General features: G+C 39.6%; 4 protein-coding genes and 5 pseudogenes across 13 annotated transcripts in view; 6 read left to right on the top strand and 3 right to left on the bottom strand.

Moving 5' to 3' along the window:
* Banf1-ps2 (BAF nuclear assembly factor 1, pseudogene 2) overlaps positions 1-7 on the top strand; it is a 263-nt pseudogene extending 256 nt beyond the window's left edge.
* A 5,914-nt stretch (positions 8-5,921) lies between these two features.
* Adsl-ps1 (adenylosuccinate lyase, pseudogene 1) lies at positions 5,922-7,348 on the top strand (annotated as a pseudogene).
* A 44,052-nt stretch (positions 7,349-51,400) lies between these two features.
* Got2-ps6 (glutamic-oxaloacetic transaminase 2, pseudogene 6) lies at positions 51,401-52,674 on the top strand (annotated as a pseudogene).
* A 5,170-nt stretch (positions 52,675-57,844) lies between these two features.
* Zc4h2 (zinc finger C4H2-type containing) lies at positions 57,845-88,157 on the top strand. Of its 7 annotated transcripts, none has more exons than XM_063280180.1 (6): positions 57,852-58,091; positions 72,687-72,867; positions 74,516-74,688; positions 75,667-75,829; positions 77,179-77,299; positions 87,904-88,157. In XM_063280180.1, exons 1-5 carry the CDS (start codon positions 58,039-58,041, stop codon positions 77,290-77,292), a joined length of 684 nt encoding a protein of 227 aa, XP_063136250.1. In that variant the 5' UTR covers positions 57,852-58,038; the 3' UTR covers positions 77,293-77,299; positions 87,904-88,157. The 7 variants fall into 7 exon arrangements, with proteins under 7 accessions (XP_038955878.1, XP_063136252.1, XP_063136250.1 ...); XM_063280181.1 differs by having other exon boundaries at positions 57,855-58,091; positions 72,696-72,867; XM_039099949.2 differs by lacking the exon at positions 87,904-88,157 and adding an exon at positions 59,392-59,439 and having other exon boundaries at positions 57,855-58,091; positions 72,696-72,867; positions 77,179-78,645.
* A 37,359-nt stretch (positions 88,158-125,516) lies between these two features.
* Positions 125,517-125,909, bottom strand: LOC102551431 (profilin-2-like). The gene has a single exon (XM_006257108.2). The coding sequence runs from the start codon at positions 125,907-125,909 to the stop codon at positions 125,517-125,519; it is 393 nt and encodes a 130-aa protein (XP_006257170.2).
* A 357-nt stretch (positions 125,910-126,266) lies between these two features.
* Asb12 (ankyrin repeat and SOCS box-containing 12) lies at positions 126,267-275,659 on the top strand. 4 transcript variants are annotated; one of them, XM_039099991.2, is made up of 6 exons: positions 126,267-126,365; positions 132,672-132,733; positions 188,385-188,500; positions 243,800-243,885; positions 274,139-274,988; positions 275,395-275,659. In XM_039099991.2, the coding sequence occupies exons 5-6, from the start codon at positions 274,193-274,195 to the stop codon at positions 275,523-275,525; spliced, it is 927 nt and encodes a 308-aa protein (XP_038955919.1). In that variant the 5' UTR covers positions 126,267-126,365; positions 132,672-132,733; positions 188,385-188,500; positions 243,800-243,885; positions 274,139-274,192; the 3' UTR covers positions 275,526-275,659. The 4 variants fall into 4 exon arrangements, with proteins under 4 accessions (XP_038955919.1, NP_001032444.1, XP_063136335.1 ...); NM_001037367.1 differs by lacking the exons at positions 126,267-126,365; positions 132,672-132,733 and adding an exon at positions 188,155-188,164; XM_063280265.1 differs by lacking the exons at positions 126,267-126,365; positions 132,672-132,733 and having other exon boundaries at positions 188,168-188,500.
* On the bottom strand, positions 187,630-188,497 carry Rpsa-ps14 (ribosomal protein SA, pseudogene 14; annotated as a pseudogene).
* LOC134484189 (heterogeneous nuclear ribonucleoprotein A3-like) lies at positions 267,673-268,561 on the bottom strand (annotated as a pseudogene).
* Positions 275,660-287,504: 11,845 nt separating the features above from the next.
* Amer1 (APC membrane recruitment protein 1) overlaps positions 287,505-288,358 on the top strand; it is a 15,886-nt gene continuing 15,032 nt past the window's right edge. Inside the window, exon 1 of the mRNA NM_001109320.1 lies at positions 287,505-287,736. The gene's annotated coding sequence lies outside the window, so the exon portion shown is untranslated. The remainder of the gene's footprint in view (positions 287,737-288,358) is intronic.

Genomic DNA, 288,358 nt, shown 5'->3' with positions numbered 1-288,358 from the left:
CTTGTAATGTTCTCTGAGGACCCCTTTTCAGGCCCCCAGCCAAAGCATCCAGTCTCCAGCATCTACAGACAGGTAGGGCTCCTGCCTATATACTCCATGAAGGAAAATATTCACACTCACCTCCTATGTACTCCAGGGTGTTTGGGAGTTTTCTCCCCTCAGTATTTCAACCTTTTTGAAATTCTTGCCTTTGCATGCCTTGCCCTTCATAGGACCCTGCAGTTCCATGGCAATAGTCATCAGTTCTCATGAATGGATTCTTGGCCCCCTTCGCCCTCATTTCAAGATCTGTTGGATTCCATTTGGTTCCATTTTGGGGGGCAGGGTAGTCACTGTCCTTATAAAGATTTTTAGATTAATAAAGTCAGTGACTGTCAAAATAAAAAAAAATACAATGCAATAAAAATCCTGTTAAACATGTAAAGGAGCGGGAATTACAAGAACATTAAATAAATAATGCATTGGAACAGTTTCTTCAGAATTGAAGGTGGAGCCTGGAGAGATGATTTGACAGTTAAGAGCACAGGCCTTGCTTTCCAAGGACTCAGGTTCAATTCACAGCCCCCATATGCCACCTCACAGTCATTGTTACTCTAAGATCCCATGGTGAACAGACATGCATACAGGCAAAACACTTACACATTTAAAAATTATAAAACTAATGAAGATGGCCCATTCTCTTTGTGAGGGTGGGATGAATTGAATTTATGGACTCTTGCATTGCAGTCTACATTAGACAAGTATCTCCTTTCTGTCAATTGTTTTCACTGTAGTTGTTTTCCTTTGTGTACCAGGGGCCTCTACTGGCCACACTTAATATTTGCATTGTGTTCTTCCTCCAACTTCCAGGACTTTACAGATGGTACTTCTGTTTTAGCTGAATGATGTCTCTCAGATATATTGAACATATAGTAAGGAACCATAGCAATCATATGGGTACAGGCAGAGAACCTGTCTTCATACTTTTAACACATCCTGAGCATTAATTACCTTGTTGGGGGAGGCAGCCATGCGTGCCATGTAAATTTCTGGAACTTCAAAGTCTTTGAGCTCTATAGCAGTGAAAGAAGATAGACAGTTCCAGAATTTGATCCATCTATTGGCTTGAGGCTCAGAGCTTTCAAACTCCAATGGAGAGCTGGGCTACCTCTGCCTAACACTTCTTAGGTGAATACAACCTCTCATCTAGACCCTTTGGCTAATCTGCATTTGTTGTTCTTGCTGTGCACAGCTACATCTCTGACACATCACTCACCTGAAGACTGTGGCATGCCAAATTGTGGCTTCCTCTCTGGGCCACTGCTCACTCAAGGACTGTGGCTTCTTCACCTGCAGATATTTCCTGATTTCAGGCCTCTGAGGTCTCTCGATTTTGAACAATTAGGTTCTCCCTCCAGACATGTGGCAAAATGATGCACCTCGCTAATGGTGACCTGTCCTCTGGACCACTGCTCCATCAAAACCCACAGCTGAATTTGAGGATTGATAGGGTTGTGGGCTTATCCAGATCTAGAACTGCCCATCTGTTTCTGGCTTATCTCTTGGAGGGACCTTCTGCTTCCCCTCCCTATGTCAGCGAATTATTCAGCTATGCCTGTGTTCACCTTACTTCTCTGCAGCTTTCTCTTTTTTTCCTTATTTGCAATACTTCTTCACTTCTTCCATGGAGATCTGAAGCTATTTTGCTATTTTTCTCTTTTGGGATATTGTGTGTGCGTGTGTGTGTGTGTTATTTTTTTCTTAATCTGGTTGTTCTTTACCAGCTCACAAAGAGGTCAGTCCCGAGTCTGCCATCTTATTCAGAAGTTCAAACTCACTGGATATTAGGCCAGCGTCTTATTAATTATTGTATTCCAACACCTTCAAATGTCTTGAATTTATATAGTAACTTGTTAAAACGAGTCAAACTGACCTGACTTGTTCTGTAATCTTCAGTATACATATATTAAATCCCTTTGTAAATTGTACTTCCTTGTAAGGGTGCATGTGATTCACCTTTTTCTCAAATAATGCCTTTAAACACAGGTTCACTTTTCTCATCCCTGTGTTAATGAAATGAGATAAACCCTTAGATAATCTGAGTCCTATTTTTAGTGTTTTCTAGAATGTAAGAACTGAATTCTTGGCATTTTCTCCTTTGGGACAATATGAAAATGAATTTTCATTCCCACTAAAAGATTAGTTGATAGCAGGGGAAGGCAGCACAGACACATGTGACAGAGAGAAACTATATGGAGATACTAATTCACTGACAGTTATTCATAAAGTAGATACTCAAGCATATAATCACTAGTTGGCAATATATAACCATTATTCACAATTAGATGCTGTTTAAGTCATCATTTATTCATTATTTTATCAAGCATAAAAACAGATTAAAATCATAAACAATGTAATACACCAAGAATCTTTATGAAGTGAAGTTATAGTATTTACTCTTTAATTTTATCCAACTTGAAAGCTGTAATTTCTTTATTGTATATTCAGTTCACTTTTATTGATAAGAATAGAACTGATAGAATTGATAAGATTGTCTACTATGTGTTATGTACCACGAAGACTGTATTAATATCTCATTTCACCCTGGAGAGCTCTTAGCAGTTACTTTTATAGATTATGGAGCCAAACTATAGAGAGAAAGAATTATGTTCCCTACATTCTTTTGTTTTATTATTGGATATTTTTTATTTACATTTCAAATGTTATCCCCTTTCCAGGTATCTCCTCCATGAACCCCCTACCCCATAATCCCTCCCCTTCTTCTATGAGGGTGTTCCCCCACCCCTTCCCACCTCCTCACCCTGACATTCCCCTACATTGGGAGATCCAGTCTTGGCAGGACCAAGGGCTTCTCCTCCCATTGGTGCCCAACAAGGCCATCCTCTGCTGTATATGCGGCTGGAGCCATGGGTCTGTCCATGTGTACTCTTTGGATGGTGGTTTAGTCCTTTGGAGTTCTGGTTGGTTGGTATTGTTGTTCTTATGGGGTTGCAAGCCCCTTCAGCTCCTTCAATCCTTTCTGTAACACCTCCAATGGGAACCCCATTCTCAGTTCAATGGTTGTCTGTGAGCATTCACCTCTATATTTGTCATGCTCTGGCAGAGCCTCTCAGAAGACAGCTATATCAGGCTCCTGTCAGCATGCACTTTTTGGCTTCATCAATATTGTCTAAGTTTGGTGGCTGTATGTTTATGGACTGGATCCCCAGGTGGGACAGGCACGGAATGGCCATTCTTTCAGTCTCTGCTCCAAACTTTGTCTCCATATCCTCTCCTCTGGATACTTTTGTTCCCCCTTTTAAGGACTGAAGTATCTGCACATTAGTCGTCTTTCCTCTTGAACTTCATGTGGTTGTAGATTGTATCTTGGGTAATTCAAGCTTTTGTGCTAATATCCACTTGTCAGTGAGTGCATACCATTCCAACATTCTAATCATAAAATACAAATGTAAATATTTAGATTCAATTTTATTTGGTGGAACAAAGATTTCCATATTCTTTCAGAGATTCTAACACAATATGTATAGAACGGAGTTGAGAGTTTGTATTTTACCAGTGTTAGATTATGCTGACATTGCTGTTCTAGCAATCATATTGCTAAAACCATTGCTTCCAGAAATATAAGTATGAAAAGAATCTTAAACCACTTCATGTTGAGCATGCTAAATAGGGGAACAAGGCTCACTGTTGTGCCAAAGATTAATTATAGATACCCAGTGACCTAATAATGGTTGGGTAAAACCTATATAAACTGGTCATTTTGGTTCGTAATATCCTTGTTATTCACTTCCATTCTATTATATGAATGTTATTTCATATGAGTGAAGAGAACTGATCGAGTTAATCTGGTCATTTGATGTCTGAAGCTTTACCACAAAAACTATCTAACAGATGTTTACATTGTTTCTGCTTTAATGCCTCAAGAGATGGGGAGTTCATTCACCTGTGAAAGATTGAGTTTTATTTTTAGACTGTTTTAACCTGAATATTAGAAAACTCTTCCTCTAGAGTTGGAGGAAGGGAGCATAGATGCAAAAATACCTAAATTACAGCTTGTCAGTTCAAATTGCCGAAAGTTTACATGATTGTTTGAGCATGTCCATCATTTACTTCAGGAATGTTATTTTTAGTGCGTAGCAAATTATCCTTGAAATCTAACAACTGCAAGCAGCTCACATTGTTATCTTACAATTTATCTAGGTCAGAAATCTAGATACAGCTTAGGTCCTCTGTTACTCTAACTCTCTCAGGCAGAGACACTTGCCTGTCTTTTTGTATTGGTCAGGCTATACACATTTTGAGGCTCAATTTTTGCAGAATTCTGCTTCCAAGTCCATATTGTTGTTAACATGATTCAAGCACTCACAGACTGTTTGGACAGGCTGCCACAGATCTCTGCATGTTGTTCAGCAAAGGATGTCCTTTGTCCTCTGTTCTTTGCCTAATAAACCCAAATTGAAATGAATTTCATCTAAGCCTGAAAGTGATCAGAGAGATTCTAGTAGCAAAAGGAAATTGTGATCTTTGGTAACCTAATCTTAGTTATGCATTCCCATTACTTTCCACCACATTTGTAGAAGCAAGTTATTAAATCTAATCCAGATTCATTTGGATGTGATTACACAAGGAAGTGAACACTAGCAAGCAGGTTAGTCTACCTACTGACCTAGATCCTTTAATACTTCTTGAAGTTATACCTGGTGTATCTTCAAAGAGATAGGCTTTCAATGCCTTGTATTAAACTGTCCAAATACTAAGTTACATGTGGTAGCCTGAGATGACACATGGCAGACATTTTTAGCTTCTAACATAGAATCTGTCTTCTTAGTTTTCCTTACTAGCAGGTATTTGATTTTATTCAAGGCAGTGATACAACTTGCTGAGTGTCTTTGCTCCCTTTGAAGCTCAGGGTAGCCATATGACCAGTTCTTGTCATTAAATGCAAAAAACCAAAAAGGCGTTTCTGAGAATGTTTTAGTTTTCTGCCATAACTGTGGCTTTTATGGTTAGAGTTGAAACAGCCACACTGTAAACATGTGGGTAATGTTACTGCATCTGACTCTGCTATGACTTATTTTAGCAACAATAAAACGAGAAGGCTCCATTTTCTTGGTTTTCTTGTTTGCTGCTGTTGAAAATATGGCTTCTGGGTAGTCTTCAATACAAACAGATAAATCCTCCATTTTATTTTCATTAATATCCTTTATGAGGTAGATAAAATAATGGGTTTCATTATGACCTAAGCATCCCCTAAATAGTCCTCTTTCTACTTTCATGCATAAACATACATGCATTCATATATGCGTTCTTTTCTGCCTTTAACATCCTTTATACTCCCACATACTTTTCCTTCTACTTTAATATTATACATACACACACTCATATAAAAATATGTAAAACACACTGTCTTACTGATTCTGGCCCATTTCACTTAACATGATGATCTATTTTATGGCAAATGACATAATTTCATTCTTATTTATGGCTGAATAAAATGCCATTAAGTGTATATACCATATTTTTCAATCTATTGTATTGATGTACATATAGGCTTATTTCATATTCACGTATAAGCAAGCATCTCAGTGTTATACCAACTTAGATTCATTCAAGTATATACACAGAAGTGTTATGATTGAACTATAATGTATTCTATTTTTAATTTTCCTGATGAATCCATATAGTGATTTTTCCACTGTGACTGTATCATATAGAATCTATTCTGTAATAGCCATGATTATCTAATCACACTCTGATAAATAAGCAAAGGATTTATAAGAGGTCATGGTATGTCCTGTAATCCAAGATTTAGGGGGCTGAAGAATGAGGATTGTGGTTTTTGAGATCAGCTTGTCTTACCAAAAAGAGAAAGAAGTATTAAGAAACAGAATTGTAAGCTGTGACTGGGTCAAATGTTCAAAATGGCTGCCGCCAGCAACCCTGGCAGTCCTGAAAGCTACCATTCTCCAACAGGCTCTGCTACACTAGCCTCAAGATATGCTTCTTGTTCAGCAACAGGTACATGTTCCAGATGTGACAGCAACTGGGGTTGTGGCTGGTGGAGGCCTAGGAGACACTGATGTACCTTTCACAGGTAAATAAATCTGGGAGATGACGTCAAACCTGAACAATATTGACGTAGTTGGCAACTGAAGAAGGGATGCTACCCTTCCAAGATGGGATGGCTCCCTGTCCACGTTCAGACACTGCTGTCTGCAAGTTGTGGACATTATTCAGCGTGGCGCCACCTCCTATTGTTTTGGAGACAATACAGCCTGATTATTCTGAGAAATGAATTTGGTCAGCTTTTGCCAAAGCTTGCAAGAGTCATCTTGAGGCTTGTATACCTTGCTAAGGAATGCACTGATCTGCCCACCCTGGCTTTCACATATTTTCAGCCTGCTCAGCTGACCACTATTAGGAAACAATGCTGCCTTTGGATTCAAGATCTCTGTATGAATCTCCAGAACTTGAAGTGTATCTGTGATGAGTTGCACTCCAGGGCAATGAAAGTCACCACTAGCACTCAGGCCCACTTTCAGTACTTATTTGAGGGAGATCACCAGGAGGTGGAGCAGCTGGACAAGTTGGTGACAGGAAGGGCAAGATTTAAGAGTGCATTCATCATCACAGGACAGACCTATACATGAAAGTGAGCATAGAAGTATTATCTGGGTTGGTTATCTTAGAAGCATCAGTACACAAGTTTTGCATTGACATAAGCCTCCTACTGAGCCTGAAGGAGATGGAGAAGCTGTTTGTCAAACAGTAGAGTTGCTCAAGTGCAATGTTATACAAGCAGAACCCCATGTGCTCAGAACTTTGCTGCACCTTGACTATTCACCTGATGGCCTCTATCTTAGACCCACTACAGTTAGCTTCTGTGTCACGGTTCAAACACACACTGTGTAATAGCACAACCCACAGATCTGTTTGGAGGAAGCATTTCTCACTGAATATGCTATACTAAATACCATATAGAACATTTCTGAAGGATTAATGAATACCTCCAAGTAAGTAACTGAAAGGTGCATTCAGCAAGAGCTGCCTTTCATGACCACAAAGAACATCATGGTTATGGTCAAAGCGGAAGGCAGTTGACAGGACTCTTTTAAGAAAATTAGAGTGCTTTCCCAGCAAGCAGCTACCATGGCTAAGCAGGAAGGAGCCTCACAGAGCACATTCAGGCAGGTGCCTTCTTCAACCCTATTCACTCAGTCAGAGCATTTGTTGGCTCCCTCTTCTTTCACTTGTGGAGTGCCACACCAGATTCCTCAAAGAGCAGGTGCATCCCATGCTAAAACTCTATGAAAGTGTGATGGAGGGGAAAGGACAGCTAGGTCTGTAGAGCAGAGTAAAATTAAGGAAAAATTTGTTGAGAGTTTTCTAATTATATTCTAGAGAGAGAGAGAGAGAGAGAGAGAGAGAGAGAGAGAGAGAGAGAGAGAGAGAGACTGAATAGAATTGAGAAGGAACAACTATTCCAAGAGAAGATAACATATCATGTAATGGAACAAAGAGTGAGATAAAAAATCAAAATGGTTTACAGTCAGTATAAGTTCTTAAAAATGGCAAAATTGAGGGGATGGGGGTGTGGGGAAAGGGGAAACATGATCTGGTATTGGGTCAGGGAAAAGGACTGCAGCCCTGAGGGCCAGCAGAAAGGATGGAAACAGGTGACCTCGGGAGGAAGGAGGTTGGGAGGATGCTCTAGAATGTACCTGAGATCTGGGAAGTGAGAGACCCTCAGGACTCAAAGGGGGAACCCTAGATGAAACACTCTACGGAGGGGAGAGGAAACTTATTGAACCCACCTTCAGCAGAAAGACAGGGCATCAAGTGAGGGATGGGGTTGCTCTCAAGGGAGACCCCAAGGTCTGACACCATTACTGAAGCTGTTGGGCTTTAAATCTCGGCTTGTGTCCAGACAGACCACACCAAGTCAACATGGTTCCACAAGGAGAGGTTTAATGAGAGAAGGAGGAGAGGAATAGAGGCCGGCCATGAGCATGTGGAGGGAAGTGGGGAGGGTAATGGGGAGAGAAGGGACAGAGGGGGAGAGGGCAAGAGAGAAGAGAAGAGAAGAGGAGAGGAGAGGAGAGGAGAGGAGAGGAGAGGAGAGGAGAGGAGAGGAGAGGAGAGAGGAGGGGCCAATCAGCCCCTTATATAGTGTCAAGCCAACCTGGCTATTGCCAAGTAACTGTGGGGCAGAGCATACCTGGCTATTGCCAGGTAACTCTGAGGGTGGAACTTAGACAGAATACCAACAGAAGCTATGGCACATTCACAAAAAGGGACCTATCATGACTGCCCCTCAAAAGACCCAACAAGCAGCTGAAAGAGTCAGATGCAGATATGTGCACCCAACCAATGAACAGAAGCTGCTGACCCCTGTGGTTGAATTAGGGAAAAGCTGGAGGAAGCTGAGGAGGAAGACAACCCTGTAGGAAGACCAGCAGCTTCAATTAACCTGGACCCCTAAGATCTCTTAGACACTGGATCACCAACCAGGCAGCATACACCAGCTGAGATGAGGCCCCCAACACATATACAGCAGAGGACTCCCAGGTCTGAGTTCAGTCAGAGAAGATGCACCTAACCCTCAAGAGACTGGAGGCCCCAGGAAGTTTAGAGGTCTGGTGGGGTGAGTGGGTAGGGACATCCTTGTGGAGACAGGGGATGGGGGTGGGTATAGGAATTGGAACAGTCGGGGGAGTGGGGAAGGGAATAAAATCTGGAGTGTAAAATTAAATTTAAAAAAATGGCAAAATTGGAACTCTATCATTAGAATATTTCCCCTTTTGTTTGCATCAATAGTTTTTATTAATATTTTAATTCTTTGAGTACATCGAACAATGTTTTTTGATCATATTCACCCTTATTCCTTCCCAAAATTTCTCTCTCATATCCACTCTTCCTCAGTTCCCTTCCCTCCACTTTGTGCCCCATCCCTTTTGCTATTTTAGAAGACAATACCTTTTAAAAAAAAGATTTATTCATTATGTGTAAGTACACTGTAGCTGTCTTAAGACACACCAAAAGAGGGCATCAGATCTTATTACAGATGGTTGTGAGCCACCATGTGGTTGCTGGGATTTGAACTCAGGACCTCTGGAAGAGTAGTGGGGCGCTCTTAACAGCTGAGCCATCTCTCCTGCCCCCAGATTCCTGCCATGTTTGAGTTCCTATACTGATTACCTTCAGTAGGCGAGGTTGTGGAAATGTAATCCAAATACCAGCCTCCCCCGCCTCATCCCCCACCAAGTTGCTTTGGTCATGGTGTTCATCACAGCAATAGAAACCCTAACTTAGTCAGTACCTGTCCCCAGTTTATCTGACCTGGCTCTCCATGACTAAGAGGCCATTCCAAGCCATGTTGTAAAAACCAGTTAACATGTAAATCCCACTTGCCCAAAGACAGATAACTTCTGAGATTGAGGGGTGTGGTTCTTAGGAAATAAAAATGTCACATGTTTTCGCTCCCCTAGACAAGTTTGTTCCCATGGGATGTGCTCTGCAAACTCCTGGAGAAAACAGCTGTGTTGGAAAGGAAAACAGCAAGCATTTTCCCCCATTCTCTCCCTCTCTCCTCTCCCTCCCCCCAATCCCCAGAGGTTTCCTATTCTGGTTCTCTGAGGGATCCTGATCTGGGCATATAGGGAGCCTGACAAACCCACCAACCCTTCATCAAAGCCCACTGATTATTTCTGGTAGATTAGGGGTTCAGCCAGAGCCACCAATTTTTTCTGACCTGTGTTAGGGTCTTGAGGACACCCTAGTGACACTGGAAGCTGAAGAAAAAAACACTTGGAGCGGCCCAGCACCTTGGCACCCATTACCAGGATCCAATGCCTAGGTTGCAGAACAGAGCGGAGAGTCATAAGGTCATCCCCATGCCACTGGGGCCAATCCAAGAGTTTGGTTCCCTGCATCTGGGTTGGCAGGGAGGCTATTGGAAAAAAAGAGCAGCTTTCTATTTCTTAAGAGAATTTCTTAAGAGAATTTCTCTTGTTCAGACTGGGGGACCTCTGAAGGACTCTAATTGTTTGACAGACCTCATTGTCTTTTGTTTTCTGTTGTCTTTTTGGCTCTGTGTCTTATCTTGTTCCTCTACCTGTCTTTCTGATTCAGGGCTACTGGATACACAAAACTGATAAGCTGGAGGGCAGCTCCAAAGGTTACTCTGAAAACAGCTGAACCTTTGAAGCAGGGGATTCAGTAGCATTATATAGCCGCCGGTTTGTGCATGGCAGGGACAAATGCCCTGTGCAGAAGCCCAGGGTCTCAGTGAAGAAGCTGTCAGTGGGCTGTTCTTGGCTGGTCTCACTGCAGCACCACTGTGGGCTGGAGTTTCAGTTCCAGGACAACCTCCTGCTGTACCAAAAGGCTCCATTGACCTCCCTTTCTCATATGATGTAGACAGGCACTATAGGGTGCTGAGCATTGGATTCTATAACTGCAGCTACCAAGGCTCCTCCCCCTCCCCCATTGTAACACTGAAGGAGCTAGGAAAAGTTTTGTCTGTCTTGTGTGTATGGATGGGTCTGTGTTTTCTGATGTGTCTGTAAGTCTTGTTGCAAACAAGGAGTCAAGACAGACTTCTGTCAGGCTCAATTGAATGTATGAATGTATGGTGGCCAGCCAAGATATTCTGACTGGTCTTTGAATGAGTGAGCTTGCTGTGTTCTCTGTTTCTTGTTTGTAATTTTACTGTTTTTCTTGCCTGAGCTCAGAATTTATCTTGGAGCTTTCTGGCCTCTGGATCTAATGTAAGAGGGACTCAAATGTTTTTTAGGTGTGGATAATATTAAAGTTGTTCTACGTCGTAATATTGTATTGAAAGGCTGGCTCTGGACTAGGGTTATGTCTCTCCCTAATGTGTTTAGGTGAGGGGCTGTAACAAGGAAAAAAGAGCAAAGCAGAACAGCTAAAGAGATGATTGGTTTCATTTAATTGCATAAGACTATTATATGAACTTCCTATATCTCAAGATTTGTAAGTTTATTGGATATGGTTAAAAATCTGCAACAAAGGAGTTAAAACATAACATAGAGTTGACAGTTACAAATCTATGCATAGATAAATTTTTTTTATTAACTTGAGTATTTCTTATATACATTTCAAGTGTTATTCCCTTTCCCGGTTTCCGGGCAAACATCCCCCTCCCCCCTCCCCTTCCTTATGGGTGTTCCCCTCCCAACCCTCCCCACATTGCCGCCCTCGCCGCAACAGTCTAGTTCACTGGGGGTTCAGTCTTAGCAGGACCCAGGGCTTCCCCTTCCACTGGTGCTCTTACAAGGATATTCATTGCTTCCTATGAGGTCAGAGTCCAGGGTCAGTCCATGTATAGTCTTTAGGTAGTGGCTTAGTCCCTGGAAGCTCTGGTTACTTGGCATTGTTGTACATATGGGGTCTCGAGCCCCTTCAAGCTCTTCCAGTTCTTTCTCTGATTCCTTCAACGTTCTATTCTCAGTTCAGTGGTTTGCTGCTGGCATTCGCCTCTGTATTTGCTGTATTCTGGCTGTGTCTCTCAGGAGCGATCTACATCCGGCTCCTGTCGGTCTCCACTTCTTTGCTTCATCCATCTTGTCTAATTGGGTGGCTGTATATGTATGGGCCACATGTGGGGCAGGCTCTGAATGGGTGTTCCTTCAGTCTCTGTTTTAATCTTTGCCTCTCCCTTCCCTGCCAAGGGTATTCTTGTTCCCCTTTTAAAGAAGGAGTGAAGCATTCACATTTGATCATCCGTCTTGAGTTTCATTTGTTCTAGGCATCTAGGGTAATTCAAGCATTTGGGCTAATAGCCACTTATCAATGAGTGCATACCATGTATGTCTTTCTGTGATTGGGTTAGCTCACTCAGAATGATATTTTCCAGTTCCAACCATTTGCCTACGAATTTCATAAAGCCGTTGTTTTTGATAGCTGAGTAATATTCCATTGTGTAGATGTACCACATTTTCTGTATCCATTCCTCTGTTGAAGGGCATCTGGGTTCTTTCCAGCTTCTGGCTATTATAAATAAGGCTGCGATGAACATAGTGGAGCACGTGTCTTTTTTATAAGTTGGGGCATCTTTTGGGTATATGCCCAAGAGAGGTATAGCTGGATCCTCAGGCAGTTCAATGTCCAATTTTCTGAGGAACCTCCAGACTGATTTCCAGAATGGTTGTACCAGTCTGCAATCCCACCAACAATGGAGGAGTGTTCCTCTTTCTCCACATCCTCGCCAGCATCTGCTGTCACCTGAGTTTTTGACCTTAGCCATTCTCACTGGTGTGAGGTGAAATCTCAGGGTTGTTTTGATTTGCATTTCCCTTATGACTAAAGATGTTGAACATTTCTTTAGGTGTTTCTCAGCCATTTGGCATTCCTCAGCTGTGAATTTTTTGTTTAGCTCTGAACCCCATTTATTAATAGGGTTATTTGTCTCCCTGCGGTCTAACTTCTTGAGTTCTTTGTATATTTTGGATATAAGGCCTCTATCTGTTGTAGGATTGGTAAAGATCTTCTCCCAATCTGTTGGTTGCCATTTTGTCCTAACCACAGTGTCCTTTGCCTTCAGGAAGCTTTGCAGTTTTATGAGATCCCATTTGTCGATTCTTGATCTTAGAGCGTAAGCCATTGGTGTTTTGTTAAGGAAATTTTTTCCAGTGCCCATGTGTTCCAGATGCTTCCCTAGTTTTTCTTCTATTAGTTTGAGTGTGTCTGGTTTGATGTGGAGGTCCTTGATCCACTTGGACTTAAGCTTTGTACAGGGTGATAAGCATGGATCGATCTGCATTCTTCTACATGTTGCCCTCCAGTTGAACCAGCACCATTGCTGAAAATGCTATCTTTTTTCCATTGGATGGTTTTGGCTCCTTTGTCAAAAATCAAGTGCCCATAGGTGTGTGGGTTCATTTCTGGGTCTTCAATTCTATTCCACTGGTCTATCTGTCTGTCTCTGTACCAATACCATGCAGTTTTTATCACTATTGCTCTGTAATACTGCTTGAGTTCAGGGACAGTGATTCCCCCTGAAGTTCTTTTATTGTTGAGGATAGTTTTAGCTATCCTGGGTTTTTTGTTATTCCAGATAAATTTGCAAGTTGTTCTGTCTAACTCTTTGAAGAATTGGATTGGTATTTTGAGGGGATTGCATTGAATCTGTAGATCGCTTTTGGTAAAATGGCCATTTTTACTATATTAATCCTGCCAATCCATGAGCATGGGAGATCTTTCCATCTTCTGAGGTCTTCTTCAATTTCCTTCTTCAGTGTCTTGAAGTTCTTATTGTACAGATCTTTTACTTGCTTGGTTAAAGTCACACCGAGGTACTTTATATTATTTGGGTCTATTATGAAGGGTGTCGTTTACCTAATCTCTTTCTTGGATTGTTTCTCTTTTGTGTAGAGGAAGGCTACTGATTTATTTGAGTTAATTTTATACCCAGCCACTTTGCTGAAGTTGTTTATCAGCTTTAGTAGTTCTCTGGTGGAACTTTTGGGATCACTTAAATATACTATCATATCATATGCAAATAGTGATATTTTGACTTCTGCTTTTCCGATCTGTATCCCCTTGACCTCTTTTTGTTGTCTGATTGCTCTGGCTAGAACATCAAGAACTATATTAAATAAGTAGGGAGAGGGTGGGCAGCCTTGTCTAGTCCCTGATTTTAGTGGGATTGCTTCAAGTTTCTCTCCATTTAGTTTAATGTTAGCAACTGGTTTGCTGTATATGGCTTTTACTATGTTTAGGTATGGGCCTTGAATTCCTATTCTTTCCAGGACTTTTATCATGAAGGGGTGTTGAATTTTGTCAAATGCTTTCTCAGCATCTAATGAAATGATCATGTGGTTTTGTTCTTTCAGTTTGTTTATATAATGGATCACGTTGATGGTTTTCCATATATTAAACCATCCCTGCATGCCTGGGATGAAGCCTACTTGATCATGGTGGATGATTGTTTTGATGTGCTCTTGGATTCGGTTTGCCAGAATTTTCTTGAGTATTTTTGCGTCAATATTCATCAGGGAAATTGGTCTGAAGTTCTCTTTCTTTGTTGTGTCTTTGTGTGGTTTAAGTATAAGAGTAATTGTGGCTTCATAGAAGGAATTCAGGAGTGATCCATCTCTTTCAATTTTGTGGAATAGTTTGGATAATATTGGTATGAGGTCTTCTATGGAGATTTGATAGAATTCTGCACTAAACCAGTCTGGACCTGGGCTCTTTTTGGTTGGGAGACCTTTAATGACTGCTTCTATTTCCTTAGGAGTTATGGGGTTGTTTAACTGGTTTATCTGTTCCTGATTTAACTCCAGTACCCGGTATCTGTCTAGGAAATTGTCCATCTCCTGTAGATTTTCAAGTTTTGTTGAATATAGGCTTTTATAGTAAGATCTGATGATTTTTTGAATTTCCTCTGAATCTGTAGTTATGTCTCCCTTTTCATTTCTGATTTTGTTAATTTGGACAGACTCTCTGTGTCCTCTCGTTAGTTTGGCTAAGGGTTTATCTATCTTGTTGATTTTCTCAAAGAACCAACTTTTAGTTCTGTTGATGCTTTCTATGGTCCTTTTTGTTTCTACTTGGTTGATTTCAGCTCTGAGTTTGATTATTTCCTGCCTTCTACTCCTCCTGGGTGTATTTGCTTCTTTTTGTTCTAGAGCTTTTACGTGTGCTGTCAAGCTGCTGACATATGCTCTTTCCTGTTTCTTTCTGCGGGCACTCAGCACTATGAGTTTTCCTCTTAGCACAGCTTTCATTGTGTCCCATAAGTTTGGGTATGTTGTACCTTCATTTTCATTAAATCCTAAAAAGTCTTTAATTTCTTTCTTTATTTCTTCCTTGACCGGGTTATCATTGAGTACAGCATTGTTCAATTTCCACGTATATGTGGGCATTCTTCCCTTATTGTTATTGAAGACCAGTCTTAGGCCGTGGTGGTCCGATAGCATGCATGGGATTATTTCTATCTTTCTGTACCTGTTGAGGCCCGTTTTTTGACCAATTATATGGTCAGTTTTGGAGAAAGTACCATGAGGAGCTGAGAAGAAGGTATATCCTTTTGCTTTGGGATAGAATGTTCTATAAATATCCGTTAAGTCCATTTGGCTCATGACTTCTCTTAGTCTGTCTATGTCTCTGTTTAATTTCTGTTTCCATGATCTGTCCATTGATGAGAGAGGGGTGTTGAAATCTCCTACTATTATTGTGTGAGGTGCATTGTGTGTTTTGAGCTTTAGTAAGGTTTCTTTTACGTATGTAGGTGCCCTTGTATTTGGGGCATAGATATTTAGGATTGAGAGTTCATCTTGGTGGATTTTTCCTTTGATGAATATGAAGTGTCCTTCCTTATCTTTTTTGATGACTTTTAGTTGAAAATTGATTTTATCTGATATTAGAATGGCTACTCCAGCTTGCTTCTTCTGACCATTTGCTTGGAAAGTTGTTTTCCAGCCTTTCACTCTGAGGTAGTGTCTTTCTTTGTCTCTGAGGTGTGTTTCCTGTAGGCAACAGAATGCAGGGTCCTCGTTGCATATCCAGTTTGTTAATCTATGTCTTTTTATTGGGGAGTTGAGGCCATTGATGTTGAGAGATATTAAGGAATAGTGATTATTGCTTCCTGTTGTATTCATATTTGGATGTGAGGTTATGTTTGTGTGCTTTTCTTCTCTTTGTTTTGTTGCCAAGACGATTAGTTTCTTGCTTCTTCTAGGGTATAGCTTGCCTCCTTATGTTGGGCTTTACCATTTATTATCCTTTGTAGTGCTGGATTTGTAGAAAGATATTGTGTAAATTTGGTTTTGTCATGGAATATCTTGGTTTCTCCATCTATGTTAATTGAGAGTTTTGCAGGATACAGTAACCTGGGCTGGCATTTGTGTTCTTAGGGTCTGTATGACATCAGTCCAGTATCTTCTGGCCTTCATAGTTTCTGGCGAAAATTCTGGTGTGATTCTGATAGGTCTGCCTTTATATGTTACTTGACCTTTTTCCCTTACTGCTTTTAATATTCTTTCTTTATTTTGTGCGTTTGGTGTTTTGACTATTATGTGATGGGAGGTGTTTCTTTTCTGGTCCAATCTATTTGGAGTTCTGTAGGCTTCTTGTATGCTTATGGGTATCTCTTTTTTTTATTTTAGGGAAGTTTCTTCTATGATTTTGTTGAAGATATTTACTGGTCCTTTGAGCTGGGAGCCTTCACTCTCTTCTATACCTATTATCCTTAGGTTTGATCTTCTCATTGAGTCCTGGATTTCCTGTATGTTTTGGACCAGTAGCTTTTTCTGCTTTACATTATCTTTGACAGTTGAGTCAATGATTTCTATGGAATCTTCTCCTCCTGAGATTCTCTCTTCCATCTCCTGTATTCTGTTGGTGAAGCTTGTATCTACAGCTCCTTGTCTCTTCTTTTGGTTTTCTATATCCAGGGTTGTTTCCATGTGTTCTTTGTTGATTGCTTCTATTTCCATTTTTAATTTCTTCAACTGTTTGATTGTGTTTTCCTGGAATTCTTTCAGTTATTTTTGTGACTCCTCTCTATGGGTTTCTACTTGTTTATTTATGATTTCGTGGAATTCTTTCAGGGATTTTTGTGACTCCTCTCTATGGGCTTCTACTTGTTTAATTATGTTTTCCTGGAATTCTTTCAGGCATTTTTGTGATTCTTCTCTGTAGGCTTCTACTTGTTCTCTAAGGGAATTCTTCACGTCTTTCTTGAAGTCCTCCAGCATCATGATCAAATATGATTTTGAAACTAGATCTTGCTTTTCTGGTGTGTTTGGATATTCCATGTTTGTTTTGGTTAGAGAATTGGGCTCCGATGATGCCATGTAGTCTTGGTTTCTGTTGCTTGGGTTCCTGCACTTGCCTCTCACCATCAGATTATCTCTAGTGTTACTTTGTTCTGCTATTTCTGACAGTGGCTAGACTGCCCTATAAGCCTGTGTGTCAGGAGTGCTGTAGACCTGTTTTCCTGTTTTCTTTCAGCCTGTTATGGGGACAGAGTGTTCTGCTTTCGGGTGTGTAGTTTTTCCTCTCTACAGGTCTTCAGCTGTTCCTGTGGGCCTGTGTCTTGAGTTCACCAAGCAGGTCACTTGCAGCAGAAAAGTTGGTCTTACCTGTGGTCCAGAGGCTCAAGTTCGCTCGCGGGGTGCTGCCCACGAGCTCTCTGCGGCGGCAGCAACCAGGAAGATCTGCGCCGCCGTTTCTGGGAGCTTCAGTGCACCAGGGTTCCAGATGGTGTTTGGTGTTTTCCTCTGGCGTCCGAGATGTGTGTGCAGAGTGCAGTCTCTTCTGGTTTTCCAGGCGTGTCTGCCTCTCTGAAGGTTTAGCTCTCCGTCCCACGGGATTTGGGTGCAGAGAACTGTTTATCCGGTCTGTTTCCTTCAGGTTCAGGCGGTGTCTCAGGCGCAGGGGTCCTGACGCTCAGTCTGTAGTCCAAGTCCCCAACAATGATCAGCAGCAGCTGTGAATGGAAGTCCAAGGATCTAGCAGTGGCTCAGTCCCACGAGGTAGGCAGGCAGGCGTAAAAGATGCATAGATAATCTTAAAGGAACCACATGGCATGATTCCATTTTGGGATATAGGCAACCAGGTGGATCTCAGCCATCTTTGCTAGGGTTGGAAAAGAAGAATATCATGTGACTTTATTGTCATCTTAATTAAAAGGAACCACAGGGTTTGAGCCAACAAAAGAGACAACAGGTCACAGAGATATTTTGGATTAAGGTGGATTCTTGTATGACAATTCCTGTCCTGTCCTCAAAACAAGGTTTATGAAAGATAGGATTTGTGAGTTAGAGAGATGGCTCAGCAGTTAAGAGGTCCTTCCAGAGGTTCTGAGTTCAATTTGCAGCAACCACATGGTGGGTCACAACCACCAACAATGAGTTTTGATGCTGTCTTTTGGCATACAGGTGTACATGCAGCTAGAGCACTCATAAAAATAAATAAATAAGTAAATAAATAAATAAATAAATAAATAAATAAATCTATCTTTAAAAAGAAAAATAGGATTTAAAAACAATGCTTGTGTATTAAGGTATTATAACAGCACCTCCATGGCATGTATACAAGGACATACCTTGCTGATAGCCAAACTTTGTAATATAAACGTCCCCCAGGTTATAGTGGTTATAAACCCACTGGGATGTAGACAACAGGCTATGTATGCTGGGAAGATTGAGGCCACAGAAGTGACCGAAGTCCCAGAGGAACTGAAGATAGTGAGCATTGAATCATTTGCAATGTTGGAGCTTGTTTTAGCCTTGTGCAAGTTATGGTTGTACCCTATATCTTCATTCTTCAAATTAAAAAATACTTACTTTATTTTTATTCATATGGCAAGAGCATGCAGTTGAAAGATTTTAAACCCCTTTTAGTGAAAAAAATTGGAGTTTTACAGAATATTCAAATGATAAAAGAACCTGGATAATTTTAAGAAAAATCTTTAAAATTATTTAAATATTATAGGACATTTTAAATATATAAGATATTCATTATGATGATCTTAGTATGGTTTATTAATACGTAATTGTAATAAATAGATAAAAGGTTAAGACATTAGGGTCATAGCTATGAACACTAAATGCTAAACACCAGAGACGAGAGTATTCCTATCTTATGACACAGCAAGAAAATTATCTAAGTATTCTGGAAATGGTGTTATCTTACCCAAGGTTTTATTCAATCTAACAGAGACTGATTTAAGACTGAATGGCTAACCTCCTTGTCTTTACTAACTTTTTTAAGCTTTAGCTATTTTGATAAATTGAGTCATATAAGTAACTGTGATATTCTGTAATGGTATACTATGTAAAGGCGAGGAAAGTAAAGTTGCCAAGTTCCTATATTCACAATTTAAAATGTTTATTTTGATAGTAGTATAAGACTCGAAGTGAGTCTTAACTACTGGGAGACCTTCCAAGTGAGACAGGAGAATAGAGTTTGATGCAAATGCCAGAGGTTTATTTTCTGGAGCCTCGGGGTCGACCCTCAATCAGCCCCTCATGGCAAGTGACTAGAAAGTGACCCTGAATGGCTATAACAAGCCTTTTTAGGGGTACAGGTTACATTAACAAGGTTACAGTTTAAACTTATTTGCTAAGCTTTGAATCTATTGGCTAGCAAGCAAATGACATACATTTGAACTCTATCTGGGACCAGACGGTCAGGTGACTATCAGTCAGTACATTTTGCAGTTTTTCAAGAATGTTTCTGCTCCTCCGGGGAACTGTGGGTGGAAAATGGAACTAGGCCTAGCCTTGACCGGAGGCAGAAAGCTGGAACCTGGCTTAGCCTTGCCCCAAGGTGGGTGGGTGTAAGGCTGGCGAAAATCCCTAGGGTCCTTCAGTAGAAGAAGGTTCAGTTTAGAAATAGTTATTTTTTATTATAAAATTATTATTAAAGATGATTAAGCTTTAATATGTTCAGAACTATACATGTAGTCATTCTAAGTACTAATGTTATTAATTAAAAAGCTTGATTTATCCTCTTGTACATGTTTTCAAGGTTAAGCCTAAAGCAAGTAATTAAAAACAAGCAAAGTTTGTTTAACTCAAATATACTTAATAGATAATGGTCCTCAATCTTGTCAGAGATCAGCTGAATATGGCAGTTAAGGTGTTTAAATTTACTGATAGGTTATTTCTCTGCCACTGCTGGTAAAATAGCCAACTCAATCAAGAATATATTAAAGGCAGGCTTTTTGGAAAGCTGCTCTTGGGTGAGTTCATTGGTCCTGAGGACCTAAGACAGGGAAGTCACCATGTGGAGTGGGTGGGGAGAGAGAAAGAGAGAAAGAATGCACCCAAAGAGAGAGAAGGAAGGGAAAGAGAAAAGAGAAAGGGAGATCAAATGTCTAAATTATATAGGGAAGAGCCACTCCGGGAAGGGCAGCCCTGTCCCTGGGCTGGAAAGTTCATGGTTGGGGGCAGGGTATGCCAAGTAGGAACTGAGGGATGCTGGGAGAACCTAGAGGTCAGATCTGCTTTGATATGCAAAATATTCACATCATTCCCTTTTCCTAGCAATGACTTCCCAAGGTCTCCAAGAAGATGATTTAGGCAAGATGATGATTCCATCTGAATTGTGGTAAAGCTAACCACTGGGAAACACTGCTCCAATGCCTTGACTGCCATGAGGGCCCAGCTCAAACTGTGGACAAGCAGGACACTGGAGAGTTGATTGGTGCACTTTGCCTAGGCAAAGTAAGGTCAGTTCCCAATGTTCCTCCTCCACAGGAAAAAAACTCTCATCTTCTGGGCCTGGTGGCCAAAGACTGATGCTACCCTGATACCTCTGCCCCCAAAACTACACTGTGGAGACCATAGGAGAATGGGATGATCTGCTAGTTAATGAATCTACATTCATCTACAATCAACTGATTCAGGAGGCAAATTTGACCCATTAATTCCTTACATGTCAACAAGTTCAAATTTAATTTTGTAAATGTCTGTTGCCATTGCTTTAGCTTCTGAGTACACAGAACAAAAACTTGAAAAGTCACTCTACTGTGTAATCCGAGAGCATGCTATTCATGTCTCCATTGTAACTCTGCTCACATTGTACTTTCATTGTTTATTTACTGGCCCATCTCCAATCAGCCCATGAATATCATGAAAACAGCAACTGTTCTTATTTCTCCAGGTCTCTATACCCTAGAATAGCATTCAAAACAAGGAACATTCTTATGTTAAATATAAAGTAGACTGACAGAATTTCTTGTATTTCTTCTACATACAAGAAAGCCAAATCATTCAAATCATTTCCCAGAAAACAAATCTAAATTTTAAGATGTGAAAGGTGTTTTAATAAATATTTGTATAGTATTCAGTAGAACTAGTATAATAAATAATCTAATTTGGGATAAAGTTCAGATTTAAAAATAAAAAATCATTTTGTGTAACTCAAAAGCTATTTTATGTGACTTAATATAATTCCTAAATTTAGCTGTGATTAAGAGCTCAGAAACAAGTCCCTGGCAGCTCAGATAGGAACCTAGTCTAGGACAAGCCTTGATATGCTAATGAACAAAGCCCAAGGTGGTTTTGATAAGCTAGTGAATCAACCCCAAGCTGTGAACTCTAATAGAGCCCAGCTACTGCACAATGAAGTAGTACAAAATTGGAACATTGGGGATGGTCTCTGGGATTGCATTGCAATGCTTCCAAGATCACTTCCCAAATGTTTAATAAATTCAATCATTTCCTAAAATTAATAGAATAAATACATAAAAACACAAGAGTGTATAATAATCCGTATAATATTCACTAGCACAAGTATAATAATTATATTTAAATATACATGGTTAAGGGAAGCTTCTAAGACCAGGTGTGTGTCAGGGGTGTCCCTGCATGGAGGTCTAGAGAGGCCATTGTGTGAAGCTGAAGGTAAAACCTGGATTACTGCCATTCTTGTGCTGGTGGTGCTAGGTTCTTTAAGAAAGCAAGCTGAGCGAACCAATAAACAGCACCCCTTTATGGCCTCTGCATCAATTCCTTCCTCTAGCTTCTTGTCCTGTTTGAGTTCTTGCCTTGACTTCCTTCAGTGAGGAACAGTGATACGGGAGTATATTCCAAGTAAGTACTTTCTTCCCCAACTTGCTTTTAGGTCATGGTGTTTCATCATGGCAATAGTAACCTTGACTAAGACAGTAATAGAATAATAGAGTTAGGGTGTAACCCCATAGGAAGAACAATGTCAGCGGGCTAGACTACCCAGTGCTCCCAGGGACTAGACCACCAACCAAAGAGTATACATGGAGGGATCCATAGCTCCAGCCACATAGGTAGCAGAGGATGGCCTTGTCTGACATGCTGGATGGGTGGGTGGGGGAGCACCCTCATAGAGGCAAAGGGAAAGGGAGAAAGGGCAGATGGGATGGGGGTTGTGAAGAGGTAACTGGGAAGGGAGATATTATTTGAGATGTAAATGAATGGAATGATTAATAATAAAAACAAACAAAAAACTAACAATGTATCATATTCTCAAGCTTAGGACAGTGTCTATCACATTGCAATTTCCCAGTAGTGTTTGTTGGCTATTGTATTAGTAAATCCTTGATGAATTCTACTCCTTTCCTCCCATTATTATACTTTTCTATTGTTCTCTTCCTTTAGAAAGACTTTTCTTTATTATTATTATTATTATTATTATTATTATTATTATTATTGTCTTAATTCTCTGAATAAGTTGGTTTCCTCTAATGAATGCTCTTAGAAACTTTTTAGATTACTGTTTCCAAGCTGCATTTGCTCAGTACAGCACCATGGTAATGTGTTGTCTTTATAGTCTCTGACATTAAGTCAAAGCTTGGTAAGAGCAGAGTTCTGTGTTTGTTGTATATACTATGGGAGATTCACTGTCAACGATGGGGCTTAATGCACAATATTCACACAACAAATATTTTGACTATGTATACTGAAGGCTTTTGCCTCATATTTCGTTTACAAATGCTGATTATGAAATCTATTAGAATTCTAGGGAGTCACACTGCTTTTCAAATGCTAATTCAGACTCAGGTTTATTATTGCTTCTTTATTGTCTTTTTTGGTCAGTTCACTGTTCAGGTATAGAGCAGAACTGCTCATTCAACCATCCTGGTTTGCATTTATGATCCATTCCATAAAAATATATGAAATGTAGATTGGCTTCTCTTTTACTAATTTCTAATATTATAATTGTATTTATTCTTGCACACCCTGTCCTGCTTACATGATTGTTAGCAATAACAACAATATTGTCCCATATAGAGGTAAGATTTTTCTATTTCTAGAGCCTCAAATTAATCAGTACTCATATTTATGACATGTGGTAGAATTTGTTGATAGTATATCTTCTAACCATTGTTTCATTCATTACATACTTCTGATAACATGACAACTGAACATACAGTATAGAAATAAACTAAGTTGACTACAGTTGACTATCTTACTTATCACTTCAGAAAGAGCAAAGGGATATTCATTCTTTCCTTTCTTTTTCTTCCTTTCATTGTTAGCCTGGTTCTTTAGACATGATAGAAAGACAGGGACAATTATGATGGCAAAGATATGGATAAGAGCTTTTTGCTATGAAGCCTCTCATAGCAAAATATCAAGAATTCACACATAATATTTGCTGTAAAGTTGGCCACCAGAGAAAAATTCATTGTATAGATAATATGTCAAATGGGAATATTAAAATTGCAGTACTTAAAGCTTAAGTGCATATGGTCATTCTCATTTTCTATCTGCAATACTGAAAATTTCTAGAAATGTACCAAAACCCCCTTTACAGTAAAAGACATGTGTAGCTGCTTGTGAAACTCTTGAGGCCCATGATTTTTCTTGAAAGATTATTTCTTATTTTAGTAATGATGCCTATTTTTTTTAATAAAGTACCATTGCTAAAGACAATGTGGAGAAGAAAGGGCTTATTTCATCTTACAACTTGTAGTCAAGAAGTCAGGGAAGGAAACCAAGGCAACTGAACATACTATAACAGAGGCCACGGAGAAGTACATCTTACTGTCTTGTTCCTTATGGCTACTCAGCCTGCTTTCTTTTTTTTTTATTGGATATTTTATTTTATTACATTTCAAATGTTATCCCCTTTTTCGTTTTCCCCTCTGAAAATCCCCTATCCCATCCTCCTTCCCCCTGCATCTATGAGGGTGCTTCCCCACCCACCCACCCACCCACTCCAGCCTCCCTGCCCTGCTATTCCCCTACACTGGGGCATCTAGCCTTCACAGGACCAAGGGCTTCTCCTCTCATTGATGCCCAACAAGGCCATCCTCTGCTACATATGTATCTGGATCCATGGGTTCCTCCATGTGTTTTCTTTGGATGGTGGTTTAGTCCCTGGGAGCTCTCGGGTATCTGGTTGGTTGATAATGTTGTTCTTCCTATGGGGTTGCAAACCCCTCAGCTATCTCAGTTCTTTCTCTAACTCCTTCACTGGGGATCCAGTGCTCAGTTCCACTCTCTGATAAAATGGATATCAGCCCAAAAGCTCAGAACAGCCTGCTTTCTTATATCATCCAAGATCACCTTCTTATAGATGGTACCACCTCCTATGGTCCAACACACATCAATCTTCCATCAAGTAAATGCACTAGTCTTCTTCCCAGGCTCATCTGTTGGGGGCATTTCTCAATTTGAGGTTCCCTCTTCTAAAATGGATCCAATTTGTGTCAAATTAGCATAAAATTGGCCAGCACAAATCCCACTCAAGGCATCTCTGGGGTCTACCCTATAACCTCACTCATCAAAAAGAAGAAAGAATGTTTTGAACTATAATTTGAGAGTTATCAAGTATCATATGTGGGAAGACACAAGTCTGACTTTCTTTACAGAGTTCTCAGTGATGCTCTCAAACATGCTTTATTCATTCCCCAAGTGTCTCTCTTTTTATTAACTGCGCATTAAATCTTGAGTGGAGATTCCTAAAGGACAGGAAATTTCTCAGGCTGGTGACAGCACAGCTGGATTAAGTCTTCTTCTATATTGCTTTTGACATTTTTTGTGTGACTCATTCAAGAACCCTGTGAAACTTTCTTGGTAATTTTCTTTTCTTTTTCTTCCATTTTTATTAAATTGGATATTTCTTATTTACATTTCAAATGTTATTCCCTTTCCCAGTTTCCTGTCCATAAGCCCCCTAACCTCTATCCCTCCCCTTCTATAAAGGTGTTCCCCTCCTCATACACACCCCCATTACTGCTCCCCCAACAATCCCCTACACCTGGGGTCCAGCCTTGGCAGGACCAAAGGCTTCCCCTTCCACTGGTGCCCCAACAAGGCTATTCACTGCTACGTATGCAGTTGGAGCCCAGGGTCAGTCCATGTATAGTCTTTGGGTAGTGGCTTAGTCCCTGGAAGCTCTGGTTGGTTGGCATTGTTGTTCATATGGGGTCTCAAGCCCCTTCAGCTCTTTCAGTCCTTTCTCTAATTCCTCTAATGTGGGTCCAGTTCTTAGTTCAGTGGTTTGCTGCTGGCATTCACTTCTGTATTTGACATGCTCTGGCTGTGTCTCTCAGGAGAGACACAGTTCCTGTTACATGTACTTCTCAGCTTCATCCATCTTATCTAGTTTGGTGGCTGTATATGTATAGGCCACATGTGGGGCAGGCTCTGAATGGGTGTTCCTTCAGTCTCTGCTCTAAACTTTGCCTCACTATCCCCTCCTATGGATATTTTTGTTCCCCTTTTAAAGAAGGAGTGAAGCACCCACAGTTTGGTCATCCTTCTTGAGTTTCATGTGGTCTGTGCATCTTGAGTGATTCAAGCATTTGAGCTAATAAACAATTATCAATGAGTGTATACCATGTGTGTCTTTCTGTGATTGGGTTACCTCACTCAGGATGATATTTTCTAGTTCATTCCATTTGCCTATGAATTTCATGAAGTCATTGTTTTTGATAGCTGAGTCGTACTCCATTGTGTAAATGTACCACATTTTCTGTATCCATTCCTCTGTTGAAGGACATCTGGGTTCTTTCCAGCTTCTGGCTATTATAATTAAGGCTGCTATAAACATAGTGGAGCATGTGTCTTTGTTTTATGTTGGAACATTTTTGGGTATATGCCCAGGAGAGGTATAGCTGGATCCCCAGGTAGTACAATGTCCAATTTTCTGAGGAACCTTCAGACTGATTTCCAGAATGGTTTAACCAGTCTGCAATCCCACCAACAATGGAGGAGTGTTCCTCTTTCTCCACATCCTCGCCAGCATCTGCTGTCGCCTGAGTTTTTGACCTTAGCCATTCTGACTGGTGTGAGGTAGAATCTCAGGGTTGTTTTGATTTGCATTTCCCTGATGACTAAGGATGTTGAACATCTCTTTAGGTGCTTCTCAGACATTCGATGTTCCTCAACTGTGAATTCTTTGTTTAGCTCTGTACCCCATATTTTAATAGGGTTATTTGGCTTTCTGGAGTCTAACTTCATGACTTCTTTGTATATTTTAGATATCAGCCCTCTATCAGTTGTAGGATTGATAAAGATCTATTCCCAATCTGTTGGTTGCCGTTTTGTCCTAATGATCATGTCCTTTGCAGGTTTATGAGATCCCGTTTGTCGATTCTTGATCTTTGAGTATAAGCCATTGGTGTTCTGTTCAGGAAATTTTCTGTAGTGACCATGTGTTCGAGATTCTTCCCCACTTTTTCTTCTATTAGTTTGAGTGTATCTGGTTTGATGTAGAGGTCCTTGATCCACTTGACTTAAACTTTGTACAGGGCGATAAGAATGGACAAATTTGCATTCTTCTACATGCTGACCTCCAGTTGAACCAGCACCATTTGTTGAAAATGCTATCTTTTTTCCATTGGATGCTTTCGGCTCCTGTGTCAAAAATCAAGTGCCCATAGGTGTGTGGGTTCATTTCTGGGTCTTCAATTCTATTCCACTGCTCTATCTGCCTGTCTCTGTACCAATACCATACAGTTTTTTATCACTATTGTTCTGTAATACTGCTTGAGGTCAGGGATGGTGATTCCCCTGGAAGTCCTTTTATTATTGAGGATAGTTTTAGCTATCCTGCTTTTTTGTTATTTCAGATAAATTTGCAAATTGTTTTGTCTAACTCTATGAAGAATTGGATCGAAATTTTGATGGGGGTTGCATTGAATCTGCAGATTGCTTTTGGTAAAATGGCCATTTTTACTATATTAATCCTGCCAATCCATGAGCATGGAAGATCGTTCCATCTTCTGAGATCTTCTTTCTTTCTTATCATATAGATCTTTCACTTGCTTGGTTAAAGTCACACCAAGGTATTTTATATTATTTGGGACTATTATGAAGGGTATCGTTTCCCTAATTTCTTTCTCAGCCTATTTATCTTTTGTGTAGAGGAAGGCAACTGATTTGTTTGAGTTAATTTTATACCCAGACACTTTGCTCACATTGTTTATCAGGCTTAGTAGTTCTCTGATGGAACTTTTGGGGTCACTTAAGTATACTATCATATCATCTGCAAATAGTGATATTTTGACTTCTTCCTTTCCAATTTGGATCACTTAGACATCCTTTTGATGTCTGGTTGCTCTGACTAGGACTTCAAGAACTGTATTGAATAAGTAGGGAGAGAGTGGGCAGCCTTGTCTAGTCCCTGATTTTAGTGGGATTGCTTCAAGTTTCTCTCCATTTAGTTTGATGTTAGCTACTGGTTTGCTGAATATGGCTTTTACTATGTTTAGGTATGGGCCTTGAATTCCTGATCTTTCGAAGACTTTTAACATGAAGAGGTATTGAATTTGTCAAATGCCTTCTCAGCATCTAATGAAATAATCATGTGGTTTTTATCTTTGAGTTTATTTATGTAGTGAATTATATTGATGGTTTTCCATATATTGAACCATCCCTAATACCTGGGATGAAGCCTACTTGATCATGATGGATAATCATTTTGATGTGTTCTTGGATTCGGTTTACAAGAATTTTTTTGAGTATTTTTGTGTCAATATTCATAAGGGAAATTGGTCTGAAGTTCTCTTTCTTTGTTGGGTCTTTGTGTGGGTTAGGTATAAGAGTAATTGTAGCTTCATAGAAGGAATTTGGTAGCGCTCCGTCTGTTTCAATTTTGTGGAATAGTTTGCACAGTATTGGTATGAGGTCTTCTATGAAGATCCGATAGAATTCTGCACTAAACTCATCTGGTCCTGGGCTCTCTTTGGTTGGGAGACTTTTAATAATAGCTTCTATTTCTTTAGGAGATATGGGTTGTTTAAATGGTTTATCTGTTCCTGATAAAACTAGGTTTGATACCTTGTATTTGTTTAAAAAACGGTCCTTTTCTTCCAGATTTTTGAATTTTTTTTGAATACAGGATTTTATAGTAGGATCTGATATTTTTTTTAAATTTCTTCTGATTCTGTTGTTATGTCTCCCTTTTCATTTCTGATTTTGTCAAGTTGGACACACTGACTTTGCCCTCTGGTCAGCCTGGCTAAGGGTTTATCTATCTTGTTCATTTTCTTAAAGAACCAGCTTTCGGTTCTGTTGATTTTTTGTATAGTCCTTTTTGTTTCTACTTGGTTGATTTCAACTCTGAGTTTGATTATTTCCTGCCTTCTACTCCTCCTGGGCATATTTACTTCTTTTTGTTCTAGAGCTTTTAGGTGTGCTGTCAAGCTGCTGATGTATGCTCTCTCCTGTTTCTTTCTGCAGGCACTCAGAGCTATGAGTTTTCCTCTTAGCACAGCTTTCATGTGTCCCATATGTTTGGGTATGTTGTACCTTCATTTTCATTAAATTCTAAGAAGTCTTTAATTTCTTTATTTCTTCCTTGCCCAAGTTGTCATTGATTAGAGCATTGTTCAACTTCCATGTATATGTGGGCATTCTTTCCTTAGTGTTGTTATTGAAGACCAACCTTAATCCATGGCGGTCTGATAGGATGCATGGAACTATTTCTATCTTTCTGTATCTGTTGAAGCTTGTTTTTTGACTGATTATATGGTCAGTTTTGGAGAAGGTACTATGAGGTGGTGAGAAGAAGGTCTATTCGTTTGTTTTAGGATGGAATGTTCTATAAATATCTGTTAAGTCCATTTGGCTCATGACTTCTCTTAGTCTGTCTACGTCTCTGTTTAATTTCTGTTTCCATGATCTGTCCATTGATGAGAGTGGGGTGTTGAAATCTCCTACTATTATTGTATGAGGTACAATGCGTGCTTTGAGCTTTAGTAAGGTTTCTTTTATGTATGTAGGTGCCCTTGTATTTGGGGCATAGATATTTAGGATTGAGAGTTCATCTTGGTGGATTTTTCCTTTGATGAATATGAAGTGTCCTTCCTTATCTTTTTTGATGACTTTTGGTTGAAAGTCAGTTTTATTCGATGTTAGAATGGCTACTCCAGCTTGCTTCTTCAGACCACTTGCTTGGAAAGTGGTTTTCCACTCTTATATTCTGAGGTAGTGTCTGTCTCTGCCTCTGAGGTGTGTTTCCTATAGGCAGCAAAATGCTGGGTTTTCTTTATGTATCCAGTCTGTTAATCTGTGTCCTTTCATTGGGGAATTGAATCCATTGATGTTGAAAGATATTAAGGAATAGTGATTGTTGTTTCCTTTTATGTTCGTATTTGGAGGTGGGATTATGTTTGTATGCTTCTCTTCTTTTTGTTTTGTTGCAAAAAGATTACTTTCTTGCTTTTTCTAGGGTGTAACTTGCCTCCTTATGTGTGGCTTTGTCATTTATTATCATTTGTAGACCTGGATTTGTAGAAGATATTGCATAAATTCACTTTTGTCATGGAATATCTTGGTTTCTTCCTCAATGTTAATGGATAGTTTTGCTGGATACAGTGGTCTGGGTTGGCATTTGTGTTCTCTTAGGGTCTGTGTGCCATCTGTCCAGGGTCTTCTGGCTTTCATAGTCTCTGGTGAGAAATCTGGTGTGATTCTGATAGGTCTGCCTTTATCTGTCACTTGACCCTTTTCCCTTACTGCTTTTAATATTCTTCCTTTATTTTGTGCATTTGGTGTTTTGACTATTATGTGACTGGAGGAGTTTCTTTTCTGGTCCAATCTATTTGGAGTTCTGTAGGCTTCTTGTATGGGCATCTCTTTCTTTAGGTTAGAGAAGTTTTCTTCTATGATTTTGTTGAAGATATTTACTGGCTCTTTAAGTTGTGAGTCTTCACTCTCTTCTATACCTATTATCCTTAGGTTTGATCTTCTCATTGTGTCCTGGATTTCCTGGATGTTTTGAGCTTTTTGCATTTTACATTATCTTTGATAGTTGTTTCCATGATTTCTATGGAATCTTCTGCTCTTGTGATTCTTTCTTCTATCTCTTGTATTCTGTTGGTGATGCTCACATCTGTGATTCCTGATCTCTTTACTAGATTTTCTATCTCCAGCGCCGTCTCCCTTTGTGCTTTCTTTATTGTTTCTATTTCCATTTTTAACTCCTGTATGGTTTTGTTCATTTCCTTCTCCTGTTTGGTTGTTTTTTTCCAGTAGTTCCTTAAGGAATTTTTGTGTTTCCTCTTTTAACGCTTCTACTTGTTTACATTTGTTGTCCTGTATTTCCTTAAGAGAGTTATTTCTGACCTTCTTAAAGTCCTCCATCATCATGATAAAATGTGATTTTGAATCTAGATCTTGCTTTTCCGGTGTGTTTGGATATCCAGTGTTTGCTTTGGTAGGAGAATTGGGCTCTCATGATGCCAAGTAGTCTTGGTTTCTGTTGCTTGGGTTCCTGAGCTTGCCTCTTGCCATCAGGTTGTCTCTACTGTTAGCTTGTCTTGCTGTTTCTGATGGTGGCTTTACCCTCCTGTGGGCTTGTGTGTCAGCACTCCTGTAGACCTGTTTTCCATTTTCTTTCAGCCAGTTATGGGAACAGAGTGTTCTGCTCTCAGGCTTGTAGTTGCTCCTGGTGGCTGGCTTTCAGTTCTCTGTGAGGGGTTAGAAGGGTCCTGCTCCTACTTCTCCTAGGTCCCTGTGCACAGGGAACACAGATGGCACAAGGCGTTTTCCTCTTGAGTCAGGAATGTGGGCAGAGAGTAGTCTCCTCTGATTTCACAGGAGTGTCTGCCCCTCTGATGGTGTAGCTTTCCCCCTCAAGATACTTGTGTGCAGGGAGCTGTTTGACCGATTCAGTTCAGATCCTGGTGCAGATCTGGACCTCTTGGTAATTTTCTTGATTGCCTTATTAAATACTCAGAGTCACTGTTTTGGCTCGTACTTTTTTCATAGCTTTAAACAATTGTTTTCTGGCCAGAAAACCATGAACCACTTCATAAATATCATTGGCACCAAAAGTTGGATACTTGATAGATATTTCCATATACTGATCCTGATCAGATCATACAATAAATAGCTTACTCTGGAAAACATTACTATAATGCCTGTTCTCTCAAATCCCTACCATAGACCCCCTCCTTCAGTAATTTCTTTTTAAAATCCCACAATCACTTTCGGGGGGGGGTTGTTTTGTTTTGGTCATTTTCTCAAGACAGGGATTTTTTGTGTAACAGCCCTGGCTATCCTGGAACTAGCTGTGTTACACTGTCCTCTAACTCATAGAGATCTACCTGCCTCTGCCTTCTGAGTGCTGGGATTAAAGGCCTGTGCCACCACTGCCCCACTAATCTCATAAAGTTGTAAGTTCATACTTTTGCTTGAGCTGTATTTGGGCCTATTCTGAGACATCCCTTCCCCATGAGGTACCAGCCAGGATGGTATAGTATAGAATAGAGTTTATTCAGGGCGTGGAGGGGGGAGTTAGTAGCGGGGGGGGGGGGGGAGAGAGAGAGAGAGAGAGAGAGAGAGAGAGAGAGAGAGAGAGAGACGGGCTATGAGCATGTGGAGAGAAGAGGAGGAGAATGGGGAGAGAAGGGACAAAGGGAGAATAAGAGCAAGAAGGGAAGAGAGAGCAAGAGAGGGAGGAGGGAACAAACATCCCCTTTTACAGTGTCAGGCATACTTGGCTGTTGCCAGGTAACTGTGGGGTGGAGTTTAGAAAGAATGCTAACAGTATCAATACCTATCATAAGGTGTATATATTGGTTATGGATTATACATTCCTGGTAGAATATCACAGGTTTAAGTATATGACAAGTCATTTGATGTTTAGTCTAGAAGCCATGTAGCAGCCAGTGATGTCTATCCCATGTTGGGAACTGAAAACTGCAATAACTATTCAAAATCTATACTCTAACTCTTTTAACTCTTGTTTTCTTTTTAAATACATACAAAAGGAATATTGTTTAGCCTGCCTATATAATTTACATATAAAAGTAAAATTGTTGGCCTAAATGTCATTGAGGAAGATATTTTCATTTCTAAGTTTCTCTCCCCATAGCTGTTTAGTTCTTAAAATTGGAATGGATATTATCTTAAATGTAGATAACTAGTTTTAGCTTTTGATCTTTTTTCTTTTGCTAGCTTTCTTACATCTCAAAGAGATAGATAACTTTCCACATTGCTTTTTACTAAGGCTCTGATTTAATGTAGTTGTAGCATGTGTAGTCATAATAATTGTTGCTAAGCATCACTTTATATCTAAATCAACATGGGATAAAACAAAAATCTGTCACCACTTTAAATTTTACATTTTTATTCTTTGTGCATCATAATTACTATTCTAACATCTCTAATTGAAAATATCTTTATGAGTATATGTGTGAGCACTTCTGTGATAATTTTTGACTACATAAATTCAGAAAAACTATTGTCTAGTTTTTGCTTCCTCTTCTCTTGCTTTTAAAGCATGTGCATTGCTAAAATAGAGGAGTTTAATAGTTTACTACTTGTTTATATAAGTGCTTTGTCTGTCTATCAAACAACAATACAACAAATCTTAAAACAAAAACATGATATTAATTTGTAAATATATTTTGGATTTATCTATTTATTTTAAGACCTAATAAACCTATATTACATTTTTATGTTACGTACTTTTGAAAATTCTTAACATTTATTAAAATACCATTTTGGTATCTATAAATGTTTCATAAAACATTAAAATGCTTTAAACACACAATTAATAAATATCTGATATTGTGAAACAAGCTTTTAAAAAAAACAACAAAACAAAAACAAAAGAAAAACCCAAAAATACCCCCCAAAACCAACCAAACTGATGATGCTGATATGTTAAAAACGCCACATAAAATAATCAGTCGAAAAACACAAGCATTTAAAAAACAATTAGCATCTAAATTTAAATGCTTTCTAAAAAACAAAAGCTAGGTTATTCAAAATAGCATTCACTATAGTGTCTTTTATGAAAAGACAAAATTTTATAGCTAGAAAGAGTTTGATAAGGATTTTCTTCTAAACAGACTTTAGAAAAATTAAATTTTATTTCCATTTTTTAATCATCAAGGGCAAAGAAAGAAGAGTATATAGAAATTGCTTTATGTAAATCAAAATGCCTCTAAGTAATATAGAATAAAATGATTTTGTTGTACTATTCTGAATACACAAATAATGTAAGATTTTTATTAAGTCTATGATAAAGTGAAATGTTTGTCAAATATCTTTCTGTTAAATTTCACTTACATATTATAAAGTACAAGAGAATCCAATTTCTATAAATAATGACATTCAGGAACAGAATAAATTTATTCTACATATAATTTTTAAGGTGCTAAGGACTGCATTAATTCTGCATATCATGGTAGGATGGACATTTTCTTTTTTTTTAATTTAAGTTTTTCTTTTTTTGGATGGTCATTTTCAAAATACTAATTTTACCATGATTGTGAGAGGTCTTTCCACTTTCTAGTGAATTTCCAAATTCCTGCCTTCAGAGATTTAAAATTATTTGGTTTACTCCTGGATTTTCTAGGATTGTTTAAACTACTATGAATGAGTATATGATCTCTTTTTTTACATGCTTATTATTGTTATGTAGAAAGGCTATTGATTTTTGTAAGTTTTTTATGTTGACACTTTACTGAAAACGTGGATCATGGAATTTTTGGGGTTATATGTGGTACTTTATATTTGGCCTTATTAGGAGATGTGGCCTTGTTGGAGTAGGTGCAGCCTTGTTGGATGAAGTGTGTCACTGTGGGGGTGGGCTTTAAGACCCTTCTTCTAGCTATGTGGGAGTGAGTCATCTCCAAGGGGCCTTCAGGTGAAGATGCAGAACTCTCAGCTCCTCCTGCACCATGCCTGTCTGGATGCTGCCATGCTCCTTCCTGGATGATAATGGACTGAACCTCTGAACCTGTAAGCCAGTCCCAATTAAATGTTGTCCTTTATAAGACATGCCTTGGCCATGGTGTCTCTTCACAGCTGTAAAACCCTACCCTAGGCAAAGTCTCTTTAGCTTTTTGAGAATTCTCCACACTGATATCCATAGACACCCTACTTTACAATTTCACTAATAACAAATGAGAATTTTCCTTTCTCCACATTCTCTCCAGCGTTTGCTGTCAGTGTACTCTTAGCTGAGGTATAAAAATATCAAAGAACTAAAAAAATCTAAGTGTCAAGAAAACAATCCAATCAAAAGACAGGCTAGAGATCTTAACAGGTAGCTCTGAAAAGAAGAAATAAAAATGGCTTAAAATATTTTAAAAGTATTCAAAATTCTTAGGAGTTAGAAAAATGCAAATTAACCTTACTTTGAGATGCAGCATGATAAAAATCTTAGCAAGAATTTTGCTCATTTTTTATGCTTTTGGGGGTTTTAAATCCCTGTTAATTTCAATAACGACTGAATAAGTTTTTTATTGGTGAAAACGTGAATCCAGATGGTACGGTTGCTCTCCTGGACTACGATGAAGATGGCTTAGAGATGGAAACAATGATAACAAATTGGGTCTATCACCTGTTACAATAATTGGCCATTTCTTACCATCCATACAACACCAGGACTTAGGACAAATGAGATTGAAGTCATCTTGAGCTTTTGGGTTGACCGTGATTTATTTGGAGTGGAAGCATTTTTTTTCCATCTTTATTAACTTGAGTATTTCTTATTTACATTTCGATTGTTATTCCCCTTCCCGGTTTCACGGTCAACATCCCCCTAACCCCTCCCCCTCCGAAGCATTTTTTTTTAAGAAAAAAAAAACATGTCAGGTGGGTTGTCTAAAAATAAAGTGCATTTAAATTAAAAAAGAATTATTCTTTAAGAAATTAGATTGATATAGCCAAATGTTATCTATATGTGGGGATTTTTATGCTTTATATAGCAAATACAATTAGACTTTTGGGATAGGTGAAGTGACTTTTTTAAAAATAAATTTTCATTACTTTTTCAGGTCATAATATAATTATATCATTTCCTCCTTTTCTGTCCTCTCTCCAAACCCTCACACTAATCCCCTTAGGAAAAAAATTGTTGAGAATATATATATTCCTATATACATAAATATAACCTGCTTAGTCTACGTAATGTTACATGTATGTCTATGTTTCTGGAGCTGATCATTTGCTGTTGGATAATCAGTTGGGGTGTTCTGCCCTGGGGAAGGCGATTTCCTCTACTCTCACCATTGCTTAGTTGCCCATAACACCTAAGGATCATGGATCATTGAGGGATATAGAACAGAAAGATTGCAGGATCCAGAGGAACAGGGAATTTCCTATGAGATTTGTCTCCTAGAAATGTCAAAAGCTTAATCAATAAAATCATAACATGACTGCATAAGTGCGACTCAAACAGGGATGACACTAATAGACATGTAAACATTGATAGAGGAAAGTTCACAAGGGCTCAACATTACACAAAAAACTACAGGTAAATACAGATCTATTTTTAATAAAAATTTTAAAGAGCTGACTTTAAAATACAAGAATATAATACTTTATATTTCCAATTAATTTTGTCAGGCTTTCAACAAAATTGGGTCTCATTTAAATTTCACATAATCTAATTTTTTTTAAATAACCACTTTATATCTATTTAATTAGGGTTATGAAATATGTAAGATATATACCTAGCAGCCCAAAGAATGGAGACAGAATCTTTGCTAGCCACATATCTAATAGAAGATAAATAAATATTCAGAATATGCAGTACTGTTCTTTTGCATATGCCCAAAGAGCTTGACTTCTGAGTGTACAAATATTTGCTCAGCTACATTCATTGCCACTCTATTCATGTATTCATATATTATGATCACTTATGCTATTTAAAATTTTTATGAAAAGGCGGAATATTCTTTTTCTAATACATTTATGAATATTAATGCCCAATTAATGAACCTGTTATAATTAGGCACAAACTAATTAAAAATTAAATTTTTTTCTTTTAAATTTTATTTTTCTCCAATATTTTATGTATTTACATCTCAAATGTTATCTCCTTTCCCCCTTCCCCTTTCCCCTGCTCCTATGAAAATGCTCCCACTCCTACCTACCTACTCCCACCTCAATACCCTGGCATTACCTTTCATTGGGGAAATGAGCCTTCACAGGACCCAGGACTTCTCCTCCTATTGATGCTGGACAATGCCATCCTTTGCTACATATGTATCTGGAGCCATGGATCCCTCCATGTGTACTCCTTGGTTGGTAGTTTAGTCCCTGGGAGCTCTGGTGGGGTCTGGTTGATTGATATCGTTGTTTTTCCTATGGAGTTGCAAACTGCTTCAGCTCCTTCAGTCTTTTCTCTAACTCCTCCATCAGTGTCCCCTTGTTCAGTACGATGGTTAACTGCAAGCATCCTCATCTATATCAGTAAGGCTCTGGCAGAGCCTCTCGGGAGACAGCCATATCAGGCTCCTGTCAGCAAGCACTTCTTAGCATCAGCAATAGTGACAGGGTTTGGTGGCAGCATATGGGATGGATCCCTATCAAATCCATAAAACAATGAAAAATTTGTAAAAAAAAAAAAGTTTCAAGATGTACTTTCCCCCCTAAGAGATCTTAAGATTAAAAAAAATAGCTTCTACACCAAAATGTTCTATTTTTAAACTTTTACTTTAATTTACATTTTTGTCTCCTGTTGAGGGGGCTGTTGCAAGGACAGAGGGCAAAACTGGAGGGATGGAGAGATGAGTGGGGTTGTAATGCTTGATGTCAAATTCACAAATAACTAATAAAAGGTAAACAAAAGTTAACCCTCTCCAAATTAGTTCACCAATATAAAAACTAATGCCACTTTTCTATGTCTAAAACAAGATTTTCCTAAAGTAATTTTTCTGTTCTACAAAAAAAGTTGGTTTGTATATGAGTTTGTATTACAAAAGCAATTGCTTTGTAAACGAGTGCTCATGCACATTAAAATTGTTCAATTAGTTCAACCTTATTTCATAACTGAAAATTTAAGACAAAATCAATAAGTACAGCATCCCTAAGTTTGGCATATCCCGATATGTCACATAAAAACATAAAGTATCATGTGAAGGTCTGAGAGATGATGATATTGAACCAATGTGGGCAGTCTACGGGGGTAGATGATGGTGGGGATAGAAGAGCTCCATGGCCTTAGGTCTATCTTTAGAGTACTGACATGTGGTTTAATTTTAAATGCAGAAAGTAACTTAAAACAAAGGACAATTATTATGTGTAATTTGACAGTCTTGTTTGAATCATTACCTGATTGAACATTTTCTTAATTCACTCTACAAGATGGCATAGAAAGGTCCCTGTTCCTTGAAAGGACAAACTGTTTCTTAGGAGATAATGCTTTCCCTGCAATGTTTAGATTTGCACTGAATGGATAATTATCTTCACCTCAGAGGAGGTGGTTTTACCAGGCTCTACTTTTTCTGGAATATAATTCATGGAACAGTGATGTTTTTAAGCCCTGCTTTGGTTGTCTTATAGGCCCAAATTGTGAAGTGTGAGGATGTTTGCTTTTTTTAATAGAATCAGTTTTGAACCACCTCCCCACCATCTTCTCACAGCTACAGGCACAGATCCAGAAGGACAGGTCATGTACCACCCTGTCCTATGGAATTTGATCCACAAGCTAAATTGAAGCTTACAGACTGACTTTGCTCAGTGGATTCATCTCACCTCTACCTGTGTCCTTACCATTTTCATCACCCTCAAAAATGTGGCTCTCAATTTGCAACTTGAGTACTGCTTTCACCTACTGAGTTCCTTAGATCAGCAACCATTCCATGGCACTTCGAAACTTGCAAGTTTAGCAAGAACTCACTGTTCCAGGTCTAGTTCCAGTTATGTGGATCATGTGCTGGTACAACTAAAACCAGGCTAGACTCTCACATCAGACACAGAACAAAGGAAAGAAATCCACATGTCCAGGATTCTCCACCAATTACAAAAAAGTATTAAAGGCCAAGACAGTATATTCCTTCTAAAAGTTTACTAGTATTATAGAAATGCTCTTTGATAATATTACTTATATAAAACCAAGGACACTGAATTTAAATAACAATAATACATTTTATGAAAGAATTCAAAGCATTCAAAAAAGACATCATCAAACAGCTCATAAAACTTAGAGGATAACAATACAAGCCTGAATGTTGTTCAAAAACCCATATATATACACCAGGGAAAGAAATAACAAAGGCAATTCAGGATTTGAAAACTGAATTTGCTAAAGACATAGAAATACTGAAGAGAATTAAAGATTAAGTTAAGATGTAATTGAAAAACTCAATAACTCATTAACTCAATTAAAAGCTCAAGGAAAAGTTTATGAGTAGAATGGATCAAGTACTACCAGGATTTGAACAAAACACTAATAGAAAGTAAGAAAAGTAATAGAATAGAGGTACTCAAAGGAGATGAAAAAATTCTTTAAAAAAATGAAAGAAACTTGAATACCACACAAAACCCTCAAATTATCAAAATACCAAAATTATCAAAATAGAAAAAGAAATGACAGATCAGTGGCATAGAGCAGATCTTCAAGAAGCTCATAGAAGAAAGCATCCTCAATTAAAAAAGGACATACCCAGGGCTGGAAAGATGGCTCAGTGGTTAAGAGCACTGACTGCTCTTCCAGAGGTCCTGAGTTCAAATCCCAGCTCACAACCATCTATAATGAGATCAGATGCCTTCTTCTGGTGGGTCTGAAGACAGCTACAGTGTACTTATATGTAATAAGTAAACAAATCTTTAAAAAAAGGACATATCCTTTCTCACAAATATGTGAGATACACAGAACATCAGACAGGACAAGAAAAACAATACAACATTTTAAATTAAAATATTAAATATACACAATAAAGAGAAGGCATTGAAAGCAGCAAGTGAAAAACACGATTCATTTAAAGGAAAACTCATCAGAATTATAGCTGATCACTCAATGCAAATGATAACAGCCAGAAGAGCATAGAGCAATGCAACTCAAGTTCAAAAAGGCTATGGACTCAAACCTAGATTATGGTGCCCAGCAAAACTATACTTCATAGTTTAAGGAGAAAGAAAGTTTTCCCAGTATAAACAGGCTAAAAAATTAATATTCACCAAATCATACCTACAGAGAATAATGTAAACAATACTTCAGACTAAAGAGAGGAAAAAATGTAGAAAAAGGTTCCATAAAGAAAACAAATAAAGTTGTAATTACTGAAACACAAAATAACACTTAGAACACAGAAAAAAACTGAAAGTCATCAACACATATTTTCCGCAATTACTTTAAATATTAATGGCCTCAAATCATCAGTAAAAGACACAGGTTGGTTGATTGGATTAGGGAACAAAAATACACATCTTTTATTTGTAAGAAACTTATTTAACTTTCAAGATAAGAGCCACCTAATAGTGAAAAATGGCAAAAACTATAGTAATAAAAGTAGTATGGCATTGGCAAACTAAACCAAACCAAACAACAATGACAACAAACTACACATACAAACAATAGAATAAAATAAAAGACCCAAACATGAGTACATGTAGTATAGTCACTGATATTTGACAAAACAGCCAAAAGTATATACTTAAAAAAAAGAAAGCATCTGAATGAAATCAGAGTCATATTTATCACAAAAAGCAACTCCAAATTAATCAAAGGCCTCAGTGTGAAACAGAAGAAAACATAGACATTGCCTTACAAGATAAATGCATACCAACTACTTTTTGAGAAGGACTCAACTTTGTTTACATTTTCATTGCTGTGATAAAGCACAAGGAGAAAGCAAATTATGAAAGATGTTTGCAGAGATTTATAGTTTCAGCAGGTTACCACTATCATAGTAGGGAACACAGTAGTAGGTAGGCATGCATGGTTCTGGAGCAGTAGTTGAGAACTCATAAAAGACACATCTGTGGGTCCAAAAGAGAGGGAGAAAAGGAGGGAGGAAGGGAGGAAGGGAGGGAGGGAGGGAGGGAGGCAGGGAGGGAGGGAAAGGTGTAAATTTTTTGAAACCTCAAAACTGATCTCTAGTACTATACCTCCTCCAACAAGGCAACATTTCCTACTCCTTCCTAAATAGTTTCAGAAATCGGGGGCCAAATATTTGAACATATCAATCCATGGAGACCATTCTCATTCAAACCACCATAGACTCAATTTGCTAAAACTTGGCAAATAGAACCCCATAATACTAAAAATGTTTCTGTACAGCAAGGGAAATAATCAGTCAAGTGAGGAAGAATCCCACAATATTGGAGGCACTCTTTGCCAAATATACATTTGAAATATATATAAAGACCTCAAAAGACTTCAGCCGTGGGACCACAGAGGAAAACACCTAATGCCATCTGGGATCCTGGAAAAGGCTGTGCAGGCCCTCCTGGTTGCTGCCTTCACAGAGAACTCCAAAGCAGATGCCCAGGAGCCACTTCAGCTGTGGGACCACAGGTAAGACCAACTTTTCTGCTCCAAGTGACCTGCCTGGTGGACTCAGGACACACAGAGGCAAAATTCCTCTGGGACTGGACACTTCCAATTTTTAGCTGGAGCCCCAACCTTGCTGATCCCACCCCACAGTGCTCAGCTCCCAAACACCGTGGGAGAGAGAGTTCACCGCCTGGACAGGTGGGCACTCCTGAGACTGCAGAGCAGAAGAGACCACCAATACTGCCCAACCCTACCAACATCCCTGGCCCAAGAGGAAACTGTGTAGGGCCTCTGGGAAACGGAAGATAGGGGCACTCAAGCAGCAGGTCCCACCCAGTCCAGACACCGCCCGGACCTGAAGGGACCCAGTCAACAGTTCTCTCCACCCAAATCCTGTGGGAGGGAGAGCTAAACCTTCAGAGAGGCAGACACACCTGGGAAGCCAGAAGAGACTACACTCTGCCCACATTTCTGACTCCAGAGAAAAACACTTGATGCCATCTGGGACACCAGTGCACAGAGGTTCCCAGAAAAGGCAGCATAGGCCCTCCTGGTTGCCACCCTCACAGAGAGCTCAAGAGCAGCCCCCGACAAGCAACTTCAGCCATGGGACCACAGGTAAGACCAACTTTTCTGCTCCAAGACACCTGCCTGGTGGACTCAGGACACAGACCAACAGGAACAACTGAAAACCAGTAGAAAGGAAAGACTACACAGGCGAAAGCAGAACACTCTGTTCCCATAACTGGCTAAAAGAAAACAGGAAAACAGGTCTACAGCACTCCTGACACACAGGCCTATAGGATGGTCTAGCCACTGTCAGAAATAGCAGAACAAGGTAACACCAGAGACAACCTGATGGCGAGAGGCAAGTGCAGGAACCCAAGCAACAGAAACCAAGACTACATGGCATCATCGGAACCCAATTCTCCCACCAAAGCAAACAATAAATATCCAAACACACCAGAAAAGCAAGACCTGGATTTAAAATCACATTTGATCATGATAATGGAGGACTTTAAGAAAGACATGAAGAACTCCCTTAGAGAAACGCAGGAAAACATAAATAAACAAGTAGAAGCCCATAGAGAGGAATCACAAAAATTGCTGAAAGAATTACAGGAAAACACAATCAAACAGGTGAAGGAACTAAAAATGGAAATAGAAGCAATAAGGAAAGCACAAAGGGAAACAACCATGGATATAGAAAACCAAAGGAAGAGACAAGGATCCGTAGATACAAGCATCACCAACAGAATACAAGAGATAGAAGAGAGAATCTCAGGAGCAGAAGATTCCTTACAAATCATCGACACAACGGTCAAAGGTAATGTAAAACAGAAAAAGCTACTGGTCCAAAACATGCATGAAATCCAGGACACAATGAGAAGATCAAACCTAAGGATAATAGGTATAGAAGAGAGTGAAGACACCCAACTCAAAGGACCAGTAACTATCTTCAACAAAATCATAGAAGAAAACTTCCCTAACCTAAAGAAAGAGATGCCCATAAACATACAAGAAGCCTACAGAACTCCAAATAGATTGGACCATAAAGAAACTCCTCCCGACACATAATAGTCAAAATGCCAAATGCACAAAATAAAGAAAGAATATTAAAAGCAGTAAGGGAAAAAGGTCAAGTAACATGTAAAGGCAGACCTATCAGAATCACACCAGACTTCTCACCAGAGACAATGAAAGCCAGAAGATCCAAGACAAATGTCATACAGACCCTAAGAGAACACAAATGCCAGCCCAGGTTACTGAAACCTGCAAAATTCTCAATTAACAGAGATGGAAAAACCAAGATATTCCATGACAAAACCAAATTTACACAATATCTTTCTACAAATCCAGCCCTACAAAGGATAATAAATGGTAAAGCCAAACATAAGGAGGCAAGCTATACCCTAGAAGAAGCAAGAAACTAATCATCTTGGCAACAAAACAAAGAGAAGAAAAGCACACAAACAAAATCTCACATCCAAATATGAATATAGCAGGAAGCAATAATCACTATTCCTTAATATCTCTCAACATCAATGGTCTCAACTCCCCAATAAAAAGATATAGATTAACAAACTGGATATGCAATGAAGAACCTGCATTCTGCTGCCTACAGGAAACACACCTCAGAGAAAAAAACAGACACTACCTCAGAGTGAAAGACTGGAAAACAACTTTCCAAGCAAATGGTCTGAAGAAGCAAGCTGGAGTAGACATTCTAATATCAAATAAGATCGATTTTCAACTAAACGTCATCAAAAAAGATAAGGAAGGACACTTCATATTCATCAAAGGAAAAATCGACCAAGATGAACTCTCAATCCTAAATATCTATGCTCCAAATACAAGGGGAACTACCTACATAAAAGAAACCTTACTAAAGCTCAAAGCACACATTGCACCTCACACAATAAAAGTAGAAGATTTCAACACCCCACTCTCATCAATGGACCGATCATGGAAACAGAAATTAAACAGAGACATAGACAGACTAAGAGAAGTCATGAACCAAATGGACTTAACAGATATTTATAGAACATTCTATCCTAAAACAAAAGGATATACCTTCTTCTCACCACCTCATGGTACTTTCTCCAAAATTGACCATATAATTCGTCATAAAACAGGCCTCAACAGATACAGAAAGATAGAAATAGTCCGATGCATCCTATCAGACCACCACGGGCTAAAGCTGGTCTTCAATAAGGGAAGAACGCCCACATATACATGGAAGTTGAACAATGCTCTAATCAATGATAACCTGGTCAAGGAAGAAATAAAGAAAGAAATTAAAGACTTCTTAGAATTTAATGAAAATGAAGGTACAACATACCCAAACTTATGGGACACAATGAAAGCTGTGCTAAGAGGAAAACCCATAGTTCAGAGTGCCTGCAGAAAGAAACAGGAGAGAGCATATGTCAGCAGCTTGACAAAACACCTAAAAGCTCTACAACAAAAAGAAGCAAAGACAACCAGGAGGAGTAGAAAGCAGGAAATAATCAAACTCAGAGCTGAAAATCAACCAAGTAGAAACAAAAAGGACCATACAAAGAATCAACAGAACCGAATGTTGGTTCTTTGTGAAAGTCAACAAGATAGATAAAACCTTAGCCAGACTAACGAGAGAACACAGAGAGTGTGTCCAAATTAACGAAATCAGAAATGAAAAGGGAGTCATAACTACAGAAACAGAGGAAATTCAAAAAATCATCAGATCCTACTACAAAAGCCTATATTCAACAAAACTTGAAAATCTGCAGGAAATGGACAATTTCCTAGACAGATACCAGGTACCAAAGTTAAAGCAGGAACAGAAAACCATTTAAACAACCCCATGACTCCTAAAGAAATAGAAGCAGTCATTAAAAGTCTCCCAACCAAAAAGAGCCCAGGTCCAGACGGGCTCAGTACAGAATTCTATCAGACCTTCATAGAAGACCTCATACCAATACTATTCAAACTATTCTAGAAAATTGAAACTGATGGAGCGCTACCGAATTCCTTCTATGAAGCCACAATTACTCTTTTACCTAAACCACACAAAGACACAACAAAGAAAGACAACTTCAGACCAATTTCCCTTATGAATATCGATGCAAAAATACTCAATAAAATTCTGGCAAACTGAATCCAAGAGCACATCAAAACAATCATCCACCATGATCAAGTAGGCTTCATCCCAGGCATGCAGGGATGGTTTAATATACGGAAAACCATCAACGTGATCCATTATATAAACAAACTGAAAGAACAAAACCACAGGATCATTTCATTAGATGCTGAGAAAGCATTTGACAAAATTCAACACCCCTTCATGATAAACGTCCTGGAAAGAATAGGAATTCAAGGACCATACCTAAACATAGTAAAAGCCATATTCAGCAAACCAGCAGCTAACATTAAACTAAATGGAGAGAAACTTGAAGCTATCCCACTAAAATCAGGGACTAGACAAGGCTGCCCACTCTCTCCCTACTTATTCAATATAGTTCTTGAAGTTCTAGCCAGAGCAATCAGACAACAAAAGTAGATCAAGCGGATACAGATTGGAAAAGAAGAAGTCAAAATATCACTATTTGCAGATGATATGATAGTGTATTTAAGTGATCCCAAAAGTTCCACCAGAGAACTACTTAACATGATAAACACCTTCAGCAAAGTGGTTGGGTATAAAATTAACTCAAATAAATTTGTAGCCTTTGTCTACACAAAAGAGAAACAAGCCGAGAAAGAAATTAGGGAAACGACACCCTTCATAATAGTCCCAAATAATATAAAATACCTTGGTGTGACTTTAACCAAGCAAGTGAAAGATCTATACTATAAGAACTTCAAGCCTCTGAAGAAAGAAATTGAAGAAGATCTCAGAAGATGGAAAGATCTCCCATGCTCATGGTTTGGCAAGATTAATATAGTAAAAATGGCCTTTTTACCAAAAGCGATCTACAGATTCAATGCAATTCCCATCAAAATACCAATCCAATTCTTCAGAGAGTTAGACAGAACAATTTCCAAATTCATCTGGAATAACAAAGAACCCAGGAGAGCTAAAACTATTCTCAACAATAAAAGGAATTCTTGGGGAATCAATATCCCTGAACTCAAGCAGTATTACAGAGCAATAATGATAAAAACTGCATGGTATTGGTACAGGGACAGACAGATAGACCAGTGGAATAGAATTGAAGACCCAGAAATGAACCCACACACCTATGGTCACTTGATTTTTGACAAAGGAGCCAAAACTATGCAATGGAAAAAAGATAGCATTATCAGCAAATGGTGCTGGTTCAACTGGAGGACAGCATGTAGAAGAATGCATATTGATCCATGCTTATCACCCTGTACAAACTAAGTCCAAGTGGATCAAGGACCTCCACATCAAACCAGATACACTCAAACTAATAGAAGCAAAAGTGGGGAAGCATTTCGAACACATGGGCACTGTCGAAAATTTTCTGAACAAAATACCAATGGCTTATGCTCTAAGATCAAGAATCGACAAATGGGATCTCATAAAACTGCAAAGCTTCTGTAAGGCAAAGGATACTGTTGTTAGGACAAATCGGCAACGGACCGATTGGGAAAAGATCTTTACCAATCCTACAACAGATAGAGGCCTTATATCCAAAATATACAAAGAACTCAAGAAGTTAGTCCGCAGGGAGACAAATAACCCTATTAAAAAATGGGGTTCAGAGCTAAACAAAGAATTCACAGTTGAGGAATGCTAAATGCCTGAGAAACACCTAAAGAAATGTTCAACATATTTAGTCATAAGAGAAATGCAAATCAAAACAACCCTGAGATTTCACGTCATACCAGTGAGAATGGCTAATATCAAAAACTCAGGTGACAGCAAATGCTGGCGAGGATGTAGAGAAAGAGAACACTCCTTCATTGTTGGTGGGATTGCAGACTGGTACAACCATTCTGGAAATCAGTCTGGAGGTTCCTCAGAAGACTTAACATTGAACTACCTGAGGACCCAGCTATACCTCTCTTGGGCATATACCCAAAAGATGCCCCAACTTATAAGAAAGACACATGCTCCTCTATGTTCGTAGCATCCTTATTTATAATAGCCAGAAGCTGGAAAGAACGCAGGTGCCCTTCAACAGGGGAATTGATACAGAAATTGTGGTGCATCTACACAATGGAATATTACTCAGCTATCAAAAACAATGACTCTATGAAATTCATAGGCAAATGGATGGAATTGGAAAATATCCTGAGTGAGGTAACCCAATCACAGAAAAACACACATGGTATGCACTCATTGAAAAGTGGCTATTAGCCCAAATGCTTGAATTACCCTAGATGCACAGAACACATGAAACTCAAGACGGATGACCAAAATGTGAATGCTTCACTCCTTCTTTAAACGGGGAACAAGAATACCCTTGGCAGGGAATAGGGAGGCAAATTTAAAACAGATATAGAAGGAACACCCATTCAGAGCCTGCCCCACATGTGGCCCATACATATACAGCCATCCAATTAGACAAGATGGATGAAGCAAAAAGTGCAGGCCGACAGGAACCAGATGTAGATCTCTCCTGAGAGACACAGCAAGAATACAGCAAATACAGAGGCGAATGCCAGCAGCAAACCACTGAACTGAGAATAGGACCCCCGTTGAAGGAATCAGAGAAAGAACTGGAAGAGCTTGAAGGGGCTCGAGACCCCATATGTACAACAATGCCAAGCAACCAGAGCTTCCAGGGACTAAGCTACTACCTAAAGACTATACATGGACTGACCCTGGACTCTGACCTCATAGGTAGAAATGAATATCCTAGTAAGAGCACCAGTGGAAGGGGAAGCCCTTGGTTCTGCCAAGAGTGAACCCCCAGTGAACGTGATTGTTGGGGGGATGGTGGTAATCAGGAGAGGATGGGGAGGGGAAGCCTATATAGAGGGGGAGAGGGAGGTGTTAGGGGTATATTGGTCCAGAAACCAGGAAGGAGAATAACAATCGAAATGTAAATAAGAAATATTCAAGTTAATAAAGATTAAAAAATTCCACAGGAAGAGTAAGCTACACAGTTGTTAGAGTATGGGCCCAGTTCAGTCCCCTGCATGCCTTGTGATTGGTGGTTCAGCCTCTGTGAACACTTATAGGCCCTGTTTAGTTGATTCTGTAGATTTTCTTGTAGTGTCCTTGTCCCCTCTGGATCCTTCAATCCTTTCTGTCTTTCTACCACAGGATTCCCCAAGCTCCTCATTGTGGAAGAAGAATGTGTGTCTGTGGGTCTCTGCATCTGTTTCCATCAGTTGCTGGGTGTCTTAGGCTTTTACTGCTGTGACCAAGCATGGCCATATAAGGACAGTAAGGACAGTATTTAATTGGGGCTGGCTTACAGGTTCAGTCCATTATTATCAAGGCAGGAACATGGTAGCATACAGACAGGTATGATGCAGGCAGAGCTGAGAGTTGTACATCTTCATCTGAAGGCTGCTAGGCAAATACTGGCTTCCAGGCAACTAGGATAAGGGTCTTAAAGCCCACACCCACAGTGACACACCTACTCCAACAGGGCCACACCTTCTAACAGTGCCCATCCTTGGGCCAAGCATATACAAACTATAACACTATGTGAAGCCTTTCTGGTAATGGTTATGCTAGTTTGCTGTCTGCAAGTATATCAGAATATGATTAACAGTGTCAGGGATGGGCTCCTTCTCATGGGCTGGGCCTCGAGCTGAACCAATCATTGGTTGGCCGTTCCCTCCATGTCTGCTCCATCTTTCCCCCTGCACTTCTTGTAGGCAGGACAAATTGTAGTGCAAAGATTTTGTGGTTGGGTTGGTGTCCCAATCCCTCCTTGGAAGTTTTGCCTGGTTACAGATGGCCTGTCCAGGCCCTGTATCTTTCATTGCTGGGAGTCTAAGCTACTGTCACCCTTTATAGACTCCTAGGATTTTGCATTGTCCTAGGTTTCTAGCTAATCCCAGAGTTGCCCCCTCCCCATTCCAGTTGTGTCTCTCAGTACTTTTGCCCTTTGCCCTGCTCCCATTCGTTCCCTATTATTCCTATTTCCATCGCCTCCCGCCTCTGCTCATGGTTTCTTTCATGGAACTTTCTCAGTGAGATTCCAAGTGGCCATGCTTGGGCCCTCCTTGTTCCTTAGCTTCCTTGGGTCTGTGGATTGTACCATGCTTATCCTGTGCTTTACAGCTAATATCACTTATAAGTGACTACACATACCAAGTTTGGGATTCTGGATTTGTGTTATCTAATGTAGGATGGTCTTTTCTACTTCCATCCATTTCCTAGTTCCATCCAAATTTTATAATGCTATTGTTTTTAATAGCTGAGTGATATTCCATTGCGTAAATGTACCACATTTTATTTATCCATTCTTCAGTTAAGGGACATCTAGGTTGTTTTCAGTTTCTAGGTATTATGAATATAGCTGCTATGAACATAGTTAAGTGTCTTTGTGATATGGTCGAGCTTCTTTTGGGTATATGCCCAGGGGTAAACAATTCGGTTCTGAGGTAGATCTATTCCCAATTTTCTGAGAAACCACCAAACTGATTCCAAGCGGCTGTACATATTTACACTCCCAGCAGCAATGAAGAAGTGTTCCCCTTGTTCCACATCCTCATCAGCATGAGGTATCACTTGAGATTTTTTTTTTATTTTAGTCATTCTAATAGGTATAAGATTGAAACTCAGAGTCATTTTGATAAGCATCTCCCTGACAGCTCAGGATGTTGAACATCTCTTTAAGTGTCTCTTAGCCATTTGTGATTCCTCTGTCAAGAATTCTCTGTTTGGATCTATACCCCATTTTAAAATTTTGTTGTTTGGTTTGTTTATATCTAGTTTCTTGAGTTCTTTAAATATTTTTAGATATCAGTCTTCTGTCGAGTGTTGAGTTAGTTAAAATCTTTTCTCATATTGTAGGCTGCCATTTTATCCTTTTGATGGTGTCCTTTGCCTTACAGAAGCTTTTCAGTTTCATGAGGTCTCATTTATTAATTGTTGATCTTAGTGCCTGTGGTACTGGTGTTCGGTTCAGGAAGTTCTCTCATTACCAGTGCATTCAAGGCTATTTACCACTTTCTCTTCTATCAAGTTTAGTGGATCTGGTTTTATGTTGAGGTCTTTGATCCATTTGGAATTTAAGTTTTGTGCAGTATGACAAGGATCTATTTGCCTTCTTAAAAATGCAGACATTCAGTTGGACCAGCACAATTTGTTTAAGATGCTTGCTTTTTTTTTTTTTTACTATTGTATAATTTTGGATTCTTTGTGAAAAATCAAGTGACTGTAGGTGGTGGATTTACTTCTGTGTCTGATTCTATTCCATTGATCAGCTGGTCTGTTTTTAATGCTAATATCATGTGACTTTTGTTATTATAGCTCTGTAGTAGAACTTGAAATTAGGAATGGTGATACCTCCAGAAGTTCAGTTATTATATGATTGTTTTAGATTAGATATTATCTTTTTTTCCTCTTTTCTTTTATTGGATATTTTATTTACATTTCAAATGTTATCCCCTCTCCCAGTTGGTTTCCCCTCCTGAAACCCCCCATCCATCCCCCAACCCCTGCCTCCATGAGGGTGTTTACCCACCCATCCACCCACTCCCTCATGCCTTCCTGCCCTGGTATTTCCCTACACTGGGGCATCAAGCCTTCAAAGGACCAAGGGCCTCTCTTCCCATTGATGCCTAACAAGGCCATCCTCTGCTACATAAGGAGCTGGAGTCATGGGTTCCTCCATGTGTACTGTTTGGTTGGTGGTTTAGTCACTGGGAGCTCTGGTGTCTGGTTGGTTGATATTGTTGTTCTTCCTAGGAGGTTGCAAACTCCTTCAGCTATTTCAGTCCTTTCTCTAATTCCTCCATTGGGGACCCTGTTCTCAGTTGAATGGTTGGCTGTGCACACCCTCATCTGTATTTGTCAGGCTCTGGCAGAACCTCTCAGGAGACAGGTACTCCTGTCCCCATGCATATCTTGGCATCCCCAATAGTGACTGGATTTTGTGCCGGCATGTGAGATGGATCCCCATGTGTGGAAGTCTCTGGATGGCTTTTCCTTCAGTCTCTGCTCCACATTTTGTCTCCATAGTTCCTCCTGTTTGTATTTTGTTGCTGCTTCTAAGAAGGACTGAAGCATCCACACCTTGGTCTTCCTTCTTGAGCTTCATGTGGTCTGTAGATTGTATCTTGGGTAATTCCAGCTTTTGGGCTAATATCCACTTATCAGTGAGTACACACGATATGTGTTCTTTTGTGACTGGTTTACCTCACTTAGGATGATATTTTCTAGTTCCATATATTTGCCTAAGAATTTTATGTAGTCATTGTTTTTAATAGTTGAGTAGTAGTACTCCACTGTGTAAATGTACCACATTTTCTGTATCCATTCCTCTGTTGAAGAGCATCTGGATTCTTTCTACCTTCTGGCTAGTATAAATAAGGCTGCTGTGAACATAGTGTAGCATGTGTTCTTGCTATATGTTGGGGCATCTTTTGGGTATATGCCCAGGAGTGGTATAGCTGGGTCCTCAGGTAGTTCAATGTCCAGTTTTCTGAGGAATTGCCAGACTGATTTCCAGAGTGGTTGTACCAGCTTGCAATCCCACCAACAATGGAGAAGTGTTCCTCTTTTTTCACATCCTTGCCAGCATCTGTTGGCACCTGAGATTTTGATCTTAGCCATTCTGACTGGTGTGAGGTGGAATCTCAGTTTTTTTTTTTTTGATTTGCATTTTCCTGATGACTAAGGATGTTGAACATTTCTTTAGGTGCTTCTCAGCCATTTTGACATTCCTCAGTTGAGAATTCTTTCTTTAGATCTGCACCTCATCTTAATAGGGTTATTTGATTCTCTAGAGTCTAACTTCTTGAGTTATATATTGGATATTAGCCCTCTATCGGATGTAGGATTGGTAAAGATCTTTTCCCAATCTGTTGGTTGCTGTTTTGTCCTACTGACAGTGTCCTTTGCCTTATAGAAACTTTGTAATTTTAAGAGGTTCCATTTGTCAGTAGTTGATCTTAGAGCATAAGCCATTGGTGTTTTGTTCAGGAAGTTTTCCCTTGTGCTTATGTGTTTGAGGCACTTCGATTAGATATTATCTTATAAATTCTAGATACGTGTGCTTTGATTAGAGTAACTGCCATGTTTAGGTAACTTGTAAGGAACTAGGGATGGGGGTATGATGGGGAGGAGAAGAACTGCCAATAATGGGAAATAGAATATAGAAGGGGAAATTAGAATAGGAGGATTAAATGGAGTGGGGTGGAGTGGTACGGAAAGGTAAAGGAGGGACTATGTCAAGGGACAACTACCACCAAAAGTCTTTTGAAAAGCCATATGAAAACATATTACTGTGCAAGCTTCCTAGAATATATACATATAAAAGGAAATTGAATTGATTTATAATATAATGTGAGAGACAATGTCACAACTGAAAACGGTATGCTACCATGTATAACCTGCAGTGCTAGGAATGAGTTACATGTTGAGTCATTGGCCACAGTATTCTCATATAACTACCCCACTAATACAGGCTATTACCAATGCTATCAGTTACCCTCTACAACCTGATGTTAAGATCCTGTAGCTGAAGACACTGTTTATATCACCAAACCTGGAGAAATCAAGGTGGTACTCCACTAGAAGCTTCCTCTCTTTTTAGGAGCCCGCGCCTCAGTTCCAGCGGACGCTTCCCGGATCTTTGCTCTACCACCATCCACTGCCGTCTTACCACTCACCATGGCCCTCCTGCACTCCAGGATGGCTACTACCTTTCACCCAGGCCTTGCAGCTGCAGCCTCTGCCAGAGCCAGCTCCTGGTGGACCCATGTTGAAATGGGACCTCCAGATCCCATCCTGGGAGTGGCTGAAGCCTTCAAGAGAGATACCAACAGCAAGAAGATGAACCTGGGAGTCTGTGCCTACCGGGATGATAACGGAAAACCTTACATGATCCCCAGTATCCGGAGGCAGAGGCCCAGATTGCTGGAAAAAATTTGGACGAAGAATGCCTACCCATCGGGGGACTGGCTGGTTTTTGTAAGGCTTCTGCAGAGCTGGCCCTGGGCAAGAACAATGAAGTGTTGAAAAGCGGCCAGTTTGTAACTGTGCAGACCATTTCTGGGACTAGAGCCTTAAGGGTCGGAGCCAGTTTTCTGCAAAGATATTTTAAGTTTAGCCAAGATGTCTTTCTACCCAAACCATCCTGGGGAAACCACACGCCCTTCTTCAGGGATGCCGGCATGCAGCTACAAGGTTATCGATACTATGACCCACAAGACTTGCGGCTTTGACTTCTCTGGAGCCTTAGAAGACATATCAAGAATCCCAGAGCAGAGTGTTCTCCTTCTGCACGCCTGTGCTCACAACCCCATGGGTGTGGACCCACGTCCAGAGAAGTGGAAGGAAATGGTGTCCGTGGTGAAGAAAAAGAGTCTCTTCGCATTCTTTGACATGGCCTACCAAGGTTTTGCCAGCGGTGATGGTGATAAGGACGCCTGGGCCGTGCAGCACTTCATCGAGCAGGGCATCAATGTCTGCCTCTGCCAATCGTATGCCAAGAACATGGGCCTGTACGGTGAGCGTGTGGGATCCTTCACGGTGGTCTGCAAAGATGAGGAAGAAGCCAAAAGGGTGGAGTCACAGCTGAAGATCCTGATTCGCCCCTTGTATTCCAGCCCGCCTCTCAATGGAGCTCGGATCGCTGCAACCATCCTGACTTCTCCAGACTTGCGAAAGCAATGGTTGCAAGAGGTGAAAGGCATGGCTGACCGCATCATCAGCAAGAGGACCCAGTTGATCTCCAACCTGAAGAAAGAGGGCTTGTTCCACAACTGGCAGCACATCACCGACCAGATTGGCATGTTCTGCTTCACTTAAAGCCTGAGCAGGTGGAGCGACTGGCCAAGGAGTTCTCAGTCTACATGATAAAGGATGGCCGAATCTCCGTGGCCGGGGTCACCTCTGGCAATGTGTGCTACCTCACCCATGCCATTCACCAGGTCACCAAGTAATCACCAGGTGCAAGGAAACAGAGACCACTTTCCCTTCAGGCTTTGCTCTTGTGAGAGTCAGGTGCAGGGTGAGGGAGGGTGGATGGTGGGTGAGTAGATCCTGTTTTCAACCACGGTGCATAACGCTTGGTGATTGAACAGGTTCCTCGGAAAACAGATAGGGCAGAGGCTCCTACAGCTGGTATCTGGAACTTGGTTGGCTCTAAACCAAACTCACCCTCATCCTTTTGCCTCCAGCTTTCCTGAAAGTTCACACATGCAAGAAAATCACAGCACCAAAATCCTGTCAGCCACAGCATCGGAATAGGTCAGAAGCTTTACCTGAAGCCTCAGATGGTGTCAGGGGTTCCCCTGTGGACCCTGGTAGAGCCTCTCATATTAGAGGCTGTAGAAGAAAAATAACTAGTTCTGTCATTAACAGTTGTCAAGTGTCTTCGTGGTGTGGAGCAACTGTGCCAGCAGACCACATTATGGAAATTATGCTTTACAAAAACCAACAGGTCTGCTGCCACGTCAACAGGGACAGTAGAAGATGTAATGTCTTGTCCACCTGCCTCTTCTTGTCATTGCTGTTTATAGCCTAGAGTTTCATCCCATTGTACTGCTCGGTTAACCATCACCCTCAGCCTATCAGGAGTTATCTAAGAATAAAGAACATAGTTTTTCTGCTCATGCCATAGCCTTCTCTCTCAGCAAAGAGCCGTGGAGAGTGGGACCCTGCCCTTGATTTCAGTGACCTCTTCAGTGACTGATTGGCTCCTACTGGGGTGGGGCCTCTGCCCAGCTGGAAGTCTTCATTCATCCTGGCTGCACAGCCCGTCTTCACATGAGTCAGATGTTCAAGGTAGGATCCGAAGGAGATATTCTGAGGTTTGTGTTCTACCAGCCCAGCTCAGACTAACCCCTTAGGAAAGATAACCACCATCTGCTCTTCATGTAGACATACCTGGTTTTCTCTGTTACAATAAAATTACTAGAGACCCCCCCCCCAAAAAAAGAATCTTCCTCTCTAATGTCTAGTGTACACGGTGCTCAAAGACACTATGCACACTACCAGATCAGACATGTAATCATCAGTATTACTCAGTTGCAAAACTTGTGACTCATAATAGCAACATAGCTGCAAGATGTACTTATATAATAATTTTTCAAATATTATGGTATTCACCAACCACTTTTCTACTGTATTTAAGGGCCACTCCATGGATTAGAATTCATACCTGAGACTGCTAATATGTTTAAGAACTTGAGATTAGATAGTTCATGGGCCCTAGTAGTATAAAAACATACTACTTTCACTCTGCTAAAGGAACAGGACAATAAAATGACTCTTCACTGCTCTGGCCATAGATCAGTACTTCACTCAGCCCTCATCAGAGAAGGTTCCTATTGTAGTAGATTGAATTAACACAGAGATCTCTACAACTGGATGGTGAAGAAAGTGAGAAATTTTGGAGCACTCAGATGCTAGATAAAGACTAAGATGTCTTTATCAAGTGCCTCTCTTCAAGAATGTCAGAGCCAGAGGCGATAGATGACTGCAGGAAAATAGCATCTTCCAGATACAACAGGGATGGTGTGCATTTAAACTCACAGAGACTGTATGCACAAGACCTAAAGAAGTTCAAGTCAGAAAAACTTCCTAGCACATTGAAAGGAATAGGGGCACAAAATTCCTCCCTTAAGAAGCTGTTTGCGGGGTTGGGGACTTAGCTCAGTGGTAGAGCACTTGCCTAGCAAGCACAAGGCCCTGGTTCAGTCCTCAGCTCTGAAAAAAAAAGAAGAAGCTGTTTGCAATTTATACCTATGGAGTGATATCAACCACATTCCAGGGTACGTCCCATGTTCAACAGTCATTGGCCAACACAAAACAGCTGCTATACTTTCTGTATTCCTTTGTTTGCTTTAGTTTGGCATTCTTTTCCCTTCTTAAGATTTTACTTGATTTTTTCTGAAAGAAAAGGAACATTCAAGTTGGATGGATATTGAGGTGGTAAGCATCTTGGAGGAATTAGGAGAAGGTATAGAATGTGATTAAAATTGTAGGGAACATTTTAAAACTGATTGTCAAAACACAGTCTATAAATGAAGCTGTGTGAGGAGAATTGGCTTTCCCATGTGTTTTTGTGCCTCTCCTAGGTGCAGTAAATAGTGAGTTTTGCTTCAAATTATCAATTATCTTACTTTTGTTATTCAAAACTGTTTGCAAGTATGGGTTGGTTTTATGACCATATACAGCCTAAACTCTGGTGAATTATGCTTATGACTTGCTTAACCCTCAGAATATAAATTGTCGATGCCCCGAATAAAGTTAGCTATTGCATGAGACTTTGTCTAATTTTTAGGTCCTGCTCTCGCAGGTTCATGTCAACATTTTTTTTAAAGGATGGATACGTTTATTTCAAAACCACTATGTACTTCTTTGGAAGAACACTTGTCTATTACACAGAAACACTGAGTTCCATTGCTGGCATGGCAAAATTGACAAACAAATAAGCAAAAATAGAAAACGTCCTTCAAACTTCATTCTTGAACTACTTCTACATATCTCCATATACAAAAATCACTTCTCCCCCAGATAATACTACCTCATATTGAAAAGTACTTCATGTCCATCCAGGAGCATATTTGAATTTAATTTCCACATTTTTTATTAAAAGTATTTTTTATACAATATATTCTGATCAGTTTCCACTCCCTCAAATCCTCACCATTCTTCCCACCTATATTCACACCCTTCACTAGAAGACTCACCACGGAGTCTACTTGAAGTCCATCACCAATATAGAACCAATAATTACAGCACAATTAGCATCTGTTTAAGGGTATTCTCCCTTAACACCTACAAACTTGCAACTTTTCCAGGAATGTCATCAGGAATCCCATTTATAGGTAATTGACATGTACTGAACACCTATTGTGCCAAACCACAATGGATCTTATTACTTTATCAGATTATCAGTTCCACCCAAGTGAAGTAGCCACTTCACTTATCTCACTTATGGAAAACTGAGAAAACAAAAGGTTTCTTAACATTTTGTTATGTTATCTGAGAGTCACCAAAATGGTTTTATGGCTAATGCTAAAACAAATATTTGTGACTCTCTTAAGGAGTGTATATGTATATTTGGAGACAACTCATTTTATTTTACTTTCTTTTAGAGAATCTCATATTCATATTTTCATGTGTGCTCTAGGTCTCTTTTTGAGGACCTTTCCCCCTTAATATCTGTCTTAGTCAGTGTTCTATTGCTGTGAAGAGACATCATGACCATGACAATTCTTATAAAGGAAATCATTTAATTGGGGCTTACTTACAGTTTCAAATTTCATTATCTGCATGGCAGAAAGCATGGTGGCATGCAGGCAGATGGTGCCTGAAGTAGTAGCTGAGAGTTCTACATCTGGATTCACAGGCAGCAAGAAGAGAAAGACACTACGTCTGACTTGAGCACAATGCCACTCCATAATGACTGAGCATTCAAATGTATGAGCCATATGGTGGCCATTCCTATTCAAACCACCACAATATCTTTTGTGAAATCTCCAATTCTGCTTCCTGAAATCCATCTCTCTATGAAATCCATGAATTGCAGCTTGGTATAGCTCTGGGGATCTCAAAGATTAGGGGGCTTCAACAAGCAACTGAGAGTGACAGAGTGGAGGTGAATCTTGTTAACTTATCAATGACATTCCCTTTTTCTGAAGCCTGGCTTCCAAGCCAATCTATCTTCTTTGAATAACTAATGCCCTCTTACTAGCTCTCATTTCCTTTTATTCTAAACTTTCCTTTCATTGTCACCTCCTTATATCACCCTAATTTTATTGTTCCTGTGCGTTTAAAATATTTTAATTTGGAAGTTAGGGATGTAGCTTAGTAGTGGAGTACATGCTAAGAATGTATAAGGTTCTGGGTAGAATTTCAAGCACCAAAAATTGATATATACTCTATATATAATTGCACATCATTTGGCATACAGCGAGCACAAATGCATACTGAATAAATGTGTGCCTATAAAATTAATTCCAACTCTAATCTGACACTCCAAGGTATTTCAAAATCTAGCTGCTGAGGAAGGAGCGTCAGTTTTCTTTAAGGATACTGACTTCATACATGCTGTCCATGCTCCAGTAGATGGCCCTACACCCGTGCATGCACTGGTAGCACCATAAAGTGATTTAAAAAAGAATGCATGAATTTAGGAGGGAGGTAGTTCTGGGAGGGGTTGGAGAGTAGCAACCTGGGAGTGAATTTTATCAAAACACACTGTATAACACCTATAAAATGGCCAAAGAAAGCATTAAAAATGTGTTCACAATCTAGCTTTTCTAGACACACCTTCTATTTCTCTTTCGAATATACCACTTTAGGAACCCTATTCTTCAGGCGCTCTGAACCATTTCCCCTTTTCATTCTCTATGCAGGCTATTGCTTCCGTGAAATCTCACGCTTCTCTGGAGAACTCTTAGTTTTAAAAACATATTTACACCTTCTATGTTCAGGTTTCGCTTATTACCTCTGCATTGTCACAGTTCACACTACACTGTGTGTGCAATATATTTCACTCTCTCCTTCACAAAGGCAAGAACTTGCTTTTATTTTCTTTGCCTCTTCAGTGCCTCCCTCAGTAAACCTTTCATCGACTGGCAAAGTACAAGCTCAGTAATAGTTCAGTGGATGAGGAACCAGAAGGAAAGAGGTCCAGAGGTCCTCCCTGCAAGCCAGTTTTCCTGTGAAGAGTCCCCTTTCTCTTGTTCACCGCCCACCCCACCCCCCGCCCCTGATTTCGGTTCTAGTCTATTTACATTTCAATGTCAAAGCTACAAATCCTTAGGTAGCATCTAGAGCACTTGACATCTTGGAAGCTAAATTACCTACAGTTTCACTCCAGCCCAAGGCATTCTGTAATAAATGATTCCTTAATTTGTTGAGGGGGTGGGGTGGGGGTAGGCGTGAGGCCCGAGTCCGAGTCTCATGATAAAAGGTATGTTTCTCAACTTCCTAGCTTCTTTCGAGAAAAATTTCCCCATTTTGCCGCACATTGGTAGGACAGATATCTTCATTCCTTTGCTTATAATCTTTGACATAATTATCAGTGACATATTGATTTAAAGTGCCGCTACAGGAACTGGAACAGGAATGTTTTGCTTGGCCTTCTGGGAGTTGTAGTTCTAGAGGCACCCGAGCTGCCTGGCTGGCCCCGGAACTGCGAACTACAGCTCCCAGGCCTTCTCTAAGCCCCTACCATCCAGGCTCAAAGCCACAAACCAGTAGGAGGTGGCTGTATTGTATCTATTGTATCCCTTGGCTGGTGCTTTTTTTTTTTTTACGATTCTCTGGACGTGAAATTGAGAGTGAAAAGCATGGCAGATGAACAAGAAATCATGTGCAAATTGGAAAGCATTAAAGAGATCAGGTAAGCCCGTCACTGCTTAATGCAGCATCCTTCCACTCTTCTCGATCACCCCTCCCTTCCCGGGCATCCCTAGGAGCAAGGAGAACTGTTTTTTGTTTGTTTGTTTTGTTTTGTTTTGTTTTGGTGCAAACTATCTATTGTTGGGCTACTTGCAAAGGGAATCGGGAGCGGGAAGGGGCCCATTCATCACAGACTTAGGGATAAGGTGAAAAATCAGGAGGCTGGGGTAAAATGAAATCAAGTCTAGAGGAGGTAGTTGGTGGAAGTGTGTGTGTGGTGTGGTGTGGTGTGGTGTGGTGTGGTGTGTGTGTGTGTGTGTGTGTGTGTGTGTGTGTGTGTGTGTGTGTGTGTGTGTGTGTGTGTGGTGTGCCAGGCAGAGTGTAGAAGGAAGAAGGGGAGATGGCGATGTCTTTACAGATATAGCTGAGGTAGCATAGAGATAGAGGGAGACACCAGGTCGCGACAACTAAGTGTATTCTTTTTAGTATTCTTTTTGTTTAGAACAAGTCAATTTTGGTTTCTTGCTTTATAAAAGTTGAAAATGAGTTTTCCTTCACCTTCATGACCCAGAGCTTGAAAAAGCCTTTGAAAGCCAAGTTTAACTAGCCAGTCCATTCAGTTTGCAACTTCGCTGTGGCTGTGGTCTGGGGATGCTGATGAACCTGGGGAGTGGGCTGTTGTTTTCCTGTAACTCTTTCACCACTTTTTTCCTATCCTGGGGTTGGAAGAAAGTTGTGAACTATTAGGATGTGAACAAGAGCTGGAGGTCTGGCAAACTGGGACTTGTCACACCTCCAATAAGTTACTCAGCAAGCCAGCTCTGATATTGACATGTTAGTCCTGCCAAGGAAACAATAGTAACTCAAATGCTGACTATGTTAACTTCCCCAGCTCTGCCTAACTCCCTGAAACTGTAGTGGTTTTCAGACATATGGAGAAAAAGAAAAGAAAAAGGGACATAGAGTGTAACTTTTCTGAGAATTTAGGCCATGTAATTCTTAACCCTGATAAATTTGACAAGAGATTTAATTTAACCTCTGTGGTATCTCTGTGGGATCTATACATGGTGACCGTAGTGAAGAATCTTGGTTTATTCTTTCTCTTGGAGGGATTGTGTGTGTTTTTTTTTCCTTTTGCAAAGTAAGGAAATTATCCTTTATTGACCCCCTGTTATGCCCCCCCCATTTCAACCCATTTTCGCAAGTGCCCTCTGACCTTTGTCGTGAGGGGAAAATGGGGGTTCAGAGAATTTGAGTGAGTTCTTATATTCATGAAGCTTAACAATGTTCTATTTTGACAGGAATCGAGTCTGCCTACAAAGGCTCTGTTCTGCTGTTTCCCATTGAAGGTCTGCTGCTGTCTTTTTCTACAAATACATCAGGAGATAGGAAAAGAGAATCTTGGGTACAGGAGAATGCTAAGGGGGAAGCTAATGAAAAGCTTAGGCCTTTGAATAGAAAATCTCTAACTTCAGTCTTCTCTTCATGGACTTTAAAATAAGTTTATCTTATCCTCAGAAATGGACTATTGGGATCAAGGTCATTAATCCCCAGTGAAAATGGATACCTTTCAGTGAAGAGCAAGTCAGGAGCCGTGACTTCTTTTCTCAACTAGTAGATGGAGAGATTTAGAGAGAAGGCTGAAGTCCACTCCAATAACATGGGCATACCACTTGGTTGTCAAGAAAGATCCAGTGTAAAAACTAGATTTCTGCTAAGAGTATCAGAAGGCCTAATAAGATAAAAAATTTAAGTAAGATACAGGATATCTAATTTTTATTGAAAAAATTCTCACTGTACCAATAACTATGTGAATAAAAAAATGCACAGATATCAATATTGATAAACCACAGATTCAGAATAATCTAACATGAGTTTTAAAATATACATCCTGAAAATGTCTCTGCATGCAAGTACATTACCTGGGAGCATACAAAAATCACAATGCAGAGAAACTTTGGACTTTTAAACAGTGTTGGAAATGTTAAGGACTTTAGGAATTGGAGTAAATGCCAATTTGTACTATATTATTGTCATGAATTTATGAGATCCAGGAATTACAATGTGTTGGTTTCAATGAGGAGGTTCCCAATAGACTGAGGTATTTGATTCTTGGTTTCCAGTGAGTGGTGCTGTTTGGAGAGATAGTATAACATTGCTAGAGGAAGTGCTTTGCTGGAGTGGCAGGTTCAGGGAGTGGACATTATCAATTGCTCTCTCTGCTTCCTGTTTGAGGTTGAAGATGCTTCTTACCTTCCTGTTCTTGCTGCCTGCTGCCATATCTCTCCTGTTGTTATGGACTTTTTCTTCTGAAACCATAAATCCAAATAAACTCTCTCTTAAGTTAAAAAAGATACAAAATCACAGCCAATAGACAAGTACCAACTGCAAGAAAAACAAAAAGAGATGCCAAAGGGATCTTTAAAACAACCTAAAAATTCAACAGATAGGTTCAACCGTAAGGCAACAAAGACAGAAAAAAATGAATCAGCTTAATACTTCAGCAAGAGAAATCACTGTGAGATTATTACTAAAGTTTAAAATTTGTCACGGAAGAGGAGAAACAGGATAGGAGGAATAAATAGTTGGGGGAAAAAGGACTGATATTGTTACTTACTCAAGAAAAACAACTTCCAGATTCAAGAAGCTAATCAGACAGTAATATATTCAACTAAATCTACCCCAATGCATATTATAATCAGACTTCAGGAAAAGTAGGGAAAAGAAAAATATCTTTAAAGGAAAGCAGCTGACAAGTAGCATTCATATATATATATATATATATATATATATATATATTAGTATGATGTTTCCTTAACAGAAAATATATCAAGGACTTAGTAGAAAGAGGTACAACATGTTCAAGTACTAAAGGAACAGAACTGCTGCCAATGTACAATCTTGTGTGCAGTGATAAATATTATATTTCGCGATGGAAGACATTCTTAAATGATGTAATCATTATCGGCAGAGCTAGTTTGGAAGGATGACAAAAATATTTAAAATAGAACAAAAACAACTTCGCAACACCAGGAAGCACAGAAGTACCAAGCAAAAACATGATAGAAATGACTTTACTTTTTCTTTTGAATTTTGTTAACTATGTTTGGTGTTTGAAGGAATTTTTGTTTATTTTTTATTTTCATATATTAATGTATTAAAAGCGTACAGTGACATCCCACATATGTATATAATGTACTTTGAACATGTGGACCTCACTTACACTCCCTTGCTCCCTATCCTCAGTTCTCTTGTTCTTCCCGATCAGACCTCTTGAAGGAAACTTTCTAACATAATTATAACATAGTCTAAGTGTATGTACAGGAATATTTATAATAGTTTATGTGTAGGGGAATATAAAAAGAAATAAAACAGATAATATATTTCACTAAAGTTGGTAGTATGATGTTAGGAGATACTGATAAATTTTGTATATATAAGGAATTATTAAAGTAAACACTAATAATATACAAAGAGATGTACTTAAAGTTATAAAAAATAAACAAAAAAATGAAATCCTAAAACACATTTAGTTTATCTAAGAAAGGCAGGTTAAAAAATACAACCCACTCACCCAACTAACCACCACCATCAACAAAAACCTCAAGCAAGCAAACAAATCCCCAAGCAGAAAATAAACAGGATATACAAATTTTAAAAGACAGATGTAGTTTCTACATTTAAATAATTCTGTTATAGATAATGTAAGGCTGGAGAGACGTCTTAGTGGTTAAAAGTGCTAATTTTTCTTTCAGAGGACCTGGATTCGTTTGTAGCTCACAACTACTTCTAACTCCAGATCTAATGTTCCTGTCTGGCCTTCTTAGACATCTACATGTCTACAACACACTGAACTTACACAGTGTACACATATAAATAATTTAAAAGTATTTTGTTTTATGTATATTGGTGTTTTGCCTACATGTATGTCTGTGCCTCATGTGTATGTGCGTGTGTGTGTGTGTGTGTGTGTGTGTGTGCGTGCGTGTGTGTGTGTGTGTTAGTTTGGCTTCATTAGGTAAAAGTGCAACTAAAAAGAGTTTTATACAATGAATTTCTAGAATGCAGACATTAATTCACTTAGTTTATTCATTTGAAATTGAGAAAATCCTATCAATATATGCTTGATGTCTGAATTTCTATAGGTAACTCTGTATGGGGGCTACAAGGACGGAACCAGCAAAGTTGGAAAAGGAGGTGGAGAAAGGAACTAGCATTTGTTAAGAACATAGTAATTTAAAAGTTCTTGATTCATTTAGTCATTTAGTCATTCATCTTTCCAGTGGAAAGAATTATCTATATTTTGTACCTAAGGGTACAGATTGGGAGAGATTAGGCCACCTATGGATGCTTATATAGCCTCCATTCACGTGGTACATGCACGCAGTATCATCATGTGTCCTTATAAATGCTGATAACCCAACTAGCACTCCATTCGTCACAGTTTACAACTGTTCTAAATTATGATTAGCATTATTTTAAAAGTCCTATTAAAAGAACAATGCATCTTACTAAAGTGTTAATGTTCTTGGACTGTAGAAGCAACAATAGTGGCATTTTTCCCTAATGAAGCCAAACTAACACACACACACACACACACACACACACACACACACACACACACACACACACACAGAGAGAGAGAGAGAGAGAGAGAGAGAGAGAGAGAGAGAGAGAGCTTTCTTTGTAGAAAGAAAGCCTCACTTTAGAAAAAGCATGTGCTGCTGTTAAGAAATTTTCTGTGCTGAAAACTCCTCCTCATTTTCTCACCATGTCCACTCCATAGATCAATGGCTCCATATATCATCTCCCAAACATTTAGCCTCTACATAGCATCCCTTTCCAAACTTCAGCACCCTATGTACATATACCACCGTCTACTGACCTTGCACATCTGGATGTTCTACAATTAAGCTAATCTTGACCAACTCTTTATGACTTCATGGCTCCCCACTGCTATTGAGCAACTCTCTTGAAAACTCATTTTAATGGTGTCATTCCTGTTATAGTTGCCTCAGACTGAAATGTGAAAGTCAGCATAGACTTTTTATTTCTGCCTTCAACATTTCACTCAAATTCCTCTCCTATTCTCCACCTCCGCACTTACTGCTCATTTTAGGCCTTCATCATCATTACCCTGAATATTTGTGTTCATTTCGACCTACAGAATTATTTCCCCATCTCTAGTCTTTCCTCAGCCTTTAATTCAATGCATGTTGCTATGAGACCAACCTCCCTAAAATATGCATGATCCTTTTCCCTTAAACACCCCAGACATTTACCTTTTTAGACAGCAGTAATTTGAAATCACAGGCTATTGTCCACTAGTGGCTTGGCTTGCGTATAGCTTTAATCAGTTGCTAATAGTATTTTTATTTTTATTTAAAAGATAAATTACCAATATTCATAGGCTTAATAGGTGGTAGGCATACCTTTGGGAAAGCATTGTTTTTTGTTTATTCTCTCTCTCTCTCTCTCTCTCTCTCTCCCTCTTCCTCTCCCTCTCTCTCTCCCTTCCCCTCTGCTGTGTGTGTGTGTGTGTGTGTGTGTGTGTGTGTGTGTGTGTGTGTGTGTGTGTTCGGCCTTGAAGTGAAATTCATTGTTTCCTAAGAAACAATAATTTTATGCTATCTATTTGTTGGACATACATTTACCTATCGTTGATACTATGACATTCATAATTGCAGTATATTGCCACATCCAGGTTCACCATTCCCATCTTCCCTATGACTGCTCCTTACTTCCATTCTATCCGTTAGCAATATAGACATTCATTTCTAGTCCATACATTTCCATTCTCTAATATTTTGCCTGCTAGATAGCTCTTTCATGGTAGACTGATCTTTTCTCATTCCGGGCCTGTAAATTCTGTTCATTTTTTTTTCAAGGAAGGCCTAAATGAAATGCTACACTTTATTCTAAACTTTCTCTAGTGCTCCAGATCAAAGGAATCCATCTGCCTAAGGTACATAGGGGATCTATTATGGCGTTGAAGATAGCCTGCTTTATGATACAACTTTGGTTTTACATGTGTTATGTCTTAATTAGGGTTACTCTTGCTGTGATAAAACACCATGACCAAAAGCAATGTGGGAAAGGGTTGATTTTTGCCTACACTTACACGTAACAGTCCACCACTGATGTAAGTCAGGGCAGGACCTCAAACAGGGCAGGAACCTAGGGGGCAGAAACTGGGGAGACCATGGAGGCGTGCTGTTTACTGTATTTCTCTCTTGGACTACTCAAACTGCTTTCTTACAGCCCATGAGACCAACAGTCCAGAGGTGGCACTAGACAGCAGGCCAAGTTCTCTCTCTGCTTGCTTGCCCTCTGTTTCTCTGTGAGTCTGCCTTTCTCTTCTTCTTTCCAACCCTCTCTCTTACTACCCTTCAGCTAGTGTTCCAGCAATCTCAATACTCAATTTGATAGCTGTTTCAGCCTCAAGGTTCAGAAAAGACCAAGTCCGGCACAGCTTGGGCCTCTGAGACTTAAAATCAAGCCTAACAGTGGTGACCCCAGAACAAAGAATAGAAAGGAGCTGTAATTTGGTATCGAGCTTCAACAGTCTTTAAATTTTATCTAAATTATTTTGCTTTTCTCTTAGTAGTTGAAGGGTAATAAGAGAGGGTGGGAAAGAGAAAGAGGAAAAGAAAGACAGAGTCACGCACAGAGAGAGACAGAGCAAGCAGGGAGAGAATATCAGTGCTGTACATTGTAGCATTAATATATGATCTGCGTCTGTTATTCCCACTGACCAGTTTCTATTCACTTGATTAACCCGTCCTTACATCCATAGGTTCTAGATGTCCTACCCTGCTTTTTGAGTGAGCACTGGTTTTGAGTTGGTATGAAGATTGTCACAGCAGAACCCACAAAGTTTCTGCAAACGATGGATAACCCATATCCCTGAATCCCTGACAAATGCTCTCCTTCCTCCCTCCCTCCCTCCCTCCCCCTCCCTCTTTCTTTCTTTCTTTCTTTCTTTCTTTCTTTCTTTCTTTCTTTCCTTCTTTCTTTCTTTTCTTTCTTTTCCTGGTAAACATTTCTTCTTTCTGGATCTATAACTGAAGAAGGTATAGTTAAGAAGATGATGAATCTAATTTTAAAAGTTTTGTGTAAGGTTGTTTTTCTTGATACTGCATGAATTCCTCAAGGGAGTACTACCCTGCTGCTTTTCTAGCATGCACTGGCCTTACCAGCTGTCCTTTAGTCTTTTGGGAGGATCTCTTTAGGAGATTCCTATAAGGACTTGGATGGTTTCCTCAACTGTAGGGTCAACTAGTCCAAAGACATCTCATGTAATCCTCTAGTTCCTCTGTATAAGCTATACTGACTCTTTTCATATAGAATAGTCAAAATTCCAAAAAGTCTCAGGATATGCCTTATTTCACCTTGAAAACTGGTGACTCAGCCAGGACCAGAACTCACTGTGCTGGCTCATGTTCTGTGACCTTACACGGGGAAGATGCCTGGGTTCCTAGGTACTACCTTTTCTACTTCCTGTGTATATGACCTGAGCAACTCATTTTACTTACTTGTCTCAAAAGTTTTTCTTTAAAAATGAAACTCAACATATGTGTGAGGGTGCTGTGAGCATGGCATTTGATAGCATATAAAGTTTCTAGAGCAGTTGCCAGAATGCAGTAGACTCTACAAGTATGATACCTATTAAAATTAATCAAAGCTGTTATAAAATAACACATTTTATAGTGCTAGAAATAGAACCCTGGGGCTCATATATATTAGGCAAGCACTCTATCACTAAGTTAAGCAATATGTTTCTTAACATTTCTTTCTAACAACACAAGTTCCTGCCATGTCATTTGTGTTGTGTTTTCATTTTGTTTTAATTCCTGGAAATTAAAATTCTTTCCTGATTTCTTCTTCATCCTGTTGGTCATTCAGTAAAGTGCTATTTAATATACATGAGGTTGTGTAAATATTACTGGTATTTTGCTGTTGAATTCGAGCTTTAGTGCATTGTAGTCATAGGCTTTACGGAGTTATTTATTTTTCCTTTATTCTTTAAGATCTGTTTTGTTTCCCAGTATGTGGTCTATTTTGGGGAAGCTTCCATGGGTTGTTGAATAAAGTGTATATTTTTTGGCATTTGTATAGAATATTCCATAGCAGACTATTAGGCCTATTTGATGCATGATGTCACTGAATTCTGGTGTGTGTGTGTTTATATTTTGTCTTATGTTCTGTCTATTGGAGGGAATGAGGAAATAGTAGATAAGTTATCTACTATTCCTGAGTTGCAGTTAATCTTTGTTTCCAAGTACAGTACTCATCTTTTTATGAAACTGTCTACACAATAGTTTGCTACATATGTGTTTTTGATTAATTGTTCCCTTGATTAAAATGAAGTATCTTCTTGTCATGTATTTTTTGAGATTATAATATAATTACATTATCTCCCCCTTCCCTAACCTTCCCCTAACCCCTCTCATGTATCCTGCCCTTGCTCTCATTCAAATTCAGGGCCCATTTTCTTTAATTGTTACATTTTATATACAAATGTATGTTTATAAATATATAATACATATATAAATATATGAACACATTTATTTATTTCTAAGCATATAACTAGAACTTTTTCAGTCTGTATGTTACTTTTACGTATCTGATTCCAGGATGCTTATTTGCTATTGGATAATCCATTGGGGAGCTCTTCCTTGAGGAGCATCATTTCTCCCCTTCTCAGCGTCTCTTCACTGCCTATAGTTCGTTGTCTAGGGTTAAGGAATTGTGAGCTTTCCCCCATTTATGTTGCATGTCTATTGGTGTCCTCCTTGTTCAGGTCATGTTTCTGCAGCCATGTTTGTGAGACTTCATGTGAGAGTAACTTTTATTCTCCTAATGTAATTGTCATTTCTAGGGCTTACTGTCTCTGTCTGCTAACCTAGGCCTAGTCCTGGAAGCTTCTAGCCTCTGTACAATCTTATCTAGGTCTAGGATGTTTTCAGCCTCTGAGACTTACCTGATTAGATTCACCTTTTCTTGTTCTTTCTGAGCTCTGGTTGGCTGGTTCAATCCAGCTGTTCTTGCACAAACTCCTCTTAAAGCTGACTTATTCAATCTGGCTTCTCTCAGCTTCTGACTGAGTCTGCTTGGGCTCATACTGTTTCTGACAATCTGTTCTCATCTGGCTCCCTCTCATTCTCTAGTTCATTCTGTCTTCCCCAAATCTAGCTTGTGCTAAAGTGAGCCACACCACAACTAGAAACAGGATTTTCCAGGAAACAACACAATCTCGGAGTTCACAGTGTGATCAAATATCCTGCAACAACTTTGTGTTTATAGCTCCTTTAACATTTCTAGAAGACACAATTTGACAGTCCTATTCCTTTGGTTCTTGCCACCTTCTCCCCCAAATTATCTGCAATGATCCCTGAGCCTTCAGTGCAGGAATTGTATTGTAGATAGGACTGGGCTCCACATCTTGAATTTTCATCAGTTGTGATTTTCTGTAAATGCTTTGTCTGTTGTAAAAAGAAAGTTCCTTGATGAATGGTGACAACTGCACTTATGTGTATAAGGATAACTATTTAGAATATAGTTAAGGATTATGCTGCTCCAATAACCATGGCTTCACTAGCATGGACTAGTTCAATATTTCCAGTATCACAAGAAACAAGAGGCATGTTTTCCCTCTTGTTGAATGGCTCCTAAGTCCAATTAGAGAGATATTGGTTATTACTAAGTTGTGCATACCACTATTGCAACCTTAGGGTTATTGTGTCGTGCTGATTGTTGTGATTCATAAGCATTATAGCTGGGTAGGACTGTTGGTGTTCCCTCCTTTGGAACCATGAAAACTAGTCATCAAGGGAGGAGGCTTTCAGGTCATATTCAGCTTGGATCCCCTAGGTCAAGTGCCCAACTTTTATTGTGTCTTAAGCATTAAGGAGCTACCTTCTACCTCTGGTGTGTGTGTGTGGTAACTAAGGGCAACAGAAATAGCCTCTCATGTTTTGGGAATCTCTTGGAAAACCTTGATCAACAACTCTAAAGAGGGTTTATCATCCTTGGTATGGGGTTTTTATTAGTCTATGGTTTTGGGGGTAGCATTGTCAGCCCAGATGGGAAAATTTCATTTAAAGTATTTATGTATTTATTTATACAGATTTATCTGCATTATAGGTATTTTATATAAATAGTAATATGATTTTTATGACATTTTTAAAATCCTTATTGTTATTTCACTGACTCTTCTTTTTTCCTCTCTCTTCCTCCCCGTTTTTCTGCTTTCCCCTTCAGATCCCTTGTATCCTGCTTTTGTACTCTCTATTGCTTCCAATTTGCAATATTTGCCTTTTACTTTCCTGATATGGTTATTTGCATGAGAGTGGTTCCCATGGACTCATCATATATTTGAATGTCTGGTCCCTAGTTGGTAGAGACTTTAGTGAAGGATTATGAAGTGTGACCTTGTTGGAGGAGGTGTGTCACTGGGGGTGGGTTTCAGGTTTCAAAAACTCAATCCAGGTCTAGTCTTAGTCTCTGTCTCCTTCTTGGTCTCTCTCTCTCTCTCTCTCTCTCTCTCTCTCTCTCTCTCTCTCTCTCCCCCTCCCCCTCCCCTGTCTCCCTGTCTCCCTCCCCCACCTCTCTTTCCCTGATGCCAGTTGATCTGGATTTGAAACTCTAAGCTACTCCTCCAGTGCCTGTCTGTTTTTTTACCATCATAATAATGGACTAACTTTCTGAAACTGTAAGCAATCTCCCAATTAAATGCATCCTTTTACGAGAGTTGCTGTGGTCAATCTAAATGAAATTACCAAACAACAGGGGTCTCAGAGCCCCAACTAGATGTTTCTTGTCACTACATAAAGCTTCCAGTACCGGGAATTAGTTATATTTAGTTGATTTGCTGACCAAAGAGGTCCCATGGGAACTGCCAAACAAACAACCCAGGCTGTTGCTGAGGCTACAGAATATTCTTTACAAACTGACAGCAAGGCCATATTGCTGAAGACAATGCCTAGACAACTCATGGAATATGGAGAAGGTGAGTGTAGTTCCTACCTAGAGCCTTCATCCCATGGGCTAGCGTTCATGGTACAAAAAGTAATTCTGCATGCTACCAACAGAGAAACATGAACACCAACCTAGATATAAACCCACCAATCTAGAATGCTGTTCTACCTGCAATATATTCTAGTGTGACAGTGGCACAAAGCTTGTCAGAATAACCAGCCAATAACCAACTTGACTTACGGCGCACTCCAAGGGATAGAACTCCTACTTATTGCTGCTCAGATGGTGAAGAACTTAAGACAACCAGGAACCCAGGCTAAAATGAAATATTGCCCTTCTAAAGGAATGTAACAGTAAAACAATTCCTAATGACCTCCTTTATATTCATATATCAGTGTTCTGCTCATCTAACATCAGAGAAGCTTCCTCCTACTGTAGATGGGAACAAAAGCAGGGACCCACAGCCAAACATGCAAAGAGTGAGAGACTTTGGGGGCATTCAGCTCTAAACAGGATGTTTCCATCAAATCCCTCCTCTCAGCACTCAGGGAACCCAGTGGACAGAAAGAGTGTAAGAACCGGAAGAGATGGAGGCCACCAGGAAACAAAGCCTTGTAAACAAGAAAGGACCGATGCACATATGAACTGACAGAGTCTGAGGCAGCATACTCTATTTGCTTCAGTGTATCATTTTGGCATTTTGTTGAATACTAAATTCAACTCTAGTTATGTGTAGTTATGGCTGTAGTTATGTGTACTTATGTTCAGGTCTTCATTTTGTACCAGTGGTATATATGTCTATTTTGTGATAGTACCATGTAGTTTTTGAAAATTATTATTATTGTTTTGGCTCTGATACTGATATATTGAGATCGGGAGTGGTAATCACCCTCCAGCATTCCTCATGATTGTTTTGGTTATGATTCCATTTGTAAGGCTTTCCCTCGAGTTTCTTAGTTATGTTGTTGAATTTTCAAATTCCCTTTTCATATCATCTTGAGTGCTCTTCAGTCTTTCTCTATTGAATTGCATTTTCAAATTCTGCATTGTCCTTGTCATCTTATTCAGCCTTATGTTCTTTTTCAGTTAATTCTCTTTAAGTTCACTGAGCTGTTTGTCTCTCTTTTCTAAAAACTCCTTGCATTCTTCATTGAAGTTTATGATTATTAAATTCTGTATCTCGGAATTAACCTAAGTAGTTGTTCTTACATAGTGTTTTTGCACTGAGAACTGGTACATGGACTTCTTGTGTTTGATGTGGACAAAGCACATTTGGCACACCATCCAGTATGAGCTGGCAATTAATGCAGGTGGGTCTCACCAACCTGGAGCCAGTCCCTGGTCGTGGGCGCTGAGTTAGGTCTATTAACTGAGGTAAGTTCAGGCAGGATAGGATCAGGCATACTTACCCAGCTAGGCTAGAACATAGGATGTATGGGCGTGTCTAACCCTGACATATGGATCTGGAACAAGTATTCATAGAGGCAACTGGAACTGGAAGGCGTTGTGCCAGCAAGCCTAGGTATGTCACCTGGGTTTCTACAGCACACAGACGGGGTAATGAATCCCTGGCAGGGAGTGATCTTGGGCCTGTTGAGTCCTAAAATGATAAATAGGGCCAGGTGAAAGTCATCAGGTGAGTTCTAAAAGGAGGAAAAGGGCAAAGTAGTGAAAGTAATGATCCTTGGCAAGTAGCTACCCACTGAGTTGGGAGGGGCTGTGCCAGGGAATGCACATAGGTTACTTGTGTCATCCTTCTATATAGGCTGGCTACAGAGTCCCTGAGAGTGACAGCTTCAGGGTCTTATGGGTCTAAAGGGAGAAAGAAGGGTCAAGAGAAGGTCAAAATCCCAGAAAAGCTTCCACAATTCAACCAGGGTTGGGAAGGACTGTGCTTGTGTACACAGGGAGGTCACCCGTACCTCTGCCTCAAGTGGGTGGGCTTGAGGGTGCCTGGCAGTGAACATTCCACAGTTTCATGAGCCTCAAAGGGAGGAAGAGTATCTAGGAGAAGGCCCATTGTTGCTATCTTTATTTAATTGATTACAGACTAGGAAGACTTTTCCTGGCTTAATAATAGGCCATTATTTAAATTACACTTATAAGATGACATATGCTAATGAAGCTATTTTAACTTAAGTAACTGGTAAAATGCCTTACAGCATACATATACCACCTGCTGTAAGCTCTTTGTAACAAATTCTGGACATCATTGTGGTGAAGGGGATAATCATGACTGAACTATTGGGCAGAGAGGGACGTATGCTATCATTTGTTGACCACTCAGCATGTGCCACATAGCTTGGGAACTGACGTGTGTTAATGCATTTAATCGTTACCACATGACATATGAAGTATGCTGTGTTATTTCCATATTAGGACTGAGTAAGTCAAAGCTTAGGGAAGGAAGGTAGTTCGAAAATCTCACTTGATATTTAAAAATGTAAATGTCCCCTTTCAGCTTAGGATGAAGGACTTCACCCCAACATGTCATCTGCTGGGTGTTGACTCTTCCAAAAATCCCTAGATTCATCTAGGACCCCTCTCCCTCTTTCAGTAGATAGTTCAGCAATGCTAATCTGTCTTTAGTTCTTCCTTTAATGTGTTGTGTCCTTCTGCTTTAGGGCCTTTATTCATTCATACTCACAACCTGGACTGCCTTCACTTCTCTCTCTGTACTCACTGACAAAGGACAAGTATTCAATAAATACTTATTGGATGTGTGTGTGTGTGTGTGTGTGTGTGTGCGCGCGCGCGCGCACGCGTGTGCACGTGCACATACAAGTTACTTACTGAATATTTATCAAATATAGTTAAATGTGAATTTGATTGTTATTATTATCCAAGGGTCAAAATATAGTAAAGGGCAGAACCAGCATGTGTCCCCACGTATGAGCTTAACATACATATTCTTTCATGATGTGTCTCTGCCTGCAGAAATAGGTTGTTGATGGAAAAGATCAATGACCCCCATTTGAAGGCTGAGTTCAAGGCTCTGGAGTCTGAAGAGAGGCACCTAAAAGAATACTCACTCCACTGGCTACATGAATCAAAATAAGATGCCACTCTGAATATCAGTTTCTCATCTCTAAAATTGGGGTAGAAATAGACAGTTCCAGGTATTCTGCATGTAATCTTGAAGAGGTTGAGAATAGAAATCTAAACAAAAAGGGGTCTAAATAAACAATTTTCCAATAAAACTAAATATTGTTCTCCTGTAAGGCAAGTCAGCAGCTATATTAAGAATTCTACATATGCCAGGTAACTTGTCTCAAAGGTAATGGAGTGTAGTGTGTAATGTGCAGGTTTTCTAGTTACTTTTGCAGCATTATGCCAATGTTCCCTACATAAGCAACACAAGGGGAAACTTTTATATTAGCCAGATGTGCTGAATAAGAGCAATTAGCCACAAATTTAATGTTAAATTCGTTAAAATTAAATACAAAATTTAACTTAGCCCATTACTTATAATTGCCACATTTCATGTGCATTGGTTGTCTCTGAATGTGAGAGGAAGGGTTAAAAAAATGACTCAGAAGGAAAATCCTAATTCTGCTTTCCATTTCTTTCTTCCTCCACTCTCCATTCTCCTATTGGCCTGTTTCCTCCTCTTGAGAAATTTCAGGAACAAGACTCTGCAGATGGAAAAGATCAAGGCCCGTTTGAAGGCTGAGTTCGAGGCTCTGGAGTCTGAAGAGAGGCACCTAAAAGAATACAAACAGGAGATGGATCTCCTGCTACAGGAGAAGATGGCTCATGTGGAGGAACTCCGACTGATCCATGCTGATATCAATGTGGTATGTGGCTAGTAGATGTCTGGGCCCATTAAGGATGAGGCAGTAGAGAATCTTGTTACTTTCCGTTTACATGTGACTTGGCCATTTCAGAGGAGAAGGTATCTAGCCACTGTGATGTAGAAAACTCCCAGGAGTTCTGAGGTCAGCTAACAACAATGGACAAGTCCTTGATTTCTAAGTACCATATTTCCTCCCTGTGTTATGAAATAGGCTAGTTGACCTTCCAGGCTTCATCCAGATCTCATATGCTCACACTCTGGAAGACATCAACTTAAGAAGTAGCCAAGGAAAGGTGGATGAGATTCCTGCCTCTTGGGGATAGCTTAAAATTCTTAAAAACATCCAACTAGACCAACACAAATCATCCCTGTCCGTTTACTGAAGTGGGACTCTCTTTACACTGCCATTTGGAAACTCTTGGATTATTTGGGAATTAATTTCTGAGTTGAAAACTTCCCTCCTTTGGAATTATTCATGAAGAATCTGGGCTTCTCTACTGGTTATTCTTTTATCAAGAAGTGGAAAGTTTTTACCTGTCAGTTAGGTCCTTTCTAGTCCTTAGAACCTATAACAGTATCTTTTTTCTTTAAATTCACCTTTGATGGAGTTTAGTTTCTATTCCTGGGAAATTCATTTCTGTGGAACTACTCAATTTCCAGAATATTGTCATGTCTACAATATTTTAAAATATTATGTATATAAATATATATATATATATGAGACTTATGTAATAGACACCCTTGGGGTTTAATGTATTTGCATAAGCTTCTGGGTCTCCTGTGGGGACTGTAAACTTTGCTGCAAGCTAACTGATGATATAGAACCAATAGAATGAATAATGTGTTTTCAACAGAGGAGCTGAGAATCCAGACCAATATATCTGAGACTAGAGCACCAGGGCCAGCTAGCGAGCCTATTAGAACACAAAACGTTGAGCTTTACTCCAGAGTTTCTAGTTAAATGTTATGAATTTAAAGAGGGCTTGAGAATTTAAATTTTTTAGTTCCTAAATGCCAATGCCAATGCTGCAGCAGTGTGTGTGTGTGTGTGTGTGTGTGTGTGTGTGTGTGTGTGTGTGTGTGTGTGAGACAGGGCAGGGGACAGGGTGGTGGGGTAAAAGTGTGGCAACCACATTTTGAAAACAATTGATCTAGGGAAAAGAAGTGTAACTGGCCTGAAAGACACAAGTCTTCCCTAAGACTTGTCCGAAACTGGTCCGAAAGACACAAGTTTTTCCCCTAAGAAGTATTTTCCTGAATAAATCCTTTATTCTGTGAGCTTCATTCAGCTCACTAACCTCTAAAAGTAATGTGAGGTGAGCTAAATGACCTTTAAAGCCAAGTCCAGCTATGGGATATTACTAATTTGCGTAATTTGACTAACATTTTATGAACTTTTAGTCTATTAGTTCCATGTTCAGAGCTTTGTGTGACTTTGATCATTGAATCTTTACTAAGACTACATGGCATATGCACGATTAAACCTTCACTATTATAGTGATGAAGAAATTGAGGCTCCATCAGTCACTTAGAAAAGACATAGAGAACTTGAACATAGACTGATCTCCCTCTGGAGTCTATCCATTCAGTTATAAAGCCTCTTGAGAACATTGGGCTCTTTTCTGTTTCTACCCTTCTCTATTTTCTAGATGGAAAACACCATTAAACAGTCTGAAAATGACTTAAACAAGCTGCTAGAGTCAACCCGGAGGCTTCATGATGAGTATAAACCACTGAAAGAACATGTGGATGCCCTGCGCATGACGTTGGGCCTGCAAAGGCTTCCTGACTTATGTGAAGAGGAAGAGAAACTCTCCTTGGAGTAAGCTGTCTACTCTCTGACCCCCAAAATAACAGTGTAGCAGAAGGGAGGGCATGGATAGATACATAAAGCCCAGCCTGAAAGTTGGAGTGAATAGTCCTATTCTTAGGTCTGTCAGTGGCTAATTCCTTACATGACAAGGCAACCTGGGCAAGTCTCTATGCTGACATGTTATATAAGAAGAATGAGATGAAGATTAATAGGTGATTTATAAAAATACTTTGTGCAATTTTTGGCAATGTAAGAGTTTTACTTATGCACTGGCACGATGGCTCGGGGGAAAAAAGGGCTTTCCACAAAGCCTGGGGACCTGAGTTCTGTTGCTGGGACTCATGTGGTATAAGCAGGGAATGACCTCCTGCAGGCTGTCGTGTGACTTCTACATGTATGTGGTAGGGTCACGTGTTTATCTACACACACACACACACATACACACACACAAATAACTTTAATTTAACATTTAGGTTAATTACTTATGAATTTTAAGAACTGATTTCCAAGTTAGAACTGTACAGAATCCTTTGAAAACATGAATTGATATACTTTCATGTACTCTCCTGGACCTAGCCTGTTCTTTAATCTCAAGACTTGGAGTTAAACATTAGGCCCATTTTAGAGTGGGGAGGAGAGGGAGGGAGGGAGGGAGGGAGAGAGATCCACCCAACAGAAAGATGTATATCCTAAAGGTAGACCAGGTTGCCTGTTAAAACAGTGAGCTTCTTGTTCCTAGAAGGGTATAAATATAGGACTACAAATGCATAATAAGAATATTGCAAATGGCCATCAAATAGAGAATAGGTCTAAATCTCTTGCTAGCCCTGACAGTTTTTTTTTTGATCATCTGCATCTAGCAGAGTTAAGAAGCACCTTTCTAGAGAGGGCCCTGGTACAATTTTTGGTTTCTTAGCATAGAGCATAAAAGGAGAAAGGTTCTTCTTGCTTTTAGAATGATCCAGCCAATGTACTTCTTCCCCAAAGTTACTTCGAGAAGCAGAAAGCAGAATGGCAGACAGAACCTCAAGAACCCCCCATACCCGAATCCCTTGCCGCTGCAGCTGCTGCTGCTCAACAACTCCAAGTGGCCAGGAAGCAGGACACGAGGCAGACAGCCACCTTCAGGCAGCAGCCTCCGCCTATGAAGGTGAGTAAGCTTGATTGGGCCATGGAGAAATAATAATAATAGGAGGCTAATGATATGCTGGAATTGTGGCCTTATTTATTTTAGATCTTACTTCAAAATAATGTAATTATTTGTAAAGAATTATATTACACAGTTTATAAAATTCACTGGGGCACAGAGAATGGGGTGCTATGACGAATACGTGTTTCTTTTGTTGCTAAACATTCCCAGAGAGATTAGAATACAGCTTGCTAGACTCAGTCAAAATACAATTTTCTAAAGCTTAGGAAGATAACTTTTATACAAATATATAGTGAACATATCTCATTTGCGAGGGATCCAGCAGAATCAAAAGGCAGGTTCTAAATACATTTGATATACAGATGTTTACATGGTTGGAAACAAATGCTAAGATAAATTTGGAAATTTGTATACAGTAATTATTTATATTTTATAGAAACATAAATATGTATGACCTTCATGATCACCCTTTTCTTCAAAATTAGTTTGCATTTCTACTAGGCAAAACCTGTTTGTGGGCAATCAATGCAACATCACAGAATCACATCAATAGTAAATAGTCAAGCAGACATTCTACTAGAGTGGTTGCCCTGTAGACCGTAACCTACAAGTAGAGTCTGACTTGCTCTGTGTTTTCATTGAAGACTTACTGGCACACACACATAGGCCAGGTGACCTGTGCAATGTACTTAACATAAAATAAAGTTGAGTATTGCAACAGACCACTTAATGTGAAAAACTAACACAATTATGAGCCCTTACATGACTCAGGATGTAAAAGCATTTACCATGTAAACCTGATGGTCTGAGTTTGATCCCCAAATTCCATGGTGGAAGAAAAAAACTAACTCCCAAAATTTGTTCTAGTAGAGAACAGAAAAGTTGCCCTCAGTCACCCACACATGTTCTGTGGCATTTGCACACACACACACACACACACACACACACACACACACACACACACACACAAGATGGGGGAGGGAGGCAGAAAGGGAGAGAAGGATTTTTAATTAAAAATATTTTTGAAGTCTAAATATTCACTTTCTTAGTTATTATAGAAAATTCTTGCCTATTCACCCGATCCAAGAAAATCAATAGTGCAAGGGTGAGCCTGTTAGAGATAATGTTCTATATAATACTGCCTAGATATGTAGTTCTTAATTTTATTTACATAAAATTTCCTGCACTCCTGTCTATGCTATATCCTTTACTCCTAAGTTCTGTGGCCATCAAGAACGCTGATCTCTACTTAAACCTTATGATTTCTGGTCCCATGAATATCAGCCATCTGAAGCATTGCTTAGAAGAATCTGACTACTGACTTTATTTATCCTGTCTTCCCCCACCAGGCCTGTTTGTCATGCCACCAACAGATTCATCGAAATGCGCCTATATGTCCTCTTTGCAAAGCCAAGAGTCGGTCACGGAACCCCAAAAAGCCAAAACGGAAGCAAGATGAATGAAGAGCAGGTGAAGGGGTAGACCTCTGTTGGTCATAAACCCTCTCTTTGGTCAGAGTGACAAATGTTCTGATTTTTTTTAATATCCCTTCCTTATCCCTACTGAGTCTTCTATTTAATTTGTTGGAAGAATAACCCCTTACTCTTTGCTCTTATTTCTTTCTGTTCTTGGAATTTGTGGTTAAGAACAGCTGTGCTTTGGGTGCTAATCACTGGCTCTCATGACCCTCTCTCTTCCATTCCCATTTCTTTTACTGCCCCAGTTTGGAACTGAATGAGGGGTAAAAGGCCCTAGTTGATTCTCCATTTTGTTCTTGAGGACTGGAGCCTACTGAGCTGTAGGTATAAAGACTGGAGGAGCTCCATGTCTTACTTTGGGAAAAGGCTTCAGTGACTTCCTTCCCTCTATTTTTGCTTTAGGTTCTGAAGGGACAACAACTTTATTTTTGATGAACTTCCCAATGGGCTGAATGCATATATCTCCCCCAATATTCAAGTCATCATTAAAATCCAGAGGTAACTTAGACGAGTGTTCATTTTATATAAAATTTTGAGGCCCTTGTGTTAATCTATAGTTCCACTCAAGTCTTCCAGTTATACTGAAGTTCTTACATACCAGACAGGGCATCTTTAGAATTGCAAGAACTGTGGGTCTTTCCCCATACTTCTAATCTTTGCAAACCAGTAGACATTTCCTATAGTGAAATTAAGGACCAAGGCTCATGCTACAAGAGTCACCTAATTCACTGCCTAAAATACTAGGTCTTATTGCTGTGGTATAGGAATTATCTTGGACTGAGGAACCCTAAGCTGACTTTAGCTTTGGATTTTGTTCAAAAACATTACTCTAATACCTGCCCAATGGGCTATCATTGTGAGGATAGAAAGGGATACAGTATTACATGAATGCCAATCATTGTATACATGTAAGTGGGTAGGACTTTTGCTTTTATATTCTTTCCTCCTTTTGTCTTCTGTGAGGTAGCTTCAGGTTAGGATAGTTGGTCACTCCTTTTCTGTGGGTTATATTGGTGACCTTTTATTTTCCCCAAAGAAAAGACATTTCAGCTCTTCAAGCCCAACAGCTCATTCATTCCTTGATCAAAGCTAAGCCCCCTTGTCATGTCTTAGATCTACAGGATAAAATCTAGGGCTGACTGATGAAAAAGAATTAGCTCCAGGTCTCTATCCCTGGCTGGGGAGAACAGGGACAGATTTATCCTATTTTTCTTTAACTTTTGGTTTTGTGTTACCATATTATATGTTCGAAACATCAATGATTTCTCTGCCCTTTGAAAGTAAAACTGTTACGTTTCCATAAATCCTTTTAAATAAATGTTCATTTGTTGGAATAAATGCTAATTGGGTGCATTCTGTGTACTGGTGATGTCAGTGACAACAACAACAATAATAATACAAAGGGGAGAAGGAGGAAAACTGAGTGGGCTACAGAGATGTGACCAGGAGCTGGGATCACTGTGGTAGGGAGGGATTGATAATGGCCAGAGCATTGGAACCTGCAGTGACTCTAGTGGAAATGCAGGCCAAGAGCAGGACCCCAGTGCTGAGACTCACTATGGTTTTCTTAGCATGACTAGTTAAGAATACAGGGAGAATTGTATCCCTGCCACTGCCCTAAGTGAATGAAAACATAGGAATATGGTAAAGGCAGACCAAAGCAGTTTTTAAAGGCAGGAACTGTAGAGCGTTGGTAGAAAAGCAGCCAAGATCTCAGCAGGTTGAGGACACTCAACAAGAAAAGTACATAAAACTTGAAAGACTGACCATTCCATTCACCCCCTAAGATCCTCATAAGCTGAAACCCAAGCTTGGAAAGTTTGGCCACCAGCACACCCTAGAGAAGGCTGTAGCTGGCAGGGAGAACATACTGGTAAAACTTGTTTGAATTACTAAAACTAGCAGCTTTCTCTTCATCTGTTCCTAGTGTGGTTTTGTTTTTGTTTTGTTTTGTTAAGGTTTTTGAGACAGAATTTCTCTGTGCATCTCTGGCTATCCAGGAACTTACTCTGTAGACCAGGCTGGCCTCGAACTCATAGCGATCTACCTGCTTCTACATCCAGAATACTGGAATTTAAAGGCATGCTGTACCACCACCTGGTGACTGACATTTTTTATGAATAACTTTCTTTTTGTACCAATTTTGTAATATTTTCTTTTATGTTGTACCTATAATCAATATACTTTCCCTGTCTTTCATGCTTTGATCCCTCTTTCTTCTTTCTCCATCCATGCCTTTTAAAAACCACAGTCATTAATATCCTCAGTTCTTAAAAATTAAAAGTTAAAAAAATAAGCTACATTTCCTTAACAGAACCCTGACACTTGTTATCTCTGAACTTTATTGGAGGATATAATTGAAAAGCATAATTTTTCTTTTTAAAAAGATATTTTTAATTGAAATAGAATAATATCACTTCCCCTCCCTTCCTTCCCTTCAGATCCTCTCAGCTCCTGTCTCTCAAACCTTTCCCATGTCTCCTTTACTCACAAGTTGATAATCTCCCTTTCTTTGATTATTGTTGTTATATACACATGTGTGTGTGTGTCTGTGTGTGTGTGTGTCTGTGTGTGTGTGTGTGTGTGTAATGTATAAATACAACCTCCTGAGTCTGTTTTGTCATTTGTATGTATATGATTTCAAGCTGATCATTTGGCATGGAACAACCAATAATGTGACTTATCCCTTTGAGAGGCTCATTCTCCCAGCAGTAACTGCTGGTAGTTCTTTGTCCAGAGGTAGGAACTCCACAACACTTTTCCGCATCCATGTTAACATGTCCATTGATATTGTTATTGTTCCAGTCTTGGTTATGCAGCTGGTTACAGTGCTTATTTCCTGGTACTCTCGCTCTTATAATATTTCCACCCCATCTTCTTCAATTTTCCCTGAAGTATAAATGTGGAAATTGTGATGTAGATGTTTCTGTTGGGGTGGGCTCCCCATGATTCAACGATAAGTGCATTTTGTTCAATTGTTTGCTATGATGTCTCCATTTGCTGTAAAGAGAGGCTTTGTTGATGGGGGTTGATAGTAACTACACTGATCTGTGGGTATAAGGTTTAGAATATTGTAAAAAATAATGCTGGTCCACTAAAGTGGTAGTAATTGATTATTTTCTAAAGTCCATAAACTCATTAGATCCAAGAAGCTGGCTGGGTTTTCAGGACCAGGTATGGTTTCCTACTGGGGAGTAGCCTTTAAGTCAAATTAGATAGTTATTGGTTTCCACTAACTTGTGAGTGCCACTTCTTGCACATTTATGCATGTCTGGTCATGCTAGTAATTGTCATGGTTCATAGGTGTTACAGCTGGGTAGGACTTTTTAATTGCTTTCTTCTTGGCAACTTGCATAGTATTTTTGGAACCATTGAAGTTAGATAGCAGAGAAGAAGCTTTCAGTTCAGACCTAGTTTGCATCATCCAAGTCCTATGTCCTATGTGTGTGGTGTCTTCCATAATAGGAGCTCACTCTAGACTTCTGAGAGGCAAACAAGGGCTATATCAATAATCTAGATCATTTGGGAAGTCAAGGGAGGAATCCTCATGTCTGGATTTGGTAGTCTATGGTTCTTGTAAAGAGCATCAACAGCTCAAGTAACCTAACTTCCTTTAGTGTGTGTGTGTGTGTGTGTGTGTGTGTGTGTGTGTGTATGTGTGTGTTTGCATATATATGCTTATATGCATGTTGTATAATTTTAGGTAAATATACAGTAATGATTCCTTGAAGCTTTATATCAAACAACCTTGGTGTTATTTGTCTCTAGTTCCTCCTCTTTCTGTATTGACCTCTCTCCATCATTTCTCCAGTTGGAGGCCCTCACCATTCTTCGGATTCCCATCACTTCCTATCATGCGTATTCTGCTATTCCTCTCCACTCCTGCCTACTGTTCCTTTAAACTTTCCTGGTTTCTGTGGATGCTCCATGTTGCATACTCACATCTGTGTATGGAGCTGGGAACCACAGATGAGAGAAAAATGAGGCTTTGTGCTTTGTAGGTCATTTCATTTACCTGCAAATTCCATGATTTCATATTTCTCTATAGCTGAGTAGTATGTTTTCTATATGTCCATTGTTCTTATCCACTCTTCTGTTGATGGACATTTGAGTTGTTTCAATTTACTGAGTATGGTAAGTAGAGTAGTACTGAACATGACTAAGCAAGTATCCGTGGAGGATCATGTCTAATCCTTTGGTCATAGGTCATGGACTGGTAGAGCTGGGTCATATGATAGATTAATTTTTAGGGTTTTTTTTTTTTGAGAATTCTTTATAGATTTCCTGAGTGGCTGTAGCAATTTACATTCTTGGTGACACTGAGAATTTCCTCTTTCTGTAAAATCTCCGCAGAACTTGTCAGTTGCTTTATTAATATTAGTCATTCTGAGTGGGGCGAGAGGAAATCTGAGTTGTTTTAATTTGCAGTTCCCTGATTCCTAAGTATGATGAAACCTTTTGGTATATTTTTGCTATATTTCTTAGCTATTTTTATTTCTTCTATTAAGAACTCTGTTTTGATCTCTAGTCTATATCTTTCTTTTTAAAATAATTTATTTACTTTTATTTTATGTACATTTGGTGATTTGATTACATGTGTAAGTGTGAGGGTGTTCAATCTCCTGGAACAGGAGATACTGTTGTGAGCAGCCATGAGGTTGCTGGGACTGAACCTGGGTCCTCTGGAAGAGCAGCCAGTGCTCTCGACTGCTGAGCCATCTCTCCAGCCTCATCTAGCCTCTTTCTTTCTTTCTTTCTTTCTTTCTTTCTTTCTTTCTTTCTTTCTTTCTTTCTTTCTTTCTTTCTTTTTAAAATTATCTTTAATCTTCTTTCACAGTTCAGTCATTATCCCCCTCCCGGCCTACCCTCCAACAGTTCCTCATCCCATTCCTCCTCATCTACAAGAGGATGTCCCCATCCCACCCCCAGCCCCCACCCCATCAGGCCTCCCCACTCCCTGTGGCCTCAAGTTTCTCAACGGTTAGGTGCATCTTTTTTCACACTGAAGCCAGACCTGGCAGTCCTCTGCTGTATGTGTGTCGAGCGTCGGACCAGCTCCTGTATGCTGCCTGGTTGGTGGAGCAATCTCTGGGATCCAGGTTAATTGAGACTTCTGATCTTTCCATAGGGTCAACCTCCTCCTCAGCTTCTTCCAGCCTTTGCCTAATTCAACCACAGGGGTCCCCAGCTTCAGTTCATTGGTTGGGTATAAGTATCGTCTATATCTGTCTCAGCCAGCTGCTTGTTGGTCCTCTTGGTGAACAACCATGCTAGGCTCCTTTTGTAAGCACAACATAGCATCGGTAACAGTGTCAGGGATTGGAGCGCCCCCCTGAGCAGGATCCCTATATATATAGCCTACTTCTAATGAGTTTATTTGTTTCTTTGACTCTTTATTTTCTGAGTTTTTAAAATATATATATATATATATTCTGCATATTTACCCTCTGCAAAATAGATAACTGGGCAAAGATTATCTCCCATTCTGTTGGTTTCTTTTTCTTTCTTTCTTTCTTTTTTTCTTTTCTTTCCTTTCTTTTCTTTCTTTTTTTTTTTTTTACTGACCAATGTTCTTAGTTGTGGTTTATAATTTTATTGTTTCTAGAGTCTCTTTGATGTGTATATTCTTCTCTTCAATTCAAAGTCTTGCTTCCAGTATTGTTTGCAGCAGTTTTTCTGTTTTATTTTCTTTCATATGCCTTTTTTAAAGGCTGTTGGATCATGGGAAATTTTTATTTCTCTTTTTCTAGGTACAAGAATCTAGGTTCACATTCATGGTCTTTCAGAACTTGGAGTTCATTTTTCCAAGCTTTTTTTTTTTTTTTTACTTTCAGAGTTTCCCTGAACAAATCAGGTTTATTCTGATGTGTTTCCCTTTATATGTGATTTGTGTTTATTTCTCTTTAAGATTTCAGCATTTTTTCTTTTTTTCCATCTTTATTAACTTGGGTATTTCTTATTTACATTTCGATTGTTGTGCCCTTTCCGGGTTTCCGGGTCAACATCCCCCTAACTTCTCTCCTTCCCCTTCTATATGGGTGTTCCCCTCCCCATCCTCCCCCCATTACCGCCCTCCCCCCAACAATCACGTTCACTGGGGGTTCAGTCTTGGCAGGACCAAAGGCTTCCCCTTCCACTGGTGCCCTTACTAGGCTATTCATTGCTACCTATGAGCTTGGAGCCCAGGGTCAGTCCATGTATAGTCTTTGGGTAGTGGCTTAGTCCCTGGAAGCTCTGGTTGGTTGGCATTGTTTTTCATATGGGGTCTCGAGCCCCTTCAAGCTCTTCCAGTCCTTTCTCTGATTCCTTCAACGGGGGTCCCATTCTTAGTTCAGTGGTTTGCTGCTGGCATTCGCCTATGTATTTGCTGTTTTCTGGCTATGCCTCTCAGGAGAGATCTACATCCGGTTCCTGTCAGCCTGCACTTCTTTGCTTCATCCATCTTATCTAGTTTGGTGGCTGTATATGTATGGGCCACATGTGGGGCAGGCTCTGAATGGGTCTTCCTTCCGCCTCTGTTCTAAACTTTGCCTCCCTATTCCCTCCCAAGTGGATTCTTGTTCCCCTTTTAAAGAAGGAGTGAAGCATTCGCATTTTGATCATCCGTCTTGAGTTTCATGTGTTCTGTGCATCTAGGGCAATTCAAGCATTTGGGCTAATAGCCACTTATCAATGAGTGCATACCATGTGTGTTTTTCTGTGATTGGGTTACCTCACTCAGGATTATATTTTCCAGCTCCATCCATTTACCTATGAATTTCACAAAGTCATTGTTTTTGATAGCTGAGTAATATTCCATTGTATAGATGTACCACATTTTCTGTATCCATTCCTCTGTTGAAGGGCATCTGGGTTCTTTCCAGCTTCTGGCTATTATAAATAAGGCTGCTATGAACATAGTGGAACATGTGTCTTTGTTATATGTTGGGGCATCTTTTGGGTATATGCCCAAGAGAGGTATAGCTGGGTCCTCAGGTAGTTCAATGTCCAATTTTCTGAGGAACCTCCAGACTGATTTCCAGAATGGTTGTACCAGTCTGCAATCCCACCAACAATGGAGGAGTGTTGCTCTTTCTCCACATCCTCGCCAGCATTTGCTGTCACCTGAGTTTTTGGCCTTAGCCATTCTCACTGGTGTGAGGTGAAATCTCAGGGTTGTTTTGATTTGCATTTCCCTTATGACTAAAGATGTTGAACATTTCTTTAGGTGTTTCTCAGCCATTTGGCATTCCTCAGCTGTGAATTCTTTGTTTAGCTCTGAACTCCATTTTTTAATAGGGTTATTTGTCTCCCTGCGGTCTAACTTCTTGAGTTCTTTGTATATTTTGGATATAAGCCCTCTATCTGTTGTAGGATTGGTAAAGATCTTTTCCCAATCTGTTGGTTGCTGTTTTGTCCTAACCACAGTGTCCTTTGCATTACAGAAGCTGTGTAGTTTTATGAGATCCTATTTGTCGATTCTTGATCTTAGAGCATAAGCCATTGGTTTTATTGTAAGGATAGTTTTAGCTATCCTGGGTGTTTTGTTATTCCAGATGAATTTGCAAATTGTCCTGTCTAACTCTATCAAGAATTGAGTTGGAATTTTGATGGGGATTGCATTGAATCTGTAGATTACTTTTGGTAAAATGGCCATTTTTACTGTATTAATTTTGCTAATCCATGAGCATGGAAGATCTTTCCATCTTCTGAGGTCTTCAACTTCTTTCTTCAGAGGCTTGAAGTGCTTATCATACAGATCTTTCACTTGCTTGGTTAATGTCACACTGAGGTATTTTATATTATTTGGGACTATTATGAAGGGTGTCGTTTCCCTAATTTCTTTCCTGGCTTGTTTCTCTTTTGTGTAGAGGAAGGCTACTGATTTATTTGAGTTAATTTTATACCCAACCACTTTGCTGAAGGTGTTTATCAGGTTTAGTAGTTCTCTGGTATAACTTTTGGATTTTTTTTATTCATGTATTTATTGTTTTGACTGTGATATGTTATGGGGAATTTCTTTTTTGTTTTATCTAGTTTGGGTTCTATATGCTTCTTTTATTTGTATGGGTATGTCTTGTCTTAGTTTGTGCAAATTTTCTTTTATTAACTTGATAAAGATCTAGTCTATGCCATTGTCTTGAGTTTTTCCCTGACTTCTATGCCTATAATTAAAAGATTCAATCTTTTGATATTGTCTCATATTTCCTGCATGTTCCTATCCTGTTCTTTCAATTTTTCATTTTCTTTGCTTATTTCATCTAGATCCTCTACTTTATCCTTGAATCCCAATACTTTATGTTCTGCTTGATTCATTCTGCTTCTGAGACTTTCTCAATGGTTCTATGTCTTTATTGAATTTAGTTTTCTAATCATGAATTATCTTCATCATTTCATTGAAGTGTGTATATATATTTCTTGGACATCACAGGAGACTTTATTAACCTCTTTGAGTTAAAGGAAGTGTTTGTTTATGTCTTCTTTAAATTCCTTAAATTCTTTGAAAAGTTTATGCTGGTTTTTAAAAGTCTCTGTTCTGGAATCCATGTAGTTCTCTCATCTATGCAGTTCTTATTATATAACACGTGTACATGGCTAGTAGGTTTGAAGAGACACATGATGTTCTGGCATTCATGTTATTTTGTTTTTGTGATTTGATCTAGATAGGTTGACTGCTTTCTTTGCCTGTATTTCTGATGTGATAATCTGGCCTTCCTTATATTAGACCAGTGTAGGATGTGCTGCCTGAGCCAGACCAGGTAAAGCTTGTAGATGAGCTGTTTAATTGGACCAGAGAAAAATGGTTCAAACCATATGCATTAATATTCAAAGTAAAAGAAACTATCACTTTTTTAACAACATTTTACTTCTTTTATTTTTTTTACATTTCTTTTTTTTTATTAACTTGAGTATTTCTTATATACATTTCGAGTGTTATTCCCTTTCCTGGTATCCGGGCAAACATCCCCCTCCCCCCTCCCCTTCCTTATGGGTGTTCCCCTCCCAACCCTCCCCCCATTGCCGCCCTCCCCCCATAGTCTAGTTCACTGGGGGTTCAGTCTTAGCAGGACCCAGGGCTTCCCCTTCCACTGGTGCTCTTACTAGGATATTCATTGCTACCTATGAGGTCAGAGTCCAGGGTCAGTCCATGTATAGTCTTTAGGTAGTGGCTTAGTCCCTGGAAGCTCTGGTTGCTTGGCATTGTTGTTCATAAGGGGTCTCGAGCCCCTTCAAGCTCTTCCAGTTCTTTCTCTGATTCCATCAACGGGGGTCCTATTCTCAGTTCAGTGGTTTGCTGCTGGCATTCGCCTCTGTATTTGCTGTATTCTGGCTGTGTCTCTCAGGAGCGATCTACATCCAGCTCCTGTCGGTCTGCACTTCTTTGCTTCATTCATCTTGTCTAATTGGGTGGCTGTATATGTATGGGCCACATGTGGGGCAGGCTCTGAATGGGTGTTCCTTCAGTCTCTGTTTTAATCTTTGCCTCTCCCTTCCCTGCCAAGGGTATTCTTTTTCCTCATTTAAAGAAGGAGTGAAGCATTCACATTTTGATCATCCGTCTTGAGTTTCATTTGTTCTAGGCATCTAGGGTAATTCAAGTATTTGGGCTAATAGCCACTTATCAATGAGTGCATACCATGTATGTCTTTCTGTGATTGGGTTAGCTCACTCAGAATGATATTTTCCAGTTCCAACCATTTGCCTACGAATTTCATAAACTCGTTGTTTTTGATAGCTGAGTAGTATTCCATTGTGTAGATGTACCACATTTTCTGTATCCATTCCTCTGTTGAAGGGCATCTGGGTTCTTTCCAGCTTCTGGCTATTATAAATAAGGCTGTAATGAACATAGAAACTATCACTTTTAAAGTGAGGGGAATATCAGAAAAGTTGGATGGAGGGGACATAGAAGGGACTGGAGGAGGAAAAGGGAAGAAGGTAAGTGGTATAATTATATTTTCACTTAAAATATAAAAAAATAAAAGCTTCACCTACAAAAGGTGAATATATCAGAATAAACAACATTATTCTGATATCTCATAAGATCCAGGGACCTGAGATTGTTTATTTCAAGACTTGTATAATAACTGCCAATGAAGATTGTAATATGCACCAAAACTATGGTTTTAAAATTACTTGGGGAAATAAGAATGTCTCAAGGCAAACATATACTAACACAATTTAGAACCACAAAGCCACCGTGGCAGAAAATACTCAAAACAATATTGTACACAAAAGAAGCAGCACAGTATCAATTACAAAACCACGAGAAAAATATAAACTTCCCTAGAAGAATAAACAAGGATGAGTACAAAAGAATTCATCTTATCCAACAGAGGTCAAAGACATGAATAACTGTGACCACACTAGCAATAAACCCAAGAAAAAACTTTAGAAATTGACATATCCATTTCAATTATATCTTTAAAATGGAAATGGTCTCAATGGTATTTATGTAAAATTACAGTACCACTTATACATATAGTTTAAGTGAAATCTTCCCTCCTAGGCTGACAGTGCCCCCACCCAAAAAGCCATAGACTAACAAAACAAACAAACAAACAAACAAACAAACAAAACCAGGCAAGGGAAGTCTCCTTTCCATTTGTCTTTCAGGGAAGTTGAAGAGTCTTCTAAGAGAGGTTGAAGTTCCTATTGCTGAACATACTATGCACTCTGGACATAGCATCTGGGGGATTGAAGATGGAACTGACTTGGAAGACTCCACTAGCTTTCATGGTACCAGGAGGTGCCATGATTCCAAGGCAGAAAACAAACAAACAATCCGATAGTCCTACCACCCAGCTATGATGTCTACAAACCACAACTCTTAACTGTAACTTCCTATGAAATAAAAATCATATTACATATTTCTTTTTTTTAAAGATTTATTTATTTTATGTATACGAGTACACTGTAGCTGTCTTCAGACGCACCAGAAGAGGGCATCTCATTACAGATGGTTGTGAGCTACCATATAGCTGCTGGGATTTGAACTCAGGACCTCTGGAAGAGCAGTCAGTGCTCTCAACTGCTGAGCCATCTCTCCAGTCCTAATGTACAAGAGCAGAGAATATACATTATCATTCCAAAAGGAAGGAATCAGTCATCGTGAAGCTATACTGTACCAAATCAAGACTGAAACCCGCCAGGGCAAAGTCTGTAGCTCTGTGTCTGATGCCAAAGGGCTTGGATCCCTCTGTCCTCCCAACCTTGCTACCTGCAACATACTTCTTTTTCTTTTGTAGTTGCACTCCTGTGTGCAGCACTCCTTGATGTATAGTCCACAGTTCTGGCACTTTTAACATCTTTGGATTTCGAACACATTTCAGGCTTCACTTCCACTTTTATGTAATGGTCTCTCAAGGTCCCTTGCCCTCTCAGGGCCTTCATGCAGGTACTGCTCTGTCATATGGGCCAAGCCTCAAATTCACTCCAAGATTTCTTCAATCCTGGAGTTTCTACTTCAACTGAAGCTGCACATTTAACAGTGGCCTGGCCTGGCCTTTCACTGTGCCAAGCCTGAGCTGCTCTTCATGATCTTCAGTCGTGATAATAGATGGTGATATCCCTCGGAAACCATAAACCTTCTATAAGTTGGAAGGGCTTATGGTTCCAGAGGGATATCACCATCTATTACCAGTATGACCGCAGACAGACTTTCCAGTCTGAAGTGGTGCTGGTGCATTTTCTGGTGCTGAAGCAGCAGTTAAGAGACTGTATTTCTATCTACAAACAGGAAGCTGATAGGCACAGTGAAAATGGAATACTCTGAAGCTTCAAAGTATAGTAAAATGCATCCTTTTTGCCCAGACTTTTACATGCTTTTTTTTTTTTTTTGGTCAAACTTCAAAAACTTCAAACCTCTCTGTTTCAAATTATACTTCTGTTTCTCTATATAAATTTGACAGAAAGTAGTAATACTTTGGAGTCTGAACACTGTGTTATATTGGAAATTCTTTTAAAATGTAAGTTTGTCCACCACCTTCAAGGTCAGCACTGAAAATGACTGATGACATAAGGCAAATGCTTCTAATTTTTTAATACAATCTAAGGATAATAATTCTCTTACATTTTTTAATAATCTTACTAGAAATAACCTTTCTTACCCCTATTTCTCTCAACATTTTGGATTTTTGAGGTGCTGCTAAAATTGTCAGTTAAAGTTCATTTACCTGTTCTAAATTTTTGTAGCATGTTTCACCAAACTTTTACAAACTTCCCATATAAATGAATTCCACATTACACATGGGAAAAAGTCCTTCCTGTTGGTAACGATTACCTATATTTACCCTTTGTTATTATAAAAGTACTGAAATGATCTACTTATACTGAGAAGGGGGTTTCCTTTATTCTATTCTTTTGGAAGTTCCAGTCCACGAATAGTTGATTTCACTACTTCGTGGCCTGAGATTAGACAGCGGAACACAGTGGAAGCATGTAATGCAGTAAAGGTGGATCCTTGTGACTCCAGAACAAAGCCAGAAAGAACAAGACCGATGCAAACATGTGGAACAAAAGCTAATGGTAGAAAAAAAATCAATGAAATAGTTGCAGAATACTCTTCTAATCTCTGGAATGATATTGACACGAATGTAAAGAAGGCTTGCAAAAGTATTAAAATTGTGATTAGGGAGTTTTTTCTCCATAGCATATATTAGTCAAAATTTTTGTAAGCCTCTAAAGAAGAAAAACACAGGTTACATTTAATAGTACCCCTTTTAAATGACTGGCATATTTCTCAACAGCAACTGTACAGGCACAGAGGGACAAGAATGAGGAGCCCTAAGCCATAAAAACATAAAATTGTGATGTGAGATTTCATCTCACCGGAGTCTGAATAGCTACAATCAGGAAAACAACTGAAACAAATGTTGGTGCGATTACAAACTGGTGTAGCCACTCTAGAAATTAGTATGGTGAATTCCCAGAAAGCTAAAAATAAGTCATCAATATGACCAAGGTATACCACTTGTTTGCATGTTCCAAAGGACTTAACCTACTCCATGACACTTGCTCAACCATGCTCATTGCTGCTCTATTTATAATAGCTAGAAAGTTGAAACAGCTTAAATGTTCTTCAGGGATAAACAAAACGTGGTACATATACTGTTCGTCAGTAAAGAAAAATAAAATCGCAAAAGTTGTGGGTAAATAGACAGAACTAGATATTATACCGAGTGATGTAATCTGTATCCAGAAAGACAAACACCACATATTCTCTCCAATCTGTGGTCCCTATTTCCAAATCTTCAGACATAAGCATGTAACTTGGAGTAACCACAGAAACCAGTAAAAGGAACTAACGGTAGGAGGCCGGGGGGTGAAGCGAGTTTTCTAGGCAGGTAGTAGCAGGGTACAGGTGCTATGGAGGGAGAAGTGTAAAATTGGGGAGGGAGTCACATTAGGGAACAAAGAGGGAGAGAAAATACAGAAGGAGAAGAAGGGAAGATGGATAAATACCAGTAAGGATGCTTGAAAAACTTAAAGGGAATTATTGTATATTTACTTAAGATATGTAGATAGATGAATGGATGAAAGTGCCTCTTTTGATGTGATAATACTCTTCTAAGCACCATAGAATAACAAATATCTCAGTCCCCGGCCTCAGAAACTTTCTTTTGCCTTATTGATCAGGGGCTTCCAAGAGATGCCCAAAAGAACATAGGCTTTTGCTATTGTTCTTGGTTTCCTCCTATATTCCTGCTGCTAGGACATGGTGCAGTTTGGCTATAGGTTCAAGGTTGTAGCTGGGCCTTAACTGAAAATCTCTTCCCTAAGGACTAGCTTTCATAGTTCCAAAAGCTGATATGAAAGTGGCTAAGGGAGAAAAGCATCTATAGTGTTAGCAGCTGTTAGGTCTGTGAACCACAACAAGGACAAACGTGACAAGATACCCCTAAAAATGCATTAGCGACACTTATATCTTGATGGTAAATATACAAATTCTATTAATTGTATTCAAAACCTGCTTAAAAGAAGAGAAATCATGCCTGGGTTTTGTAAACCTGGCCAACTACATGTGGTTCAGCATATATATCAACCAATGAAGGTAATTCATAGCATAAATGCAATGAAAGGATTTTGACAAAACCCATCACTGAGAAAGAAATCAGGGAGGCAATCCTATTCCCAATAGCATCATTCATTCTCTCTGACTATAATGAAGAAAGAGAGATACCTACAATACTAGAAACCACAGGGAGTACACAAACTCATGGAAAATACATAACATGCTATTGATAATTAAGGAAGAAATCAAGGAGATAATTTAATAGTTTCTAGATTTGAATGAAAGTGAAAATAAAACATACCAAAATTGATAGGAACTAATTACGTAAGTCCTAGGAGAACATTTTATAGTGCTTAGTGCAGACATCAAAAATTTGAGAGCTCTCAAGTTAAAAACTTAATGGTGCATCTTAAGGCCTTGAGAAACACGATCAAAGTAAACTACCAGTTGCTGGGAGGATAATTAACATCATGGCAGATCTTAATGAAATTGAAGCAAGTAAATAACCAATACAAAAGAAAAATCTGTGAAATGAAGAGATAGTCTGTGGAAAGTCTGAGAAGCCCTTATCCAGTTAACTATAAGAAATAGAAAGGAAAACTTAATTAAATTAGAAGTGAAAATGGAAAAACTATAATAGACACTAATGAAAATTTAAAAAAAAATCACTTGGACATATTTTAGAAATCTCTATCCCAACAGATTGGAAAAGCTTTCAAAAAGTGGATGAACTTCCAGATGCATACAGCATAACAAATTAAGCAAAGATGAAATAAAGAATTTAAACAGAACTGCAAACAGCAATGAGATTGAAACAGAAAAAAAAATCCCTCAACTATAAAAAGCCCAGAACCAGATGGACTCACTACAGAATTCTGCCAAAACTCTAAAGAACTAACACCACCAATACCACTTAAAGCATTACATGAAATAGTAAAAGAAATAAGCTTTCAAATCACATTTTACAATGCCAGTATTAATCATGATTCCCAAACGAGATAAAGGCACAAAACAAAAATATAGAGTAAATTATATGATTCATTTCAATGCAAAAATTCTCAATACGTTACTGGCAAATGGAACTCAGGGTCATATTAAAGAGATCGTTTATCATAAGCAAAGTGGTTACATGCAAGGATGGCTCAATATATATACCTCAACAAATGTTGTATCACCAATGGACTAAAGTGCACAGATCACAATGTCATTTCAACAAATGAAGAAAAGTGTTGCGAGTAATATTAAAAAAGAACCCACGCTATCACCAGCTACTCTCAGGCCCAGGCAGTCTCACTACCTCCATGGCTAACCCCACATGGTGTCTGCCCATTCCATTGCAGCAGGACCTGCTCACATTCCTAGCCATTTAACTTCAGGCTGGCTGCTGCCAAACCCGCTCAGCCATCCCAAATTTCCACAGCTAGCTGGGCGCACACTCTCACAAAGCCACGTTCCGCCGCTGTTAAGCTTTGGAAATCATGCAATATTCTGTCTTGATAAAAGTTGTGAAGTAATTAAAGATGAAGGGGGTCATATCTCAGTATAATACAGGCCCTCTAGGACAGTCAAATCCTACATCCTGCTACATAGGGGAAAACACCAAACTTAGCACAAAGAACAGGAATGGCACTCCTTCCTGACCTTCAATTCAAATTCCCCAATTTCAACCCCAACCCCATGCAGACCACTTGCAAGGCCTGTCTGCCTTTTCTTCCTCCATAACCTGAGGACTCTAAACATCCTTAAAGTGGGCCTAACTTTTCTCCCTTACCCCACCCTTTGGTGTCAGCCATCAATACCTGGAGGTACTTTCTTCCTGGGAACACACTTGCCACACTGGCCTGGAGTCAAGAAGACAGTCTTTAATCTCCTTCCAGACCTCCATTTATAATTCCCCAGCCTCATCCTCAGCCCTGTAGCAGACCAAGTACAGGTTTTGTCTTCTCTTTTTGATTCCATGTATTATGGAGCTTGCCTAGACCCAGATTTCCTCCTTCCTGTGGACCTTCTCAGCCCTCTCCCTCCTAGCTCATCCCTATTCCTTTTTAACCAACTCCAAGTCCTAGAATCATGTTCGACCTGGCACCTCCAGTGGCTATACCTGACAGAAACTCAGAAGTACTCCCTACCAGACAACCCACAGCTACCACACATTCCTAAGATCCAGGGAGGACAATGAGAAACAAAGAACAGAATATTCACCTGCTCAAGACCAGTTACAATCACAATTATACCAAATCAAGACATCAGCATAAAAACGACTATTAACACTCAACACAATATTTCTCTACCATGACCCAGCACCACTACTACAGTAGCCCTGAGAAATGCAATATATCTGAATGCAATATAATACTGAAGACAAGGACTTCACAATAGCTACTAGAAATATGTTCAATGACCTTTAAAAAGATATGAATAAATCCACTAAGGAAGTCTGTGAAAACACAAACAAGCAGTGGAGTGAAATGATGAAACCAGCTCAAAACATGAAAATGGAAATAAAACCACTAGAAGGCTTGATGCCCCAGCAAAGACAAACACCAGGTCAGGGAGGTGGGAGTGGGTGGGTGGGGGAACATCCTCACAGAAACAGGGGGGAGGAGTGAGATAGGGGATTTTCACAGGGGAACCGGAAAGGGGGATAACATTTGAAATGTAAATAAATGAAATACCCAAAAAAAATTTAAAGTAAAACCACTAAAGAAAATTCAGACAGAGGTAAAACTGGAAATGAAAAATTTAGGAAGTCAAACAAAAATCTGAGAGGTAAGCTTTCTTTACCCAGTACAGTATGGGAGATGGAAGAGAGAATCTCAGGCATTGAAGACAGGATAGAAAAAAATAGATACCCCAGACAAAAACTGTTAAAAGAGAGCCAGATACAAAACATCCCAGAAATCTGGGAAACTATGAAAAGACCAAGTCAATGAATTAATAGGAATATAAGAGGGAGAAGGAACCTACAGCAAAGGCACAGAAAATATTTTCAACAAAAATCATAGAAGAAAAATTTTCTAACCTAAAGAAGGAGGTGCTTACCAAGGAACAATAAGCATGTAGAACATCAAACAGACTGGGCAAGAAAACGAATTCCACAGACACATAATAATCAAAACACTAAATGTACAGAACAAAGAAAATTATTAAACACTACAACAGAATAAGGACACGGAATATATAAAAGAGGACCCACTAGAATAAACCTGATTTCTCACTGACTACTCTAAAAGCCAAAAGGTCCTAAATGGATTTCCTACAAGTACAAAAAGACCACAGATGCCAGCAAAGACTGATATACCCAGCAAAACTTCTAACCACAATACATGGAGAAAGAAAAACTGTCCATTATAAAATGAAATTTAAGTATCATCTATTTACAAGTACATTTCTACAGAAGGTACTTTCTTTATTTGCAGATATGATTGTATATGGAAACTACCCTAAAGCCTATCTATGGCTGAGGAATAGTTTTTTTGCAAAGTAGTATCCTATATACAACTGAAAAATGAACTGAAAAAGAAATCAGAGAAACAATACCTTTCACAATAGTCTCAAAAATATATTTTGGGGTAAGTATAGCCAAATAAGTGAAGAACTTATACAGTAAAAACTTTAAGATGCTTATGGGAGAAATTGAAGAGATATCAGAGTACAGTAAAAATGGCCATCCTAACAAATGCAATCTACATACCCAACAAAATCCCCATCGATCTTCCAACATAAATCTTCATAGAACTTGAAAGAACAATTTCAGCTTCATATGTAAACACAAAAAGCACAGGATAGCTGAAACAATCCTGAATGTTGGCATAGCTATTTGAGGTATTACCATCCGCAGTCTTAAATTGTACTACAGAGATATTGTAGTAAACAGCACAGTACTAGCATTAAAAAAGACATGTTAATTAGTGGAATAGAATAGTATTGGATGCACTCAAGCGGCAGGTCCTCTGCAGTCCAGACACCGCCCAAATCTGAAGGGACCCGGTCAACAACTCCTTGCACTCAAATGCCGTGGGAGAGAGAGCTAAACCTTCAGAGGTGCAGACAAGTCTGGGAAGCCAGAAGAGACTACACTCTGCCCACATTTCTGACTCCAAAGGAAAACACCTAAACGCCATCTGGGACCCCGGGGCACTGTGGCCCCAGGAAAAGGCAGGGCAGGCCCTTCTGGTTGCCGCCCTCACTGAGAGCTCAAAAGCAGCCCCTCAGGAGCAACTTTAGCCCCAGGAACAGAGGTAAAACCAACTTTTCTGCTCCAAGTGACCTGCCTGGTGGACTCAGGTCACACAGAGGCAAAATTCCTCTGGGACCAGACACTTCTGGTGTTTAGCTGGAGGCTAACCTCACTGATCCCGCCCACAGCTCCCTGCTACCGAACACCATGGAGAGAGAGCTCACCACCAGGACAGGTGGGCACTCCTGAGACTGCAGAGTGGGAGAGACCACCAAAACTGCCCACCCCTGCCCAAATCCCTGGCCCAAGAAGAAACTCTATAGGGCCTCTGGGAACAGGAAGATCTCAGAAGATGGCAAGATCTCCCATGCTCATGGATTGGCAGGATTAATATAGTAAAAATGGCCATTTTGCCAAAAGCAATCTACAGATTCAATGCAATCCCCATCAAAATACCAATCCAATTCTTCATAGAGTTAGACAGAACAATTTGCAAATTCATCTGGAATATCAAAAAACCCAGGAGAGCTAAAACTATCCTCAACAATAAAAGGATTTCTTGGGGAAATCACTATCCCTGAACTCAAGGACTATTACAGAGCAATAGTGATAAAAACTGTGTGGTATTGGTACAGAGACAGGCAGATAGACCAGTGGAATAGAATTGAAGACCCAGAAATGAACACACACACACACCTATTGTTACTTGATTTTTGACAAAGGAGCCAAAACCATCCAATGGCAAAAAGATAGCATTTTCAGCAAATGGTGCTGGTTCAACTGGAGGTCAACATGTAGAAGAATGCAGATCAATCCATGCTTATCACCCTGTACAAAGCTTAAGTCCAAGTGGATCAAGGACCTCCACATCAAACCAGAGACACTCAAACTAATAGAAGAAAAACTGGGGAAGAATCTTGAACACATGGGCACTGGGGAAAAGTTCCTGAACAAAACATCAATGACTTATGCTCTAAGATTAAGAATCAACAAATGGGATCTTATAAAACTGCAAAGCTTCTGTAAGGCAAAGGACACTGTGGTTAGGACAAAATGGCAACCAACAGATTGGGAAAAGATCTTTACCAATCCTACAACAGATAGAGAGCTTATATCCAAAATATACAAAGAACTCAAGAAGTTAGACTGCAGGGAGACAAATAACCCTATTAAAAATGGGGTTCAGAGCTAAACAAAGAATTCACAGCTGAGGAATGCTGAATGGCTGAGAAACACCTAAAGAAATGTTCAACATCTTTAGTCATAAGAGAAATGCAAATCAAAACAACCCTGAGATTTCACCTTACACCAGTGAGAATGGCTAAGGCCAAAAACTCAGGTGATAGCAGATGCTGGTGAGGATGTAGAGAAAGAGCAACACTCCTCCATTGTTGGTGGGATTGCAGACTGTACAACCATTCTGGAAATCAGTCTGGAGGCTCCTCAGAAAATTGGACATTGCACTACCTGAGGACCCAGCTATACCTCTCTTAGGCATATACCCAAAAGATGCCCCAACATATAACAAAGACACATGCCCCACTATGTTCATAGCAGCCTTATTTATAATAGCCAGAAGCTGGAAAGAACCCAGATGCCCTTCAACAAAGGAATGGATACACAAAATGTGGTACATCTACACAATGGAATATTACTCAGCTATCAAAAACAATGACTTTATGAAATTCGTAGGCAAATGGTTGGGACTGGAAAATATCATCCTGAGTGAGCTAACCCAATCACAGAAAAACACACATGGTATGCACTCATTGATAAGTGGCTATTAGCCCAAATGCTTGAATTACCCTAGATGCCTAGAACACATGAAACTCAAGACAGATGATCAAAATGTGAATGCTTCACTCCTTCTTTAAAAGGGGAACAAAAATACCCTTGGCAGGGAATAGAGAGGCAAAGATTAAAACAGACACAGAAGGAACACCCATTCAGAGCCTGCCCCACATGTGGCCCATACATATACAGCCATCCAATTAGACAAGATGGATGAAGCAAAGAAGTGCAGGCCGACAGGAGCCGGATGTAGATCTCTCCTGAGAGACACAGCCAGAATACAGCAAATACAGAGGCGAATGCCAGCAGCAAACCACTGAAGTGAGAACGGGACCCCCGTTGAAGGAATCAGAGAAAGAACTGGAAGAGCTCGAAGGGGCTCGAGACCCCTTATGAACAACAATGCCAAGCAACCAGAGCTTCCAGGGACTAAGCCACTACCTAAAGACTATACATTGACTGACCCTGGACTCTGACCTCATAGGTAGCAATGAATAGCCTAGTAAGAGCACCAGTGGAAGGGGAAGCCCTTGATCCTGCCAAGACTGAACCCCCAGTCAACGTGATTGTTGTGGGGAGGGCAGTAATGGGGGAGGATGGGGAGGGGAACAGCCATAGAGAAGAGGAGGGTGAGTGGTTAGGGCGATGTTGGTCTGGAAACCGGGAAAGGGAATAACAATCTAAATGTAAAGAAGAAATACCCAAGTTAATAAAGATGAAAAAAAGAAAAAAGGAAACTACAAAAAAAATAATATTGGAGACCCAGGCAAAATCCCATACTGGTATAAAGACAGGCACATTGATCAATGGAATCTAATTGAAGGCTCAGACAAAGGTCTACCTTTTGGACATCTGATTTATAAAGAAGCCAAAAATATAGACTCAAAAAGTATTTTCAACAAATGATGCTTATCAAACTGGATGACTACATATAGAGCGATTCAAACAGATATGTACTTATCATTCTGCAAAATATACAATTCTAAATGGACCAAATGGCTCAGCACAAGGCCAAATACCTTGAATATGATTGAAAGTGGGAAAGTATTCTTGATCTCACTTGATCAGAACACCAATAGAACAGGTACTAAGAATAATAACTGGGAAACTGGAAAGCTTCTATATGGCAATAGACACCACCATTCAGACAAATTGGAAGAATAAAGGATGTGAAAAGGTTCTTAATAGCTATACATCCAATAAAAGGCTAATATATAAAACACATAAAGAACTAAAAAAACTGGACATCAAGAAAACAAATATCCCTATTAAAAATGGAGTACAGACTTAAACAAAGTGTTTTCAAATAATGAAAGACAAATGGCTGAGAACATTTAAAGAAATGTTCAGCATCCTTACTCATCAGAGAAATGCAAAATCAAAAGTACTTTGAGATATCATCTTATACCTGTAAGAATGGTCAAGACCAAGAAAACAAATGAGAGTTCATTGTGGTGAGGATATGAGGTAAGGGGAATATTCATCCTTTGCTATGGGAGTGAAAACTGGTACCACCACTGTGGAAATCGGTATACTGCTTTCTTAGGATGCTAGGAATAGATCTACCTCAAGATCCAGCTATACCACTCTTGGGTATATACCCAAAGATCTCTACATGCTAGTACAGAGACATTTGTTTATTCATGTTTAGTGCTGCTCTACTCATAATAACCAGAAATTGGAAACAACATAGATGCCTGTCTGGATGAATTGATAAAGAAAACATGGTATATTTACACAATGGAATACTACTTAGCTCTAAACAAAATGAGATTATGAAATTTTCAGGTAAATGGGTGGACCTAGAAAAAAATCATCCTGATTGAAGTAACACAGACCTCAAAAAACTAATATGGTGTGTATTTACTCATATGTGATGTTAACTGTTTAGTCTCTAATATGCAGACTATAATCCCTATAATCAGAGATTAGATATAGAGTAATGGACGAGATGGGAGGAAAGAATCTCCAGAGGATGGGGAAATATAATAGTTATGGACAGACTCAGGGTGAGACTGATGTGGGAGGGTTAAAGGGAGAGGAGGAGGAAGGATGGAGGAAGGGGAAAGGAAATGGAGTGGGGCAGACAAAACTAAGGTCCATTTGAGGGGTCATATGGAAATTTACTACAGCAGAAGCTTCTTAAAATATATACATATATGTCAGCAATCTAAATAGAATCACCAAATACAAGTAACAGTGGAGACAGAACCACAACATTTCTGTCTATCAAATGAAACTTCCTGTAGCAGAAATCTAATTGACATGTTGGTCAAAGGGGCTTCATAGAAACTCCAAGTTTGTGTGTGTGTGTGTGTGTGTGTGTGTGTGTGTGTGTGTGTGTGTGTGTGTGTGTGTGTGTGTATTCTTTGCCAGCTCACTCACTTCTGACAGAGGCCCTACATTGCACACACATGCTGTGGCTAAGCTTCCCTTCCTCTAATCCAGCTTTGTGGGAGAAGCAGACATTGAATGGTGCCTGGTAACATTTTTCTCTCTAAGTTCTTAGTACCAGATGTGCATTTCCCCCTATGAATCAAGCCTTAATTCCAGTCAGAAAGTTGATTCTACTGATACCCACTTTACCACTACTGCACTAGTTAACACATTTTGCATGGAAATTCCATTTTGAAACCTGCAGAATTTATAGCTGAGTACTACTTTTGAGCATAATTCTTCCCAGAATCCTTAATAGCATCTTCTGGTATATCAGGAGCTAATTTTCAGGAAAGGAATACTTCTTAGCCCAGTCCTACCTTTATTTCTCCAAGTTCTGCAATCAAACCACGTAAAGCCTTCAGCAAGAGGGTCCGCTAATCACTTCTGGAATGCAGTTAAAAACCCTGGCAGTGGGCCTAAAATGTACTGTTTGGAGGACATCAAGACTTCTGTGGTTTACAACTCCTAGGAGATAGATACCCTATCCTAGCACTGATATTCCCAATTAATCACCCTACAGCTTCCAAGAGTATCTGTTTTTACTTTCTGTCTGTTCTTTAACATTTACTGGCACAGCCTATTGCAGACTTTCCCCAATCTTTTGGTTGGCATCATTTATGCTTTACACAACCATAAAGCTCCCAAGAATTCCACAGCCACACCTGGTCTTTGTGCACTCTGTGAACTAATTTCCTATGTTTGCTTCTTTGGTGCACTCACGTATCTCATAAATGAGTCTCAAAATCCACAAAACATTTAAAGGGTTGTACTATCTATTTATAACAAAATCTTTATATGGAGGATGAAAAGAGGTACAAAGTCTTGTGCCATCATTCCATAGTGAATAGTGGGAGTGGGTAGACAATCTCGATGAGCCCAGAGTACAGAGTAACTGCAAACCCTCGTTCATCCTCCAAACATTGGTCCATCCCCACCCCCTGTTTTACTGCATGCCCTACATTCTTTTTAGTTACAGTAAAAAACCGTCTGGCCTGCGTCAGCCCCACGAAGTTAAGATAAGAACTCTGCTTTGTTAGAATAGCTTTGAGCCTGTACAGACGTCCTGCAATCAGCCACATGCTGGGACAGGCCGTTACTCAAGTTACTCAAAGACTAAATCCCGATTAATGGATTCCTTCTTTATCATCCCCTGAACATCTGCCTATGGTTTTATGCTTTAAAAGGTACCCACTCCCTTTCCTTGAGTCCGTGGTCAGTTCCAGAGTCTGGCCATGACCCTAGATGGTTAGAAGTGCTTCCCACAGTGAATAAAGTTGCTTTTGGTTTAATTTTTGTTTCGTTGGCTTGTCCTCATTATTTTTACTTTCATGATCCTAACACCCACAAGTATCACAGGCTGTGAGAAGTTCAAAATTAAGAAGATATTAAAGCAAGTCATTTAGCAAGGTCTATTCCAGCTATTCCTATCAGTTATCTGGCTGCTTCATCCTTAGTTACTCTCATGGGGCCCTGTCCATTTCCTCATTTTATTGAACTCAATGGGGCTACTTGGCATTGTAAAACCAGTTGAAAAGTAAAGTGACATGGTGGTACCAATCTGACTTCAAAGATAATGCCCACCAGGTGACTAAGGCTTTGCCTACCTTCCAGTCAAGGCTGTCTATGAGACTGAATGTCTCAGAAGTCACAATGTGGTACTAAAGTCCAGGATGATACCGAGCTAGCTGTTTGTCTTTAGTTTACATTGTAATCCCAAAGAAGTAGACCAGTGCCCAGTGAAGAATGCCTCAGCAGCAAGATAAATGACCTTGTTAGCTAGAGTAAAGGTAGGCAGGCAAAAACGAAAAGCTTTTTTTCTTCCATGTCTTTTTATGTTGTTGCCACCAGAAGGTGTGGCTCAGATTTAGAGTTGATCTTCCCACTTCAAATTAAGAAACTTCCACATAAACACATGCCCTGCTGCATGGAGTTTAGCTGATTCCAGTCGTAGTCAAGTTGACAACCAAGATTAGCCTTCACAGTACTCAAGACCTGCACAAGATTAAGAGAGTTAAAATTTCTAGCGTGTTGTGTGTGGAGAGGGAAGCTCTGTTGTACTGCCTGCATGTTCCTCTAAGCTGAAGCGTTCTCTTCAATTTAAAACATTTGCTTCAAGCACAACATAGCATCAATAAACCCAGCCCATACGTAGCAGAGGGCTAACTTGTCTGTCTTCAGTAGAAGAGAATGCACCTAGTCCTATAGACTTGATGCCTCAGAGTAGAGGGATATATGGGGGGACAACCTCTCAGAGGTGAAGGAGAGATGGGGGAAGAACTCTATGAGGGACTGCCAAGAGAGGGGGCAACATTTGGGATATAAATAAATAAAATAATTAATTAAAAAGTCATTTACTTCAAGAGGGAAGGTTAGGCTCAGAAGGTAAACAAGGCAACAAAGGGTCAAAGGTCAAGAGGAACAAAAACTTGAAAGATCTTTGAGTGTCCCTACCCAACAGTTAAAAAAAAAAGGAGTAAACAGTTGCTAGGGGTTGAAATGCTGACCAGTCAATCTGTGGAAAGAAAGATATTTGGATTTTCCCATGGCCTACAAGATGTGTAGGGCTACAGTTTTCAGGTTTGTAGGAATCTTCACTCAGGTTGGGGTAGACTTTCTGGTGGCACAGTTGCTTTTGGGTTATCTGTGCTTCTTATAAGTAGCCCCATCTACTCAAACTCCTAGTAATACTTGGAATAAAAAGTCACTGTTTCACCAAATTGGATATTGGTGCAATCTTTATTTACTTTAGACTGTCCTGGGTTCCCATTTGGGGATAAATAGATGTGTATGTGTTACATCTTCCCAGCAAAAGTCTGCAACACAGCAGAGAATCCTGAGACTTACTGCTAGATAGGGCCTATTAGCAATTTTTAAAATTAAAATGGAAAACGATACCTAAAAAAGAAGAGTTGTAATGTCTAGGAAACACTTTAATAACTATTGGACAACTTTAATCAAGGAATGCATAATAAAACTGCTTCAAGGCACTACATGTTCACAGAGAGAATGGCCATCATCAAGACATCAAGACAAATGATGGCATGGATGTGGGGACCGGAGAACCATTGTACAATGTTGGTGTGAGCATAAACCCATTTATCCACTATACGAATAAGCCTAGAGGTTTCTGAACAAAGAACATATAACTACAACTGGTTCAGCTACACCACACCAAAGGTGTCGATGTTCTACCACAGAGATCCTGGCTCAACATTTATTGCTGAGTTATTTGCATTAGCTAACAAGTGGAATCCTTCTAGGTTTTAATCAGCTGGGGGAAGAGTTAATATTGTGCTTGCACATGGAATTTTATTCGACTGGATGAAAATTAATTTATGAAATTTGCTAAAATATAGAGCTACATGATATTATATTGAGTGTGGTAACTCTGGTTCAGAATTATAAATGTCATGATTTCCCTAATATTTGCTTAAAAGCGACAGATTTTCAGATTCATGTTTAACATGGAAAAGCTAGGAAGATGACAATCTATTTCCATTTTTTTTTTCAGAAATCCTTTGCCGTGAATGACTGTCTTTCAACTCTGTGAGATCTAGCCAATAGGTTGTCAAGGCCCAGGGTAATAATTTGGAACTCTTCTTTTCTGCTTTTTTCTGTTAGTCATTCTCTGATCTTAGTTGCTGAACACTGGGAAGATAATACACATCTGGGCCTAAAATCTACGAGGTGCCTTCTGTAGGTTCTGAAGATTTCTATAGATATCAGAGACTAACTGGCTAATAATACAATGCTGACCAAAAGGGGCGTGTCTTTCAAGGTGTGGGGTGCTCACCTTTGGGAGGAAATCCTGGTGAAGCGTTTGAAATCTTCTGTTAACCTGTTGAGAAATAAAGCAGAATTTCTTCTCTTCCACAAGTGACCTCTTTGGTCTCCTCATAGTTAAATTATTTTTTCATGCAAATTTTAGTTCCTTCAATTCAGCTTTCTATCATCATCTGCATCCTGCTGAATATTATAATAATTCCAATAAGGGTGTTCTTGGTTTCAGATGAACTGAGCACTGGAATCATAGACATTAGTATTTTGACTAAACAATACATCTATGTACCTTTTAGCTTCCTCCTAAATCATCTGCTTTTTTTTTTAATCCCCTCAGGACTACAGCAGATAGTCAAGATTAAGTACTAGTCTTTTCATGTATGTTCATAAACTAAGTTAAGGTCAGTTAAGTCTTTGGTAAATCTGAATGGGCCCTCAGAGAACTTCCAAGCTGCTGCTGCTTCTTCTTCTTCTTCTTCTTCTTCTTCTTCTTCTTCTTATTATTATTATTATTATTATTATTATTATTATTATTATTATTATTTGCATTTCTAGAAATCTGTGATGGATGGGGGACAAAAACATGGACCTAAATTATTATTATTATTATTATTATTATTATTATTATTATTACTACTACTATTATTAGGCACCTCCCTTAAGAGAAAGGCCACAGACATAGGAGAGACTAGTCAATAAGAAGCTCTAGTTATAATATGCTCTGTAGTTCTGGTTCCCTTTATTCTGGTAACTTGAGGTAAATAGGAGAATGCGATTGAAGTGCTCTATCATGGCCAACATAGGTCAGAGCATGGCAAACATGGCATCATCAGGTTTTGCCCTGAACCTTTCCCTCTGCCTTGCTAAACCATTAGATTACACTCCTAAAGCTAGCCACCAAGGTCTGTTCCCTTACTCGTCCACTTGGTTCTGCTTGTCTCATTCCTGAGGCTGATCACCAAGGTTCAACTGTCAAAACATCAAGGTCCAGCAATCAAAATTCATTATTTTCATTAACCTAATTAGAATACTCAATCAGAATTTACCAACTAATCCTAGCTCATTCTCACACAGACCTCCCTCTTTTCCCTCTTAAAATGAACACTTACAAAGCTATTTGCTGTTGTTTCTGCCTAATCCAGGGTCCAGAGGGGAGCATTCTGCAGTAGAAGTACCCAGTACTCAGGTCCCTTCAGTGGTGGAAAAGTGAGCCTCATTGCATGACATTAGTTGTTTGAAAGGTGCAGTTTGTACATAGACAGGAATCATCTAGAGTATCACAGGTTTCGAACCTTGAACATAAGGCACTTTAGCTCATTTCCCTTGATTCCTACACAATAAGGTCCAGCTGTAAAGTGGTATTATAATTTAAACATTCATCCCCTGCGCAAAATTTGTCATCAGTCAGCTTAAGTTGAAGCTAGACAATATTTTGGTGAAATAATAGCTTCTTTTTTTCTTTAAGCTCTCAGAACAAACTTATTCCAACTCTTAAAGAGACATCATAGTAGGAGCCTAAGGAAACTTAAGGCAGATTTCCCATGATGATTCAAGTAAGAGAGAAAAGTACTAGATAGAGCCCCTGGTGTGGAGGAGGTCATACATTTATGCCTACCAAAGGCCCTTCCCATCTTCATAGTTTACCCTCAAAATACTTGAGAGTGCTCCACAACTACAAAAGGATTAGAAACACTGGCTTGTCCTTTAGATGCTCCTGATTTTTACTATTCTTCCAGCCAGGGTTTACAGATCTGCCATCCACTACTCTCCCACAGTTAAACCATGAAACACTGCACAAGAGTTCAAGTACTTCTACAAGCACCTTTGTAGTGTTTTCTTGTCTCTGTCCCAAGAAGCTAAATCAGGAGAAGAAAGGGAGGAAAATAGATAGATAGATAGATAGATAGATAGATAGATAGATAGATAGATAGATAGATAGATAGACAGACAGACAGATAAGCAAAAACTAAAAAACAAAAAACCAAGGGGTTGGGGATTTAGCTCAGTGGTAGAGCGCTTGCCTATGAAGCGCAAGGCCCTGGGTTCGGTCCCCAGCTCCGAAAAAAAAACCAAAAAACAAACCAAAAAACAAAACAAAACAAAACAAAACAAAACCCTGCATAATGCCTAAATCAGTTAGTTTTTGGACAAGAAACTATTTGCTTCTATGAATGGCTTTGCCCTGTTTTTCCCTTTTTAATTTATTTTTATTTTATGTGCATTGGTGTCTTGCCCTCATGGATGTCTCTGTGAGGATGTCAGATCTTGGAGTTACAGTTGTGAGCTGACATGTGGATGCTTGCAATTGAACCTGGGTCCTCTGGATGAGCATTCAATATACTTAACTGCTGATACACATCTGCAGCCCCTGGCCTTTGTGTTTTAAATCACTATTAATATGAAAAATACAAGTGCATACTTTTTTATTCCTTTGGACTTAATGAACAAGGAAAATATCTTAACTTGTAGAATTTTCTCCCTACCCAGCAGAATAGAATTGTATACAGTAAATGACCAGCAAGAATTGAGAACAGTTTGGATATAATAGAGCAGAAGTAAGTAAAGTAGGCAAGATAACTACTAAGTATATTTGAAAAGACAAGGAAAAGCTATTGTTTTTACCTGACTTGAATCTCAGGGAGGGAAGTTTAGCCTTCAGCAGAGGAACAGGAAAGCACTGGCTTTTGTCACCTCAGACGGTGCTTCTTTAGCCTTAGGGTACTGTATGTTTTGGCTACAAAATTCAAATTCTTGTCTCCATTAATGATTGTCCCCACAGAGAAAAGAAATGTAAATTTGGAGGCGCTGGAAGACATCACCCCCCACCTCCAGTCTCTGAAACATCCCAGCAGGGACAGCTTTCTGTTGACCTTGTCTCAGGTTGAGAGTAGAAAAATGTGGTAAATACATCATTATGAAACTACTTCTTACATTATAAGAGCCTGGGAATTTTGCTGGACCTCACAATAATCATACACCTTGAGGTCAGTTAAAAATTAAACTGATATCCTACTGTGTACTTAGCCTGTTTGTTTAACCTGCCTTTAAGAGAATAATCATTTGCTTCATTTGAGGTTTTTTTTTTTTTTTTTTTTTAAATCTTACTGGTCTTTTGCTTTTTTTTTTTTTTTTTTTTGCTTTAGCATTACAGTTCTTTTCTTTTTTTTTTTTTTTTCTTTTTTTTTTTATTAACTTGAGTGTTTCTTATTTACATTTCGAGTGTTATTCCCTTTCCCGGTTTCCAGGCAAACATCCCCCTAATCCCTCCCCCCTCCCCTTCTATATGGGTGTTCCCCTCCCTATCCTCCCCCCATTACTGCCCTCCCCCCAACAATCACGTTCACTGGGGGTTCAGTCTTAGCAGGACCCAGGGCTTCCCCTTCCACTGGTCTTTTGCTTTTATATTACAATTTCTGTTTTTGTGCTTTTATGGATTTTGTGTGTATGTGTTTCCTGTGTTTTCCTTGATGTTTTCGGTGTTTTTTGTTTGTTTTAATTCTGCTTCCTTTGTTTTTTGTTGTTGTTTTTTTTTTTTTCTGTTTCCCTGCTTGTTTTCTAAAGACAGAGAGAAAGAAGGTATATAGTTATATGGAATGGGTGGAGATGAGATGCGGAGGGAAACTGTGATTAGAATATATGTAGGTTATAACTGGAGCCAGTTGTAGGGTCAGGGGAAGTTAATGGGGCTTACCCCATGCCTTCGTCAGGCAGGCTGTGAGAAGCCGCAGGACACCGCTCTGGGGGTGGGGAAGTATAATCTGAGGCGCGGGACACAGCCAGAGCTGGCAGGCAAGGAGGCCGGCGCCATCGGATTATCAAGCTCTTGGGCTTTCAGGAGCCACTGGGATGCCGCAGAACTGAGAACAGAGTGGGGGCCCATGGGGCTGGATCTAGCCCGAGGCCGAGGGGGAAAAGGGGGAAGACGCCCCAGCTGGTCCCGTAGGGAGAGTCTTTGGCTTGATGTTAGTGGTTTGTAGGCTTGGTGGCAGCCACCACTGGGAGCGCAGGGAGGCTTTCTTCGGAAGATTAGAAGGGACTCTGTAGGCAAAGGCCTTCTCTGTGGTTCCCTACGGTGGATCTCGATGAAAAGAGGCAGTCCGTGGTTTTAAGGCGTTTATTGTCATGACTGAAAGTGGATGAGTAAAACAATACCCCACTTCTCAAGATGGGCCTGAGATTAAATACCTTTTGCAGGGAGGAGTGTCTGGGGAAAAAAAGGTTATAGGCTAAGCCTCCAGGCTTTTAGGTACCTCATTATAATGGAGATCTGTCTTGAGCCTATGTGTCCTCTACCTTTGGATAGTCTTGGGGCGTTGCCCTTACATGATAGATGGCCACAAATCTAGGGAGGGCTGCAGACCAGTGAGTGACTGGCCTGGCTTCCTGGGAGTTAGACGAAACACCTACCGTTCCTTTCAGGGTCACCCTGGTTTTAAACCTCCTCAACCAGGAACCAGGGTGCCTTTCACAGTCCCACAACTCCCCCTTTCCCTTTTTTTAAAAAAAGCAAGGTGTCACTGGAGTGACAGTGTCATTTGTAGTGAAAATTTTGGGTGGAATAGGAATGTCAAAAGAAAACACTACTCAGGCGGGAGGGGCAGCACAACTAAGCCAAAGGGTAAGGAGGGATGAGGGTGGGGATAGGGAAGACAAAGGATTATTGAACCAAGTAAATATTCTATGGGTCATACAGTTTGAGGGCATTAACACTGGTTTTAAACAGCATTTGGTTACTCTAGCTAGACATCATGTTTTCCTTACTATCATAACTTTCCCAAAGTTCAGTAACCATTTGGCTTTGGCAGGAGAGTTCATCTGTAGCTGGAAGCTCCCAAGTCTGTCCTCTGCGGGTCTCAGCGGGAGTCTTCAGTCAGATGAGGTGTCTGGAGGAAGGCAGCTTTGTTGTCCCAGGCAGGACGGTCTTCGGTCTCAGCTGGATCTGTGGGAGCAGCACTGTCTTTTCCTTTGTAGAGATACACCAGTAGGGTAGTCACAACAGACAGCATAATGTATGAAGCAACAGTGAGCATGGCCAAGCACGTATTAAAAAATGGGGGAAACAATGTAACAATGAAACTAGCTTGTCTGCCTCGATTTTCCCACTTTCACAATCTGAGCTAATGCAGAACTTTTATCTTTAGATCTGTATTCTGTGACCCTGACACAAAGAGCAAAATATGTGTCTCTTTGTCTGTTAGGATAATCATTTACTAAGAACATTGAATGGGACAAAAACAAATATCCACTACAAATGCTGAAAAGGGACACTGCTGGATAGTGTTTGTTTGTTATCTGGGTTGGTTGGGGTTAGTTAGAGTCCCTGACGTAATCCCTTGTAAAACTGTTAAAGCTTTCTGTAAAATATCCCTGATTTCTTCCTTATCTGGTGTTTTCTGTTCTGTTAAACAAATAAGAAGCTAAAGCCCTTCTTATGGACACAGGGACAGGAACAGACACAGACAGCATTCTGGTAGACATAAAGATACAGATTGGGGTGTATACAGCAGACAGGAAACAGATGGAAAACACATGGAGAAAAGTTGAGAATTCAAACTATGGCTTTCTCTTGGTTAAACTACCTAAGGGCAAGTGCTATGACTCCTTTCCTTAATGTGATACTGATGTATATTGGTGACTCTTTTTCACGAATGTGTTTAGCAGAAGAAGGAATGAACTGCTATAATGTTTGTGTTTAGAGTCCCATAGGGTTTCTTGCTTCTGTCATTCTGAGAGGAGTCCAGAAAAGTGAAAGGACAAAAGAATTGGGGGAAGAAAATTGAGATGTGCTAAAGAGCAGGGTCATTTACATATTACCTGCCCACCATACATTTACATAATGCAAGATGGGTTGGGAGTTTTGTTTGTAGCTGCTCCCTTGGTTGAATAAGCACAAGTAGCTGTAAGGTGCCAGTTTTATTCAAATGCCTTTCCTTTGTTAATCACTGGCACCTCCTCCTCCTCCTCCTCCCTAATTGCTATTCTCCTGCTTCTGGGTGAAACCAAACCAAATTCAACCAGAAAGGGCTTTACTGACTCCCATGGGCAAGATGTTACTTCATCAAAGGTGCATAAGAAGCCAGCTTTTGGTGGCTCTGTCAGAAAATGAGGGGCTGGAAAAGAGAACCTTGAATGCATTGTTTGACACAGACAAGGACAAATAACTGTACAGATAAAGCCAGTCTGCCAAAGAATGAATGGCACATAGTCCAAAATACCAAATACATCCATTGGAATTTAGACTTTTGCATTAATGGTTAGGGTCAGGAGAAGTAATTAGTCTTTGTGTACTTCTTGTACTTTCTTGTCACACAGAGGTTGTGCTCTCTTTACATTTTCTCAACACAAACTGGAGTCACCTGGGAAGATGGATCCTAAAATGAGGAACTGTCTCTATTGGTTTGGACTATGAGAATATCTGGGGGGTCATTTTCTTAATTAATAATAGATATGGGAGATTTCATCATGCATCTCTGGTATAATACCATGATCCAGACACACTGAAGGAAGAAGATATATTTAGCCTTGATCATGTGTCAAGTGACACATGAGGAGTGAATGGGGTCCCCCCTCTCTTTCACACACACACACACACACATACACACACACACACACCCCAGACAAAGTAGAACTTGAATTTCAAGATGAGTCATCTCCATGGGCCACAAATGAATAGAAATTATTCACAAATCTAGTGGCCAAAGCATTATTGTTAGGACAGATCAGGTGATGTGAAATATTCTATCCAGAAAGACTGGAACAATCTCAAATAAATGTAGCTTTTTTTTTTTTTACCTAATTCTCAAAATAAGGAACTACGACAAAGAGAAATGTTCGAAGGGTCTGGCTATTTAGAACTTATAAGGGAGGCTTGATTTTAGTTATAATTCACCAATAACAGTCATAAAGTCTCTACTTGAGGTAATTGAATTTAAAGCTAAATATGGCTTTGCTATTCTATAATTTTTTTCTTCAGGACTTAATGTCATGAATTGCCCTCACCGATTAATACAGGCTATATTACAGTTGTCAACATGCAGTCTTGGCTTAAAATCTTCTTTTGCACAGCCCTAGTTCAATGATTCTCTGAATAAAGTAATAAAAATATCCTAAATTTATTACTTAAACTAGCTGGTTAATGTATTTATCTAATATATTTTGCTTTCTTTTGTTTTGGGATTTTTATCTTTTATTGGATATTTTATTTATTTACATTACAAATTTTATCCCCTTTCCTGGTTTCCCTTCCAACAAACCCTATCACAACCTCCTCCCTCTACTTCTATGAGGGTGCTCCTCCACTCACCCACCAACTCCCTCCCTCCTTCCCCGCCCTAGTCATCTCCTACACTGGGGCATCAAGCCTTCACAGGACCAAGGGTGTAAGGCCACCCTCTGCTATATATGCTGCTGGAGCCATTGGTCTGTCCATGTGTACTCTTTGGATGATGGTTTAGCCCTTAGGAGCTCTGGATGTCTGGTTGGTTGATATTGTTGTTCTTGCTATAGGGTTACAAAACCCATTCAACTCCTTCAGTCCTTTCTCTAACTCCTCTATTGGGGATCCCATTCTCAGTACAATGGTTGGCTGTGTGCATCTGCCCCTGTATTTCTCAGGCTCTGGCAAAACCTCTCAGGTAACAGCTCTATCAGGCTCCTGTCAGTATGCAATTCTTGGCATCCGCAGTAGTGTCTGGGTTTGGTGATTGTATATGGGATGGACCCCCGTGTGTGGCAGTCTCTGGATGGCCTTTCCTTCAGTCTTTGCTCCACATTTTATCTCCAAATTTTGTTCTATGAGTATTCGGTTCCCATTTCTAAGATTATCAGAAGCATCCACTCTTTGGTCTTTCTTCTTCTTCAGCTTCATGTGGTCTATAAGTTGTACCTTGGTTATTCTCAACATTTTTGCTAATATCCACTTATCAGTGAGTGCATGTCCTGTGTATTGTTTTGGGTTTGGGTTACCTCACTCAGAATTATATTTTCAAGTTCCACCATTTGCATAAGAATTTCATAAAGTCGTTGTTTTCAATAGCTGAGTAGTACCCATGTGTAGATGCACCACATTTTCTGTATCCATTCCTCTGTTGAAGAGCATCTGGGTTCTTTCCAGATTCTGGCTATTATAAACAAGGCTACTATGAACATAGTGGAGCATGTGTCTTTGTTATATGTTGGAACATCTTTTGAGTTTATGCCCAGGAGAGGTATAGGTGGGTCTTCAGGTAATACTATTTCCAATATTCTGAGGAACCTCCAAACTGATTTCCAGAATGGTTGTACCAGTCTGCAATCCCACCAACAATGGAGGAGTGTTGCTCTTTCTCCACATCCTTGCCACTATCTGCTGTCACCTGAGTTTTTGACCTTAGCCATTCTGACTGGTGTGGGGTGGAATCTCAGGGTTGTTATGATTTGCATTTGCCTTATGACTAAAGATGTTGAACATTTCTTTAGGTGTTTCTCAGCCATTCAGCATTCCTCAGCTGTGAATTCTTTGTTTAGCTCTGAACCCCATTTTTAATAGGGTTATTTATCTCTCTGCAGTCTAACTTCGTGAGTTCTTTGTATATTTTGGATATAAGCCCTCTATCAGTTGTAGGATTGGTAAAGATCTTTTCCCAATCTGTTGGTTGCCATTTTGTCCTAACAACAGTGTTCTTTGCCTTACAGAAGCTTTGCAGTTTTATGAGATCCCATTTGTCGATTCTTGATCTTAGGGCATAAGCCATTGGTGTTTTGTTCAGGAAATTTTCTCCAGTGTCCATGTGTTCGAGATTCTTCCCCACTTTTTCTTCTATTAGCTTGAGTGTCTCTGGTTTGATGTGGAGGTCCTTGATACACTTGAACTTAAGCCACAATTACTCTTATACCTAAACCACACAAAGACCCAACAAAGAAAGAGAACTTCAGAACAATTTCCCTTATGAATATCGACACAAAGATACTCAATAAAATTCTTGCAAACCGAATCCAAAAGCACATCAAAACAATCATCCACCATGATCAAGTAGGCTTCATCCCAGGCATGCAGGGATGGTTTAATATACGGAAAACCATCAACGTGATCAATTATATAAACAAACTGAAAGAACAAAACCACATGATCATTTCATTAGATGCTGAGAAAGCATTTGACAAAATTCAACACCCCTTCATGATAAAAGTCCTGGAAAGACTAGGAATTCAAGGCCCATACCTAAACATAGTAAAAGCCATATACAGCAAACCAGTAGCTAACATTAAACTAAATGGAGAGAAACTTGAAGCAATCCCACTAAAATCAGGGACAAGGCTGCCCACTCTCTCTCTACTTATTCAATATAGTTCTCAAAGTCCTAGCCAGAGCAATCAGACAACAAAAGGTGATCAAAGGATACAGATTGGAAAGGAAGAAGTCAAAATATCACTATTTGCAGATGATATGATTGTATACTTACGGGAACAACTAAACCTGATAAACACCTTCAGCAAAGTGGCTGCGTATAAATTTAACTCAAATAAATCAGTAGCTTTCCTCTACACAAAAGAGAAACAAGCCGAGAAAGAAATTAGGGAAACAACACCCTTCATAATAGTCCAAAATAATATAAAATACCTCGGTGTGACTTTAACCAAGCAAATGAAAGATCTGTATGATAAGAATTTCAAGCCTTTGAAGAAAGAAACTGAAGAAGATATCAGAAGATGGAAAGATCTCCCATGCTCATGGTTTGGCAGGATTAATATAGTAAAAATGGCCTTTTTACCAAAAGCAATCTACAGATTCAATGCAATCCCCAACAAAATTCCAACCCAATTCTTCATAGAGTTAGACAGAACAATTTGCAAATTCATCTGGAATAACAAAAACCCCAAGAGAGCTAAAACTATCCTCAACATAAAAAGACTTCTGGGGGAATCACTAACCCTAAACTCAAGCAGTATTACAGAGCAATAGTGATACAAACTGTATGGTATTGGTATAGAGATAGATAGACCAGTGGAATAGAATTGAAGACCCAGAAATGAACCCACACACCTATGGTCACTTGATTTTTGACAAAGGAGCCAAAACCATCCAATGGAAAAAAGATAGCATTTTCAGCAAATGGTGCTGGTTCAACTGGAGGTCAGCATGTAGAAGAATGCAGATCGATCCACTCTTATCACCCTGTACAAAGCATACTTGAAGTCTTTAATGGATTAGATTCAGTTGTTTTCTTTGAGTAACTTTTTCGAGAGGTCCAACTGGAAATTGTTTGCCTTGTACAAACAGGTACTGATTGTGTCACAATAACAAGTCAAATGTCATCGAAGTAAATATCAGATTATTGGTTGCAATAATTGTGACAAATAAGCCTACTCCTGATTGAAAGATCGACTATTACATGTCCATTTTTATTTCTTTCCTAATAATTTACTATGGACTTTGAGTTTAGCTTAAACTATGTAAAAACAAATAAACAAAAAATACAAACACAAAGAAAGCTAGGTGTAGTAGCACATGTTCATAATTACAGCATTCCAAAAACAAAGGCAGGGGGATTTCCATGAATTCAAGACAAATCAAGGATACTTAGTGAGTTCTAAGCCAGCCTGTACTACAGAATGTGTTCCTAATCAGCTAAGACAATATAGAGGGTTCTTGTCTCAAAAACATTAACAAACAAACAAACAAAACTCTCACAATTACTATCCTATTTTGGTATAAAATTTACATTAAGATGCTGAAATAAAGAAAGATTACAAAATATGCAAGGTGCAATAAGAGGCTTTCTTCCTTTTTACCTGATTGATATAAATTGAGCTCTTTTTCAATGTAAAACCCCATGCTATCAATATGTAAGTGGTGCCAATACAGTTTCTTTTTAGTATATAATTTAGACTTGCCTTATATTTTGGATCTCAAAGTGACACTATAATTTAAGCAAATGGATGGAATGGGATAAAGAAGATGTGTGGAATGAGATAGAAGGCCATGAGATACAGCAAGCATGGTGGGGAAGAAACGTTGATATTTAAGAATTCAAATAGACTAGTAGACTAGGAACTCACTATGGAAGAAGGTTCTAGATGAGAATAGTGGCACATAGCTTAATCTCAGCATTTGGGAAGCAGCAGCATGTAAATTTTTGTGAGTATGAGGTCAATCGGTTCTACATAATGTGCTTCAGACCAGTCAAAGCAATATAGAGAGATCTATATAAAGGTTTCTAGAAACCCTGAGAGAAATAAAAGCTGTCTGGTGACTGTGATAAAAGAAACCATGAAAACTATTATCAATATTGGCATGTACAATGATGATCATCTACTAATAAACCAGAGCTTTAAAGATGGCAAACTTTATTCAAATTACACATGTGTGTATATGATGAAACTCACTATTAACCAAAATCTAATCTGCCCATTTCCGCTAATGATAGGTATACAAGCAGATCAATAGGCACAGGATCACTAGAATTTTTTCATTTACAGATACAGATGTGGACTAAAATTTTCTCTAAGGGATTGAGGGTAGAAATTATATGTTATTTATAGGCCTGACCCACGAAAACTTCTACATGATCAGCTATGCTCTTTCCCTTTTTCCAATGGTGGAAATTGCAATGACCAGAGCAACTGTGAAGTCTGCAGTTTGCAAGGAACAGGGTTCACTTGAATGAGGATATAAATAACTAAGTAAAGCCTACTTAGTTAATGACCCCACACAACAGACACAAATGAAACACTGGTATTCAAAAGATAAACACACATCTATGGTATTCAGACACTTTGTCTGGGTTTATTTGTTATAACCATTTAGCCTTCTCTAACACAACCCATAGCAGAAAACTTGTCCCCCAAGAGTGTTGACACACCCAAGATCATAGGATCACAGTCTCATAGGGGAAATAAGCTCCAGACAGAGACTGGAAGGCCAGCTAACTCCAGAGATAACCAGGTGGAAAGATGAAAGCACAAGAACATACGCAGCAGAAACCAAGGCTATTTGGCATCACCAGAACCCAGTTTTCACACCACAGCAAGTCCTGGGTACCCCAGCACATGTGAAAAGCAAGATTCTGATTTAAAATCACATCTCATGATGATGATAGAAGACTTTAGGAAGAACATAAATAACTCCCTTAAAGAAATACCGGACAACACAGGTAAGCAAGTAGAATCCTATAACGAGAGAACACAAAAATCCCTTTAAGAATTACAGGGAAACACAACCAAACAGGTAAAGGAATTGAACAAAACCATCCAGGATCTAAAAATGGAAATAGACACAATAAAGACACCACAAAGAGAGACAACCCTGGAGATAGAAAACTTAGGAAAGAGATCAGGAGTCATAGATGCAAGCATCACCAACAGAATACAAGAGATAGAAGAGATAATCTTAGGGGCAGAATATACCAGAGAAAACATTGACAAAACCATCAAAGAAAATGTAAAATGCAAAAAGCTCCTAACCCAAAACATCCAGGAAATCCAGGACACAATGAGAAGATCAAACCTAAGAATAATGTACAGAAGAGAGTGAAGACTCGCAACTTCAAGGGCCAGGAAATATATTCAACAAAATTATAGAAGAAAACTTCCCTAATCTAAAGAAAAGGATGCCCATAAACATACAAGAAGCCTACAGAACTCCAAATAGATTGGACGAGAAGAGAAATTTCTCCCATTACATAATAATCAAAACACCAAATGCACAAAACAAAGAAAGAATATTAAAAGCAGTAAGGGAAAAAGATCAAGTGACATATAAAGGCAGACCTATCAGAATTACACCAAATTTCTCACCAAAGACTCTAAAAGCCAAAAGATCCTGGTCAGATGTCATACAGACGCTAAGAGAACACAAATGCCAGCCCAGGCTACAATACCCAACAAAACTCTCAACACAAATGGAGAAACCAAGATATTCCATGACAAGACCAAATTTACACAATATCTTCACACAAATGCAGCTCTACAAAGGATAGTAGAAAGAAAATGTCAATACAAGGAGGGAAACCACACCCTAGAAAAAGCAAGAAAGTGTTCTACAAACCCAAAAGATAGCCACACAAACATAATTCCACCTCTAAAAAGAAAAATAACAGGAAGCGACACGTTCCTTAATATGTCTTAACATCAGTGGACTCAATTCCCCAATAAAAAGACATAGACTGACAGACTGGATACCTAAACAGAACCCAGCATTTTGCTGTGTACAGGAAATGCACCTTCAGGGACAAAGACAGACACGACCTCAGAGCAAAAGGCTGGAAAATATACAGAGGATCAGGAATTTCAACAGAGGTGTATAGCAATAGGGGATGGGGAACTGAGGGTAGCCACCAGCAATTCCAGATACCAGAAAAGCAAGAGACTCACAGGACCCAACAGAGATGACATTAGTTGAAATGCCCAACAAAGGGTAAGGAGAACCTCTAGAGACCATATTCAGAGGTTAGGCAAGGCCCCTGTTTGGGGGATGGGGCCACCCACTCATCTCCAAAATTTTAACCCAGAATTGCTCTTGTCTAAAGGAAATATGGAGACAAAGTGTAGAGCTGAGTCTAAAGGAAAGGCCATCCAGAGACTGCCCCACCTAGGGATCCATCCTACATGCAGACACCAAACCCAGACACTATTGCTGATGTCAAGAAGTGCTTGCTGACAGGAGCCTGATATGAGTGTCTCCTGAGAGGCTCTGCCAGAGTCTGACCAATACAGATGTGGCTGCTCACAGCCAACCCTTGGAATGAGCATGGGAAGCCCAATGGATAAGTTAGGGAAAGGACTGAAGAAGTTGAAGGGGTTTGCAACAATATCAACTAACCATCCCCCCATCCCCCCAAGAGCTCCCAGGGACTAAACAGCATCCCAAGAGTACACAGGGATGGGCCTATGGCAGCCAGCCACATATGGAGCAGATGATGCCCTTGCCTGATATCAGTGGGAGGAGAGGCCCTTGGTCCTCTGAAGACTTGATGCCCTAGTGTAGGGGAATGCCAGGGTGAGGAGGCATGGATAGGTGAATGGGGCACACCCTCGTAGATGCAGTGGGAGAGTAATTGGATAGGGGGTTTCTGGAGAGGAAACTGGGAAATGGGATAACATTTCAAAACATTTGAAATGTAAATAAATAAAATATCCAATTTTTAAAAGTAAAAATAAAATAAATATAAAATAAAATAATATTCATTAAAAAAAGAGAGACCTAGGACCTTGCCTAGTAAAAAGCATATGACAGTCATGTGATCACAAAAAATTTTGCAGAGGAAGGGATTAGTAAGAAAAAGGTTTGGGCATGCTCCTGCTTTCAGGATCCACCTGCTTTAATGAAGATTCAGGTAAGGTGTAGTCACCCTCTGAGATCAGAACTCCTTTTCTTCCCACTAAAATCATATTCTTGGGTGGGTTTAGAAAACATCTACGTAGAATAAGAGGAACACAGTCTTCCCTGATTCCTAAGCTCTAACCCAGAAAAGAGAGGGTAAAAAGATGAGTGACTTCCCATCAAATACACATTTGGTAAATTAAATATAATAGGAGGATTGTGTCTGGCTGTGTGGTCATATATTGTACATGTTCACTCCTGCAACTTCTAGGCTGTAGATACCCATATATAGGAAAAAGACAAACTCTAAAAGTTCATTAGGACCCTGAAATGGGCTATGGGAATTGTCTCTCATGCTGTAAGTTAGTAGGGACTTTCTGTTCCAGACACACTGCATAAATATTTTAATCTAGTATCAACTAGGATCAACTCACAGACAAAATTTTCTCATTTTTCGCCTTTCCTCTTTAGTATTAAGGCTCCATGTGTCCATGTATCTACTGATCGAAAGGTCCTCATGATGTGGAGAGATACAGGTTCCAGTAGTCTCGAGTCTTTCTTGGCATCTCTATTAATTATTTACAAGCAGCCTTTGGTACTATGGTCTTTACAGCACACTGCTGCTCTAGCATCAAACATTTGTCATAGACTAGTGTCTTCATGCCCTATTGTGCCCTAGCACAGATGCTTGACTCTTCAGTGTACTCCATATGGAAGTTGACATAGCCTCTTTAACTTTTCAGTTGCTCTCTGTTCAGCCCTCCTTCCTGTGTGCAGTATACAGTGGCTATGAAGCCACTCAAAATGCCTAGGAACTCATTCTAGCATATCAGAATCGATACAGAATAGCATAGCTACCTATACTAAAACAATATATGGAGTCCAACCGTATAGCAGTATGAAAAAGAGGTGCCACCAGACAGGTCTCAGTCAGGACCTCTATTGAGGACAATTTGTGAAATAAGCATTTAAGTCTAGAATTTCTGATTTGGGACATTTGGGATTAAGAAGTTTTAGAAGAAAGTATGGGAGAAACTTACTGCTTTACATCTGGGAAATTAAATTTCTGATGGCAAAGGAATAATATGGTAAAGAGTTATTTGCTATGCAAAATGTAAAAATTGTCAAGGTGGAAAATTGGTGGTAGCGCATTTTATATTGTTGGAACTCATTTTTTAGATTATGCTGAAGATTTTATCTGGCATGATATAGATGAGCGTGATGGAGGTGGGAAATAAAATAGATGACATCATGGCATTTTTTGTAGTGGAGCTTTGGATATAATTTAATTGCAATAATGTGCTGATGCATTTACGTGGTCTCTGAGGATGAGTTAAGAAAGACTTTCATTGAAGGCCATCAAGGACTGATCTAACCAGCTAACTACATAATTAGTCTCAGGCACAATGACAATTATAAATGAGGCAGTAACTTTTCTGATATTCTGGTGTTTCTCACAATAATGACAAAACATAAAGCCTGATTCTTCACAACAGGCTCTGCTGACATACCATTTTGCTTAACTAGAGAAAGAATAAACTGTACAGGCCTTACTGTTAAACATGCTAGCATGGAAGGAGTGGTCAAAATTTCCACCACAACAGTCATCACTGTAGAGAGGGAGTTAGGAGTTAGGGAAATGCTGTACAATAGGACATTGCTTCTAGTCAGTGTGCTTTCCATGGTTCTAATTTTGGTTTCTCTTTTTACTGTCATATAAACAATGTGGTGAGCTCATTGGGAATGACATTTTGCCAGATGTGGGACTGCCAGAAATCTTGATTTGCCTTGATTTGTTTGCTTAGTACCTAGGAGACAAAAATATCTCCTAGATATTTTTCTAGAATCCTCAAAACCCTGTATTTGCCACTGGCTGAGTTTCCAATTTTCCAAGGTTTGGTATTGGATTATGCTTCTTTCAGCATTGATTTATTGTTTGACTTTAGTAATTTACTGTCTAATTTCTTACTTATACATCCTTGTGATTGATTCCAATTTTGTCTTTGTAAATGCCAAATGCTGAAGAGCAGGAAAGAGAAGAAAAATGAAAAAGAGAAGTGATATAAATTGTCTGGGAATCTGAGGAGTTTTTCAACTAATGATAAAGAGAATTTGGAAGACTCACTATTCACATGGTTTCTATTCTTGTAAGAGTTAGACAAGTGACTGAAGAATTTCAGTGTCAGGCCTTTTTAAAAATAGTTTTTTCTTATTTATTTATGTATTTATTTAAATTTTAAATGTTATCCCCTTCCCAATTTCCCCTTCGATATCCCCCATCCCAACCTCCCTCTCCCCTGCTTCTATGATGACGCTCCTCCATAGAATGTCTTGGTTTCTCCATCTATGTTAATTGAGAGTTTTGCTGGATATAGTAACCTGGGCTGGCATTTGTGTTCTCTTAGGGTCTGCATGACATCTGTCTAGTATCTTCTGGCTTTCATAGTCTCTGGTGAGAAGCCTTGTGTAATTCTGATAGGTCTGCCTTTATATGTCACTTGACATTTTCCCCTTATTGCTTTTAATATTCTTTCTTTGTTTTGTGCATTTGGTGTTTTGACTATTATGTGACGGGAGGAGTTTCTTTTCTGGTCCAATCTATTTGGAGTTCTGTAGGCTTCTTGTATGTTTATGGGCATCTCTTTGTTTAAGTTAGGGAAGTTTTCTTCTATGATTTTGTTGAAGATATTTACTGGTCCTTTGAGTCGGGAGTCTTCACTCTCTTCTATACCTTTTATCCTTAGGTTTGATCTTCTCATTGTGTCCTGGATTTCCTGTATGTTTCCTGTAGCCTTTTCTGTTTTCCCTTATCTTTGACAGTTGTGTCGATGCTTTATATGGAATCTTCTGCTCCTGAGATTCTCTCTTCTCTCTCTTGCATTCTGTTGGTGATGCTTGTATCTACGGCTCCTTGTCTCTTCCTTTGGTTTTCTATCTCCAGGGGTGTCTCCCTTTGTGCTTTCTTTATTGTTTCTATTTCCATTTTCAATTCCTTCACCTGTTTGATTGTGTTTTCCTGAAATTCTTTCAGGGATTTTTGTGTTTCCTCTTTAATGGCTTCTACTTGTTTACTTGTATTTTCCTCCATTTCTCTAAGGGAGTTCTTTATGTCTTTCTTAAAGTCCTCCATCATCATAATGAAATGTGATTTTAGATCTAGATCTTGCTTTTCTGGTATGTTTGGATATTGAGTATTTCCTTTGTTGGGGAATTGGGCTCTGGTGATGCCATGTAATCTTGGTTTCTGTTCATTGGGTTCTTGCGCTTGCCTCTTGCCATCAGGTTGTCTCTGGTGTTACCTTGTTCTGCTATTTCTAACAGTAGCTATAGGCCTGTGTGTCAGGAGTGCTGTAGATCTGTTTTCCTATTTTCTTCCAGCCAGTTATGGGAACAGAGTGTTCTGCTTTCAGGCGTGTACTTGTTCCTGTCCACTGGCTTTTAGCTGTCCCTGTGGGTGGGAACCAGAAGGCCCTGCCCCTACTTCTCCTGGGTCCCTGTGAGCAGGGGGCCCTGATGGCGCTAGGTGTTTTCCTCTAGAGTCAGAAATGTGGGCAGAGTGTAGTCTCCTCTGGTTTCCCAGGCATGTCTACCCCTCTGAAGGTCTAGCTCTCCCTCCCACGGGTTGGGTGCAGGGAGCTCTTTGACCAGGTCTGTTCAGATCAGGGTGCAGTCTGGACCGCAGGGCTCCTGCAGCTTGACTGCCCCTATCTTCCTGTTCCCGGAGGTCCTATACAGTTTCCTCTTGGGTCAGGGATATGGGCAAAGGTGGGTCGAAGTGTCTGTCTCTCCTGCTCTGCAGTCTCAGGATTGCCCACACATCTGGGCGATCATCTCTCTCTCCCACGGGGTTTGGAAGCAGGGAGCTGTGGGCCAGGATCAGGGAGGTTTGGGTGCCAGCTAGAAACCGGAAGTGTCCCAGAAGAATTTTGCCTTTGTGTGTCCTGAGTCCAACAGGCAGATGACTTGGAGCAGAAAAGTTGGTCTTACCTCTGGTCTTGGGCCTGAAGTCACTCCTTGGGGTTAGGTTTCAGCTTTCCGTGATGGCAGCAATCAGAAAGGCCTGCCCCTCTTTCTCCTGGGTCCCTGTGCACAGGAGTCCCAGATGGCACTAGGCGTTTTCCTCTAGAGTCAGAAATGTGGGCGATAGTAGTCTCCTCTGGTTTTCCAGGCATGTCTGCCCCTCTGAAGGTCTAGCTCTCCCTCCCATGGGATTTGGGTGCAGGGAGCTATTTGACCAGGTCCATTCAGGTCCGGGTGCTGTCTGGACGGCAGGACTCCTGCAGCTTGACTGCCCCTATCTTCCTGTTCCCAAAGGCCCTATATAGTTTCCTCTTGGGCCAGGGATGTGGGCAAAGGTGGGCTGAAGTGGAGGTGTCTCCTGCCCTACAGTCTCAGGATTGCCCACAGGCAATCAGCTCTCTCTCCCACAGGGTTTGGGAGCAGGGAGCACTGGGATTTTTAAATTAACAACCCATCACTTTTGAGAGTAGCATTATCCCCTCATGCAGGGTTCCTCTACTTATCACTTTTGGTTTGGGTTAACACTTCCCAACTCCCTTGTCTATTGAATCCACCCATCCTTCTTCCTGCTTAATATTTCCACACACCCCCACCCTGGAATTCTATCCTATACTTTTATATCACTTATACACTACTGTCCTCTCATTAATATCTCTCTGTGGTCTCATGATCCTTTCTAGCTTTCTAGTCTGTACAGAAACTCTTAAGTTGTCTTGCTTTTTAGAGAAATAGTCTCACTTTGTAGCCTAGTCTGACCTCAAAGTTGTGGCAATCCTTCTTCAAATGTCCAAGAGAGGGGATAACTTGTGCACTATCATGGCCAAGTGAAGGAGTCTTAATTAGCAAAGACTAAGAATGCTCTGTTAACACCCAAAGGCAGTTTTTTCATTCAGCTACTACACTGCTAATTTTATAGACTATTCACATGGCACAGGGCTTATCCTATACAGAGAACATGATAGCTAATTGCATAAAGCCCAAAGACCAGATCTAAGATTTCCTAGTGTAAGACAACGTCCCTCTCTCTGCTGCCTAGATAAAATAGAATTACTGACTAGTGCTAAGGAGCTGACGAAGAGGGAGGAAGACTGAAGGATCATCAATAAGCTCCCTATATTTGTCATCAGTTAAACTATAGAAACCAAGAAAGAACTTGGCCAAAATCTCCTTGAATCAATCACTTGTTATGCCAGTCACTAATTTTAATCATCCAGAGTGTTGCAATTACTTAACAACTTTCCTGAAAAAATGTTAAATTGGGATTTCCCCTAAAAGAAGAATATTTTGGGAACCTTGCAAACTAAGACAGGAAGTGTTGTAAGGACTAAAAGTTGAAAGAAGTGTTACAGAAAGGTGCCAAGAATAAAGGTTGAATCTAGGGCCTAAGGAAACTTTTACAAGTATGAGGAAGAGGGAATATCCTTCAAGGTATAGGGCTTGGTGGCTAGGAATAGAAAAAAAAATAGTAGCTTATGGGTTAAAGGTTGTTAGCCAGTAAAGGACATGTAATTGATCATTCCTGAGAATACCATATAATAAATTATGGTGTATGTCTCGAAAACACTAAGTTCAGTGTTGCTGACCTGGGTATAAGAGGAAAAATGGATGGTATTAATGGAAGGTTAAAAGTAACTTCTATTCCAAATATTGTTTAGTTTCTCTCTCTCTCTCTCTCTCTCTCTCTCTCTCTCTCTCTCTCTCTCTCTCTGTGTGTGTGTGTGTGTGTGTGTGTGTGTGTGTGCGTGTGTGTGTGTGTGTGTGTGTGTGTGCGTGTGTGTATGTGTGTGTATGTATGTGTATAAATATGTAGCTGCCATGGCATATATGTGTAGGTCAGAGGACAACTCCCAGGAGTCAGTTCTTTCCTGTCATATTATGGGATCTGGAGATTGAACTCAATAGATTTGACCTGTGAGTATGTACCTCTCTTGTGGGGGAGGTTGTGATCAACAGCAAAAAAATGACCCAGACTGCTGTGCTCTAGTTCAATCAGGATCCGTCTAAACAGCTAAGGTAGCCAGAAAAAGTACCTTTGACAAGGTGATGCTTAGGCTATCTTTGAAATTGTGTGTGTTTGTGTGTATGTGTGTGTGTGTGTTGTTGTTATTGTTGTTGTTGTTGTTATTGTTTGCTGTCGTTCTGGATTTCCAGTTTGAAGGACCCTGAGAAGCTTAGTGCATTTGCCATTGTATAGATTAAGGAGATTGAAATTCCCAAAGAGTAAGCTGAGTAAGAAAAGTTAGGACTAGGTTCAAGATATTCTGGTTCCCAGCCCACCACTTTCCACTGAGAAAGAAAGGACAGTATTTTAGGTGTAAAAAAATACAAACAGCCAAAAAGTAAAGACCTAGAAATTGGACCTAAAGCCATCTCAACATATTGGTCATGACCCCTTGTTGGGGGAGGGTCAAACAACCCTTTCACTGGGGTCAAATATCAGATATCCTGCATATCAGATATTTACCTTACAATTCATAAAAGTGGTGCCAAGGACCAGCCTTGGCTTGGAGAGGGGTTCTAAAGAAGGAGTATCTGGGAGTCAAATTATGGGTTATAAGCTGATGGCCTACATTCTGCTCAAGACAGCTTTCTTTGAAGATCTCCAGACAGCACATTCAGTTATCTCAGCGCTCATGGACCAAGGCCCAGTCTATTATTTACATATCAGTTTATTCATTTGCTTGAGGTTCACTTTTGATTATCAGCATTTTATGAGCCTAGCCACCTGATTCTTAGAAAGAGACAGCAAGCACATTTCTTTTTTTAATATTCAGAGATCTGCCTGACTTTATAAGCACAAACTTAGCTAGATGAGATCCTGTCCTGAGATTACCATTATTACTATGCCTTAATCTAAATTCACTCTGTCACTTTGAACTCAGGAATCTGCCTGCCTTTGTATCTACCTGCCTTTGTATCTTTCTGACAAGCTAATTCATAGTGCGGCTGCCTCTGTTCTTTTAGGTCTGTAAAGCCCCTCATGTAATTCATATTGCATCCTTATATTTTTAATAGTTGACAAATTATATATTGTGAACTCATGTTTTCAGAGTTCTTTCCCACAGCCTAAAGGACTGTCCTGAATGTATCAGTGTTTGCCATTTTTCTGAAACATAGGCAGCCTTCCTTCCTGGACTTGTAGTGCTTCTAATTATCATGGAGTCATTAACCTCAACAGGAAGCATATTTCCTGATAACCTTGACAGGAACAATATTTTCTGAAGGAGGAATATAAACATACACACACATACACACACACACACACACACACACACACACACACACACACACACATATTGATATATTCAAACATTCCTCACTCCCAGCAACTGTCAACATTTGTAGAGGCCCATACTCTGTTGGCCCTTTTCCAGGGGCAGGAAACATGTCATACCATCCCTTCCACATGGCCAAGCAGGACTTGGTTGAGTAGCAAAATTGAAGATATGAAGTAGCAACAAAAATAATCTTTTGGTTGGGGGAGGGGTCATTACAACATGAAGAAATGTATTAAAAGGTTGTAGCATTAGGCAGGTTCCTATATGTCTAAAGGAACAAGCTATACCCCTCTCTCCATCTACAAGGGTACATATATGCCTTCAAATCATATCTGAGGTCTTATCTATCCTTCAAAAATAAACTAATTTAACAGGTAAAACATAAAACTGAATTCAAATTGTAGGTCCCATATCAGGTCTTTTATTTACTTAGCAATGAGCCATTTTTTGAAGAATGGCCTCTCTCATGTAGCCTGCTATCTCAAAAGCTTTGAGGTTGAGAGGTCCTCCTTCTGTCCCCTTCTTTCCCATCACCACAAGATACACAGACTCCATCTGAACTACAGTCACTGCCTGGCTACCTCGACTTTGGCCTTTGGTACGGAGGTCCATGCTGTTATTGCCATGGGTGAACAAGTTGTCTCGGATCAACAGGCATTTGATTCCAGCAAGGGTGACTCCCTGGAGAAACAGCTTTTCTCTACCCTCTCTTGTCAGCAAGGTCTGAACTTCTTCCTGGGTCATCTGAATAAAGTTCCCTTCAGTAGAAGAAGCTAATAACCAGGGTGGACAATTGGCAATAACTGCTGCATCACTGCACATCTCAGATTGTAGGAACAATTTGACACAGTCTTGCCAGATTTCTTGGCTGACATCCTCTATGAACTGCATAGGTGAAGTATGCTGTCTCTGTAAGGTGAATATAAAGTTCCTAGAAGGTTGGTCTTCACAGAAAGTTTGTTAATAGCTGGCTCAAGAAGTCTGATCACTTAAGACTGACAGAAAGTTGAAAAACAGCTCAGTCTGATTCTTGAGGCTTCTCTGAGTGGCAAGTTAGTGGAGTCTTGGGTGAAGTTGTGCCCCAAGCTGACTGCTAGTACTTTTGAAGCAGGAGTTATTTCACCACAGCTTTATGACTTGCATAATAGTCATAATTCATTACATCATCAGAACCCTGTGGCAGTGGCATTCTGGGGCTACCTCTGTGGTCAGTAAGACAAGGGGATGAAGTAAACCTATTACCCTAATTGCTATGGGAAGAACATCTGCTTCCAATAGGTAAGTAGAACATAAACATGTAATAACTGAGTTGTAAGTTTGTGTATAAGCAAGACAGGTGAAACTTACTATAACAAATAGTGTTTACCATGTGATACTACCTTTTAGTGACCTGATACCAGTTCACATCTTCTTATAGGGACATTATCATGCTTTTTAGCTGTTTATTATTTTCTAGCCTTTATTTTACTCTCTAGTCTACATCAACTTTAAATTTAGAGTGATTTATCATTATCACTTATTCAGCAGGGTATTGAGCATTTAGTATATGCCAAGTATTTTCCTAAGTACCTGGGTAGTGAATTAAATAGACAGATTTCAGGAATAATGTAACTGACTTTCCAAAGGACAGAGAGATGATATTATCATTTACTGAAAATACTTTAGGAATCTAACATTTTCTTCTAAATTTTCTCATCCATTCCCTGGATTTCCTAATCCTGTGAAAGTCCCTTTCTGAATTCTGACTCCCCTATATTTGTTGTTAAGATATTCTGCTCTAATATGTCTTAAAGAGAACAACTATAAGGAACCACTAATATTAATAGTGTCAAAAATCTGTGGTAGTTCTGAATATCCATTCATTCAATAAGTACTTATTAATTACTACATACTAACTACTGTAAAGTAGACTTGTCTCGGACTTTAGAGAGATTCTGTCTTCATGAATATGACTTAACAGAAAGAAAAATAAATAACAGATGATAAATACATTTCTATTTTATCAAATGACATAGACAACTTTGACAAAAAAGAGGGAGAATGCTAGAGCAGCAGTAGTGGGTTTATTTATTCTAAGGTACTTAGATAAGGATTCTCTGATACATAACATTTGGTCAGCTATCTTACAGAGATAAGTGAATAAATATGTACATTTCAGAGGCAAGAAAACAATCTAGTCAGGAAGAAATAGCAAATGTTAGGAGAAATGGCAAGGAATCCAATATGACTTGAGCAGAGAAAGAGAGAATAGAGTAATGGAAGATGTTTCTGAGAGGTACTGTGCTAAATTTCTATTTATATCTTCATGGGTTATGATTAAGCATTTAGTTTGTATATGAAGGTTTTATTCAAAATGCTAGCATCATTTTAGACTGTGTAGAAAATAGATTCTATGGGGATTAGAGCCAAAACAAGACCAAGTAGCATGCTGTGACAATAACTCAGCCAAAAAGTCCTAAGGCCTAGGCTAAGATGCAAGTTGAAAAATTATTGGGTTTGGAGCCCATGGCAAAGGAAGCATTCATTAAGTTGTGTCACATACGAAACAAGAGAAAGACGATACCTCCTAGGATTTGAGTCTGAACAATTGTAATATGATTTAAATATGTGTGTTCCTTCTGAAAGTATGTTGAACCTGTATCTCCAATTTGGAAATATTTTCAAATTAACTGTGATAGTGCATGCTTATAATACCAGTACTTGGGAGGCAGGAAAATAGAGCATTTCAGATTCAAACAGGATATATAGTTTGACCCTGGGTAAAAGAAATGGTATCCAATAAAATTCTGGCAAACCGAATTCAAGAGCACATCAAAACAATCATCCACCATGATCAAGTAGGCTTCATCCCAGGCATGCAGGGATGGTTTAATATAAGGAAAACCATCAACGTGATCCATCATATAAACAAACTGAAAGAACAGAACCACATGATCATTTCATTAGATGCTGAGAAAGCATTTGACAAAATTCAACACCCCTTCATGATAAAAGTCCTGGAAAGAATAAGTATTCAAGGCCCATACCTAAACATAGTAAAAGCCATATACAGCAAACCAGTTGCTAACATTAAACTAAATGGAGAGAAACTTGAAGCAATCCCACTAAAATCAGGGACTAGACAAGGCTGCCCACTCTCTCCCTACTTATTCAATATAGTTCTTGAAGTTCTAGCCAGAGCAATCAGACAACAAAAGGAGATCAAGGGGATACAGATCGGAAAAGAAGAGGTCAAAATATCACTATTTGCAGACGACATGATAGTATATTTAAGTGATCCCAAAAGTTCCACCAGAGAACTACTAAAGCTGATAAACAACTTCAGCAAAGTGGCTGGGTATAAAATTAACTCAAATAAATCAGTTGCCTTCCTCTATACAAAAGAGAAACAAGCCGAGAAAGAAATTAGGGAAACGACACCCTTCATAATAGACCCAAATAATATAAAGTACCTCGGTGTGACTTTAACCAAGCAAGTAAAAGATCTGTACAATAAGAACTTCAAGACACTGAGGAAAGAAATTGAAGAAGACCTCAGAAGATGGAAAGATCTCCCATGCTCATGGATTGGCAGGATTAATATAGTAAAAATGGCCATTTTACCAAAAGCAATCTACAGATTCAATGCAATCCCCATCAAAATACCAATCCAATTCTTCAAAGAGTTAGACAGAACAATTTGCAAATTCATCTGGAATAACAAAAAACCCAGGATAGCTAAAGCTATCCTCAACAATAAGAGGACTTCAGGGGGAATCACTATCCCTGAACTCAAGCAGTATTACAGAGCAATAGTGATAAAAACTGCATGGTATTGGTACAGAGACAGACAGATAGACCAATGGAATAGAATTGAAGACCCAGAAATGAACCCACACACCTATGGTCACTTGATTTTTGACAAAGGAGCCAAAACCATCCAATGGAAAAAAGATAGCATTTTCAGCAAATGGTGCTGGTTCAACTGGAGGGCAACATGTAGAAGAATGCAGATCGATCCATGCTTATCACCCTGTACAAAGCTTAAGTCCAAGTGGATCAAGGGCCTCCACATCAAACCAGACACACTCAAACTAATAGAAGAAAAACTAGGGAAGCATCTGGAACACATGGGCACTGGAAAAAATTTCCTAAACAAAACACCAATGGCTTATGCTCTAAGATCAAGAATCGACAAATGGGATCTCATAAAACTGCAAAGCTTCTGTAAGGCAAAGGACACTGTGGTTAGGACAAAACGACAACCAACAGATTGGGAAAAGATCTTTACCAATCCTATAACAGATAGAGGCCTTATATCCAAAATATACAAAGAACTCAAGAAGTTAGACCGCAGGGAAACAAATAACCCTATTAAAAAATGGGGTTCAGAGCTGAACAAAGAATTCACAGCTGAGGAATGCCGAATGGCTGAGAAACACCTAAAGAAATGTTCAACATCTTTAGTCATAAGGGAAATGCAAATCAAAACAACCCTGAGATTTCACCTCACACCAGTGAGAATGGCTAAGATCAAAAACTCAGGGTACAGCAGATGCTGGCGAGGATGTGGAGAAAGAGGAACACTCCTCCATTGTTGGTGGGATTGCAGACTGGTACAACCATTCTGGAAATCAGTCTGGAGAATCCTCAGAAAATTGGACATTGAACTGCCTGAGGATCCAGCCATACCTCTCTTGGGCATATACCCAAAAGATGCCTCAACATATAAAAGAGACACGTGCTCCACTATGTTCATCGCAGCCTTATTTATAATAGCCAGAAACTGGAAAGAACCCAGATGCCCTTCAACAGAGGAATGGATACAGAAAATGTGGTACATCTACACAATGGAATATTACTCAGCTATCAAAAACAACGAGTTTATGAAATTCGTAGGCAAATGGTTGGAACTGGAAAATATCATCCTGAGTGAGCTAACCCACTCACAGAAAGACATACATGGTATGCACTCATTGATAAGTGGCTATTAGCCCAAATGCTTGAATTACCCTAGATCCCTAGAACAAAGGAAACTCAAGACGGATGATCAAAATGTGAATGCTTCACTCCTTCTTTAAATGAGGAAAAAGAATACCCTTGGCAGGGAAGGGAGAGGCAAAGATTAAAACAGAGACTGAAGGAACACCCATTCAGAGCCTGCCCCACAGGTGGCCCATACATATACAGCCACCCAATTAGACAAGATGGATGAAGCAAAGAAGTGCAGACGACAGGAGCCGGATGTAGATCGCTCCTGAGAGACACAGCCAGAATACAGCAAATACAGAGGCGAATGCCAGCAGCAAACCACTGAACTGAGAATAGGTCCCCCGTTGAAGGAATCAGAGAAAGAACTGGAAGAGCTTGAAGGTGCTCGAGACCCCAAAAGTACAACAATGTCAAGCAACCAGAGCTTCCAGGGACTAAGCCACTACCTAAAGACTATACATGGACTGACCCTGGACTCTGTCCCCATAGGTAGCAATGAATATCCTAGTAAGAGCACCAGTGGAAGGGGAAGCCCTGGGTCCTGCTAAGACTGAACCCCCAGTGATCTAGACTATGCGGGGAGGGTGGCAATGGGGGGAGGTTTGGGAGGGGAACACCCACAAGGAAGGGGAGGGGGGAGGGTGATGTCTGTCCGGAAACCGGGAAAGGGAATAACACTTGAAATGTATATAAGAAATACTCAAGATAATAAAAATAAATAAATAAATAAATAAAAAAAAAGAAACGGTATCAACAACAAAGCTATTCAGAGACAAAGCCTTTAAGAAATAAAGGGGCTCAGAAAATGGAACCTAGTTAGGCCTTTTTTCTTTCTACTCCCTTCTTCTACATGAGTCCTAAACATTCAAGACAATTTACATGAGACATTGTCTCAAAAACAGAAATTAAAAATAAAACATCAAAAAGGGAACCTGGGGGGATAGCTCAGTTGGTCAAGTGCTGGTAAAGCAAACTTGAGGACTCATGTACAAAGATGCCGAAGTTGATTCTGCTCTATTGCAATCCCAGTTCTGAGGGGAGAGAAACAAACAGGCCCCTGGTGTATTCCAGTCCCTGCCTAAAAAAATAACATGAGCAATATCTGGGGTTATCTTTTGATCTCCACACATCCACACATGTGTGCCCATTCACACATGAACACACACACACAACACACACACACACACACCACACACACACACACACAAACACACACACACACACACACACAAGGCTTTCTTGAAAACAAAGAAAGCAACCTTAAAACACTCTTTTCACTATCTCAAACAACTGCAAGGTAATGATTTCATTGAGAAACTATAATTGGGATGGTTGGAAAAAGTTAAACTTAAGGAACAGCAGATGGCACACGTAGGAGAATGAAGAAATCAAATGGGGGGGTATGAAGGGAAACCCATGATTGGTGAGAGCTCCCTGGCCTTTAACATGCTACCAGGCATATAGAAATGGAACTCTTTTTCACAGGATTTGAGATATAACTGTAGGAACACTTATCAAAGAATAAGAGTTGAATTTGTAAAAGAGCTGGGCAGCCAAAGAGATCAATTGGGGCAGCTTCGCTTCATAACAAAAGCCACAGGAAGAAAGAATGTTGAATGAGAATGTCACATAACCATGTCAAATATTGCAAAAATAAGTACTGAGGCAAAAATGTACTAAGCTACTAATGTTGAGTGGATATAAAAGACCAAGTGATGAAAATGATCAGGATGGTAAACTCCTGGGGTAAAGATGGTAGACAGATTTTTTTTCTTTTAAGGTTTGAACAGTGCAGCCTGTGGGAATGGCAGTAGACATATGAAAGCAGGGAATACAGAGAACACAGCTTCAAAACTTATTCAATATTGACTAACCCAAGTTCTCATCACAGAAGAGCTCTTTAGAAGGCTCCCAGCATCAGATGGCCTATCATCTTCTATCATACCCTTAATATCAGTAGAAATGCTAAAAGGGCTGCACTATTCAAATCCTGGTACTTTTTTTGTTGTTTGAAACATGGTCAAAAACCTGCTATGTAGTCAAGAATGACCTGAACCATTGGTTTCCTGCTTTCACCTCCCAAGAGTTGGGATAGTAGGCATTCACCACCATGACTGGTTTTATGCAGTATGAGGGTGTAATTCAGTACCTTGTGTATGCAGCATACTTGGCAGCCTCTATAGCAAATGAGACTTGGAATCTGGAATCTTAAGATCTGTGCCAAATCTTGATCCAGAACCAGAACAATTAGGGGCAGAATAAAAAAGGCACCTGCTAGAGAGTAAGATTCCAGCATAACTGTAGAACAAGTGTTGTAATAGAGCCTTCGTTAGTACCAGAAGATGAGACTTTCATCAGGGGCAAGACTAAGAAGCATTGAATCAGATGCTATTGCTGGCAGCATCTGTAAATCATGAACCATTTCATGGTGCCTGAGGTAAGTTAATTAACTTGGACTGGGATTCAAGGGCTCCCTGCTGGTGTTCAGTTCTAAGCTGAGGCTCACTTCCCTATACTACTCAGAGTGGTCTTTGACACCCCTGTCCAGTGCCAGCATCTGTTTTTGTTTTCTGAAACTACAGCCCCTTTCAGTCAATCTTCTCTGCTTTTCAGGGAACACGTGGAAGCGATGGAGCAGAAAAAGGTGGTTTGAGTCCTTGTCTGTTACATACTCGGTGAGTGCTTGATGCTTTCCTACTTACGCAGTCTGACCCCTTACACACTCCAGGCCGGTACCTCTCATCATCGTTACCTTAGCTTCTTAGGTTGCTTTTAGTAAACATGCCTGTCTTAGTTAGGGTTTTCATTGCTGTGAAGAGACACCATGACCAAGGCAACTCTTATAAGGACAACATTTAATTGAGGATGACTTACAGGTTCTGAAGTTCAGTCCAGCATCATCATTGCAGGAACCATGGCAACATCCAGGCAGGCATAACACTACAGGAGTTGAGAGTTCTACATCTTATTCCAAAGGTAAACAGAAGAAGACAGCTAGGAGGAAGGTCTCCAACAGTGACACACTCCCTCCAACAAGGCAACACCTCCTAATAGTCCAAGCATATTCAAACCATCACAATGCCCCATTTCCCCCTATACCTTCTGGGATCACATCTTGGAAAGTTTCTCTCACCAACATTTTCCTTTCATTCTCACTCCCTTCACTATCCTCTGTCTCTAAACAGGTGCTCCACCCCACACCTGCCCTCATGTAAGTATATGAGTTTGAGCATTTCTCCAGTCGCAGCCTGGCAATTGTAAAGAAAGCAGGTAAAGCTGAGAGGACCTAGCTCAGCTCATCTGAGGAAAGAAATGCATTAAAAGCTCAGTTGACACCTGTTTGAAGGTTGTCCACCATTTAGAGCTACTCGTGTAACTCTCATATTGTCAGACACTCCCTCCTTTCAAGTCCAGCCTGTCTCTTTATATTCTCAGTTCTCCCTGCTGGCAGTTTAGTTTTTCCATTTAGGGCTGAAGAACAGTGAAGAATTTATAACTAGTCTGTAATTAGTGTTTTCTATTGATTATTGCAAATTAGGCCCAGGTTATCTAACGTCCACATTTTAATGAGACTAGTATGAGTTTTGAAATTAGGAGACTTGAATTAGGTGTTGTTTCGCTCAATTTTTTCCATCTTTATTAAATTGAGTATTTCTTATTTACATTTCAAATGTTATTCCCTTTCCCGGTTTCCAGACCAACATCCCCCGTATCCCTACACCTCCCCTTCTATATGAGTGTTCCCCTCCCCACCTTCCCCCCATTACCACCCTCCCCCCAACAATCACGTTCACTGGGGGTTCAGTCTTGGCAGGACCAAGGGCTTCCCCTTCCACTGGTGCTCTTACTAGGCTGTTCATTGCTACCTATGAGGTTGGAACCCAAGGTCAGTCCATGTATATATAGTCTTTGGGTAGTGGCTTAGTCCCTGGAAGATCTGGTTGGTTGGCATTGTTGTTCATATGGGGTCTCGAGCCCCTTTAAGCTCTTTCAGTCCTTTCTCTGATTCCTTCAACGGGGGTGCTGTTCTCAGTTCAGTGGTTTAATGATGGCCTTTGCTTATGTATTTGCTGTGTTCTGGCTATGTCTCTCAGGAGAGATCTACATCTGGTTCCTGTCGGCCTGCACTTCTTTGCTTCATCCATCTTTTCTAATTGGGTGGATGTATATGTATGGGCCACATGTGGGGCAGGCTCTGAATGTGTGTTCCTTCTGCCTCTGTTCTAAAGTTTGCCTCCCTATTTCCTCCCAAGGGTATTCATGTTCCCCTTTTGAAGAAGGAGTGAGGCATTCACATTTTGGTCATCCTTCTTGAGTAGCCATTTTTACTATATTAATCCTGCCAATCCATGAGCATGGGAGATCTTTACATCTTCTGAGATCATCTTCAATTTCTTTCTTCAGAGACTTGAAGTTCTTGTCATACAAATCTTTCACTTGCTTGGTTACACCAAGATAATTTATATTATTTAGGACTATTGTGAAAGGTGTCAATTCCCTAATTTCTTTCTCCGCCTGCTTATCCTGTGAGTAGAAGAAGGCTACTGATTTGTTTGAATTAATTTTATACCCGGACACTTTGCTGAAGTTGTTTATCAGGCTTAGTAGTTCTCTGGTGGAACTTTTGGGGTCACTTAAATATACTATCATATCATCTGCAAATAGTGATATTTTGACCTCTTCCCTTCCAATTTGTATCCCTTTGACCTCCTTTGGTTGTCTCATTGCTCTGGCTAGGACTTTGAGAAATATATTGAATAAGTAGGGAGAAAGTGGGCAGCCTTGTCTAGTCCCTGATTTTAGTGGTATTGTTTCAAGATTCTATTTAGTTTGATTTTAGCTACTGGTTTGCTGTATATTGCTTTTACTAAGTTTAGGTAAGGGCCTTGAATTCCTTATCTTTCCAGGACTTTTATCATGAAGGGCTGTTGAATTTTGTCAAATGCTTTCTCAGCATCTAATGGAGTGATCATGTGGTTTTATATTTGAGTTTGGTTGTCGTGGATGGTGTTGATGGATTTCCATATATTGAACCATCCCTGAATACCTGGGATAAAGCCTATTTGACCATAATGGATGATTGTTTTGATGTGTTCTTGGATTCTGTTTGCAAGAATTTTATTGAGTATTTTTGCATCAATATTCATAAGGGAAATTGGTCTGAAGTTCTCTTTCTTTGTTGGGTCTTTGTGCGGTTTATGTATGAGTAATTGTGGCTTCATAGGACTCTGGTAGTGTTCTATTTATATTTTTTGGAATAGTTTGGACAGTATTGGTATGAAGTCTACTATGAAGGTCTGATAGAATTCTGCGCTAAATCCATCTCATCCTGGTCTCTTTCTGGTTGGGAGACTTTTAATAACTGCTTCTATTTCTTTAGGAGTTATGGGGTTGTTTAACTGGTTTATCTGTTCCTGATTTAACTTTGGTACCTGGTATCTGTCTAGAAAATTGTCCATTACCTCCAGATTTTCCAGTTTTTTGAATATAAGCTTTTGTAGTAGGATCTGTTTTTTTTTTAAATTTCCTCTGATTCTGTTGTTATGTCTCCCTTTTCATTTCTGATTTTGTTAATTTGGATACACTCTCTCTGACCTCTGGTTAGTCTGGCTTAGGGTTTATCTATCTTGTTGATTTTCTCAATGAACCAGCTCCTGGTTTTGTTGATTCTTTTTATATTATGTTTTGTTTCTACTTGGTTGATTTCAGCCCTGAGTTTGATTTTTTCTTGCCTTCTACTCCTCTTGGGTGTATTTGCTTCTTTTTGTTCTACAGCTTTTAGATGTTCTGTCAAGCTGCTCATGTATGCTCTCTCCTATTTTCTTTTTTCAGACACTCAGAGCTATGAGTTTTCCTCTTAGCACAGCTTTCATTGTGTCCCATAAGTTTGGGTATATTGTAAATTCATTTTCATTAAATTCTAAGAAGTCTCTGATTTCTTTCCTTATTTCTTCCTTGACCAAGTTGTCATTGAGTAGTGCACTGTTCAACTTCCATGTATGTGTGTGTGCATTCTGTTGTTATTGTTGGTATTGAAGACCAGCCGTAGTAGTTCATGATATCTGATAGGATGCATGGAACTATATCTATCTTCCTGTATCTGTGGAGGGCTGTTCTGCGACTGATTATATGGTCAGTATTGGAGAAGGTACCATGAAGTCCAGAGAAGAAGGTATATCCTTTTGTTTTAGGATGGAATGTTCTATAAATATCTGTTAAGTCAATTTCATTATAAATTCTGTTAGTTTCTCTATGACTCTGTTTAATTTCTGTTTTCGTGATCTATCCATTGATGAGAGTGGGGTGTTGAAATCTCCTACCATTATTGTGTGAGGTACAATGTGTGATTTGAGCTTCAGTAAGGTTTCTTTTATGAATGTAGGTACCTTTGCATTTGGAGCATAGATATTTAGGATTGAGAGTTCATCTAGGTGGATTTTTCCTTTCATGAATATGAAGTGTCCTTTCTTATCTTTTTTGATGACTTTTGGTTGAAAGTGAATTTTATTTGATATTAGAATGGCTACTCCAGCTTGTTTCTTCAGACCATTTGCTTGGAAATATTTTTCCAGCCATTTACTATGAGGTAGTGTCTGTCTTTGTCTCTTAGGTATGTTTCTTTTATGCAGCAAAATTTTGGGTCCTCTTTACATATCCAGTCTCTTAGTCTATGTCTTTTTATTGGGGAATTGAGTCCATTGATGTTGAGAGAAATTAAGGAATAGTGATTGGCCCACAGACCCCTGCTCCCAAACACCATGGGAGAGAGAGCTCACCTCCTGGACAGGTGGGCACTCCTGAGACTACAGAGCAGAGAGGCCACCAATACTGCCCACCCCTGCCCACATCCCTGGCCCAAGAGGAAACTGCATAGGGCCTCTGGGAACGGGAAGAGAGGGGCACTCAAACGGCAGGTCCCCTGCAGTCCAGACACCACCTGGACCTGAAGGGGCCTGATCAACTGCTCCCTGCACCCAAAACCCGTGGGAAGGAGAGATAAACCTTCAGAGGGGCAGACATGCCTGTGAAGCCAGAAGAGACTGCACTCTGCCCACATTTCTGACTCCAGAGGAAAACACCTAACGTGATCTGGGACACAAGTGCATGGGGACCCCAGGGAAAAGGCGGTGCAAGCCCTCCTGGTTGCTGCCCTCATGGAGCAGTCAAAAGCAGCCTTCCAGGAGCAACTTCAGCCGCGGAAACAGGTGGTAAGACCAACTTTTCTGCTCCAAGCGACCTGCCTGGTGGTCTCAGGTCACAGGCCCACAGGAACAGCTGAAGACAAGTAGACAGGAAAGACTACACACCTGAAGGCAGAACACTCTATTCCCATAAATGGCTGAAAGAAAACAGGAAAACAGGTCTACAGCACTCCTGACATACAGGCCTATAGGACAGTATAACCACCGTCAGAAATAGCTGAACAAGATAACACCAGGGACAACCTGATGGCGAGAGGCAAGCACAGGAACCCAAGCAACAGAAACCAAGACTACATGGCATCATCGGAGCCCAATTATCCCAACAAAGCAAACACTGAATACACAAACACACCAGAAAAGTCAGATCTAGATTTAAAATCACATTTGATCATGATGCTGGAGGACTTTAAGAAAGACATAAAGAACTCCCTTAAAGAAATGCAGGAAAACATAAATAAACAAGTAGAAGCCTACAGAGAGGAATCACAAAAATCCCTGAAAGAATTTCGGGACAACACAATCAAACAGGTGAAGGAATTAAAAATGGAAATAGAAGCAATAAAGAAAGAACAAAGGGAGACAACCCTGGAAATAGAAAACCAAAGGAAGAGACACTGAATCATAGATACAAACATCACCAACAGAATACAAGAGATAGAAGAGAGAATTTCAGGAACAGAAGATTCCACAGAAAGCATCAACACAACTGTCAAAGATAATGTAAAACAGAAAAAGCTACTGGTCCAAAACATACAGGAAATCCAGGACTCAATGAGAAGATCAAAACTAAGGATAATAGGTATAGAAGAGAGTGAAGACTCCCAACTCAAAGGACCAGTAAATATCTTCAACAAAATCATAGAAGAACACTTCCCTAACCTAAAGAAAGAGATGCCCATAAACATACAAGAAGCCTACAGAACTCCAAATAGATTGGACCAGAAAAGAAACTCCTCCCGTCACATAATAGTCAAAACACCAAATGCACAAAACAAAGAAAGAATATTAAAAGCAGTAAGGGCAAAAGGTCAACTAACATATAAAGGCAGACCTATCAGAGTCACACCAGACTTCTCACCACAGACTATGAAAGCCAGAAGATACTAGAGAGATGTCATACAGACCCTAAGAGAACACAAATGCCAGCCCAGGTTACTGTATCCTGCAAAACTCTCAATTAGCATAGATGGAGAAACCAAGATATTCCATGACAAAACCAAATTTACACAATATCTTTCTACAAATCCAGCACTACAAAGGATAATAAATGGTAAAGCCCAACATAAGGAGGCAAGCTATACCCTAGAAGAAGCAAGAAACTAATCGTCTTGGCAACAAAACAAGGAGAAGAAAAGCACACAAACATAATCTCACATCCAAATAAGAATATAACAGGAAGCAAAATCATTATTCCTTAATATCTCTCAACATCAATGAACTCAACTCCCCAATAAAAAGACAAAGATTAACAAACTGGATACACAATGAGGATCCTGCAGTCTTCTGCCCACAGGAAACACACCTCAGAGAAAAAGACAGACACTACCTCAGAGTGAAAGACTGGAAAACAACTTTCCAAGTAAATGGTCTAAAGAAGCAAGCTTGAGTAGCCATTCTAATATCAAATAAAATAGATTTCCAACCAAAAGTCATCAAAAAACATAAGGAAGGTCACTTCATATTCATCAAAGGAAAAATCCACCAAGATGAACTCTCAATCCTAAATCTCTATGCTCCAAATAAAAGGGCACCTATGTACATAAAAGAAACATTACTAAAGCTCAAACCACACATTGCACCTCACACAATAATGGTAGGAGATTTCAACACCCAACTCTCATCAATGGACAGATCATGGAAACAGAAATTAAACAGAGACGTAGACAGACTAAGAAAAGTCATGAGCCAAATGGACTTAACAGATATTTATAGAACATTCTATCCTAAAACAAAAGGATAAACCTTCTTCTCACCACCTCATGGTACTTTCTCCAAAATTGACCATATAATTGGTCATAAAACAGGCCTCAACAGATACAGAAAGATAGAAATAATCCTGTGCATCCTATCAGACCACCATGGGCTAAAGCTGGTCTTCAATAACAATAAGGGAAGAATGCCCACATATACATGGAAGTTGAACAATGCTCTACTCAATGATAACCTGGTCAAGGAAGACATGAAGAAATTAAAGACTTCTTAGAATTTAATGAAAATGAAGGTACAACATACCCAAACTTATGGGACATGATGAAAGCTGTGCTAAGAGGAAACCTCATAGCTTTGAGCGCCGGCAAAAAGAAACAGGAGAGAGCATATATCAGCAGCTTGACAGCACACCTCAAAGCTCTAGAACAAAAAGAAGCAAATACACCCAGGAGGAGTACAAGACAGGATATAATCAAACTCAGAGCTGAAATCAACCATGTAGAAACAAAAAGGTCTATACAAAGGATCAACAGAACCAAAAGCTGGTTCTTTGAGAAAATCAACAAGATGGATAAACCCTTAGCCAGAATAATGAGAGGACATAGAGAGTATATCCAAATTAACAAAATCAGAAATGAAAAGGGAGACATAACTACAGAATCAGAGTAAATTCAAAAAATCATTAGATCCTACTACAAAGGACTATATTCAACAAAACTTGAAAATCTACAGGAAATGGACAATTTCCTAGACAGATACCAGGTACCAAAGTTAAATCAGGAAGAGATAAACCATTTTAACGACCCCATAGCTTCTAAAGAAATAGAAGCAGTCATTAAATGCCTCCCAAATAAAGGAGCCCAGGTCCAGATGGGTTCAGTGTAGAATTCTATCAGACCTTCATAGAAGACTTCATACCAATACAATCCAAAACTATTCCACAAAATAGAAACAGATGGAGCGCTACCGAATTCCTTCTATGAAGCCACAATTACTCTTATACCTAAACCACACAAAGACCCAACAAAGAAAGAGAACTTCGGACCGATTTCCCTTATGGACATCGACGCAAAAATACTCAATAAAATTCTTGCAAACAGGCTGCCGCCGCAGAGAGTTTGTGGGCAGCACCCGCGAGCGAACTTGAGCCTCGGGACCACAGGTAAGACCAACTTTTCTGCTGCAAGAGACCTGCCTGGTGAACTCGGGACACACAGAGGCAGAATTCCTCTAGGACCGGGCACTTCCTGTGTTTACCGGGAGTTCCACACCCGCGAATCCCAGCTAGCATAAGCTCTCGGCTCCCAGACCCAGTGGGAGAGAGACCTCACTGCCTGGTCAGGTGGGCACTCCTGAGGCTGCAGAGCGGAAGAGACCACCAACACTGCCCACCCCTGCCCACATCCTTGGCCCAAAGGGAAACTGTATAAGGCCTCTGGGTTCCCCTGGGGGAGGGCCCAGGAGCAGCAGGACCCCTGCGCCTGAGACACCGCTGAAAACTGAAGGAACAGACGGGATAAACAGTTCTCTGCACCCAAATCCCGTGGGAGGGAGAGCTAAACCTTCAGAGAGGCAGACATGCCTGGGAAACCAGAAGAGACTGCACTCTGCACACATCTCGTACGCCAGAGGAAAACACCAAACGCCATCTGGAACCCTGGTGCACTGAAGCTCCCGGAAACAGTGGCGCAGATCTTCCTGGTTGCTGCCGCCGCAGAGAGCTCGAGGGCAGCACCCCGCGAGCGAACTTGAGCCTCTGGACCACAGGTAAGACCAACTTTTCTGCTGCAAGTGACCTGCCTGGTGAACACAAGACACAGGCTCACAGGAACAGCTGAAGACCTGTAGAGAGGAAAAACTACACGCCCGAAAACAGAACACTCTGTCCCCATAACTGGCTGAAAGAAAACAGGAAAACAGGTCTACAGCACTCCTGACACACAGGCTTATAGGACAGTCTATCCACTGTCAGAAATAGCAGAACAAAGTAACACTAGAGATAATCTGATGGCGAGAGGCAAGCACAGGTACCCAAGCAACAGAAACCAAGACTACATGGCACCATCAGAGCCCAAGTCTCCCATCAAAACTAACATGGAATATCCAAACACACCAGAAAAGCAAGATCTAGTTTCAAAATCATATTTGATCATGATGCTGGAGGACTTCAAGAAAGACATGAAGAACTCCCTTAGAGAACAAGTAGAAGCCTACAGAGAGGAATTGCAAAAATCCCTGAAAGAATTCCAGGAAACCATAAATAAACAAGTAGAAGCCCATAGAGAGGAGTCACAAAAATCCCTGAAAGAATTCCAGGAAAACACAATCAAACAGTTGAAGGAATTAAAAATGGAAATAGAAGCAATCAAGAAAGAACACATGGAAACAACCCTGGATATAGAAAACCAAAAGAAGAGACAAGGAGCTGTAGGTACAAGCTTCACCAACAGAATACAAGAGATGGAAGAGAGAATCTCAGGAGCAGAAGATTCCATAGAAATCATTGACTCAACTGTCAAAGATAATGTAAAGCCGAAAAAGCTACTGGTCCAAAACATACAGGAAATCCAGGACACAATGAGAAGATCAAACCTAAAGATAACAGGTATAGAAGAGAGTAAAGACTCCCAGCTCAAAGGACCAGTAAATATCTTCAACAATATCATAGAAGAAAACTTCACTAACCTAAAAAAAGAGATACCCATGGGCATAAAAGAAGCCTACAGAACTCCAAATAGATTGGACCAGAAAAGAAACATCTCCCGTCACATAATAGTCAAAACACCAAAAGCACAAAATAAAGAAAGAATATTAAAAGCAGTAAGGGAAAAAGGTCAAGTAACATATAAAGGCAGACCTATCAGAATCACACCAGACTTTTCGCCAGAGACTATGAAAGTCAGAAGATCCGGGACAGATGTCATACAGACCCTAAGAGAACACAAATGCCAGCCCAGGTTACTGTATCCTGCAAAACTCTCAATTAGCATAGATGGAGAAACCAAGATATTCCATGACAAAACCAAATTTACACAATATCTTTCTACAAATCCAGCACTACAAAGGATAATAAATGGTAAAGCCCAACATAAGGAGGCAAGCTATACCCTAGAAGAAGCAAGAAACTAATCGTCTTGGCAACAAAACAAAGAGAAGAAAAGCACACAAACATAACCTCACATCCAAATATGAATATAACAGGAAGCAATAATCACTATTCCTTAATATCTCTCAACATCAGTGGCCTCAACTCCCCAATAAAAAGACATAGATTAACAAACTGGATACGCAACGAGGACCCTGCATTCTGCTGCCTACAGGAAACACACCTCAGAGACAAAGACAGACACTACCTCAGAGTGAAAGGCTGGAAAACAACTTTCCAAGCAAATGGTCAGAAGAAGCAAGCTGGAGTAGCCATTCTAATATCAAATAAAATCAATTTTCAACTAAAAGTCATCAAAAAAGATAAGGAAGGACACTTCATATTCATCAAAGCAAATATCCACCAAGATGAACTCTCAATCCTAAATATCTATGCCCCAAATACAAGGGCACCTACATACGTAAAAGAAACCTTATTAAAGCTCAAACCACACATTGCACCTCACACAATAATAGTAGGAGATTTCAACACCCCACTCTCATCAATGGACAGATCATGGAAACAGAAATTAAACAGAGATGTAGACAGACTAAGAGAAGTCATGAGCCAAATGGACTTAACAGATATTTATAGAACATTCTATCCTAAAACAAAAGGATATACCTTCTTCTCAGCTCCTCATGGTACTTTCTCCAAAATTGACCATATAATTGGTCAAAAAACAGGTCTCAACAGGTACAGAAAGATAGAAATAATCCCATGCGTGCTATCGGACCACCACGGCCTAAAACTTTTCTTCAATAACGATAAGGGAAGAAGGCCCACATATACGTGGAAATTGAACAATGCTCTACTCAATGATAACCTGGTGAAAGAAGAAATAATGAAAGAAATTAAAGACTTTTTAGAATTTAATGAAAATGAAGGTACAACATACCCAAACTTATGGGACACAATGAAAGCTGTGCTAAGAGGAAAACTCATAGCGCTGAGTGCCTGCAGAAAGAAACAGGAAAGAGCATATGTCAGCAGCTTGACACCACACCTAAAAGCTCAAGAACAAAAAGAAGCAAATACACCCAGGAGGAGTAGAAGGCAGGAAATAATCAAACTCAGAGCTGAAATCAACCAAGTAGAAACAAAAGTTGGTTCTTTGAGAAAATCAACAAGATAGATAAACCCTTAGCCAGACTAATGAGAGGACACAGAGAGTATGTCCAAATTAACAAAATCAGAAATGAAAAGGGAGACATAACTTCAGATTCAGAGGAAATTCAAAAAGTCATCAGATCTTACTATAAAAGCCTATATTCAACAAAACTTGAAAATCTACAGGAAATGGACAATTTCCTAGACAGTTACCAGGTACCGAAGTTAAATCAGGAACAGATAAACCAGGTAAACAACCCCATAACTCCTAAGGAAATAGAAGCAGTCATTAAAGGTCTCCCAACCAAAAAGTGCCCAGGTCCAGACGGGTTTAGTGCAGAATTCTATCAGACCTTCATAGAAAACCTCATACCAATATTATCCAAATTATTCAACAAAATTGAAACAGATGGAGCACTACCGAATTCCTTCTATGAAGCCACAATTACTCTTATACCTAAACCACACAAAGACCCAACAAAGAAAGAGAACGTCAGACCAATTTCCCTTATGAATATCGATCCAAAACTACTCAATAAAATTCTGGCAAACTGAATCCAAGAGCACATCTAAACAATCATCCACCATGATCAAGTAGGCTTCATCCCAGCCATGCAGGGATGTTTTAATATACGGAAAACCATCAACGTGATCCATTATATAAACAAACTGAAAGAACAAAACCACATGATGATTTCATTAGATGCTGAGAAAGCATTTGACAAAATTCAACACCCCTTCATGATAAAAGTCCTGGAAAGAATAGGAATTCAAGGCCCATACATGAACATAGTAAAAGCCATATACAGCAAACCAGTTGCTAAAATTAAACTAAATGGAGAGAAACTTGAAGCAATCCCACTAAAATCAGGGACTAGACAAGGCTGCCCACTCTCTCCCTACTTATTCAATATAGTTCTTGAAGTTCTAGCCAGAGCAATCAGACAACAAAAGGAGGTCAAGGGGATACAGATCGGAAAAGAAGTCAAAATATCACTATTTGCAGATGATATGATAGTATATTTAAGTGATCCCAAAAGTTCCACCAGAGAACTACTAAAGCTTTTAAACAACTTCAGCAAAGTGGCTGGGTATAAAATTAACTCAAATAAATCAGTAGCCTTCCTCAACACAAAAGAGAAACTAGCTGAGAAAGAAATTAGGGAAACGACACCCTTCATAATAGACCCAAATAATATGAAGTACCTCGGTGTGACTTCAACCAAGCAAGTAAAATATTTGTACAATAAGAACTTCAAGACACTGAAAAAAGAAATTGAAGAAGACCTCAGAAGATGGAAAGATCTCCCATGCTAATGGATTGGTAGGATTAATAGAGTAAAAATGGCCATTTTACCAAAAGCGATCTACAGATTCATTGCAATCCCCATTAAAATACCAATCCAATTCTTCAAAGAGTTAGACAGAACGATATGTAAATTCATCTGGAATAACAAAAAACCCAGGATAGCTAAAACTATCCTCAACAATAAAAGGACTTCAGGGGGAATCACTATCCCTGAACTCAAGCAGTATTACAGAGCAATAGTGATAAAAAACTGCATGGTATTGGTACAGAGAAAGACAGATACAGCAGTGGAATAGAATTGAAGACCCAGAAATGAACCCACACACCTATGGTCACTTGATTTTTGACAAAGGAGCCAAAACCATCCAATGGAAAAAAGATAGCATTTTCAGCAAATGGTGCTGGTTCAACTGGAGGTCAACATGTAGAAGAATGCAGATCGATCCATGCTTATCACCCTGTACAAATCTTAAGTCCAAGTGGACCAAGGACCTCCACATCAAACCAGAAACACTCCAACTAATAGAAGAAAAACTAGAGAAGCATCTGGAACACATTGGCACTGGAAAAAATTTCCTGAACAAAACACCAATGGCTTCTGCTCTAAGATCAAGAATCGACAAATGGGATCTCATAAAACTGCAAAGGTTCTGTAAGGCAAAGGACACTGTGGTTAGGACAAAACGGCAACCAACAGATTGGGAAAAGATCTTTACCAATCCTACAACAGATAGAGGGCTTATATCCAAAATATACAAAGAACTCAAGAAGTTAGAACGCAGGGAGACAAATAACCCTATTAAAAAAAGGGGTTCAGAGCTAAACAAACAATTCACAGCTGAGGAATGCCGAATGGCTGAGAAACACCTAAAGAAATGTTCAACATCTTTAGTCATAAGGGAAATGCAAATCAAAACAACCCTGACATTTTACCTCACACCAGTGAGAATTGCTCAGATCAAAAACTCAGGTGACAGCAAATGCTGGCGAGGATGCAGAGAAAGAGGAACACTCCTCCATTGTTGGTGGGGTTGCAGACTGGTACAACCATTCTGGAAATCATTCTGGAGGTTCCTCAGAAAATTGGACATTGAACTGCCTGAGGATCCAGCTATACCTCTCTTGGGCATATACCCAAAAGATGCCCCAACATATAAAAAAGACACGTGCTCCACTATGTTCATAGCAGCCTTATTTATAATAGCCAGAAGCTGGAAAGAACCCAGATGCCCTTCAACAGAGGAATGGATACACAAAATGTGGTACATCTACACAATGGAATATTACTCAGCTATCAAAAACAATGACTTTATGAAATTCGTAGGCAAATGGTTGGAACTGGAAAATATCATCCTGAGTGAGCTAACCCAATCACAGAAAGACATACATGGTATGCACTCATTGATAAGTGGCTATTAGCCCAAATGCTTGAATTACCCTAGATCCCTAGAACAAATGAAACTCAAGATGGATGATCAAAATGTGAATGCTTCACTCCTTCTTTAAAAGGGGAACAAGAATACCCTTGGCAGGGAAGAGAGAGGAAAGATTAAAACAGAGACTGAAGGAACACCCATTCAGAGCCTGCCCCACATGTGGCCCATACATATACAGCCACCCAATTAGACAAGATGGATGAAGCAAAGAAGTGCAGACCGACAGGAGCCGGATGTAGATCGCTCCTGAGAGACACAGCCAGAATACAGCAAATACAGAGGCGAATGCCAGCAGCAAACCACTGAAATGAGAATAGGACCCCCATTGAAGGAATCAGAGAAAGAACTGGAAGTGCTTGAAGGGTCTCGAGACCCCCTATGAACAACAATGCCAAGCAACCAGAGCTTCCAGGGACTAAGCCACTGCCTAAAGACTATACATGGACTGACGCTGGACTCTGACCTCAAAGGTAGCAATGAATATCCTAGTAAGAGCACCAGTGGAAGGGGAAGCCCTGGGTCCTGCTAAGACTGAACCCCCAGTGAACTAGACTGTTGGGGGGAGGGCGGCAATGGGGGGAGGGTTGGGAGGGGAACACCCATAAGGAAGGGGAGGGGGGAGGGGGATGTTTGCCCGGAAATCGGGAAAGGGAATAACACTCGAAATGTATATAAGAAATACTCAAGTTAATAAAAAAAAAAGACAAAAAAAATTGTAAAATATACTCAAAAAAAAAAATTCTTGCAAACAGAATCCAAGAGCACATCAAAACAATCATCCACCATGATCAAGTAGGCTTCATCCCAGGCATGCAGGGATGGTTTAATATACAGAAAACCATCAACATAATCCACTATATAAACAAACTGAAAGAACAAAACCACATGATCAATTCTTTAGAGGCTGAGAAACATTTGACAAAATTCAGCACCGCTTAATGATAAAAGTCCTAGAAAGAATAGGAATTCAAGGCCCATCCTTTTTTTTTTAACCTGAAAATTTATTTTATTTTATTTTATTTTTATTAACTTGAGTATTTCTTATATACATTTCGAGTGTTATTCCCTTTCCCGGTATCCGGGCAAACATCCCCCTCTCCCCTCCCCTTCCTTATGGGTGTTCCCCTCCCAACCCTCCCCCCATTGCCGCCCTCCCCCCACCAGTCTAGTTCACTGGGGGTTCAGTCTTTGCAGGACCCAGGGCTTCCCCTTCCACTGGTGCTCTTACTAGGATATTCATTGCTACTTATGAGGTCAGAGTCCAGCGTCAGTCTATGTATAGTGTTTAGGCAGTGGCTTAGTCCCTAGAAGCTCTGGTTGCTTGGCATTGTTGTACATATGGGGTCTCGAGCCCCTTCAAGCTCTTCCAGTTCTTTCTCTGATTCCTTCAATGGGGGTCCTATTCTCAGTTCAGTGGTTTGCTGCTGGCATTCGCCTCTGTATTTGCTGTATTCTGGCTGTGTCTCTCAGGAGCGATCTACATCCGGCTCCTGTCGGTCTGCACTTCTTTGCTTCATCCATCTTGTCTAATTGGGTGGCTGTATATGTAAGAGCCATATGTGGGGCAGGCTCTGAATGGGTGTTCCTTCAGTCTCTGTTTTAATCTTTGCCTCTCTCTTCCCTGCCAATGGTATTCTTCTTCCCCTTTTAAAGAAGGAGGGAAGCATTCACATTTTGATCATCCGTCTTGAGTTTCATTTGTTCTAGGCATCTAGGGTAATTCAAGTATTTGGGCTAATAGCCACTTATCAATGAGTGCATACCATGTATGTCTTTCTGTGATTGGGTTACCTCACTCAGCATGATATTTTCCAGTTCCAACCATTTGCCTACGAATTTCATAAAGTCGTTGTTTTTGATAGCTGAGTAATATTCCATTGTGTAGATGTACCACATTTTGTGTATCCATTCCTCTGTTGAAGGGCATCTGGGTTCTTTCCAGCTTCTGGCTATTATAAATAAGGGTACAATGAAAATAGTGGAGCACGTGCATTTTTTATATGTTGGGGCATCTTTTGGGTATATGCCCAAGAGAGGTATAGCTGGATCCTCAGGCAGTTCAATGTCCAATTTTCTGAGGAACCTCCAGACTGATTTCCAGAATGGTTGTACTAGTATGCAATCCCACCAACAATGGAGGAGTGTTCCTCTTTCTCCACATGCTCGCCAGCATCTGCTGTACCCTGAGTTTTTGATCTTAGCCATTTCACTGGTGTGAGGTGAAATCTCAGGGTTGTTTTGATTTGCATTTCCCTTATGACTAAAGATGTTGAACATTTCTTTAGGTGTTTCTCAGCCATTCGGCATTCCTCAGCTGTGCATTCTTTTTTTAGCTCTGAACCCCATTTTTTAATAGGGTTATTTGTTTCCCTGCGGTCTACCTTCTTGAGTTCTTTGTATAATTTGGATATAAGGCCTCTATCTGTTGTAGGATTGGTAAAGATCTTTTCCCAATCTGTTGGTTGCCGTTTTGTCCTAACCACAGTGTCCTTTGCCTTACAGAAGCTTTGCAGTTTTATGAGATCCCATTCCTCTATTCTTGATCTTAGAGCGTAAGCCATTGGTGTTTTGTTTAGGAAATTTTTTCCAGTGCCCATGTGTTCCAGATGCTTCCCTAGTTTTTCTTCTATTAGTTTGAGTGTGTCTGGTTTGATGTGGAGGTCCTTGATCCACTTGGACTTAAGCTTTGTTCAGGGTGATAAGCATGGATCGATCTGCATTCTTCTACATGTTGACCTCCAGTTGAACCAGCACCATTTGCTGAAAATGCTATCTTTTTTCCATTGGATGGTTTTGGCTCCTTTGTCAAAAATCAAGTGACCATAGGTGTGTGGGTTCATTTGTGGGTCTTCAATTCTATTCCATTGGTCTATCTGTCTGTCTCTGTACCAATACCATGCAGTTTTTATCACTATTGCTCTGTAATACTGCTTGAGTTCAGGGATAGTGATTCCCCCTGAAGTCCTTTTATTTTCGAGGATAGCTTTAGCTATCCTGGGTTTTTTTGTTATTCCAGATGAATTTGCAAATTGTTCTGTCTAACTCTTTGAAGAATTGGATTGGTGTTTTGATGGGGATTGCATTGAATCTGTAGATCGCTTTTGGTAAAATGGCCATTTTTACTCTATTAATCCTGCCAATCCATGAGCATGGGAGATCTTTCCATCTTCTGAGGTCTTCTTCAATTTCCTTCTTCAGTGTCTTGAAGTTCTTATTGTACAGATCTTTTACTTGCTTGGTTAAAGTCACACCGAGGTACTTTATATTATTTGGGTCTATTATGAAGGGTGTCGTTTCCCTAATTTCTTTCTCGGCTAGTTTCTCTTTTGTATAGAGGAAGACAACTGATTTATTTGAGTTAATTTTATACCCAGCCACTTTGCTGAAGTTGTTTATCAGCTTTAGTAGTTCTCTGGTGGAACTTTTGGGATCACTTAAATATACTATCATATCATCTGCAAATAGTGATATTTTGACTTCTTTTCCGATCTGTATCCCCTTGACCTCCTTTTGTTGTCTGATTGCTCTGGCTAGAACTTCAAGAACTATATTGAATAAGTAGGGAGAGAGTGGGCAGCCTTGTCTAGTCCCTGATTTTAGTGGGATTGCTTCAAGTTTCTCTCCATTTAGTTTAATGTTAGCAACTGGTTTGCTGTATATGGCTTTTACTATGTTCAGGTATGGGCCTTGAATTCCTATTCTTTCCAGGACTTTTATCATGAAGGGGTGTTGAATTTTGTCAAATGCTTTCTCAGCATCTAATGAAATGATCATGTGGTTTTGTTCTTTCAGTTTGTTTATATAATGGATCACATTGATGGTTTTCCATATATTAAACCATCCCTGCATGCCTGGGATGAAGCCTACTTGGTCATGGTGGATGATTGTTTTGATGTGCTCTTGGATTCGGTTTGACAGAATTTTGTTGAGTATTTTTGCGTTGATATTCATAAGGGAAATTGGTCTGAAGTTCTCTTTCTTTGTTGTGTCTTTGTGTGGTTTAGGTTTAAGAGTAATTGTGGCTTCATAGAAGGTATTCGGTAGTGATCCATCTGTTTCAATTTTGTGGAATAGTTTGGATAATATTGGTATGAGGTCTTATAGGAAGGTTTGATAGAATTCTGCACTAAAGCCGTCTGGACCTGGGCTCCTTTTGGTTGGGAGACCTTTAAAGACTGCTTCTATTTCCTTAGGAGTTATGGGGTTGTTTAACTGGTTTATCTGTTCCTGATTTAACTTCGATACCTGGTATCTGTGTAGGAAATTGTCCATTTCCTGCAGATTTTCAAGTTTTGTTGAATATAGGCTTTTATAGTAAGATCTGATGATTTTTTGAATGTCCTCTGAATCTGTTGTTATGTCTCCCTTTTCATTTCTGATTTTGTTAATTTGGACGCACTCTCTGTGTCCTCTCGTTAGTCTGGCTAAGGGTTTATCTATCTTGTTGATTTTCTCAAAGAACCAACTTTTGGTTCTGTTGATTCTTTCTATGGTCCTTTTTGTTTCTACTTTGTTGATTTCCGCTCTGAGTTTGATTATTTCCTGCCTTCTACTCCTCCCGGGTGTATTTGCTTCTTTTTGTTCTAGAGCTTTTAGGTGTGCTGTCAAGCTGCTGACATATGCTCTTTCCTGTTTCTTTCTGCAGGCACTCAGCGCTATGAGTTTTCCTCTTAGCACAGCTTTCATTTGTCCCATAAGTTTGGGTATGTTGTACCTTCATTTTCATTAAATTCTAAAAAGTTTTTAATTTCTTTCTTTATTTCTTCCTTGACCAGGTTATCATTGAGTAGAGCATTGTTCAATTTCCAAGTATATTTGGGCATTCTTCCATGATTGTTATTGAAGACCAGTTTTAGGCCATGGTGTTCTGATAGCACGCATGGGATTATTTCTATCTTTCTGTACCTGTTGAGGCCCGTTTTTTGACCAATTATGTGGTCAATTTTGGAGAAAGTACCATGAGGAGCTGAGAAGAAGGTATATCCTTTTGCTTTAGGATAGAATGTTATATAAATATCTGTTAAGTCCATTTGGCTCATGACTTCTCTTAGTCTGTTACATCTCTGTTTAATTTCTGTTTCCATGATCTGTCCATTGATGAGAGTGGGGTGTTGAAATCTCCTACTATTATTGTGTGAGGTGCAATGTGTGTTTTGAGCTTTAGTAAGGTTTCTTTTACATATGTAGGTGCCCTTGTATTTGGAGCATAGATATTTAGGATGGAGAGTTCATCTTGGTGGATTTTTCCTTTGATGAATATGAAGTGTCCTTCCTTATCTTTTTTGATGACTTTTAGTTGAAAATTGATTTTATTTAATATTAGAATGGCTACTCCAGCTTGCTTCTTCTGACCATTTGCTTGCAAAATTGTTTTCCAGCATTTCACTCTGAGGTAATGTGTGTCTTTGTCTCTGAGGCGTGTTTCCTATAGGCAGCAGAATTCAGGGTCCTCGTTGCGTATCCAGTTTGTTAATCTATGTCTTTTTATTGGGGAGTTGAGGCCATTGATGTTGTGAGATATTAAGGAATAGTGATTATTGCTTCCCGTTATATTCATATTTGGATGTGAGCTTATGTTTGTGTGCTTTCATTCTCTTTGTTTTGTTGCCAAGACGATTAGTTTCTTGCTTCTTCTAGGGTATAGCTTGCCTCCTTATGTTGGGCTTTACCATTTATTATCCTTTGTAGTGCTGGATTTGTAGAAAGATATTGTGTAAATTTGGTTTTGTCATGGAATATCTTGGTTTCTCCATCTATGTTAATTGAGAGTTTTGCAGGATACAGTAACCTGGGCTGGCATTTGTGTTCTCTTAGGGTCTGTATGACATCAGTCCAGGATCTTCTGGCCTCCATAGTGTCTGGCGAAAAGTCTGGTGTGATTCTGATAGGTCTGCCTTCATATGTTACTTGACCTTTTTCCCTTACTGCTTTTAATATTCTTTCTTTACTTTGTGCGTTTGGTGTTTTGACTATTATGTGACGGGAGGTGTTTCTTTTCTGGTCCAATCTATTTGGAGTTCTGTAGGCTTCTTGTATGCCTATGGGTATCTCTTTTTTTAGGTTAGGGAAGTTTTCTTCTATGATATTGTTGAAGATATTTACTGGTCCTTTGAGCTGGGAGTCTTCACTCTCTTCTATACCTATTATCCTTAGGTTTGATCTTCTCATTGAGTCCTGGATTTCCTGTATGTTTTGGACCAGTAGCTTTTTCGGCTTTACATTATCTTTGACAGTTGAGTCAATGATTTCTATGGAATCTTCTGCTCTTGAGATTCTCTCTTCCATCTCTTGTATTCTGTTGGTGAAGCTTGTACCTACAGCTCCTTGTCTCTTCTTTTGGTTTTCTATATCCAGGGTTGTTTCCATGTGTTCTTTCTTGATTGCTTCTATTTCCATTTTTAATTCCTTCAACTGTTTGATTGTGTTTTCCTGGAATTCTTTCAGGGATTTTTGTGACTCCTCTGTATGGGCTTCTACTTGTTTATTTATGTTTTCCTGGAATTCTTTCAGGCATTTTTGCGATTCCTTTCTGTAGGCTTCTACTTGTTTATTAATGTTTTCCTGTGTTTCTCTAAGGGAGTTCTTCACGTCTTTCTTGAAGTCCTCCAGCATCATGATGAAATATGATTTTGAAACTAGATCTTGCTTTTCTGCTGTGTTTGGACATTCCATGTTTGTTTTGGTGGGAGAATTGGGCTCTGATGATGCCATGTAGTCTTGGTTTCTGTTGCTTGGGTTCCTGCGCTTGCCTCTCGCCATCAGATTATCTCTAGTGTTACTTTGTTCTGCTATTTCTGACAGTGGATAGACTGTCCTATAAGCCTGTGTGTCAGGAGTGCTGTAGACCTGTTTTACTGTTTTCTTTCAGCCAGTTATGGGGACAGAGTGTTCTGCTTTCGTGCATGTGTAGTTTTTCCTCTCTACAGGTCTTCAGCTGTTCCTGTGGGCCTGTGTCTTGAGTTCACCAGGCAGGTCACTTGCAGCATACAAGTTGCTCTTACCTGTGGTCCAGAGGCTCAAGTTTGCTCGCGGGATGCTGCCCACGGGCTCTCTGCAGCGGCAGCAACAAGGAAGACCGGTGCCGCCCCTTCTGGGAGCTTCAGTGCACCAGGGTTCCAGATGGCCTTTGGTGTTTTCCTCTGGCGTCCGAGATGTGTGTGCAGAGAGCAGTCTCTTCTGGTTTCCCAGGCTTGTCTGCCTCTCTGAAGGTTTAGCTCTCCCTCCCACGGGATTTGGGTACAGAGAATTGTTTATCCGGTCTGTTTCCTTCAAGGCCCATTCTTAAACATAGTAAAAGCCATATACAGCAATCCAATAGTTAACATTAAGGTAAATGGAGAGAAACTTGAAGCAATCCCTCTAAAATCAGGGACTAGACAATGCTGCCCACTCTCTCCCTACTTATTCAATATAGTTCTTGAAGTTCTAGCCAGAGCGATCAGGCAACAAAAGGATATCAAAGGGATACAGATTGGAAAAGAAGAAGTCAAAATATCACTATTTGCAGATGATATGATAGTATATTTAAGTGACCCCAAAAGATCTACCAGAAAACTACTAAACCTGATAAACACCTTCAGCAAAGTGGCTGGGTATACAATTAATTCAAATAAATCTGTTGCGTTCCTCTACAAAAAAGATAAACAAGCTGAGAAAGAAGTTAGTGAAACGACACCCTTCATAATAGTCCGAAAGAATAAAATACCTCGGTGTGACTTTAACCAAGCAAATGAAAGATCTGTATGATACGAACTTCAAGCCTCTCAAGAAAGAAATTGAAGAAGATCTCAGAAGATGGAAAGATATCCCATGCTCATGGATTGGCAGGATTAATATAGTAAAAATGGCCATTTTACCAAAAGCGATCTACAGATTCAATTCAATCCCCATCAAAATACCAATCCAATTCTTCAAAAAGTTAGACAGAACAATTTGCAAATTCATCTGGAATAACAAAAACCCAAGACAGCTAAAACCATCCTCAACAATAAAAGGACTTCTGGGGAATCACTATCCCTGAACTCAAGCAATATTACAGAGCAATAGTGATAAAAAACACTGTGGTTAGGACAAAACGGCAACCAACAGATTGGGAAAAGATCTTTACCAATCCTACAACAGATAGAGGGCTTATATCCAAAATATACAAAGAACTCAAGAAGTTAGACCGCAGGGAGACAAATAACCCTATTAAAAATGGGGTTCAGAGCTAAACAAAGAATTCACAGCTGAGGAATGCCGAATGGCTGAGAAACACCTAAAGAAATGTTCAACATCTTTAGTCATAAGGGAAATGCAAATCAAAACAACCCTGAGATTACACCTCACACCAGTGAGAATGGCTCAGATCAAAAACTCAGGTGACAGCAAATGCTGGCGAGGATGCGGAGAAAGAGTAACACTCCTCCATTGTTGGTGGGGTTGCAGACTGGTACAACCATTCTGGAAATCATTCTGGAGTTTCCTCAGAAAATTGGACACGAACTGCCTGAGGATCCAGCTATACCTCTCTTGGGCATATACCCAAAAGATGCCCCAACATATAAAAAAGACACGTGCTCCACTATGTTCATAGCAACCTTATTTATAATAGCCAGAAGCTGAAAGAACCCAGATGCCCTTCAACAGAGGAATGGATACAGAAAATATGGTACATCTACACAATGGAATATTACTCAGCTATCAAAAACAACGACTTTATGAAATTCGTAGGCAAATGGTTGGAACTGGAAAATATCATCCTGAGTGAGCTAACCCAATCACAGAAAGACATACATGGTATGCACTCATTGATAAGTGGCTATTAGCCCAAATGCTCGAATTACCCTAGATGCCTAGAACAAATGAAACTCAAGACGGATGATCAAAATGTGAATGCTTCACTCCTTCTTTAAAAGGGGAACAAGAATACCATTGGCAGGGAAGAGAGAGGCAAAGATTAAAACAGAGACTGAAGGAACACCCATTCAGAGTCTGCCCCACATGTGGCCCATGCATATACAGCCATCCAATTAGACAAGATGGATGAAGCAAAGAAGTGCAGACTGACAGGAGCCGGATGTAGATCTCTCCTGAGAGACACAGCCAGAATACAGCAAATACAGAGGCGAATACCAGCAGCAAACCACTGAACTGAGAATAGGACCCCCGTTGAAGGAATCAGAGAAAGAACTGGAAGAGCTTGAAGGGGCTCGAGACCCCATATGTACAACAATGCCAAGCAACCAGAGCTTCCAGGGACTAAGCCACTACCTAAAGACTATACATGGACTGACGCTGGACTCTGACCTCATAGGTAGCAATGAATATCCTAGTAAGAGCACCAGTGGAAGGGGAAGCCCTGGGTCCTGCTAAGACTGAACCCCCAGTGAACTAGACTGTTGGGGGGAGGGGGACAATGGGGGGAGGGTGGGGAGGGGAACACCGATAAGAAAGGGGAGGGGGGAGGGGGATGTTTGCCCGGAAACTGGGAAAGGGAATAACACTCGAAATGTATATAAGAAATACTCAAGTTAATAATAAAAAAAAAAGTAAAAAAAAAAGGGGGGGAACAAGAATACCCTTGGCAGGGAAGAGAGAGGCAAAGATTAAAACAGAGACTGAAGGAACACCCATTCAGAGCCTGCCCCACATGTGGCCCATACATATACAGCCACCCAATTAGACAAGATGGATGAAGCAAAGAAGTGCAGACTGACAGGAGCCGGATGTAGATCGCTCCTGAGAGACACAGCCAGAATACAGCAAATATAGAAGCGAATGCCAGCAGCAAACCACTGAACTGAGAATAGGACCCCCGTTGAAGGAATCAGAAAAAGAACTGGAAGAGCTTGAACGGTCTCGAGACCCCTTATGAACAACAATGCCAAGCAACCAGAGCTTCCAGGGACTAAGCCACTACCTAAAGACTATACATGGACTGACCGTGGACTCTGACCTCATAGGTAGCAATGAATATCCTAGTAAGAGCACCAGTGGAAGGGGAAGCCCTGGGTCCTGCCAAGAGCGAATCCCCAGTGAACTAAACTGTTGGGGGGAGGGGGGCAATGGGTGAAGGGTTGGGAGGGGAACACCCCTAAGGAAGGGGAGGGGGGAGGGGGATGTTTGCCCGGAAACCGGGAAAGGGAATAACACTCGAAATGTATATAAGAAATACTCAAGTTAATAAAAAAAAGAAAAAAATTGTAAAATATACTCAAAAAAAAAATTCTTGCAAACAGAATCCAGGAGCACATCAAAACAATCATCCATCATAATGAAGGAGGCTTCATCCCAGGCATGCAGGGATGGTTTAATATACAGAAAACCATCAACATAATCCACTATATAAACAACTGAAACAAACTGAAAGAACCACATGATCAATTCATTAGAGGCTGAGAAACATTTGACAAAATTCAGCACCGCTTAATGATAAAAGTCCTAGAAAGAATAGAAATTCAAGGCCCATTCTAAACATAGTAAAAGCCATATACAGCAATCCAATAGTTAACATTAAGGTAAATGGAGAGAAACTTGAAGCAATCCCTCTAAAATCAGGGACTAGACAAGGCTGCCCACTCTCTCCCTACTTATTCAATATAGTTCTTGAAGTTCTAGCCAGAGCGATCAGGCAACAAAAGGATATCAAAGGGATACAGATTGGAAAAGAAGAAGTCAAAATATCACTATTTGCAGATGATATGATAGTATATTTAAGTGACCCCAAAAGATCTACCAGAGAACTACTAAACCTGATAAACAGCTTCAGCAAAGTGGCTGGGTATACAATTAATTCAAATAAATCTGTTGCGTTCCTCTACAAAAAAGATAAACAAGCTGAGAAAGAAGTTAGTGAAACGACACCCTTCATAATAGTCCGAAAGAATAAAATACCTCGGTGTGACTTTAACCAAGCAAATGAAAGATCTGTGTGATACGAACTTCAAGCCTCTCAAGAAAGAAATTGAAGAAGATCTCAGAAGATGGAAAGATATCCCATGCTCATGGATTGGCAGGATTAATATAGTAAAAATGGCCGTTTTACCAAAAGCGATCTACAGATTCAATTCAATCCCCATCAAAATACCAATCCAATTCTTCAAAAAGTTAGACAGAACAATTTGCAAATTCATCTGGAATAACAAAAACCCAAGACAGCTAAAACCATCCTCAACAATAAAAGGACTTCTGGGGAATCACTATCCCTGAACTCAAGCAATATTACAGAGCAATAGTGATAAAAAACTGCATGGTATTGGTACAGAGACAGACAGATAGAGCAGTGGAATAGAATTGAAGATCCAGAAATGAACCCACACACCTATGGTCACTTGATTTTTGACAAAGGAGCCAAAACCATCCAATGGAAAAAAGATAGCATTTTCAGCAAATGGTGTTGGTTCAACTGGGGGTCAGCATGTAGAAGAATGTAAATCGATCCATGCTTATCACACTGTACAAAGCTTAAGTCCAAGTGGATCAAGGACCTCCACATCAAACCAGATACACTCAAACTAATAGAAGAAAAAGTGGGAAAGCATCTCGAACACATGGGCACTGGAGAAAATTTCCTGAACAAAACACCAATGGCTTCTGCTCTAAGATCAAGAATCAACAAATGGGATCTCATAAAACTGCAAAGGTTCTGTAAGGCAAAGGACACTGTGGTTAGGACAAAAGGGCAACCAACAGATTGGGAAAAGATCTTTACCAATCCTACAACAGATAGAGGCCTTATATCCAAAATATACAAAGAACTCAAGAAGTTAGACTGCAGGGAAACAAATAACCCTATTAAAAATGGGGTTCAGAGCTAAACAAAGAATTCACAGCTAAGAATGCCGAATGGCTGAGAAACACCTAAAGAAATGTTCAGCATCTTTAGTCATAAAGCAAATGCAAATCAAAACAACCCTTATATTTCACCTCACACCAGTAAGAATGGCAAAGATCAGACACTCAGGTGACAGCAAATGCTGTTGTGGATGTGGAGAAAGAGGAACACTCCTCCATTGTTGGTGGGATTGCAGACTGGTACAACCATTCCGGAAATCAGTCTGGAGGTTCCTCAGAAAATTGAACATTGAACTACCTGAGGACCCAGCTATACTTCTCTTGGGCATATACCCAAAAGATGCCCTAACATATTACAAAAACACATTCTCCACTATGTTCATAGCAGCCTTATTTATAATAGCTAGAAGCTGGAAAGAACCCAGATGCCCTTCAACAGAGGAATGGATACAGAACATGTGGTACATCTGCACAATGGAATATTACTCAAGTATCAAAAACAATAACTTTATGAAATTCATAGGCAAATGGTTGGAAGAGGAAAATATCATCCTGAGTGAGGTAACCCAATCACAGAAAAACACACATGGTATGCACTCATTGATAAGTGGCAATTAGCCCAAATGCTTGAATTACTGTAGATGCGCAGAACACATGAAACTCCAGAAGGATGACCAAACTGTGAATGCTTCACTCCTTCTTTAAAAGGGAAACAAGAATACTCTTGGGAGGGAATAGTGAGGCAGAGTTTAGAACAGAGGCAGAAGGAACACCCATTCAGAGCCTGCCCCACATGTGGCCCATACCTATACAGCCACCCAATTAGACAAGATGGATGAAGCAAAGAAGTGCAGGCCGACAGGAGCCGGATATAGATCTCTCCTGAGAGACACAGCCAGAACACAGCAAATACAGAGGCGAATGCCAGCAGCAAACCACTGAACTGAGAACAGGACCCCCGCTGAAGGAATCAGAGAAAGAACTGGAAGAGCTTGAAGGGGCTCGAGACCCCTTATGAACAACAATGCCAAGCAACCAGAGTTTCCAGGGACTAAGCCACTACCTAAGGACTATACATGGACTGACCCTGGACTCTGACCTCATAGGTATCAATGAATATCCTAGTAAGAGCACCAGTGGAAGGGGAAGCCCTGGGTCCTGCTAAGACCGAACCCCCAGTGAACGTGATTGTTGTGGGAAGAGTGGTAATGGGGGGAGGATGGGGAGGGGAAGCCCATATATAAGTGGAGGGGGAAGGGTTAGTGTGATGTTGGCCTGGAAACCAGGAAGGGGAATAACAATCGAAATATAAAGAAGAAATACTCAAGTTAATAAAGATTAAAAACAAACAAACAAACAAACAAACAAACAAACATAAAGCAACTTTATTGCTGTCGGGCTTTGGTGGCTCACGATTTTAATCCAGCTCTCAGCAGGCAAAGGCAGGTAGATCTCTAAGTTTGAGGTCAGTCCGGTCTAAAGAGTTCCAGGACAGGTGTGACTATACAAAGACACCATGTCTCAAACAATCCATACAACACAGCACAACACACACACACACACACACACACACACACACACACACACAAAACCCACCTTTATTTCTGTCTGCTTAGTGTTATCATATCAAAGCTGAATGGAATCATTACATATTATAGAGGTATAATATATTGATCAGCAGATTAATAAAAACTAATAAAATGATTGCATTTTTAATGTTATTACAGGAAGTGTGTACAACATTTTTTAAACATTTATTCATTTCATGTATACAACAGTTTTAAATATACTCCACATAGCCATAAATAGTGATTTTACTTAAAACAGGACTGAGTATTCAGTTGAATCAGAAGGAAAACTGAGTAGAAAAGCTTGGTAAACCTTGTTCTTCTCAATTATACAAGAACAAGCAGAGGAGAGCAAGGCCAATCTTTATTCTGTGTCTTTATTTTATTTCCTTTCTTGTATTTCAAGACAGGGTTTCTCTGTGTAACCTTAGCTGTCCTGGAACTTACTCTATAGACCAGGATAGTCTTTAATTTGAGAGATCTACCTGACTCTGCCTCTTGGATACTGAGTATGAAGGCATGTACCACCACTACCAGGCTACTGTGTTTTTTTTAAATTCAATATCAGCTTTGTTCATCTAAAACTTCCACAGATATGTAGGAATATGAGTATGTAGTAACCACAATAGTGTTACTAAGGAAAAAGATTAAAAAACAGAATTAAGCCTGAATTTGACATGAAAATATGAATATGAACTGTTTTTTTAAAGCATGTACTTCCTAACATGTCTACTGAAAGGACCAAGGAACAATGACCAAGAGGCCAATAGTTCTCCATTTCAAGCACCTAGGTTTTGGTACTCAAATATCTCTCTCTACTAAAAGCAACCAGAACTCATTGAAAACATGATGACTCTAAGATTTGGGAGAGAAATGTACAATAATAGGGTGAAACATCTTTTACTCGTCAGGCAGTAGAATCTGCCTAATTTGAAATATATAGAAGAGCTCTATCAAAGAATCTATCAAATTCTAAAGAAGTTCTCATTTTCCCAAGATGGGATGACTTACACAATAAAAAGAATACCAGTGACAACAAACTGATATCCCAATTGCTTTAAAACCCATGGGTCCACAGCAATGTCTTACAAAGTAAAGTGAGGACCAAAGAGGTTGGCTGAGCTGCTCTACTAGAGAGAGGGCTTAGTTCAGTTCTCAGCATCCACACCAGGTAACTCACAACTTCCAATAACTTGAACGAGGGGATCCAGCACCTTCTTCCATCCTCCTCATGTATGTGACACACACAGACACAAATACAGAAATAAAAATGAAAACTTTTTGAAGTAAAATTAGAAGATTCTCGCTAATCACTTTGGTGAATGCTAAAACAAACAAACAAACAAACAAACCATTTATTCTCGCCTCTTTCTTTTCTTTTTTCTTTTCCAGAGCTGGGGATGGAACCCAGCTGTACACTTGCTGTTCAAGGACTCTTCCCCTTAGCAACATCTCCACCTCCCATTCATTAGTTTTTCTTTAGTGAGCATGCACCATATGGATTTCATTATGATGTTTTCAGTCCAACTTTCATCTGACAACACATCCCCAACTCCTGTCTTCCTTTCTTCTAACCCCCTCTTGTTGTTACTCCACTAACAACCTCCCACTGCTTCTGCCTCATATATATTCCAGTAAATACCTTCACACACACACACACACACACACACACACACACACACACACACACACACACACACACACACACAGAGGAGAGGTGTACACACACATACAAATTCATGCAAGCATTATGATTTCACTTTTCTTTGTAGCTAAATCCCATGGTGTATATGTGCCATGTTTTTCTTATCTACTAATAGACATCTACGCTGGTTATATTTTTTAGCTATTTTGGAAAATGCAACAATAAATAGATGACTAAGGATCTCTGCAGTAAGTCGTACAGTCTTTCAGATATATATCCAGGAATAATATAATCGGGACATGCTATTTCTAATTTTTTAGTTTTCAAGGAACCTCCATACCAGTTCCTATAGTTGCTTACTAAATTGTGTTTCAACCAGCATTGAATAAGTTTATTCTTTCTCTACATTATTAGCCTGCACTACCGTGTGTTTTCTTAGAGTTTACTGGAGTGAGATGAAATGTTGAAATATATATTCTCGACCTATCTGATATATAGTTGGCAAAGATTTTCTCCCACTTTATAGGCCACCTGTTCAATCTGGTGATTATTGCTTTTGTTGTGCAAAGGAATTTTAACTTCATATATTTTGATTTGTCAATTCTTGGAGTTACTTTTATGTGCTATTGGAATCCTTTACATAAAATTCTTGTCTATGTCAAAAAAAAAAAAAAAAAACTTCAAGCCTCTGAAAAAAGAAATTGAAGAAGACCTCAGAAGATGGAAAGATCTCCCATGCTCATGGATTGGCAGGATTAATATAGTAAAAATGGCCACTTTACCAAAAGCGATCTACAGATTCAATGCAATCCCCATCAAAATACCAATCCAATTCTTCAAAGAGTTAGACAGAACAATTTGCAAATTCATCTGGAATAACAAAAAACCCAGGATAGCTAAAACCATCCTCAACGATAAAAGGACTTCTGGGGAAATCACTATCCCTGAACTCAAGCAATATTACAGAGCAATAGTGATAAAAATGAATAGCCTAGTAAGAGCGCCAGTGGAAGGGGAAGCCCTTGGTCCTGCCAAGACTGAACCCCCAGTGAACATGATTGTTGGGGGGAGGGGGGTAATGGAGGGAGGATGGGGAAGGGAACACCCATATAGAAGGGGAGGGGGAGGGGTACGGGGATGTTGGCATGGAAACCGGAAAAGGAAATAACAATCTAAATATAAATAAGAAATACCTGAGTTAATAAAGATGAAAAAGAAAAGGAATAGTGATTGTTGCTTCTTGTTATTTTCATTGTTAGAGGTGGAATTATGTTTGTGAGTCTCTTTTCTTTTGGTTTTGTTGCAAGATTACTTTCTTGCTTTTCATTATGGGGTAGTTTCCTTCCTTGTGTTGCAGTTTTCCTTCTATTATCCTTTGTCGTGCTGAATTTGTAGAAAAATACTGTATAAATTAGATTTGTAATGGAATATCTTGATTTCTCCATCTATGTTAATTGAGTGTCTTGCTGGATATTGTAGCCTGAGGTGGCATTTGTGTTCTCTTAGGGTCTGTATGACATCTGTCCAGGATCTTCTGGCTTTCATTGTCTCTTGTGAGAAGTCTGGTGTAATTCCTATAGGTGTGCTTTTTAATGTTACTTGACCTTTTTCCCTTACTGCTTTTAACATTCTTTCTTTGGTTTGTGCATTTGGTGTTTTGACTAGTATGTGACAGGAGGAGTTTCTCTTCTGGTCAAATCTATTTGGAGTTCTGTAGGCTTCTTGTATGTTTATGGGCATCTCTTTCTTTAGGTTAGGGAAGTTTTCTTCTATAATTTTGTTGACTATATCTAATGGCTCTTTAAGTTGGCATTCTTCGCAATCTTCTATACCTATTATCCTTTGGTTTGACCTCATTGTGTCCTGGAGTTCCTGGATGTTTTGGGCTAGGAGCTTTTTGAGTTTTACATTATCTTTGACAGCTGTGTCGATGATTTCTATGGTATCTTCTGCCCCTGAGATTCTCTCTTCTATCTCTTGTGTTCTGTTGGTAATGCTTGCATCTATGACTCCTGATCTCTTCCCTAGGTTTTCTATCTCCTGTCTTCTCTCCCTTTGTTTTTCCTTTAGTGTTTCTATTTCCATTTTTAAATCCTGGACAGCTTTGTTTAATTCCTCTCCCTGTTTGGTTGTGTTTTCCTGCAATTCTTTCAGGGATTTTTGTGTTTCCTCTTTAAGGTCTTCTCCCTGTTCACTTGTGTTGTCCTGCATTTTTTAAGAGAGTTGTTTATGTCCTTCTTAAAGCCCTCCACCATCATCATAAAATGGGATTTAAAATCTAAATCTTGTTTTTCCGGTGTGTTTGGGTATCCAGTATTTGCTTTGGTGGGAGAGCTGGGCTCTGATGATGCCCCATAGTCTTGCTTTCTGTTGCTTAGTTTCCTGTGCTTGCCTCTTGATATCAGGTTGTCTCTGGTGTTAGCTTGACTTGCTGTCTCTGACAGTGGCTTGACCCTCTTGTAGGCCTCTTAGTCAGCCCTCCTGTAGAACTCTTTTTCTGTTTTCTTTCAGCCATTTCTGGGTACAGGTGCTCTGCTCTCAGACATGCAAGTGCTCCTTGTGACTGTCTTTCAGCTCTTGGTGCAGACAGGAATCAGAAGGGTCCTGCCCCTGTTTGTTGCTAAGTCCCTGCGCCCAGGGGACACAATCGTCACTAGATGATTCCCTCTTGGGTCAGGAATGTTCGCAGAGTGTAGTCTCCTCTGATTTCTCAGGAGTCTCCTCATTTCTGAGGGTCCAGCTCTCTCCCCTATGTGATTTAGGTGGAGGGAGCTGTTTGACCGATTCAGTTCAGTTTTAGCAGCAGACTAGAACCACAGATACCTGCAGCTGACTATTCCTATATTCCTGTGTTCAATTCTTGTGTTCAATTCCTGTGTCTAGAGGCACTATGCAGTTTCCTCTTGGACCAGGCATTTGGGCAGAGTTGGGCAGAAGTGGCAGTTTGCACTGTAGTCTCATGATGGTCCATACTTCTGGGTGTTCAGCTCTCTTCCCCTCAGGACTTGGGAGCAGGGAGCCTGTTTCCCTCAATTTTTAAACTATTTTTCTCCAGTTTTTTAAAAAAATAATATTGTGCTCACCTGTTGGCCTGAGACTTTGCCTGATGCAATGGGTAAGACAAGAACTCCACTCTTCAAACCTCTTTTTCTGACTTCAGTTTCCTCAGGACTCTTCTCTATAAATGATAACCACATCCAGCATTAACTTTTTCTTGATCCCTTCATTTCCAATCCATGTCATTTATACTAAGTTTCCTGGCATGGCATAAAAGAGCAAAGGCCCTCCAGTTCTGCTGGAGCCACACTTCTCCCAATCTATGTATACTTGTAGGTACCCAGCTCAAATGCAGTTTGCCTGAATACACATTTTACTTTTCTTTCTTTTGTTCGGGTAAAGATAAGGCAGTGGAACTGTCCTGTTTTTGAGTGAATGTTTTGAATATTAATATTCTCTGTGTCCACAGGTCGAGGTGGATTAAAGCTATAAACTGGCTAGTAACTAAAAGAAAGAACTGGCCCAGAAAAATAATAGCAGTTGAGACATACTGAGTGTTTAAGTAAGTGGCAGTCCCCAGTAGTTTTCATGAATTTGGTCCACACTTCTTTATTTAGTCCACGAAGGATATTATTATTATTATTATTATTATTATTATTATTATTATTATTATTATATAAGCAAACAGAGGCCCATAATCATAAAATGGCTTTCTTAATATAGGAATACTCAGTTTTAGAGTGATATAAATGTAAGATTCCTGCTCAAGAAAACTTATTGGCATAATGACATATAATCATAGATTACTAATTTATATGCTGGACATACCCACTTATTTAGTATGAAGATAGATGTTTCTTCTAATCAACCTCCAACCCATGCATAAAACCCTATTCTGATATTTAAGAATATGTCAGTTTTGCTCACCTACTCCTTATTTTTTCAAAGGCAGGGTTTCTCTCCAAAGCTCTGGCTGTCCAGAAACTTACTCTGCAGACCAGGCTTGAAATCAGAGATCATCTTGACTCTGCCTCCTCAGTGATGAGAATAAAGGCGTGTGCCAACATGTCTGGCTGTTTAAAGACATCAGAATTGATTTATGCAGCATGTAGTCTGTTGTTTGAAAGATTTGTTTGTTTCTTCCTTGTAGTTATAGAAAATATTTATTGCTGTATGCTACTTGGTTTTGTTAGCATCCCACTGTTTATGACGAAGTTTTAGATTTTAGAATTACCAATATAATTTCCTTCTGATGAATGTGTTTGCACTTCTGAAGTAAAATGTATACAAGTAGAGTTTTTGATTAATAGTCATTTGTTCAGCTAGATAGTATTAATTCACATATACTCCTATCACCTGCATCTGAGAAAAGACCTGCCCTTGAAGTTAAAATTTAGGGTTCAATGACTATTACTATAGTATTTCATGCCTGTCATAAATTTTATTGACTCTCTTGTTGGAATCAGCTTGCTCTTTATGTTTTTTTCTATTGTCATTGTATCAATGTCATTTAGTACTGAGTTGTTAATTGCCATTATTGGAATGGAATCTTATTAAGTAAGATTTATTCTGTTAGTGACATCAAAGAAAATTTACTGAGATTAACTGTGCACACTTTGAAACCAGACTGAAGTTATATCTCACCTCTGACTCTTAAATAGCTTTGTGATCTTGGGGCATATTTGACCTCTTGGGATGCAGTTTTCTTCTTCTTTTTTTAAAATTGTTGTCATGGTTCCTATCTTACAGAGTTATTTTAAGCAGTAAATGAATTAGTATTCTTTAAAATGCTAAAATGGTTTCTGGCCTGGGATAGATGCTTAATTTAGCATTGGTTAGCCATCATTATGAGTTGGTACTGTTTATGGAAACATGCCTGTTGAGTAGTGCAAAGCTAGTTCAGTCAGAGCATCTGACCTCTTAGTTGCCTTAATTAAATGACAAACTATTGAAAGTCAAAGAAGGAAGTTAAAACTGAAATGAGACTGGCAAATGAGACATGATTAGAGCTTAAAAGCAAAGAGCATATAGTTCCAGATGAGTATGAAGAGTGTAAAATGAATAACACTTTATGGAAATAACTCTGGTCTCCTTTATTTATTTTCCCTCCACAGTGTGGTTTTTTTTTTCCTTTTCAGTAAAGAACTTCAATCTGTTCTACCCCTGCTCCAACTTGCCATGATTGGCCTGATACTTAAGATCATTCTGAACCTGGCTACTCCTGGGGTGGGGGTGGGGGTTATGCTAAGAACTCCTTGAGGATTTCCTGTCTCCTTTTGGGTGTTAGTTTCAGGATACGCAAGAAAGACAGCAGATGCCCCTCATGCAGAGGAGGAAGAGGAGGAGGAAGAAGGAGAGGAATAGGGAGAGGAAGAGAGAGAAGGAAAAGAAGGAGGGGGAGGAGGAGGAGGATTCCACGTCTAATCTGATTGAAACTTAATATGCCATGTTTGGTTGACATCCCTGGGAGGCCTGCCTTTTCTGAAAGGAAATAGAGGAAGAGTATATAAGGCTGGTTGGAAAGGGGCTGATAGGAGAAGAGGGAGGGGAAACTGTGGTTAGGTGAAATATATGTAAGAATAAAAAAATACCAACAAACAAACCAAACAAATGTGGATCCACACATGAGAGAAAAACATGTTAACATACGTTTTCTGAGTTTCGAGGAGCCTTCATCCTAATGTTCTTAGTGTCTGAACTTTTTTTATACACCTACCAGCAGTGAGCCGGGATTCCTCTTCTTTCACACATTAACCACCATCTGTTATTTATTTTCTTGATATTAGCAAGTTTAAGTGTAGTGAGATATGATCTCAAAGCAGTTTGAATATGCATTTTCTTGATTACTAAGAATGTGGAAAACTCTTTTTGCACAATTTGTGGCCATCTGTGTTTCTTTTTCAAGAACTGTCTGTTCCTTTCATTGGATCTATTTGACTTATTAGCAGGTAATGAATAGATGAGTCTCCATTAAACAAAACTGAATAAGAACTCCCAGGCAACAAGAGGAGAGAGGGCTTTGTATGAGGAGAACAAAGAAATGGCACAAAAGAAAAAAAAAGAAGAAGGAAAGAAAAGCTACTCTGACAAGGGTTGATTTGAATTTTGTATTTTCAGTGGAAAAAGTTTGTTTTGCATGGGTCTCTATGCAATCTTAAAGTGTTTCTTTAGCGGATATATGGCATAAAGAACTCCACTGTTGTTTGATTCTGTCAGTTTCGCTAGCCACTGAATAGAGATGGTGCTTTCAAAGAGTCTTTCTTTTATTTTCAAGCCAAATTTCATGGTGTAAACTGTGCATGCTCAGAGGTATTATTGTCTGTTTCATTTTTATGCTTTTACCTTTTCAAATTTATTCACTTACTTTGTATGTGGTGCGGTGCTTGTGTGCTACAATGTGCACCTAGAGGGAGAGAGCTACTTGGAGGTTATCTATAGTTCTGTCCTGCTACTACATGGGTTCCAAGGTTCACATTCAGACCCTCAGACATATAGACAAATGCCCTTACTCTCTGGGCCATCTCAGTAGCCCCAGTTGAGTCTTCAAAATATTTGCTCCATAACCTTAAGTGAACATGCTCAAGGAATGGGCTAACTCCTATATAAGTATGTATAGACTATCTGAATAAAATTCTGATGTTCTCTAGATGTAATAGTGATGCTTATAAAGAATTTGCCCATAAATTTGCTTAGAAAATATTGACTTACATGAAGGTAAAAACTTTAGATAAAGTGGTACTCTGTCTTTGTCAGGCACTTTAGACAGCCATGGCTGACAGTCACGAATCAATCAAGGCTTCTGCTTCTTTTCACGAAGAGCATAATTCTGTTACATAGGTAGGATGACCTTGGCTACAGGCTGCCCTGGGAAAGCAACCTCCTCTGTCTCAAGAAAACTATAACAACATTTTTATGGGGTAGGAGAAGGGGAAAGGGTGAAGGATTAATTCTTTCAGCAGCCCCAAGTAAGGAAAGCAAGATCTGGATAAAACTCATAACAAGGGCAGGGAGAAAATAGGTCCCAATGGGAAAAACTATATGGAGGAGAATTTGATATAACATAGAAACTGGGGTGGAAATTACAGGTGGAATAGGATGGTGTGCAATACCCCATTAAGTCAGGGAGCATTCTGGGTAAGCATTTCAGTGCGTCTACCTTACACCATTTGATACAGACGAGAAACATCCAGATAGAGGGATAGGAGCCTGAAATTGTGGCCATTTACAGTTTAAAATCACAGTACCTCCAGTGTTCGAATTGCACACAATTTCTTAGAGTGTCTCGGGGGACACAGGAAATCTGGATTTTGATGGGAAACTTCCTGATGGCTAAGGATTAAGTAATAATAGCAACAGTAATAACAACAACACTATAACAACATTTTTACATTTCAAATCTCTCTACTTGTCCAAACAATGAAACTTTGACATTTTGATCTCTAAAAATGTTTTTTTTATTATTTTTTTCTTTTAATGAATTTTTAATTTACATTTTCCGGATTTCCCCTGCAGAAACCTGCTATCACATACCCCACCACTGCTTCTAAGAGGGTGATTCATCACCCATCCACTCCCTCCCAAGTACCTGCCCTGACATTCCTCTACACTGGGGTATTGAACCTTGACAGGAACTAGGGCCTCTCTGCCCATTGATGCCAGCAAGGCCATCCTCTGCTACATAGGCGGCTGGAGCCATGGGTTGCTCCATGTGTACTCTTTGGTTGGTGGTTTAGTCTCTGGGAGCTTTGGGTGGTCTGGTTGGTTAATATTGTTGTTCTTCCTAATGGGTTGCAAACCCCTTGAGATCTTTCAGTCCTTTCTTTCAATTGTCCATTGGGGATCCTGTACTCAGTCGAATGGCTGACTGCAACCATCCTCTATTTGTCAGGCTCTGGCATAGCCTCTCAACTGACAGCTTTATCAGGCTCCTGTTAGCATGTACTTCTTGGCATCTGCAATATTGTCTGGGTTTAATGTCTCTCTATGAGACAGATACCCCAGGTGGGGCAGTCTCTGGATGACCTTTCCTTCAGTCCCTGCTTCACTCTTTGTCCCTATATTTCCTCCCATGAGTATTTTGTTCCCGCTTCTAAGAGGGACTGAAGCATCTGCACTTTAGTTGTTCTTTTTCTTGAGCTTCATGTGGTCTGTGAATTGTATCTTGGGTAAACCAAGCTTTCGGGCTGATATCCACTTATCAGTGAGTACACACCATGTGCGTTCTTTTGTGACTGGGTCACCTCACTCAGGATGATATTTTCTAGTTCCATCCATTTGTCTAAGAATTTTATGAGTCATTGTTTTAATAGCTGAGTAGTACTCCATGGTATAAATGTACCACATTTTCTGTATCCATTCCTCTATTGAAGGGCATCTGGATTGTTTCCAGCTTCTGGGTATAATAAATAAGGCTGCTATGAACACAGTGGAACATGTGTCCTTGTTGTATGTTGAAGCATCATTTGGGGTATATGTCTAACAGTGGTATAGCTGGGTCCTCAGGTAGTACTATGTCCAATTTTCTGAGGAATCTCCAGATTTACTTCCAAAGTGTTTGTACCAGCTTACAATACCAAAAAAATAAAATAAAATAAAATAAATAAAATAAAATGGAGGAATGTTCCTCTTTCTCCACACCCTTGCCAGTATCTGTTGTCACCTGAGTTTTTGATCTTAGCCATTCTGACTGGTGTGAGGTGAAATCTCAGGGTTGTTTCGATTTGCATTTCCCTGATGACTAAGGATATTGAACATTTCTTTAGGTGCTTCTCATCCATTCGATATTCCTCAACAGAGAATTTTTTGTTTTTCTCTGTACACTATTTTTCTTTTTTTTCTTTTTTCTTTTTGTTTTTTTCGGAGCTGGAGACCGAACCCCTGGCCTTGCGCTTGCTAGGCAAGCACTCTACCGCTGAGCTAAATCCCCAACCCTGTACACTATTTTTAATAGGGTTATTTGATTCTCTGGAGTCTAACTTCTTGAGTTCTTTGTATATATTGGACATTAGCCTTCTATTAGGTATAGGATTGATAAAGATCTTTTCCCAATCTGTTGGTTGCCATTTTGTCCTAATGACAGTGTTCTTTGCGTTACGGAAGCTTTGCAGTTTTATGATGTCCCATTTGTCGATTCTTGATCTTAGAGCATAAGCCATTGGTGTTTTGTTCAGGAAATTTTCTCCAGTGCCCATGTGTTCGAGATGCTTCCCTAGTTTTTCTTCTATTAGTTTGAGTGTATCTGGTTTGATGTGGAGGTCCTTGATCCACTTCGACTTAAGCTTTGTACAGGGTGATAAACATGGATCAATTTGCATTATTCTACATGTTGACTGCCAGTTGAACCAGCACCATTTGCTGAAAATGCTGTCTTTTTTCCACTGGATGGTTTTAGCTCATTTGTCAAACATCCAGTGACCATAGGTGTGTGGGTTCATTTCTGGGTCTTCAATTCTATTCCACTGGTCTATCTGTCTGTCTTTGTACCAATACCATGCAGTTTTTATCACTATTGCTCTATAATACTGCTTGAGTTCAGGGACAGTTATTCCCCCAGAAGTCCTTTTATTGTTGAGGATATTTTTAGCTATCCTGGGTTTTTTATTATTCCAAATGAATTTGCAAATTGTTCTGTCTAACTCTACAGAAAATTGAGTTGGAATTTTGATGGGGATTGCATTGAATACGTAGATTGTTTTTGGCAAGATGGGCATTTTTTACTATATTAATCCTGCCAATCCATAAGCATGGAAGATCTTTCCGTCTTCTGAGATCTTAAATTTCTTTCTTCAGAGACTTGAAGATAGGTTAGAGTAACACCAAGGTATTTTATATTATTTGGGACTATTGTTAAGGGTGTCATTTCCATAATTTCTTTCTCAGCCTATTTATCCTTTGAGTAAAAGAAGGCTACTGATTTGTTTGAGTTAATTTTATACCCAGCTACTTTGCTGAAGTTGTTTTTCAGGCTGGTGGAACTTTTGGGATCACTGAAGTATACTATCATATCATCTGCAAATAGTGATACTTTGACTTCTTCCTTTCCAATTTGTATCCCTTTAACCTCCAATCATTGTCTGATTGCTCGGGCTAGGACTTCGAGAACTATATTGCATAAGTAGGGAGAGAGTGAGCAGCATTGTCTAATCCCTGATTTTAGTAGGATTGCTTCAAGTTTCTTTCTATTTAATTTGATGTTGGCTACTGCTTTGCTGTACATTGGTTTTACTATATTTAGGTATGGGCATTGAATTTCTCATCTTTCCAAGACATCTAACAAGAAGGTTTGTTGAATTTTGTCAAAGGATTTCTCAGCATCTAATGACATGATCATGTGGTTTTTTTCTTTGAGTTTGTTTATATAGTGGACTACGTTGAAGGATTTCTGAATTTTGAACCAGCCCTGCATGCCTGGGATGAAGTCTACTTGATCATGATGGATGATTGTTTTGATGTGTTTTTGGATTCAGTTTGTGAGAATTTTATTGAGTATTTTCACATCGATATTCATAAGGGAAATTGGTCTGAAGTTCTCTTTCTCTGTTGGGTCTTGTCGTTTAGATATAAGTGCAATTGTGGCTTCATAGAAGGAATGGGGTGCTAGTCCTTCTGTTTCTATTTTGTGGATTAGTTTGGACAGTATTGGGTCTTCTATGTAGGTCTAATAGAATTCTGCACTAAACTTATCTTGTCTTGGGCTCTTCTTGGTTGGGAAACTTTTAATAACTGCTTCTATTTATTTAGGAGTTTTGGGACTCTTTAGGTGGTTTATCTGATCCTGATTTAACTTTGGTACCTGGTATCTGTCCAGAAAGTTGTCAATTTCATACAGATTTTCCAGATTTGTTCAATATAGGCTTTTGTAGTAGAATCTGTTGATTTTTTTAAAATTTTTTCTCAGTTTCTGTTGCTGTATCTACCTTTTAATTTCTAATTTTGTTAATTTGGATAATGTCTCTTTGCCCTCTGGTTAGTCTGACTAAAGGTTTATCTATCTTGTTAATTTTTTCAAAGAACCAGCCCCTGGTTTTGCTGATTCTTTGTATAGTTTTTTTTGTTTCTACTTGGTTGATTTCAGCACTGACTTTATTTTCTACTGTGTGACCTTTTTTGGTGTGTTTGCTTCTTTTTTTCTAGAGCTTTCAGATGTGCTCTTTACAGTTTCTTTTGAATTTTTCTCTTAACACTGCTTTCATTGTGTCCCATTGGTTTGGGTATGTTTTGCCTTCATTTTTGTTAAATTCTAAAAAGTCCTTAATTTTTTTTTATTTCTTCCTTAGCCAAGTTGTCATTGAGTAGAGCATTGTTCAGCTTCCATGTAGATGTGGGCTTTCTGTCATTTTCATTGTTTTTGAAGAACAGCCTTAGTTCATGGTTATCTGATAGGATGCATGGAATTATTTCTATCATCTTGTAAGTTTTTAGGCCTATTTTGTGTCTCATTATATGGTCAGTTTTGGAGAAGGTACCATGAGGTGCTGAGAAGAAGGTATATTCTTTTGTTTTAGGATAAAATGTTCTATAGATATCTGTTAAATCTACTTGGTTCAGAACTTCTGTTACCCTCACTGTGTCTCTGTTTAGTTTTTGTCTCTATGATCTGTCCATTACTGAGAGTAGGTTGTTAAAGTCACCCACTGTTATTGTGTGAGGTGCAATGTGTGCTTCGAGTTTTAGTAACGTTTCTTTTATGAATGTGGGTGCCCTTCATTTGGGGCATAGATATTCAAAATTGAGAGTTTATCTTGTTGGATTTTTCCTTTGACATGTATGAAGTGTCCTGCCTTATCCTTTTTTTGATAACTTCTGGTTGAAAATCAATTTTACTTGATATTAGAATGGCTACTCCATTTTGTTTCTTGGGACCAATAGCTTAGAAAACTTTGCCTCAGCCTTGTACTCTGAGGTAGTGTCTTTCTTTGTCACTGAAGTGCATTTCCTGTATGCAGCAAAATGCTATGACCTCTTTATGTATCCAGTCTGTTAGTCTATGTCTTTTTATTGGGGGAATTGAGTCCATTGATCTTTAGAGATATTAGGGACCAATGATTGTTGTTTCCTGTTAATTTTTTTAGAAATGGAATTATGTTTGTTTGGCTATCTTCTTTTGGTTTAGTTGGAATAAAATTACTTTCTTGATTTTTCTAGGATGTAGTTTTTCTCCTTGTGTTGGAGTTTTCCATCTATTATCCTTTGTAGGGCTATATTTGTAGAAATATATTGTGTAAATTTGGTTTTGTCATGAAGTATCTTGGTTTCTCTACCTGTGGTAATGGAGGGTTTTGCTGGATATAGTAGCCTCAGCTGGCATTTGTGTTTTCTTAGGGTCTGTATGATATCTGACGAGCATCTTCTGGCTTTTATAGTCTCCGGTGAGAAGTCTGATGTAATTCTGATAGGTCTGCCTTTATATGTTACTTGACATTTTCCCCTTACTGCTTTTAATATTCTTTGTTTAATGCATTTGGTGTTTTGACTGTTATGTAATGGGAGGAATTTCTTTTCTGGTACAATGTATTTGGAGTTCTGTAGGCTTCTTGTATGTTCATGGGCATCTCTTTCTTTAGGCAAGGGAAGTTTTCTTCTGTGATTTTTGTTGAACATATTTACTGGTCCTTTAATTTGAAAGTCTTCACTTTCTTTTATATCTATTAACCTTAGGTTTGATCTTCTCATTGTGTCCTGGATTTCCTGGATGTTTTGGGCTAGAAGCTTTTTCTGTTTTACATTATCTTTGATAGTTTTGTCAATGTTTTCTATGGTATCTTCTGCTCCTGAGATTCTCTCTTCTACCTTTTGTATTCTGTTGGTGTTGCTTGCATCTATGATTCCTGATCTCTTTCATAGGTTTTCTGTCACCAGGCTTGTCTCCCTTTGTGATTTCTTTATTGTTTCTATTTCCATTTTTAGATACTGGATGGTTTTTGTTCAATCCTTCACCTGTTTCATCGTGTTTTCCTGTAATTCTTTATGGAATTTTTGTATTTCCTCTTTAAGGGATTCTACTTGTTTACCATGTTGTCCTGATTTCTTTAGGGGGGTTGGTTATTTATGTTCTTCTTAAAGGTCTCTATCATTATCATGAGATGAGATTTTTAAATCATAATTGCTTTTCCCTTGTGTTGTGGTATCCGGGACTTGCTGTGGTGGGAGAACTGAGTTCTGAAGATGCCGAGTTGTTTTGGTTTCTTGCACTTGCCTCTTGCCATTTGGTTAACTCTGGAGTTATCTGGTCTTTAAGAGTGGCTTAATCAAGGGGGCTGGAGAGATGGCTCAGTGGTTAAGAGCACTGACTGCTCTTCCAGAGGTCCTGAGTTCAGATCCCGGCAACCACACGGTGGCTCAGTTGCCCTTTTCTGATGTGCCTGAAGAGAGCGACAGTGTACTCCCATACATAAAATAAACATATAAACAAAGAGTGGCTTAATCCTCCTGTAAGTCTGTGTGTCAGCACTCCTGGTAGACCAGCTCTCTCCCAGTAGGATTTGAGTACTGAGAGCTGTGGCACAGGGTCAGCTCTGGGCATAGATGGAAACGGGAAGGATCCTGTCCCAGACTGATCCTCGGATTCTGTCTTGAGCCCTCAAGGTAGGTCACTTTGAGCAGATGGGGTAGTTCTACCTGTGCTCTCAGGTGTGTCAATACTCTTGAGAGACCAGCTCTCTCTCAGCAGGATCTGGGCACAAAGAGCTGTGGCACCGAGTCATTTCCAACTGCAGAAAGAAACCAAAAGCTTAAAATGTATTTAATTGCTCAAAGCATAACTTTCACTGTGAATCTTTAGAAGTTGAGGAGGATTTCTGTTCTCGGTTTGTTCCCCTTTGTGCATCAGCCAGAACCGGTTGCCTGCTAGTATTAAAACATTTTCCTTTTATTAGTCTATAACTGCTGGGTGTGATTTCTCACCGGGAAGGCATAAATATACTCTAACATCCTTTGTTCATGGTGGCACTGCTTTATGACTTGCTGCAGGTAATAAATTTTTCTCCATTCTGATATCTTCACTGTTTTCACCAAGAAGTGAACCCATTGTGTTTTTTATAAATTAGCTTTTCTGAGATGGGACCTTCCTCTTGATGACTTTTGAGGTACTGTTTTTCAAATTCCAGCAGGTAATGCAAAAAACAAAAGCAGAACAAAAACAAACATACAAAAAACCTTGTCTTCAGCCTTCCTATATTATTGGTGACAATTCCCAAGTTATAAGAACAGCTTCTTGGATCCACCATTGTCCTAAGAAAACTGGGACCATTTTAAATCTTTTCTCAGCAGTTGCCCCAGACTGGTGAATAGTATAGTACTCTTTTGCTACCTAATAGACATTTTATAACAGAATGACAACTGGAAAGATTAAGGACATATACAAAGGGTCAACTATAAACTTAGATACGTCTGGAAAACAGAGGGATTGTTACATTCATGCTGACACAAAGGTTGAGAGATGAAAAGGAGTCTCAGTCTGGGAGGGGAGGAATCAGAGTCCTGAGGGCCAGGAAAAATTCTAGTTGTGAGCAGTTTAAAGTTTGGTAAATCAGTGATCACTTCCCAGCCTGCAGGCCTACATAAAGGTTAAGAAGATCCAGCGGGAAGTGAAGCCTCATTTTTTTTTCTTGGCTCTGTTTTATATTCCATAACCCTTAGAGATGTAGTTTGCATAGTTTCAGTGATATAAATCTTCAAAATGAAGGTTTTATCTGGGAAAATATAAATAAACAAATGAATAAAATGATATATCAACTAGTCATTCTTTTTAGCCTTCTCTTTGATCTCCTGGGCCCCTGACAGAGATGGGAGAAAACAGTGACCCTCTGAGGATCTTTCTGGAACTTTTCAGAATCAGAATCTGGGATTGTTATTATATCTATTCAAAAATCATGTTTAGACATCCTGTCTTAGGCATGATGTTTCCTTTTGTCTACGAATTTTATTTTCTGTTGTTTCTTCCTTTGACTTTGGAAAGCCAATCCTCAGATTCCGTGGCTATTAACCCCTTTGTGATACAACCACAGAAACTAGGGCAAGGCATGAAGAAAGGAATGAGGGAATGAGGTGGTTCTACAACTTGGGCCTGTTCTTGAAGTAGGTTTGCTGGTCCCTTCAACTTTGATAATAGAAAAGTTCATTAAGGGGAAGAGAGATAACAAAGCAGTCTGCCCTTCTGGCATTCCCGGCCCCAGGAAAGACAGGACATTTCCTGCTTCTGGTCATGGACAAGATTCAGCCTGGTTCTTTCTGAGGTCAAACTGCCTGACTAGTTTCTCTGTTTCTTTTTCTCATCACTTTTATTGGGGAAAATGATTCTGTCTAATTTGGAGATTTCATAAAATACTATTTCAAATTGTAAATTTAAAAAAAGGACACATGGATAGATAAAAATAATGGGTTAAGTAATGGAAAGTGTTTATATATAAGAATATATTTTTAATTAAAACATTAAAAATAAGTTATAAAACTTATTAAATCTTTATTGTTAAGAATTTCCAAATAAATAACATCACACAATGTTATTATCTAGATCCCAAGTCTATACATTTCAGTGAATTTTTATGATTAGGCTGGCCATCTTGAAGCCATCAATCTTCACATTGGATTTGTACTTACAATAAATTGTGTTTTCATGAATTTATCCTGAAAATAATATTTTAAAGTAAAGGATTATGTATGAAATTATGAATGAAGATAGAACAAAATTATTGGTTTAAGTAAATTTTAAAAAAGATCTATAAAAATGACAGCCTGGAAACCTACTTCATATCTCAGAGTATTTCTGGAATAAATGATGATGATGATGATGATGATGATGATGATGATGATGATGATGATGATGATAATTCCACAAAATATCCACCCTCTGATGGAAGTGTTAGGGGAAGGACTGAAGGAGCTAAAGGAGAGGGTCACCCCACAGAAAGAACAAGAGTGTTAACTAATCCAGACCCCTGGAAGCTCCCAGAGACTGAGCTACCAACCAGACAGCACACTCAGGCTAGTCTGAGGCCCCTGACACATGTAGCAGAGGGCTACCTTGTCTGGCCTCAGTAGAAGAGGATGTGCCTAATCCGGTACAGACTTGATGCCCCAGGGTGGGGAAATTCTCAGGGGTATGGTGGGAAGTACTCAGGGAGAGGATAACAGGAGGAGGGCAAACATTTGGGTTGTAAAAAAATAATTGATTAATAAAAACAAACAAATTGTTATATGTGGTTAATATAGATGTGTTATTATTCACAAAAGTGGAAACAAGTGACTGTGTGTGCTTAGCTAAGTAGATGAGGTATTTGCATTAGTCACCAGCCTCCCTAGACACAGGGAACATTGTAGAAAAGAAGCAGAAAGAAGATGAGGAGTTACACAAAATACTGTCCTATGAGCATGACATAGCTGTTGCACACACGAATTCCTACACAAAGATCTGTACAAGATCAAGCTAGTTAAAAAACATCAGTGGGGATCAGAGAGGGGTTCATAAGGCTCCATCTCTGGCTGAGGAGCTATTTTGGGCAGTTTTGGCTCACAAGGAAAAGAGAGTCACCTTTCCTTAGGAATGTGGACACTGGGGTTTCTTTATGGACCAGTGGATGACTGCAGACACATGCAAATGCACATATAGACAGCACTAATTGGAATCAATGGGTTAAAAATTAACATGGACATCTGGAACCCTGGTGCACGGAGGCTCCCGGAAAGAGCGGCGCAGATCTTCCCGGTTGCTGCCTCCGCGGAGAGGACTTAGGCAGTACCCCACGAGCAAACTTGAGCCTTGGAAACTCAGGTAGGACCAACTTTTCCCCTGCAAGAAACCTGCCTGGTGAACTCAGGACACACAGAGGCAAAATTCCTCTAGGACCGGGCACTTCCTGTGTTTACCGGAAGTCCCACACCCGCGGATCCCGGCCCGCAGCAGCTCTCTGCTCCCAGACCCCGTGGGAGAGAGACCTCACCGCCTGATCGGGTGGGCACTCCTGAGGCTGCGGAGCGGAGGAGACCACCAACACTGCCCACCCCTGCCCACATCCCTGGCCCAAGAGGCAACTGTATAGGGCCTCTGGGTTCCTGTGGGGGAGGGCCCAGGAGCGGCAGGATCCCTGCGCCTGAGACACCGCCAGAACCTGAAGGAGACAGACCGGATAGACAGTTCTCTGCACCCAGGTCCCGTGGGAGGGAGAGCTAAACCTTCAGAGAGGCGGACACGCCTGGGAAACCAGAAGAAACTGCACTCTGTGCACATCCAGACGCCAGAGGAAAACACCAAACGCCATCTGGAACCCTGGTGCACGGAGGCTCCCGGAAAGAGCGGCGCAGATCTTCCCGGTTGCTGCCGCCGCGGAGAGGACTTAGGCAGTACCCCACGAGCAAACTTGAGCCTTGGAACCACAGGTAGGACCAACTTTTCCCCTGCAAGAAACCTGCCTGGTGAACTCAAGACACAGGCCCACAGGAACAGCTGAAGACCTGTAGAGAGGAAAAACTACACGCCCGAAAGCAGAACACTCTGTCCCCATAACTGGCTGAAAGAAAACAGGAAAACAGGTCTACAGCACTCCTGACACACAGGCTTATAGGACAGTCTAGCCACGGTCAGAAATAGCAGAACAAAGTAACACTAGAGATAATCTGATGGCGAGAGGCAAGCGCAGGAACCCAAGCAACAGAAACCAAGACTACATGGCATCATCGGAGCCCAATTCTCCCACCAAAGCAATCACAGAATATCCAAACACACCAGAAAAGCAAGATCTAGTTTCAAAATCATATTTGATCATGATGCTGGAGGACTTCAAGAAAGACATGAAGAACTCCCTTAGAGAACAAGTAGAAGCCTACAGAGAGGAATCGCAAAAATCCCTGAAAGAATTCCAGGAAAACACAATCAAACAGTTGAAGGAATTAAAAATGGAAATAGAAGCAATCAACAAAGAACACATGGAAACAACCCTGGACATAGAAAATCAAAAGAAAAGACAAGGAGCTGTAGATACAAGCTTCACCAACAGAATACAAGAGATGGAAGAGAGAATCTCGGGAGCAGAAGCTTCCATAGAAATCATTGACTCAACTGTCAAAGATAATGTAAAGCGGAAAAAGCTACTGGTCCAAAACATACAGGAAATCTAGGACTCAATGAGAAGATCAAACCTAAGGATAATAGGTATAGAAGAGAGTGAAGACTCCCAGCTCAAAGGACCAGTAAATATCTTCAACAAAATCATAGAAGAAAACTTCCCTAACCTAAAAAAAGAGATACCCATAGGCATACAAGAAGCCTACAGAACTCCAAATAGATTGGACCAGAAAAGAAACACCTCCCGTCACATAATTGTCAAAACACCAAACGCACAAAATAAAGAAAGAATATTAAAAGCAGTAAGGGAAAAAGGTCAAGTAACATATAAAGGCAGACCTATCAGAATCACACCAGACTTTTCGCCAGAAACTATGAAGGCCAGAAGATCCTGGACAGATGTCATACAGACCCTAAGAGAACACAAATGCCAGCCCAGGTTACTGTATCCTGCAAAACTCTCAATTAACATAGATGGAGAAACCAAGATATTCCATGACAAAACCAAATTTACACAATATCTTTCTACAAATCCAGCACTACAAAGGATAATAAATGGTAAAGCCCAACATAAGGAGGCAAGCTATACCCTAGAAGAAGCAAGAAACTAATCGTCTTGGCAACAAAACAAGGAGAATGAAAGCACACAAACATAACCTCACATCCAAATATGAATATAACAGGAAGCAATAATCACTATTCCTTAATATCTCTCAATATCAATGGCCTCAACTCCCCAATAAAAAGACATAGATTAACAAACTGGATACGCAATGAGGACCCTGCATTCTGCTGCCTACAGGAAACACACCTCAGAGACAAAGACAGACACTACCTCAGAGTGAAAGGCTGGAAAACAACTTTCCAAGCAAATGGTCAGAAGAAGCAAGCTGGAGTAGCCATTCTAATATCAAATAAAATCAATTTTCAATTAAAAGTCATCAAAAAAGATAAGGAAGGACACTTCATATTCATCAAAGGAAAAATCCACCAAGATGAACTCTCAATCCTCATCTTCGATTGGTTTATATACAAGTGTGCAATTTCTAGGCTTGAAAGTAAAATGATGCTATCTGGTGCTGGATAGAGGAGCCTTATTTTTTATTATGGCAGCTTGCTATTTTTGTAATATGGTGATTTGGTTGAACACATTAAAGTACAGTAGTAACTGATCTCCCCCTCTTCCTGGATGAGTGAGGAGATGATTAAATGTTGATGTCAGCATTCATGAGCATATTCAGATGAGCTTCTGCTTCTGTTGAAAAGGATGCTGTGTTTGATTGTGGTCCGAAGCTTTGAAGCACTACTTGGCATCTCCTTCCTTGGAGGTCTCACTGTTTAAACATAACAGATTTGATAGCTTGTTGGTAAGGTGAGGTCCAGCTTGTCTCCACTAGGTCATCTTCATGTGAATCCGGTGGTTATACGGTTTTGTTCTAGGGATATTTCATTTTTTTAATAACGGTTTTAGCTGACATTCATGGAGAGAATGAATCCTTAGAAGTGTGCCACTAGTGAAAGGAAATCCTGTCTAGAGTATGTTTCTTTACAAAGCTGTGTCACACCATCCTTTGGGCCCTCTGCTGGAAAAGTAGAATCACGTCTCAAATAATGCCTTTTAAATTGTATCCTCTAGTATTATAGATGTAGGACAGTACTGTATCATACCTCTGTGGATGTAAAATAGCTTGTACCTGCTTTATGATACGTAGTAGTGACCGTGCTTTATCAGAGCTGTTTTTAATGATGTTGCTCAGAATGTTTTCTTTCCAGATGATGATTGAGAAGCTAATTTAAAAAAAAATGGTGCCAGGTACCACAAGAGTAACAGAACTGTGCTGTTTTCTCGGGTTTTGTTTTTTTACTTTTTTTTTTTTAATGGAGTGTGCTGGATGTCTCTACAGTTTTGTTCAGATGACTGCAGAACCTGGAAAAGCTGTTGCTGCTGTTGATGCATAACACACTGCTATTATTGGTCTTTTTATATAAATATAAATATATATATATATACAGAAAAAAAACTATAGCTACTACAAATGATCTTGGAGTACTAATTGACAAAGAAAAGTGACAGGAAGCCTTCTTGTTGAGCAAAGACAAAAGTTGTCAGAAAATTATTGAACATAGTTTGCATCAGTGCCCAGTGAAACTATAAACTTGTGCTTTGTTCCTGGAAAAAAAAAGATTATTGCTGTGTAAAAAATGCTCTTTTCTCATAGGCTTTGACTCGTCAAAATCTCCTCCTCAACCTTTTGTCAACAGATTACTTTAAGAATGTTTTGTATGTGAAAGGTGCCTGTGACCAAAATGGCTCAGAAGAATGCTGTACTAATTGCTTTTCTTAGTACTATGACAAAAAAAATCAACTTTTAAAGCTATCATAATTATTTGGAAAATCCTGAAATATTAAAAGCTATATATAAACTCTACTTATGGATATCAATGCCAGCTACTCAAAAGTTCTCTGTGGCAATCATAGGGTATGTGTGTGGTTAGGGGTAAGATTATGGTAAGATCATGGCTGGAATGCAGGGTTTCATTTGTGAGATCAATTGGATGATTGTGGACGTATTTACAGCTTAGTGCATGCATGAAAAGTGTTAAAACTGCCAATATCATTTTATAACAAATAGTTAAGCAAGTTAGGTCCCAAAGTGCTTTTTAAAGGGAAAGGAACAATTGCAAACCTCAGAACGACCTTCAAAGAATGATAAATCATCAAAAATATCATAGTAATAGAAGTCTTATCAATTAAGTGCAAAGAAAAAACTCATTCAATAAAACAAGAGAGCAAAGTTTTGAACAGGCTGTTGATAATAGGAAATTATTTGGACATGATATTTATGACAAATCATGATGACTCAGTTTGTGGGAAGTAACATTCACAATATTGGATGATGGATAGAATGTACAGATAATCTCATTTTCCTGGTCTGCATGTGAGTCTTGGTGTGTATGTGGCAAACCAGTGACATTATTGCGTGGTACAGAAACTGCCTGTCTGTGCAAGATACTGTGTAGAAATTTTACCAGGAAGTATGAACAACTATAGTCACTGAACCTTCTTTATCCTAGCAAAAACTGGGAAGGCTTCAAGTGTCCTACATATTAATTTGTGTAAATAAATTGTTTTATTAACATTCTATAAAAAAACAAACAAAAAAAAGAAAAAAATCAAATGATAAGTTTAATTGAAAATTCAAAGTTGAGCCAAAATAAGTTATTTAAAAACAATCTGTTAAGTACATTCAAATATATAATGTCCAGGTCAGGAATGAGGTGAAAATAACTACATCAATTACTAATACACACCCTATAAAGTATGAGAAGAGAAATGTATTTAGATTCTGAGTGTCTACTGCTGACCAAGGATTACAGGGGATACACAGGTATATTCAAAGGTGTCAGCACAAATGAGAAAGCTGGGACGATGTGGCCTTTTAATCAAGAAACCACCTGGGGAAAGTGCATGAAGTGGAAATTAGAGGCTCAGGTCTTCCTTTCAAATTTTTCTGATTGTTTCTGAAACACATGCCAAATCAGGCACACAGTGACTTAGAAATTCATCGTAGTGGAATGTACAGTTTTACTAAAGAAGGGACACTACAGGAGCCACCGTCTGTTCTCTCCCCTCTTAGATATTCTTCTACCTTCAGACGGAAGCAAGAGACATCGTTCCTGGCCCAAATTCAGCTTTTCCCAAAGTGTATTTCACAACATTACTCTTGTGAATGAAGTGTGTTCTAGTCAGTGTGTGGTGGGAATATTTGTATTGTCAATTAGCCATGAGTTCTAATGAGAGGCCACTTCCCCCTCTACATAATGGTTTACTTAACCTCTTTAATAGAACAGTGTTTTTATGTACAGAACTTGCTTATGTATATGAAGACAAAACAAAAAGTCATCTGGTAAAATCACATGTATGTCCAATAAAATTAGGCTTTCTTTGACTTTTAAGAAATGTAAGTAAAGAAATACATCTAATAAAAAATAAAAAAAATAAAATGACCATCTCAAAAAAAAGTATTTGTAGAGAATCAAGATGTACATCCAAACTCAAAAGCAAAAAAAGTGTTTTAAAAAGAATAGACTATAAAACAAGTAATCAAAAGAAAGATTGGAAGCAAAGTTAGATGTTTAAGATATGTTCTATGAATACAATAAAATAGCAGATATGCAAAACAAGATGAAGCTCCTAGAATAGAGGAGGCAAAAGTCAGGAGCTACTGGAAATCAGCTCTTCCCTGTCTTTATACTAATCTCTAAATTTAAATATGGATTCAAGAATGAGCCTAGATGATTCAGTGTTTGATATTATACCTTTATGATACAAAGTACAATACTGTTAAATGTTATGTTATATATATATACATACATATACATATATATACACACATATATATCTTTGTAATAATCAGCAGTTATCAGGGAGGTGTGTATCAAACAGCTCAGGATACAGAAGAGATCCAGAAGAGTACTCAGCCCTGAGTGGAACTTGTAGATTAAATTCCCCACACAAAGGACCAGGCAACATTGCAGAAAAGGAGTGGCAAGAGTGGAAGAGTTAGAAGACACAGAGACTTAGGGAACTCTGTCTTCTGAAATTGCACGGTCCTGCACTCACCAGCTCGCAGTAATTAGTTCCCTGCATGAAATAATGTCAGCTATGGTTCCAGCTGATATGGCAAAGAGATCTCTAGGGCCCATCCCTTAAAGGAGAGCTATGGTCAACTGGCAGTTGCTAGGGAAGGAAGAGTCTACTTTTTCGTTTGTTTGGTTGGTTGCAGCCGTTCCACTTAAAGATTTTTCATGTGCTCATGGATGGCCCATACTCATACACATATGAGCAGCACTAACTGGATATATTGGATTATTCAAAACAGGAACAACATGAAGCTGAGAAGGGAAATGCTGGGGAACATATGAGAAGAATTGGTATGGAAAACTGGCTGTAAACATGTTCATATTTTACTGTATGCATGTATGAAGCTCTCAAAATGAAGATTTCTTAATTTTAAAATATCAGTCTAATAAAAGTGACCAAGCCAGCTCATTTAGTCAACCAGGTCTCAAGGGAGGGAGGGAGGATTGAAAAGACAAAGACAATTAGACAACACTATGAGATGACTCTAGCCAGTGCTGAGGGTGAAGCAGATTTATTGTTTCCTGTCTGCTTTTATACCATTTTAAGTACATGCAAAGAATAAGGTCTGTTCTATGTTAAGAAACAAACAAGGCAACAAACACAAAAGGCCAAGGAATAAACAAGACAATAGTCAAAGTCCCAGTGATCACTGTTTCTAGGGGCTTACAGGATGACCAAGATGAAAGGAAAGCTACACATTCCTCAGCTGAGTTCACCTTGGACTTTGTATCAACCCCCAAATCTCTCCATCTACTTTGATCTCCATATTGGAAATTGTAACTCCCATTTTGTTTAACCCGAACGTTTCTTAATAAAACTCACTGTCAGATATAAAAAAAAAAAATTAACATGGAGGTTATGGGGTTAAGGAGAAGGTATGATGGAGGTCATTGGATGGGGAGAGAGTGTGGGGTGGATATGATCAAGATATAGTGTATACATGAAGGACATGTTTAAAGAATAAATAAAAATAAAAATTTAAAGAGTGGACTACTAAATAGTAACAAATTATTAAATGTTTTAAAATTAAAAAGACTACAGATAAATATATTCATTTTCATTTTGATTTACACATAATACTGGACATTTTATGGAGCATAGTGAGATATATACATACATAAAATTACATATATACATATATAAATATGCAAAATGTATACATATATAAATTACACAGATCAGATCATGGTAATTTATTTTTCGTTAGGAAATTCCTCAAATGATTTCTGTATTGAGATAGAATGAAAGCGATTTTGTGTTATTCTATAGTTTTCTTTTAAAATTACTTTTATTTATTATTATTTAATTTTTTTATCTTTTGAGATTTTAATATAATCATATCATTTCTCCTTCCTTTTTATCCCTCTAAATCCTCTCATATATCTCTTCACTTTCTTTCAAATTCATGACCTCTTTTTTATCAATTGTTGCTATACATGTGTGTTCATGTGTGTCTTTGTGTGTATGTGTGTCTGTGTGTGCATTCTTAAATACATAAATACAACCTGTTCATTCTATATAATGTTACTTGTATGTATATGTTTTTAGGGCTGACTATTTGGCATTGCATAACTATTTGTGTGCTCTTCCCTGGGGAACACTATTTCTTCTGCTCTCAGCATTCCTTAGGTATCTGTAGTTACTTGTGTAGAACTGAGGTTTCCTGAGATTTCTCCTGCCAGCATTTGCATGTCTACTGGTGTCCTCCTTGTTCAGGTCATGCTTAGGCCCTCATGCTAGTGAGACTTTGTCTGTAGTTTCTGACATTGCTAGAAGTCATGCACTCTCACAGTGAATTCTTTGATCCTCTGATTCTAACAATGGTTCGTCTCTCTTTCCTGTAATGTTCTCTGAAACTTTAGTGAAGAAGTTTTATTGAGATGTATGGGCTCTGCAACTCTGCATTTTGATCAGTTGTGGTTTTCTATTGTGGTTTTGAAATGCTCCTTCTGTATCTTAGAAAATAGTTTAGAAAGGATGGGCTTTAGATCTTTTCATATATGGTAGAATTGGTCTCTGAACTCATCTGGATATGAGAGAAATATTCACATAACTCATCAGATTGATAAAGTTCTTTCTAGCCTCCTTCCATCATGTCTAGAAGTTTGTCATGTTGCTTGCTTGGTTCTTGATCTTGATGATCAGTGGTTTACTACCCACACTTACATAGCTCTTGTTGACCAGTAGGATTTTGGTTCCTCGATATTTGATATATTGCTTCTTATTATCTTATCAAGAGGTTTTATTATGTTTCTGTCTTTGAAAATTATACATTAACATAAACGTATATAACATATAAATATATATGAGTGATACATTCTGGTTACTGTCTCCTTACATCCTCTCTTTTACCTCTTTTCCTATCACACCCTCCTCACCTTTACCAGTTCCTTCCCCAAATCTATGACTTTTGGCTCTATTGTATGATCCATTTAATTTAATCAGGAACATCTAAGGGAACATTGGATTGATACTCCCCATTGGAATCTAGTGCGATCACCAGTAGGTAGTAGTAGTGACCATTAGGAAAAGTGGGGTATTAAAATCCCTACTATTATTGTGTTGGTGTCGATGTGTATCTTTAAATCTAGTAATTTTTTTATGCAATTGAACATACTGGTGTTTGGAACATATATGTTTAGGAGTTCAAGGCACTGACTGACTCACCTTCTCCATAAATGTACCAGTAGAACATAGTTCAGCAGTGGTAAGTAGAACCGATTGGGGTTTTCATTTGGTTACTTTGCCTCTCCAAAACCTTTTTAGGGAGAGAGTTTTTGACAAAGCACTTAATCTATAAAATTTCTTCTTGGTGCTACCAAGATGGGTAAAAGTACTTACTCCGAACCCTGATGATCTGAGTTTCATCATTGAGACTCACATGGTCTAAGCAGAGAATGAACTATGTAATTGTTCTCTGAGCTTTGTGTAAGTGCCACAGCTGATAGATCTAGGAAGTGGGGAAAGGGCTGGTAGGAGGAGTGGGAAGTTGATAGGAATGGGAGGGAGATGAGAATGGGTGGGAGGACAGAATAATCACACACACGCGCGCGCGCACACACACACACACACACACATACACACACGTAATAAAAGAAGGAAAACACACACACACACACACACACACACACACACACACACACACACACACACGTAATAAAAGAAGGAAAATGTTCCTTAGTATTCCACGTGTTACCTTACCACTTAGGAGGCTGAAAAAAAGGCTTGTGATTTCCAGTCCAGACTGGATTACATAAGGAAACCCTGCCTCAAAAAAGAAAAGGAAAATATTCCTTCTGGGAATATATGTGTGATACCTGCATCTGCCTGGCTTTTGTAGATGTGATTGAAAATTTCAGAGACGACATCTCCAAATGAATGGAGAACTTAGACTTCACAAGGAATGAGAAGAAAAGACTGTTGGCTACAAGGCCATTTCAGACATAGAGCAACAAGTCCAAAGAATTGAAAAAAAAAACACATCAAGGTTCCAGCAAAATGGATAAGAGGATAATTTAAAAGTCTACTCCTCAACTATGGTTCTAGGTATATTTTCTTTTACCATTTCTCTCTCTCTCTCTCTCTCTCTCTCTCTCTCTCTCTCTCTCTCTCTCTCTCTCTCTCCTCTCAGCTTTGACATGAAGAGTAATCTTCCTACTTTTTTTGCTTTATTGTAATTTTTTTTTTTAGCTTTTAGGAACTTTATTTTCCTTCCACCTTTTTTCCCTTTGCTCAGGTGAATGCAGAGCAGTTCAGGTCCACTCAGTGGTGGCTCCAACCCACCCAGTGGCCTGCACTGTGGGAGCTGCTGGCCAGTCCTCAGTGGATGACTGCACACTCCAGTCTTCCGTGGAGAACTGCTGGGTGGGCACAGAGGGCACCTGTACACCCTCAGACCAGTCGGCCACCTCAGGCTGAGCAGGAGTGAACTCAGATGCTGGTGAGGTCTACTCATCCTGGAATTCCTTAGTCACAGCCTTCTCAGCAGCAGCCTGCTCCTCCTTCAAAATTTCCTCTGGGTCTCTGTAGAAGTAAAGATCAGGCACAACGACCCATGGATGCTCACCGAAGATAGTACTTTGCATGCAGAGTACTTCCCGGGCCAGCATCTAGCACATCAGACCCACTGACTGAGCTCCCTTGTTGCATGGGATAGGGATGTCCACATAGTGCAGGGGAGAATCTGTATCACACAGAACAATGGTGGGCGGGTTGACATAAGAGGCCTTTGTGAGGGCCTCAGTTAATCACTAGAAGCTGTGGCTCCCTGAAGGCTACTTGGATTGGGTTAGTGAAAGTCCCATGTGTGAAAAGGCCAGCACTTAGAGTGGCTCCTGTGGCAGTAGCAAACTTCAGTACAGTTTGCTCGTGGGCCAGGGTTCCAGGAGATAGTGCTGACATCACAGAGTTCTCAACGGCAACAATAGCGCGAGCTGCGAGCAACAGCTTCGCCCAGGTCCCCTTCAGGTTTATGATATAGATTCAGTCATTTTTTTTCCTTTTGTAGATGTACCGCTCCATCTGAAACTCAAGGTTGGTGTCACCTAAGTGGGTTCCCGTAGCAAGGAATTTGAGAACATCCTCCTCCTTCATCTGTAGGACGTCAAGGGCTCCAGACATTGTGTAAGTTTCCCTTTTAAGTTACGATGGGAACCAAGATGAACACCATATGGACCGGTTCCCAGGTAGCGCAGAAAGGTTTCCCATTTCTACTTAAATTTTAAGTCTAGATTTAAAGTTGTTAAACTTGTAAGAGAAAGAAGGATGTATCTAGAATTGTCTTCCATGATCCAAAGGTGACCTCAAATAAGAAATTCACTTCTCGGGGTTGGGGATTTAGCTCAGTGGTAGAGCACTTGCCTAGCAAGCGCAAGCCCCTGGGTTCGGTCCCCAGCTCTGAAAAAAAGAAAAGAAAAGAAAAAAAAGAAATTCACTTCTCAGAATTTGGATTTCTTCATTCTGAAACTTGGATGATTATACCTTCAAAAACTTTTCTATGGATTAAATAGATAATGTAGATCACATTGAAATTAATAAGCATATTTACTAATTCCTAAGCATTTAAATAGGTAATTTGGTAGAAAAGGAAATTTTATTTGTCCTCTGTAAAAAAATTCTATGACTTTCAAACTCTATCAGAGTATACTTCTACTCATTTATTCTGACCTGATCTACTAAAGCCATTGATCTTATAACTCAAAAGAAAAAGGATTGGAAAGACGCTCAGTTGTTAACAGCACTTGCTGCTCCACAGAGAGCACAGGCTTAGTTCCCAGCATCCACATTGCTTCCTATAGCTTTTCTGTGATTCGAGTACTAGGGGATTCAATGACCTCTTCCAGGCATACATGTGGCACATATATACACACATGCAAGCAAAACACTCATACACATAAAATTGAAATGAATTAACTCAGAGACAGACAGAGAGAGAGAGAGAGAGAGAGAGAGAGGTGAGACAGACAAAAATTTCCTAATGCTGATTTGCTTTCTACTGGTTTAGCATTATTATGCTTTAAGTTTTGTAGAAACCCCATGTTATCTTACCAAAGGATGGTTGTTGTCTACAGATGTGACTATATATTTCTGGTAATAACATTGGTCATCACTGAGAGTTAGGTAAACTGATAATGGTAGAGCTGCACCGTTATTCGTTATTCTGCTTCTTTTCTTTTTTCTTTTTTATTATTAGATTTTTTTACTTACATTTCAAATGTTATTACCTTTCCCAGTTTCCTGTCCATAAGTCCCAATCCCCTTCCCTCATCCAACCCCTTTACTGCCCCCGTCAACATTCCCCTGCACTGGGGGTCCAACCTTGGCAAGATCAAGGGCTTCCCCTTCCATTGGTGCCCCAACAAGACTATTCTCTGCTACATATGCAGTTGGAGCCCTGGGTCAGTCCATGTATAGTCTTTCGGTAGTGGCTTAGTCCCTGTAAGCTCTGGTTGGTTGGCATTGTTGTTTTTATGGGGTTGCAAGCTCCTTCGGTTCTTTCAAACCTTCCTCTAATTCCCCCAAAGGGGGTCCAGTTCTCAATTCAGTGGTTTGCTGCTAGCATTGACCTCTGTATTGGACATGCTCTGGATGTGTCTCTCAGGACAGATCTATATCCAGTCCCTTTCAGCATGCACTTTTTAGCTTTATTAAACTTACCTACTTTTGGTGGCTATATATATATATATATATATATATATATATATATATATATATATATATATATATGTATGGGCCACATGTGGGGCCAGCTCTAAATGGCAGTTCCTTCAGTGGCTGCTCTAAACTTTGCTTCCATATCCCCTCCTATGGATATTTTCCACTAAGAAGGAGGGGGAGCATCCCCATTTTGGTCATCCTTCTTGAGCTTCCTGTGGTCTGTGGATTGCACATTGGGTAATTCGAGCTTTTGGGCTAATATCCACTTACCAATGAGTACATACCAAATGTATTTTTCTATAATGCATTATCTCACTCAGGATGATATTTTCTACTTGATTCCATTTGCCTATGAATTTCATAAAGTCATTGTTTTTGATAGCTGAGTAGTACTCCATTGTGGAGATGTACCACATTTTTTTAATCCATTCCTCTGTTGATGGGCATCTGGGTTCTTTCCAGCTTCTGGTTATTATAAATAGGGCTGCTATGAGCATAGTGGAGCATGTTACATTTTGGAGTTTTGGGTATATGCCCAGGAGAGGTATAGCTGGGTCCTCAGGCAGTGGAATGTCTAATTTTTTGGGGAACCTCCAGACTGATTTCCAGAGTGGTTGTACCAGTTTGCAATCCCACCAACAATGGAGGAGTGCTCCTCTTTCTCCACATCCTAGCCAGCATCTACTGTCACCTGAGATTTTTATCTTAGCCATTCTGACTGGTGTGAGGTGGAATCTCAGGGTTGTTTTGAATTGCATTTCCCTGATGATGAAGGATGTTGAACATTTCTTTAGGTGGTTTTTGGCCATTCGATATTCCTCAGCTGAGAATGTTTTGTTTAGCTATGTACCCCATTTTTAATAGGGTTATTTGGCTCTCTGGAGTCTACCTTTTTGAGTTCTTTGTATACTTTGGATATTAGCCCTCTATCAGATATAGGATTGGTAAAGATCTTTTCCCAATCTGTTGGTTGCCCTTTTGTCCTAATGACAGTTTCCGGTGGCTTACAGAAGCTTTGCAATTTTATGAGGTTCCATTTGTCGATTCTTGATCTTAGAGGATAAGCAATTGGTGTTTTGTTCAGGAAATTTTCCCCAGCGCCCATATGTTTGAGACTCTGCTGCACTTTTTCTTCTATTAGTTTGAGTGTATCTGGTATGATGTGGAGGTCCTTGATCCACTTGGTTTTAAGCTTTGCACATGGTGATAAGAATTGATCGATTTGCGTTCTTCTACATGCTGACCTCCAGTTGAACCAGCACCATTTGTTGAAAATGCTATCTTTCTTCCATTGGATGGTTTTAGCTCCTTTGTCAAAGATCAAGTGACCATAGGTGTGTGGGTTCATTTCTGGGTCTTCAATTTTGTTCCATTGATCTGTCTGCATGTCTTTGTTCCAATACCATACAGTTTTTATGATTATTGCTCTGTAATATTGCTTGAAGTCAGGGACGGTGATTCCCCCAGAAGTGCTTTTATTGTTGAGTATAGTTTTTGCTATCCTGGGTTTTTTGTTATTGGGAATGAATTTGCAAATTGCTCTTCCTATCTCTATAAAGAATTGACTAGGAATTTGATGGGGATTACACTTAATCTGTAGATTGCTTTTGGGGAAAAGGCCATTTTTACTACATTAATCCTGCCAGTCCATGAGCATGGGAGACCTTTCCATCTTGAGATGGACACTTTGCTGAAGTTGTTTATCAGGTTAAGTAGTTCTCTGGTAGAACTTTTGGGGTCACTTAAATATACTATCATATCATCTGCAAATAGTGATATTTTGACCTCTTCCCTTCCAATTTGTATCCCTTTGACTTCCTTTTGTTGACTGATTGCTCTGGCTAGGACTTCGAAAACTATATTGAATAAGTAGGGAGAGAGTGGGCAGCTTTGTCTAGTCCCTGATTTTAGTGGGATTGCTTCAAGTTTCTCTCCATTTACTTTGTTTGCTGTACTTGTTTGATAGCTACTTGTTTGCTGTATATGGCTTTTACTAAGTTTAGGTAAGAGCCTTGAATTCCTGATCTTTCCAAGACTTTTATCATGAAGGAGTGTTGAGTTTTGTCAAATGCTTTCTCAGCATCTAATGAAATGATCATGTGGTTCTTATATTTGAGTTTGTTTATATAGTGGATTGCGTTGATGGATTTCAGTCTATTAAACCATCCCTGCATACCTGGGATGAAGCCTACTTGATCATGATGGATGATCATTTTTATGTATTCTTGAGTTCAGTTTGCAAGAATTTATTGAGTATTTTTGTGTTGATATTCATAAGGGAAATTGGTCTGAAGTTTTCTTTCTTTGTTGGGTCTTTGTGTGGTTTAGGTATAAGAGTAATTGTGGCTTCATTGATGGAATTTGGTACTGCTTTGTCTGTTTCTATTTTGTGGAATAGTTTGGACAGTATTGGTATGAGGTCTTCTATGAAGGTCTGATAGAATTCTGCACTAATCCCATCTGGTCCTCAGCTCTTTTTTGTGTTGGGAGACTTTTAATAACTGCTTCTATTTCTTTAGGAGTTATGGGGTTGTTTAGATGGTTTATTTGTTCTTGATTTAACTTTGGTACCTGGTAACTGTCCAGAAAATTGTCCATTTCCTCCAGATTTTCCAGTTTTGTTGAATATAGGCTTTTGTAGTAGGATCTGATGATTTTTTTTTATTTCCTCAGATTCTATTGTTATGTCTCGCTTTTCATTTCTGATTTTGTTAATTTGGATACACTCTCTGTGACTTCTGCTTAGTCTGGCTAAAGGTTCATCTATCTTGTTGACTTTCTCAAAGAACCAGCTCCTGGTTTTGTTGATGTTTTGTATATTCCTTTTCATTTCTACTTGGTAGTTTTCAGACCTAAGTTTGATTATTTCCGCCTTCTACTCCTCTTGGGTTTATTTATTACTTTTTGTTTTAGAGCTTTTAGGTGTGATGAAGCTGCTGACATATGCTCTTTCCAGTTTCTTTCTGCAGTCACTCAGAGCTATGAGTTTTCCTCTTAGCACAGCTTTCATTGTGTCCCATAAGTTTGGGTATGTTGTATCTTCATTTTCTTTAAATTCTAAGAAGTCTTTAATTTCTTTATTTCTTCCTTCCCTAAGTTGTCATTGAGTAGAGTGTTGTTCAACTTCCGTGTATATGTGGGTTTTCTGTTCTTATTGTTGTTATTGAAAACCAGTCTTAGTCCATGGTGATCTGATAGGATGCATGGGATTATTTCTATCTTCCTGCATCTGTTGTGGCCTGCTTTGGGACCAATTATTTGGTCAGTTTTGGATAAGGTTCTATGAGGTGCTGATAAGAAGGTATATCCTTCTTATTTTAGTATAGAATGCTCTATAAATATCTGTTAAATCCATTTGTTTCATACGTTCTTTTAGTTTCTCTATGTCTCTGTTTACTTTCTGTTTCCATGACCTATCCATTGATGAGAGTGGGGTGTTGAAATCTCCTACTACTGTTGTGTGAGATGCAATGTGTGCTTTGAGCTTTAGTAAGGTTTCTTTTATGAATGTAGGTAACCTTGTATTTGGAACATAGATATTTAGGATTGAGAGTTCATCTTGGTGGATTTTTCCTTTGATGAATCCTTATCTTTTTTAATGACTTTTGGTTGAAAGTCAATTTTATTTGATATTAGAATGGGACTCCAGCTTGTTTCTTTGGGCCATTTGCTTGGAAAGTTGTTTTCCAACCATTTACTCTGAGGTAGTGTCTGTCTTTGTAGCTGAGGTGTGTTTCCTGAATGCAGCAAAATGCTGTGTCCTCTCTATGTATCCAATCTGTTAGTCTATGTCTTTTTATTGGGAAATTGAGTCTGTTGATGTTGAGAAATATTAAAGAATAGTGATTGTTCTTTCCTGTTATTTTCATCGTTAGAAGTGGAATTATGTTTGTGTGTCTCTCTTTTCATTTCATTGCAAGGATATTATACTCATGCTTTCTGTAACAGTGTCATTTCTCTCCTTGTGTTGGAGTTTTCCATCCATTATCCTTTGTAGGGCTGGATTTGTAGAAAGATATTGTGTAAATTTGGTTTTGTCATGGAATATCTTGATTTCTCCATCTATGTTAATTGAGACTTTTCCTGGATACAGTAGCTTGGGCTGGCATTTGTGTTCTCTTAGGGTCTGTATGACATCTGTCCATGATCTTCTGGCTTTCATAGTCTCTGGTTAGAAGTCTGGTGTAGTTCTAATAGGACTGCCTTTATATGTCACTTGATCTTTTTCCCTTACTGCTTTTAATATTCTTTCTTTGTTTTGTACATTTGGTGTTTTAACTATTATATGTTGGGAGGAATTTCTCTTCTGGTCCAATCTATTTGGAGTTCTGTAGGCTTCTTGTATGTTTATGTGCACCACTTTCTTTAGATTAGAGAAGTTTTCTTCTATAATTTTGTTGAATGTATTTACTGGCCCTTTAACTTGGGAGTCTTCACTTTCTTCTATACATATTATCCTTAGGTTTATCTTCTCATTGTGTCCTGGATTTCCTGTATGTTTTGAGCTAGGAGCTTTTTGTATTTTACATTATCTTTGACAGTTGTGTTGATGTTTTCTATGGTATCTTCTGCCCCTGAGATTCTCTCTTCTATCTCTTGTATTCTGTTGGTAATGCTTATATCTACGAATCCTTGTCTCTTACGTTGGTTTTCTATATTCATTGTTGTCTCCCTTTGTGCTTTCTTCTTTGTTTCTATTTCCATTTTTAAATCCTGAAAGATTTTGTTCAGTTCCTTCATCTGTTTGGTTTGTGTTTTCCTGTAGTTCTTTCAGGGATTTTTGTGTTTCCTCTCTAAGGGCTTCTATTTGTTTACTTGTTTTTTTCCTGCATTTGTTTAAGGGAGTTTTTTATGTCCTTCTTAAAGTCCTCCATCATTATCATGAAATGTGATTATAAATCCAAATCTTGCTTTTCCTGTGTGTTTGCTTACCCAGTATTTTTTTTTTTTTTTGGTGGGAGAACTGGGCTCTGATGTTGCCAAGTAATCTTGGTTTCTGTTGCTTAGGTTCCTGTGCTTGCCTCTAGCCATTTTCTCTAGTGTTTGCTTGTCTTGCTGTTTCTGAGAGTGACTTGACCCCCCTGTAGGCTTCTGTGTCAGCACTGCTGTAGAATTGTTTTCCTGTTTTCTTTCAGCCTTTTCTGAGAACAGGTGCTCTGATTTCAGGTGTGTAGGCGCACCTGGTGACTGTCTTTCAACTGTAGGCACCGGCAGGAATTAGAAAGGTCCTGCCCCTGATTGCTCCTAGGTCCTTGCCTTACACTCAGGGGACACAGTTGGCACTAGGCGATTCCCTCTTGGGTCTGGAATGTGGGCAGGGGGTAGTCTCTTCTGACATCTCAGGATTGTCCATACTTTTGAGGGTCCAGCTCTCTCCCCCATGGGATTTAGGTTCAGGGAGCTCTTTGGCCAGTTCAGTTCCATCCTGGGCACAGACCAGAACGGCAGGTACTGGCAGATGACTGTTCCTATATTCCTTTGTCTAGAGGCACTGTGCATTTTATCCTTGTTCCAGAGATGTGGGCAGAGGTGTGCAGAAGTGACAGTCTGTCCTGTGGTCTCACGATGTCTGCATTCCTGGGTGTTCAGCTCTCTTCCCCATGGGATTTGGGTGCAGGGAACTGTGGGATGGTATCAGTTCACTTCCAGGCAGAGCCAGGAACAGGAAGTGCTCTGACCCAGAGGACTTCTGCCTCTGTGTATCCTGAATCCACCAAGCAGGTCACTTGGTAGTAGAAAAGTGGGTTTTACCTCTGCTCTGAGGTGTGTAGCCACTCCTGGAAATGGTCTTCCAACTCTAGGCATGGGCAGGGATCAGAAGGGTCCTGCCTTTGATTGCTCCTAGGTCCTTGCACCCAGGGGCACGATTGGCACTAGGTGTTTCTCTCTTGGGTCTGGAATGTGGGCAGAGGGAGTGTCCTCTCGCTTCTCAGGAGTGTCCACACTTCTAAGGGTCCAGCTCTCTTCCCCACTGGATTTGGGTTCAGGGAGCCGTTTGGCCGGTTCAGTTCCATCCTGGGTGCAGACCAGAACCACAGATACCCGCAGCTGAATGTTCCTATGTTCCTGTGTCCAGAGGCACTGTGCACTTTCCCCTTGGACCAGGGATGTGGGCAGAGATGTGCAGAAGTGGCAGTCTGTCCTGTGGTCTCAGGGTGTCTCTCTGCTTCTTTTCCGTGTTTTGGATTGTATTCCATCACATGGCCTCCGGAGAGAAGTTGTTCATCACTAGTAGGGTCTATCCTCAGGTTGTTCAGTGTAATGCCAGTATTTTGAAAGTTGAATACATTGATGCAGTTTGCTATGTACTTAGTAGATAGCTAATAGATATTTCCTTCTAGTGTTGCCTGTTGTCTATAATCTTTATGATTTTCCCATTGTTACTACCCCTACCATCAATCAGTTCCTCTCTAGAAGATAAAGGGAATGTAACTGGACACTTCATAATACAGACATTCCTACTTCTTTCAGTCTCCCCCTTCTCGTTGTCAATCCCTTACTCCTGAGCACTAACCTACTGCCACTTGATTCCTTTTGTTTTTTATGATCATGTCTCCCATCCATTTTGTTATCCCCATTCCTCAAAATAATTGCTCAGTTTTTTTTTGTATTTTATTGACAGAGCTGTTTGTTATCCCACCTATCACTTTACAAGGCTGATAAGGTTCATTATTGGAACAGTTGTTCCATAAAAGTTCAAGGGGTCAAAGAGTGAGGATTACATGTTTCTTCTTGTGATAGGAGGAAGCAGAACCAATAAAAAGAAAAAAATAACTGCCAATGTTTTTCAATATCATCGACCATAATCTGTTTTTGGCCTGACAAGAAAAATGCAAAAACTATTGTTAATGTGCAACATGTCCCAACAAGCAATACAATTAGGATGCAGGCAAGCTCTTTTAAACAACTTTCCTTAAGCCATGATTTCTTAGCACATGAAACGTGACACCTCTGTTCAGTATATTATTCAACACCTTTGTTACAGCATGCTAGACTAGAAATTCTCACTTGATGACTTGATTTTGGTGCCACCAAATTAAAATATTTATAAAAGAAGAACTTCAAGCAATAAATAAGCTTGTTAAATCTAAGGCCTCAGTCAGATGTCTTTCTTGAATTGTTTGGTAAATGTTCCTTTACAAGAGAAAGTAATCTTTGTTTCCTTTATTTGGTAATATTTAATTTTCATTTGTTGTTTGTTTCCATACCTGACTTCTTTAGCATACTTGAAGATCTTTGTTTTTTCATATAATTCCAAATCCTCAAAAAAGATGAGGTAAAAGGAAGAGTAGCCTCCTCTTCCTCTTCCTTTTCTTCCTCCTTTTCCTTCTACTATCTCTTGTCAAAAGTTAGGAAATATTTAAGTTGTTTTCAAGCCTCCAATGTTATAATATTCCATCTTTGGAATGATTCACCCTGCTACCCCTCAAGGGATTTAAAAAAAGACATGTCTGTTTTCTTTCTTATGAAACAAGAGTCTCTAGCCCCCTGGATTTGACCTCCGTGTGTTGCACAGGAAGAACATAAAGTTCTGATCATCTTGCCTGTTCCTCCTAGTGCTAGGAGTATTGGTTTGTATCACCATGGCCAGTTTTATATAGTGCTGGGGATTGGACCCAGGACCTACTGCTTGCTAACCAAACACGCTTCAAATTGAGCTACTCCCCTGTGTCTGTCTTCTTAGAGTAACACCTAAAATGTGATCCTCTTTACCCCTGTACTAGTATATAAAAACACCTCCGTAGAACTCATTAGATGATTTGTGAAAGAGTAAGTTATATTTTCCTCTATCTTCAACTGCACCTGTATTTTTATTTGAACCTATTAATTGAACTTTATCATCTTTATTGTAAGTGTTTGCTAGCTATAGCCACTTTCTAAGAAGTGACATAAATGTAAAAATAATAGGGAGCTTAATGTCTTTGGATATATAGTACATACCTTCCTGAAATAATCATTTCCATATCTGTTTCCTTGGGGAAAGTACTTGGGAGTTTGAAATTCAGAAGTTTTTTTTTTAAACTTTTTTCTCCTACCTCTGTAAAGAGAATGTGCAAGTTAAGTACAATTATCTAATAAGAATTAAAGTCAGCAGGAGAATACTTGAGTGTAACTCCAACCCTGCCACCTTAGCACTCAGAGCTCTATGACCTAAAGCAAACTATTTAACTCCTTTTAACTTCAGTAGTTGTGGGAACTTTATAAGGGTAACACAATGATTTCTCCCCCTCCTCTCTCACATATATATGTAAAATGTTACATAGACGTTACATTGGTTTGAATATGTTGGTTACCACTGACTCATATATTTTAATGCTTGGTCATTAGGAGGTGGTGATATTTGACAGGGCTTAACATGTATGACCTTGTTGGAGGAAATGTGTCACTGGGGATGGGATTTGTGGTTTCAAATGGTCAAGGTAGTACCAGTGTCTTCTTTCCCTGCTACCTTCAGATCCAGATGTAGACAGCCACCATGTCTACCTGCCATGAGGCTAACGGACTGAATCTCTGAAACCGTAAGCCAGTCACAATCAAATGCTTTTCTTTATAAGAGTTGCCATGGTCTTGGTATCTCTTCAGAGAAATAAAACAATGACTAAGTCAAAAGTTGGTACCACAGAGATGAGCAGGATATTGCTTTGACAGGCCTGATCATGCTGCTTTTTGGTAGAATTTGGAATTTGGGGCTTTGGATTAGGAAATCTGTTGAAGCTTTAAGTAGGACTTAATGGGCCATACTAATAGGAGCAGGTAAGTCTGTGGGGCTAAAAACAATGAAGATTGTGGTGGCCCAGCTCACAAGATTTCAGAGGAAAAGACTATTAAAAAGAGGTCTAAAATTGCATTATTTTGGTGAATAATTTGGCTGCTTTCTTCCCTGTCCAAAAAATAATTAGCCTGAGGCTAAATTGAAGAGTTTGGGATTAATGCCATTGGCAGGAAATTTTTTAATTGGATATTTTCTTTATTTACATTTCAAATGTTATCCCCTTTCCCAGTTTCCCCTCCACAAAACCCCTATGCCATCCTCCTCCCCCTGGTTGTATGAAGGTGCTCCTCCACCCACTCCCTCCCTCCCTCCCTCCTTCCTACCCTGGCATTCCCCTACACTGGGGCATCCAGCCTTCACAGGACTAAGGGTCTATCCTCCCATTGATGCCCAACAAGGCCATCCTCTGCTACATATGCAGCTGGAGCCATGGATTTCCCCACTGTGTACTCTTTCTTGGTGATTTAGTCCCTGGGAGCTCTGAGAGGTCTGGTAGGTTGCTATTGTTGTTCTTATGGGGTTGCAAACCCCATCAGTTCCTTCAGTCCTTTCTCTAACTCCTCCACTGGGGACTCCATTCTCAGTCCTATGACTGAGCATCTGCCTCTGTATTTGTCAGGCACTGGCAGAGTCTCTCGGGTGACAGCTATATCAGGTTCCTCTCAGCATGCATTTCTTGGCATCTGCAATAGTGACTGTGTTTAGTGTCTGTATATGGGATGGATCCCCAGGTGGGTTAGTCTCTGGATGGCCTTTCCTTCAGTCCCTGCTTCACATTTTGTCTCTGTATTTCCTCCCTCGAGTATTTTGTTTCCCCTTCTAAGAAGGACTGAAGCATTCACTTTGGTTTTCTTTCTTCTTGAGCTTTATGTGGTTTGTGAATTGTATCTTGGGTAATCCAAGTTTTTGGACTAATATCCACTTATCAATGAGTGCATACCATGTATGTTCTTTTGTGACTGGGTTAGCTCACTCAGGGTGATATTTTCTAGTTCCATCTGTTTGCCTAAGAATTTCATGACGTCATTGTTTGAATAGCTAGAGTGTAGTATTCCATTGTGTAGATGTACCACATTTTCTGTATCCATTCCTCTGTTGAAAGACATCTGGATTCTTTCCAGCTTTTGGCTATTATAAATAAGGCTGCTATGAACATAGTGGAGCACGTGTCCTTGCTATAGGTTGGAGCATCTTTTGAGTATATGCCCAGGAGTGCTATAGCTGGCTCCTTAGGTAGTACTATGTCCAATTTTCTAAGGAACTGCCAGACTGATTTCCAGAATGGTTGTCCCAGCTTGCAGTACCACCAACAATGGAGGAGCATTTCTCTTTCTCCACACCCTCGCCAGCATCTGCTCTCACTTGAGTTTTTGATCTTAACCATTCTGACTGGTGTGAGTGGAATCTCAGAGTTGTTTTGATTTGCATTTCCCTGATGACTAAGGATGTTGAACATTTCTTTAGGTGCTTTGTTCGATGCAGAGGAGATTTGTGCCTTTTAGTGGTTGCTCTTATGTAAATCTATAATGAAAAGGAGCAATCTGAACAAAGAAAAGTACAAAATGTATAGTTTGAGGAGAAATGGAGCACCAGGAAGTATAATAGAGCTAAGTCTAATATTAACTCAAGGAGTTAAAGTTTGAAGAAAAGACTGATCCTAAACAGAATAAAGAAGTAGTGACTTCAGGGCAAGACTCCACACAGCTAAGCTTCCAACTTGTGAAAAGGAATCAAAGAAAAGTTAACTCAGTGAAGGAAATCGTCAAAAACAGACAGCTGATAAAGATTTAATTGAAGTAGAGGGGCACGTTCAAGTCTCAGCAAGCAGCTTCAACCACATGGTTCTGGCTTTAGAGTAGAGGATAGGAGAAGAGGATTGTGGGATCTCCCTTCTGTGATGAAGGAAAGTCACTGAGGTCAGACATGTGTTGAGGATCTCCCTGCATGGTGGCCCAGAGAGGCTATTTTGTGAAGCTGTAATGTTGATGCCTAAATTGCTTTGGAGACCTCAAGATGTTGGAGATGCCAGAGATGAAGGATAACTGCTGAGGAAAGCTGCAGACTAAGTGTGGAACACACCAGAGAGAGAGAGAGAGAGAGAGAGAGAGAGAGAGAGAGAGAGAGAGAGAGAGAGAGAGAGAGAGAGAGAGAGAAAAGAAAGAGAGAGAGAGAGAGGGAGAGAGAGAGAGGGAGAGAGAGAGAGAAAAGAGAGAGAGAGAGAGAGAGAGAGAGAGAGAGAGAGAGAGAGAGAGAGAGAGAGAGAGAGAGAGATCTGAGGAGAGCTTTGACATCAGACATGGACATGTAAAGGAATTTGCCAACTGGATTTTGGTCTTGATTTGGCCCAGTATCCCCTCACTATGTTTTTACTACCTTTTGGAATGGTAATATGTATTCTGTGCCAGTGTGTGTTAGAAGTAAGTATTCTGCTTTTTGACTTTGATTTTATAGCAGGTTACAGTTAAGAGATTGTCACAAGTCTCTGAAGAGCCTTTGAACTTTTAAACCATGTTGGAACTGTTATAGATAGACTACGGGGATTTTTTGAAGTTGGATTGAATGCATTTTTACACTATGATATGGCTACAAGCGTCTGGGGACCAGGGAGTGGAATGTGGTGATTTGAATAGGAATGCCCCCACGTGCTTATATATCTGAATGTTTGGTTATATGAGGGAGTGGTGCTGCTTGACAGCAATTAGGAGAAATGACCTTGGAATAGGTGTGGTCTCATCAAAAGAAGTGTATCACTTGGGGGTGGGCTTTGGGGTTTCAAATGCACAAGCTAGGTTCCGTGTCTTCCTGCTGCCTTCAGGTCTGGATGTAGAACTCTCAGCTACCGTGTCTGTTGTATGCCGCCACATTCCCTACTATTAGGATAATGTACTAAACCTCTGAAAGTATAAGCAAGCCCTAACTAAACGTTTCCCTTTGTAAGAGTTGCTGCAGTTGAGGTGTCTCCCCAGCAGTAGAACAGAACTGCAATTTTTTGTGTGCCCATTTGTTTCTTTTCTCTGGGTTCCAGCTCAGGCTAAGGTTGTATAATGAAAAAGGCTTATTTTTATAAAAGTACGTTGGGGGTCTATGTTTTTCTCAGGAATATGATATCCTTTATTCTTTCTTTCTGTGTTTAAAATAATTTACGGAAATTGAATTAAAGCACTTAGTTCCTTTGTGTTTGAATTTCTCCCCCCCATCTTTATTAAATTGGGCATTTCTTATTTACAGTTCAAATGTTATTCCTTTTTCGGGTTTCCATGCCAACATCCCCCTAAACCCTCCCCCTCCCTTCGCTATGGGTGTTCCCCTCCCAGTCCTCCCCCATTACTGCGCTCTCCACAACAATCCCATTCACTGGGGGTCCAGCCTTGGTAGGACCAAGGGATTCCCCTTCCACTGGTGCTCTTACTAGGCTATTCATTGCTGCCTATGAGGTTGGAGCCCAAGGTCAGTCCATGTATAATTTTAGGCAGTGGCTTAGTCCTGGAAGCTCTGGTTGGTTGGCATTGTTGTTCATATGGGATCTTGAGCCCCTTAACTCTTCCAGACCTTTCTAAGATTCCTTCAATGGAGGTCCCATTCTCAGTTCAGTGATTTCCTGCTGGCATTCGCCTATGTATTTGCTGTATTCTGGCTGTATCTTTTAGGAGAGATCTACAACCAGTTCCTGTCGGTCTGCACTTATTTGCTTCATCCATCTCATCTAATTGGGTGGCTGTATATGTATGGACCACATGTGGGGCAGGCTCTGAATGGGTGTTCCTTTTGCCTCTGTTCTAAACTTTGCCTCCCTATTCCTTCCCAAGGGTATTCTGGTTTCCCTTTTAAAGAAGGAGTGAAGCATTCACAATTTGGTCATCCTTCTTCAGTTTCATGTGTTCTGTGCATCTAGGGTAATTCAAGCATTTGGGCTAATATCCACTTATCAATGAGTTCATACCATGTGTGTTTTTCTGTGATTGGATTACCTCACTCAGGATGATATTTTACAGTTCCATCCATTTGCCTATGAATTTCATAAAGTCATTGTTTTTTGATAGCTGAATAATATTCCATTGTGTAGATGTACCACATTTTCTGTATCCACTCCTCTGTTGAAGGGCATCTGGGTTCTTTCCAGCTTCTGGCTATTATAAATAAGGCTGCTATGAACATAGTGGAGCATGTGTCTTTGTTATATGTTGGGGCATCTTTTGGGTAAATGCCGAAGAGAGGTATAGCTGGGTCATCAGGTAGTTCAATGTTCAATTTTCTGAGGAACCTCCACACTGATTTCCAGAATGGTTGTACCAGTCTGCAATCCCACCAACAATGGAGGAGTGTTCCTCTTTCTCCACATCCTCACCAGCATTTGCTGTCACCTGAGTTTTTGATCTTAGCCATTCTCACTGGTGTGAGGTGAAATCTCAGGGTTGTTTTGATTTGCATTTCCCTTATGACTAAAGATGTTGAACATTTCTTTAGGTGTTTCTCAGTCATTTGGCATTCCTCAGCTGTGAATTCTTTGTTTAGCTCTGAACCCCATCTTTTAATAGGGCTATTTGTCTACCTGCGGTCTAACTTCTTGAGTTCTTTGTATATTTTGGATATAAGCCCTCTATCAGTTGTAATATTGGTAAAGATCTTTTCCCAATCTGTTGGTTGTCATTTTGTCCGAACAACAGTTTCCTTTGCCTTACAGAAGCTTTGCAGTTTTATGAGATCCCATTTGTCGATTCGTGATTTTAGAGCATAAACCATTGGTGTTTTGTTCAGGAATTTTCTCCATTGCCCATGTGTTCGAGATGCTTCCCCAATTTTTCTTCTATTACTTTGAGTGTATCTGCTTTGATGTAAAGGTCCTTGATGCACTTGGACTTAAGCTTTGTACAGGGTGATAAGCATGGATCGATCTGCATTATTCTACATGCTGACCTCCAGTTGAACCAGCACCATTTGTTGAAAATGCTCTTTTTTCCATTGGATGATTTTGGCTCCTTTGTCAAAATCAAGTGACCATCAGTGTGTGGGTTCATTTCTGGGTCTTCAAATCTATTCCACTGGTCTATCTGTCTGTCTCTCTACCAATACCATGCAGTTTTTATCACTACTGCTCTGTAGTACTGCTTGAGTTCAGGGATAGTGATCCCTCTAGAAGTCCTTTTATTGTTGAGGATAGTTTTAGCTATCCTGGGTTTTTTGTTATTCCAGATGAATTTGCAAATTGTTCTAACTCTCTGAAGAATTCGATTGGTATTTTCATGGGGATTGCATTGAATCTGTAGATCGCATTTGGTAAAATGCACATTTTTTCTACATTAATCTTGCCAATCCATGAGCATGGGAGATTTTTCTATCTTCTGAGATTTTAAAGTTCTTATCATACAGATCTTTTATTTGCTTGGTTAAAGTCACACCGAGGTATTTTATATTATTTGGTACTATTATGAAGGGTGTCATTTTCCTAATTTCTTTCTCAGCTTGTTTCTCTTTTGTGTAGAGGAAGGCTACTGATTTATTTGAGTTAATTTTATACCCAGCCACTTTGCTGAAGTTGTTCATCAGCTTTAGTAGTTCTCTGGTGGAACTTTTGGGGTCACTTAAATATACTATCATATCATCTGCAAATAGGGATGTTTTGACTTCTTCTTTTCCAATCTGTATCCCTTTGATCTCTTTTTGTTGCCAGACTGCTCTGGATAGAACTTCAAGAACTATATTGAATAAGTAGGGAGAGAGTGATTTTAGTGGGATTGCTTCAAGTTTCTCTCCATTTAGTTTAATGTTAGTTACTGGTTTGCTGTATATGGCTTTTACTATGTCTAGGTATGGGACTTGAATTCCTATTCTTTCCAGGACTTTTATCATGAAGGGGTGTTGAATTTTGTCAAATGCTTTCTCGGCACCTAATGAAATGATCATGTGGTTTTGGTCGTTCAGTTTGTTTATATAATGGATTTTCTGTATGTTAAACCATCCCTGAATACCTGGGATGAAGCCTACTTGATAATGATGGATAATCGTTTTGATGTGTTCTTGGATTCGGTTTGCCAGAATTTTATTGGGTATTTTTGCGTCGATATTCATAAGGGAAATTGGTCTGAAGTTCTCTTTCTTGTTGGGTCTTTGTGTGGTTTAGGTATAAGAATAATTGTGGCTTGTAGAAGGAATTTGGTAGCATTCTGTCTGTTTCAATTTTGTGGAATAGTTTGGATAGTATTGGTATGAGGTATTCTATGAAGGTCTGATAGAATTCTGCACTGAACCCATCTGGACCTGGGCTCTTTTTGGTTGGGAGACCTTTAATGACTGCTTCTATTTCTTTAGGAGTTATGGGGTTGTTTAAGCGGTTTATCTGTTCCTGATTTAATTTGGTACCTGGTATCTGTCTAGGAAATTGTCCATTTCCTGCAGATTTTCAAGTTTTGTTGAATATAGGCCTTTGTAGTAGGATCTGATGATTTTTTGAATTTCCTCTGATTCTGTAGTTATTTCTCACTTTTCCTTTCTGATTTTGTTTATTTAGACACACTCTCTGTGTCCTCTCCTTAGTCTGGCTAAGGGTTTAATCTTTTTGTTGATTTTCTCAAAGAACCAACTTTTGGTTCTGTTGATTCTTTCTATGGTACTTTTTGTTTCTATTTGGTTGATTTCAGCTCTGAGTTTGATTATTTCCTGCCTTCTACTCCTCCTGGGTGTATTTGCTTCTTTTTGTTCTAGAGCTTTTAGGTGTGCTGTCAAGTTGCTGATATATGCTCTCTCCTGTTTCTTTCTGCAGGCACTCAGAGCTATGAGTTTTCCTCTTAGCACATCTTTCATTGTGTCCCATAAGTTTGGGTATGTTGTACCTTCATTTTTATTAAATTCTAAGAAGTCTTTAATTTCTTTCTTTATTTCTTCCTTGACCAGGTTATCATTGAGTAGAGCATTGTTCAACTTCCATGTATATGTGGGCGTTCTTCCCTTATTGTTATTGAAGACCAGCTGTAGCCCATGGTGGTCTGATAGGATGCATGGGATTATTTCTATCTTTCTGTATCTGTTGAGGCATGTTTTATGACCAAGTACATGGTCAATTTTGGAGAAAGTACCATGAGGAGCTGAGAAGAAGGTATATCCTTTTTCTTTAGGATAGAAAGTTCTATAAATATCTGTTAAGTCCATTTGGCTCATGACTTCTCTTAGTCTGTCTACGTCTCTGTTTAATTTCTGTTTCCATGATCTGTCCATTGATGAGAGTGGGGTGTTGAAATCTCCTACTATTATTGTGTGAGGTGCAATGTGTGGTTTGAACTTTAGTAAGGTTTCTTTTATGTATGTAGGTGCCTTTGTATTTGGAGCATAGATATTTAGGATTGAGAGTTCATCTTGGTGGATTTTTCCTTTGATGAATATGAAGTGCCTGTCCTTCTCTTTTTTGATGCCTTTTAGTTGAAAATCGATTTTATTTGATATTAGACTGGCTACTCCAGCTTGCTTCTTCCAACCATTTGCTTGGAAAGTTGTTTTCCAGCCTTTCATTCTGAGGTAGTGTCTGTCTTTGTCTCTGAGGTTTGTTTCCTGTAAGCAGCAGAATGCAGGGTCCTCATTGCGTATCCAGTTTGTTAATCTATGTCTTTTTATTGGGGAGTTGAGACCATTGATGTTGAGAGACATTAAGGAATAGTGATTATTGCTTCCTGTTATATTCATATTTGCATGTGAGATTATGTTTTTGTGCTTTTCTTCTCTTTGCTTTGTTGCCACGACGATTAGTTTCTTGCTTTTTCTAGGGTGTAGCTTACCTCCTTATGTTGGGCTTTACCTTGTATTATCCTTTGTAGTGCTGGATTTGTAGAAAGATATTGTGTAAATTTGGTTTTGTCATGGAATATCTTGGTTTCTCTATCTATGTTAATTGAGAGTTTTGCTGGATACAGTAACCTGGGCTAGCATTTGTGTTCTCTTAGGGTCTGTATGACATCTGTCTAGGATCTTCTGGCTTTTATAGTCTGTGGTGAGAAGTCTGGTGTGATTCTGATAGGTCTGCCTTTATATGTTACTTGACCTTTTCCCCTTACTGCTTGTAATATTTTTTCTTTGTTTTGTGCATTTGGTGTTTTGACTATTATGTGACTGGAGTAGTTTCTTTTCTGGTCCAATCCATTAGGAGTTCTGTGGGCTTCTTGTATGTTTATGGCCATCTCTTTCTTTAGGTTAGGGAAGTTTTCTTCTATGAGTTTGTTGACGATATTTACTGGTCCTTTGAGCTGGGAGTCTTCACTCTCTTCTATATGTTTTCCTGCATTTCTCTAAGCGAATTTTTCATGTCTTTCTTGAAGCCTTCCATCATCATGATCAAATGTGATTTTAAATCCAGATCTTGCCTTTCTGGTGTGCTTGGATATTCTGTGTTTGCTTTGGTGGGAGAATTGAGCTCCGATGATGCCATGTAGTCTTGGTTTCTGTTGCTTGGATTCCTGCTCTTGCCTCTCGCCATCAGGTTGTCTCTGGTGTTACCTTGTTCTGCTATTCTTGTCAGTGGCTAGACCATCCTATAGGCCTGTGTGTCAGGAGTGCTGTAGACCTGTTTTCCTGTTTTCTTTCAGCCAGTTATGGGAACAGAGTTTTCTGCTTTCAGGAGTGTAGTCTTTCCTGTCTACTGGTGTTCAGCTGTTCCTGTGGGCCTGTGTCCTGAGTCCACCAGGTCACTTGGAGCAGAAAAGTTGGTCTTACCTCTGTTCCCAGGGCTGAAGTTGCTTGCTCCTGGGGCGCTGCTTTTGAGCTCTCCATGAGGGCGGCAACCAGAAGGGCCTGCCCCTACTTCTCCTAGATCCCTGTGCACAGGGGGCCCAGATGCCGCTAGGTATTCTCCTCTAGAGTCAGAATTGTGGGCAGAGAGTAGTCTTCTCTAGTTTCCCAGGCATGTCTGCCCCTCTGAAGGTTTAGCTCTCCCTCCCACTGGATTTGGGTGCAGGGAGCTGTTGACCAGGTTCCTTCAAGTCTGGGCGATGTCTGGACCGCAGGGGACCTGCCGCTTAAGTGCCCCTATCTTCCGTTTCCCAGAGGCCCTATACAGTTTCTTCTTGGGCCAGGGATGTGGGCAGTGGTGGTCAGTATTGGTGGTCTCTCCCACTCTGCAGTCTCAGGAGTGCCCACCTGTCCAGGCGGTGAGCTCTCTCTCCCAAGGGGTTTGGGAGCAGTGAGCTGTGGTCCGGGATCAGTGAGGTTGGGGCTCCAGCTAGAAACCGGAAGTGTCCGGTCCCAGAGGAATTTTGCCTCTGTTTGTCCTGAGTCCACCAGGCAGGGTGCTTGGAGCAGAAAAGTTGGTCTTACCTGTGGTCCCGTGGCTCAAGTTGCTCGTGGGGGGCTGCTGTTGAGCTCTCCGTGAGGGTGGCAACCAGCAGGGCCTGGGCCCCCTTTTCCCGGGGTCCCTGTTCACCAGGGTCCCAGATGGTGTTAGGTGTTTTCCTCTGGAGTCAGAAATGTGGGCCGAGTGTAGTTCTTCTGGCTTCCCAGGTGTGTCTGCCCCTCTGAAGTTTTAGCTCTCCCTCCCACGGGATTTGGGTGCAGAGAATTGTTGATCCGGTCCCTTCAGGTCCGGGCGGTGTCTGGAGCGCAGGGGACCTGCTGCTCGAGTGCCATCTAAGACCTTTTTAAAAATTATTATTATTATTTAATCTTTTTACAGTCCAGTCATTATCTGCCTCCCATTCTGCCCTCTGACTGTTCCTCTTCCCATTCCTCCTCCCTCTCCATCTTTAAAAGGATGTCCCCACCCCCACCCCACCAGACCTCCCCACTCTATGGGGCCTCAAGTTTCTCCAGAGTTAGGTGTATCTTCTCTTACTGCAACCAGACCAGACCAGAAATTCCTCTGCTGTGTATGTGTTGGGGGCCTCATATCAGCTAGTATATGCTGCCTGGTTGGTGGCTCAGATTTTGAGCAATCTCTGGGATCCAGGTTAGTTGAGACTTCTGGTCTTTCTCCTCAGCTTCTTCAAGCTTTTCCCTAATTCAACCACAGGAGTCATCAGCTTCTGTTCATTGTTTAGGTTTAAAAATCTGCATCTGACTCTTTTAGTTGCTTGTTGGGACTTTTGGAGGGCAGACGTGGTAAATCCCTTTTTGTGAGCACTCCATAGCCTCAGTAATAGTATCAGACCTTGGTGCCTCCCCTTAAGCTGGATCCCACTTTAGGTCTGTCACTGGACCTACGTTTCCTCAAGCTCTTCTCCATTTTTGACCCTGCAGTTCTTTTAGACAGGAACAATTCTGGGTCAGAGTTTTTGGCTGTGGGATGGCAACCCCATCCCTCCACTTGATGCCCTGTCTTTCTAAGGGAGGTGGACTCTACAAGTTCCCTCTCCCCCTGTTGTACATTTCATTTCAGGTCTCTCCCTTTGAGTCGGAGTCTCTCACCTCCAAGGTCTCTGGTACATTCTAGAGGGTCCCCCACCTCCTACCTTCTGAGGTTGCCTCTTTCCATTCATTCTGCTGGCCCTCAGGGCTTCACTCCTGTCCCCCTTGCCCTGCCAATACCTAATCATGTTCCCCCTTTCCCCTCCTTGTCCCCTCTCCTATCCAGGTCCCTCCTTCCTTCTGTACCCTCTCCCCGTAATTTCTTTCTTCTCCCTCCCAAGTGGAATTGAGGCATTTTCACTTGACCTCTTTAACTTGTTAACATTCTTGAGTTCTGTAGATTGTATCCTGGGTAATCTGTATGTTAATATCAGTAAGTGGTAAAGAAATTAGCAAGATTCTACACTAGCACCTTAACAGTACACCTGAGAGCTCTAGAACAAAAAAAGCAAACATACCCAAAGGAGTAGACACAGGAAGTAGTCAAACTCAGGACTGAAATCAACCAAATAGAAACAAAGAATAATACAAAGAATCAACAAAACCAAAAGCTGGTTCTTTCAGAAAATCAACAAGGTAGATAAACCCGTAGCCAAACTAACCAAAGGGCACAGAGAGAGTATCCAAATTAACAAAATCAGAAATGAAAAGAAGACATAAAAATGGAAACTGAGGAAATTCAAAAAAATCATCAGATCCTACTATCAAAGTGTATACGCAACAAAACTGGAAAATCTAAATGAAATGGATAATTTTTTAAACAGACACTACATGCCATAGTTAAATCAAACTGTCTAAACAAGCCCATATCCCCTAAGGAAATAGAAGTCATTAACCACCCCGCCCCAAGCCAAAAAAGGCCCAGGGCCAGATGGATTTAGTGAAGAATTCTACCAGATCTTCAAAGAACTAATACCAACAAACCTCAAACTGTTCCATAAAATCAAAGCAGAAGAAACACTACCCTATTGATTCTATGACGCCACAATTATGTTTATACCTAAACCACATGAGTACACAACAGAAAAGAGGACTTCAGACCAATTTTGCTTGTGAATATCAATGAAAAAATACTCAATAAAATTCTCACAAGCTGAATACAGGAACACATCAAAACCATCATTCACCACAACCAAATAGGCTTCATCCCAGTGATTCAAAGTTGGTTCAACATATGAAAATCTGTTAACATAATCCATTATATAAACAAACTCAAAGGAAATCTCTTAACAGTTCATATTTCTCAAATTCAAGAAAGTCATGTTATGCCTGTGTGTGCCTGTGTGTGTGCATGTAGATAAGTAGGTATTTACCTAGATGCATTCATAGAAAATGCAAGCAGGTTAATAGGTTTAGGAATATGTAGACAATTCCTTTCATATATATATATATATATATATATATATATATATATATATTAGTACAAATTATACCATGCTTTCAAAATTTTGTTCTTAGGAGTCCTGTAAGTCTGAGATCAAGTCATGTACTCAACCTGTACTCATATTATCTTAGACAAATTGATTTACCTTGTATGAACATATTTTTTTAAATCTTTAAAAATACATTTTAATGCAAGCATTGTTACAGGAATCTTGACTTCTTTAAGACTTATATTCCTGCCGGGCAGTGGTGACTCATGTCTTTCAGCCCAGCACTCTGGAAGCAGAAGCAGGCATGTCTCCATGTTTGAGGCCAGCCTGGTCTACAGAGGGAGTTCCAGGATAGCCAGGGTTACACAGAGAAACCCTGTCTCAACCAAAAAAAAAAAAATAGCGAAACAAAACAGAATACTCAGATTCTTAGTAAGAATCCTGAGAAACGCAACAGAAACTGTAAGCAATTATCTAAAAACATAAAATCTTGTTTTCTAACCCATTTTTTCTGTAAATGTTGCTAAGAGCCTAACTATATTTTAGTTTCTTTTTCTTTTTCTTTTTTTTAGGAGCTGGGGACTGAACCCAGGGCCTTGCGCTTGCTAGGCAAGTGCTCTACCACTGAGCTAAATCCCCAACCCCACTAAGAGCATAACTATATTTTTTAATTAACTTTTTTATTAACTTGAATATTTCTTATTTACATTTCGAGTGTTATTCCCTTTCCTGGTTTCCCGGCCAACACCCCCTAACCCCTCCCCCTCCCCTTATCTATGGTTGTTCCCCTCCCCATCCTCCCCCCATTGCCGCCCTCCTCCCAACAATCACATTCACTGGGGATTCAGTCTTGGCAGGACCAAGGGCTTCCCCTTCCACTGGTGCTCTTACTAGGCTATTCACTGCTACCTATGAGGTCAGAGTCCAGGGTCAGTCCATGTATAGTCTTTGGGTAGTCCCTGGAAGCTCTGGTTGCTTGGCATTGTTGTTCATAAGGGGTCTCCAGCACCTTCAAGCTCTTCCAGTCCTTTCTCTGATTCCTTCACCGGGGGTGACATTCTCAGTTCAGTGGTTTGCTGCTGGCATTCGCCTATGTATTTTCTGTATTCTGGCTGTGTCTCTCATCTGGCTCCTGTCGGCCTGCAGTTCTTTGCTTCATCCATCTTGTCTAATTGGGTGGCTGTATATGTATGGCCACAAGTGGGGCAGGCTCTGAATGGGTGTTCCTTCTGTGTCTGTTTTAATCTTTGCCTCTCTATTCCCTGCCAAGGGTATTCTTGATGAACATATTTTCTTATGGGGTGATGATAGTATCAACCTTCAGAGGCTATACCCATGCCTCTGTGCCGTGTGTGTGTGTGTGTGTGTGTGTGTGTGTGTGTGTGTGTATGCATGGCAGATGTATTTTTCAAAGAGCATGTTACTATTTTCATTAGGTAGCCTAACTGAAATTGAGAATGTTACAATTATTAGTTTGTTTGCTGAAGCATCACTCATAGCAAACTTCTTTGGTACCAGCCCACTGTTGTTTGTGATTTCATAGATATTCCTTTGATATTTATCATTGATTTAGTGAAAAATCAATGACACTATTAGTGTGATAAGGCACCATAATTATTATTAGTATGTTTCCCTGTTTTAAAACATTGACTTTTTCCCAATGTGTATTTCATTATTATTTCTGAGGAAATACACAAAAACATTTCTTTCTCTTTTCTACCTATCCCTACACCTAGGCTTGGAAGTTTCTAGCCTCATATAAGCTACTCTTCCATGCTGACTGATTCAATCTGGCTTCTCTCAGCTTTTCACCAAATTGCTCTGCTTGGCCTCATACTAACTTTGGCAATATGTTGTAATCTTCTGTGTCCTCATTCTCTGACTCATTCTGTTTTCACTTGTGTCTAGCTTACTCTGTCTACCACCTGTCTCTGTAAAACTATTCTGCTAAAAACTGTCACACACACCTTTCTCTCCCTGCATTGCTCTTAACTAGCCTTTCCTTCCTGTCTGTTCTCCTGAGAGCTGTGCATATCCTATCTCTGACTCATTGTGTCAAATCTTTCTCTGATTGACCATTTTGTCTGCCCCCCAATTAGTTGTCACTTTTAAACATAGCTGCTTCCTTCTACAAACTAACCTTACCTTCACTGTTAGGTATTGAAGATGTATACTAAGGGTGTATCTGTATTCTCTTCACACCATACTGCAATCCAGGGCATGTCTGCATACCATCCCTATAACATAGGTTTAGAAGGTCTGTGTGGATGTGATCCCTTGCCAGAGCAGTCATGTTGCTAGATTAAAATTCCTCTATATCTCTCTGTACAATTTTTGGTTTGAGGTTTTTGTGTTCCTTTCCATTAATATAAAAAAAATATACCTTGTCAAAATACATACCCTTCTTGTCTTTTGAGGTGCAGAGTACTGGGAGATGAAAATACAGGTCCAGACAACAGAAAATCATTCATTGAGATGGTCCTCATTGTGGATAGTATCCTGGCTGCTTTGTAGTAATTGTATTAATATTAATATTTACTTTCTGTAGATTTTACTTATTCAAAACCTGTGTTTTTGTGACGCTGTGGTCACCACAACTTTAATACTATGACAAAGTAGCTCTTATTAGTTTCATTTAAAGAAAAAAAAATTGAAAGAGGGTCTCTTCTAGACTTTAACTCACTATAGCTGAGTCTGGCCTTGGATTCCTGATCCTTATATATGAGAGGTTTTTCACCTTGTGTGGGCCAAAGGTTATGGTTTTGTATTATTATGTAAGCAAAATGTATGCCTGATATAGAATGGAACATAAAAGCCAGCAGATGAGCAGGGTCCACTATAGTATAACTGTAAACCCTGTAGACATAGTACTTGAATTAATTATATCAGTGTTGGCCTGGCAAGTCAATTGAAGCATTCAGTTTCGTGAAGTATCTGAGTCAAATCATGGAAATAAATTCTCTCCATAGAATTAGAGGTCGGTGTTCAGGGGTGGGTAGATTAACATACATGTAGGAAAAGTAGTTGCTTTTCTTTCTTTCTTTTTCTTTTCTTTTTTCTTTCTTTTGAAGCTGGGGACCGAACCCAGGGCCTTACACTTGCTAGGCAAGCGCTCTACCACTGAGCTAAATCCCCAACCCAGTAGTTGCTTTTTTAAATACCACTATTTAGGATTCCTTAATGTTGTATGTTAACTGAGAAAAAGAGGGAAACCTGTCTTATTATATGCACCCATAACTCTGTTGCTCCTTGTTTTCTTCACCTTTGTCTTCCAGGACCTCTACTGTACATGGAATCCTTGTTAGATCATTTGTTCTTACTATAAATACCTTTTAGGTTACTGTCTCTTTTCCTTTGGCTTCCTTCTGATTTCTTTTTAACCTCAAAATATTCTATGAAAAAAGATTAATACTAGTTTTAGACGCTTTTCATTCAAAATACTGCTCTTTGCTGGATAATCAGGACAAAGAACATTATACTTAGTGTAAATGTTTTGAATATGTTAAGACAGCACAGGGATCCCGGAGATAGACTGAGGTGGAGTATAGATATACAATTTGAAGAAGTTTCATCAATGGGTAGGATCAAGAATCAAATATATTTTCTAATTAGAGCAGTTTTGAGTTGTTTCTTACAGGGGCTGACTAAATCTTTCAACTTTCTTCTTGAGATATTTTTGAGGGATTAGGTGTAGGTTCTCCCACACAAGAAAGCAAAGATCCACACAGGAAGATGCAATAGTCTTTAGTCCCACTCGCTATATGGTTTCTAGTTGTTCAGTCATTTTATACTAGCATACCCATTTATCCAAAATGGAGAGCCACTTTTTTCTTTATCTTGATGGATAGACAGGGATGACCATCAGTTTCAATCTCTGCTTCCTTTCTGTCTTAGTTTGTGAATTGAAAATTCCAAGGCATGAATTTCTTAGCAGCCTTGCAAGTTCAGGCAAGTTTAAAAAATAAGTGCAAGGGTAAGATACCCAGAGTTTAAGAATTTGCCTGATTTTAATTATAGGAGGTAGTAGTTAGCAATGGTGGACAGAATATGAAAAGGGAAGGTTTTGGATTCAGCTTTGCTAGCATTTCACTGTGTATCCTGGGTAAGTCTATTTCTCATTCTCTCAGGTTTTCCCATCTGTAAAGGAAAGTGGTTGGACTAGAACGAAAGATTCACAGAACTCTCCCCTTTTCCAAAATGTGTATGTAATAATGGATCTCAATGTCAGGAGATCCACAGATCCTGAATCTCAGCTTAACATTCTGAGGGTGATTTCTGGTGGTCCTTCGAACTCAACAATTCTCTGCTGTTTCTGTGTGTTCAGGTGTATATACAGAAGATGTTGAGAATGTGCATTTTCTTATTTTGAAATTTTATTTTTAGATATTTCTACAGGACAACCCCACTCTTATCATTTAGTAGAAAAATTTTTTAAAGATTTATTTAAATGATAATAGAAAGTAATTATAATTTGTGTGTGTGTGTGTGTGTGTGTGTGTGTGTGTGTGTGTGTGTGTGTAGAAACATATTTATGGCTTGATACTTTTCAAGCAGGAACTGTGAAGATTGCTAAATGGTTAAGAGCACCAGAAACTCTTACGGAGGACTTGGGGTAGATTCCCACCATACAAATCAGGAGGCTTACATTTGCCTATAAATCCAGTTGAAGGACATCTGGCAGCCTCTTATGGCCTTTACACACACACACACACACACACACACACACACACACACACACACACAAAGAGAGAGAGAAAGATTAATAAATTATTTCTAAAATCTAAAAAAAGAAGTATGCATAATTAACTGCTTTTAAATAATCCAGCTGTAACTTTTTTACTTTCCTAGTATCATTGTGTACTGTTTTCATTGAAATGTTATTACTAGTTACTTCCTGATGCTCTTGGTTGTTTTAAGCCCTGTGTTCTAACCATTCTGCTTACTGTTACTTCTTCATATATCCTATACCTAAATATCAGTATGCTCTTTATGAACCCACATTTACTAGACCAAAGACAGTAAAGCTGGAACCGGAACAAATGCATCAGTAGTAAAATCCATTCATATTGGTTGAACTTTCCTAACAGAGGGAGTGGTGCCACTTCTGATGCTTTTGCCTGCTTTGGGGACCTTTGCCCTCTTCGTGGGTTACCTTGCCCAGCCTTAATATGAAAAGAGGTGCCTAATCTTATCACAATTTGATATGCTGTTTGTTTGATAAGCCTGGGAGACGCGTTCATTTCTGAAGTAAGACAAGAGGAGTGGTAGGGGAGGGAGGAGGAGAGGGATGGAGGGACAGAAGGGAAACTGTGGTTAGGATCAAAGGATAAATTCATTTAAAAAAGTATTGGTTGAGTTAAAATTAGTAGAACAGACAAACAAGGTGACAGACCAGCCTGACAACCGGAGTTGGTTAACCGGAGTTTGTTCCAAGGACCTACATGGTGGAAAAAGAAAGCTGACTAGAGCAAGTCGTCTTCTAACCCTCACAATATGCCATGGTACATACCCCCTCCCACACACACACACACAAACCAGCTCCACTCAGAATGTAAAAAACAAAATTAGCGTACCAAAAATATAGTTTTGGGGATCTCACAGTTCTTCTGTTTGCTCATTCCCTTACCACCCACTCTATATCACAAGTCACTTTGAATTCTTTACCTTCTTTTGTTTTATATGACAATTGGCAAATTCAATTAGTTCTATTTTATAAAAATATAATACTGGTCTTTGATTGCTTTATTTAAACAGGGTCTCACTAGCCTTGCCTAGCCTGGAGCTCACCACATAGATAAAGTGGCCTCAAACTCAGAGAGGTGTTTCTGCCTCCAGAAGGCTGTGATTGAAGGTGTACACCGCTATTTGCAACTTGTAATTGCCATTTTTATACTTACTGCATCATGAATATTTTTTAGGTCAGGTTGTTGTGATTTTATTACTTTACCTTACCTAAAAAATTAATCTATTTTTATGGAGAACTACAAAATATCCCCACACAGAGAGCTTCAGATCTCCTGGGACTTACAGATAGTTGGAAAACACCATGTTGGTGTTAGAAGTAAACCCAGGTCCTCTAAAAGATCAGCCCGTCCTCTTAACTGCTGAGCCATCTCTCAGCTCATACTTTATTATTTTTTTCATTTAGATTTGTATTAAAACATTATGAATATATATGTATATTCAGATTGATTTCCACATATAGAAAAGTTTGTATTTATCATATACAAGTACCACATAGGCAAACATGCTTTAATCATAGGGCCATTTTCCATCCTTGTTCCTTTTCCCATTAAAGGAAAAGACCTTAGTCTCTAATCATCGCTATTCAACTTTTAGGTCACCTTTGTTTTTGTAAGCTTCCATATATGAGAGACAAGATCCCATGCTTGTTTGTGTTTGGCTTCTTTCATTTAACATGCTACCCTTTAGTTCATCCTAGTTTACTAAAAGTAGTAAGATTTCATTCCCCTTTATGGTGGAGTAATACTCCATATACCAGATTTTTCTTTATGTATTTATCTCTTGACGGGCACATAAGCTGCTTATATAATTTTGTCTAAATTTTTTCAACACAGTTTCCCTTTCCCTTTCTCCTCCTATCCCCTCCCCACCCTCCACCCATCAAATTCCATGCCCCCTCTCTCTTTCTCTTTGGAAGATAAATGGGAAAAATCTCAACCAGACCAGAGTTTTAAAAATGAAGCAAAAGCACAAGAAACAGATACACACTTATAGAAACAAAACCCATAAAACCACAAAAATTGAAAACCATTATACAATCAGTAGGTTTGAAAGTACCTAAATACTAAAAGCAATATGATACAAAAATTACAAAAATACCATTTAGTTCTTAGTGTTGTTCACTTACTAGTGGGTATGGTGCTTGTGGTTCATATATCCATGATACTCCATTGGAAAATATAGCCTTTTCTTTGCAAGAGGTTGTCAATTAAAGATAGGGTTAGGAACTGGAGCTTGTGTCCACTCCCTGTCTCAGTGCTGGGTCTTTTCTGGCTTGAACCTTTAGGCTCTATGCACATTGCTACGGTTTCTATGAGGTCATTTATACACTGGTCTCATTTTATTTAGAAGTTACATTTTCTTTGGTGTCATCAATCCCCATCAGCTCTTACAATCTTTCTCCCTTCCTTGGGGGATTTGCCCTGAGTAGACGGATTTGATGGAAACATCCCATTTAGAACTCTGTGTTCCAAGGCCATCTCTATATTGTTCAGTTTTAGTCTCTGAATCTACTCCAATCTACTACAAGACATCACTTCTCTGATGATGGCTGAGTCAGACACTAATCTATGGATATAATATAGAATGTCCTTAGCAGTCATTTTATGGTTATGTTCCTTTAGAACAACAGTTTTCAAACTATGGGTTTTGAAACCTTTGGAGTTGAACAACTCTTTCACAAAGGCCACCTAAGACTACCAAAAGTGAGAGATATTTACATTATGATCCATAATAGTAGCAATCTTGCAGCTATGAAGTAGCAATAAAAATGGATTTATGGTTGAGGATTAGCATAATGTGATGAACTATATTAAAGGGTAATAGCATTAGGAAAGTTGAGAACCACTGCTTTATCAGAACAATAGTATTTGGTTTTCCCCTTGACCCATAACCTATCTATTCTTAGGTTCTTGGCCACCTGAGTAGTATCAGGCATGGATTTTATCTCATAAAGTGGGCGTCAAATCCATCCAGATAGTGATTGGTTACTCCCACAATGATTGTGCCACTAATGCATCGGTATATCATGCAGGCTGGTTACCATAGTAATTGTCAAGGTTTGTTACTGGATTAATGTTTTTCTTTCTCCTCTTAGGAGCATGAAAAGTTCCACTACCCTGAACACTAGTAAGTAGGTGTAAAGGTTCTAGTTAAGCACAAACTCAACTTATCCATCTTTGGTGAGTTATTTAAGTGTTGTCTTCAACAATATGTCCTTACCACCAGATTGTGGGATGCAATCAATAATGTTGGCAACAGCCTGAATTTAGAGGTTTTCCATGGGGCCTCTTTGGCCAACAACTCATTTTCGTTGCAACCTGTTCTTGGCACTGGACATCTCTCTTAACAGAAAATGATGTCTAGTTCAGGTATTGTCTCCTCTAGTTATTTGGTAAGTTCATTTATATTTTTTCGTGTTCGAATATATATTTAAGAAGCTTCTAGATCTGTAGAAAGTTTGCATATGACTCTTCAAATGATCCTTAGTGTTAGTTGCCTTTCCTTGTATTCCCTCCCTAATCTCCTTCTTCTCCTCCTTCTTGATTTAGTCATCCTGTTTCAGCCCCCTGTCTGTCTATAACTATATATTCTGTTTACCCTAACTTTGGTGATCTCCCCTCTCCCAGTTCCTTACTCCATACCTAACTTCTGTGGTTATATAGATTGCAGCATGCAAAACGAAGGCTTAAAAAAAGCTAACCTCAACATGTAAGTGAGTACATACTATATTTATCTTTGGAGATCTGGTTTACTTCACTCAGGATGATTTTTCTCCTCCATCCATTTACCTTAAAATTCCGTGATTTCATATTTAGATAGCAATAAACATGGATATGCAAACATCTCTGTGGCTTCACTACGGTTTCCCTTTTTCAGATACTATAGACATTCATGATACGAGAAGTTCCTTCACTTGTCTTCCTAGTTCCAAACTAATTTCCTCTCTGTCTGTTCTCCTTACTTATTACCAAATGGAAGGGCTGTCAGCAGGCAGGCTTGGTGACAGGGACAGGAAGTGAGAGATCATATCACAAACCACAAACTGAAAGCAGAAAGCAAATTGGAAGTAGAGCAAGGCTTTGAATTCTCAAATTCCATACTTTCTTCAGTAAGGCTGCACAACCTAAACTGCCCCAAACAGTGCCAGCAACAGTGGAACAAGTATTCAAATGCCAGAGCATACATAGGACATCTTTCTTTTAAACCATCATAGGTAGGAAAGACTCAAAAACGATTGTAAAAGTTGATGAATAACATATACATAGGCTGACTTCTGGGCTCATCTGTCTGAATATTATACTTACTGTTTTCTGGTTCAGATTCCAAGACTTCTTTTTGGTCTTTCTAAGAAACAGAACCCAAATACTGGTTTATCCTCACTGGACTTTTCTTTCTAATGTTCTCCATACTAATTCAAATACTGCTTTGTATTTCTGTTGTCAGAGATTGACTTTCACATTATGCTCATCAGAATTGTATTTAGTTATGATTTATGCATTGATACATAATAATTTATTGTAAAATCATAGGAACTTTAAAAAGCATCCTGTACATACCTACAGTTGGAATGAAAGAAATTTAATGTATCATTTGGAAAATGAACCTGATTGATAATTCAGCCATTTCAGCAAAGTATTTTGATACTCCTACAGGGGATTAATTGATTTCATGATTCTTCTAACATAAAACACTTCCTTTTGTAGACAATTAAAGAGCACAATTTCACTTAGATAAGGTTTATCAAAATCCAAGTATGTTTTTGTATAGAACAAAATAGGAATTTAATATGACCTTAAAATGTCCCATTAAGGAACAACTCTTCTGGGATAGGTAGATGGCTTATTGATGAAACACTTGCCTAGCGTGCACACTGCTCTGAGTTCAAATAATATTTGAACCCCAAGAAAAAATTAGTGAAGCCACAGAAATATTTGCATATCCAAAATAATAAATAATGGAATAAAAAATTTAGTGAAGCTGAGCCTGCTAGTGCAGGCCTGTTTTCTCAGCATTTAGAAGTAGCATTGGAAGGATCATGTTTAAGGCCATAATTTGCTGCAAAGTGATTCTGAGGTCAACTTGCTATACATAAAACTCTTGTCTAAAGAATATCCAAAAAGAAAACAAAAGGAGAAGCAAGTGAATAAATATTCAAGGACACTATGATATAATGTCTACATTGAAAGGATGCAGATAACTATATCAAATTGTTGAATAAAAATCATCATGATCCACAGAGAAAAAAGGGCTTTACTTTGGCGACTGAAGATGTCATTCAGATAACAGAGGGGGGGGGGAGAATAACCTCATGGAGTATAACCAGAATCAAAACCTAACACAGAACTGTGGAAATTGTAATAATCAATTGGTTACTGCTTCTTTAAATAATTCTGCCAAGTTGATCATCTATTGGTTAGAGAAATGGATGGGGGTTTTCAAACCATACTCGTTTCTTTAAACAAGAAACTGAACCCCAGGGTAGAAGAAAGGATGTGTTTCTTTCTAAAGTGACAAATCAGCCTTTCCCTTCCGGTCTGAGCAGATCTGGTGGAAAAAAGGTCACCAATAAGGCTCAGATTTTGGAGTACTCTCTTAAAGTTACAATGTCTTCATTTAGTGTCCTGAGTAGGAATATACACATGGCTTTATTCACCAACAACAGTGCAATGCAACATTCCACATTTATCTAAACATTTATATTTATCAATGTTACTAAGTCCCATATGTTCTCATGAGTCTGGTGCTGCTTTATCATTCCTTCAACTTGAAGAACTCGCTTAGCATTTTCTACAAGGCAGGTCTAATGGTAACAATTCCTCCATATTTGTCTGTCCCAGAAACTATTTTTCTCACTTTAACTTTTGTAAGACAATTTTACCTCCTATTGCATCCTTTTTTTATGAAAAAGAATATTTTATTGTAACAGTTTCTCAATTAACAATGGAATAAAGTATAATTTGACTCAAACCTGTCCAACCAGCCTGAACTGCTAATGAAAGAATTCGAACACACAGGGGGGACTGTGTAGGACCTTTAGGTCCCTCTGCCAATGTGGCAAAAAGGGGGGCATAAGGTGGGGTGAGGGTAGAAAAGACAAAATGATCTATCAGGTTTGCTTTGCCCCTGCACTGGGGTGGCCCTAACTCTTGCTATGGTTGCAATACTGGAGGACAGGCAATCTAGGCATGTTTATAGCGGGTAAGGAGCTCTCCTTCCTAGCAAAGTACACTGTCCCTGACCCCTCTTCTTTACTGAAAAAGCTTGCCTGAGAGTGAGGTGGCATTTTTACATTCATACATGGTCTCTCTGGCTCCTGGGGTTGTGGGAACGGGGCTCACAATAGATAACACATTTTTGGTAAGCCCCTGGGGACTTCTATTGCGTTCTTGATTGGCAAGTTTTTTCTTCTCCCCATTTTTAGTAGTTTGAACATATTTCAATAGAATGACCTGCTTCTGACATATTAGAGATTTTGTTGAATCGTTATATGAAAATTCCCTTCTCACATTACTTACTTTTCACTTACTGCTTCTTCCACTTCCTTTTGTCATTAACTTCTGAATGCTTGACTATTGTGCACCTCAGTGTGTATTTCTTTTAATTCGGTGTGAGTGTGTGAGTGTGTGTGTGTGTGTGTGTGTGTGTGTGTGTGTGTTTATGTATTTTCACTTTCTAAACCTGGATATCTATTTCTTTTCTTGTAGTTGCAGAATTTTCAGGCCCTCACTCTGTAGTCTACTAGCTTAGAACTCTCTATGTAGATCAGGTTTGCCTGGAATGCACAGAAATCTGCCTCCTTTGTACTAGAATTAAAGGTGTGAATCACCACACACAGCCAATTTTTGGGTTTGGGTTTTGTTTGTTTGTTTGCTTTGTTTTGTTTTGTTTGTTTGTTTTTTGAGGCAAGGTTTCTCAATCCCTGGCTGTCCTGGAACTCAATCTGTAGACCAGACCTCGAATACACAGAGATCCTCCTGAGTGCTGGCATTAAAGGTGGATGCCACCACTACCCTGTTGCCTGGCCAATTTTTAAAATAAATTTTTTCTTCGTTTCTTTCCCTAAGATTTCTACACTGAATATACTGTTTTGTGCGATGATGTCCCAGAGTTGACGTAAGCTGCCTTCCCTGTCGTTCTGTTTCATTTCATTTGTTTTGTTTTATGACTTTTTGTGTCTCAGAATGAAAATTTAAATAATCTGTTTTTAAATTTATTGATTCTTTCTTATGCTTCTAGACTCCTGTATTCAGTGTTGAGTTCATTTATTCTTTTGTCTTCAAGAATTCTGATGTTCTTTTCATTTTTTGAACTTTATTTTTATTGAAATGCTTTTTTTGCATATTCATTTCTCTGATCATTTCTATGATTGTTTTTAAACTGTTAAGGAATCAGTATTTCTTTTTCTTTGATTTATGCTTCACTTTTTCTTCGTTATTCTTGACCATGTTTGTATCTTGACATATCTAGTTAGAAAAAGCTAGGTTCTGTGGATCAACTTTGTATAAAAGACTTTTCAGCAGGTTACCTGACCAGTTTTTGAACTGCTATTAATGTATCCCCAGTATCTAGACCATGCCCAGTTCCATCCACACTCCTCCACAAATTCTACAGATGACATTTCTTTCAGATGCTTCTAGAGAAGTTAGAATATTGAATGCCTGGCTCAACTCATTCCTGCCTTAGAGAGAATCAGACTTAGACGTTTCGACCACTCCTTTCTTCAGCTCAGAAAAGGAGGTGTGTTGAATGCCTGCCTGCTAGTTAAAGCTGCCATGTAATTCTCTTCAGTCCTTACTGAGATGCAAGGCTCTGTTAGCGCTAAGACATGGCAGAAGCCAGCCATTCAGGTAGAACCTGGAGAGTCGGGAAAGTAGATATGTAATTCAATTATTTTACAGAATTCAGATTACATCTCAGGCAGAAGCTGAGAGTTGAGGTTCCTTCCTGTGTAGAACATCTGGTTGCAGTAAGCATTATGAATAGATGTTCCTACCTTCCCCATTAGTTTTAATGTGGAAAGTGTGACACTTACAGGAACAAGAGCCTATCATGTGTCTGGATTTCTCACAAAGGGATCTGTCCTTCTGTTGCCGTTGAATCAGGATGGCCATACAGGGAAGGAGAAACCACACCTTAGTACTCTGCCATCTTACCGCTAGTCCTCCCACTTTGGTCTTAAAACTACATGAGATCTACAATTTTCTCAAAAGTTTAACTTGATTTAAAAAAAAAAGAATTTTATATTTAATTGAAGTCCATGTGTCTTCTGCAGGGATCTTTCTACTGGAGTATTTGTCCTTTATTTATTGGTAAGTCCAGTCTTCAATACCATTAAAGTTATATTACTTTTGACACATACTCACCTACACTTGTGGTTTTTTTTGTTTTTTGTTTTTTTTTGTTTTTTTGTTTTTGTTTTTGTTTTGTTTTGTTTTGTTTTTTGGAATACAAAAGTATTGGTGATTAATTCCTCCAGCTAAAATACTTCACTAATCCACTTTTTCCTTTTTATTTTCTAAGGTGCAAGTGTGGATATATAATATATTTTTACACAGGACAGCAACACCAAAGAGAGAGTATATCAGGGAGCTTTGGAGAAATTAAAAAGTCAGTGCAGTGCTTGAGAAAAAAAGTGAATGAACTAGAAAAGTCCCCAAAGGATACTCTTAGCCATGACTCTGACCAGATAGGCTAGATCTGCATAAGTACCACTACCGCTGGGTACTTATGCTGCCCTTGCTGGTACAGTTAAGAGAACATAGAACCCCCAGCCTTGGAGAACTCTTCCATTTTTCTGCTGTGCGCATACCAACAGGACAGATTAGAGTTCTCAGGTCTCATGTATCAGGACACCTTCCCTCAGCTGCACACTCCTTACAACCAACCTGGCCAACTTGATCAGGCCAGAAGTCTCAGTGATTATATACTGTGCCATTCCTGGCCTTATGTCCATCCCAGCCAGACAGATTAGAGGTATTGCAACCTTTTGCCTCCAATGAACACTACTTGTTACATTTGCCTTCAAAGGACCATTTGCCTCCTGTGAACCATTTCACAACCCCCACTGTACATTTCCATCTTTCCGTACCCAACATATGCAGAATGGTTAGAAGCCTTGGGACTTTGTTTTTCTATACATACTTCCACTGCTCTGCACACTTACCCAGGATTTACAGATTAAAGATCCTGGGACTTCTTTCTCTGCACACCTGCTGTCTAGTGTCCAAGCTGGTCAGTAGAAAAGATAATTTGCTACATATAAATAATAGAAGCAGGATCGCTGAAGGCCATTTTTTTTGTCTTTGGTTGTTGTTGTTTTTTTTAATGTCAGTTTTTTTCTGGAGATAGAAACTAGAAACCTATGATGAAGCACTAGAAGAGTTGTCAGTTAAGGAATGCATTGCCCTAGCACTTGGAAAGTCTGTTAATCCTTGTCCAGAGGAGTCCTTCAATCAGATAGATCAAGCAAAAACTCATATGCAGACCTTCATGATGACTGCTGTAGGATCATAAATAAACCTCTTTATGACCATAAATGAATCTTCTGGGAGTGTGATTATCTCCAAAGATACGGGAATCTGTGGGAACACAGACACATCTAAGGCTTTTGGAATCCATAAAGGCTTAGTATCCCTGGGAACATGGATAGTTGCGAGGCAGAGGCTTCCTGGAAACATGGACTTACTGGTAGGCATGGACATTATGGGTGATATGAGTGTCTCTAGAAACAGATAGGGATATCTACAGAGACCACAGTTAGCCTTGTCACAAATAGGGTTATGCTGCTCTTTCAGTTGGTTTAAATTGGTAAGACCAGGGCAGTCCTCATCTCTAGAAGGAGATTTAGGGCCCTTACTGATTTAGTGGCCAGTGTAAACTGTCTAGAATGCAATTAAGAAAATAACATGTTATTAATTTTTAAGATGGGATTTAAGTTTAGAAACATTGCCCTTCAGGTGAAAGGCCTCCTTACACTGCCTGCTTCCTTAATGATTATGATTACCCTTTCCTGCTTCCCTACCCTCATGGCTTTAGCCTGAGGTTAAAGTAAAAATATCACAGGGGAAAATTACAACCTTGTTGAAAAGGTGGAGAGGTGTTATGCAGAAGGCATCCATGAATTGCAGAGTATTTTAAGAAAAAATTTACTTTTAGATGTGTTTGAATCACAGCCATGTTAGCATGAGGGCATGAAATGCTTAAAGATTTGTAACACAAAAATATTTTATTTACACTAGTCACCTTTCCCAGCCTATACCTCAGCTCTTTCTTGTTATAATACTCTTTTAGCTTACTTCCTTTTTTATAAATATCCCACAGGTAAATGTTTAATCCAATCTACTCTGAAATCATCAATTTCAAATCAGTGGAGGTCTGTATTAATATTGAGTAATATGATTCTTTTTGGCTTCAAGTGTTTTGTTATATTTTTATTATTCTTTTCTGTGTATGTGGCAGGGCTACAAGCGTGCATGTCACAGTGTACATACAGATGTCAGAGGACAAATTTCAGGAGTTTCTCTTTTTACTTTATAAATCCCAGGGTTAAACTCAGGTCATCAGACTTGGTAGCAAATGTCCTTACTCTCTGAGACATCTTGTTAACCCCAAAGTTAATTTTTTTTTTTTTTGGTTCTTTTTTTCGGAGCTGGGGACCGAACCCAGGGCCTTGCGCTTCCTAGGTAAGCGCTCTACCACTGAGCTAAGTCCCCAGCCTAAAGTTAATTTTTTACAGTAAGTTTTGTATCTCTATTCACGCTGTGATACTATAGGTAAAACAAGCAGGACAAAACATGGTTCTTGTTTTTCTTGACCAATCAATACTCTTGGCATTCTTGACATAGTTACACAAGCAATTGAGAAACTTAATGTTCTGTCACTTACTGAAACATAATTCATATGCTCATCTAATTGTTTTGCAAAACAAGCTTTTTTAGGACCTCTTATTTTACTCATCTAGGTATCACATAAAGTTTGTAGATTTTTATACAGTTGACACAATTTAAAAATTCTAATAGGTTTTATAGGCATGGTCAGTACAAATTTATAATCCCAACATTTTTGAAGTAAAGGGAAAAATAAGAATTTCAATAGCTAGCTTCAGCTCCATAGAGAGTTCAAGTTCAGACAGGCTTATGGGAGACACACACACACACACACACACACACACACACACACACACACACACACACACACACTATAACTAAAGCTAATGTAACCCAGTCCCACCACCAAAAGCCTTGCCTGGCTACAAAAGATGAGAAGTTCAGACTCTATATCCTTCAGTAGTAGGAGTCCTTGCTAGGGTCATCCTCACAGATTCCAGAAAGTTTCTACTACACTGGGTTTCCATACATTCCACCCAATGCCTCCAAAATTCCAGCTGTTTTCCCCTGCAATCTCTTCCTCCACCCTCTCCATGTTCTGCCTCCCATTCCTGTCACTACCTGCCCACTACTTGCAGACTTCTTGCAGAATTTTCTCATGTGCCCCTTCCTCCAAGCCCTCCTCTTTATTCAACCTCTCTGGGTCTGTAGATTGTAGATTAATTATCATTTTAACAGCTAATATCCACTTATAAGTGGATTCAAATCATATTTGTTTTTCTGAGTCTGGGTTAACTCAGTCAGGACAATTTGAGTAATCCTCCATTATGTAAATATACCTCATTTTCCTTATCCATTTTCTGTTAAGGAACATCTAGGTTGTTTCCAGATACTGGCTATTATGAGAAAAGCTATACTAAACATGTTTGACCAAGTGTCCCTGTGGTAGGATAGTGTCCTTTGAGTCTATGACCAAGAGTGTTATAGCTGGTCTTGAGGTGTATCGGTTCCCAACTTTCTGAGGAACCTCCACATTGATTTCCCTAGTATCTGTACATTCCCAGCAGTAATGGAGGAGTGTCTCTCTTGTTCCACATCCTCAGCAGCATATGTCTCTTCAAGATACTGATCGTAGCCATCCTGAGAAGTATAAGATGACATCTCAAAGTACTTTTGATTTGCATTTTCCTGGTGACGAATGATGTTGAACATTTCCTTGAGTATTTCTTAGTCACTAATTTTGATTTGAAGTCTGTTTGTTAGATATCAAAAATGGGTATGCCAGCTTGCTTCTTGGGTCCATTTACTTGGAGTCATTTTTCAACCCTTTACACTGAGATAATAGTTATCCTCAATGTTGAGGTGTTTCTTGTATACAGCAAGGATGAATCCTATTTTTATATCCATGCTGTTACAGTATGTCTTTCTATTGAGGGAATTGAGGCCATTGATATTGAGAGATATCAGTGAACAAAGAATATTAATTCTTGTTATTTTGTTGTTTTGTTGTTGTTGCTGGCGATAGTGTTGTTGATAGGGGGTGGTGTGTGTGTGTGTGTGTGTGTGTGTGTGTGTGTGTGTGTGTATGTATGTACTTCCCTTCTTTTGATTCTGTACATGTGAGATTATTTATTTTATTGTTTTCATGGGTGTAGTTAACCTCCTTGGTTTGGATTTTTTTTCTAGCACCTTCTGTAAGGCTAGACTTGTCAACACATATTTCTTGAATTTGGCTTTGTCATAGAATGTCTTGTTTTCTCCTACAGTGACTGAAAGTTTTGCTGGGTACAGTAGTCTGGGGTAAAATCTGTGATCTTTTAGAGTCTGCAGCACAAGTCTTCAAGTCCTTCTGGCTTTTATTGCGTCCATTGAGAAGTCACGACCAATTCTAATAGGTCTGCTTTTATATGTTCCTTGGTGCTTTTCCTTTGCAGCTTTTAATATCCTCTTTGTTTTGTATGTTTAGTGTTTTGATTATTATGTGCTGAGGGGATATTTTTTCCTTGTCCAATCTACTTAGTGCTTTGTGGACTCCTTCCTTCCCTATAGGCATCCCCTTTCTTTAGGTTAGGAAGTTTTTCTTCTGTAATTTTGTTGAAAGTGTAGTCTGGCCCTTTGAGTTGCTAGTGTTCTTCTATTTCATCTTTTCCTATTACCTTTCACAGTGTCCCAGATTTTTTTATGCCAGGAAATTTTTAGATTTAACATTTCTTTGACCTATCTATCCATTTTTTCTATTGTATCATCAATATCTAAGATTCTTTCTTCCATCTCTTGTGTTTTGTTGATGAGCTTGCCTATGTGGTTGTTTGAATGCCCACGTTTTGCATTTCCAGTATTCCCGCTGTTTGAGTTTTCTTTATTGCATCTCTTTCCATCTTCAGTTTTTGAACAGTTTTATTTGTTTCCTTCAACTGTCTGGTTTCTCTGGCTTTCTTTAAGGGATTCACTCATTTCCTCCAATTATTTGTATTTGCCTCGCTCTCTTTGAGGGATTGATTCATTTCTTCCAATAGTTTCTTTGTGTTTTTCTGGGTTTCGTGAAGGGATTTATTCATTTCCTCTATCGACCTCTATCATCTTCATATAGCTGCTTTTAGAGTCTTTTTCTTGTGCTTCAGCTATGCTAGAAATATTCAGGATCTGCTATGGTAGGATAACTGGGCTTTGATTGTGTCATATTGTCCTAGCTGTTATTGTGTTCTTATGCTGGCTTCTAGTTATCTGAGATTTGGGTGATTATAGGTCTGGGTACTGTATTCTGGGTCTGTCTTTGTTGTGTAGGATTCCATCCCCCCCTTCATTTCTGTCTTCTCTCTGGATATACACACAGTGTGTTGGCCGAATGTTGATTGTTTTATAGGTCTGTTTGACTGGTGTGCTCATGGAAAAATTCTTGCTATTACTGGAAGCTGGGGGAAGGGAAGCCAGTGGGAGATGCTGTGAGGGATAAACAGGAAGCATGGACAGAGTTGGGGAAGTTGCCTCTGGTGTTCTGTTTCAGCACTAGAGGCAACCCTGAGAATTGGGTCTGGGGTAATAGAGTAGAGGATGTCTGTGCAGCCTACCTAGTCTTTTGGCAGGTGTGGCCTGTGGTTGAGCAGGGTGTGTCTACTGGGTTGGTGGCTGGGACACAACAATGAGGTGGGAAAGGAAGAGCAGTGAGGAATGATCCATGGGATCTCCAAGAAGTGTATATAATAGAGAAGGGATGCTACAGCTGGTGCTCTGCTGCAGTGCTAGGGGCAACCCTGAGAGCTGATTCTGGAGTAACAGAGTTGGGAAGGCACTGCAGGCAGTGTACCTGGCTTTCTGGAAGTCATCTAGTTCTCTGTTCTCAACTCGAATTTATTAGGGTGCTTTTAATCCATAAATAAAAAGCATTTTCCTTCCTCCTCATTACATTTTAAAGAAAACAGATTTACAGAGTAACAATGAAGGTGAATAGTTACAAATATACTGCTCATATTGCAATTGTTCTTTGATGTTACTGCGGATGAAACCTAAAATTTTGTGCATGGTAGCCAAATGTTGTATTACTTAATTAAATCCCTCTTCCAATGACCCTTTTCCAACTTACTCTTTCTCCTCCATCTTTCTATGTAGTATTCTTTCTCTTCCCACTCTACCTCACCCTTCCCTTGCTATGTACCCACAACACAAACTTAAGATCATCCTTCTTCATCCTCTCCAGGGGTGAGATTACATATATATGTGCTACCATGTCCAGTGACCCTAATAAATCTTCTCTGATCTTCGTCCACAATTGGTTCCTCATATAACTGTCTTAGTTTAGGGTTACCATGGCTATGAGACATCCTGATCAAGGCAAGTCTTATAAAGGATAGCATTTAATTGGAGCTAGCTTACAGGTTCAGGGGTTCAGTCCATTATCATCAAGGTGGGAACATGGCAGCATCCAGTCAGACAGAGTACTGGAGAAGGAGTCAGATATTCTATTTTTTGATCCGAAGGCAGTAAGGAGAAAACTGGTCTTCCAGGGAGCTAGGAGAAGGGTCTCAAAACTCACTCCCACAGTGATACACTCCCTCCAACAAGGCCAGACTTCCTAATAGTGCCATTCCCTGGCCAAACATATACATGCCACCACAATAAACAATCAGGTGTTGCTATTTGTCTAGTTGACTTCTGTTTTTTTTTAAGAAGTATTTTTGGTCATAATTTGATATGTAGCTCTGGAATTAAGGATGTGCTAAAATAAAAACAATTTATGAAAAAATGGTAAAACCCAGTACCAATGGATACATTTACAAAACACTCCTGCATAAAAATCTCAGAGAACATTTTAGAAAATTGGGGAAGAATAAATCAAAGAGACAGAAGATCAGAGAGTTTGTAATGAGATTGTGTTTCCTAAGAGTGACAGAAGCTGTAAGGTAAAGGACACTGTCATTAGGACAAAATGACAACCAACATATTGGGAAAAGATCTTTACCAATCCTTCATCTGATAGAGGGCTAATATCCAAAATATACAAAGAACTCAAGAAGACTCCAGAGAGCCAAATAACCCTGTTAAAAATAGGGTACAGGGCTAAACAAAACATTCTCAGCTGAGGAATATCTAATAGCCGAGAAATACCTAAAGAAATGTTCAACATCCTTAGTCATCAGGGAAATGCAAATCAAAAGAACCCTGAGATTCCACCTCACATCAGTCAGAATGGTTAAGATTAAAAAAAAAAAACTCAGGTGACAACCTATGGAGGATGTGGAGAAAGTGGAAAACTTCTCCATGGTTGGTGGGACTGCAAACTGGTACAACCACTCTGGAAATTGGTCTGGAGGTTCCTCACAAAATCGGACATTGTACTGCCTGAGGACCCAGCTATACCTCTCTTGGGCATATACCCAAAAGATACTCCAACAAATAACAAAGACACGTGCTCCACTATGTTCATAGCAACCTTATTTATAATAGCCAGAAGCTGGAAAGAACCCAGATGCCCTTCAACAGAGGAATGGATACAGAAAATGTGGTACATCTGCACAATGGAGTACTACTCAGCTATCAAAAACAATGACTTCATGAGATTCATAGGCAAATGGAATCAACTAGAAAATATCATCCTGAGTGAGGTAACCCAATCACAGAAAAACACACTTGGTATGCACTCATTGATAAGTGAATACTAGCCCCAAAACTCGAATTACCGAAGATGCAATCAACATCCCACAGGAAACTCAAGAAGGATGACCAAAATGTGGATGCTCTCACTCCTTCTTAAAAGGGAGAACAAAAATTTCCATAGGAGGGAATATGTAGGTAAAGTTCAGAGCAGAGACTGAAGGAACAACCATTCAGAGTCTGCCCCACATGTAGCCCATATATATACAGCCACCAAACTAGATAAGATTGATGAAGCTAAAAAGTGCATGCTGAAAGGGACTGGATATAGATCTCTCCTGAGAGACACATCCAGAGCATGTCCAATACAGAGGTCAATGCTAGCAGGAAACCACTGAACTGAGAACAGGATCCCCTTTGGGGGAATTAGAGAAAGGATTGAAAGAACTGAAGGGGCTTGCAACTCCATAAGAAGAACAATGCCAACCAACCTGATCTTCCAGGGACTAAACCACTACCACCGAAAGACTGTACATGGACTGACCCAGGGCTCCAACTGCATATGTAGCAGAGAATAGCCTTGGTGGGGCACCAGTGGAAGGGGAAACCCTTGGTCCTGCCAAGGTTGGACCCCCAGTGCAGGGGAATGTCAGGGGCTTTAAGGGGGGATGTATGGGGTGAATACCCGTATGGGGGAGGGGGAGGGGATGGGGGGCTTATGGACAGGAAGCCGGGAAAGGGAATAACATTTGAAATGTAAATAAAGAAATATATCTAATAAAAAAACAGAAAGTAAAACAAAGTCAAAGTACAGGGAAAGGAATAATACCCAGGGGATTGGCGTGGCCTCCGCAGATATGGTGAGGATCAGTTATGAGCACACAAGGCATTATTTAAGCTTGTCTTTTTTAATATGTTTGCAATTTGAAGACTAAAATGTTAATAAATTGACAAAATAAATGGAGAAACAAGGAAAAAAAGAATGACAGAAGCTATACCCATAGACTCATTATTATGACAGCCTAAACATTAGCTGATGGAGGACAACACTAGACATGCCAAGGTGGATGGAAGAAAGATTAGGAGGTCTCAACCTTACCCAAAGGACTACAGGCAGGCAGCAGGAGAAATAGTATTCCCCAGAGAAGAGCACACCAATTGGTTCTTTAGTACCAAATGGTCAGTCCCGAAATCATATGTGCAAGTAACGTATATAATGATCAGGTTATGTTTCAGAATATATGTGCATACACATATATGTATACAATAACAATTAATGAAAAAGAACCCATGAATTTGTAAGAGAGCAAGGAGGGATATATGAGAAGGTATGGAAAGGATAAAGGGAAGGGGTGAATGTAATTAATCTCAAAAAAATTAAAGTAATAAAAATGAAATATTTTTAAAGGAAAAAATAAGAATAAGTTCAATTTGTAACAGTAATCTGACATAAAAGAAATACACTTCATGCAGTTTAGTTACTAAGTTGATGTCAGCAGCTGCAGAGAGACGCCTAATTGCGCTCTCTCTCTCTCTCTCTCTCTCTCTCTCTCTCTGCATGGCATATTTATATATTATAAGAAAATAAAACATTTGAAAAACTAGAGGGATAATGGACTCATTTACAAATTAAGTAAATTGAAAGACTATTTCATAGACCAATAATATCCCTTAATATCAAATATAAAAAATGGATAAGAATTTCAGTCTGTCACAAGTGAATCTTGCACTAACTCGGGATATCCTAGAAAAATAAAACTTTTTAAGATAAAAATGTCAAGAGAATGATTGTTTAGAGAAGAAAATAGCATAGACCTTTAAAACATAACTTCAAAGGATTCCAAATTAAAGTATTCCTATTAATAGGCTAAAAATAAAGCAAGTCGTTATTATTGCTTAGCTGTTAGAATGATGGATTTATCACAGTTAAAAAATCCTAAATAACAAACAGGTAAAAGCTAACATTCTGACTTTCTTGAAAAAAATCCAGCTATATGCTGTAATTTAGATATTAGTCTTAGTGCGTGTGAGGCTGAAACAGGATGACCATCAGTTTGAAAACAACCTGATCTATAGTAAGGCAGTATTTCATAAAGAAAAAAAAAGCAATTCAGAAATAGGGTTTGCATTAATGTAAGAAAGCCTGAAACTCCCATAACAAATAGAAATAATGTAAAGTTTATGGTAGACATAGTAGGTATGTGTATTTTTGGATAGTTACTTTGGAAATTTTGTACACTTATCACCAAGTAAATTGTTATCACCGGCCAACACGCAATCTTTTGTCTGAAGCACACCAGCTGCTGCCCAGAAAGTGAAGCCTTACCCAATAGCCAAGATGGGCCTCAACCTTGCAGTCCTCCTCCCTCATCTACTGACAATATAGGTGTGAAACACCATACCTGGCCTGAATCTAAATGTTTTTGTTCTTCCCTCCCTTTCCTTCTGGTGTGTGTGTGTGTGTGTGTGTGTGTGTGTGTGTGTGTGTGTGTGTGTGTGTGTGTGTGTGTTGGGGGGTTTGTTTTTGGTTTTTGAAGACTTAGGGTCTCTAGTACATGTTAACAGTGAACTTCCCTTACAGTGAGGATGGCTTTTAATTTCCACTCCTTTTCCATCTACCTTCTGAATGCTGGGGTCATAGGCATGTAGCACTGTTGATGGTTTATATGATACTGGAAATAGATCATGTGCATAGTAGTGAAACACTATACCAATTTATCTACACCCGGCCCCTGTATCTAAGCAGTTTTTTTAAAAAAGTATATATTCATTGTTTTTGTTTTACTTTATTTTATTAAAATTTTATACAATAATTTTGATCATGTCTTTCCCCTTCCCACACTCTTCTCAGATCTTGCCCATTTCCCTACCAACCCAACTCCATTCTTAATCTATCTCTCCTCATCAAAAGCCAAAAATTTAAAAAAAAGTAAAATGAAAACAAACTAACAGAGAGAAGAAAGGTAGTCATTAATATTACCCCAGCTACAAACCTGCAAACTACAACAACATACCTGCAAGATATACTTGTTCAATAGTGGCACAAATGTTATGGGAGTAACCAACCAACTTTGATTGGATGTGTGGCCCACTTCACAAGATCAAACACATACCTGAAACTGTTAAAGTGGCCAAGAACCTGAGCTCAGATATGCATGGGCCTAGGAGAAAGCCTACTAGAACTCTACTAACAGACTGCAATACCCATCAATCAGTGCTGCAATCAACCTCATCAAAGAAGTTTCTGCTTGCTGTAGATGGGCACTAACAAACATACCCATAATTGGGCAATAAGAAGAAAGTCATAGACCTTGGAGCACTTAGTCTTTAATGGAGTGTCTTTCATGAAACTCCTCCTGTCAGTGTTCAAGGATCTATGAGAAAGAGGAGGCCAAGAGACTCTGAGTCAGACGAGGTAATGAATGACTCCAAGGAAACAATATCTCTTTGACAGAACAGTCCCGATGCACACGGGAACTCACAGAGACTGTGATAGCACTCACAGCACCTACACATGTTCAAGCCAGACGAATCACTGCACTGAAAAGAGGAAGTAGACACGACGGCCCACCATCAGCCAAGAAATAATTTGCAATTGATACTTGCTGGGAAATGAGAAAATTAATTTTCTCCAAAGAAGAGTCACTGGGTAAACCAACCATACACCAGGGCAAGCCTCATGCCCACTAGTAGTTGGGCAACACAAAAGGGGCTCCATGTATTTTGTGTCGGGAAGGGAATTTTTGTTTCATTTTAATTTTTGTTGTCATTTTTAAGACGTGAGTGTTTTAATAGGCATTTTCAAATTAACCTTGGCCTGAATTTGACATAAAGAGATGTTTGTAAACTAAAGAAATTCATGTAACATTTCTATTACCTTCTGGCTTTCATTAAACATATAATACCTTTTTGGTGCTATTAAGCCTTGATATACTGTTTAAAAATCTTTTTTTGTAAAGTGGCCTTTTTCAGTTGTGTTGGAAAATGTAAATAATCTTTAATAAAAAATACTCTTAAAAATAGTTAACTGTGCTCTATAGTGGTCATGCCTGGATAGTTTGTTCTCTCTTTAGTTATCAACAATTTAATAATAATTATAACAAGGTTTAATTCTATATTTGATATAAGCAGGTATGAATGCAACTAATTCACATTTTCTCCTAGCCAAATATAGAACTTATTTTCAATAAAAACATTTTAAATTGAATTAAAAGTAGACAAAACTTAAGCTCTGAATTTTTTCTTATGAACTTGTTTTTATAAAATCCAAAGAAATGGCTGGCCTGTTAGGTGACACCAAACAGACAAAGGACAAAGGAAAGATTAGGGATCATAAAGGACTCTTGCTTTATTATCCTTTAAAGGAAATCCTGTTTTTCAAAGTCTCTTGTGATAGCATAGAATGTCGCCTTTCCAAAAGCAAAAATGTTCCTTTTGAAGTCCCACAGAACATGTGTTATGTTACCCTCCAGCTGTGAAAGTGAGAGTCTGTGTCTGCTTCTTAAACAGAAAGTACTGGTATTGTTGCCAATTATGGTATCCCACATCTTCTTTAGATACCAGAGCAAGTAAAAGACATTACATGCTTTGTGATTTTTTTTACTTCACAGTAAATGTGTGAGCTTTGAAATTTAGTCCTGTGTATCTTGCAAGGGCTGAACAAAACATATTCATGAATTGGCATGTGAGAAAAGGATGCCTTCCATATTAAGACCAGTGCCCTGTCCCTTGGTGTGTTCTAAAGATGTGTGAGTGAATGAAAAGCTTAATTCTGTTTCAAAAGCTTTGTGCCTTTTAACTACCGTTATAGCTTTTAAAGAGTGTTTTCTCTTTTGAAGACCACACATCAGCCTTCATAGAATCCCACTTGTGGATAAGGTTACAGGAAAGAAAGAGAGGGTAATAGATAAATACATTTGACCAGTTAAACCTTATTCATGCTTGGAAACTAAATTGTTTGCAATTAAGTTCAAAACGGGTATTCTCTGAGAAGTAATGTAGTTAAACTATTTTTCCTAGGATAACATTTATCCTCATAGGAATTTTTGTTAAGAATGCCTTGAGATGTGTTTCATTTCTCTGATGGATTGTATGTTCTTGGGTTTTCTTTCTCAAACTGTGGGTTGCAATCCTTTGGCAAACCTCTGTCCCCAAAATTATTTGCATTACAATTCTTGGCACTAGTAACATTACACTTATGAAGTAGCAACAAAAATTATGTTAGGGTTGAGGGTCACCACAACAAGAGAAATTGTATTAAAGGGTCACATTAGGGAGGTGAGAATCACTGTCTTAGAGAATCAAAGAGAGTGGCTTTATTTCCTCTTAAAATATCCCCAAGGATGACTCATGAACGCCCCCATTTGCTTCTTATAGTTAAAGTTTCATTGGCTAACTGAGCCATCAGGAGAAAATGTATACACCAAAATCTCTAGGTAATCAGTGTTTAATGACACATGTCTAGTCCTGCCTCAAATGTTATCGACCATACACCAGTTAACATGAAGTATCCTCAAGTCTCCACCTTAGTCACACTTGGAGAGCCTATGGTTTATGTTTGTGACTCCTAGAGAGAAAAAGAAAGTACATATTCTGGTCTTGAAACATAACATGTTCTATATTCCAGTTTAGCACTGCTTAAGTAGAGTTAACAAGTTTTAGTGCTTTTAGAATAACACATACTAATGCTTTTTAAATATATCTGTATAATTTTGTTAACATGCGTCTCATAGATCATTTAGCATTCAAATGAAGAAAATCTGTTCATTAACTGAGGATCTTTTAGTGCTAAATCATTATCTGATATTATACAGCCAAATGTTCTGAGTACTTTTTGACATGGTAAATCCTAATGTTAGAACTAGGATTATGGTTAGGGTTAGGACTAGGGCCACAAAGTTGACTGAAATCTATGACTAAGGCCTAAGATTAGGATTGGGATAGGGCTAAGGCTAGGTCTAGGACTAGTAAGAGGTTAGAGATAAGTATAAGGCTAGAATTAAGTTTTGGTTAGACCTAGTGCTAATATTCAGGCTTAATATTTTGTTAGGGATCCCCCTTAGGATTATGGTTAAATATAGAGCTATGGTTAGTCTTGGTTTAGTGCTAAGGCTAGTGCAAGGCCTAGGTAAAGGGCTAGGCTGTGGTTTGACTCAATGTTAGAGATAGGTGTCTAGTTGAACTTGAACAGGAAGGGGTTTATTTCATCCTGAAATTCTCCCCATCACTGAGGAAAGTTAGGGCAGGAAATTGGAGGAGGCAGGAAACGAAGCAAAGGTCTTGGAGGAAGACTACTTACCTGTTGACTGGTTTTTTTCCATGGCTTGCTCAGCCTACATTTTTATACAACTCAGGACCACTTTCCCAGTAGTGACAACCCCCACCCTGGGCTGACTCCATCTACCTACATCAAACATTAATCGAGACAATACCTACATCAAACATTAATCAAGACAATACCTACATCAAACATTAATCGAGACAATACCTACAGGCCAGGTTTTATTTTTAAAAAATCAAATAATTTCCACATCTATGCTTGGAGACTAATTTTCCATGTGATCCTAGAGTCTGTTTATCACTGACCATCACATTGTATTCTGCAAGGTGGATTGTGCAATGGGGAAAGCACTTGCATGTGAAAAGCCAGAGTGGATGTGGAATTCTTCTTCAAAAGTTTTTTCAGCATCTAATGAGATGATTATGTGTTTTTGTTCCCCCCATCCAGTTTGTGAGTTTATTGAGTATTTTTGCATCAGTACTCTTTTCAAAAGGGTTCATGAACAACCCTTTTGTTCATTAGGGAGGTTGGTCTGAAATTCTCTTACTTTATTGTATCTTTGTGTGGTTTAGTTATCAGGGTGACTGTGACTTTGAATAATTGGTTTGGCAATGTCCCTTCTATTAATATTTTGTGGAATATTTTGAGGAGTATTAGTGTCAACTGTTCTTCAAAAGTTTGGTAAAATTCTCTGTTAAAGCCATCTTGTCCTGGACTTTTTTTTTTAATTAGGAAACTTTTGATGACTGCTTCTATTTCCTTAAGGGTAATAAGACTATTTACATTTGACTTTGGTTTTATTACATCAGATCTTGATTTAACTTTGCTAAGTGGAATCTATCAAGAAAATCATCCATTTTGTCTACATTATCCAATTTTGTGGAGCCTAGGCTTTTGATGTAAGATCTCATTATTCGTTGGATTTCCTCGGTGTCTCTTCATTTCTGATTTTCTTAACTTAGGTACTATCTCTCTGCCTTTTAGTTAGTTTGGCTAAGTTTGTGTATCTTGTTGAATTTCTTAAAGAACTAGCTCTTGGTTTCATTGATTCATTGAATTGTTCTTTTTGCTTCTAATTTATTGATTTCAGGCCTGAGTTTGATTATTTTCTGCCACCAACTTTTCTTGGGTATGTTTGCTTCTTTTTGTTCTAAAGCTTTTAAGTGTGCTTTTAAATTGCTAGTATGAGATCTCTCCAATTCCCATATGAAGGCACTTAGTGTTATGAACTTTCCTCGTAGCACTGCTTTCATTGTGTCCCATAGGTTCAGGTGTTCAAGCCTTTATTTCCATTGATATCTAGAATGTCATAATTTCTTCCCTAATGCAGTGATCATTGAGTACAGATTTGTTAACTTTCCATGAGTTTGTAAGCTTTTAGTTGTTTCTTTTGTTGTTGAAGTCCAGCCTTAATCCATAATGGTTTGATAAGATACAAGGAGTTATTTTGACTTTCTTATATATGTTGAGGCTTGTTTTGTGGCGGAGTATGTGGTCAGCTTTGGAGAGGGTTCCATGAGGTGCTGAGAAGAAGGTATTTTTTGTGTGTGTTTAGGTGAAATGTTTATAGATATCTGTTAGGTCCACTTGATCTGTTAATTTCATTATTTCTCTGTTTAGTTTATGTCTGTTTGTCCAGGAGATTGGTGAGAATGGGGTGTTGAAGTCTCCCAATATTAATGTGCGGAGATAAATTTGTGATTTAAGCTTCAGTAAAGTTTCCTTTACAAATGTGGGTGTCTTTGCATTTGTGGCATAGAGTTTCAGAACTGGGATGTTATCCTGGTAAATTTTTTTTCCTTTGATGAGCATAAAATGTCCTTCCCTGGTATCAAAATTTCTGGTTGCTTTGGAGACTCGGTTATGTCATATGATGTTTTTTTTCTGGAAACTCTCTAATGAGAGGATTTTCTTTTTGCTGAAGCAGAAACTTGGGAAGATGGGTTGCTGAGAACAGACACATGGTGTTTTTCTTGGGAAACGGGTAGGTGATGTTTTGCTAGAGCAGACCGATGTTTGAGAGAACACATGTAGTTTGGAAAGGGTATAAATAAAATCCAACAGACAGTGGATGACCCTGTGTGGTATTGGTTTGCCTTGCCACTCTTCGCTGACAATGCTGTGCCATTGGTTTGCCTTGCCTTCCTCACTGATCATTGTTTGTCTTTATAGAAAGAACTCCTGGTGGTGTCCAGGCAGCTTCTTGCAGCTTCAGCAGACTCTGGCTGAGTGACAGAGACTTGGAAGGTTTCTTCTGGATCAAACCGCCATCACTGTTTGCAAGTGGAATGAATTGCCACTGGTGATTCATGTGAACTAACTTGCTGATATCCTAACAACACAGACTGGATTCACCCCAAAGAAGTATTTCTAAACAGGTCCACATCCTTCTTTGCCGTATTAATCTTTCCTTTCCACTACCTCTGGTAGGTGGTGGGCTAGAAGGGAAGTTAAAGCATTTAAGTACACTTATTAAAACAGGTTCTAGAAAATATAAGTCTACATTTCTCCACCTCTTTCAAAAAATTTTGGTTGAAATTCTAGTTTATTAGATATTAAAAACAACTACTCTTGCTTCTTGGATCTGATTGCTTTGAAAACCTTTTCCAGTCTTCTACTCTGAGGTAAAGTCTACCATTGCTACTGAGATGTGTATCTTGTAAGCAGCAGAATGATGGATCCTGTTTTTGCATCCATTCCATTAACCTGTGTCTTACTGGAGAATTGAGTCCATTGATGCTAAGAGATATTAATGACCAATAATTACAAATTCCTGTTATTTTGATGGTGGTGGTAGTAGAGGGTGTGTGTGTGTGTGTGTGTGTGTGTGTGTGTGTGTCCCGTCTTTGGCTTTTCTGGTGTGGGACTATTTATTTTCTTTGTTTTCGTGGGTGTAGTTAACTTTGGGGTTGGAGTTTTCCTTCTAGTTCCTTATGTAGGGCTGGATTTGTGGAAATATATTGTGTAAATTTGGCTTTATCATGGAATATCTTGCTTTCTCTATCTATGGTGATTAAAAGTTTTGCTGGGTATAGTCTGGACAGACATCTATGGTCTCTTAAGGTCTTTGAGATATCAGTCCAGGCTCTTCTAGGACTTAGGGTCTCTGTTGAGAAGTCTGGTGTAATTCTGATAGGTCTATCTTTATATGTTACTTGACCCTTTTTCCTTACTGCTTTTAATATTCTTTCTTTGTTTTGTGCATTTGTTGTTTTGACTATCATGTGACGGGAGGAGTTTCTTTTCTGGTCCAATCTATTTGGAGTTCTGTAGGCTTCTTGTATGTTTATGGGCATCTCTTTCCTTAGGTTAAGGAAGTTTTCTTTTATAATTTCATTGAAGATATTTACCTGCCCTTTATGTTGGGAATCTTTGCTCTCTTCTACATCTATTATCTTTAGGTTCGATCTTCTCATTGTGTACTGTATTTCCAGGATTTTTGGGTTAGGAGTTTTTTGTGTATTACATTTTCTTTCATGGTCGTGTCAATGTTTTCTATGGAATCTTCTGCTCCTGAGATTCTCTCTTCTATCTCTTGTATTCTGCTGGTGATATTTGCATCTACAACTCCTTATCTCTTTCCTAGGTTTTCTATCTCCAGGGTTGTCTCCCTTTGTGATTTCTTTATTGTTTCTGTTACAATTTTTAGATCCTGGATGGTTTTGTTCAATTCCTTCACATGTTTGGTTGCGTTTTCCTGTAATTCTTTAAGGGATTTTTGTGTTTCCTTTTTAAGGGGTTCTACTTGTTTACTTGTGTTGTCTTGCATTTCTTTAAGGGAGTTATTTAGGTCCTTTTAAAAGACCTCTATCATCATCATGAGATGTAATTTTAAATCCAAATCTTGCTTTTCTGGTGTGTTTGGATATCCAGTATTTGCTTTGGTGGGAGAACTGGGCTCTGATAATGCCAAGTAGTCCTAGTTTCTGTTGCTTAGGTTCCTGCTCTTGCCTTTCACCATCTGTTTGTCCCTGGTGTTGGCTGGATCTTCCTAAAATGCCAAGAAGACTTTTCAGGGAGACAGGTAGAGCCTTAGGCCTAACAGCTGAGCTCAGGGTACAGCACTCTGCTCACTACTGCTGGCTTTGCTCCAGGTAGAACTGTATGTTCCTAAGGTCCTGCAGGCCTGTTCAGGAAGAGAGGCAGAGTCATGGAGCTTAGAGGACAGAGTGCAGCTCACCTCTGCTGACTGTGCCCCAGATGGATTAAGCAGGAAGGGGGATAAGCAGGGCAGGGTCTAGCCTGGGTGTTCCTGGGGTCCAGGAGGCCTGGATGTTCCTGGGATCTAGCAGGACTCCTCAGGAGGAAACGTGATAGAGCTCAGTGGGAGGGGTGAGGGGGCATCATGCTGCTCACCTCCTGCAGGCTTGTTTTATGGAGGTGTTTTCTTAATCATAATTCCCTCGTCTTGGATATGTGTCAAGTTGGCAAAAATCAACCAACACAATAGGTACTCTGTAGGATTAAACTCAGGATTTTGGTTAAGGTTTGGATAAAACTAATTCTAGAGTTAATCCTAGGTTAGGTTTCTGGTTAGAATTGGGCATAGGGTTGGACTTGGGGCTTTGATGAATGTTCGTTCCAGACCAAGAATAGGGTAATTCTAGAGTTATGTGTAGTAATAGTGTTAGGGCTCATGCTATGGCTATGGCCACCATATGACTAAGTCTGAGGTCTTGTTTTCAGTAACAATTAGAATTTGGTGTATGGTTAATGTTTGGTCTTGGTTTAGGGTTAGGGCTATGTCTATAACTAGAGTTGGGATCAGTGCTAGGAAATTGAGCTAGGTTGAGCATTAGGGGATATGGCTATGGCAAGGATTTAACTTTTGTAAAGTTTAAGGCTATGATTGTGCTGGAATTCAGACTATTGCTAGGAATAGGGCTAGGTTAAAAGTTTCAGCAAGGGGACTAGAGAAATGGCTCAGCAATTAGGAGCAATCGCTGTTCTTTCAGAGGACCTATATTTATTTTCATATATCCATATGGCAGGTTACAACCATCTGTAACTTCAGTTTTAAGTCATTGAACATCCTCTTTAGGCAGGCAAAACACTTACATACATAAAAGTAAATCTTTTAAGAAAGACTTTGGGTTATGTTTTAGGCTGTGGCTGGACTTTTGGTGTGCTATAATTACATCTAAGGCTAATGCTACAGTCTAATTCTATATTGTATTTAGGGTTATTGTTATGGCTGTGGATAGGGTTAGGTCTGAGGCAAAAGTTGGGGCAAAGAATAGGGTTCACGTTAGGGCTAATTTTATAGTTGAGTTTAAGGCTATGGGTAAGGATTAGGCGTTGAGCTAGGACTAAGGGTAGATCTAGGTTTAGAATAAGGATAGGCCTAGAGTTAGTTTCATGGTAATATTTATGATTGGGGTTAATTTTACATATACAGACAAGTAGATATTTTTATCTATTCTGGGAGGTAGTTTTTGTTTTTGTTGTGTGTTTGAGACAAGCACAGTCTTGGTATATAACCCAAGCTGAAGTTTAGGCCTATGATTAGGATTAGGGTTAAGGTTAGAGATGGGATTGGGATTAATGCTAGAGTTTGGTTAGGATTTAGGTTTGAGCTATGGCCAAGGCTAGGGTAAGAAATAAGTCTAGGCTAAGGTTAAGTTTAATGTTTAATGTCACTAGGTTATATTAAGAACAGGTAAATGGAAGGGTTGTGGAAAGGGTTATCTTCTAGGGTTAAGAGGGCTGTGGCTTTGACTAGGGTTAATTCTAGGGCAAGGACAGGGTGAAGGCTAGGGTTCTAGCTAAGGCTAAGGTTCGAATTACAGATAAAGATAGTGGTAGTTCTTTGGGTTTTGCTTAGGGATAAACTAGGATGGTTATAAGATTAAATTTAGACTTGAATCTATCCTTCAGATTAGGTCTAAATTTAATTAGGTCTTAATTTAGATATCTATTATTAGTATTGATATTAATTAGGATTAGATATTGTTTTCAAGACAGTGTTAGGGCTAGGGCTAAGCTAATATTATGTTTTGGTTTTACATTTGGGATAGGGCTGGTGTGAGGGCTAGGGCTATAGTTGAAGCTTGGGTTAGGATAAATATTTTGTCTAGACTTTGGATTTTTGGTGCCAGCATGGGATAGGGTTAATTTTAACACTACGGATGGGGCTAGTTTAAGGGTTATGGTTGGGGTTACGCTTATGGTTGTGGATAGGCCTTGGGTTTAAGTCGTCTAGTTTTGTTTCTGTGCTTCGATTAAATACTGGAACCAAAGGTTAAGTTTGGGAAGAAAAGATTTATTTGGCTTACATATATAGAGTATGGTGAACATTTAACATTACAATTTCAACAATAAGCAAATTAAGGACATTTATCTCTAATCTTCTCCACGTAGGCATTAGTCAACCAGAGGATAGCCACAATAATCAGTGATCCAAGAAGCTCTCTCCACCGCCACAGCCTGCAAAAACAAGACAAAAGGTAGGGAAATATTTTTGTTCATCAGTACCTTCAATCCCAGCCCTAGCTAAGACACAGTGGAAATAAGGAAAGTTCTTTCATCCTGAAAAAGCAGCACAAGAAAACAGGTGGGAATTTCGCTAGTAACACATAAGCAAATAGGATAAAATAACATTAGTAAGGACTCTAAAATTAAATTTCCACTGGGACTACAGCTAATAAAAGTGGTTTTATAAACCATATTTGATAACTGAAACAGTCATTGTAGCTGCAGGAAGTAAGTCATCATGGAAAAGTGAAAGAACAGACTCAGTTCAACACCGAAACGGCAAGAGCAGATATGACCTGAGAGGCTGGCATATCAGAATGCTTTGGCCCAGTATCCAAGGATACAGCAAGATACATTACATGGGGCTTGAGAATCATTATTTTGTAGAGGAGAGAAGAGAGTGAGGAGGGACAGTGTAGCCAGACTTTTGCTACTTTGTGACTTCTTTCTTCCACCCTTCCTAGATAAGAGAGAAAAAGGGATAGAGAAGAAAGGAAAGAGAACCCTGAAAAAAGCCAGCAGTCAGAAAAAGATGATGTAATCATTATACTACTTCCTGCTAATTAGGTACATTGAGTTCTTTGGGGGCAAATTTGATCTTTGCGATCAGGATGTCTAGTTTCTTCTTGTTGTTTCTTCTATTTACACACAATTACTCTACAAACTACAACCAGGAGCAACCAATAACAATCCACCAAGCAACCAGCAGCTCACCAAAAACCAACCACCTATCAGGGCTCTAGCGTTTATATACCCTCTGAAAGGTTTCAGAATTCCAAACACAAGCACAGAAACTATCTGCAGCTGGCAAAATCATGCTCCTGCTAGAGCATTACACAAATCGGTGTCAGCTGCTGTGGACAACCTGAAGCAGGCCCATATCCCACATGTGGGATTCAAGTGAAAGCATATTCTTATATTTATGTGTTCTCTTTCTTTCTTTCTTTCTTTCTTTCTTTCTTTCTTTCTTTCTTTCTTTCTTTCCTTCCTTCCTTCTCTCTCTCTCTTTCTTACTTTCTTCATTCATTCATTTTACATTCCACCTGCAGCGCCCCCCCCTCTTCCCAGTCCCTGCTCCTCCCATTTCCCCTCACACAGCCCCTATCATTCCCCTCTTCTCCTCCCAGAAGGGGGAGGCCCCCTCCTGTGTACCAACCCAACTGGCAAATCAAGTCACCGAAGGACTAGACATAACCTTCCCCACTGAAGCCAGACAAAGCAAGTCCAATTAGGGGAACAGGCAGGCAACAGAGTAGGGACAGCACTAGCTCCAGTTGTTTAGGGCCCACATGAAGACCAACCTGCTCATCTGCTACATATGTGCAGGCGAGCTAGCTTTAGCTTGTGTATGCTCTTTGGTTGGTGGGTCAGTCTCTGAGAGCTCCCAAGGGTACAAGTGAATTGACTCTGTTGGTCCTCCTGTGGGGTTCCTATCCCCTCAGGGCCTTCACTTCTTCCCCCAACTCTTCCATAAGACTCCCTGACCTCTGTCCAATGTTTGCCTGTGGGTCTCTGCACTTGTTTCAGTCAACTGCTAGGTGGAGCCTCTCAGAGAAGAGTTATGCTAAGCTCCTGTCTGCAAGCATAACAGATTATTACTAGTGTCAGAGATTGGTGCTTGACCACGGGATGGGCCTCAAGTTGGACCAGTCACTGGTTGGCGATTCTCTTAGTGTCTGCTCCATCTTTGTCCCTGTACTTCTTCTAGGAAGGACAAATTTGGGGTCAAAGGTTTTGTGAGTGGGTTGGTGTCCTTATCCCTCCACTGAGAGTCCTGCATGGCTGCAGGAAGAGGCAACTTCAAGCTCCATATCCACCACTGTTAGGAGTCTCAGCTAGAGTTATCCACATAGACTTCCTGGAGACTACCTCATCCCAGGTCTCTGGCATGTCCTAAAATCCTAGAAATAAACCCCCCTCCACCACCCCATCAGTATCAATTCTCTCTCTCTCTCTCTCTCTCTCTCTCTCTCTCTCTCTCTCTCTTCCCCTACCACCCAGTCTCCCACCCAGTTCTTTATTTCCATGACTTAATTTATTTAATGCCTATGTTTTTAAAAGAAACTGAAAATCTCACTGTAGGACTGACTTCTACTGGCTCAGAAACTGCCCCTTTTGTGTGAATGCAGAGAGATAAGTCAGAGTGCCTGTTGCTATAAACTTCAGGCTCCAGTCACAATGGGGATGATTATTTTCTAGAATTCTTTGGGCATCAGGCTTCTTACAGCTTTTGGCCTGTTTCATAGGCCTGATTTTGGTGTAAGTGATTTGATCTCTTTCATACCCTTTACATGTAAAAGGTAGGAGGAGCTGTTTTCTGTCCAGCTACTTTGTGCTGGCAGCAGGGGCTTCTTTCAGAAGCTTTTCAGTCTGTAGTGACTTTATGAGAAGCATTGTTTTGAATTTATCCTGTGTGAATCTAGTGATGGTCGTGATACCATCCAAGGGGAACTTCTATAAATAGTCTAAAAGACAATGTAAAAATATATGTACGAGGATAATAAGGAAGAAAGGAGTGATTAAGGGAAGGATTAGAGAGAACAAAAAGCCCATCCAGAGGAAGAGGTCTTTTTGTTGATTTTTTTGAGCCTGGTACGTATGTCTTTGGACTTTGTCTTGAACCAGGTTGAGTCTTCTGATGTAGATGCAAGATTATACCTGGAGAAGGGCCCAAATCCTTCCATTTCACTAGTCTGGAAATATAACTATTTTCAATTTTGGAGAACCATCACAGTTAATGAATTTATTTGATTCTGAGGGATGTCAAGCTGAATCTAACTGGTATTAGAGGTTTCAGGGCAAAGACACTTTAACTGCTTCATAGCTAGCAAGAGGAGCATTGTAGAAGAGGAACAAGCTGGAGTGCCTCAGAGGAGGGTCCGTTTAGGGCCCATAATAAAACTGGACAGAAAAATCCAGAAAATAAGGAAGTCATGTAATGATAATATGCACCCTTGGAACATGTTATGCAAGCAAGGTAGCATGTGTAATATAAAAAATTGAGGCTATGGGTACTATTAGAATTTTTACTGAGAGAGGACTTAAAAATAGTTGGAACAGTATTTCTCATTAGAGAATGAGAACAGGTAAGAAAACCACTTAAAGAACACTTGGTATCATAGGTATTAGCAAGAGGGGTTTTCTTGTCCTGTACCAGAGTCCTGTTAAATGATTAGGTAACCATGTAATCAGCTGTTTATTATGTCAGACTCCAGTATAAGGAATAAGTACCTGGAAACTTTGTGAAGGAAATCAGTTAAAATCAGCATCTAGACAAGAAAAAAATGGAATCCTGTTGATTCCTTTTTATAAGGTTATCTAGAAATGTCCCAAGGACACAAGTCCTTGAATAATTTCCCCAAACCTGTGAGTTTGATGATGGGTTACCTAATGATCTCTTTTAGTTAGGGAAAATGTGTGATTAGAGTTTAGAAAGGAATAATGACATTTAAGAAGATAGGTGTCTGTGTGTCTTTGTGTGTGTGTGTGTGTGTGTGTGTGTGTGTGTGTGTGTGTGTGTGAATGTTTAGCTGCAGGTAGATACTGAAGTGTTGAACTGAGCCAAGGTCTTGTCTTTGTATGATCTCTCTCTCTCTCTCTCTCTCTATATATATATATATATATATATATATATATATATATATATATTATAATATACACATATATATATATAGAAAGACAAGATCTATTATATAATACACACACACACACACACACATATATATATATATATATATATATATATATACAATTTTTAAATCAAGAAACGCCCTATTTTGTGGTAAATTGATAAATAGTTCTCCAAATAACATCTCATAAGGTTAAGTATAGTATTTGAGTACTGTTAAACAAACATACTATATCATTTTAATTCTGGTTATGCTTTCCTGCTGGGTGTTTAAGACCATGTAGGTGGCCAGAAATTTTTCCTCTGTCTTAATTCTCCTTTGGTAGAATGGACATTAGTTAGAATTTACCTTAGAGGGCAAGGAGGACATATTATTCTTTTTAACTCTTCTGAGCACATTAATATAGCTTCCTAAAATATTGAACACCTAGAAGGTCAATTACATCGGTTTGGTACTTTTAAAACTTTTTTTTATTATTTACTTTTTTTTTATTAACTTGAGTATTTCTTATATACATTTCGAGTGTTATTCCCTTTCCCGGTTTCCGGGCAAACATCCCCCTCCTCCCTCCCCTTCCTTATAGGTGTTCCCCTCCCCACCCTCCCCCCATTGCCGCCCTCCCCCCAACAGTCTAGTTCACTGGGGGTTCAGTCTTAGCAGGACCCAGGGCTTCTCCTTCCACTGGTGCTTTTACTAGGATATTCATTGCTACCTATGAGGTCAGAGTCCAGGGTCAGTCCATGCATAGTCTTTAGGTAGTGGCTTAGTCCCTGGAAGCTCTGGTTGCTTGGCATTGTTGTACATATGGGGTCGCGAGCCCCTTCAAGCTCTTCCAGTTCTTTCTCTGATTCCTTCAACGGGGGTCCTATTCTCAGTTCAGTGGTTTGCTGCTGGCATTCGCCTCTGTGTTTGCTGTATTCTGGCTGTGACTCTCAGGAGCGATCTACATCTGGCTCCTGTCGGTCTGCACTTCTTTGCTTCATCCATCTTGTCTATATGGGTGGCTGTATATGTATGGGCCACATGTGGGGCAGGCTCTGGATGGGTGTTCCTTCAGTCTCTGTTTTAATCTTTGCCTCTCTCTTCCCTGCCAAGGGTATTCTTGTTCCCCTTTTAAAGAAGGAGTGAAGCATTCACATTTTGATCATCCGTCTTGAGTTTCATTCCTTCTAGACATCTAGGGTAATTCAAGCATTTGGGCTAATAGCCACTTATCAATGAGTGCATACCATGTATGTCTTTCTGTGATTGGGTTAGCTCACTCAGGATGATATTTTCCAGTTCCAACCATTTGCCTACGAATTTCATAAAGTCATTGTTTTTGATAGCTGAGTAATATTCCATTGTGTAGATGTACCACATTTTCCGTATCCATTCCTCTGTTGAAGGGCATCTGGGTTCTTTCCAGCTTCTGGCTATTATAAATGAGGCTGCTATGAACATAGTGGAGCATGTGTCTTTTTTATATGTTGGGGCATCTTTTGGGTATATGCCCAAGAGAGGTATAGCTGGATCCTCAGGCAGTTCAATGTCCAATTTTCTGAGGAACCTCCAGACTGATTTCCAGGATGGTTGTACCAGTCTGCAACCCCACCAACAATGGAGGAGTGTTCCTCTTTCTCCACATCCTCGCCAGCATTTGCTGTCACCTGAGTTTTTGGCCTTAGCCATTCTCACTGGTGTGAGGTGAAATCTCAGGGTTGTTTTGATTTGCATTTCCCTTATGACTAAAGATCTTAAACATTTCTTTAGGTGTTTCTCAGCCATTCGGCATTCCTCAGCTGTGAATTCTTTGTTTAGCTCTGAACCCCATTTTTAATAGGGTTATTTGTTTCCCTGAGGTCTAACTTCTTGAGTTCTTTGTATATTTTGGATATAAGCCTCTATCTGTTGTAGGATTGGTAAAGATCTTTTCCCAATCTGTTGGTTGCCGTTTTGTCCTAACCACAGTGTCCTTTGCCTTACAGAAGCTTTGCAGTTCTATGAGATCCCATTTGTCGATTCTTGATCTTAGAGCATAAGCCATTGCTGTTTTGTTCAGGAAATTTTTTCCAGTGCCCATGTGTTCCAGATGCTTCCCTAGTTTTTCTTCTATTAGTTTGAGTGTGTCTGGTTTGATGTGCAGGTCCTTGATCCACTTGGACTTAAGCTTTGTACAGGGTGATAAGCATGGATCGATCTGCATTCTTCTACATGTTGACCTCCAGTTGAACCAGCACCGTTTGCTGAAAATGCTATATTTTTTCCATTGGATGGTTTTGGCTCCTTTGTCAAAAATCAAGTGACCATATGTGTGTGGGTTCATTTCTGGGTCTTCAATTCTATTCCATTGGTCTATCTGTCTGTCTCTGTACCAATACCATGCAGTTTTTATCACTATTGCTCTGTAATACTGCTTGAGTTCAGGGATAGTGATTCCCCCTAAAGTCCTTTCATTGTTGAGGATAGCTTTAGCTATCCTGGGTTTTTTGTTATTCCAGATGAATTTGCAAATTGTTCTGTCTAACTCTTTGAAGAATTGGATTGGTATTTTGATGGGGATTGCATTGAATCTGTAGATTGCTTTTGGTAAAATGGCCATTTTTACTCTATTAATCCTGCCAATCCATGAGCATGGGAGATCTTTCCATCTTCTGAGGTCTTCTTCAATTTCTTTTTTCAGTGTCTTGAAGTTCTTATTGTACAAATTTTTTACTTGCTTGGTTAAAGTCACACCGAGGTACTTTATATTATTTGGGTCTATTATGAAGGGTGTCGTTTCCCTAATTTCTTTCTCAGCCTGTTTCTCTTTTGTGTAGAGGAAGGCTACTGATTTATTTGAGTTAATTTTATACCCAGCCACTTTGCTGAAGTTGTTTATTAGCATTAGTAGTTCTCTGGTGGAACTTTTGGGATCACTTAAATATACTATCATATCATCTGCAAATAGTGATAGTTTGACTTCTTCCTTTCCAATCTGTATCCCCTTGACCTCCTTTTGTTGTCTGATTGCTCTGGCTAGAACTTCAAGAACTATATTGAATAAGTAGGGGGAAAGTGGGAAGCCTTGTCTAGTCCCTGATTTTAGTGGGATTGCTTCAAGTTTCTCTCCATTTAGTTTAATGTTACCTGCTGGTTTGCTGTATATGGCTTTTACTATGTTTAGGTATGGGCCTTGAATTCCTATTCTTTCCAGGACTTTTATCATGAAGGGGTTTTGAATTTTGTCAAATGCTTTCTCAGCATCTGATGAAATGATCATGTGGTTTTGTTCTTTCAGTTTGTTTATATAATGGATCACGTTGATGGTTTTCCGTATATTAAACCATCCCTGCATGCCTGGGATGAAGCCTACTTGATCATGGTGGATGGTTGTTTTGATTTGCTCTTGGATTTGGTTTGCCAGAATTTTATTGAGTATTTTTGCATCGATATTCATAAGGGAAATTGGTCTGAAGTTCTCTTTCTTTGTTGGTTCTTTGTGTGGTTTAGGGATAAGAGTAATTGTGGCTTCATAGAAGGAATTCGGTAGGGCTCCATCTGTTTCAATTTTGTGGAATAGTTTGGATAATATTGGTATGAGGTCTTCTATGAAGGTCTGATAGAATTCTGCACTAAACCCGTCTGGACCTGGGCTCTTTTTGGTTGGGAGACCTTTAATGACTGCTTTTATTTCCTTAGGAGTTATGGGGTTGTTTAACTGGTTTATCTGTTCCTGATTTAACTTCAGTACCTGGTATCTGTCTAGGAAATTGTCCATTTCCTGCAGATTTTCAAGATTTGTTGAATATAGGCTTTTATATTAATATCTGATGATTTTTTGAATTTCCTCTGAATCTGTAGTTATGTCTCCCTTTTCATTTCTGATTTTGTTAATTTGGACACACTCTCTGTGTCCTCTTGTTAGTCTGGCTAAGGGTTTATCTATCTTGTTGATTTTCTCAAAGAACCAACTTTTGGTTCTGTTGATTCTTTCTATGGTCCTTTTTGTTTCTACTTGGTTGATTTCAGCTCTGAGTTTGATTATTTCCTGCCTTCTACTCCTCCTGGGTGTATTTGCTTCTTTTTGTTCTAGAGCTTTTAGGTGTGCTGTCAACCTGCTGACGTATGCTCTTTCCTGTTTCTTTCTGCAGGCACTCAGAGCTATGAGTTTTCCTCTTAGCACAGCTTTCATTGTGTCCCATAAGTTTGGGTATGTTGTACCTTCATTTTCATTAAATTCTAAAAAGTTTTTAATTTCTTTCTTTATTTCTTCCTTGACCAGGTTATCATTGAGTAGAACATTGTTCAATTTCCACGTATATGTGGGCACTCTTCCCTTATTGTTACTGAAGACCAGTTTTAGGCCATGGTGGTCCAATAGCATGCATGGGATTATTTCTATCTTTCTGTACCTGTTGAGGCCCGTTTTTTGACCAATTATATGGTCAATTTTGGAAAAAGTACCATGAGGAGCTGAGAAGAAGGTATATCCTTTTGCTTTAGGATAGAATTTCTATAAATATCTGTTAAGTGCATTTGGCTCATGACTTCTCTTAGTCTGTCTACATCTCTGTTTAATTTCTGTTTCCATGATCTGTTCATTGATGAGAGTGGGGTGTTGAAATCTCCTACTATTATTGTGTGAGGTGCAATGTGTGGTTTGAGCTTTAGTAAGGTTTCTTTTACGTATGTAGGTGCCCTTGTATTTGGGGCATAGATATTTAGGATTGAGAGTTCATCTTGGTGGATTTTTCCTTTGATGAATATGAAGTGTCTTTCTTCATCTTTTTTGATGACTTTTAGTTGAAAATTGATTTTATTTGATATTAGAATGGCTACTCCAGCTTGCTTCTTCTGACCATTTGCTTGGAAAGTTGTTTTCCAGCCTTTCACTCTGAGGTAGTGTCTGTCTTTGTCTCTGAGGTGTGTTTCCTGTAGGCAGCAGAATGCAGGGTCCTCGTTGCATATCCAGTTTGTTAATCTATGTCTTTTTATTGGGGAGTTGAGGCCATTGATGTTGAGAGATATTAAGGAATAGTGATTATTGCTTCCTTTTATATTCATATTTGGATGTGAGGTTATGTTTGTGTGCTTTTTTTCTCATTGTTTTGTTGCCAAGACGATTAGTTTCTTGCTTTTTCTAGGGTGTAGCTTGCCTCCTTATGTTGGGCTTTACCATTTATTATCCTTTGTAGTGCTGGATTTGTAGAAAGATATTGTGTAAATTTGGTTTTGTCATGGAATATCTTGTTTTCTCCATCTATGTTAAGTGAGAGTTTTGCAGGATACAGTAACCTGGGCTGGCATTTGTGTTCTCTTAGGGTCTGTATGACATCAGTCCAGGATCTTCTGGCCTTCATAGTTTCTGGAGAAAAGTCTGGTGTGATTCTGATAGGTCTGCCTTTATATGTTACTTGACCTTTTTCCCTTACTGCTTTTAATATTCTTTCTTTATTTTGTGCGTTTGGTGTTTTGACTATTATGTGACGGGAGGAGTTTCTTTTCTGGTCCAATCTATTTGGAGTTCTGTAGGCTTCTTATATGCCTATGGGTATCTCTTTTTTTAGGTTACGGAAGTTTTCTTCTATGATTTTGTTGAAGATATTTACTGGTCCTTTGAGCTGGGAGTCTTCACTCTCTTCTATACCTATTATCCTTAGGTTTGATCTTCTTATTGCGTCCTGGATTTCCTGTATGTTTTGGACCAGTAGCTTTTTCTGCTTTACATTATCTTTGACAGTTGAGTCAATGATTTCTATGGAATCTTCTGCTCCTGAGATTCTCTCTTCCATCTCTTGTATTCTGTTGGTGAAGCTTGTATCTACAGCTCCTTGTCTCTTCTTTTGGTTTTCTATATCCAGGGTTGTTTCCATGTGTTCTTTCTTGATTGCTTCTATTTCCATTTTTAATTCCTTCAACTGTTTGATTGTGTTTTCCTGGAATTCTTTCAGGGATTTTTGTGACTCCTCTCTATGGGCTTCTACTTGTTTATTTACGATTTCCTGGAATTCTTTCAGGGATTTTTGCGATTCCTCTCTGTAGGCTTCTACTTGTTCTCTAAGGGAGTTCTTCATGTCTTTCTTGAAGTCCTCCAGCATCATGATCAAATATGATTTTGAAACTAGATCTTGCTTTTCTGGTGTGTTTGGATATTCCATGTTTGTTTTGATGGGAGAATTGGGCTCTGATGGTGCCATGTAGTCTTGGTTTCTGTTGCTTGGGTTCCTGCGCTTGCCTCTCGCCATCAGATTATCTCTAGTGTTGCTTTGTTCTGCTATTTCTGACAGTGGCTAGACTGTCCTATAAGCCTGTTTGTCAGGAGTGCTGTAGACCTGTTTTCCTGTTTTCTTTCAGCCAGTTATGGGGACAGAGTGTTCTGCTTTCGGGCGTGTAGTTTTTCCTCTCTACAAGTCTTCAGCTGTTCCTGTGGGCCTGTGTCTTGAGTTCACCAGGCAGGTCACTTGCAGCAGAAAAGTTGGTCTTACCTGTGGTTCCGAGGCTCAAGTTTGCTCGTGGGGTGTTGCTTATGAGCTCTCTGGGGCGGCAGCCACCAGGAAGATCTGCGCCGCCCTTTCTGAGAGCTTCCCTGCACCAGGGTTCCAGATGGTGTTTGGTGTTTTCCTCTGGCGTCAAAGATGTGTGCAGAGTGCTGTCTCTTCCGGTTTCCCAGGCGTGCCTGCCTCTCTGAAGGTTTAGCTCTCCCTCCCATGGGATTTGGGTGCAGAGAACTGTTTATCCGGTCTGTTCCTTCAGGTTCCGGCGGTGTCTCAGGCGCAGGGTTCCTGCTGCTCCTGGGCCCTCCCCCACGGGAACCCAGAGGCCTTATGCAGTTTCCTCTTGGGCCAAGGATGTGGGCAGGGGTGGGCAGTGTTGGTGGTCTCTTCTGCTCTCCTTTTAAAACTTTTAACTACTGTATTATATTTTAACTTTCAACTACTTTTAATTACTGTATTGTATTTTAGACACGTTAAATATACTTTAATTAGGCATATAATTCATCTAGTTCTTGTAACTGTTGATCCTTGACCTTAGAAAATTTAATACTATATACGTTATCTTTAAGTTTCAATCTTTATGTATCTTAAATATCTTACTCAGACTTTTATAACTTGTGTAATCTATCCAGTCTTCCATTCTGGAAACATGTAGGCATTTTAATTTTCATACATAGAATCTGTTCTTTATTGAAGCAAAGTCCATGTTTATATTCTTCCAGCATTTCCAATTATTTACTAATTTCCTTTCTTAATACTGGGAGACATACTAGTATTAATAAATTAATTTATTATCTATGTGAAATTTTCTTCCTGTGTGGTGGTAAGGAGTACTAAGTGGTGTCTATACTATAGCCCATGCTCATAAGGTTCCACTGACAAACCAAAGTCCCATTTCATCAGAGTTCCCCTTCCCGGGGGTGGGGGAGGCAGAAACCAATGAGTTTATTGGGATTACTTACAGAGAATTGGTGAGAGGTTACTGACAGGAGTTTTGATAACTCAAAAGTAATCACACTGAAGACTCTTCACCCTCTGTATATATGTGGCTTTCTCTTAGCCACATAGGTAAATCTTCCTTTCTCTAGCCTTTCCCAGTCTATTACCCTAGGTCTTCTATAAAACTTTAGGGTCTCATGTTATCAGGGCCTAATTGTATGCAACTGGCTGAGGTGACCCTGTCTATTTCATCTTTTCTGTGAAGAAATATAACATTTAACAAGTCCAGCTATAATCATTTAGGAAGGTACACCTAAAAGTATAGCTGTTTAATAGAAGACAGAATATGTCTCAGTCATTGTTCTGTTACTGTGAAGAGACACTATGACCAAGGCGGCTGTAATGAAAGCATTTAATTAGGGGCTTGCTTAGACTCTCAAACATTTAGTCCATTCTCATTGTTGAGAGGGACATGACAGCATTTAGGCAGGCATTGGTGCAGTAGGTGAGAGAGAGAGAGACCGAGAGAGACAGAGACAGAGACAGAGTGGACCTGGCATGGACTTTTGAATCTCAAGGCTCACCCCCACTGACATACTTCCTCCAGCAAGACCATATCTACTCTGACAAGGCCCCATCTCCTAATCCTTATAGTCCTCTGAAATAATGTCATACCCTAACGAGTAGCCATTCAAATACAGGAGCTTCTGGGGGTCATTTTTATTCAAAGCACCACATAACAGAAGTCCTGCATTCTATGTGCTAGATACTGGTTTTCTTTTAACCTCATCTGTAGGACAAATCAAGGTAAGAAGCACCTGCTGTCAAAGAAATAGAACTTTATTTTTAAAGCTACGTAATAGCTTAAGGTGTTAACTGTGATGTAAATCAATATCTTTTCTCTCAACAATGAATCCTGAGCAGTAGCCTGAACAAGTGAGAGCTAATAACGAGTCCTTGGCCTGACATGAGCTCTAGAAATATTGGGAGGGTGGTTTCTTGGGTTAAGGAGGATATGAAGTTACATATTGTTCCTGATGAAATAGAAAGGAAAAAATTAAATAAGAAAGCAAGCTCTATCAGTACTCAATGTAACTTTGGGAGTTTTGTTTGTTAGTTTGGGTTTGTTTTGTTATTTTTGTTTCTTTGAGAATTTGGGATTTTGTTTTGTTTTATTTATTTTTTTTATTTTCAAGAGAGCAATCTAGATTGGGAGAAGCCTATGAATGTATCATGGAAAAATTATCAAAATTAGAACAAACAAAACATTAAAAATGACAAAAAGAAAACAACTTGGAGACCTGGTGTTACCTTCTTAGCCTAATATCAAAAGGGTTGCAGTGATCCTCTGAGGGCTCAGTGGGATGGGGAAGTTTTCTGGTGCTGCTGTTTTGTTTGATGCCATGTGGTTCCATCAGTGAAGGTGATATTGATGCCATATGACATTCATCCTTTACATTTTGTTACTAGCCAAGATGGTATTAAGCCATATGGTTGCATTTTGCTCATAGTGAGCCCAGGTCCATGGTAAAGTGAGCCTACTTGCCATGAGAGCAGAAGTCTCTCTGGGATTCACCATCTCACTGAATAAATGTGGACCATTACATAACTTTTTTAAAAAAAAAGATACATTAGTTAGGTTAGTATAGATATATGAAGAATTGGTACTTACGGCCTAGGCAGGTAAGACCAAATTATCAAATAAACAGAGGGAAAAAAGTCTATGGTCTCTGTTCAACAAAGCAGAGTCTATATGTAGTTGTTAAAAGGGCTAGAATCAGTAAGAGGTGTCTCCCAAATAGCTCTGGGTCTCTCTCTCTCTCTTTCTCTCTCTCTCCCTCTCTCTCTCTCTCTCTCTCTCTCTCTCTCTCTCTCTCTCTCTCTCTTCCTCCCTCCCTCTCTCAATAAGGGAAGGGTGGGAGATATATATGTTTTGAAAGATCAGAAGATTAGCCTGTCTCCAAGTGGAGAGTAACTTTCCAAGTCTCACTAAGGAAAGTCCCTCCATCTGTCACTTGGATCAGGTTACACCCTGACCAACATGAGGCAACATTACTTTGGAGCCAAGCCTTAGATTAACAATGTACTTTTAGTTTTTATCCACAGGTCTCTTGTCACCAAAGAGTCAAAATTGCTTCCTATGATATACAAACATTAGTGTTAGAAGGAGGAGTACCTAAGGAAACCTTTCTTGTTACAGAGAAGAAGGAAATACAAGTAAAAAGAAGCTCCTGGCAAAGGAAAGGGTGTGGTCAGGCTAGATCTACCAGGAGTCCATTCCCAGAGTTCTGTACCAAATGTAAGAGATGAGTTAGTGGGCAAAAATGAAAGAATAGACTTGATTCAACTTCAAAACAAGAGCAAACTTATGAGGCTGATGCCTCCAAACTCAGTGGCTTAGTATCCAAGGATTAGGGAAAGTGTGCCCAGTAGTTCAATAGTTACACCTTTGTATCTTGTATTGGAGTTGTTTTACTATGAACATCTCTACATAGAAAATTAATAATAGTAAGCTACACTGGAAATAGTCCACCCATCAGCTGTCTACATGTATACAATGTCTTTATTTCTTGAACTGGTTTGTTGTTTCTGTTTCTCCTAGCCTGATCCAGGATAAGGGTTTTGGAGGATATTGAGACAATATAGCCACAGAGCCAATTCCCATCTCTCAAGTCATTTTGTTATCGAGTTTCAACAGCATGGGATAAACATAACCTATACATAATGATTGTTTTGTTTCTGCCTTCACTGTTTTTGCTCTAGCACTCCCATTTGGTGCCATAGCACAGACAAAATACTACTGTAGCACACTTGGGATAACTTAAAATAATCAGGAATCTTACAGTCCAGAACCATCTTTTTATTCTCAGCAGGCCTTAAGTGGTCCCTTGGGAGGGAGGAGTTCTCACATATCAACTGGACCTTTTGTGTCAAAGGAAAAGAGATCGATGGGACAGCAGTTCAGACCTGAGGAATATAGAGTGAGCAGCAGGGCTGGAGGGAGAGAATAATGACAGCAGTGGGTAGATTGTAGATATGGGGGTGTGGAAGAAGAGAAGGTGTGTGTAGAAAAGCAGAGTGGGGGAGCAGTTTGATAGGGAGCATCCTCACTGGCCAGCTCAAACGTGTCAGAGAGTATTGGTGAGCTGGACTTAGAAGTTTGATAGAAATGGTAGAACAAAGCAAAGGGCATGAGTGTAGATAAAATTCTCTCCACTCGTGTTGCAATAAGGCTGCTGGTAGTCATGGTCCCAGAAGGGTTGAGGTCTCTGGGTTGTGTACCAGCCACAGTTCAGTCATAGTGTGCTTGGAGAGTAGGATGACTCTTCAAAGGTTCTGGAAAGATGAGAGATGGGAAGTAAAAAGAAGCTCCTGGCAAAGGAAAGGGCGTGGTCAGGCTGGATCTACCAGGAATCCATTCCCAGAGGTCTGTACCAAATGTAGGAGATGAGTTGGTGGGCAAAAATGAAAGAATAGATTGATTCAACTTAAAAACAAGAGCAAACTTTGAGAAGCTGGTGCCTCCAAACTCTGTGGCTTAGTATCCAAGGGCTCAGAACTCAAGAAATAGTTGTTGTGGCAGAGAGTAGGGAAAGATGGCCTGTCTTTAGTCCAGACACTGCCTTTTTAAACAGAAGCTATGGGACGGATCCTAAGTCAGACTTCCAGGATTGGGACCTCTTGACTCTAGTATATGTGATAGGATTTGGGGACTTTCAAGGTTTCTTGAAGTTTTGATGTCTCCAAACCTTACTTTGAAGGTATTGTTGTTTGTTTGTTTAGTAATACCACGTGATACCAAAGACAATGTTATCTAAAGGAGGTATGGAAATCTAAACTGGTGTCATGTTTCTATATTTTAATGAGTGGTAAAACATTAATACTAATTGTCTCTGATTAGTCACATATCATACTAAGTGCAGGCATATTTTTTATTTTTTTATCTTTATTAACTTGAGTATTTCTTATTTACATTTTGATTGTTATTGCCCTTACTAGTTTCCGGGCCAACATCCCCCAACCCCTCTCCCTACCCTTCTATATGGGCTTCCCCTCCCCATCCTCCCCCCATTGCCACCCTCCCCCCAACAGTCACGTTCACTGGGGGTTCAGTCTTAGCAGGACCAAGGGCTTCCCCTTCCAATGGTGCTCTTACTAGGCTATTCATTGCTACCTATGTGGTTGGAGCCCAGGGTCAGTCCATGTATAGTCTTTGGGTAGTGGCTTAGTCCCTGGAAGCTCTGGTTGCTTGGCATTGTTGTACATATGGGGTCTCGAGCCCCTTCAAGCTCTTCCAGTCCTTTCTCTGATTCCTTCACCGGGGGTGCCATTTTCAGTTCAGTGGTTTGCTGCTGGCATTCGCCTATGTATTGCCTGTATTCTAGCTGTGTCTCTCAGGAGATATCTACATCCAGTTCCTGCCAGCCTACACTTCTTTGCTTCATCCATCTTATCTAATTGGGTGGCTGTATATGTATGGGCCACATGTGGGGCAGGCTCTGAATGGGTGTTCCTTCGGCCTCTGTTCTAAACTTTGCCTCCCTATTCCCTGCCAAGGGTATTCTTGTTCCCCTTTTAAAGAAGGAGTGAAGCATTCACATTTTGGTCATGCTTCTTGAGTTTCATGTGTTCTGTGCATCTAGGGTAATTCAAGCATTTGGGCTAATATCTACTTATCAATGAGTGCATACCATGTGTGTTTTTCTGTGATTGGGTTACCTCACTCAGGATGATATTTTCCAGTTCCATCCATTTGCCTACAAATTCCATAAAGTTATTGTTTTTGATAGCTGAGTAATATTCCATTGTGTAGATGTACCACATTTTCTGTATCCATTCCTCTGTTGAAGGGCATCTGGGTTCTTTCCAGCTTCTGGCTATTATAAATAAGGCTGCGATGAACATAGTGGAGCATGTGTCTTTGTTATATGTTGGGGCATCTTTTGGGTATATGCCCAAGAGAGGTATAGCTGGGTCCTCAGGTTGTTCAAGGTCCAATTTTCTGAGGAAACTCCAAACTGATTTCCAGAATGGTTGTACCAGTCCACAATCCCACCAACAATGGAGGAGTGTTCCTCTTTCTCCACATCCTCGCCAGCATCTGCTGTTACTGGAGTTTTTGATCTTAGCCATTCTCACTGGTGTGAGGTGAAATATCAGGGTTGCTTTGATTTGCATTTCCCTTATGACTAAAGATGTTAAACATTTCTTTGGTGTTTCTCAGTCATTTGGCATTCCTCAGCTGTGAATTCTTTGTTTAGCTCTGAACCCCATTTTTTAATAGGGTTATTTGTCTCCCTGCAGTCTAACTTCTTGAGTTCTTTGTATAGTTTGGATATAAGCCCTCTATCAGTTTTAGGATTGGTAAAGATCTTTTCCCAATCTGTTGGTTGCCGTTTTGTCCCGACAACGGTGTCCTTTGCCTTACAGAAGCTTTGCAGTTTTATGAGATCCCATTTGTGGATTCTTGATCTTAGAGTATAAGCCATTGATGTTTTGTTCAGAAAATTTTCTCCAGTGGTGCAGGCATATTTTAATATTGTTTGCAATCTCTATAAAAATAATATAAGTATATAATACTAAAAATTACCATATCAGGTAATGTTCATGAACTCTGAATGAGAATCAGCATAAATAATAGCTAAATTAAAATACTTTACATATACTATAAGAGAATAGCATAGACTATTAGCAAAACCTTACCATATAGTGAATAGAAGTATCTCACTTGACATTCAGCATCAACATAGGTAGATTGGCAGAAAAGAGTAATAGAAAGTCAGATTTGATAGTACATGTAATTTCAATACTCATTAGGCAGAGACAGGAGACTCACCCTTACTTTCATACCAGAACTTGTTCTATATAGCAAGTTCTAGGTCAACTAGGGCTAAATAGTGAAATCTTATATTAAATAATAGATAAATAGATAAATAGATAAGAAGGAAGGAAGTAAAGAAAGAAAGAAAGAGAGAAAGAAAGAAAGAAATACTTTCTTCAAGTTTAAGTTCATTCCAGGTTACACATCAGGATCTGATCTATGTCAAAAACTGAAATGACAGCGTGGCACGTGTCTTTACTCTGAGCACTCAGGAGGCAGAAGCAGATAGCTCTCTAGATTTGAGGCCTACAGAGCAAGTTCCATGATGGGCAGGAACACAGAGAAATCCTGTCCCTGAAAAACAAAAAAAAGGACAGGACGAATATTTGTAGCCAGCAGGAGGCCTAGTCAGGAGGATGACAAATAATAAAACATAGTATGGAAAAACCAACCAGAGAAGGAAATAGACATTGTATCCCAAAATGAGTACAAATCCAACAATACATAAAAACAAACCCAGATAAAAGTGAAATGAGTAGACTCATAATTATAGTTAAAAACTTTAACATTTATATTTCAGCAACTCAAAAATTATTAGAAAATTTGAGCGCTTGCCTAGTGAGCGCAAGGCCCTGGGTTCGGTCCCCAGCTCCGAAAGAAAAAAGAAAATTTAGAATATAGTAATGAGGGGGGCCCTCCAATGAACAGAGTCTGGTATATGTCTCTAACAACTGCAGAATAGATGTTTTCAAGCTCTGATATAACATGCCCAAGGAACCTCTATCCTTATCCCTAAGACAAGCCCCAACAACTTTAAAGGAATGATAGTCATGCAGATTGGACATTCTCACCACAAGTCGTAAAACTAGGCATTTATAGCAGAAAGATAACAGCAAAAGTCTCTAGGCAATTTGTTATCAAAACATTCTATATAATCTATGAGGCCTCGAAGGAACTGTAAAACCTTAAAAGGCTTTCCTGTTTGTAATTCAGCATGGGAACATTTTGGAAATTGTCATTCCAATTTATATAAGAAGAAAAGAGGTAAGCAAACAAAATTAACAACTTTTCTTAAATCCAAACTGAGTTTGACATCAAACTTGGTGAGTCACGTTCTATGCTCCAGGCCAAGTTTTATTACCCGTCCTCAATGAGTCAGTTAGTGGAAAGCAGAGAAAGGGTATTTATTCAGTGTGGTCACATTGGCAACATTGACAAAGAGATCCATTAACTTCTTCTAGTCCATCTTGATGTCTAAATGAGATTAAAGTTTAAATGGAGGGCTAGAGATATCCATATTTGAGCTGTTCTGGATAAGGTATGGCCTTGCCTGCCATTTACCCTTTCTTGTCTGGGCTTCACTCTCATCCTCTAAAGTGATCTTACAAGTTGTTAGGCCTCTGTGAATTCTCTTCCTGGGAAATACATTTTCCATTGGACTGGTGCCTGTCCTTCTACCAACGTAAGATTTTTAGGGCAAATTCCTATTTCTTTAGGATCCATTGTTTGAATAATCTGATTGTCAGATTGAGAAGCAAAAGTGTCTCTAGAATATTTTGATGTTTTGCCAGGCCAGTAACAAGATCATGGAGCAAAACACTGGCCCTTAATTTGGAGGAATAGACATATCAATGTAAAAGAATCACAGTTTATCAAAGCATAAATCTGTAAGCAGAAACCACAAACAAGAACTAATATGACAGTAAAAAAGGCTGTAATTGAAGAATTTCTGGAGCCTTGGTGTAGGCAGGTTTAGGAGTTACAAGAAATAATTCTAGACCTATTATACCATATGTTACTATATATACCATAGCTGGTGATGACAGTGCATATACTATCTTGATATATACTTATACTTTGCTCGTACCTAACATCCCTCTGCTATCTTCTTCCTTTCATCTTCCTATCAAAGATAGGATGGATCAGAACAGAAAGTTCTCAAAAGAAGAACTAAAAAGGACTAAGAAATAAATCAGCATGGATTAATTATACAAGCAATAGGTTTCATTATTTCATTTTTATACATGTACATTTTCATAATGTATATCAATCTCCTTCACTTCTCCTTATCCTCACATCCTTCTCCCATTGCCACTGGAGAAGTGGAATCACTTTTCTTCTCTACTTTTCTCTGTCTCTCTCTCTGTCTCTCTCTGTCTCTCTCTGTCTCTCTCTCTCTCTCTCTCTCTCGTGTGTGTGTGTGTGTGTGTGTGTGTGTGTGTGTGTGTGTGTGTGTGTGTGTGCGTGTATACCTGTGAGTTTCATTAGGGTTACTTACCCGGAAACATGGGTGAGAGTTTTGTTTACAGGAACATGGGAACCTTACCAGAAATGTCTTCCCCTTCCCTAGCAACCATTAAGTGTTACAAATCCTTCCATAAGCTCCTTCCACTAAGAGACAGGCTTTTGATGGAGCCCAGTGTTGTGCATGTAATCATATCTATTATGAATTCTGGAGTGCAACATCCAAGTCTGTGTCATGCCAGGAAAACAGAATTCCTCACCATTCCCCTCTCCTCCTCTGGCTCTCTCACTCTTTCCAACCCTCCTTTCATTACATTCCTTAAACTTTGAAAGGGGTGGGTATTGATGTTGCATTTGGGGCTCAGCATTCAACAATCACTTATTCTTAGTGCCTTGACCAGTTGAGTTTGTGCAGTTGCTGGAAGTCACTAAAAAAAAAAAAAAAAAAGAGGCTTCTCTAGCAGCACTCATCTGTAGATATAAACAGTTATTTAGAAGACAATGTGATGGGGATGTCATGATCATTTGTAAAAGCAGCAGAAGATTTCCCAGTAGGACTTATGACCTCTTAAGCCACAGGCTTTTGGCCAGGTTTTATAGCACCATATACATTCCTATCTATGGAATGTGCTGCAAATCCTGTTAGACAGGCTGGTTTTTATCCCAGAGGGAGGCAGGATGCTGCTTCCACTTTTGTTTGTAACATCTAAAATTGACGATGTAGTTATTTGTAAAAATGAGTTTTATACCATTTCCATCATTTAAAAGTAATCAGAGAGAGAAAAATGATACCCTTACAAACTGTGATTTGACTAAGTTTCTGGTGCTGCACACTTTAATCTTGTAGTGTTTCCTCTTAGTAAGAAGAGTGGGAGGTGGTGAGCATTTTCATTCAGACTGAACTGGTAGCTGAGAACATGAGGAAGTTCTATAAGACAACAAGATTTGCTTAAGCGTTAGAAAAGATGAGAGAGAGCTCATTCCAGTATGACATTTCCCCCTACCAATCTTTCTCTTCACTCTGTAGATAATGGGGTAATATATTGCAGAGCCCTAAAAAAGAGAGAATATAGAAAGTTTCATTTGGGAAAAGAAAGTGTAGTGCAGAGGAAAGTGAGTAAGTTAGTTAAAGCTGGGGTTTCTCTTGCCCCTTTGTGGTACATAGGAATGTCTATTGCTCACAGCACTTATCTGAGTGTCCTGGTGAGCACTGTGGCAGAGTATGTGAGGACATACTGAGAGCATGTTTTAGCCTTACCAGATGCCCATCTGTCAATCAGCCCTTCTAGGACTACCCTGTGGCAGCCCCCCTCCTCTCGCTGGGATCACTCCCAGAATGTCACTGGCAAGATAACACAGTCAAGGGAGGGAGAAGGAGGGCAGACTAAAAATAGCCACCTAGAATAAATCAGCCTAGGGACCAATTCCCACTCTTTCCAGTGGGAACAGAGGTCCCAAACAGCTCCAGCCTGAGGTGGTAGTGGCTTTCTGAAGAGGGCCCACCAGGACCTTTGTGCTTCGCAGAGACTAGGACTGCAACTCTCCATTGAGCACGGACTCCAGCTGAAGTCTTGTGAGTACTTCAAACCTAACTTTCAGCTCTATCCGGGACATTAAATCAAAGCCCTGTTCTTATTGAACCAAGAATTCGGGAGTGCTTAGAAGGTAGAAAGGGAAGAACTTTTAGAAAGGAGAAACTATATCATGTTAACTTCCTGCCCTATCTGTCCCAAAGTGTGTCTGTAATATTCTGTCACTTTGTTTTATATCGTTTCGGTTTCAGCTTTTTATTTTATTTTTATTTTTTAATATTATTTGCTTGATTTTGGTGGTTGTGGTGGTGCTTTTTGATGCAGGGTCTCACCCCACTGTATAGTCTGGCTTTGAACTTCCTCAAACTGGAAATCCTACCTCAGGCTTCCTAGTAGTTGATTACAAGTATGGGTCACTATGTGTGGCCACACTTATGTATTCATAATATGTGTTTAACTGCAGTAGAATGGGCTTAAGGACATAAGGACAGAGTTTCTCAAGTTGGAGTAAAAAAAGGTGAAGCTTTTAAAAGAGTCTAGTAATGTCTGCAGGAATGTTCTAGCACCCACAAAAACCTAACTCCTCTGTAAGTTCTTACTTTGGCTTCACAAATTCTAAGAGGACCTTAGATAAAATATAAAGGGTTTTAAAAACTTGGAAAAATAAGCAAACAAGACGAATTTTGTTCCCTAACCTCTAACCTCTGACTGAAACTTGCCATCTTTTTCTAAGATGAATGTAGGCGACAAGTAGTGGTAATGTTACACGTTTGTGTGACTTGATCGTACCAGAATAAATCACAAGTATATCATATTACAATGTGGCAGAGGTCCTGAATTACATTGACCATCAACCACCACTTACAAATTATTAATAGATCTTGTTGTTTACTATTTCATACAGTTTTAAAAATGTATTGACAGCAACATTTCAAGATAGCTGCTTCTTTGATCATATACGTTTTACATCATGTACCAAAAACACAATGAAAAGGACCCACAGTCTTTGACTTTATCACTATCGGTGTCGCAAAGAAAATCTTTCAAATACCTTCACTATGGGGATGAAAAAGAAGACTAACTTTGATTAAATAATCAGAGCAATGTGAAGCTACACAGGAGACTTGTCTGTATCTAATTGAGCCACGGTTTCATTTCTCTCTGGAGGTTCATTATAATATAGACTGTACTATGAACTCACTGTGTGACCTAGGTGAGAACTTCAGCATTTCCCCCCACCAGCCCCAAGTCTCCAAAATGAAATAAGAAGGGAACCCTCGTGGAATGTCAAGAAAAAGAATATGGGAATGAAACTTCCTTTACAAAAGGTCTGGGAATTCCTTATGGTGCTTAAAGGCTAAAAGCTGCAGTGTAGCTAAGCATGAAGCAAAGAAGTGGAGGGGCATGTATGTTTCATCATGTAATCAAAAAAAAAGGGGGTGGATAGCAACTAGGGAAATCTAGATTTTATTTTGAGCTCTGGTAGAATGCATCTGGTTGGTGTAAGGCACTTCGCAAATGTATTAACTCCCAAGCTCTAGTTTCTACCACTTTCAAGTTGACGGTATTATTTATGCAACTATGTGAAATATATTTGAAAAGTACAAGGTTATAGATGTATTCTGGATTCATGATAATAAGATAATTCACAATAACAATGATGTAACATTAAAAAAAGTTCCTGATACCTATTAATCTTCGAATTCCCCATCTCTAAGGTGAAGAAACTTACCTATAAGATCCATTCATTCTAGCTCTGAGTTTTTAAAATATTAAGTAGGGAGCAACAACTGTAGAAAAACACAACATACATACTATAGCTGTTTTTCTATTTTCTTCTATATAGTAGTTGATATCCCATTATGAAAAAAATAGAAGGAAGAAATAGAAAGAAAATAATATTATAGGAATAAGTATTTCTCCTAATAGCCCCACAAAGCATGGACTATCATTTGTGCCTATAGATAAGGAAACTTCACCACACAATAGAGAATAGTCAACAAAATCAGCAATCAATAATCACGTTCCAGCATTGTGGAGCCAGAGACAGGGTCTCTGCAAGTTTTACCCTGGCCTGGTCTACATAGAACATTCCAAGTCAGCCAGGGCTATGTAGAGTGACTTTGTCTTTAGAAAGTAAAAGAAAAAAGAAAATGAAATCAGTACTTAGTAAAATTGAAATTATACTTAAATTTGCTTTGTTAGTGTATACTCATTACCAAAGTGTTTGGTTTCCAAAGGGTATTTTCATCCAAATGTGTTGTGTGCTTTGACCATGTTCACTGGATGTGTTCCTCTTCCCCGAGCCCCTTACAATCATCTTTTTTTTTTTAACTTTTGAGATCTTTTTCATTTGAAGGTAATCTTAGTGCTATTAAATTCACAAATATGTTATTTTTATTACCCAATCTGAAATATCTAATACACACATTACAAACATACAAATTCTGTCCTCTCCACATGTCAGCGCCCATTCATCATGGTCTTGGAAATGGGGAGAATAGATTCCCTTTAAATTGTTAAGTCAGTAGGTGTTTCTTTACAGTTAACTTTAGCAAAATTCGTACAAAATAATAATTAACAATGATCTTCTTTACTCGCTAACTCACAAGGAAACACCTTCAAAACTGCATTTTGTAAAAGTTTCTGTACTAAAATGTAGAAAAACTAAACTACACAAAGATTGAAAAGCTAAAAATTCCTTAATTTTTTTTTATTTCTGGTACCATTACCACAATTTACAGGGCAATATACCTGATGTAATGAAAAGAAAAAGACAAACTACAGCAGATAGAAGACCCCAGGAATGTGCATCTAATTGACACTGCATTGCATTAATCGATAGTTGCACTTTGGTAAACTGTGGCTGTGAGTGTCCTAACAAGAAGGGCTTCCTGTTTAAGCCACAGTGACTTTTCTGACTAGGGGTCATTGTTCCTTCTGTGGAAGACTTTTACAGTTCCTCTAATGCATTTAGGACAACTGTCTCAAAGTAACCTGCAGCTTTCCTGACAACGCCTCTCTCTCCTGCTAAGAACTGTAGCCATTTGTTTGTTTTATTTTAAAACCTTCTGTTACCATATCCACCACTTCCACCTCCAGTCCATAGCCACGACCAGAGAGACTGCCTGAGCTTCTTCTACCAAAACTGTCTCCCCTTCATGGGTCTGTAATGTGACTGTTACTGTCTACTGTAATTTCCAAAGTCATTATAGTTCCCACCACCACCATAGTTACCTCCACCAAAATCTCCTCCTTCATTGTAACCATCATGTCCTCCTCCACCACCACCATATCCACCACCTTGGTTTCCATATCCTGGTCCACCACCTCCATAACCTCCTCTACTACTGTAACCAGGACCACCACCATAGCTGCCAGCATCACTTCCAGATCCATGATATCCACCATCACCACCTCCATAACTGCCTCTGCTGCCTCCACATCCACCACCATAGCCTCCTCTTCCACCCACGTTTCCTCCGCAATCTATAAAGTTGCCAGATCCACCTCCATGACCTCTCTGTAATCCATCCAGCAGACTTCGTCTCTTGTTTAGAAAGGGCCTTTCTCACTTCACAATTATGCCCATTAATAGTGTGGTATTTCTGAACAATTTTATCAACTGTGTCATGATCATCAAAAGTTACAAAATCAAATCCTCTCTTTTTCCCACTCTGCCTGTCTTCCCTACGTTCTAAGGTTTCAATCTTGCCATATTTTTCAAAGTAGTCTCTCAGACTATATTAATTCCATCAACAAATATATGATGCACCAGCATTTACAGAATCCCCTCTAGAAATAGCTCTCTTTGGTTCCACAACCTTGTGCGGCTGAGCACACATTACAGCATCCACCACTTCAACGCAAGAGTACGTCATAAAACCAAAGCCTCTGGAAGGTTTTGTTTGAGGATCTCTCATTACTACACAGTCTGTAAGTGTGCCCCATTTCTCAAAATGTTCTCTTAAGCTATCATCTGTAGTTTCAAAGCTCAGACCACCAATAAACAGCTTCCTTGGCTGCTCTGGTTCCTTTGGATCATGGCCCTCCATTTTGAGACCAGACTCGCCTCTTTCAACTTGAGTTCAATGGGACTGAGACCTACAACTCTCTTTCTCTATTTCATTTCATTGTCCCAGAAAGTCTATGTCTACTTTGAAATATATACTTAGATGATTTTATACATCTATATAAAACCTTTAAGAACCACAAGTGAGAGAAAATATATTTCTCGGAATCTGACTTATTTTTGCAAAATATGATGTCCAGTTGTATCCATCATCTTTCAGGTGACATAATCTTGTTCTTCTTTATGGGTTAATAAAGCTACACTGTTTATAAAAACTACAGTTTCTTTACCATTCATCCATTGTTGGATACCTAGGTTGATTCCACAACTTGGCTATTGTTAATAGCACCATTAATGTAGAAGTGTAAATAATTGTGTTATGTTGATTTACGGATCCTTCAGGTATGTGCCCATGAGGAGTAATAATGAGTCATATAGCTGTTCTATTTTGAGTTTCTTTTCATTCTCTTTTATACTCTGTTAGATGTATAGCTAAGTAAATATGTTCTCCCATTCTGTAAAATGCATCATCACTCTATGAATAGCTTCTCTTATCAATTAAAACCTTTTAATTTTACATAATTATATTTGTGAAGTTTGGAAAATATTTTCTGTCCTATTGAAGTCCTTTTCAGAAAATCATTGCCAATGCCAATTTCTTTAAGCATTAGTCTTATTTTTCTTCTAGCAGTTTGAGAGTTTCAAGTCTTATATTGATGTCTTTGATAAACTTTGAATTGATTTTATATAAACTGAGAGATATGTATCTAGCTCCATTCTGCTACACATAGATATCTAATTTTCCCATCACTAAATGTTGAACAGGTTGTGTTTTCTGTGATTTAGGGTTTTTTGTCTGGTTGATTGGTTGGATTTTTGCACTTTTGTTAAGAATCAGGTGACTGTAGAGATATGGAGTTATTTCTAGGTTTTTTATTCTGTAGGTTTATGTGTCTGTTTTTGTACCAGTACCATGCCGATATTGTTACTGTGGCTCTGTGGTATAATTTAAAATCAGTTTTTGATACTTGTAGTATAGGTAGTTTTACTTAGGATTACTTTGGCTATTTGGGGGTCTATTGGGGCTCACTATGAACTTTAGGGTTATTTTCTTTGTTTCTGTGAAGAATGTTGTTGGAATTTTGATTGAAACTTAATTGAATCTGTAGATTGTTTTTGACAATATGGCCATTTTCACAACATTAATTCTTTTAATCCATGATCATCTGAGGTATTTCCATCCTCTGCTATCTTAGTCAGTTTTATTTTATTCAGTTACATAAATTTTCACAAAAAAGGACTCCAGTCAAAAGTTTATCCCAATTTATATCCTTTGAAGCAACTGGGAATGGTTTCATGGTTTCTTTCTCAGCATGTTCATTGTCAGTATACAAGAAGGCTGTTGAGTTTTATACGCTGATATTCTATCTTGCTATGTCACTGAAAGTGTTTATCCGTTATGAGAGGGTTGCGGATTTTGCAAATTCTTTAGGGTAGTATCATATGGTCTGAAAATACAGGTAAGTGGACTTCTGCCTGTATAGATAAGTTGATTTCTGCCTTTAAAAAAATCTGTGTTCCTTTTATTTCTTTGTATTATTGGTCAGACTGGGACTTCAAGGACTACATTTACCAAAAATAGAAAAAATATTGACCCCTGTCTCCTGTCTGTTTTTAATGGAAATGCTTTGAATTTTTCCCTATTTAGTATAATGTTGGCCATAGGTTTGTTATATATAACATTTTTTATATTGAGTTGTGTTCTTTATATTTATGGTTTCTTCAGGTATTTATCATCAAATAATGTTGGACATTGTCTTAAGTGTTCTTAAAATCTATTGAGATGATAGTAAAGTTTTATTTCCTTCATGCATCAAACAGTAAACATTTTTCTTTTCCAAACATCTCAGTCCTTTCTTTACTGTGATCCTCTCTTGCCTTCCCATGATTCTTAACTTCTTTTTGAGTCAGGAGTCAGATGTTTTCTTTCAGAGTTCTGAAGACTTAGGAGAGTACTGTTTGTCCCTAGTCTGCCATTTTCCAATTCAATCTGACCTATATGCCTTTAAAAATAATAAAAGTTGGAGCTTAATCCAGTTAGCTATTGAAAAACATGTTTAGGAATATTTTAAGAAATTAATTACTACAATTATCTTCTCTGTAGTGATAAAGACGTTCATACAGAGAGAGTAAAATGCCTTTAAACCACACAGTTACTATGTAAGCAGTAAATTCATGATTGAAACCCAACTCCAGACCTGTGTTTTACCATTACCCCCGCATGACCTCTTCATCTGCAATGGAGTCAAAGGAGATCCCTATATAAGTTACAGTGCTAATACTATGATAGGCATTAGAGTCATGAAAACATAAATTATGGATGAAGTAACCCAAAAGACTTGTAAGGGCAGAAAGAATGATGACGTAGAATGAAGAGGTATCATTTTTCATCCCTTATCACTGTATTTCAAGGTGTAATTTGAAACAAGACTGGATAGGTTGACAAAGCTGTGTGAGATGAGCTAAATAAAATATTTGATATGTAGCTTGAACAAAAGAAAAAGCATTGTTTTGGACTGGAGATACAGCTACTAAGGAGGTTAAGGCAGGAGGATTCCAAGTTCAAATGCAACTCTGCCTGAAAATTAAAACATAAAAAGACTTGGGGTGTAGTTCAGTGATAGAGCAATAGCATGTACAAAGCTGTGTGATCAATACCCAGTACTGAAAAGAAGAAAATAAAACAAAGAAAGGAGAATTTATTAACTGATTTAGAAAAGATCGTGTTTGTTTTATGTTTGCTTACCCCCTCCCACTCTCCAGACAGTTTCTCTATGTAGCAGTCCTGGCTGTCCTAGAAGTAGTTTTGTAGACCAGACTGGCCTAAAACTTCCAGAGATCCATTTGTCTCTGCCCCTCTGTCTCTCTGCCCCTCTGTCTCTCTGTCCCCTTTCCTCTCTGCATCTCTTCCTCTCTTCCTCTCTTCCTCTCTTCCTCCCTGCCTCCCTGCCTCTGCCAAGTGCTGGGATTAAAGGCATGCACCACCACACACGACCATACTTTTATTTTTATGTCACAACTTTAGGAAACTAGTTAGGTGATAACTATAACAGTTGAGGCAAGACAGTGGAGGCCTAGATAAAGTAGTAGATTAGGTATGAAACTCTAAGAAAGATAGATGGTCTGGAAGAATCTCTAGGGTACAAAATTTGACTTGATCAAATTGAATGGGAGTGGTAAGAGATAGGGGATTAGATATGTCTTGGAGATTTAGTTTGACAGATGATGAGGAACTGAGATATGGATTGAGTCTCATGGTAGTAATGGTTCTAGTACTAAGTACCTGTAGTAATTCAATGGATATATACCCGGAACTTAAAAGAAACCTGTGGGTAGAGTGGTGGTGTCACAGACTATAAAACATTAGAATAAAAATGAGGGCTAAAGCAATGGGAATAAAATGAAGATGACAGGAAGAAAACAGGGGAGCATACATATTCCAGTGAAGAACTGTAAGGAGTAATGTCAGTTCCTTAAGATGCTGATGTGGTTTTAGGTGCTAGAACAGTCAATAAGGACAGATACTTTAGAAAAGTCTGCAAAGTAAGCAGAGGGTGGTAAAGGGCTTGTCTAGCATGCGTGAAGCCCTGGGTTCAATCCTAATACCACAAAAGAAAGAAAGGGGGGAAGGAAGGAAGGAAGGAAGGAAGGAGGAAGGGAGGAAAGGAGAAGAAAAGGAAATGAAGGAGATGAAGACAAAAAAGATTTTCAAAATTTCTGGTAGGTTTAGTTACACAGATTTTCTTTTTAAGTGCTTTTCATGATTGATCGTGGATGAAGCCACACTGCACAGAGTAAAGAAGTAAATGGGGTTAGGTATATAAATAATAGATATCTGTTTGACTATGTTTGGTAAAGAAAAGTGGTGGGAAAACTAAGTGGTTTTACTTACTAAGTTAGTTGAAGGAGAGGACCTAGTGTAAAGAGGTTGAAAATGCTATACACTTTGTCTTTGAATCTTTTATTTTGAGGTAGTTATCTTTATCCTAAGTGTCCTACAAAGTATGGACTACTATTTTTGTCTTGTAACTGAAGAAACTAAGTCAGAAAAGAGAAGAGACTTGCCCAAGGTGTCTTGTTAGGATCTTGGAGAGGTGAGGAACAAACCTAGGTCTGATTGATTCTCATAATTCTATTTACATCAGAACCCAAGAATAAATATTCAGGTCATTTGCTGGCAAGTGAGGACAGGGTTAAAGTTGAGGGTGACCTCACCCATCTACCTCATAATATTCTTTAAAGAGGCATGTACCTGAGGCTCCTATCAAACAAAGAGTGGTAGGGCGAATTAATGGGGTAGAGAATTAATGGAGGTGTGAGTCCCTGAGGCCTAGGGTAAAAAATCTGGCAAAGTAAGCAGCCCTGGGCTCTGCAAATCCTGCCATCTCACCCTGATGGCATTATAATTATGGTGAGAAAACCTCACTTAGAGAAGCTAGAAAGGGACTGGAATGGTTAGGGTTTAAGCTGAGTCCATCATTGGGTCATAGGTGATTCCTTGAGGTATAATGATTATGGAAAGAAAAAGAGTTGAGGTTTGAGACAAAGCTCTAGACTGTATTTGACAAAGAATGGGATAAGGCTTGAGTCAAAAGATGGAGAATCAGAAGACTCTGAGGAATATTAGCAATCAAAGGCAGTCTTGGTTTGAAATAGTACTGGGGCCCGGTGAGCTAATCTTTATCAAAGAGAACTTACTCCGGAGACCTGTTCTTTCTGCTATCTATTTTCCTTCATTTTAATTCTATTCTTTGTGATGTCACCTCTTCATTTAATTAGCCAATACCCTTAGCATTAATTTGTTAGGTACCTCTCTTCCAGAACCCCTCAGGGTTTTAATCTGAAACAAGATTACAGAAAGCTCAAGAGAGGAATATTTATTTAGTTGTGGATGAGGGGATTGCAAAAGTTTAAATTCATCTAAAATGACAAGAGGTAGTGTTGCAAGCTTACTTTGTGAGATTGTTATTGGAAAGATTATGGATGACAGTTTGATAGCACAAATTCTTGTTCCATTGATTTCCTAACTGCCAGGCCTAGGCTAACTCATTAATATCACATTTTAAACTAAGGTAAGTATATCTCCAAGTCTCCATGTATGAGGTAAGTCCTATTAGCAATCCCAGGTGGATATAGGGCCTTTGCCATACATTTGATTCACTAATGGCACAAAGGTAAATATGATTGTCTGTTTGTAGATGAAATCCAATTATGATAATTTGAAATCTCCAAGAACTCAAGGAAATCTTCCCAGGAGTTCCAAGGACAGGCAGAAGAGTATATGCTAAGTCGCCAAGCTATGAAATGACCTGACTTTTTCAACAGCTATCTTGTGTCTTAAAATAACATTGAAACTGGGAAACAAGACACCCATGGATGAGTACCCTAATGGTGAAGGTCAGAGAGTAAACATAGAGTCTGGCATTGATAATGATGCTTAGTCTTACACCCTCCCTTTTTTCATTACTCTCAGATCGGGAATTTCCTCCTCTTTACAATGAGAATAGCTCTATTCCAATAAACCAGAATGAACCTCATGGATATCGCCAAGATCTTCTCTCTTCTGCAACCAGAAAAAGAGGAGGAGGACGCCGACACAGGCGAAAAGCAGGCTCTCAATCAAGCTGTATATGACAATGACTCTTGTACCCTGGACCACCTTCTACACCAGGAACGTTATAAACGGTTCATCAACAGCAGGAGTGGCTGGGGTATACCTGGAACACCCTTGCGCTTGGCAGCCTCTTATGGTCACTTAGATTGTGTGAAAGTCCTCCTGGAACATGGTGCTGATGTTGATAGCTTGGATGTCAAAGCACAAACACCACTTTTCACTGCTGTTAGTCACGGTCATCTGGAGTGTGTGAGAATACTTTTAGAAGCTGGTGCCTGTCCTAGTGGTAGCATCTACAACAATTGCTCTCCTGTTCTCACTGCCTCACGTGATGGGGCCTTTGCCATCTTACAGGAGCTCCTAGGGCATGGTGCAGAGGCTAATGTCAAGGCGAAACTGCCAGTCTGGGCATCAAACATAGCTTCATGTTCTGGCCCCCTCTATTTGGCTGCAGTCTATGGTCATCTTGATTGTTTCCGCCTGCTTTTGCTCTATGGGGCAGATCCTGATTACAACTGTATTGACCAGGCCCTCTTAAGTCGAGTTCCACAGCCTCGCACACTCCTTGAAATCTGCCTTCATCATAATTGTGAGCCAGAGTACATACAGCTTTTAATAGATTTTGGAGCGAACATCTACCTCCCATCTCTACCTTTGGACCCAACATCTCAAGATGATAAAGGCATCAAGTTGCTGCTACAAGCCCGAGGTGAATAGTGATCAGGCATACCTCATAGGCTTCTTTATTGGAGGTCTCAGGGTTCCAAATCATAAGACCTTCCCACTGGGTTGACCTAGAAATGGCTCCATCATTCTCCTGTGGTCCCTGTGGAGAAAAAGTTAAAGATTTCACAAGAGTGAAAGGGTTACTAAGATGAGGTGTGTAGAAAGCATTTATACAGTCTCTGGCCTTAGATCTGCCAATGACTCACTCTTTTGATGCCCTGAGCTTCTCTTCTATAGGCCTTGGTGTATGTTACCATGCATTTGGAGATGATTGTGACAATACTTAGACGGGAGAAGGCATTATAATAGCCATGGCAGAATAGATAGACACTTGGACAGAATAAGTACACAGAGAATCGATGCTCATAATTTGTTTCTCATTTTTGCAGCTACTCCACGGTCACTCCTGTCCCAGGCCCGCTTAGTTATCCGCAGATCCCTGTGCCGAGCCAACCAGCCACAAGCCATCGACCAGTTGGATATCCCCCCTGTGTTGATTAGCTACCTCAAGCATCAATAAATTTTCAACTTTCTCAGGAACCTAATGCATGATACCTCCAAAAATACACCTGGTAACCCAGATTGCTTGAGAATAATACACCCCATAACTTTTCTGGCGCATTATTCTCCACAATAAAATCCTCAGCAAAGTAATTGCTGGCGGCTATAGTGTCTTACGTTTGTATGTGGGGATTGGGGAGGACCACTGGGGAAAGGGTTTTATTAACCATAGGGAAGGATGACCATAAGTCTGATCTTGACAAGTGTAGGGATCTTGACTGCTCAAAAATGAAGAGAAAACAAAAACAGTCTGTTGTGCTACCTTCTCAACAAGGCTTTTAGTAAGAGTTTGCTGCCCTGGTTTAAGGGTTTTGAAAAATGTAAGAATGTGAAAGAAACCAAGTAGGCTTCTGAAAGTGATTTATCTAGAATCTACTCTAGCCCATGCTAACTTTCCTCAAATCTAAAGCTTTTGGGAATTAGATGTTAATGTCAGCATCTCCATCTGGTTTAGGGTCTACAGAAGTACACCCATTTGAATAGGACATAACCAGAGTGGCCTTTTTAGGCACATGAGATATATTTTCTGGTTGACCCATGAAAACATATGGACACTGGGCATTTCAAAAGCCTTTGAAATTGAGACTATTATTGGTGCATGCCAAATTTTGGACAATGAAGAGTGGCTGAAATAGCCCTATTTAAGTACATGGGGTTTACTGAGACACTGGCAACATTGAGTGTCTATGTTTGGGGTAAACTGGCTCTCTAGCCTGCTTCTATGTGTTCTTTTTCTATTCCCATTGCATATGAAAAGTTTTAGTGCCCCAGTCCTTTCCTCTCCCCACATCTCACTAGACCCTTCTAGACAATGGGTCAAGAGTTGGATTAGATCATCTCAAATTCTACAAACTCTTCCAAGAGTATCTTCCCTATGAGGTGTGACAAGTAAGTTGAGAAAACATTACTAAATACAATCTCCCCTTGGCATTTTGTTTCCTGTCACTTGCCCTCAGTGTGAAGAATCTATTACCTCCATTCCCTTAGGTGCTTCTGCCAACTTTCACAAGGTTGAGTCTTAAGTACTTTATACATTAGGGGAGCTCTAGATTCCTTCCTCTTTGGGAAAACAGAACAAAACAAACAAAACCATTATCTATCACCATCCAGTTTATAGCCTGCTTACTAGCTCCTTGATAGCCAATCCAATAAGGAGACTTCCGTTATTCAGTATAAAAGCACTGCATGATCGTCTAAGAGTAGGATCTGGCTCAGTGACCATGCTCACCAGTGCTCTGGCTTGTAGTTAAATTGCTTCAATGCTACAATTTGGTTTTAGAAGCATTTGCCTCATTAGTCATTCTTTCTCGTCGGAATTGCCCTCTTTTTTAGAAATTACATTACTAGAACTTCATGGCTTAGTTCCACATAGTCTCTCTATTCTGTGCTAAAGTACTATATTTCAGAAATAAATGACCCCTGGTTTCTTCTCCATCCCCCTTCCTTTGACTTATTTCCTGTCCATTTTTCTCTTTATTTACATTTTCAATCTTAATTTTATTTTAATCTATATGTAAAAATATAAAAATGTACATATGTATGAAGTGCACAATATTTCAATACACTTATACATTGGTCTAATGTTTAAATCAGGTTAAGAGGATTAGTTCCTTAAATACTTAAAATTTTGTGGTAAAAATTTTAGTTTGTTTAGCTTTTTGAAATGTTTATATAGTTCAACAATGCTGTGTATAGTTAATGTGAATTAGAAAAGAATAAGGAACCAAAGTCTCCTTCTTGGATTGGCTATCAAGGAACTAGTAAGCAGGCTATAAACTGGATGGTGATAGATAATGGTTTTGTTTGTTTTGTTCTGTCTTCCCAAAGAGGAAAGAAACTAGAGCTCCCCTAAAGTATAAAGTACTTAAGAATTTCTTGGCCATTTTATAAAGAATATTATGATTCTGCTTTTAACTTCTATGAGATATCAACTTATTTTTATAATTCATGTATAAGTTAGATCATTGAGCACTTCCTTTTCTATGCCTGAGTTATTTCTCTCAACATAATGAGTACTGATTGATAACAGAGGCTAAGGGTATGGGGAGAAATATAATGGGGAATTACTGATCAAAGGAATATAATTTTCACATAGACAGGAGACTTTGATATCTGTTGTATACAGGGTGACTATAGTCAATAATTCTGCAGTATATTTTTCAAAATAACTAAAAGTAAAATTTACATGTCAAACCATAAAAATATAGGAAAATGAGGTGATGGATATGTCAACCATCTCGATGTAATCATACTACATTTAATGAAAATATTACATTCTCAGTTGTATATAAAATTATCTTGTATTAATCAAGTATAATATTTTAAGAGTTAATTTCACTCACACTTCTTATACATTGGGAAATGTGCTCAAATAATAATTTTGTGTAGATTAACTCATTTGACTTTACAACATTATACTCATGGTCATTTTATAGATTAGAATACTGAGATCCATTGTTGTTAAGTGGTTCAAAGTAAAGAGTAGGCCCTCATGAACCTACCGAATGGGGTGAATGTAGCTACCTAGGTAACATACTACTTGGGCCTTTATTAATTAGACATTTTCTAAAAGAGTTCTGTCTGTGTAGTAATATCAATCTTTCTTAAAATTTCCCCCTCTTACTGATTTTCTTCTCACTATCAAATTTGAACTATAGTGTCTCCTGCTTCCCAGAGCAGGTAGGTATGAAATCTTTAACTTTTATGTCAACATAGTACTGAATCCTCCTAGTCTTCCTTTTACCCAAGCCTAACTCATCTTTAGGGACTCTGGGTTCCATGTATCACCAGTCATACAGACTCTCAACAGATTAACCTGCTTTCTTTTTTATTTTACACCACATACATTTGATTTATTTGTTGAGTGTATAACACAGTACATATGTGGAAAAAAGAGGATAATTTTGTTGCGTCAACTCTGCTTCCACCTTTAAGTGAGTTGTAGGAATGGAACTTGGGTATTTATGCTTAGAGGCAAGCACCTTTATCCATTAAGATAGATTATTTCTCTTCTAATTAATTGATCTTTTTCTATCAGCATGCAAACAAACTCACATTCTTTGAATGTGTAAAAACAAACCTGCACTCTATGGCCTGCCCCAGTCACCAGCTTTTGTAACCAAACTTCAGTAATAAGGAAATTCTTTTTTGAACCCATACTGGTAGGTGTCTATCCTATTTCTGCTCCAGCTAGTGTTGCCCATATCCCCGGTAAATTTCTAAGTTCATACCCAAGGGTCTATTTTTTGCTTTTCTCTCAGAGTTTTGTGGGTACCGTTTCTCTCACAATCTTCGTCTAAGATGCCATCACTGGGTTCAGCTACCTCTGTTTTCAGAACATATGCAGAATCCAAATCCTTCTCAGCACATCACTACCTTTCACCTGGACCATTAATAGAAACTCCCTCCATTGCTGTCAGGCAAGGCCATCCTTTGCTACATATGTATCTGGAGCCATGGATTCCCTCCAGGTACACTCCTTGATTGGTGGTCTAGACTCTGGGAGAACTGGGTAGTCCAGCCAGCTTATGTTGTTTTTCCAATGGGGTTGTAATCCCCCTCCACTCCTCCAGTTCTTCTGCCAGCTCCCCAACCAGGTTCCCTGAGCTCCATCTGACGGTTGACTCCAAGCATCCACATCTGCATTGGACTATGGAACCAAAATCAAATCAAATCAGATAAAGCCTCCTTCCTAATTCCCTCACTTTTTGTCATGCTGCAACACCTCCCTGGACATTTCCCTAAATAACAAATCTCCACAGTTCTAGGTTCAGCAAGTTCAAAAGTATTTCACGTGACCCACAAAGCCATGTGTCACCTGTCCCTATACTTTCTTTGTCCCTTTCTTCTCCTTTTGTCTTTCATCATTCTATTCTAGCTGCACTATCTGTCTTGTTATTTCCGTAATATCTCATATAATGTAGTTGATCTCATTAGAAAGAACTGGATTGCCTTGGGGCTTTTGTACTTTTTTGTTGCCTCTGCCTCATCAGCCTTCTTCAAGATATCCTATGTTTTGTTCTCTCAATTCCTACATTCTTTACTCAAATGTTACTTTCTTGAGATATGACTCAAACTTCTTGATGACAACATCACCTTTTAGGGTTAGGGAGATGACTAAACATTTAAGAGCACATATGGTTCTTTCAGAGAACCAAGTCTTACATAGAACCAAAGTTTGGTACCCAGCACTCATATCAAGTGGCTCACAACGTCCTATACTTCTGAATACAAGAAGACTCAACACAATGTAATGTTCTATCAGTGACAAGCCCTGCAAAGTGATTTGTAAGAGGAATATGGAAGAGTTTGGAACTGTAGGCTACAGAAGTCCAAGAATGTTATAAACAGAGCTTAATGATAAATGCTTGTCAGACTTTGAAAAACCAGACTACTGCTGGAATTGTGGATTGACTGATGGAATCCAGAAACTTGGCTACAAACTATTTGTGCTATATTCTGGCAAAAAAAGTGATCATGATCTGCCCAGGTCCTAAAATCTTCAGGCAGAACATAAGAGTAATGGATTAAGTTGTTTGCGGAAAAATTCAGTGCAGCAAAGCATTCATCCCCATTGCTCTTAGCCAGACAGAAGATTTAAGGTGCTAGAGGACAAAAAGTGGAGCCAAAGCATATGAAAAATGTGCAGTTGGCAAGGAAAGGAGTGCTAGAAAGGAGTGTGAGCTCTTTCAATGCCATCAACAGACTAGCTGCAGATAGAGACGAAGAGGTAGGAACTGTTAAAGTGATTAGTGAAAATTAAGACAAACTATGCCCTCTGCACTAAGACAATAAGAATAATATCCTACTATTTGAAAGCTCCAAGGCTATGATAGTTATTCTTCATTGCCAACTTGACTGGATTTGGGATTATTCAAGAGACAAACCTCTAGATAATTATTTTCCAAGCTTCAGGCATTAAGGCCCACATAGGCCTCTGCATTTGCGACCAAAAGATGGTAGACTATTTATTATAACTCATAGTAAAAATAGAAATTGTCATAATCCACATATTGCTCGTTTTGCACCCACAAGGAATGCAAGAGTCACAGGGTCAGAGAGGTTCAAAAAGTTGCTAAGGCCAGCAAATGTATGTGAGAATCAAATTCCCTGCAAGGAACTCCTTAGAGGACATTGTATGCATGCCAGTGAGATGACTCCATGGGTAAAAGGAGCTTGACACACAAGCCTGGCAACCTAATTTTAATCTCCAAATCCACATAAAGTTAGAAGGAGAAAACTGACTCTACAAAGCTATACTTTGACCTCCACAATTTGTGCCATGGCATACACTTCATCCGTATAATAACAAGAAACAATGAAATAGTGAAAGATGTGTTATTGTATGAAGCTGTGAAGATGAAGTCTAAGTTGCAATGGAAACATCAAGAAGTCGAGGTGCCAACAACATGGAAGGTTCCAGGAAAACTGCAGGCACTCAATGGAGTCTGCCTGAACCAGAGCCTGTAATCCATGGTAGATGGCAGAGATGTGGCTACAAAGCTACTTGGAGCCCAAATCATAAACCACAGACATGGATATAAAGTGGCAGAGTTTGATATTTGAGCTGCAGGGTTTCTGTCTTGCTTTGGTCTAGTCTCTCTCTCTCTCCATTTATTGTTTGTTTGTTTGTTTGTTTATTTATTTATTTATTTATTTATTTATTTATTTATGACAGGTTCTGTGTAAGCCTGGCAGGCCTTGAACTCACAAAGATCAATCTGTCTCTGCCTCCTGAGATCTGGGATTGAAGTTCCCAGCTGGCCCAATATTTCCTTAACATACCTCTATTCCTCTGTTTTGGAATGGGTAACTTTTCTTCACTATATGTATTAAAAATAAGTAATTATTTTACAAATAGCTCATAGCTAAGAGACTCAAGAGAGACTAAATTTTGAGCGGCACTAGGGCAGCTCAGACCATGAGGACTTATGAAATTGAGTTGAATGCACTGTATTGCAGAAGTTATAGTTTGAGTGTGAAATGTCCCCTAAAGTATCTAAATATTTGCTCACCCCATTTGTGACACTTTTTGGGGGGAGGATATTGGGCCTTTAGAAAGTGGAGCCTAGCTAGAGAAATTGGGTAACTTGGAGCAAGCACTGAGGTTAGCCTGACTCGATCTCTGGGACAAACTCTCTCTTTCTTGGTCAGCACTACATAACTATTGTCTGCCACTATGGCTGTGAGATACTCTTGCTGACATGCCTTCTTCAATATGATGAACTATACCCTCTCGAACTAAGAGTCAAATAAAACCTTCCTTTTAACTTGTTTCTATTACAGTGAACAGAGAAATGATAAGGATGGTATCCTAATTAGAAGAGGAAATTAAGACTCAAAGTGATGATTAACCTTCCCAGATAGGTTGTGTTGCCCCTAAGTGATAGAGCTGTGCCTTAGTCAGCAGTTTCTATTCATACAATGAAACACCACGACCAAAAGAAACTTAAGGAGAAAAGAATTTGGCTTATGTTTTCACATCACTGCTCAATGTTTAAGGAAGTCAGTACAGGAATGTAAGTTGGGCAGGAAACTTGAGACAGGAGCGGGTACAGAGAAGCCATGGAGGAGTGCGGCTTACTGTTTTGCTTCCTATGGTTTCCTCAGTCTGCTTTCATGTAGAACCCAGACCACCTGCCCAGGGATGGCACCAACTACAATGGAGTGGTGCCATAGAGGCATTATCTTAATTGAGATTTCCTCCTCTCAGATCACTCTTATGTGTGCCAAGTTGACATAAAACTAGCCAGGACAACTCACCCCTTGCCAACTTGACCCAAACACATCACTATTAAGCCATAACCTTTCCTTTCTTGTTCATCCTCAAGATCACTCTTTTATATCACACATTGCAATATAAACATTCCAAATTTTAAAATTCCTACAGTCCTTCAACTTCAAACACTTAAAAACTTCCATCTCTTTACCATACCCAGTCTCTTGTAAAATCCAAAGTCTCTATAAAATTCCAAAATCTCTTTAAAAATTAAAAGTCTTTGACTGTGAGGTCTTGTAAAATCAAAAATAAGTTAATAACTTTCTTCAATAGGGAAGAGCCAAGGCATAGTCACAATCTGAACAAAGCAAAACTAAACTCCAACTGTGTAAACAACTTAGTTTCCAATCCACTTATGATCTTGTGAGCTCCTTGAAGAGGACTTGGGTCACATCTCTGTCTCTGTCCTTGCAACACACAGATTGTCTTCTCAGCTCCAGTCAGCTCCGTTACATGCCTGCTGATGTTCTTGGTGGTCATCCAATGGTTCTTCTCCATATTCTGGTATCTCTTGCTGCAACTGGGCTACGCTTTTAACAATAACCTCTCCTGGACTCTCTTCAGAGACTCTAACACTGGCTCATGATGCCAACCCCTCCACTTTTCTCCATGACCCCTTCCTGGTTTCAAAACCAGTACCAAATCTGTGACCCTTACACTACCAAGTTCGGCTGCCAACACAAGGTACAACCATGGTAACCTCTGGAACACAGCTTGTTCGTGCTGGTCATAAAGAAACAATTCCCAGAATGTTTTACGTCAATGATACTGGTCTTAATCACTGATAATTTCTCAGCTCCAACTGACCAGCATCAATTGTCCCAATAAAACAAAGGTTTTACTTTAGTGGTGCTTGTTAGTCATGGCTGATTCTTCAGTTCTAGCTGACCAGAACCATAAATTCTTACTTCAGACTATGCAATAACCCTGAAAGGGTCTTTAAGTGACTCTCAAACTTCCCTCTGGAACTTCAGAAGCCAAGACTCTATTATCTGCATTTCTAACATTCTTATCTTCCAAGCTCCCACAAAACAGCTCACCAAGTTTTAAATACTCAATGGCTTTTCTGGCCCAAAGTTCCAAATTCCTTCCACAATCCTCCCCAAAACATGGGGGAGTCTGTCCCCAAAGATGGTCAAGTCTGTCACAACCATACAATCTTCGTACCAATTTCTATCTTAGAGTTACTATTGCTATGATGAAATACCATGACCAAAAGCAAGTTGGAAAGAAAGAGTTTATTTGGCTTACACTTCCACACCTCTGTTCAATACTGAAGAAATTCAGGACAAGAACTCAAACAGGGCAGGAACCTAGAGTCAGGAGCTGGTACAGAGACCATGGGGTGGGGCTGGGGGTTGGGGGGTGGGGTTGGCAGGTGCAGGAATTCTGCTTACTTGCTCAGTCTTATAGAACCCAGGACCTACAGGCCAGGGATGGCACTAACCACAATTCACTGGGCCCTCTGGCACTAACCACAATTCACTGGGCCCTCTGGCACTAACCACAATTCACTGGGCCCTCTGCCACCAATCACTAATTAAGAAAATGCCCTACAGAATTTCCTACAGTCAAATATTATGGAGGCTTTTTCTTAATTGAGGTTTCTTTCCTTCAGATATCTCTATCCCGTGTCCAGTTGCATAAAACCAGCCAGCATGAGTTGGTATCCCAGCCCAGGGAATGTGCCACACTGTACTCTCTCTATTGCTTCCAGAGAAATGACGAAATTAGCTAACTGGCATGTTCATGCCCAGTTAGTCATGCTTTTTTACATTTTTGGCTCCAATCTATTTTTCTAGTTCTAACTTTACGTTTTCTCCCTCTTCACTATTACAAATACAAAAGTAGCCAATCAGAATTTTAGTTCTTGCTCAATCCAGCTTACCAGATCACAGCACTGGGCATTTTTTTTCTTACTTTGGGTAGGAATCCTTCCTGTACTTTTTTGACTTGACTCCATTACCCAGGTCATCTTCTATTGAACCCATCCCCCAGAATACTCCTTACCAACTTGTAAAGAAGAAATCATCCTGTGTATATTGCTCCAAAGCATTATTGCCTGATAACTGATTTAACTTTCTGCTCCACTCAGAATCTCATCCTCAGGTCCCCTAAGAATATTACTATGGAAACTTCTAATCTATATTACCAGGCCTAGGCTGGAAGAAGTATCCATGGAATGCATGTAATCATACATGACTGTCAAATTGTTTATGGACTTGCCACCACACACCTCATAGCAGTCTCATAGGTCTCTTTCTATCTATCTATCTATCTATCTATCTATCTATCTATCTATCTATCTATCTATCTATCTATCTATCTATCTCTCCTTCTCTCAATACAACCAGATTGCAGTTTCCCCTCTGTCCCCTCCTCCCAGTCCTCACCTCACTCTACCTCCTCCTTCCTCCAGATCTACTCCTCCTCCAATTCCCTTCAGATAGGAGCAGGCCTCCCAGGCATATCAACTTAACCTGGCATAAGGTTTTCGCTGTGTAACAAAATGAGGGTCTTTGTTTTTACAGATAAAAGAATTTAAAACAAGAAAGAAATTCTGCTTCCCACTGTCAACTCCTGGCCTGCCTAAAGGAACTTCTCGCCTGCCTAAAGGATCTGACCACCATTCATCGAGTGAGATGGTTGCTTTAGAGGACCCCCTTGAGAGGAGGCATTTTTTATTCCTACTTCATTCTTCAACTCTTTAGGCGGGAGTGATATTCCATTGAGGTACTAGACCAGCCCTTCCCACAGTCTTTCTTGGTACTATTCATTGCTGTAAAATATCCGTATTCTGCTCTTAAGTCTTGAGACTTTCGATCACAAACAAGAGTCCGATTTGAAGCCTTTAGCATTTCAAAGAGTGCTTTTAGGCCTTTTCTTTTATTCTTTTTTCCTGTTTTTTTCCTTTTGTTCTGTTTCCTTTTGATCTCAGCCTAATGTCTACCACTCCCAGAGGTGACTGGTATGTCCACTGCATCCAGATTCAGTTTCCCCTCCTTTCCCTCCTCTCAGTTTCCACTCTACAGAACTTTCCCTTTCCAATCTACTGCAGCTCCCCTTTCCCCCAGACCCACTCCTCCTCTGGTTCTCTTCAGAAAAGAGCAGGCCTCCCAGGAACCTGACATAGATTTCTCATTGGATCTAGAAGATACTGTGTAACAAAGTATAACAAAGATAGTGTGTTTCAAAACTGAGAAACGGTCATGCTTGACTATCTCCTGCCACCAGCGCAGTAGTGCCCAGGGCTTCTTCAAGCCCACAATCTGGCTGTTTTGTACGTTCCCATGGCCAGGACTGTCTGGCCTTTTGTTTCCCTGAACTCCATATTTTAAAATGATCTTTTCCAAATAATAATCTCGGTCTAATTTTGTTTTTTAAGCAAGGATCTGTGTGAAATGTGAGCAAGTTTCAATGACAGAGACACAGGTTAGCAGAATATGACAGAGGTGCTAAAAAAGAAAGTGTGGCATGCCGGGCCCAACAATTGAGAATCCAGATTGCAAAACTGGAAAGCAGAGATCCAAGGAAATGTTAAGAGTCCAGTCACTCAAACCAGGCTAGGGGGAACGATTTACACAGAGACATTAGCAGCAGGTTGCCATTAACATTTATTGAGACCCAGGACTAGGACTGTCTGATTCATAGTGCTAATTTTTGGTGGAGATAGCTAGACTCTCAAGGAAGGTCATGGAATATTATAGAAAGGATTGAGTTGAACTGATAGAGCTTATTCCCTCTTTGGGAAAATAGACTGACTGGCTCAGAAGGAAGACCAGGTTGGCCAAGGTCTCCTAGCAAGTCTGAGGCAGAAAGGAGAGTAAACGCCAGCTCTCAACTGCTCCGTAACTTCACACAGGCAGTGGCAGCAGTTCATGTCTTACTAGTTCTGCATCTGTGTCTTCACAAGGTCGACAAGATCCGACAGTGCAGCAGACAACTCTACATTGGGGTTGGGGGTGGGGACTATCATTGTTCTCTAATCCTCCCAGCTCCTTACCCTCAAACCACTTCTCCCGCCCCTTTTAAACCCTGACAGAGTTTTCGAGCTGGGATTTTCTGTGCATTCCAGAGCTGGTTATACAACCGGATTCTTTGTTGCTCCAGCTCACCTGGCACAGGCAGTTACTAATGCCACTTAATGTCTTTAGGCTAGTTAGAGGCCTAAGCTCAGCTGGCCCCTTGCCACATTCCAGACACAGTAGCCTGCAAGGCTGGTCTGACAGGCCTCCTCACTGTTCCTCAGTATGACCTCTGGTTAGGGCTCTGACAAAACTTCTTTCCCTATCTAGAAAAGAGATCTGCACAGACCAGACTCACAATCGATGAAGTGTGTTCTGGAGATCTTGAGAATCATTCCATGTTCATTGGGAGGTATGGAATTTGGGTGTGAGGCAAACTATTGAAATAGTAAACTATAAAAAAGGTTATTTTCCTAGGGAAGAAAAGTGAAAGGTCCCCTAAAAGGTGAGTATAGGTTTTTATTCCAGACATATCCCAGTCACTGGGAGTCCAAATAACCTAGGTGAAGCCGCTTCCTTTTCCTGGGCAACACTAGGCCCTTTGGTGGCTGATGGCAGTAGACCTCAATCTTGCCTCCCCTTAGGGCCTTAAGCAAGCTCGGAAAGTGCAGGGCTGGGGAGGCAGGTGGTGGGAAGACCAAGAGGCCGGTCACTTTCCTGACAGGTGATGTTCTCTCAGGAAAGACCAGCCACCCGACCCTGCTGTCACTCTTAATAATTGGCCAGCTACGGTGCTAAAGGTTTCTGCAGGCCCCACAATCCTTGGCTCCCCAATTCTCTGTCCCATTTCTCCTAGCTAGTCTCAAACTGTGTGGAGAAACTCTTTGGTAGCAACCCGGGAGCAGCAGCGCCAAAGCACCGGGCTATGGAATGGGGAATGTATGCAAAATCGAAACCGAGTTCCAAGAATCTGGCAAGTCCCATCTGGGCGGGACTAGCTCTGGGAGTCGGGTGTGTAGCCACGCTGAAACCCGCCCCGCGTGGGAGCGGAAGTGGGGAGCCCCTGCAAGGGGTTCGGCAACCTCTCCGCCTCCTGCCAATACCACGCCCGACTTATTTGCATTTAAAGAGAGAAGCACCAAGGAAAACAGTGGGCGGGAGAGGGCATGCCTTCCAACCGTGGTGATTGGACTGTATGCCTGCCAATCAGATCACGGACGTCCCACCCTATAACTGTGGAGTCCGGGGAGAAGGGGGTATGGGGGAGCTGCTCAGAGCCTGGAGAAGGGTAGTCGGGGCAGGAGACTGTTGTAGTCCTGGTGGGGGCTGCTGCAGGAGCAGTGGTGGCGGCGTTCTCAGCAGAGGTTCCAGCTCAGATCCGAGCAGCGCAGCAGACAATAACCGCGCTGGGAGCAGGACCTGGCAGGGTAAGCATTACGCACAGCTAGGAGCCATCCTGCTGAAGGTCTAGTGCATCCCCGCGTGCTCTGCTCTGGTCTCCTGGACGAGGGCATCCAGAGCCTGGCTGGTCGGAGTCCCAGCCTCTTGCTGGTCTTTCTTGGAACTCGCTTTGCGTACTGTCCAGCGAGGGGCCCAGCGGCCGTTAGTCTTTAGGGTACAGGCGACCGTGGCTGGGGGGTGGGGTGGGAGGGCCGGAAGGCGGGCGGACTATCCTGGGCTACGCCTCTAGGTTGTAATGGGAAGCTGGGATGGGCCCACACGTGCTGTTGCGTGGTTCCGGGAAGGGCGCCGCTAGCTAGCACCCCAAGAATGCATTTGCAGGCCGGGAACTCCTTAGCTTTGTTTGTAGTGCATTTGCTGGAACAGCTGTTAGGCCGGTGCTGCTCACCCGCGAGGCCTTGCTGTGGCCCCTCCCCTCTGCGGTGCATCTCCTATGTCTCTCCTCTGCAGAGGAAGCTGGCGCGCTCGTTTACGGCCAGACTGAGACTGGCTTTAGGGTGGATTAAGATATCCAGTCTGTTCCTGCTCAAGGGAGCACAGTTGGGTTTCTGAACTTCCCACTTATCCTGGAACCTTGGTCCTGTGGTC

Source organism: Rattus norvegicus, chromosome X, assembly GCF_036323735.1.
Source record: "Rattus norvegicus strain BN/NHsdMcwi chromosome X, GRCr8, whole genome shotgun sequence".
NCBI lineage: Eukaryota > Metazoa > Chordata > Mammalia > Rodentia > Muridae > Rattus > Rattus norvegicus.
Note: the sequence above shows the minus strand (reverse complement) of the source record. Positions and strands in the feature narration are given on the sequence as shown.

What these genes read in the sequence shown, in the direction of transcription:
- Zc4h2 (XM_063280180.1), top strand. Translation starts at nt 58,039, where the DNA reads ATGGCAGATGAACAAGAAATCATGTGCAAATTGGAAAGCATTAAAGAG. An exon ending in GAAAGCATTAAAGAGATCAG is followed by an intron (nt 58,092 to 72,686) that starts GTAAGCCCGTCA and finishes CCTCCTCTTGAG; the next exon opens with AAATTTCAGGAACAAGACTC. An exon ending in GAAGAGAAACTCTCCTTGGA is followed by an intron (nt 74,689 to 75,666) that starts GTAAGCTGTCTA and finishes TCTTCCCCAAAG; the next exon opens with TTACTTCGAGAAGCAGAAAG.
- LOC102551431 (XM_006257108.2), bottom strand. Translation starts at nt 125,909, where the DNA reads ATGTGCAGTGATGCAGCAGTTATTGCCAATTGTCCACCCTGGTTATTA.
- Asb12 (XM_039099991.2), top strand. Translation starts at nt 274,193, where the DNA reads ATGAACCTCATGGATATCGCCAAGATCTTCTCTCTTCTGCAACCAGAA. An exon ending in GTTGCTGCTACAAGCCCGAG is followed by an intron (nt 274,989 to 275,394) that starts GTGAATAGTGAT and finishes TCATTTTTGCAG; the next exon opens with CTACTCCACGGTCACTCCTG.